This window comes from Sabethes cyaneus, chromosome 3 (assembly GCF_943734655.1).
Source record: "Sabethes cyaneus chromosome 3, idSabCyanKW18_F2, whole genome shotgun sequence".
NCBI lineage: Eukaryota > Metazoa > Arthropoda > Insecta > Diptera > Culicidae > Sabethes > Sabethes cyaneus.
Window position 1 is genome coordinate 178,759,907 of NC_071355.1, and position 288,358 is coordinate 179,048,264.

A 288,358-nucleotide genomic window follows, 5' to 3' on the forward strand; every position below is an offset into this window, starting at 1 on the left:
AAGGATGTGCTACTGATAACAAGGGATTGAATTAGTAAAACGTCTTCAACGTGGGGAAAGGATTGGCATTAAAAACAATTTTTGATTTCTGTAAGGTATATTAGCTGCATGATAGTAGTAGTCTTATTCTTGGTTTTGATAAATTGTTTTTTAATGCACATTTTCGCGAAGGCAACTATGATGTTTTCTCGTAGTTTAGTTTGAAAATTTTTATACGCATCAAGGCTCAAAACGGTGCGATTTACATCTACAGATCCAACGCATGTTACGATCTTGTTGAGCAATGATTCGAAAAATATCAACTGAAGGCTGTTTTACCGCTACTATTAGGCTGTAAACAGTGAGTTTGGTAAAGGTAAATTGTCGAAAAAACTGTTTGATTTCAAAAATCGCTGTAAAACCCGTGTTAAATAAGCGTGCGACGTTTTACAAAAAAAAATCCTTCCATATTTTCCTACCATTTTCTGACTTGCTAGCAAAACAAAATTTAAAGGATTAATTCTTCCCATTCCAAGCGACGCTGAAGTTTGAAAACTTAATCTGAGTTATAGTCTTTTGAAAAATACTTTCGTGCACAGCAGTAGTCAGTTCTTTGCAGTGAAGTTTGAAATCTCCACCACAAGAATAAACCTATAAAATCCATTTCAATTACATTACTGCCCTTAAACTCCACCCCTCACCCCCACCCTCCGCCCGTCCAACAACCAGTAACTGTTCCGGTATTTCAACAGGGAATCGCTCTGCATTTGTTCAAGACAGTCATAAAATTTCCGCAAACAGATTTTCATTGCCACCACAGAACTTTTCCAACTTCCCTTCGTAGCACAGTTGCGGAAGCCAGCTCCGACGGACACAATAAAAATGGTATTTTTCGATTAGAATTTTATGAGCTTTAATATATACGGCTAAGAACAATTCACATACACATACATGTATACACACATACCTACGTGCAGGCTACCACACCAGGCTAAAAATGCGCCTTTGCAGTCACACTAGCCGGCGCGACGGCGGCGGCATGGCAGCAAACGGTGCAACGATGATGATGATGATCCAAGAAAGATATGCGTTGTTGCTGCGCGAGTTTCCCTTCGGTAGAATGTGGCCATCGAGAAGAAAATTGCACCGGTGGTTTTTTCCAGACATCACCACTGACTGGCTGGTTGCTGTTGTTGTTGTTGTTGTTGTTGTTGTTGTTGTTGTTGTTGTTGTTGTTGTCGTCGCCGTCGTCCTGAACAGGAAACAGGTTCGATGAATATTTATGAAGACCGTTAAGGTATCTTCAGCGAATGAAATTGGTTGTTCGTCACGCGGAGCAGAAACAATGGTACTTCCATGCTGCTCGCAGTTGTTTATAGTTTAAGCGGAAATTTAAAATTATAATTATTTTGCTTCGAGTTAAGCTTCCTCTGGCAGACATTGTTACGTCTGCCGGCATGTGTGTAGTTTTTGTTAAGCTTTTAGTAACAAGAAACTCTTTCAAAATTAAATCTTTTTGGAACTCGTTATTTCGTGTTCATTCTGACAATAATGCCATTTTCATGCAATGCTTTAAATTAAATCAAAATCAACATCTAAACAACTAAATTTCGGTTATTTTCAAGAAACAAGAACAACTTTAGGTTTTTTAACAAAATGGCAACCTACAAAATTATGTGGGCCCATGGCAAACAACGTTAAAACAATTTTTGTGAACTTTATGCAGGCTTAGAACTTTTGCAGTGAAAAGATGCTTAACCAGTTTTAAACTAACGGTTTCTTATATTGTCCTTCACCTTACAACACACATGCATCTGGGTTCAAACATAAGGGAACCTATATTAAGCGGAATTAATTTGTGACAAATTCTAAAAAACTATTCTAATTCTAGGTTGAAAACTATTTTAAAATCATCTCTTCATGTTTCAAATAAAAGGTTGGTCACCGTGTGATGCAATTCCCGTATAGTGTCACCTTTATTTGTACAATCGCAATGAAGTTGCAATGGACAAGTCTTTTTTTCTTCTTCTCTATAATCATTTGTTATACAACATTGAACCTTCACCTAGTCGGATATGAAAGTGTAGGGGCGGATCGGAAGCGAGCTAGCTAGCTAGCTTTGTTGCATTCACATTCCGTTGTTGGTATCGAACGCACTTTGAACGAAATGTCAGGAACCTTGCAAGCCACGTTTCGTCCTTGGTTATGAGTTCCGAAGAATCTCCCTTGAAGGAGATTGGAGACATCCTTTGTCGACATCTTTTATATCAACCAGCATGGTTTCGACAAACACTTAATGATTTCGATCAATTATTTTACTATATCCTCAAAAAAAAATTGTATTGATTAGCAAAATGGAATTTTTGATGCACGAGTTTCCTCCAGTGCTACCAACAGTAACGACATCGTTGGTACATTTTCAATGACAAGTTTAACGAGGCATCCCTTTCATAAAATTGCAACCATTCTTGTCAATTTACACAGTATACCGAACAGTCCACCAGGTCGGTAGTGATGATGGTGGTAGCATCATAGTCGTACTGCGTCCAGGACAGTATTGTTGACATCGGATATTGGTTAACGTACTGTAGTATGGTATGGTGTGAATCAGATATGAGATGAGGGTACTCTCACATGGCAGAACCGAACGAAGACGATGTTTTATAAATTGTTAGGATAAATGGTGCTAATTCGGTTCACGAATTCAGAATAGCAGCAGGGAAAGATATGAAAGGAAATTGGCAGACTTTGAAAGTGATCAGAACTTTTAATGCATATTTTCGATTGGTAACGGTTTTCGTGTGGAGCTTTGACGGAACGAATTGAAAACTGCTGTTCATACGTATGTGCTAGTTTTAAAAATACGATGATTGAAAATGATTATGTGTCGTCTGAACCGACCGGTCCAGTTTTGTTTGCGTACGTGAATGGAATAGCAGTGTTCGGTTGGTTGGTTGAAATCCGCAGACTGGAGCTACAGGCAGATAAAGCCTAGCATCAGTGAGTATGATGAAAGCCTCCCTGGTGACCGTATGACCTGGGGGATTGCCGCATTAGAAGCTGCCTGTAGAACTTATTTCGTGTGAATTAGTTGATTAATAATCCTCATATTGTTTCAGACTCTACGTGAGAAGAGAAATGTTGACTAGAGGGAAGCAGCTTTTTCGAAATGAAAATGAAGGTTTTTGTGTTCTATTGAATCTAGGGCAATTTCCACAGTAACAGTATTATTCATAAATGGTCGATATTAAGTCAGATCGAACCAAGAGACAAAATTCTGATTTCGAGCAAACCCCGTTCAAAGTATGTATGCTGCTCTCTGTGGTTTATAACTATCGATCGTTCGAAATCATCTTATAGCTTTGGCTGTTTGCAACATTTATGTAGTCTGATTAGAGTAAATTGTAGCTTAGAAAATTCTTGATCTTTTTGCTGTCATTAACTCAAACTGAGCAAAATAGAAAAAGAACCGAGGGCTGGAGGGACAAGTGTCATGTTCCAATCAAAAGTGTTCAATGAATTGAGCATTTGAAAAGAAAAGCATAGACGGGGGTCTATGCTCAACCTAGATAGAAAAAGCGCACTCTTGGATGCACTCAGTTTCATTGCGCGGACCCTTGGAGAAACTGGGCCGTGCTTTCGAAAGATGTTTTATTATTGTAGGTCAATGTTGGTCGGTCTGCTTCCTGCTTCGGCAATTTTTAACTGGCCGTGGATCGATCGGGATTTATCTTCGGGTCTAGGCTGGGTTCTATAAAGTGTGCAAGATGGGGTAAGGTTGTTACACATTATCTGTGTGTGTTTGTGACACTTGACTTTAGTTGTCTGTTTCTCGAAGATGGCTTAGCCGACTCATACTGTTAGCGGAAGACTGTCCAGAACGCACCGGGGAGTACAATGGCCCATGCTATTAATTGTTTAAAAACGCGGAAACTATTTGGTAAAATTATGAATGCGCATTTTATTTTGGTGTAAAAGAAGCTAATTCATAATTGTGTAGAATGTAAAAGCATCAAACATAGCCAGATCCAATAAAATCAAGCGATTATCCGCGATCTCATTCCACATGTAAGAAATCACGGTTTTCTCTTAAGCTTTTACCACTAGTCGGTATGCAACTTTCATTATAAATACATATTTTTTTTTTTGAAACGATGATTCTACAATTGATGAAGGGACGGTAAGAGAAAGTAATGAAGAAGGATTTTTTCCGGGAATGAAGGGGAAGAGAGGAAAGGAAGGGGGGGGGGGTAATAGGTAGCTATGCTTAACAAGTTGTCGTTGTGACTCCTATCTTTTGTCCAATGCTGGAAGGTGCATGGGTCGAACCAAGCTGTAATCAGAGATTATAACCGGATTTGAACCCACAACACCTGCCAGGGCGTGTCGCTCACTGGTACCCGTGTACCTTTGAACCACAGAGGCGCTGGACAAAAGAAGTCTGCACAACCCCCCTTATTAACCATAGCGACTTGGGTTGGTCTATTTTTAGACACAAATTGTGCCTCTTCCTCCACCTACTGTAGAAACCACCGACCGAGAAGTTTTAATCTAACGTGTTTTTACTTTCAGGACGACGACACTATGCAGGCCCTTACGACTTGCAAGGTACTGCGTGTGACGCTGTTCGTCCGAAAGCGTGTTAGTCCGCGTTTCTCAGCGCGGTTCTTCGGAGAAAGGCTCCGTTCCTATGACAATTGACCAAACTCGTGACTTTTGTCATGACCTTGAAATGCGGTCAGGCATATATTAATATTTTTTTTTGGAACGATGATTCTACAATTGATGAAGGGACGGTAAGAGAAAGTAATGAAGAAGGATTTTTTCCGGGAATGAAGGGGAAGGGTGGAAAGGAAAGGGGGGGGGGGGGGTAATAGAATCATCGTTTCAAAAAAAAAATATTAATATATGCCTGACCGCATTTCATGGTCATGACAAAAGTCACGAGTTTGGTCAATTGTCATAGGAACGGAGCCTTTCTCCGAAGAACCGCGCTGAGAAACGCGGACTAACACGCTTTCGGACGAACAGCGTCACACGCAGTACCTTGCAAGTCGTAAGGGCCTGCATAGTGTCGTCGTCCTGAAAGTAAAAACTCGTTAGATTAAAACTTCTCGGTCGGTGGTTTCTACAGTAGGTGGAGGAAGAGGCACAATTTGTGTCTAAAAATAGACCAACCCATGTCGCTATGGTTAATAAGGGGGGTTGTGCAGACTTCTTTTGTCCAGCGCCTCTGTGGTTCAAAGGTACACGGGGACCAGTGAGCGACACGCCCTGGCAGGTGTTGTGGGTTCAAATCCGGTTACCGTGAAAGCACTTAATTCCGATTACCTAAGGCATGATTCATCTTTGAGTCCCTACTGAAAAATATAGCGTTGATATTAATTAACACAGTATGTGTCTTTAGCAAGTATTTTTAATTATGTTTCATGGAAAAATACTAAAATGCCTAAATTATTTACCGAAAGTTAAAAAAATGCATCATAGTATGATGCATCAGTGCATCTAATTCCGATCATCAATTATCAGGGGTGATTCTAATTCCGATCACAGGTGTATCTAATTCCGATCACGTCATGATGAGCTGTTAAAGCAAAAAAACTTTTGTCAACTCGTACCATATGGATCTCAAATGTGTTGCTTTTATGTAGTTTGACGATAATCCCCCTACCAGTCATCTTCTGCTTGCGTTAATGATCATTATTATCATTAGCTTAATATTCATAAAATTTGTGTACTCAAAAGATCGACAAGCGGATTATAAAACTTTCCTCTTCTTTGATCTTTGTTCAACTGTTACAATTACAATAAAATTGGGTCACTTCGACATTTTCATAAAGCTTTGATCATAAATAATAGTAAAAATCATATCAGAAAGGTTGTGTTCCAGACATGACCGCGTAGTTGGCGTAGAACTACGTGAGGCTGGTTTTCACAAAGAAACCTCGAATATTAAAGAAAACTTTTTTCACCATATTGGTATATGTGTAGCGTAAAATAGCGTAAAGTGAGAAAAAAACAAACAATATAATAATAATATTATCTTGCTGTACCGTATTTATGGTAGGTGAGCTATTTTGTGATATCAAAAACTAATATTTTTACCAGTGCCAATGTCGGAGTACTTCAGTATAGAAATTTGCTATACGCATCCAGCTATTAACAAAGTTCTAGGAGAAAACTTAAGTCCTCAAAATAATATGTTATTGTTATATTAAAAGAACACGCATTAATAAGATAGTTCATAACTGCGCTGTCGCTGTCGCTTGTTTGCAGCATTAGAAAAGCAAAACGTCTGAGCCTTTCAGTTGGCTTGGAGGTACAGCACTGGTTTAATAACCCGATCAAATGAATATATCCAATTTATAACAGGATGAGTTCTAGATAATAAGTATTTTATAACAAAGTATCCTTTGCGTTTTGTTATAAACTTGGTCTCGTTAGCAGTTGAAATTGTAACAAAATTTGCTCATGGCATATCACAAATATATCAAATTATGATATAATTTTATCTAGTTTATATCCACATGAGTAACAAAAATCAGTATTCTGTCTTGCTGTATATTCAAATTGTGACAAAGCGATTTATAAGTAACAGAACGAGATAGAATCTTGGTAGAAACATCTATAACAAAGTTTGATAGAAATAACTTGAGCTGCTAACTTGAGAACTTGAGCAACAATTTTGTAAGATTTTTGCTAGAATCATCTGATCAGGAAGCTAGACGTCACATGTTCGAATCTCGACTGAAAGAGTTAAAGGATTTGTGGCACAATTGTCCCGTATTCTTACAGGCTACGAAGTCTGTCGTTTAAAAACAGAAGGTCAAAATTCCATCAAATCGGAATGTAGCACCTAGGCAATACTGTGCTCTGTAGTAAACAAAAAACACGCAACTTTATTTTGCTTCTTTGTCTTGAATCAGCAGCAGCCACAAGCTTGATGCTTGTGAAAATGCAGAGGATTCCCTGGTCTTTATTAGCACCAAGCATTGGACTAACATGCCTTCCTATCCCACCAGGACCCGCATTCGGACGTGGCCGGTGTCTGTATTGATCAGCACGCAGGGACCTGATAAGGTTGCACAACAAGGAACAGTGCGCTGTCCTAAGCATGCTTTTTCCAGCCATCATTTTGCAATTTTCATCGGTCCTGGTCAACTTCTTTCATTCTTCAACAATCTTTCATTCTTTCGGTGGCTTAACGCCAAATTTTGGTTGACACCCTGCCGTAAGACGTAGTCCTACGTCAAAAAATTTCGATAATCCTCCCATGTTATCATGTTGCAATCAATCCTAAAATACAAATAGTGACTTCGTTAGCTTGCATTTTGCCAGTTTATAACTTTGATATAGTGATCGGAATTAGAAGCAGAAAAAAAATTATGTTCATAATTCCGATCAATTACTTTAATGGAATAAATTCCGCAAATACAGCATTTTTTCAGCCAAATTTGATACAGAACGGTTATATATGCTTGTATCTATTAGTTATCATAGAATACCGAAGAAGGTAATATGTTTTCACGCTGTTATGATCTTAGCAAATTTGATCGTGCGCTTAGCACTTCGGCTAAGAAAATACATTTTGATGGCGTTTTTTGCTTCTGCCTGTCGAATTTAATTTATTTTGAAGTGCATGATGCGCCAAAGGCAGTCATTTTTCAACAACTGACACATAAACACATAGCACAATAACTAAGCGTGCTCATTTACTACAGATTTTGGCTCAATTTTCTAAAAATTGACCATTTAGGTTGAGTGATCGGAATTAGGAGCTGATCGCAATTATGTGCGGTCACGGTATAATCTCTGATTACAGCTTGGTTCGACCCATGCACCTTCCAGCATTGGACAAAAGATAGGAGTCACAACGACAACTTGTTAAGCATAGCTACCTATTACCCCCCCCCCCTTCCTTTCCACCCTTCCCCTTCATTCCCGGAAAAAATCCTTCTTCATTACTTTCTCTTACCGTCCCTTCATCAATTGTAGAATCATCGTTTCAAAAAAAAAAATATTAATATATGCCTGACCGCATTTCAAGGTCATGACAAAAGTCACGAGTTTGGTCAATTATAAATACAGTCTATCTAATTGATATACTGTCATACTCGATGATTCATCACAAAAACGGCATTAACCAGGCATTTTTTCACATATATTGCAAAAAACTTCAAAATACAAAACAGGGGTAGAATGCATCACAGCGAGATCGAACAGTAATAAAATATTTTTAATTGGCGGTACATCTTTTGTTTCGGATTAATTATTAAAAATGTAGCAATATTATGCATTGTATAGGACTTAGAATTTGCCTTAAACCTAATCTTACATTGTTTAACTTACAATATTTCATCACACATCAGTTGGAGAATAATAGATGATTAAATTTTATTGCCAATTATATTGAGATATCAACCCATTATATCCCAGCAAACAAGCGTATGTAACAAACGCTATAACGAACGCTTCCGCCATTCCGGCAGCCTAGTTTTAGGAGTTTATACAACACGTGATTATATGTATTATATGCTAGTTGCGTTTAACGCCTAGCTGCACAAACTTGGTGCGTTTTGTCCACGAGCTTTGGCGTTTTTCCTCACATAATGATTTTGACTCTTGCCAAAAATCGTTAAAAATAACAAAAAATACTGGTTTTTGTTAGGAAATTTCACCAGGAGTAGGTGTAAAAAAGATCCCAAAGTCTTCTAGAAGTTGAAAAACGTGGAACAAACACGCCGTTGCTCTGCAAAATGATGTTTTGTTTAAGCGGTGCATTCTGGACCACTCTACCCTACTTTTGTTTGAAGCATATTATTGCTTAGTAGATCACTATTGAATTGTCTTGCGGTTCGATGTTCTGTTTAAAAGTTAGAAGCAAAATAGTGAATTCGTTTTTCTTTGGAACCGCTCAACCAATTCCAACAATTATTATTACAGTGTGACACATATATATTCGAACAAAAATCATTTTATGCTTGCAATGGTATATACAATTAATACAATCAAACTAATATCATGTGCGTGTGTCGTCATAACTTAAGTCTTACCTGACGTAGTTGCATTTTCCTATTGTGTCTCGTTCGGTGTACACGTACCAATGTTCAAGTTACGGTCGTTGATAATAAGTAAATTCCGAAACGGTGCTGCATGCAGCACTATTTTTCGTGACCTCAATCATCTCGGCATAAAAAGAGGATTTGCATACTATATAGTAAAAAGATTTGTCGAGACGCGATCTGATGAAAACCATTAAAAACCCGGAAGAAAACGAAGTGTTAGACCTGCAGAGGTCCTAAAGGTTGCTCGAGAGCGAATTTGTCGCGACCGGTCCGCACGGAAAATGGCAGTTGAGCTGAATATCAACAGGAAATCTCTTCGTCGAATTTTGAAAACGGATCTGGGAGTGAAAGCGTTCAAAAAACGTGAAATCCATGGATTAACGGAAGCAATAAAACAAAAACGGCTGCAAAGATGCAAACTGCTGCTCCGTCGGCACGGTGATTTCGACGTGATCTTTTCTGATGAGAAATTGTTTGTTCTTCAACCCCCGCATCATGCTTAAAATGACCGGTTGTAGTCGGTTTCGATCCTCGACGTTCTAAAGCACAAACGGAATGTATCACGATACCAAAATTCATCAGCAGTCATGATATGAGGAGGCTTTTCAAAGAAAGGGAAACTTCCTCTTGTATTTATTGACAAGGATGTGAAAGTTAATGTAAAATATTATCTAGAAATGGTCTTAGAACAAAATTTGATGCCTTACGTTCGGGGAGTGTATGGTTAAGAATATTATTGCTTTCAACAGGATGGAGCTCCAGCCCACACTGCAAATTTTGTGCATACGTGGTGCAAAGCCAATCTGATGGATTTCATACCGAAAAACTAATGGCCTCCAAGTTCTCCCGATTTGAACCCACTGGATTTTTGTATATGGTGATACACGAAAAGAAATTTGATTCCGATGCCATGAATGAAATCATGAAATGTGAATTCCTGTCAAATCATGACTGAACTACCGTATCAGACAGCAAAAAATCATGAGTAATAGTTCATGATTTTGCGTTGTGTTGTACAGCAAGAAGTTCGTGATATCATGATTATTAGTCATTGTGTAGCTAGAAACCTGGAATCATCAGTCATTTTGCTCGTTTTTCAGGTATTATAAATATTTTTATTTATTTATTTCTTCAACATATAGTTGCACAGATTATTCACTAACTTAATGCCTTAATTCTATGTTTATAGGTACATTTACTGATATTGAAGTCGAACACGCTTGACGTTTCATTAAAAGCACGGCAGCACATAGTCCACGGTTCATTGTGGCCATAGTTAGTACGATGGGAACGATGCCATAGCATTGTATGGTTACGTTTTCGTTTTGGAGATCTAATTTCTATCCATGTACATGCAGCAGAAGCTCAAGGATAAAAAATAGCATAATTTGGACGAATTTAAGTTAGTTATCTACAAGATATGGGATGATATTCCGATGGAAGTAGTGCGTGTCGCATGTAACGACTTTAAAAAGCGTTTGAAGTGTGTTATCCGAGCAAAAGGCGATTCAATAGAATAATAGCGAAGCAAACATTCGCTGCGTTCTGTATCTATGGGTAAACAACTTCTAAAACTAAAATCCGAAATAAAGCTTTTATGTATAAAAATATATGACTTTGTTTTTGTTCGAATACATATGTGTCACACTGTAACTAGCTGATTGCCCGATCTCATTCGGGGCCGCTTTGTCATTCAGTCACTTGTACATCTATTTTTGTAATGAAAACTCTCATAATGCAAAGAAACAAAACTCTTTTTTCATTTGAATATGTCTACTCCCTTTGTCAGCTCCTCTCACGTTGTTCCCCAACCACTTGCAAATCTTCTTCTCGGTAATCCCTATAAATTGACACAAAGCCTTTTTTACGTTTTTGAACCTCCCCCTTTTTAATGGCTACCCTATTCCCCCTTTCAAAAATAAAACAACTTGTACAACTGTTATCGTTCCAAATGCAAGAGAAACGCACCCCTTTACCCATTTGCAACTTTCTCTTCCCTTGTAGGAGCCCGTTCTCTCTTTTGTCAACCCCCGTTATTGACTCTTTTATGCCAAAAAACGTGTGTTTGACAAACGACGTTTGATGAAGAACAGTCCAGAAGTTCCGGAGCTGTGACGGAACATACATTCATACTCACGTCTCTCGTCCCACTACATGTCAGTTCCTTCCTAGTCAGCTTCCGCTTCTGTCACGTAGCATCGTAATTATGCATCGATTTGCTCAATGAAAATCGCTATAATGGAAACGAAACAAAGGTTTATTTACCATATATTCCTCCCCGGGGAAACTCCCCTCTTTTCTCAAAATCCGTTGCACAACTGCAGTCGGTTAAAATGCAAGAGAAACGCAACTCCTTTTACTTATTTAGATCTCTCCCCCCTCCCCTTGTTAGGGATTCTCCCCTTTTGTCCCAGTGCTGATGTGCCCCAATGTCAAGAAACATTTGTGCCAAGTCTGATGAAGAATTATCTAGGCATTCCGAAGTTATGGCCTCCCCCTATTATGAATACTCCTTTACTTACTTACTTATTCAGCCGAGAACCGGGTTGGCTCTTGCTGTATCAAGAATTCCTCTCTATTGTACTCGGTCCTGGGCTACTCGTCGCCAATTCGTTGCGTGTGTCGACACACACAAGACGGCTGCAACCTGGTCGAGCCATATGGCACGTTGGGCCCCTCTATTTTTGGTGCCGGTGGGGTTCTTGAAGAGCGGATTTCACTACACAGTCTTCCGGCATCCTTGCGACGTGGCCGGCCCACCGTGGTCTCCCAACTTTCGCCAGGTGTGCGATGGAAATCTCTCCAAGCAATGCCTGTAGCTCGTGATTCATACGTCTCCACCACTCTCCGCTTTCCGTTTGTACTCCGCCAAAAATAGTCTGCCACACCCTTCGTTCAAAAACGGTAAGTGCACGTATGTCCTCCGTAAGCAAAGTTACTGTCTCAAGTCCGTAGAGGACTACCGGTCTGATTAGCGTTTTGTACATCGTCAGCTTTGTGCGGCGGCGTATGCTTCTTGATCGAAACGTCTTGCGGAGGGAAGAGTAGCCTCGATTTCCAGCTTGAATGCGTCGTTGGATCTCCTTACTCGTATTACTGTCGGCGGTGACCAGAGATCCCAAATATACGAACTCATCAACCAATTCCTGTTCATCGCCTGCATCGTCTGCAAAGGGTTGAAGTCGGCTACTTTTGCTGAAAATCGTTCCTCACGTTTCGATGCCCGTTCGCCGGATCACACGTTCAATAGCGATATTGAACATACAGGACAGTCCATCCCCTTGCCGTAACCTTCTGCGCGATTCGAAAGAACTTGAGAGTGTCCCCGAAACGCGCACGTAGCACATCACTCGTTCCAGAGTAGCTTTTATCAGCCGCGTCAGTTTGTCCGGAAAACCGTACTCGTGCATTATCTGCCATAGCTGTTCGCGTTCAACGGTATCGTATGCTGCTCTAAAATCCACGAAAATATGATGCGTGGGCACGTTGTACTCTCGACATTTCTGGAGGATTTGTCGGAGATTAAAAATGTGATCCGTAGTAGCACGTACTGCCCTACGAATTCTGTTGCTATTAGGGATAGACGACGCAACAAAATCTGAGAGAGCACCTTGTAGGCGGCGTTGACCAGCGTAATGCCGCGCTAGTTGCAGCAGTCTAGCCGGTCGCCCTTTTTGTAGATGAGACAGACTACGCCTTCCATCCACTCCTCCGGTAGTTTCTCTTCTTCCCAAATAATTGAAATCAGCCAGTGCAGTCCCGTTGCTAGCGGTTCTTGGCCATTTTTGTAGAGTTCTGCCGGGAGTCGGTCCTTTCAGGCGGCTCTATTATTCTTCAGCAGACCGATTTCTCGCCGGATCTCTTCGAGAACGGGAGCCGGTATGCTGTTGTCGTTTGTAGGTACTCCGAGGTTAACTTGCATTGCGTCTCCTGCTGCTATATCGCCGTTGAGGTGCTCATCGAAGAACTGCTTCCACCTGTCGACCACCTCGCGCTCGTTTGTGATTAGATCCCCTTCCTCGTCCCTCCACATGTCCGGTTTTTGGGGTGTGGGCCTTGCGAGTTTGGTTCACCATTTCATAAAACTTGCACGTGTCATTAGCCCGAAATAGTTGTTCTAGCTCCTTACGATCTCTGTCCTCCTTCTGGCGCTTTTTCCTTTTCAGGATCGTGGTCAACTCATTCCTCGCTCGTCGATACTTGGCCAAATTCTCTCTTATGGATATGCTCAGATAGTTTTCCCAAGCTTTTTTTTCCTCTCTATCGCTTTTTGGCATTCCCCGCCAAACCAATTATTTCGTGCAGTCGCGGTTTCCACACCTTGCACCGCGGTTGCGGCCTCGTTGACGGCCGAGCGTATCCTACTCCATCCGTTTTCGAGGGTCGAAGCTTCTAGCTCCACTGAGGAAGGCAGACCTTCATCCAGTATGCACGCGTAGTTTTCGGCAGTCCGCGGGTTGTCTAGTTGCCGAATGTTTAGCCGAGGAGGGCGACTTTGTCGCGAGGTATGAACCGTCGATAGTTTTGAGCGCAAATGTACTGCTACTAGGTAGTGGTCCGAGTCAATACCCGCACTCCGTAGGGAGCGTACGTTGGTGATGTTCGAGAAAAACCGGCCCTCGATGAGAAATTGGTCGATTTGGTTCGAGCTTCGTTGGTCAGGTGATCTTTAGGTGGCTTTGTGGATATCTTTGTAGGGAAAGAAAGTGCTTCTGACCATCAAGCCTCGGGAAGCCGCAAAGTTGATGCATCGCTGGCCGTTATCGTTCGTGTCGGTGTGCAGGCTATGAGACCCGATCACCGGTCTATACATTGCTTTCTTGCCGATTTGGGCATTCATATCCCCGATGACGATCTTGATGTCCCGTGGTGAGCAGCTGTCGTACGTTGCCTCCAGCTACGCATAGAACCCTTCCTTCTCGTCGTCGGGTCTACCTTCGTGTGGACAATGCACGTTTATGATGGTATATTTGAAGAAACGGCCTTTTATCCTCAACACGCCCATCCTCTCGTTGATCGCTTTCCAGTCCATTACGTGATCCTGCATTTTGTCCAACACTAGGAAGCCCGTTCCCAGCTCGTTGGTCGCTCCACCGCTCTGGAAAAATCGGGCTTTGCCACCACGGATCCTCCACACCTTCTCGCCTTTGAGACAGATCTCCTACAGTGCCACGATGCCAAACTTTCGGGGTTCTAACTGATCGAGCAGTACCCTTTCGCCACCAACAAAATTTAGCGATCTGCAGTTCCAGGTACCAAGTCTTCATTCCATGTTCTTATTTCGTCGCCTTTGTCCATGCCGAATGTTCTGGGAAGATATTTCTTGACTCTTGTTAGTTTTTTTGGGTTTAGATAGGTAGCCGTACTAGGGCTTACGCTACCGAGTCTCGGGATGGGGCTGCCATCTTACAGTGTCGAGACAACAATGTGCCTCATCCCCTGTGGGTATACGATCTTAGTTTCCACTGGGGTTGGTTACCCGATCTCCGCTAAGGTTGCTCGTATTCCGGCTGGTACCACGTAGAGGCAGGAGTTGCTAGATAAGAGGCTAGGTATCACAATGGGGTCTGTTTTACGCATTATCCAACCATTTACCAACCAATCATCCATTTACCAATTATATCATCCTACGATTAGTAAATTTTCAGGCAAAAACATTCTTTTGATAAGCTAGCTGTCCTACCTTTTATTGATGCTGCGCACGCTAGTGGTACTCCTTACATAAATAAGCTGATAAATGACCTTGATCAAGAACTATTTCTGCAGAATGTGGCCCTCTAAATCATTGACAAAATATTGTTTTGATAAATTACGGTAAGCTGCACTTGTAATCATTCAACCTATCCACCTTCTGCAAAGAAACATTATTAATTTCATTCACGTAACACGATAGCAGTGCGAGTGAGTGCATCTGCCGGTCAACATCCGAAATTGACACTATATGAAATCACTCCCGACAGGTGCATGGAATGTCCACTCTCCACTGCTGTGATTGTAGTTTATAACTTTCTCGTGAGCTGGAAATTAATACCAAAAACGTGTCCTATTCTGCAAAGAGCAAAGAAGGTGTACTGTGAAGTGTGTCAAGTAGCCAACTAATACCCAAAGCTCCCAGTTTCCAGTGTGAAACGAGGGGTGTCTTGCGGTGTTACACCTACTATCTGCCGATCTCCATGTCTAACCTCTTTGGTACACCCAACCAACTTATTCTATCGGAGCACCAGTCGTTGCTCACAGGTGCTGCAAGATTGACTTCAATTATATTTTTTCATTTGCACACGTCTAGCATTATAATTAGATTCTTGAAGTTACTTACTTGATTTTGGCTTGCACGATTGTACTGGTCAGTTCAGAATTCTTACCTTTAGATGTCGTTTTCATAACGAGTACTATATTTCATAATTTATTTTTAGGGACTGATATATCTAAATTACGTCATGTAATCTGGTATAGCTTATGTCAAAATTTTCATTGAAGTTTGTAATTTACAATTTGATAATCACAAAAATCGAGAAAACAAGCAAGGCAATATACCTGTAATATACTTCATCAATCACAGAAGACTAGCATTGAAACTGAATGATGCAGCTCTTCCGACATTTACCAAAATTGGCCCTCGAGGCTGCATGATAGACCAAAAATAGCTCGTTAACTTCATAATGACATCTGCAGAGTAGCTGAAACGAATCAATCATGCACCAACTGCTGTTCACCTACGTCGGGAATTTGTAACCGAAAATTACTAACAGGCTCAACATCTCGTCATGTCAGAAGCAGTAAACGGAAGCAGCCGGCTCTGGTTCTGAACCAGCTCTTCCGTTTCGTTTCCACACAGCTGATGATTGCCCCAAATTGGCACACAATCAGCGCGACCATTCCGTTCGACAATGCAGCATTCGGAACTGCCACCGTACTGCAGAGCAGAGGAATAAATGGGAAGACAAGGTCGAGCTGACAAGGTTTGCTAATGTAATATCAACCCTGTGGATTGATGCCTGAATCGATAGCACTGTATGTCTGCTAGCAAAAGCTGGCTCTTATGAGTTTGAACTTGCAGCAAAAAATTTAAAATTGGAAATGTTCTTTGTTAGTCTAGATTGGGATGTCATGTCTAACAAATCACCGTGCAATTCTTTTCCAAATGAGAAAAGTAGATCAGTTGCAAACATCTACGATTTGCATGAAACTATCGCCATGTTTTTGGCCATGGGAAATCATGCATGTTCCACAAACCGAGAACATATTTCTAGACTAATTTGTAAAGGGCATCCGGGACTTGAAATGTGTGTTTTAGAACAAGTGACATCTTTGAAAAACATTCTAATGATGAAATAATGTTTGATAAATGTTGTAGAATTGTGAGAAACAACTGAAGTGCAAAATTATAAAAAGGCATTGTTGAAAACCTTTTGAAACATACGCTGCGAAAAAATACCTTACCAGTTCAAAACAAACTGTGTGAAGAAAAAACTCATCCGCGTTCAGGCATCGCTAAAATAAGACAACTAATTCTTTTCGCACAATTCTTCATTTAACCAGTGACGTTGGAAATCTTCCGAGGACACTAATACACACCGATTGTAATTTCAACATCAAATGACACTGGGCTGGCGATCTGCGTAACCGTAACCGAACCGTACCGTGCGCTGAACAGACAGAGCAGCAGTGTGCGCTGTAGCGGATAGATGAGACACGGAAAAGGATATCATTTGTTTCGTTAAGGAAATCCAGATTTATGGTTCCTTCCCTGTTACTTTTTCGTCTGCCGGTGCCGGTGATGCAAAAGCTCAAAAATAAAGCTTGCGTTGCGTAATGAATTTCGGTATGCAATAAGAATCCTTCCTGCTCTGCTGGGCTGCACGAGGCAAGCAACAGATTTCCCCCAGAAGATAACTACTAATTCCATCGTGCAGGTAATCCTCACTCTGAAAAGAATAAACTATCATCACCATGAAACTATAACAAGTCACAGAAGACGGAGCGCTTTAACTGGTTCCGAGAGTCTTACCTGAACCATGAAACTATTTCGAGCAGCACAGCAAACAATCCTTTAGTGGTAGGTAAACAGCATTGCTGGGAATTAATCTTTCTGTTTATTAACTCCGTTGAAAGCTATTCTGTGGCTATTTTCGATCGACAACAATTGATTACACTTCATTTATCTGTTGCAGTTTTCCGACTATGAATCATTGCAAGCTATTTTAATTTAGTAGGTATATCAGAAATATTAAATGCAGCCAAAACCAATTAATAGAGCTACTCAGCTGTCGGGGAGACTGGCTAGAAAATATTTGCCTTTTCAAGGTACTTTAGCACTATAACAGACCGCATCAAGTATTCGTAAGATAGCTTCAGCTCAGTCAAATGCAGTTGGGAGAAGTCAATTTCAGATTTTAAGCAGTGAGAATTTTCTTTTTTCGTGCAGGAGCTAACAAAGGACGGCATCAACGCCGAACTTATGAAAATCAGGAGCGAATGGCTGTCTTATGTGAATCTACCAGGTTATGCTAAACTGTGTGGACTGAGGAGAAACTACCCATAAATCGATTTAATTCTACTCATCATCCCCGGTGTGCCACTTAAAAAAGCGTTCGACAGCATCCTCCAGCAAGGTGCTTGAATTTAATAAACATATCGATAATACTCGTTGAAGGTCGCTTTCCACGCTACAAGCCTGTAAGCCTAATAGTCATATGAAAGCACATCTTTTTAAATGAGCCACATATATTCGTTTTTACCCTTCATTAAGCATGTTCAACAAGTACCTACTCCAAGTGAAAACAAAAACGCATACACACCGCACACTTCACCGCACACTAACTGAAAACTCCGTGCAACCGAATAAAGCTTCGCATAATAAGACCACTTGGAAGTGTACTGCAAACGCCCTCCAGTCAACCAGTTGGCTAGTATTTATCCCTCTCAATGCCGAGCACTTTACACTTGCAGCTTTTTGCGCGAAACCTCGAAACGAAACTCATGAACTGTGTGAAACCCTTGAAATTCCTCGCACAGCCCAACAAAAGGCCTCGCAGCGCCGCTTTCCTGGTGAATGAATTGAGATCACCGTCTTTGCCTTCCAATGTCCGCTTCTTGTCGTTACGTCTTTGCCTGTCCCCCAACACCAGGACCTGAAACGGTGCTGCATAACAATAATCGTAATGCAAAAGTTGCAAATCCTTTGTTTAACTTTGCGCTATTATCCGCTTTTAATGGTTGTCTGTCTCCGGCTGGCAGGGCAGTGTCTATTTTTTTTTCTCGCAGGCAAACAATCCCTGTTCGCAGTACCTAGTCCTGAAGGACGACGACGGTAACTGGGTGGCAGGCAGAACCCACGTTTAACTTTCGCATACTGTGCGAAACTTTTCCCTCTGTAGGATCCGACTGAACAATCGGACCCAGGATAGGACATATCTTTGCGTTAAATCTTAGTGGAGGGTACACACGTCGTATATATAACAAACGTTGAGCAGTTCCCAGCATGGTGTGTCAAAAATAAGTTCGCTTTGTGTTGAGATTTTGAGAATAAAACCTGTGCATCAGAAAGAACCATCATGCAAGTAATTGTGTTTGCAAGTCAGGAGGGTTGGCTGAAATAATGTAGCTTCGGATTATAGTAACTACACAGCGCAGTAAGCTCTTTTGTCAAAATTCGCGACAGTAAACAACTTTAGCCCTTTTTTCGTGTCTGACTTACGGTTAGCATAGTTTTGATTCTACAAATTTTGAGCTGAAATTGGTCAAAAAGCGGTCGGGTTTAAGTTTGACAGCCCTATCACGAGACGCGGTAGTGTGGCCCTAGTAAAGCAACCTACCTAGACCTACCTTACTATGAAACAATCAAGGCAATTCGACTCGGAAGAGTCGGTTCGGGAATTACAGATTTCTTAAGTGCAGACAATGCAGGGTGCTGCTGGAACAACTAGAATCCCGAAAGTTCAGTATCGTGTCATTATAGGAGATCTGTCGTGAAGGCAAGGAGGTATGAAGGGTAAGAACCAATTTTACGGGAGCGGTGGAGCACAGCGCTCTCGTAACACTTTGCTAAAGAAAAATCCGTTGTGTTATCATATGCGGTTTTATCAACGCCGAAAAGCTTAACCGCCCAGTTAGCTTCGAGGTACGATACTGTTGTTAGACGAGCCAGTTGTCGTATGTTCGAACTTACGGGACTTCAGCTGGCTACGTAATCCATAGAAAGCCGGATCGCAGCTGAAACTCATCATCTTACCACGTGGCACACATCGTTGTCACATTCCTGAGTGCACCAAGGTATATGAATTCCTCCACAACTTTATATCATTCCCTATCTAGCTCCACCTCTGCACCAAACCGCACTATTTGGACTCCTACGTCCGCTGCTAGCAACCACGTACTTCGTTTTGGTGGTGTTAATAGTAAATCCCAATTCCCTGCTTCACATTTAAAAGCCCTAAAGGCCTCTTCAACTACTTTACGGTTGACTCCCATAATTCCGCAACACCAAAAAGTGATGATAGTCCCGTTCCTTTCCACGTTTGGTCGTTGTATAGCACTTTTCAAGGCAATGTTGAATAGCATGTTAGAGTGTGCATCCCCTTGTTTCAGTCCATCGTACGTCACGAAAAAAAAACGGCTGAGATCTCATTCGCTGTTCTGACGTAAGATTTTGACCCATCCAGCGTTGCACGAATCAGCGTAACTAGTTTCGTCGAAAAACTATGGTCTAGCATTATCTGCCACAGATCATTTCGTTTGACAGAATCGTACACCGCTTTAAAGTCCGTAAACCAATGATAAGACTGCAAGTTTACTCCCGGAAGTTGTTTAATAACTGACGCAGGGTAAACATCTGATCCGTCGGGGAGCGACTCTTAGGAAAACCAGCGTGGGACTCACCGACGAAGGGCTCCGCTAATGGTCTCGATCTATAGACTGAACAAGATACGGGAGAGCACCTTATAGACAGAATTGAACAATACAGGGTAAAGAACCGGTTTTAAGCAGTCTAAGCGGGTCACTGATTGTTTTACCTTATTACAAGCGATGGGTTGACTAAGTGGGGGATATCAGCATACCAATCTTCTTGCTATCTTTAGTTCTTCAAGCTGTTACCATTGGAAGACAATATTGTTGAGCTAAACTTTTGATTTTTCGTTTTAAAAGTTGGAACGGTGGAACTAATTTTGAACAGACCGAACATATTTTCACCGGCAAGGTGCTTTTTTAAGCAGTCCTGAAATCTGAATTTTTTTTACGTCCCCATAAAAAATCCCTTGAATTTTTCCACCTATTCAGTAAGTTCGCGTTCCTATCCGCGACCTACTAATCGGCATAGCGTATCGGCATAGATGCGTAAAATGCCATCTGTCTAAATTGTTTATCGGGGCATACACTCACCGCACCGTTTGGCAAACGGTATTCGTCCTCTCTTATTCTTTAGTGTTCTTATGGGAAACTGCGAGTTTGACGTCTCACTCGCTGTTCATAAGGATGGTGGGAGAACAAAAGAGGTAAACATAGCAGTACAAACGGTCCGACTCAGAACAGTGTTGTCAAAGCAAATAACATTGAAACACATCGTTGCTTCATTAAATCACTGAGAAAATCTCCGAAAATTATTGAAAAAGCTATCTTTTCTGTTGTTTTTAATATAGAAAAATTAATTATGAACATACATTTCTCTTGAAAGTATTGAACCACGTTTTCACCATTGGAGGTTTCAGTTAATTTCAAACCTAAAATTCTTATTTCCAGAACCGAAACAGTGTCTTGGCAACACGATAGTTCATCAGTTATGCTGCAGCTGCTGCTACTGGTGAACAGGTTCCGTCAATTCGGAATTTGTTTTCAGTTTTATTAGAAAATAATAAAACTTTCGGCTAGTGACATAGCCTTAGATAATAGAAAAAAAGATAGTGAATAATATGGTATGTGACAATTGAGTGCTTGACTTTTAGAGTGGTTGTAATCAGTGCTGAAAAATGTGATGGATTCATTAGTAGCGAGGTGGCGATTGCCTTCAGCAGCTGAAAAATGTACATTTTTGGACAATAATTTTTAATTCATCATATTTCTTGTCGGAAACCCAGTAAATTGTGTTTGTGTGAATCAAATGTATGGTTAAGTGATTTGTGAAGATGATCCTATCAAAAGATTTTGAAAATATGAATAAAAAAGTGCATTTTTGGCTCATTTATGTTCAACTGATTAAAATAGCTGACACTGCTTAACTCGTTCCTTACCCTAATACCTCGACGGTTGTTACACTCGAATTGATGTCCTCTTTTAAAAATAGTTCAATTGAGGTGATCCAACTCCTGCGACATGTGTTCTTCCTCTCAGATCTTGACAATGATCCGGTGGCCAACACAGCTTGGCGTTAGCACACAATTCTTATCCTGTTTTTACTGATCTCCATGTTTGCCTCTCTATTCAACAGCGTCTGGCAGTGCTTCTTCGACCTGGCTGCTAATGTCGTTTTGTCAAGCTGCCAGCACTATTATTATACATTACAGGCATGGCGAAATTCCTGCGTCTCACCGTTTTGTAGAAACTTTGTGTGTCGTTGCTGACGGATCTCTCCTCTGCGCCGGCGAGCACGTGCTCCTCAGAGTCGCGTTTTTTCCGTAGCTCTAGTCTCTCTATACTTTTTTTCTGACGTGTAGCCTCAGTGAGCATACGACACGTGGTCTGGTTTTTCTCGTCTGACATTCTCTGGCATTCGGCATCGAACCAGCTGTTACTCTATTCTTCCTTCTTCGTACATACCTCCTCTCCCGCAGCTGTTTCAATGGCACCAAGAAAACGCCGCGGCCTCTCAGTGCGCGCCTTTGCCTCGTTCGACAATCTTGCGCGAGTTTTACACACAACCGACTCCAAATTCTACTTTCTACCACCACTGTTACCCAAGTAGCACACTTTAGATCCATTTAGTTGAAGTAACCGGTTTACGACTGAAATTAGTCATAATTCGGTTACCACAACTACTTCGCAACAACCGTGCTAGTAGGGTGTAGATGTGGTACTTGAACTCTCTTTCGTACGGAACTCTCTTTCGCTGGAATTTGGTTACAGACCTTTCGACGGCGGATCGCCGACAACACTCGCGACCTGCTGCCGTACCCTGAATCATCTAGTGTTACTATTGATAGTTTTTGGTGGCCTTGTTATTGACTAATGTTTTATGGAAGGGTCTAAAATTTCTCGAGTTTAATTAGTTTTTGAGTTATGCAACAATTTCTGTTTAGTTTGTATGAGAGTATTTATTCCCTTGTCACAGGGGTGAGGGGTCTCAAACCATCATAAAAAAGTTCCTGCCTCCAAAATCGCCCACATGCCAAATTTGGTTCCATTTGCTTGTTTAGTTCTCAAGTTATGAGAAAATTTGTATTTCATTTGTATGGGAGCCCCTTCTCCTAAAAGGGGGAGGGGTCATAATTCCCCTCCTAAAGAGGGGAGAAGTCTCAATGCACCATTGAAAAAATTCTCATCTCCAAATTAGTTCTCGAGTTGTGCAGAAAGTTGTATTTCATTTGTATGAGAGCCCCCCTCTTTTAGTAGGGGGAAGGGTCTCTAACCATCATAAGAACCTTCTCTGGCCCCAAAAACCCCTACATGCAAATTTTTACGCCGATCGGTTCAGTAGTTTTCGATTCTATAAGGAACATACGGACAGACAGAAATCCATTTTTGTCTAGAGGATCCGGCACGCGTTGCTACGTCATTCTAAAAAGGGGTAGATGCATAATGCTGAAGACTTGCTTAATTGTAATCTTGCAACCAAGAGCTATCTTTTTGACAATTCAAGATATTCCTAAATCATGCCGCAAATTTCTAATCCCACGTAACAATTTGGGTTTTATTAACAACCCTCAAAATGGGAATGTTGGCAAAATCGCAGTTCGCCGCAGTGCAGTTCCTTTGAAATCATTTGAAAACTGGTCAGAAGCCATAGACTTAGATCTAAACATAGTTTTCTTGATATTTTCATTTTACCAATATATTTTCTCTTCAATTTTGGTTTTAAAATAAGTATTATATTTTCTTACTATTATTTCATTTGACTCATTACTAAATTATTTTGTTCCAAATTTATTCTATATATTAGTATGTCCGGCAACACTAGCGGCCTACGGTCGTCTAGCCTTGAATTATCTTGTATTACTATAGGTAGTTTTTGGTAGTATTGTTATTGACTAATGTTTTATGGAAGAATCTAAAATTTCCCGGGTTCGATTACTTTTTGAATAATGCAAAAATTTCTGTTTATGTTTGTATTTCTGTTTGTATGAGATTATCCCCCATCCTCCCAGAGGGGGAAGGGGTCACAAACTACCATAGAAAAAAACTTGCCTCCAAAAACCGCCACATGCCACATTTCTTTGCATTTGCTTGATTAGTTCTTTAGTTATGCAGAAATTTGTGTTTTATTTGTATCGGAGCCCCCCCCTGTTAAAAGACGGATGGGTCTCAGTACACCATAGAAAAAATTCTTACCTCCAAAAACCCTCCATATGCCAAATTTGGTTTTATTTGCTTGATTATTAGTCGAGTTATGGGAAGATTTGTGTTTTATTTGTATGGGAGCCCCCCCTCTTAGAGGAAGGAGGGGACTCAATCCACCGTAGAACAAAAACATTCTGCCTCCGAAAACCTTCAGATGCCAAATTTGGTTCCATTTGCTTGATTAGTTCCCGAAATATGCAGAAATATGTATTTCATTTGTATGAAAGCCCCTCCCCCTTCTAAAGACCACCACCATAGAAAAAAAATTCTGCCTCTAGAAACCCTTATATGCCGAATTTGGTTCCATTTGCTTGATTGATAGTCGAGTTATGAGGAAATTTTTGTTTTATTTGTATAGGAGCCCCCCACAAAGAGGAAAGAGGGGTCTCAATCCCCCATAGAAAAAAATTTTGCCACCAAAAACTTTCAGATGCCAAATTTGGTTCCATTTGCTTGATTAATAGTGGAGTTATGAGGAAATTTTTGTTTTATTTGTATAGGAGCCCCCCTCAAAGAGGAAAGAGGGGTCTCAATCCCCCATAGAAAAAAATTTTGCCACCAAAAACTTTCAGATGCCAAATTTGGTTCCATTTGCTTGATTAGTTCCCGAGTTATGTAGAAATTTGTGTTTCATTTGTATGGGATTCATTTTTACACGTATAAGGTACCCCAGGGCAAGTGGGACCTAAAAAAATGCATAGTTAGGGTCTATTTGACTGTGTAATCTGTACCTATGATTATTTCGAAATTATTTCAGCACAAAAACTCTTCAGTGGTATTACTTCTAAGGTTTAATCACGAAAAAGTCCTATAAATTTACATGAAATGAATCTGGAGGACAATTTTCAAAATCATGGCGCCATTTACCGGGGCAAGTGGGACCTGTACTCAAATTTGATTTAAAAGCATAAAACAACAGAAAATTGTGTATGTTAACATACAGTAACGTTAAAGCATTGCAAGAAGCAATCAAAGACAATGTTTCTACTAATGGTTCATCCAAAAATGCCGTAACAAAATCAGATCACAACGGGCGACTTTATAATTAATATTAGACACAGATCGTGAGCAATTACGCTGTAATGCAGTGTTGTAAAGAAATGTTATTGAATATGTAGCTGTATCCAATTCTTGCGAGTCGTAAATTATGATTAACAATTGTTTAATAGCTTGAAAATACGATTATGAGCTGTTTGTTCTACCAAGCCCAGTACGGTAGAGCTACACATAAGAGTTATAGTTACGCTATAACAACCACAACACTTAATTGTTTCAACTTCAGTGGCAGACTTGCTTAATTATATTAACCCTCTAACGGGTAAGACCGTCTGTAGACGGCCTTCGCTTTTGAAGCTCCAGAACCACATACGAATTTTTTTTTGAATTGACAATATGGTAAATATGTTCAGAATAGATTTCCTGACATGTTGACACTAATATCACAAAAAAATTATGGTGCGAAAATCCCCTATTTTACGTTTGAAGAAAAGGGACATCTAGAACAAAACGTTCAATCTCAAACTTTTCCTATGAGTAATTTACATACTTTTTTTCAATTTTGTGAGATATTTGAACTGAAAAAATATTTAGGTAGAGCGTTAGGCATAAAAAACTAAAAAGAGAAATTGGACTATTTCATACCTAGCGGAAAATCAACACTCGAGCTTCTTTCGAGTGTACTTTCATGATAAAGTAATCATTTGCTCGATCACCTCGTTTTTACGATGTTGCCCGATAGAGGGTTAACTTTGCCTTTCCAGTTTCAATTAACATCGTTTAGGTATAACCAAAGTATGACCAAACTGTTTGTTCCCTCATAAACTGTACTAATGGACTTCTTTTCTGGGTCAGCTTGGTTTAATCCTTTTCGTTCTTATTTCAAAGCTTTACTCATATAAATATTATGTAATGGAACTGAAGATATTCGGTAGTACATCTAAAAATGTATTAGGACAGAAAGTTTTGAAACACAAAAAGAAACACTTTATTTTTAATAGGTCCCACTTGCCCCGGGTACTCTGAAGTGCCGACCTTATTTTGACCCATTTATTGATTGCCGTTTGTCAATATGAACAATTTGTTTTCGGGTGTAACTTGTTAATACACTCATTATGTTTACGTATTGTTAGAAAAACATGTACTTTTACAAAAGCCTGTGGCCAAAATATCATTTATAAAAAGGTGCGTCAAACTTACAACGCAAATTGAAAATAAGGCTCAAATTTAAAGTCCAATTTTGGTGTTTGGAATGCCAATTATAAATAATCTATAATTTTAATGCATGCGTTTGAGTTGTATCTTTAATTTCTAGAAAGGTTCGGTTGGAGAAAATGGGGTTGAAGAGAGTTATGAGCTCTGTTCACTTACCCCGTATTCCCACTTGCCCCGGGGTACCTTATATGCATGTCGGTTCTACGGGAGCTCAAAATTCGCCAGTAAGAATTTTCTTTGGAAACCTATCAAATCGCGAGATATTAAACTCGAGTTCTTGGGTAGCTTCTGTGATTTGAACCCCCATTTTCCACACTTCCGGGAAAAAATCGAAACGGCCAATTTTGAGGTCCGGTAGAACCAACAACGAATACCCCGGAATGTCCAGATCGGGTTAGAATACATCCAAAAGTCCACCCTAGAGCTCGCGTTGAAAAATCCTTTGATTCGATACCCCATTATTTGCCATATTACTGAAGAAAATTCAAAATAGCCAATTTTGAGTTCCGGTAGAACCGATACCGGATGTTCCGGAGTGTGGGACATGAACATGCGTTCTACAGGATAGTGTAAGATTCATTTTCATTGACCACAAATAAAATGGATAACTTTTGTGCACTCTGTTAAGCAGATTTTTAGTTTTTAGTTTAACGCGGCAATAAAATGTTTATAGAGAATCAGTCATATGATGGACATCGGTTCCCGAATCACTGAGGAAAACAAGAAATGCATAGGGAAGAAATGCAATCAAGGTGACTAACCTTGGGAAGCATTTCGATCAGCCTCATTCAGAGAAACTGAAGCGGAGACCACATACAACGCAAATTGAACCTTCTATATTTTCTTTATCACCTTGTAGCTTCAAGCTTTTCGTTTTGGGAAGTTTGGAAGGCTTTTTATGAGCTTGTTTAAGACCTCGGGTTACCTCGATTGAGGTTAGATTTTTCTTATGCTAGGTAGCGATCTTACCCCTATTGGTAGCTGTCATGCCCTAATTCGAAGTATTTTTATAATTTGTTTTATTTTTAAAAACTAGCTACAAACACAGCAAGTATATCGATTAAATTAGGTCACGCTGATATAATAAGAAAATTCAGGAATGTAGCAAACATAACTTGACAAACCTTGGTTCCAACATGTATTTTTATGGTGTTTTAAAATTGTTCGAGCTGGTTTTTTTTTGTTATTTAGCTTCATGCATTATTGTTATTCATTCCATGTGACTTAACTGTGATTATAAACCAACGTCTTGCCCCACATTCCCCTATGTAATGAAATGAAACAAATACAGCGGAAGTGGGATTTCAAGTTTGGTATTCGCCGATCGCCGATCGCCGAGATTTTATAAAAAAAAATTGTGTTTGTACCACAGCCTTTCTGATTTTTAGTTTAATAGTAATCCATATTTCACCTATAGTTTTTGCGTCTTTTTTATCATCTTGTAAGCATCTTGTTTGAACACAAGTGTATAATGTCTTAATGTTTCGATATTCTATCAAAGGATAATGACGATTTAGAGTGAGTCAGTGCGCCATCACTGGCAATCGGCAATCAGTATTACTGGGTTTATGTACATCGTCTTCAATCCTCTAGAATTTCATTTGAAATAAAAACAAGTTTTAGAAGAAATCACTGGAAGTAATCTTCAGCTGCTAGCCGACCGTAACGAGTCCCAGCAGATTGATCAATTTGCTGTACGGTCGGTAATCCAATCGGAAAAATAATTGCTTTTACCTGCTTCCATCACCCACCTATTCAATCAATCATTCAAACACTGCATTGTGCGGTGGTTTTTGTCGTTTGTTTTCACCCCCCCCCCCCCTCCTAGCTAGTCACACAAGGAAAGATCATCTGCCGTTTACTTAGTTCCGCCGAACCTAAATGTGCTCTTGGGACGGATTGAGCAAAACAGTGCAGTACCCGGGAAACGCTTCCTAAGAGCAACTTTTCTGTTCGAAACCGGCTGGTTACAGTGGCATGTGGCAAGTGCGGTGAAAGAAAAATCAATCCTGATTTTATTCGTTTTGTCTTTTTCTTGTATGTGTATAAATCTGATGATATCTAGAGACATAAGCCCACACAACCTAAAAGTGGTTTCTCACAATCAACGTGAAAAAGGAACGAGCTAATCGACTACGACGGAATGTACATACGAATGGCACCGGAAATGGCGGTAGTTGGTACCGTTATGGTATGTTCATCTTTGAAGAATCCACTACTGGCACTGCACTTGTCGTCGCCACAGTTCGTTTGCATATCCCTCCAGAGGCGGCATCCCACTTAGTTCGATTTTCATTCTCACCTGCAGCGAACGCGAATTCACTGCGTAGCGCAGGAGGAAACCGGAATGCAATAAAGTAAATTGCTATCAGCCATCACATTTAGCTGTTTCAACGTTGTCGGAATATGAAACTGCCATCAAACGAACCGCAAGACCCATTGATGCTGCTAGCTTCGCGAATCAACTTTTGTGTGATCTGACTGAACCACGTTTCAGTGCGACATTGTAAATCATTTAAGCTAGTCAGTTGGTAAGATACGTGTTTCGAGGATTTGCAATGATTCTGATTTTTTGTTGGAAAAAACAGCCAAATTTTTGAGGAAAATTTCTAGACGTGATGGTCAATTTTCAAACATTGATTGAGGAGCGCATTCTCTCGGGTCTTTACGGAAGCAATAGTGCAAAGTGCGGTCTGCGCATTTTCCGCTAGGCAAATAAAATTTGTTCATTGTTCCGCAGGATGCTATTTTTGGTCAGTTCCTAACAGTTTACGGTGCGGTTTCAATATAATCTGAAACATTAAGGAGTACGCGTTTTGCGGGAGTATATCAAGATATGACTGTGCACTGTGTACGTGTGTAGGTGTGATAGAATTGTGCAGTCTAGCTACCTGGCCAGCCCGGGTGTCGAAAGAGGGGGTCAAGCCAGGCTGCAGTGTATGGTCTCGTAGCCGAGGTTAATGTGGTTGCATTGTTGCGGCAACATACGGTTTGGTTAGTGTGGTCATATTTTTTCTGTTTACAGTGTTTTTTTGTGGTTATTATGTTTTCCAGTTTATTTTTACGAGTGTTGAGGTTCAGTACGGTTGCTTACTCAATATGTTTTGTTTAAAAGTTCATTGCATCCGCTTCCATGGTTGAAGCTAGTGTTCCAGAAACGTACCTAGGAAAGTGTAATAAAAATTGTACAATTAATTACCGGCTTACGAATGGAATTTTACAAAAGCGTACCATATAATTACTTCAAGTTAGAAGCCCATATATTTTAAAACATTAACCTAGTATTAATTTGAACTAAATGCTTCTTTCATTATCGGTAATAGGAATCGGTCGACCGTCCCGGGGGATGTTCCAGGGGCTGAATGACAACTATCAATGCGTACGAGTTGTGCACTATTGCATTATAATAGCTTCTGATACGCTTATAGAATTTTAAGTTGTTTTTCCAGTTACTGCTTTCTGATATTCTGTTAGCAAGTGATGCAATGTAGAAATGAATAATGCACCACTAGCTCCGGCTCGGTACCGCTCAAGGATGCTTTTGCTGATGATGGAGGGAGTGGTTCCAACCATCATGTCACATTTTTTTACTCGTGCTGCCATCAACCCATCAACTTCGCAGTTGGTTTTCAAAAGGAGCACTCGCCTCACTGGAATACTGGTTTCATTTAGTTATATACGCTTTTACAATATATAGCCTTTGTTGAGTCAATCTATGCTGTAGTGTGCCACGGAGGACAGCGTTGGTGAAATACGACCGCTTGTTCTGTTTCCCGCCCTAGCAAAAGTGATCGCATATTTTTTCATACTAAATTTAATTCAGACCGTGTATCTTTTGCTCATCTGTGCGAAAACAGTACATCATATTCTATGCAGTGAAGTTGATATTTGCTGTTTTTAACCACCACCACTCACCGCTTTACTAACTCTAGTATAAACTCAGCAAGTGGTTTGTTTTGAAGAGATGCTGAGAGCTACAGAACTCAAATTGAGTTTAGACGATTTTTGTATATTACGGCGTACTGCAATTCTGGTTGGACGCATTTTGCCTTGAAAAGTCGGAACATAACATATATCGGATTAAGCCGGATTAAGCAATATGGAGCAATAATACTTCATCTGTTTGCATCAGTAAAATTTTAAACTCTACAATCCCTGGTTGTATCGTTATGAAACTAGTATCAAAATAAAAGTCATTCGGACCGGTGTGGCCAGAGACAATCAGAAGGTGGAGTCCAATTCAAATTTGGGATTGAAATCAAAAGTTTAATTTGAAATTGGTTTGGATTGGATTGGATTTTTTATTGGACTTTATTCTTCAAATTGGACTACAAATCGGACTTAAAATTAGACGTGAAATTCCATTTGGAACTGAGCATGAAACAGGACTTGGATGTGGACTTAAAATTGGGGTTGGAATAGTAACTTGAATCTGTGAATTTGAAATTAAAATAGTCGACAAAAATGCTACTGCTCTTATCTCCAATGTGACTTTTACAACTACCTGATATTACCTAATACCTAAAACAACCTATTATCAAAATGTTAGAGGTTGCGAGTTAAAACGAATGAGCTTTCGATTGTTGCTTAACAGCTGCGACTCTGACCAGCAACGTTCCCGGACATACACAAAAGGTGGGGCACCCAACCTTTTAGAAGAATGTTTCGGCCCACAAAATCGAGTAATCATAGGATAGCGAATATATTATCACATATCACAAAAATACCGATTAGGTTGAAAAGTGGGCTTTCGGGCCAATTGGATTTAAAATCAAAGATGAAATTCTTTAAAAAAATAGAGCTAGACTTGAAATTATTGTTAAAATTGTAGTTCAATTAGACTTGACATAGGGCATTAAATTAGACTTGAATTTGGACTAATTTGGTTTTGAAGATTTATTTCAAACTTATTGAGCCCGAATCTTACGATCCGGAAAACATAAATGTTTATTCAGACTTCGGAAAACTGCGGATGCATTCCATTGACCAGTGTTTGAGAAGATGTTTAATTTTTGTATTAGTTCTTGAGTTCTTATATTGCATAATATAACTCTAAAATGTTGCACATAAAAAAGTCAGCCGAAACTGAAACAAATAGTTTTTATGCTCGCATTGGATTTTATTTATATGAATAAAACACCTCCACTGTGCTGATTCTATAGGTAGGCAAAATGGCTCTTTTGTATGAGTGGCTCTGAATGGACATTCCCAAGTAACAATGTTCAGTTTTATTACATTTCACTAGTGGTTTTCATGATCAATTCTATAAAACTAACTGCTAATAAAACTATGCGCTCCACCAGAACTTTCCGATGACCGCTATAAAACTGCCTTCCAGCCAAGTGGCCCACTCTTCAGAATGTTTTCATAACCCCTATAAGAATCAGGTCATAAGCTGAAGTCATCTTATCACGCTCTGCTGAAAGCAGCAATATGCTTTTCGCTGCTTGACAGATACCGACATAATTTAATAAAGCTTTTCGCTACAAAGCTATAAAGCATACACCTTGTTCTGATGAAAAGCTAAATAAGTTTGCCAACTTTGTTAACTTGAAAATACATCTGTGAGCAGAAAACTCAAAGTTTTACTGTCAGATCATCCTGATCGATTTGCATTGCAGCGACCTTAATAAAATATCCCATAGAATAATTAATAAATTTTGGCTGTTAACATTGATTGGTTTACAGCACTTGCGCTTAAAATTTTATCGTGAATATTAACATGATAGGTGGATAAAATCAACGCGCCATCAAAATTATGCAATTTTCGAAAACTGGTCGTTTTAACAAAATAAATATATTCAATAAGTCAATCTTAATTTATAGCAAAATCAATTCAGCTGCTTCCAGTGACAGGAAAACCGAGTGATAATAATTTTCTTTCTGCAAAACACTTGTTTTTGATAAATTTTTCTTTGCGAGCTAAAACAGATTACTAGAATATGGCAATATGGCTTCGCATAAAAAAATGATTCCGGTGTTGAACTCTAATATTCTTCATAATAGCAGCAATAAATCTGATGGGTCATAGTGCTACCGTTTTAATAGCTCTATATAACTAACAGATATATTGCGGTTTGACAAGTAACCGTAATCATATCAATTTCAATTGGTGCGCCATATTGTATCGATACGCCAAACGTATGGTAAGTTTATTAGAGACGTAGTGTAATTGGCTGCACTATTGGCTGTTTTATCATGGTGATATACGCAACCACAATAAATTTGCTTTATTAACAGTTTTATTATGGTTTTCTAGCTAGCTATAAGTGTATTATGACTCGTATCCTCTTGGTATTGCGTAATACCATAACAAAACCAGAGGTAATGATTAATACCGTTATAAAACCCATATAAAATTCAAGCAAAACCAAGTGGCTTTAGAAATGTTACTTGGGTTGTCTGCCACGAACCGATTCATATGGTCGGTGTTAAGTCGACCAGAACCGAGTGACAACATTCTGACTTCGGTAAAAACGCATTCAAAGTTTGCTGTATTTGAAATTATCTTATAACTCTGGCTGTTTGCAACGTCTATGTAGTCTGATTAGAGTAAAATATTGCTTAGAAAATTCTTGATCGTTTGCTGTAATTAACTCATTTTTTAAAATTTTGCGAATTGTTCCGGACTGATTTAACACCGACCATACGATATCGCGACAAGCAATCGAGTTGAGGAGGCGAGTCGAGTAGTCGAATCAAGCAATCGAGTCAAGCAGTGGGTCGTGCAGTCGAATCAAACAGTTGGGTCGAGCAGTCGAGTCAAACAGTTGAGTTGAGCAGTCAAACCGAGCAGTTAAATCAAGCTGTTCAATCAAGTGGTCCAATCGAGCAGTTGAGTCGAGCAGTTCAGTCGAACAGTCGAGTCGCGCAGTTGAATCGAGCAGTTGAATCGAGCAGTTGAGTCGAGTAGTCCAGTCGAGCAGTTGAGTCGAGCAGCTAAGTCGAGCTATCGAATCTAATAGAAGTCAAGCAGTCTAATTGAGCAGTTGAATCAATAGACTAATCTCAAGTTTTTAGTCTTGACCTTGAAATGCGGTCATACATATATATTAATATTTTTTGAAACGATGGTTCTACAATTGATGAAGGGACGGTAGGGGAAAGAAATGAATACCGTCCCTTCATCAATTGTAGAACCATCGTTTCAAAAAATATTAACAGTTGAATCAAGTTAGTCAGTCAAGTAGTCCAGTCGAGCAACTGAGTCGAGCAGCTCAGTCGAGCAGTTGAATGGAGTAGTCTAGTCGAGTAGTTGAATCGAGCAGTTCAGTCGAGCACTCGAATCTAACAGTTTAGTCAAGCAGTCTAGTCGAGCCGTCGGATCAAGCGGTTTTAGCCGAGCAGTTAAGTCGAGCAGTTGAGTCGAGCAGTTCAGTCGAGCAGTTTAATTGAGCAGTAAAGCCGCAAAGTTGAGTTAAGCGTCGAATCGAACAGTTAAGTCAAACAATTGAGTCGATCTAATCGACCAGTCCAGTCGAGCAGTCCACCAGTTGAGCAATCGAGCAGTCCAGCAGTCAACCAGTGACTAAGGTGACTGATAATACAACCCATTTCTAGGAAAGCATGACGTCCTGTAAGGGCCTGTTTTAGTTACCTATAAGCCTCTTATGACGTCCTGCCAGAGTCCTGGTTTTCGGTACAGACATATGCCTCTTATAATGTATATAGATATAGATTATATAAATAGATTGCAGTGGAAATTAGACTTAAAATTTGATTTTACATTGGACTTAAATTTGGCTGGAAGTTTTACTTGCAATTAGACATGAAAACGGGAAAAAAGAGAATTTGAAGTTTTTATTTGAAACTAGCTGACCCGACAAACTTTGTATTGCCACAAATTAACCTGTGTTGTACATAAATCATGAATCTCGGATGATCTTTGTCACAATCTCGAGTTTTGCAAGCCCCCCAGTGGACGGCGCTTCCGACGGCGGGTCACCGGCAACACTCGCGACCATCTCGTCCTGAATGATCTAGTGTTACTATAGATAGTTTTTGTGGTCTTGTATTGACTAATGTTTTATGGAAGAGTCTCGAATTTCTCGAGTTCGATTAGTTTTTGAGTTTCGCAAAAATTTCTGTTTTATTTGTATGAGAGTCCATATCCCCCTACCACAGGGGTGAGAGGTTTCTAACTATCGTAAATATTGGGTTAGGTTGTGTTTTTTATCGACTGGATTCAATTGTAACTGTTAATATTCGGCAGGGCAGTCTTCGGAGAAATTTATCAAGACTGAAGTTTGATGTTTTCCCGACGTTTCGACACTTTGTTGGTGTCTCCTAAAGTGAGGAGGGGTCCCCGCTCATCATAGAAAAAAATTTTGTCTCCAAAAACACCCACGTGTCAAATTTGGTTCCATTTGCTTGATTAGTTCTCGAGTTATGAGGAAATTTGTATTTCGTTTGTATAGGAGCCCCCCTCTTAAAGTGGGGAGGGGTTCTAATTTACTCTAGAAAATATACTTGCCCTCGAAAACCTTCACATGCCAAATTTGGTTCGATTTGCTTGATTAGTTCTCGAGTTATGAGGAAATTTGTATGGAAGCCCCCCCTTTTAAAGAGGAGAGGAGTTATAATTCCCCTTATAAAGAGGGGAGGGGTCTCAATTTACCATAGAATAAATTCTTGTCACCGAAAACACCCACATGCCAAAATTTGTTCTATTTGCTTGATTAGTTGTCGAGTTATGCAGAAATTTGTGTTTCATTTGTATGGGAGCCCCCCCCGCTTAGTGGGGGGAGGGGTTTCTAACCATCACTAAAACCTTTCCTGGCCCCAAAAAACCTCTACATGCATATTTTCATGCCGATTGGTTCAGTAGTTTTCGATTCTATAAAGAACATACGGACAGACAGACAGACAGACAGACAGACAGACAGACAGACAGACAGACAGACAGACAGACAGACAGACAGACAGACAGACAGACAGAAATCCTTCTTTATAGGTATAGATTGCAATTAAATTAGACTTGGAATTGGATTTGAAATTAAAGATGAAATGGGACTTGAAATTGGATTTGAAATCATGCTCGAAGTTGAACTTAAAATTGAAATTGAAATTGGACTTGAAATTAGACTTGAAATTGGAATTCAAATTTTACTACAAAGTGGTTTTGAGCTCGGATTGGACAGAGTTTAAATGTGACTTAATATTAAAATAAATTGAACTTGAAATTGAACCTGACATTGGATATTAAATTGGACTAAAACGTGGATATGGATTTGAAATTCGACACCAAGTTTTACTTGATATTTTGTTTTCGTTTTACCTCTTTTCTGTTCCTTTTTTCCTCCTTTCTAGTACTGTGTTTCCACTTTTCGTTCCATTTTTCCACTTCTTGTTCCGTTTTTCCACTTCTTGTTCCGTTTTTCCACTTCTTGTTCCGTTTTTCCACTTCTTGTTCCGTTTTTCCACCACTTGTTTCGTTTTTTTCTTTTAAGTGCCATTTTCTTGTGCTGTGCTCTTAATTTCCTTTCTTTCTATTCCGTTTTTCCTCTTTTCTTTCGTTTTTTTTCTGTTCGGTGCTTTCTGTTTTATTGTTTCGTTTTTCTTCTTCTCCTATCCCATTTTTTCTTATTTCTAGCTCTGTTTTCCCTTTCTCGTCTCTTTTTCTCTCTTTTTCTCGTTTTTTCTTCACTTCTGTAACGTTTTTGTTCTGTCTGCTTCCTCGTTTTCTTTTATTCTCTCTTTATTTTTTCCCGTTTTTATGCTGCTGTTCTCTCTATGCTTTTCCTGTCCATTATTCGCTCTTTTTCTGGTTTAATTATTCTCCTTTCTGTGCTGTTTTTAGCATTTTTCTTTCATTTTCGGGCGCGTTTTCCCTCTTTACCAGTCTCGTTTTTTCTTTGCAGTCCCGTTAGCTTTTTTTTTATTTTTTTTTGTTTTCGTCTGTTCCGCCCAGTTAGCTTCGAGGCATGATACTGGTCTAACAAGCCAGTCGTCGTATCTTCGAGTCTTGGTTAAGATGGTTACACGTAATTGTCCTGTAGACTCAAATGTTTTTTTTTACACGATTTATCTTTACGATCTGTAAATTAATGCGGGTTTTTGCAATATTTTTCTAATGAACACCGTTTTTTGCACGATTTTCTTTTTCGCGCCATGTATCCCCTGTGCAAAAAATGACTGAGTGTACTGAGGTAATATCCAAGGCTTTGCATTGCTGTTCGGCTCCTATTATCATTGTGTCCAGCTTTTCCTCCATTTCAGTCACGTTCTGTTTATCCCGTTTGTTATCCGTTTTCATTGTTCTCTACATTTTCCTTTTTTTGTGTTTTCTTTTCTAAATTTTCATGCTTTCGTGTTTTCTCCTTTTCTAGCGTTCGTAGCGTTTTTTTTCTCTTTTTCCATCCAGTTTATCCTCATTTTTTTGTTGTTTTCCTTTCTTTTCTATCAGTTTTTATCTTTTCGGTTTCGTTCTTCCTCTTTTTACGACCAGTCGCTTCTGGTTTTGCCTCGTTTTCCCTTTTTCTTCCGTCTTTTGTTTTCCACTTTTTTATCTTCTTTTGTCTTGTTAGTTTTTCTTGTTAGTTTCTCTCTCTCTCTCTCTCTCGTTTTATTTTTTCTGTCCCGTTTGTTTAGTTTTTATCGCGTTTTTCTTCGGTGCGGTACTTGAAATTGAACTCCCTGATCACACCATGAAGAATAACTTTGTTTTCAGGGATGGAAAATTAGCGATTTTGATCAAATTTGTGAGTTATCGCCACACACACACACAGATCACGATCCGTACAGATCATGACAAACAGTGAATCTTTAGCATTGATCACAAGATTTTGTGTTGCATCTTACCTAGCTGCGAGAAAAAAGGTTACTCATTTTGTTTGTATTGTCCCAGTAAACATTTTCGTACGTATATCGGAGTGGAAAATGAGATATATGTACCCATATATGTCTTGAAAAATCACACTAGATGCACGAAACTAGCATATGCGTACTATTTTGGAGCCGATATACGCACTGCAGATTATTCGTAAACAATTCACATTCATAAGTATTAGTATACGATGAGATCCGACTCATCATGATTATTTCCATAATGCTATACAATTCTGTGATGAAAATCGTATGTAAATCAGTCGTCATCATTTTGTACGGTTGAATATAAACTAGGGTGCAATTTAATAAGCTTTGTGTACGATTTCGATTTTGTTTAGAGACATTTAAGATTATTTTCATATACTGATATACGATTTGTGGTTTACTGGGGTGATTCATACAATGCACACAACCAAACGTCTGTATCTGTTATATTTCTCAATGCAATCATACCACGAGCATGATCTGACATGAGGTTTATCGTATTCTGTACAGATCACGACAAAGTATTTGTTGTTTACAAGTAGTGATTTCAGTGAATCTGAATCTGATCGCTCCTATGATCTTGATCGCTTGAAGCGATTTTTTTGCATCCCTGTTTGTTTTACATTAAATCTAGTAGAGAAGATGACCAACGAGCCCCACCCCAGTATGTGCCAGCCTAATGACCACGCAAAGCAACTGAGGAAAAGTTTAAATGTGTAATCAGTCTTTTTCGGATCTGAACCAAAATTGAGCAAATTTTTTTTTGGAAAGGGAGGAAGTGTCTGATGTGAAGAATGATTAAATGGATGAACTCGAAAATTCCGATATAGATCAAAAATATATGGGGTTATGCAATAGCCGGTTGGGTTTGCACCCGCGCTTTTCCGGTTGGCACCCGATTGTTTTACTCACTAAACTATTGGCGCCCGGTACGTTAGGTAATATACAGTCGGTCCACAATCATGGGTCACACACAATTGTGGGTCATTTTAGCTTTAGCTGCTAATTTCCGTTTAAATGTCACCTAATGATTGATCAGATTGTTAGTGCTACTTATAAGTAACAATTTTATCAAGCAATTAGTATAATATTCACGCATTGATTGGCAGAAAAAGCTAAAATAACCCATAGTTGTGAGACCCATGACAGTGGACTGACTGTAATACCTAAAAAACCTGGGTACTAATTCCGTTACTGAAATTTGACCTTCTGTTAATAATAGGATAATAGACTACTAGAATGGTGCGAGGATAATGTAAGGGTATCCTACTTGACCGGCACTCGGGAGTCGTGTGTTCGAGTTCCACCTGCCAGAGAAATCAACAGTTTTGGTCTATATATCGAAGTTTCCCAAGCCATTCAATTAGTCTTTTTTCGCATCATACATTTACTTTCCTTCACAAAAAGCTTGCGTCATGAGCACTATTGAGTCATACACAAGAAAGAATGAAAGAACCCAAAATGCCAATAAAGGAACAGGAGGCCGCAATTTACTATTTCATAGATCTTTGTTTTAGAAAGTTAAATGTTTTATTTTTTTTCGCGTACTCAGAACTCTTAGAAAATTAAAAGTTGAAGCACTTTGAAGTATTGTGAGGTTATAAGGAAATCTGAAAAATTAGTTATTATTGATATAAAAAAATGTTAAATATGTCGCGAAACCCGCCAAAAGGCGGCTTTGGGTACCAGACAGTTAAAAAAGCTTGTCGCGAAAATCCAAAAAAATACCTTGTCGTATGTTTTGGATATTTGTGAAGATTTTCGAACTTTAGGCTTTCCAACCATAGAAAGTTCTATACAGTTATTAAAAATGGCTGTTACATAAAATTATTATAATGAGTGTAGAATGAACTTTTAGGTTTAAAACCACTTTCTTTAACTTTCTAATAAAAATCAATACCAACCAACTTGTTCTAATCTTAAGAAAATGGAGGATGTCAATTTTAAGTTAATTTTTTTTACTTATTTGCTTCCAGAAAAGTGATATAACCGAATAACATAGCATTGATCCATACCTACATTGCGTATTCAGTTGCAACAGTAATAAATCAAAACCACAACTTTTTTGAAACAAAAATTAAAATCAAAGTTTAACCCCGCTGATTCACTCACAAGATTCATACTGGCCTGCTCGCATCAAGCAGCAAGAAAGTTGCGACAGCAGTGCTCAACAATCTGGTACAATGGAGTTAAGTTTTTAATTATCTCGGCATTAGCAATGAGTTATGCACTACGGTGCATACCAAGACGGCTCCAGCACTATTACCGGCCGGGACGGACCGGACGAACGGACCGGACCAGACTAGACACGACCGTGTCGTGTCGGCACGGAGACGGGAACGGTAACAATGCTGGCAGGAATCTCTTTCATCGCCCCCGTTAGCGTTTGCTATTTTCCTATGCAGCTTCTGCATTCAGGGGCCAAACAATAATCCTTTCGGAATTTTCCTTGCTCTAGTGGTTTTTCTCGGCACTACTACTGGCTGGCCAGCCAATCTGCATGACGTTGCTCCGGAGAAAAGGCTATATGCATGACAGCAAAGATGCTGGCCGGTTGCTGTGGTGAAGTGTGACACGCAGCATTAGAGTGTAAAAAATGGCGCAAAATTCCGTTTATGCTATGTTTAGTAGGTTTGGTTTAGCAGGGGGTAAATGTACAAGCAATGAATGGAGTTTATTCGGCATAATAGGTGCCAGGAGAATATTAGTTTGTATGCTTTATCAGCTCAAATTACCTTTGTGCTTTGAGTATCTTATTAATGAATGCCATAAAGTTTACTATATTTACATGGTGACCCCTATAGCTGAATGCTAGGGAATTTGCCAAAACAAAACATGTCAACTTGAAACTTTTTTATATAGTAAAATAATATTATATCTGTATCCGTAATCTGTAAGGTAAAACCGACTTTTCTTTGGATTTTTCCAACTTCGTTGCCAATCGTTTTTCTTACGACATTCTATTTTATTTCCTATGCTTCTTTTTATAAGTTTTGGTTTCAGATTCTAGATCAGGTATCAGCATCTTTAGCTCGAGCAACACGTTCCTCACAATCATTCTGGATTCTGGAGATTCTGGATAGTATACTACTATATATATATAGTATTTTTATTTTTCATGATAAATACCAAGTAAGCATATTATTGCGTACATTTGGTAATTGACTATAAGATCCATGCGATAACAAGTCGGACAACTGAATGGTTTGTTTCATTCTGGGATTGATTTTGCACATTTGCATATATTTTGCGAAGATGACGCAGAAGTTGGTGCTTACCATCGTGAAATCAATTTGGAGTTTTTTTTCGCTCGGCGCATACTGTGTGACATTTTTCAAGATTCGATTTCGATCGTCATGTACATTATATTGAAGGTGTGATCTACTATTAGCTACTGTCTATTCTTATCCACTGTATTTGGATTAGTTCTTTGAATAAGCAAAAGGAATGCTACTTTGTGATAGAGACATGCTAAAGGACCATATTTGGAAGACAGTTTTCAGCATGTAGTTTAGCTGACATGTACGACATTGCCGGCAAGAGATTGAAAACATTAGCCAGATTGCTTTTCTCATACATATTTTTTGATGTAAATGACATGTGTCAGTATCGATCGGGCAGTTTTGTCTGACTGAAGCATTTCATATTCATTATTCAAATGTCTAGGTAATGCCTACAGATTCAGTCTCGGATACTATGGTTTCAATTTGTGCTGATGGCTGTTAAAGACCGTCAACGTCACCGTCATGCTTCATCAGTAGTGGCTGTGTGCATGTCAAGTCTCCTATGGAAATGCGCATCTTGAATACTAACGAGCATACTCAGGTTGGTACTTATGGAATCATTTTATGCTTGATTTCTTGCAAGGAATCTGCCGAGATTCATTGTGACACAAAGCTTGCCGATTTGATTTAATATTTACAGAAAATTTTGCAATTGTAATTTTGACCATAATATCCGTTGACCATTTCGTCAGATATTTGCATGGATATTTGAAGTTTCTAAGTAATTGCTAAGAGTGATAGACTTTCTGAATTCCTTTGAAAGTGTATGTTTACGGTTTTACATTATATCATTATAAAATCTGTCTATGTGGATTAAATAAATGATGATCATTTCTGGAAGGGATGAAATTAGGTGTGAAATAATATTTTAATAATATTAAGAGGTACACATTTTATGAAAGTAACTAATATTTCTTTTGTGTCCTAATTATTTGAAGGTATCAATATCACGATTGAATAGTGAAATTTAAAGAAAATGCTTTTGACATGGAACAATGCAAAATAAATATTAGAATTGAAAAGCATTCTTTCCTTTTGCAATTTATGGATAAAACGAATCACAAGATATTTCAGTTGATTTTTCTTTTCTTGCGGTTAGTAAAGTTTGTGAAATTATGGTTACAGTAGTTATACTAGAAGTACCTTAGAACGTTCTAATCAAAAAGCCAAATTCCATAAAATCATTTATCCTGGCTAAAATATTACAATGGTTTCTCTACAATCATGAGCGTTTGATGAATGTCAAACTTTGACTCCTTTCACCGTCAGCTAGTGAAACGTCATCAACATCGACATGATCAACAACATCATCATCATCATCTTCGTTATCTAGCGTCGTTGTCATATTGAAACTAAGATGCTTTGGCCTGGAAAATATGCATACATATATTTAGTAGCAAAACTGTCAATGGCACGCAGTCAGTGGCAGGCGTTGCGACGCCAACTTCCGCGCCGGCTGTTGACCTATTTATTCACGCCGAACGATGTACGTACCATATCGCAACAAAACGGTCCCGCCTTACTTTAGAAGTAATGCTGAAAAAAGCAAGGGTAGCATCGCATATAAATTGGCACAAGTGGGATTTCGAATGGTACATTGTCAGCAACAGCAAAGGGTTGGCTTCGAGCAAGGCTGATGTTTTTCTGTTCGATTTGTGCTACATTACCTACCTTAATAACATTTCTGAGAAACTTCACATGTGTCATCAGATAAGTCGCCAATATTTGATCATATGTGAATAGGTAGCGTGTAGTTGGACTACATTCTAATAGGTCAGATTCGGACAATGTTTATCAAAAATAATTGAAAAAAGTTGGAAAAAATAAAATACAATTTCCTACGGGGTGTTGCGATCGACATTTAGTCAAATTTAAATTTGACTCCTTACTTTTAATCATGGCTTAATAAACCTCAACTGAAAGCCCCGTATTTTGAGCAAAGGGCACTGAATTTTGCTTAATTACTTACTGGTTCATATTCGCCGGTACGGCAGAACAAAGGGATGAAATCATAGATCTCCACTGCCCACGGTTACCCGTCATGGCTTTCAGGACTGGTTATCGTCAACAGCCCGGATGTCGTTGGCTAAACTGTGTCGTCATGAGCCTCTGGGTCTGCCTCTTGTACGTTGTCCTTGCGGATTCCAGACGAGTGCTTCTTTGCAGATCTCTTTCGCATCTTTCCTGAGGGTCTGGTTGGCCCACTTCCGTCCACATTCAGGAACTTCTGTTGATACCGGCCGTTGATAGAGTTCCTCATTCCTCATCATCCAATTGTCAGGCTACCAGGCATGGATGATATACACTAAAGTCTTTTTTTACACGGCTACAGGATCTATTTTATACATCTCCAACACCTTAATTAAGAACGTGTGAGGTATGGAGTCGTATGCTTTCTTGTAGTTTTAGACTTTTTTTGTTTGTTTATAGTCACAGCTTGGGTCATACGTGACATTTGTGAGGTTGGGATTTGAACTCGTAACCCTTATATGATCGGAGATCTAGGACTCCTCTACGCGAAAGCGCACCCCAGATGTTTTCGTGTTGGAGTCGTTCAAACATTTTTTCAAAGTCAACGAACACCATTAGGAGTGAGTCCTGGAATTCGTTGAAATTTTCCAAGTGTCGTGTCGATGCGAAGACTAGAGAAATCTAATTTGTGGGCAGTAGATCATAGGGTCAGAGGGGGGAAGCGAGGGAGGAGATCGTGCCTGCGTTACCGCTATCGGAGTGGGGGAATCAGTATAGTTACATAACAAATTTATCTAATTAAAAAAACAATTTATTTTAATTTTTGCTAAACAAATTCACGCACCACTTGTAAGAGAGCTTCAACGATGATTACACTAGTATTTGTGAACGAACTTTGAGAAAATGAAGTGAGTGGTGTGTGTTTGTGTGCGTTTAGGCGAGCATGAAAACGGCGAACGTTTTGTTTACGTATGGCCACGTTATTGACAGTTCAGTGCTCAGATCGTAGAGTCACAAAATGGTTAAAAACGAACTTTTCCAATGTTATTGTGAAGGCTAATCCTCAAAGCAGTAAGAAAAAATCTCACGGTTAAGCAGTACAGTGAAAAAGCACGTTGCTAAAATTTTGGGGGCAGACAAGAGCTGACACACATTAGGAACCTGCCAAAGCACCGCAAAGCACGAAAAAAGTTGATTGTGATGATCAACTGGATCCATCAGCTAAATGACCATATGAAATCCATGCCGGACGACCGCCATTGGTAGAACATCAGTTCGATTTGCTATCATGGATACTCAGCTAGCACCAAATCGTACATCAATAACCGAAAATTATCGTAAATAACTCTTAACAAATTCGGAATCGTAACTAAAGCTTAAGTCCGCACAAATTGATTTTCAGTCGTATATAATGATAATAGCTGACATACATACGATATTCAGCACAGAATCGTACAGCAGTACGGAGCGGGTCGGGCTCGATCGGGTATTTTCGTATATAATTACTTGTATCGATGAAATGTGTATGTTTATTCCTCATTACGTATATCGCCTCCAAAATTTTGCGCTTCAAATCAATTCAATTCAGGCAGAAGTGCCAGGCCGAGCGATACCAAAATGTTAAAGCTTTCTCGAAACTAACTGAAGCTATGAAGCACAAAGGATTCAATATAAGCCAGTCGGGTACGTATCTACATTTGATACCTTAAGGGCCAAACAGAATGCTGCGTCAACGCGTCCGTCAGCGTTATTCTGACAGTTTTATTTATGGGTTTACTGTCAAATTGACGCTGACGGATGCGTTGATGCAGCATTCTGTTTGGGCCTTTATCGAGCAAACTCTATCGAAGGAAAACGCCATGTCCATGCTACACCGGTAAATTACTGAAGACAAGAAATGATAACCACAAGGTGTTGGTAGGTTTTGTACTGCGACCGGACCGGATTTTTTGCGTTACGTAATTTGTATTCCAGGCCTTATGAAAAATGTGGAAGAGGCGACGTTTTCCTTCCACGGGCCACTGTGAGTTGCCGGAAATAATCGCGACCTGTGACCGTCTTATCCTGAATAAATCTATAAAGCGCTTACATCATCTTGCTTGTAGGACGACAAGCCACTTCGGTTTAGGGATGGCAATTATCGCCATACATATTTCAATACCAATGGGACACTGGCCCACAGTATTCCAGGCTGAAATATATGCAATCTACGAATGTACACGTGTCTGCCTGGTTAGAAACTATAGATATGCTAACATATGTATTTTTTCTGACAGCCAAGCAGCGCTTAAAGCACTTAAAGCTTGTACTTGTAATTTGTTACCGATCATTTTCAAATCGATCGGCACAATGAAAGTTTGTTCAGTTTAGCGTCTTTAGTTCGTAAGTTTGTAAATATTGTGTTTTGTTTTGTTTATCGGCTCTTATACATTGTTGTTAGTTTGTTAAAATTTTTGTTGTTAAAATTTTGTTATTTTTTTGTTTAACATAGTTTTAAGCCATTTCACTAACATAACCGTTTGATCCTGACACAACCCTGGGAACTCTTAACCGGTCCGGGTAACTGCAAACGCACCCACTGGATCCGGTTAGTGAAGAAAGGAGGGAGATGGTCGGCGAGAGGGAGATAGAGGATGAAGGAAGGTCGAAGGTGGAAAGGCCTAAAAGGAGAAGTCAGTCGAAGTCGAAATATACGGGGAACCACATCTAAAGTCTGAAGCTGAAGAACTGAAGAGAAGCGCTGTCGCGCTGTAAGCGGAAGATAAATCCCTGAGTGTTTGGACACCGGTCCGGTGGTAATCCCGGCCTTGGAACAAAATACGCCCTACAAAAGTGCTACGTATCGTGTAGTTAAAGTGCCCGTATCAACCGTAGAAGTTCGACGACGATTGTAACGCACAGGAAGCCGAACGTAGTGCGAAAAACAGTGCAACGAAGTACCAGCGAGACCACGTGATACATTCTAAGGCAGCGCTGCACGTTCTTGACTCTGTTCTTGGAAATTGTAAAACTGGACGTCATCTCGATAGAGCGGCAAAGGCTTAAGCCCGCATTTGGTGGATTCGTTTGGATATGTCATCGTGCTGAAACCCTCGCTATTCGACCGTGAAGCGGTCGTGGTATGTACATCCTCTCTCCCGTTTCCTGCATGTCATCGATGGGCCCCAACGCGTCGTGTTCGTGATCGGTACCGCAACGTGATTAGTGAACTTTAAACCCGGATGAATAAATAGTTAAATTGTAATAATAGTTTTAAGTTCAAAGAGCCGATCCCTTTTCCTCCTGAACTTTCTTTCGTTGTTCCGCTTTGCTTGATTGTGATGGTAAGTAGTCGAATGTGCTGAGTCCCCTGAACACGCTACGACCCTGAGAAGATAGAGCGAGCCAGCAGGGCAGTGTGAGCTTTCTCATACTTACAATTGGCGATCCACGTAAAATAAAAATATTCAAATCCTAGATTTGTATATTTTTACCGTGTTTCGGGGAGACTCGAGTACAGGTCGATACTTGTCTCGATTGTTCTTTGCATGAATACTTCCTTTGATGGTCTTGCACGTGGCCGATTGTTAGAATCAAGTGAAAACGCGATAACCGTATCTGTTGCAAACGACGCATGATCAAATTGAATCCGTGAATTGTAATGCTAGCTCGAAAAACGCGATAATTTTAGGTTTATGCAGCACAGAATTTGCAGCAATTATTACCATTCTTTTCTGAATTAGTTGAACACGTGGAAGTTGGAGAACAAAAGAATTCTTAACAATGGCTACGGCTATAGAAAATAATTATACAATGGAGAATATTAGGAATGAATATGCGTGTAAGGAAATGCGTGTAGATTTTCTTGATGCAGATGATTTAGATCTTGAATTATAGTTACAGTGACCGATTACCACTCCCACAGTTCAGCCAAATAAAAGCACACCGAAAGCCAACTGTGCTAGCTACAATCTACTAGAGAATAAATCCACCATAGTTAATCGTTGGATAGGCTTGCCACTACTGACTACTCAGGTGGGAGCGAACTTCTTTTTCCAACTTCTGAAAACCATGGATCTCAGACCGACTCAAATTACCCTCAGTAATGATCAGCAAAATAACTATTGCTACCGACCGAATACGGTTACTGGACAGATAAATTTCGTCCAACAAATCCTTGTTTCCTTGTCACTTCCTTGGCAATCAAGGACGTAGTGAGTTAACACAACCTGATTTCAGACCAGTATTTCTTACCATCACGCTGGGAAATCAAGGGAGAGAAGTTCAAATCGCGTCCGATGGCAACGACGGGTCATCGAACGTTATCAGTATCGCAGGGGAAAATCGATTTCATTTCACTGGTTTGAATCCATCTATGACCGACGACGGTGTTAATAGTCGCTCACCTAACCACCAGGTGGAACAATACCGAACACTTAAGGGCCCGATTTGCATCGAGTGTGGTTTAAAAGAATTTGATTCCCACAACTTTCCTTACTTTCGAAAAAACCAGAAAATTATGTACGAAAATCGCCGGTCATCAGAGAAATCTGACTAAAATATCCACAAATTCATTCCGAGGCACTAGAGTGGAGTCTATTGGATTCGATAATGGATTCCACTCAATCGCCTCAAAGATTAGAAATTATTTTTCCGGACCGCAACGATAATCGACCATATGTATGGGTCCAAATAAACAATTTTAAAATAAAACGGTTGCTAGATTCTGATAGCAATCGTACTCTTATGAGCAAGAGCCTATTTCAACACTTCACTAGATCACTATATTCAGATTCACACAGATCACTATAACATTAAACCACTTCAGGATAGATTAGAGCTAAGATCTGCCGATGGCAACATTCGGAAAAAATTGGTGAAATATCAACCATTCGATGGCGCCCTATACAAATTTACATTTTTGTTTCAAATCACCCAGGTGATTATAAATTCGAATGGAAGTTGATAGTTCTCTCTGAAAAAGGAGAATTAAACTCGTACTAATTCCGCTACAAATCAATCCGCTAGAATTTCGAAAAACGCTAGCTAGACGACTAGGTGACGAAACTATTGGTAGAATTCACTGCCAAAACGTACAGGTGAAGAACCTGGAAGGGCGGCCCATAGCCCACCCCAGCTGATATGTTACCCTTTGTAGTATTATGTTGAAAACATTGTCACGCTAAATTTTGAACTTACTTCACTTCAGGTCGTCGAATATAAAATATCAACTCCGATGATAGAGCGACTTGGAAGAAATGATAAGAATGGGGTTATAAATTATCGGATCTATCTCCTGCATCTGCCAGCGGGGAAGAAATAGAATGCCGAAATTATGCCTGTCCCGCCCGTTAGACCGTTGCCACCACCGGAATTCTCCGTGAAATAGTCTGCCCATTTTTCGACTATGTTTGCTAACTAAATTTGAGTAATTAAAAGCAGAACAATTAATGATATTATTAAGGAAAATAATGTGCACGAGTCACTTAGCTTGAAGAGCAAGAATCTGATTGACAGAAATAATTGACAGCTGTCGAATCAATGCCCGAAATAACCGGTTCGCATTTCGACTTTATGTTCGAAATTCGAGGGGCACGAAAAAAATTATACTCACCGTTGGAATCCAGGGTTCAAATCGGTTGAAGTAAAATAATTTCTATTAAATTTAATGTCTTGAATTGATGGGTGGCCTAGATCACTCAAGAAGAATACTTTCGCTGGAGACCAGAGTCTTGCGACGATGAAGGTCAGTACAGGGACTTCCAGTATCAGAAAGTAACCCTCAAAATAGCGCGGAGTTGTTGAATCGACGTTGATGCCCTATGACCCCGAAAGCAGTTCCTGGAGTGACTAGATCAACTTTATCAATCAAGCAAATAAACAAGGCGGAAAATAAAAGCCTTGCCAGAAATGGAAATACTTTTAGTGACAGAAACCATGTATTGTCACTAAAGTTAGGATAAAAGGAATATTAGGAATAACGAAAGTATGAACAGGAATGAATGAAAGATAGGGGGAATGAATGAATTGGGAGGACATGTCCATTGAATGAAATGTATGAAAGAATTAGAATAAATGAAGAAATAGATGAATATAGGTTTCCTTAGCGTAATGCAAAGGAGTAAAATTAAACGAATATGGGAGTAAAATAGAATATTTTCCCATTAGAGATAAAGAAGGAAGAATGGTAAGGAGAAAGATTTGGCGACAATACGTAGAGATTAAATATTAATCCACGCGAAGGCAGGACAATTCACGGATTCGAGAGGAGTTATGAAGTGAGCAACAGGTGGTATTAAAAATAAATGGTCCAGTCGTGCTACGTCAGCGAGTCAAACCGAAGTATTTATGTAAAAATAGTTTAGAAATAGACGAAAAATTATTTACATAATTTTTCTACACCGGCCTGGGGAAGATTGTTACCGATCATTTTCAAATCGATCGGCACAATGAAAGTTTGTTCAGTTTAGCGTCTTTAGTTCGTAAGTTTGTAAATATTGTGTTTTGTTTTGTTTATCGGCTCTTATACATTGTTGTTAGTTTGTTAAAATTTTTGTTGTTAAAATTTTGTTATTTTTTTGTTTAACATAGTTTTAAGCCATTTCACTAACATAACCGTTTGATCCTGACACAACCCTGGGAACTCTTAACCGGTCCGGGTAACTGCAAACGCACCCACTGGATCCGGTTAGTGAAGAAAGGAGGGAGATGGTCGGCGAGAGGGAGATAGAGGATGAAGGAAGGTCGAAGGTGGAAAGGCCTAAAAGGAGAAGTCAGTCGAAGTCGAAATATACGGGGAACCACATCTAAAGTCTGAAGCTGAAGAACTGAAGAGAAGCGCTGTCGCGCTGTAAGCGGAAGATAAATCCCTGAGTGTTTGGACACCGGTCCGGTGGTAATCCCGGCCTTGGAACAAAATACGCCCTACAAAAGTGCTACGTATCGTGTAGTTAAAGTGCCCGTATCAACCGTAGAAGTTCGACGACGATTGTAACGCACAGGAAGCCGAACGTAGTGCGAAAAACAGTGCAACGAAGTACCAGCGAGACCACGTGATACATTCTAAGGCAGCGCTGCACGTTCTTGACTCTGTTCTTGGAAATTGTAAAACTGGACGTCATCTCGATAGAGCGGCAAAGGCTTAAGCCCGCATTTGGTGGATTCGTTTGGATATGTCATCGTGCTGAAACCCTCGCTATTCGACCGTGAAGCGGTCGTGGTATGTACATCCTCTCTCCCGTTTCCTGCATGTCATCGATGGGCCCCAACGCGTCGTGTTCGTGATCGGTACCGCAACGTGATTAGTGAACTTTAAACCCGGATGAATAAATAGTTAAATTGTAATAATAGTTTTAAGTTCAAAGAGCCGATCCCTTTTCCTCCTGAATTTTCTTTCGTTGTTCCGCTTTGCTTGATTGTGATGGTAAGTAGTCGAATGTGCTGAGTCCCCTGAACACGCTACGACCCTGAGAAGATAGAGCGAGCCAGCAGGGCAGTGTGAGCTTTCTCATACTTACAAATTCAAAGCTAGTATGGGAGTGTATCCTCTCACTGATGCAACTGACGGAAAAGAATCAAGTAAACCTTTACTGGGTTCCTGGCCATTGCGGAGTGGAAGGAAATGAAAAAGCCGATACTTTAGCGAGGCAGGGTTCATCTACGGACTTTATCGGTCCAGAACCGTTCTGTGGTGTGTCTCCAAGCACGCTTAAATCCGAACTTCGGGCATGGGAACACAAAACAATAGAGGAAAATTGGAAATCCTCTATAGGACTAAGACAGTCTAAGCGCTTTATACAGCCAGACCGCAAAAAAAGCCTATCATTGCTTAATTTGAAGAAAACCGAACTAAGCATAATAATAGGACTATTTACCGGTCACTGTCCAAGCAAACGCCATCTCAAAACGATTGGTAGGCTGGACAATGGTACTTGCCAACTCTGCGAATTCGAAAGCGAAACCGCAGAACATCTGCTCTGCCAGTGCAGTGCACTAACTCTTCGCAGACTAAGAATCTTCGGTAAAGGAACAATGGAGCCTTTCGAAGTCTGGTCTGCAAATCCCAATCAGGTAATAAACTTCATAAGAAGTTCAATGCCGGACTGGGAGAAGAGGTATGAATTGACAATGACAAACACTTCCATCAATAGTGTTATGTCGGCAACTAATACCTAGACAAAAGAAGAAGTATACCACAATAGATCAAAATAATGGTCGCAGTGGTCAAATCTTCCAACAAAAAAAAAAATCGCCAAAAATGGTTATCGATAACAATCGATATTTCCCGTCATTTTATCGATATTATCGATAGTTTTCAATACAAACCATATATTGACAGGTGAGGCCAACCAAGGCACTGGCAGGGTTCCGTATACTCTATGTGTGTGACAGTAACCAATATGAATATGTTGAGCTTGATGGTTAGGTTATTTGAGTTGAGCGCTGAACCCTGCTTATGCAAAATCCACCCAAATGTCTACCAGCGAAAACTTTTTTCTTACAGACTTTCTGTCAAATATCTTCCCGCTGTTAGGGGCCGTGCAATAATTACGTAAGGGCTTTTTCCTCAGTTTTGAACCCCCCCTCTCCCCTATATAAGATTTTGTAAGATTCTGGCCAATCCCCCCTCCCCCCCGTAAAAAGTCTTGGTAAGATATTTTGAAACATCAAAATGCAAGTTTTATTTAAAAAGTCAGACATTGAAAGAATATTGAAACAGTCAACAAAGTTCAAACAAGTTCATAAAAACCAAATTTCAAACAAATTCATAAAAAAAAAACAAAATCAATTATCTGTTGTAAATCCCTTGAGGTTGTCTATAGATGTTGGTATATGCTCAGAAACTCACTAGCGTTCACATAATTCGCATTGATCCACTCTACATCTTCTGAACACGTGTCCTTGCCAAGTAGCATACAAAGAACTTCATTGCCTCTTCTAGATGACACGCGACATGGTCTTATCTTGGTATTGGCACTGCGTTGCGTCTAATGTACAGATCTGTAATGACCATCCACGGTTTCTTTTGAAGCAAAATACTGACCCCACTCTGGTCACACGTGGCAGGCAAGATTTTTGGGAACAGAAGAACAATACATTCCAAGAAACATTTTTATTGTATAGTAGCTTATCAAGCGCTCGTTCCATTGAAACGGCTATACATTAGTTGAATAAGCTACTTTTAAACAAAACTGTTTCTAGTGATATCATAAGGGATTTTGCGGCATGGGGATAGGCAATTGCAACCAAATATGTTGGAATAATAGCATAAACGGATAGCACAGACAAACAGACGAGACACTCGCGTTAATTCCATCGTCCATTCAAAAACCGCTTATTTTTCAAAAAAGCATGTTTCGCAACATGGCCACACCGCGGCGCTCGAGTGTTGCTTCGAGTTTCCAGTATAAAACCATACAAATGTAAAAAACCTACAGTATAAAACCCTGCAAATGTAAAAAACCTACAGTACAAAACCCTGCAAATGCAAGCTGCTTCGCAACATGCATAACAGAGAGCGCTAGTGTGCAAGCAAAATGTGTAGGACGATGGTTTTTGAAGAATTTTCTTCTATGTGTCATGTCAGTTCGTCAGTGCGGATAGCATCAGATGGCTCTGGACCACGTAGGCCGACTGCTGTATCCCTGAGTGACCACAGCCAAAATACTCAGCAGGTTGCTACGCATTTCTTTTTAGCATGAAGGATTTTGAAACTTCACAACTTAACTCATCAATTTAAAAAAAATTGTAACAAGTAACATGAGTTGCTATTAAAAAATTTTAATTTATCATAACTTTTTCGCGCATGAAAATCTTACGTAAGAAATGATTAAACCCCCCTCCCCTCCAAATAAGATTTTGTAAGATTTTGCGGAACCCCTCCTCCCCCCATTGTATCTTACGTAATTAGTGCACGGCCCCTAACATGAGTTGCTATTAAAAAATTTTAATTTATCATAATTTTTTGGCGCATGAAAATCCGACGTAAGAAATGATTAAACCCCCCTCCCCTCCAAATAAGATTTTGTAAGATTTTGCGGAACCCCTCCTCCCCCCATTGTACCTTACGTAATTAGTGCACGGCCCCTTACCCGTGAAATCAAGCAGCAAGGCAACAACCGTTTCTAGCAGAAAGTTTGCCTTACGCGGTTTTGCTCAAATTTTTTTGACAAATTTTTGTTCGATTTCTGTCAGCCATGTCGAACCTGTTGAACATGTTGGCAAAGCTTAAACTCATCGACATTCTAGACAAAATTAAGGGTGAATCGCATGGTGAAGAAGTGAATGCGGATGTGTTTTAGGGGGGGGGGGGCGGTATGTCACATAAAAATATCGATAATTATCGTTAATCCGAAAATTTTATCGATGATTGACGAGGAAACATCGATATTATCGATTGGTATCGATATGTTTGCCATCTCTATTCTTCACTATTGTTCATGCGAAACATGAAAAGTGAGTGTGGTGAGAAGTGAGTGTGGTGAGAAGTGAGTGTCGAGAAGTGAGTAGTGAGAGGTGACAAATCGAAAGTGAGCAGTGAGTAGCAAATAGCAAGAAGCAAGCAGTGAGTATCAAGTGAGAGAGCAAGTGAATGGTGAGAAATGAGTAATGAGAAGTGAAAAAGGAGAAATGAGATGTGAATAGTGAGAAGTGAGTGTTAAAAAATAAGGAGTGAGTCGTGAGCATGTGAGATGTGAGTAATGGGTAGTGAGTGATGAGAATTCACCTGCTTCGCCGAAAATGCATCTATCGGTTTTGAAATTTATCATGAACATAACCTCATTGTGAATCGAAATCCGTTCAAAAACAGAATGTTTGAAGTTGGCACACGAACTTTAGGTAGTGAACGTTCGGTATAATAGACGTTAGGTATAATATCATTGCCGAGTTAACTTCGAGGTACGGTTCAGATTTAACACGCCAGTCGTCGCATGTTCGAATCTCGGCTGAGCGGTGCTAGAGTCTGTAGGATCGTTACACTAGCTCCGTAATTATCATGTACTCTAATGAACCAGCTGCGAAGTCTTTCGATTCAGAATGGTCAAGTCTCGAAGACGTTTACGTCGAAGACGTACCCATGGCTTTGCTTTGCATAGTGGACGATAGGTATAATGGATAATAGGTATATTTCCATTTACTAAGAATGTGCTGTTAAACTAAGCATTGCTCCATCACAACGCAATGAGAACATGGACCGCCCATTTAGCATAAAGCCTGTTTGACATAAAAAAAACATTGGCATTATCATGTGGGAATACATGACATAAAGACATTTGGCATACGACCATTTGCATAATGCCTTAAAAATTATTTCATGACATTTCATAGACGATTCAGGCGAGACGTCTGCGGGTCCAGTGTTGCCGGCGACCCGCCGTCGAAAGTACCGGTTACTGCGGGGGCGTAGCCCTCCGTCCATTATGCCTAACATCCACTATGCCTAACGTCTGTATGCCTAATGAGGTCCGTATGCAACTTATATAAGTGTATGCTTCCTAGTGCTTCGACTTTTAGTGAGATTCGATTCCAGCCTATAACGCACAGGTGCCACCGAATTTTTTTTTTACTTCGAACAAATGTCCAGCATTTCATTGGATCCAAGCTCACTGATTTTTTTTCTTATGGAGTATAGCTCCAACACCAATGACGGGTTCGAAAAACATTTCGTTCGAATTCGGGATTAACTCCCTCAGGACATGCTTCGGGTTAATTGTGTTATCTTCGACAAGCGCTTGCAAAACGTCATACGTGTCTGAATTCATTTCTACAGCGATTATCACAACTCACTTGACCTTTCTCCATAATCATTCAGATTAATCTAAAACATTAATCCAGCAGATGATGAATCTGTTTGATTGTATATTAATAACAAATTTAACACGATGTCATAACTATTATCCAGTACCGCACCGACATGACACAGTTTTACTAACTCGAAATAAACAACATTCAATCTTTAAGATGTGTCAAATCCTCTACCAGCCAAACAAGGACAATTCGATAGTAGTGACATGGTTCAGCTAGATTGCAAACAGCTATTTCTCAGTTTGACCATTCGTCTGGAATGATTGAGTTCAGTTTCATCAAAGCCGCCCCAATCAATCATCAGCGAGTCCCCGGCGACGACCGGAATTCGGATCGGAAAAGCAAAAAAAAAAAAGACACTTCACCATGAAGCGTGGAGTATGTTCGCTGTCGCTGTCGCCGGCGCTATGTGCACTTGAAAATGATGAATGGGAAAATAAAGTAATAAAAAGTGAAGAAATTCGAATTATTATAGCTATGAATAAGCATTTCAGAGCAAGCATTCTCATAAGCCAAACCAGGCAGATATAGTTCGGAAGTATGTATAGCGAGTGCCACCCACGTTGCGACTCGACTGGCGAAGAATCCGGATCAATATGCGGGTCGAAATTGGCGACACTCCAGGAAATGGCAGAAAACGATTCGAGAAACCATGCCATTACTTAAATTGAATGACAGGCGATAATTCACTGTCACAACCCAATCATATATTACTGGTACACCGGTGCTTAGAAGTTACGTCAGGCGGAAAGAGATGAAACATGAAATGTCAATCAATTGAGGACTGACGGCGGGCTCCAGACATGGTATAGTTTTGGAAAAGTTAGTAAATTCACACCGATGGGATTATTCGATCCATCCTCCTGGGGGTCTGTCAACTAATAACAAAATTCAATGACTCTATAATCACCCTGCCGATAAGCAAGCTATTCACCAAGGTTGCATACCGCCCGCCCCATGATTACGAAAGCACTACTCTCTATTCAGTGCCATGACATTACCCCACAAATGGCACAATAAATCGAAACTTTAAGCTCATCACGTGTGCGAACACTCAGCGCTTTGCTGACCACGATCCGCACGGACGATGCTATGCTGTCGATAAGATTTTCACTGGTTTAAATTGTGTGCCACATTTAATTCCGACATTCCTACGAGAAGCGCCCGCTAGTAGGTAACGGTAGCAGCTACATCCGCTGCCAACGTCCACAAAACCGTTATCAAATAACGACTTTGCTTAGCACATTCTTCCACACTCGGCGGCTTCCATTTGGTTGTTGTACCGTCCAAATAGCCGCTGGCGCACTAGACGTACATACATGTGCGCCCACCATACTGGTAGGTAGTCCTATATCCTGAACCTGACTTCGGAAACGAACGTGAAGCATTTGGTGCCAGTAGCTGCTTGTTGGATGGTTATTTTGTAATAAAATTTTATGGTATTACTCCTGCACCGGGGAGCGTGATTTTTTTGTTTCGCTCTATGTTGTGTACTACTGTATGTATACCTTCCGCAAAAGAAACATACAGATGCTCCCAAAAACAATAAACACAAGCAGAGGCTACGGATCATTTTAACTGCAGGATAAATGTGTATTGATCCACGTGGCAAGCGGTAATGGCTTCGCGGGTGAAGGGGGTTTCTCAAGTTTGTTGGGTTATTTTTTTGTTGGTGATGTCGTAACTAAGAAAACATTGTAAACACATATTTTTCTATCTATTTTTGGCACAATTGCTGTTAGCCACAATAAGAAAAACCTTCGATGTTTATAATTGATTACGTAAATAGCAATCGGTCTGAACTGTTTATTGCTAAACTGTACGTCATGCAACTTTTACTGATTGTGTGGTCCTTATTAATCGCTTTTTTGACAGATGCCATCTCGCAAGGGGCAATGTTTTACAGGTCATTTGGATGATAAAAGTAAGAGTGTACATCCACAAAAGGGCTTTCCGTGTTTCATCATTACGTGACTTAAATGACGCGTAAAAAGTGATGTTTGAAATTGTAAATTTCATGATGACATTTTGACGACGGGCTCCCGGGGAGTAATGATAACATAAAATGGTGAGTTTTATGAACGCTCCACTTTCTTTTATTGTACCCCAAACATTTTAGGATGATATTTTAGAAAAGTGGTACGTGCCATCACCACGAGTTAGAAGGGAGCCAAGCGATCTCGTAGCTTATTACTGTTAACGTTCAAATTTTCCTTTGCACTAGGTTGTGCTTTTCCCAATATAATTTACTTTATTGTACCGAATGCTACACATGTTTTACGCTAACCAGCTCGTATAAAATCCCTTGGTTTCATTGACTTATGACCGTACACAGTCTGCTGCAGTAACTCTGGTTAAATCATGAATCCCTACGTACACGGAAGCCTGGCCAAACAATGCTCTGATGAGTCCGCCTCACCTCCTTGCTCTCGAGTCCGGATGCCCCATTTCGGGCAGACCGGCAGTGCAGCAGACTATTATGTTTACCTTTGAACTACCGGGGAAACCTCAACATGTGACCAAACCGAGTAACGACGCTGCTACGCTGCACAAAAGTTAAAAGCTTTTCAGCCACACTATTTCGTCAGGTCGGTTGCTCTCTGCCGCAGCACCGAAAGGGAAGTGTGCGCTTGCAACCCGGAAGAAAGTCCAACCATACTTACTGGTAAATACTAATACGTAGGTACATCGCTGGAGAAAAGTCTCGGTCGGTACTTGCAAACCATGCCTCCAGTCAGTTCGAAAAAGATCAAATAGCATGTTTTGTCTAGCGCATACAAATATGATAATATATGCACAGACAAGCCAATGTAAAATAATTTTTAAATGAATAAATTTTTAGCAAGCGAAGCAGTAAATAGGAACGGAGACCCCGGTAGCAGTGCGTTTCATACCAAGTGTACTGTAAAGGGCACATAAAAGTTCGCAATTTCCTTTTTGTTTTCCAACCGCCGACTGCAGCAGATATGCGGTTTCTGAAGATGTTCAGGGACACATTGCGATTATTGTTGTGCTTTGTGCTGAAAGTTTCATCAATGTAATTATGAACCATTTTCTGAGGATATTTTGCAGTTAACATACGGCTCTGAACCTAGTAGCCGCCCCGCAGCTGCACTGGGTTGATTTGGATAATTTATATAACAACTTTAAGGTGCATTAACGCTCCTTTCCTTTTAAATTTTGATTCGAGAGTTTGTTTCTTTATGACAAAGTCTGGAATCAAGCTCCTAAAATAAACATCATCGGCAATATGTTGGCAAGTTTCAATGATGTGATTCAAGTGCTGCCTTTGTATTTTTATAAAGCTTTCGACACCACTCCTCATCGAAAACTTTGTTCGAAACTGGAAACTTATCCCAAATAACACTTGCAACATGTTTTTTAGAATAATATTCAGAAAACAGTTGTATTTAAATCTATCTATATATGTAAAAGTGAGCTTGAGTAAGTTTGTTGTGCGTAAGTATGTATATTCCACCATAACTCCAGTACGGCTTGACCGTTCTCTCCAAAACTTGGCACACATGTTCCTTGACATAAGCGAATCGGCACTAGGGGATTGACAAAAGGGGGGGAAATATAGAGGGGGCTAATAAAGGAAAACTTCGAAACGCCTGAACGAATCTTCGTCAAATTTGGCACACATGTTCCATGACATAAGGAGAGGATAAGACACAGAGGAGTTGACAAAAGGTAAGGCTAATAAAGGAGGATATCTTAACTCCGAAACGTCTGAACGGTTCTTCATCAAACTTGGCACACATGGAAGGAGCTGACAAAGGAGGGGGTTGACACGGAACGTGACTATGTTCCGCCATAGTTTCGGAACTTCTGGACTGTTCTTCATCACACATCGTTTGTCAAACATATTTTTTTTGACATAAAAGAATCAGCGCAGGGGTTGACAAAAGATGGAGATCGATCATGCTCTCTATAAACGTCAATAATTTACGAAGAATTCTAACCTCACTGTATTTCAATTTTAGCGCACTCTTCTTATTTTTTGCAGACTAATGATCGACTTGTGTACATGCAACTGTATTTCCGTTTGCTCGGTTTGTTTTCGCTCGAAAGGATCGGAACCGTTGTTTACTTCCTTTTCACCGTGACGAGGGGCTCGTCTATTTACAATTACGGTAGCTTTCGAGTGTATTGTAATATATTTTATTTGTAGAAATAGTGATGCAATGCTTTACTTTATCAATGACATTATTTCTCAACGCATCCAGTCAGTAGAATTGCTTTCTCAATTAAATTTTTATGCGCCCTGTCGTAACCTTAGAACTAGAAAAAATTTTATGGAAAAATCATATAAGTCCAATTATGCGAATAGTGATGTCCGAAATTTTCAATTATTCGATTACCGATTAATCGGTTAGCGTTGTAAGCACTAATCGATTAGTTCAGTATTCGTGCTAGTAATATTCGAATTCAAATATTCGAATATTTCGTATAAAAATTCAATTAATCTTATGAATCTGAACGATTAATGAGGATTATTCTATTTTATCCCCTTTGAACTATTCGATTAGGGGATTACTCGTGCCCGCAGTATTCGATTACAAATTATTCGATTATTCCATGTTCTAATCGATTACTCGATTAATCGAGCGATTACCAGACATCACTATATGCGAAAAATGGACCAGTCAATAACATGATGCGCCTTTATAATCAAAATTGCGGAAGAATTGACATCACTATGTCCAGAATCCTGGTATGAAATGGAGAGAGTTACCTGGAAGGAACGTCAAACATAGCTCTGGCTCTCTCAAGCTCCCACCTAGCGCCTCCACGCAGAACTAAGTCAAATGATGATGGTCGATGGCCTCACCCGGAAATGCTTCATGTACTTACTGAAGCAGCTAAGCTAGGAGGTGCGAACTAGAGCACCTGTTCTCCAGGTGAGGGGCGGCTCACACAGCGTCTGTCTCGAAACGGGCGGCTGAAAATGAAATACTGTATCCCGCAAGCTATACCTAAGATGGCAGACCCGCAGCGGGATGTAGGTATCGCAACCCCGGTGAGGTAGTATACCGAAAACTCAATTACCACGAACAACGAAGAAAGAAATTCTGGACGGAACAATCGACATAGGACACGGCAAGGGACAAGGAAACGATTAAGGGGTAACGATTGGAAACTTGGTACTTGGAATGTCCGAAATCTCTATGAACCGGCACGGGCTGGCTTGCTGGCTCGAGAGCTGCATCAACTCGGAGTGGAGATCGCTATTATTCAGGAAGTTCGGTTGCCAAATTCCGGAGAAAGGGAGTTCCGTGCAGTAGACCCTATTGCAGGCACTTCTTTCAATTACCACATCTACTACAGTGGTGGTAAGAAAGCAGAACATGGAGTCGGTTTCGTAGTGTTGGGAAAACAAAAGCAACGAGTTATCCGGTGGAGGCCCGTAGATGACCGTACATGCGTGTTGAGGATTAAGGGCAAATTGGATAAATCCGATGATGCTAAGGACGAGTTTTACGACAGGCTTGAGAGGACCTATGGAGAGTGCCCAAAACACGACGTGAAAATCATCAACGGAGATGCAAACGCGCAGGTCAGGAGGGAGGAATTCTTCCGACCAGTTATTGGAAGACATAGCCTTCATCTGTCGACCAATGATAACGGTCTGAGGCTCATAAATTTTGCCGCGGCCAGAGGAATGGCCATCTGAAGCACCTACTTTCCACGTTTAACATTCGGAAAGACACCTGGAGGCATCCAAATGGAGACTCTAGCTCTCAGATCGATCATGTCTTGATAGACGGTCGACACTTTTCGGATGTTATCGATGTACGGTCTTTTCGGAAACCAAATATCGACTCTGACCACTATCTCGTAGTAAGTAAGATTCGCGCAAGGCTGTCGAACACGGCGTAAGCTCGCACTGAGAGGACGATGCGTTTCAACATCCAGCGGTTAACGGCAGACGGTGGAGCAGTGGAGTACGCCAGGAAGCTTGACCAACGAATCGCAGAACAGCAGGTAGAAGGAGAAGATATAAATGGGCTGTGGAGGAACATCCATGGTGCCATCGGAACCGCTTCGCGAGAGGTGGTAGGTACGACGCGTGGAAGACAGCGTAACAGCTGGTTTGATGTCGAATGCCAGAGAGTGACGGACGAAAAGAATCAGACCAGGAGTCGCATGCTCACTGCGGCAACGCGTCAAAACAGAAAGAGGTACAGAGAGACTAGAGCTGCGGAAAAAAGAAACCATCGTCTGAAGAAACGCGAGTACGAGGAGCACGTGCTCGCCGGCGCAGAGGAGCGATACGCCAGCAACGACACACGGAGTTTCTATAAAACGGTGAGATGTAGGAATTTTGCAATGCCTGTGATGTGCAATGATAGTGGTGGCAAAACGGCGGTAGCAGCCAGGTGAAAGGAGCACTTTCAGGCACTGTTGAATGCTTGAATGTTGAATGTTGAATGCGGAGATCAGCAGGGACAGGATAGAATTTGTAAGCGATGGTCAAGCTGTGGAGCTACCAACACAGGAGGAGGTTAAGAAGGCAATCAGTGAGCTGAAAAACGGTAAGGCTGCTGGGAAGGACGGTATCCCGGCTGAACTTCTAAAAGCGGGGAGCGAGCGGCTGTACGAAGCAATTCACCGGATCATTGTCAGGATCTGGGAGGAAGAACAAATGCCGGAGGAGTGGTTGGATGGTCTCATTTACCCAATTTTCAAAAAGGGACATCAACTGGAGTGTAAAAACTGTCGAGGAATTACATTGCTCAATTCTGCCTACAAGGTGCTTTCCCGTATCCTGTTCTGCAGACTGCAGCTGGTTTTCGTGAGGGTCGCTCCACGACGGTACATATGTTTACCCTGCGTCAGTTGCTAGACAAGTTCCGGGAGTACAACTTGCAGACACACCATCTGTTTGTGGACTTTAAAGCGGCGTACGATTCAGTTAAACGAAATGAGCTGCGGCAGATAATGCTAGAACATGGTTTTCCGACGAAATTAGTTACGCTGATTCGTGCGACGCTGGACGGATCCAAATCATGCGTTAGAATAGTGGCTGAGACCTCAGCTGCTTTCGTGACGTTGGATGGACTGAAGCAAGGGGATGCACTCTCTAACCTGCTATTCAACATTGCCTTGGAAGGTGCATTACGAAGGGCAAACGTGGAAACGAATGGAACGATCATCACGAAATCTCACATGCTTCTTGGATTTGCGGATCACGTCGATATCATCGGAATCAACCCTAGAGCAATGGAAGAGGCCTTCAGGCCCTTTAAAAGGGAAGCGGCGAGATTGGGACTTACCATTAACACCGCCAAAACGAAGTACATGGTTGCTGGTAGGGAACGTGGGTGCCCAAGTGGTATTGGTGCCGAGGTGGAGTTAGATGGAGAACGTTATGAAGTAGTGGAGGAATTTATATACCTTGATACACTCGTGACATGTGATAACGATGTAAGCCGCGAAGTGAAATGACGAGTTGCAGCTGCGAACCGGGCTTTCTACGGATTACGTAACCAGCTGAAGTCCCGTAGTTTGCAAATTCGCACAAAACTGGCGCTCTACAGAACACTAATCCTCCCGGTGGCCCTTTACGGACACGAATCATGAACGCTAAAGGAAGCTGATCGGCGATGCTTTGGGTTTTTAAGTGTAAAATTCTGCGATCTATACTTGGTGGCAAAATGGAAAATGGAGTGTGGCGCAGACGCATGAATCATGAGCTGTACCAAGTATACAAATATACTGATATAGTGAGAGTAGTGCAATGTGGCAGGATGCGGTGGGCTGGACACGTGGCCAGAATGCCCGACGAAAGAGTAGCCAAAACTATTTTTAGCAGAGAATCAGGAAGAGGCCGTAGACTCCGAGGTAGACCCCGCACCCGGTGGGTGTGTGCTGTCGAAAACGATGCACGTTCAGCTGGTGTCCATGGGGATTGGAGAACGGCAGCCCAGGACAGACGGTACTGGAGGACCATAATTCGTTCGGCGCAGGATCGGTAACGGACCGTTGCCACTAAAGTAAAGCAAGTATGTCCAGAATCCAAATTAAACTACGACTTTGTCATAGGAATAATGTTTAGTATATAAGTAAACATTGTAATAATATTATTGTGTGTAGTCTACAAATGCTTGACAACTAAATAAACATACATATGCCCGAAATAGTAAGTAAAAGTGGTATAAAAAGTAAGCTTGGTTCGACCCATGCACCTTCCAGTATTGGATAAAAGATAGGAGTCACAACGACAACTTGTTAAGCGTAGCTACCTATTACCCCCCCCCCCCCTCTTCCTTTCTACTCTTTCCCCTCCTTTCCCAATAAAAAAATTCATTACTTTCCCCTACCGTCCCTCCATCAATTGTAAAACCATCATTTCAAAAAAATATTAATATTAATGCCTGACCGCATTTCAAGGTCAAAGACTAAAACACGAGTTTGGTCAATTGTCTTCAAATGTAAATGGTGTCATGTTGGTTATGACATTTGAACCATTTTTAATTTGCACGTGGTGCAAACTAGCGGGATTCAAATCAAAAAGTGTACACATAAAAAACGATCAAACGAACGGTATTATCTTCTAACTGAATGAAGGAATAAGCGAAATAATAACTTTTGATACAATGGCGGCTTCCCAAACACAAAACATCGATTTTCAGCATAAATTTTGCTATTAAATTATGTTTAAAATGAATAAAAATATTCGGTGTAGAAAGACCTTTGATTAATTACTAGAAAATATTCTTACAAAGCTTGTACTAAATTTCGAAGTGGATCACGAACTTTAAAAATACAGTTTCAAGAAGCACGCGTTCAGAGTTTTGCATTCCTTCTTCAATTGCTCTGACACGACATCAGGAATAAAAGTGTGTGTTTAATTTCGTAAATATTTGACCAATTGGCATGAAATATTCTGTGTGTATACTTACGTAGAATGTTTTATTTATGTTATATACCTTTTATGATTTAATACTACAGGTCTAGTTCTACACGATACTGATCTAACAAGCTAGTGCTCGCATGTTGGATTCTTGACTAGGAGAGGCTGTTAGAGTCAATAGGATCGTAGTACTAGTCCCGTAAGTGTCCTGTACTCTTACAGCTGACTGCGAAGTCTATCGTATAAAAACAGAAGGTCAAGTTTCGATATCGAAATGTAGCACCTTGGCTTTGCTTTTTTGTTGCTTTTGGTAGTTTAGTTTAGTACTTTAGTAGCCAGAATCACCATAAAATGCAATTTTATGTTCTATTATCTGTTGCAAGCTACTGTTTGAAAGTATTGTTTAGAGTTTTACTTCGTTGATTAGCACATTTGACATGCATATTTTCTTATTTAACTTTATTGTGATGTTTAACACCATAGCAGGCGTTCTGACATTTCTTGAATTGAATCAAGACTGGTCTTCTTGATTTCTTAACTACTGATTACAAATATGATCTATCATATCTTCTGCAGCAATGACTGCAAAATTTGAATATGAAAAATCAGAACGTAGCACTAGCACTACACAACATAGAGATATTCTACAGTAATCCCCCGAATGATGCTGCTAGTGGTATTATCAAACCACAGCTATTTCGTAATTGCCATGAATTCAACCATGAACCAATAATTAGTTCTTCACATAGCGAAAATCGTATTTTCATTGATAGAAACAATCTCGAGCTACCTTCTTCGGGGTGTGCTATATTGGATTCTAGTTTTTTTTTTATTTTCTACTTTATGACAAACAAATTACATCAAAGTATAACATTGGAAGTAAGGAAGCAGCATGTAGTAACATTGACATTCATGTAAAACAATGTATCTAACCAGTTTACGATGCATATTGTCAGAATCTTGTTGAGATTGATTGCCCGTGCCTCTTTGACCTTACAGCCCGCACTGGAGTATCATCAACCAGAAAATTAAATGAAATCCAACCACATTCCGAAAATTGCTGACTGAAGTCAAGTTCAACCGACCCATCCACCCAAATTACTGCTTCTTTCAAACCCATCGAGTCGAGTTCGCAAAAGTTGTACGTTTTCTACACTGAAAAGTCCGGAAGACAGCCAAACACACTGACAATGCCGACCCATCCCGAAATGATGCTCTCCACCAACACAACCAGCGCCAGCGTCCCGTTTCCCAATCTCCTCCGTCTGCAATAATTCCAGTACACATGGAACACAAAACGAATTTTGCCAAGTGAAGCATTCAATTTCCACAGCACCCCACTGACTCGACGAGCCACTACCACTACAGCTTGCTCATCCCATGCCAATCGAGATTGTCAGCGAGAAATGAACAAAATCAGGAAAATATATGTCAACATTTCAAATGGTCCTGTGAGTGCGAACGTCACCTACAATGGTGCTTCAGTTTTGGACTGGATGTTGTGAGTGAAATGCTGGAAGTTAAACGCACAGTTGCTTGAAAAAGTGTAGTTTTATTTTAGTTATAATTAAATGTTACAAGAACTATGCGAATTACATGATGTACATAAAATTTACATTATAAAAAGCAAATAATCCCAGCAAATTTGATATATTTAACGTTTTTAAATTATATAAAATCATAATTTGGGATTGGTTAGAATTTCAAACAACAACAATTGAGCCATACGCCCAGTAAAATGATGCTCTAGAAATAAAGAGCGGTTGCACGATGCATAGTCGGATGGAAAATACAGTAGGTACCTACAGGCGAATCGTCTTGTGGGAAGTCTCCGAAGTGCTTCCTTAGCATGGACCTACACATCGGTGCACTCGGTATGAGCCATGAAGAGACACATTCTGGAGACAATTCAACATCCTTTCAATTTGAAAAGTTTCCTTTAAGTTGACGGCAGTAGCGATGCAAAATTGTTGTTCACTACGGCAGTATTGCGACCTCCTTGGTTAGCATGCAAAATGGGTTTCATACTGTATCATTCCGCACGAATTTCAAATGTATCGGTCAACCTCTATTTTGAAAACTGTCAAATTTTAAAAATCTATTATATTTAAAGATTATGTTGAGTTTAGCAATTAAACTAAAAGTTCACTACTTATAAGTTAGATGCGAGTTTCGTTCACAAAACACTTCAGAAGCGGAAAGACGAGCTTCGCCATTAACAATAATGAGCAATTGCATGGCAACGATTTCTGGTGCACACAGTTTCTTGACAAATACCCGTAGCCGTGCCTTCAAGTGCCTTCCTCATTACGGTTCTTTAGACACTATCGCTCATCGATGAACGGGGATGGCTTCTGTAAAGTCCTTAGAATGGTTTCCGGAACGACCGAAGGAAATAGGAAATACTTCTCCGGTACATCAATGGATAACAAATCGGCCTGCAAAGTACGGGAAAGTATAACGACAAGCACCTTTCCAACTAGCAGTGCAATAGCGCTTGAGTGAGAATCAATCAATGATGATGATTGCGAAAGCTAACAGGAAAGTGGCTATTCAAAACCCAACACGGGAGGATAACGAGACATCGGCTCTCGAGCAGCAAGACCTAATGATCGGTTTTCAGTGGGTGTTGAAAACTGAACTATTCAATAGCTCTCCTCCAACTATAACTGGATGCTGGATTTTCTATGGAATCGTTTGCTTTCGAAGGAAATCGAGAGCCATTGGCATAATTAGAATGTTTTCTCATATTACGACGTAGTGATTGGAATGGAGTGTCTACTATATGACGTTTACTCTCATAAATGCTTGAACATCAAATTGCTATTCTGATAGAGACCAAGGTAATAACTAACACTTTGCATTAATGTATCATTTCAAGTTAGTTAGTTGCCATTACAGTAAAAAATACCTGTTACTTTTAGCAGCGAAAATCATCAACTTTGAGGAACTTTTTACTCAAAATAGGTACATTGTGAATCAAATATAAAAGCGATATTTGAAGCTTTATAATTGCATCAAGCACTTTGAGTCATTTGTACTGCAATCGCAAACTATTCTACCGATCTTCGGTAGAACAAATGTGTCTAGGATCGCTTGGACCATTGCCGGCTCATAGCTTACACAAAATTCATTATTTCACTGGGTCACCAGGAAAGCGTCAGAGCGAGAGATAGTAAAGCCATAGCAAATAATAGCTAAAGCAAAAAAAAAATAGGTATGGAACTATCCTTCCGGCGTCATCACGTCAGCCATACTTTATGGTCCCGGTCAATTTGTCGTGATTCAAAATAGCTCGCGAACGGTCAAAGAATCGACCGGGATTCGCGGCGTTCGACCGCACTGGGAATATTCCACTGGGACTGGTCGACAGAGCCAATCTGAGCCCTGCTCTACCCGACCGACAGGGAGAACCCAACGCGCTTTGAGCTATGAGGATGCAAGCTTTACAAGTTTGGCACACACAAACGGATAGGCCTCCCCGGGGCCGTTTTGCGGAATGTGAATTAAAAACTCCTGTCCACGGTCGCCGTGCCGATCGGCTGGGCGGCCAGGATTTGATTGAATCCGGCAAAGCACGGCAGCAGTGAAATATTGCCGAAAAATATTTCCAGCTCACGCGGGATCCATCACGTTGAGTTATGTGTTTCGGCCAATAAAATTAAATTAAAACCTGAATAAATTATCGAGAGTGCGTGCGGAGAGTAGAGTAGGGAAAAAATAGTAAACTAGCTGCGAACGTTGTTTGGGAATTCATTATCTTTTACAGCGTGGAAAATCTTTTTTTTGCGTTATCTCTCCGTAAAAGGATTCGAACATTATTGACAGCAAAAGCAATTTTATGTTGTAAATTTATTGCAAATTTGTGATCTATTGCGTTTATTTGTTATAGATTCGTTTTTGCAATATATTAATCTACTCTATAACCATCATGTAATTAGTGGTTTAAGCAGAATTGGAATAATGAAATAAAGTAAGTGGAAACGGGGAAAAAGTAAGCGGGAATTCCACTTTAAGTCATCGAAAATTATCAATCTAAAGTTTTCTTCTAGTGGAATTGTAAGATTGCGCTAAAAATTTTATCCGTCTTAATCTAACTTGATTAAGTGCTAGAGTAATTTATTTATTTATATTGTTTTGTATAGTTTTACCTGTGTTGAGTATAGATAGAGAGTATTGATCTCATATTGAACAGTTTTCAAATTATTTACAATTGAAAAAAGCTTCTGATTTAGAAAAATGCTTGTAACTTCGAAACAAAAGGAGCTAGCGACTTGATTTTTCCAAAGAAAATGTGCATTTTTGACGGATCTTAAAGTGCTTTGAAGGTATAATTTATGAGAAATAAACATGAAAGGAGATTTAAATAACCCGCGGATTTTTATAGTCTACCCAGACCAAAAAACTTTACGTTGCTCCAGCAAATTAACTATAAGAGTTATATTAACTAACTCGAAACTAAAAATTCTAATTTTTCTCAGCTATTTGATTCAACTAGCAGAATAAACAATAAAAGATTTATATTTTGGATTCGCTTACTTTGAAGGTCACCCAAATGTAAGATTCACTTAAAAATGCGAAAGTGTAAATAACAAATTTTCTCCGAAAGTACCATATATACCTAGGACTGACGGTTTTATCGTAATTATTTTTGTCCACCTAGATTTGGGTTTCATCCCACAGTGTGCCGGTGGGGTTCTTGAAGAGAACAGGTTTCACTGCACAGTCGTCCGGCATCCTTTCGACGTGCCTGGCCCACCGTTGTTCCCCGACTCTCGATGCCAGATATACAATGGGACTACGCTGCTCTCCGTTTTCCTTTTGTACTCCGTCAAAAATAGTCCACACACAATACCTTTTGTTCAAAAACAGCAAGTGGTTGCTACAACTATATCGTCAGTTTTGTGTGGCAGGTATGCCAAGTTTGTTTGTAATGATGTCAAAGTCGTCTGCGAAGACTAGGAGTTGGCTGTTTCTAACGATGATCGTACCTCTCGTTTCGATGCATGCTCGCCTAATCACATCATTAGCTACCACAACTTTTTGCGTTCGGTTGTATCGTATCGTCGTCTTCGTCAGCATAAAGCTGTTTCAAGCTCCTTCAAGTCGTCTCGTTTCAACTCGATCTAGGACCACTCATCGCCAATATCCTAAGCGTCTCAGAAGTCGTAAATCGCTTTCGATCTGGTCAAGCCATCTTGCCATCTTGTTTTGTACATTGTCAGCGTCGTACGGTAGGCTCGATTTCTCGAGAAAATTGTGGTTTTCGTTTTGTTTCCCCCTGGTTGGATCACTTCCTCAAGAGCAGTGTTGAATAGCATGTAGGATAAGCCGACATCTTGTTTTAACCCTCGCCGCGTCTCGAAGGGTCTCGAGAGTGTCCCCGAGAAACGTACGAAACATTCGATCATATGTAGCTATAATCAGTTACGTCAGTTTGTCCGAAAAACCGTGTTCAGACATTATCTGCCATTAGCTAATCTCGATCGACTGTATCCTATGCTGCTTTGAAGTCAATAGAGATATGAGCCCAAGTAACAATTTGGGTTATATTACAGCCTTATGATGGTATTTAAGACCAAAAATGGTCTTGAAGACCACCATAAGAGTACAATAAAACTCACATTGTTGCTTGGAAGGTGTGCTCACGTTGTACTCCTAACCTTTTCTACAAGATCTGTGGGGTGGTAAAATGTGGTCCGTAGTGGTGCGAGCCCTCTTGGAGCCCTCGTGATAATTCCCAACGAAACCTTGTGCTATAGAAAACAGCTGGCGCAACAGGTCCTCGGAGAGTACTTTGTAGGCGGCGTTCACCAGCGTTATAACGCGATAGCTGCAGCACTTGAGCTGATCATAGATTTATAGATTTGTAGATTTTTTTGAAGATGGGTCAAACAACTGCTTCCATCAAATCCTCCGCTAGCTTTCTCTCCTCTTAAATAACCTGTGCAGAGCCGTTCCCAGCGTTCTTTGACAAAGTCCATAAAGCTCTGCCTTATCGCCTTATGGTCCTTATCCGCGGCTTTGTTGGTCTTTAGTAACACATTTTCTCGTTTGACTTCTTGGGGATCAGGTGCTGGGACATTATTATCTTCCATGGGCACTACTAGGTTAACTTCCGTTCCGTCTCCTTCTGCAAATACGCCCTTGAGGTGTTTATCAAAAAACTGCTACCACCTGTCAACCACTTTGCGCCCGTTTGTGTTTAAATGCTTTCCTTCGTCTCAACATTTGTCAGGTTTCGCTGTGTAACTCTAACGGGCTGTTTATTTGGTGCCGTGGTAACGGCCTCCTCGATGACCGAGCGTATTCTGTTGTACAACATCTTTTTTCTGCAGTTTCTTCTTTTTTTTTGTGATGGTCCCAGACCCTATTTGGTCCTTGCCTCCACCCCATACGCATCTTTGGAGTGGGAGGGACGTTTATCTCTTGGATATTTAATATAGTTACTTCACATATTGTTGCTTATCTATTTATCAGCCATAATACATGTTGCATCACTCTCCCGCGTATGTCCATCACAATACTATTAAATTCTGATAATCGTAATTTCTATGCTTTCATATAGATTGGGCTGCCATTACTTTTCACCTGCCACACCTTCGCGAGCAACAGGACTATTACTATTTCACCTGTCTCGCCTTCGCAAGCAACAGGATATTCCTTAGTAAAAAAACGGTTCTGCCTTAGCAGACTATAGCATGAATGAATCGACAAGTTCACATGTAGTCGTTGATTTAAAATTGGCTTTTCACTGTTTCAATAGCCATGCCTTTGAAATAGGTCAAATTCGTTGAACATTTGGCTTCCTGTGGTAAACTATTGTATATTTGAAGTCCTTCATAGAAAAGCGATCTCTGAGTCGTCTGTTTCAAAAAACGAGGCAGTCTAAAGTCAGAAGCACCTCTTGTGTTGTGTCTGTGTATATCTCTACCAAACTGTATTTCTTGTGTAAGATATTCAGGCAATATGCCAATTTTCATTTTATGTATAAACATCAAGCTGTGATATATTATTCTTTGTTTCACTGACATCCATTGGAGCATATCTAACATAAGATTCGTTGGTGTTAACCGTCCACATCTGAGCAATAGTCTCATTATCTTATTTTGCAACCTTTGAAGCCTTTGCACTTGCGTATCTGACGCCAGCAACAGCACCGTTGCGCAATAATCAAAATGCGGCAATATAATTGATCTTACATATGTTAGCTTGGACCAAAACGTTAGATATCTGTTTATCCGATACAGTACTCCATACTTTATAGCAATCTTTTTTATAACGTAATCCACATGTTCAGAGAAATTAAGCTTTTCGTCCACTTGTACTCCTAGATATTTAGAAACAGTCACTCTTTCTATTACCTCTCCGTCTATTTTGAGTTCAACATTCTGAGCAAATTTTTTATTTCCTATAATTATCCACTTTGTTTTCGATACATTCAAACTTAGTTTTTTCCGTTTCAAATACTCTGCGATCTGCTTGAGGTCAATTTCAGCTTCTTGAATTGCCGTATCTAAGTTGTCACTGGCCCAATAAATTGTGGCATCATCTACAAAGAGTTTCAGTTTTCCATGTCTCAAGCAAGTTTTCAGGTCATCGATGAATAAAATAAAAAGTAAGGGTCCTAATACGCTTCCCTGTGGTAATCCCAAATCATTTCTACTTTCTATTAGAAAGATAACTGTTAAACCACTTCCAAACAGTTCCCCGTATCCCTACGTTATGTAAAAGATCTAACAACTGCGATCTATCAGTTGTTTCAAATGCTCTTTTGAAATCCAAAAAAAACAGCTACAGTGTATTTTCCTTTTTCAATATTAGTTTTCCAATTATGCAAAATCAGATTTATAGCCGTTTCTGAGAAATGACTTTTTCTGAATCCTGACTGCTCAGGTATTATAATATCCTGAGAATTGACAAAACTCATTAATTGTCCTTTGACAACGATTTCCAGCGTTTTCTCTTGGAGCTCCAACATATTAATTGGTCTATACTGCGTTGCATTCTTTGTATTTCTCACTTCTGTACGGAACCCCATTTTTTCTTCAAGTCTTCATCAGCTTTGACCTCCTTGGGATGCTTCCGTAGTGCCTGCTTCATAATAGCTCAGCATTTTTCGATGGGCCTTAGTTCCGATGCGTTGGGCGGGTTCATGTCCTTAGGTACGAAAGTGACCCCGTTGGGTTCGTACCACTCCAGGACATTCTTTGAATAGTGGCACGAACCAAGATCCGGTTAGAAGATCGTAAGGCCCTCGTGTTACTTCAACAGAGCAACCAGTCGCTTCTGCAGACGCTCCTTGAGGGAGATCTACCCGTTTACACTCCCGGTAGTCACGAACGGCGCACTGCGTTTGCCACATGCGCAGATCGTGTATTTCTTGGCAAACTTTGAAAGTTTCTGCTTCCATACTTCCTCCGGAACATCAAACTTGTGCTGGTTGGTAAAGAACAGTAGCCCCGGAAGCTACCAGAAGTCCACCTAGACATATGAGAGACAATGAGGCTTCGTCAGCATCTGGGTGTACAGTTTCCAGGCCCGTCACTTTTCCATTGTACCATTCGTCACGATTTGGAGCCTTTTGCACTTTGTACGTATGCAGTCCCTCCCAATCCTTGGCTCTCTGAAGGAAAGATTTGGACAGATTCAACTTTTTGGTCACATCCATGACCGAAGAATTGGGATTCTGCTTAAAGCTTAAACGCTTTCATGACACGCTTGTGATCTTTATCACTAATAAAACATCCATCCTGACCGCATTTCTCCTTCCGTTCGATGCTCAAAGTTTCGTACTAACGTTTAATCACACGACTCACCGTTGCCTGCAAGATTTCGAGTTGACCTTTGCCAGAGCCTCAAGCAGAATCCAACCCCCTATGGTTCGTGCGACGACTTCCCCACTCTACCTCCCAAGTGTTAAAGTCAACAGCTACAGTAGAACAGCTGCAGTAGAGCACTCCACCCACTTTGGCAACCGCGAATCGCTCATCTGCGATTGACACAACCTGTTGAACCGGGAACCTCTTTGTCGTCCATATAGCTGCCGTCCCGGACCTATCCAAGACCCAGTTGCCGTATTCGGCAGGAACGCGATATGGGTCCGAGATGATGGCAATGTCCGTTTCACAGCTGGCTGCGTAGTCTGTCGTATAAAAAAAAAGGTGGTCAAGTTTCGATAACGGAATTTAGCTGTTAGGCTTTGCTTTAGCATAGTGATTATTGTCCAGCAAGACAAACAAGCTTGCAATTCCAGGGGTTGAATGAAGTCCATTGGCTAAACACTAGTTACGTCCCGATGAGGGAGCTTAGGATTTTCCAGGTACTTGCGGAAAATCAATTCGTGCTGTTGCTTTTCGGGGGACGCCATTTTTTCCAATTTGCGAAAAATTGACAGCGATAAAAATACAGTGTAAACAATACACTCTAAATTATTTCTACCCAAATTTTCAAGAGAAATTACCCACTTTTCCGTGATGCTAGTAAGTAGTAAGTAGTTTATGGCCTGTATCATCTAGATATTGCGCAACACCATGACAAAATGAGGCGTGATGATTCATACCACAATAAAACCTTTATAAAATTCAAATAAAACGAAGCGGCTTTATACCTGTTAGTTGGGGAGTTTGCGGGATTCATTCTGTTTGAGTACGCTCGGTCGTCAGCTGCAAAATTCAACGATTTGAGTTAAAAGTACCGAGATCCCATTCGTTGTCCTTGTTTCGTCGCCCAGATCGATGCCGTATATTCCAATCCATATTTGTATGAAAGTTCTTAGTAGTTTGCTGAACCGATCCACTTGTAATTTTAACTCAAGCTTTCTAAAGGCATATTCAACATTCAAGTAATTAGTCGAAGGTTTTTCCTCGCCGACTAACGTTTCTCATTTAATAGACAACTAGCTGAGTGCCCGATCTGACTCGGGGCGATTTTCTCTCACAGTCACTTGTACATCAGTTATTGTAACCGAAATGCTTATAATGCAAAATGTTCCTCTTTTGGACGTGCCTTCCCATTTGTCAGCTCTCCTTCTTTTGTCTACCCGGCCACTTACACATCTGCTTTCTTTACGGAAATCCCTATAAAACCCTATACAGAAAGAACAACAAAGACATTTATCCTATTTGCACCTTCTAGCAATGGCCACCCCACCCATAATTTTGCTAGTGTACTTTTCAAAAAAAGTAGAAGGTGCAACAGTGTTTCTTCCATCGATACATAAAACCTGTCATTCCTTTCATCTCACTTCAAGACAAACTTATTTGTAAACAATGTTTTTAGTTTCACCACCAGGAGCAAGTATGCACAAATTATTGGCCGAGCCTACTCTGGAGCATGCCACATAAAGTTGACCATGGGAAAAACATGGTGTTCTCAGATTAACTCCACACTGTTTGAATGATTGCCCCTGTGACTCAAATAGAGTCGGCCAGCAACACTTAGCACTAATGGTCGAATACTTTTTATACGGGTCACTTTGATCTACAGCTGCGAGCATTGCCGTTTAACCCATTATGACCCGGGTATACCTAAATTTGGACCAAATGGAGTGAAACTCTGTAATCTATTATATTATGACTCGAATGTGTCGGGAAACGCAAAATCGTCATTTGAAATTCTTTCAAGGCCAAAATATCGCAGGTTTAATATTTCATAGGCTTAGTTTCACACAAACAAATTACAAAGTTGTTAACAGATGTCTTATCGAGTTTTGTGATAGACTTTACATATAAATACCAATTTACATGTCAGGTAATGTTTCGTCACTAAACGTAGACTTTTTCATGCGTTTTGGAGACAAAGTTTTTTACGCCATTTTTCAAATTTTTTTCCGCCATTTATCCCAACTTTGCACCGTTGAAAACACAGATGAAATGACAAAAACTGACAAATTATATCACACACATCAGATTGATGTCTTATCTCTCTTGTAGTGATATATTAACAATACTAACTATTGAAATTCAGCAGTAAACAGGTTTTGAAGACGAGGTATGATATATCATACACTAGGACATAATGGGTTAATGTTTCGTATTTTGATTTTTTCTGTTGTATGGATAAATTGTTACAGTCATGTGGGCGTTACTCCCCCTTCCTGTCAGCAACCTCCTGTCATCAGCTCCCTCTTTTGTCCCACCGTCACAGGAAGAACCGTCCAAACATTTCGGAGTCTTCCCCCTGTTACTCCCCCTGTTTTGTCAACCCCTTCAATTCTGATTCCCTTATATCAAGAAACATGTATGAAAGTTTGATAAAGAATGGTCAAGGTGTTCCGGAGTTATCGTCTCCCCCCTATTAGTCCCACCGCCCTTTGTCAACCCCCGGTGCTGATTCCCTGATGTCAAGGAACATGTGGTCAAGTTTGATGAAGAACAGTCAAGGTGTTTCGGAGTTATGACCTCCCCCTATTAAGGACCCTCTCTCCTGTCAGGGAACCTCCCCCCTCGTTTCTGTTAACCTTCCAGTGCTGATTCTCTTGTGTCATGGAACAATTGTGCCAAGTTTGATGAATAACCGTCCAGGCATTTCGGAGTAATGGCCTAGTAAAGTTACGGAGCAAGTAAAGTTACAACCATCCCCCCCCCCCTTTTGACGTAGGACTACGTCTTACGGCAAGTTTTGAGATAGGGTGTCATTCCAAAAAATCGAAAAATGCGAGCGTCACGAAAAATGAAAGGTTTTAAGCGCTAATAGCTCAGCGGTTTTCCGATCTATTTTCAATATTCTTACACCGATCGATCGGAAAATCTTCTAAGAAATGACCCAAATGAAGAAAAGTATGGAAGCTTGATGTTCAACTATTGAAAAATTGAAAATAATAAACCTATGTTTTACCAGAATTCTTGCTTCGTGATTGGTTGGAAGATTCTTTACGATGATCTAAACCTATACCAATTTGATATCTGTGCTTGGGAAGTAAGCCAAAACAAGTGACAAAGTTTCCTAACTTCAACAAGATTTCTTAACACCGCGGTTCAACCTAGACCATTTTGACGTCCTTGCTTGGAAAGTACGCCAGAGATAGTGACAAAGCCCCCTCGAGTCAACAGATTTCTTACGAATACGATTAAACCTAGTCCAATCTGATGTCTGTGTTAGGGAAGTGTGCCAGAAAAAATGACATAAGTTCGTTGTCCCAACAGATCGCAAATTCTTTACTGCGAGACGATTAAACCTCGGCGAATTTGATATCTGTGTTGGAAAAATGTGCTACAGCTGTAGTGTTCGGTTATAATACGTCTCTGTATGAATACGCATGCTTGCCGTTTCATTAGAAGTGTAGTGAAAAGATGTGCTGTTGATAAAATAGGATTGAATTGGTAAAATCCCTTCAACGTGGGAAACCATGGATAATAAAAACAATCTTTAATTTCAGTAAGGTAGCAGGGAAGCAATAGTTTGTGTTCTTGATTTTGTTAAATTGTTTTCAAATACACAATCTTTTGAGAATTGAACGTATGCAATGTTACTACTTTGATAAACGTTACATATAACGCATGTAGCATGTATATATGTTGCATATAGCATGTATACATGAAGAATCGAATGATTACAAGCATGGATACATGCTACTATCACTACAAAGAGACTTACGTAGTCCTGCGTCACCTATATATGCGGTCGTGTCTTGTACACAACCTCTCTGATTTTTGACGAAGGACTACGTCTTTGTTTACTATACTGGGTAGGGTAGCACTTTGTGAAAATGAAAATAGAAGTGTAACGTTTGAATGAAAGATTTCAAATGCTTATAACTTCTATACTACTGAACGAAACATAACTGTTAATATGTCGTTGGAAAGATAAAATATCCAGCAATTTTATAGTAATATATTTATAATAATGTTTCATACGCTTAATAGTGAAAAAGTATGTAAAAACAAGGTCAAATTTCGTTAACATGGAAGGCTAGCGGTAAGTATGAATGACAAACGGGAGCAGACTGCAGTGATAGTTGCTAGTAAAGGCTTTTCAGTGCAGGATACAATGAATCGATGCCAATAACCTTCGTGCCTGTTGCCATCAGGGGTGTGAAATTGTCAAAATTTGGCGGACTAAATATCCATGGATGGCGAAAACTCTGAAGTAGCCTTCATATCGAAAATAGCAGCTAGTAACAGTTAAATTATAGCTAATAGGCTGTGTTTGAATGCTTTCCGATTAGTTTCAGTTGTTTTATGATGAATCAATCAGGTACCAGAACCAAAAGTACCAAAACCAATGCACAATGGGCAAAAACGAACTCGTAATCCCAAGAATTAGAAGCCGCTGGTTTGGAATCTTACAAGATACCTATTTCTATTTAAAAAAATGCAGGAAATCGATTGGTGGTGGTTTCATCCTGCGCAGACTTCGGGAAGTGGTCCATTTTGCCCTATTTTCCGCAAAAATTGTGGTAAAAGTTAATTAAACAGTATGAAAACTAATTTTCCGCTCGTGAAACGAACTCAAATAGCTTCCAATAGCTTCCAGCTTTTGTCAAAATATCAGAAGAATCAAATTCCATCCATTCCATACTGTGCGAAATGCTCAACCCCGTAATCAACCCTTTTAAGAGCCACCAACAAATTAAATGAAGGTTAAATAAAATTTTTCGTAATCTGCAATTTGTATTTATAATTGCAAATCAACTTTCTTGTAAAAATGTTTAGTTTATTGTACCTAAAACGCTAAATATATGCTACTTTTGTGGCGTTCCCTTCAAACTACTAAGCTATAACACTGAAAAATTCCCTAAAACAATCTTTGCTGTTGCTGATTCATCGAAGAGATATTTGCATATGGAAAAAAATTCAATTTTATCTGATCAATATTATTTGATGCTGAAGGCCACCAAGGCTGATTGATGGTTGATATTCACATTTATCTTGAAACATTTACTAGGGGCTCGAATGTCATGATAATTATGTGCCTTCTGGGACGGAATTTTGACTAATTCTTTCACCAACAAGAAACGAACGAAGATCTGAACCTCACGAGCGGTTTCCGTAGCGCATCTGGTTACTGTTTTAATGAGCCAAGCTGGAGACGATAGATACTTATGAACATACACATGCCAGAAATGCAATCTGTATTAGCACGTTGCTCTAATAATCTGACATAAAGGAATACTTCATCGAGTAAAACATGTTATCAAAATATTACAATATAATGTTAACATAGGCCTACGTCACCCTTTCGTACAACCCTTAGGGCTGTATATCTTGTAGTTTTTATTTCGGAGGTATGGTCCCCTTCTATTAGTTCCCCTCCCCCCTTTGTCAACCCCCGTGATAATTCCCTGACGTCAAGGAACATGTGTGCCAAGTTTGATAAAGAACGGTCAAGGCGTTTCGGAGTTATGCACCCCCCCCCCCCCCCCCTATTAAGGACCCTCTCCCCCTAACAGGGAATCTCCCTCCTTCGTTTTTGTTAACCTTCCAGTGCTGATTCTCTTATGCCAAGGAACAATTGTGCCAAGTTTGATGAATATCAGTATATAAAATATATAAAGTTCGGTCAATGCGTTCTGGAGTTATGGTGGAACATACAAACATACAAACAAACATACAAACATACAAACATGCAAACATACTCACGCTCACTTTTATATAGAGTAAAGAGGGGTAAAAGTGCGATGAGGGTAAAAGTGCGATTCAATAATTTATCAGTGCGGATTCCGAGTAAATTGACTACATTGGCATGGATGGGTGAGTACTTTGACAGCTTAAATCTATCATAAATATTTGTTGTTTACGAAGCATAGTTGCCGAGTTATGGGTAGGGGAAGGGCGGTAAAGACGGACACTGCGGGAAAGACGGACACTTGTCATATTTCATAAACAATAATTTTTTGAAGCAAATCAATGATGGGAAATGTTTCTATAGATTGAATTAACACTTTTGAAATAAACTGCCGATTTTTAGCAGCGTAGCTGACAAATTTATAAGCAAAACAAAGAAAAAATGCGTATATACGCTAACTGATGTAATTTTGTGCGTGAAGAAAATAGCTGGTAAATCGTTAAAAAACAACATGTTCATGCTAAACCGACGACATTGCGTTAGTTTGATCTTTCACTGAATATCCATTGGAAACCTAGTGAATTTTTGAATATTCAGTAAAAAGTTATTGAAGTTTGAAAAAATGGTATCCAAGTCGGGAAAGACGGACACCCAACGGTAGGGAAAGACGGACACACAGATTTTGAACAAAATGGGTTCACAACAACGCCCAACAACGATTTAACATTGCAAATACTTCCATATTATATATGTAAAAGTAACCACAAGTCATATAACAGTTGGAATGAGCCAACTTTTAGAAACGATTAATTCGTCACCAATTAAAATTTTGAAGGGAACCATTCTATTTTCTGGCTCAAAGGGGGGATCGGGAAGGGGGTTTCCCAAACCAATTCTTTCCTAAATACATTATGAAATATGTTAATTTTTCTTAACACTGATAATTCAACGACGCGTGACACCTTTTTGCGAGTGTCCGTCTTTCCCATATCAAGTGTCCGTCTTTCCCGCCCATGCGCAGAAACTCTGATTTATACATGATGTTTATAATATTAAAAAATGCATAAATTTTGGAAGAAATTTTCCAGCACACGTTGTAACTTTATTAGACAGAGACTTAAAGGTTCAGTTTATACGAAAATTGGGATCAATACAGTTATATTTGAGTAGATATTGAGTCTTTACCTTAAGGTGTCCGTCTTTACCGCCCTTCCCCTAAATGTTATTTTAGAACGGTTTTGATTTAATATTTCGTTATACGGCAAATACGATATCAACAGGAGGATATTACTTGTTGACAAATTGTAGCAGTGTTTTACATCACTAAGATATCTCTCTTGAAATTGCGGTGAGAAGAATTTACAAAATATATTTCGCTTTTCCATAATTTAATCAAACCCCGTCAAGTGCCTAGCGGGGCAAAAGTTCGATTTAGTGACGGGGTAAAAGTTCGATTCTTGGATCAAGAATCTAACTCATTTTACTGACGGGACGACGACACTATGCAAGCTCTTGCGACTTGTAAAGTACTGCGCGCTTTGCTGTTCGTTTGTCTGCGTTATAGCCGCGATTCTCAAAGGGGTTGTTCGGGGAAAGGTTTCGTTTCTGTCACGGAGCTCGAATTGGTTTCAAACGAAATTTTTATAACAACCTAAAAATATTTTTGTTTCAAAACGAAATTCTATTTGAATCAAGAAAATACCAGTTTTGAATTAAAAGTAAAGTATTGTCAAATTGAGTTTTCGATATAACAATAAATATTTTCATTTCAATGATACATATCAGTTTGAAACAAAACGAAATTTTTGTTTGTGCATAAAACAACAATAATTGCGGTTGAAACTACATTTTTACCTTTGTTATAGAGTAAGGAGGGGTAAAAGTGCAATAATGATTTATCGATGCGGATTTCGAGTAAATTGACTACATTGGCATTAATGGGTGACTACTTTGACAACTTGAATCGAACGTAAACTTTGGTTGCTTACGAAGCATAGTTGCTGAGTTATGTGCAAATGTTATTTTAGGGCGGTTTTGATGTAATTTTTTGTTATACGACTAATACTATATCAACAGGAGGATATTACTTGTTGAAAATTTGTGGCAGTGTTTTACATCATTCGTATATCTGTTTTGAAAATACGGTGAAAAGAGTTTACAAAATATATTTCGCTTTTCCATAATTTAATCAAACCCCGTCAAGCGCGTAGCGGGGTAAAAGTGCGATTCACGGACGGGGCAAAATTGCGATTCATGGACGAGGCAAAAATGTATAGCTAATTATATACACTATATTACAGATACTAGAAATGGAAGATCTGCAGAAAACTATGTGCTTTACAGATGTTGGTCAAAGGAAAACAATGTTTTTCCGCTGATGAAACAAAAAACAAACGTTTGGGAAAGTTTCGATCTGTCGGAGGCTGCAATACACCAGCCCAAAATAGGAAAGGTGTAAACGTAAATTGAGAATATTCCTTACCGAAACATACCGCAGATTGAAGATAATATGGTTTTGTTAGCTACTGCTGTGCTAATTTCATGAATTAGAGCTTCGCATTTTTGCCCCGCGGTATTCGCATTTTTGCCCCGCTAGTGGGGTAAAAGTGCGAATCGGTACTTGATCAGAAGAATGAAGAATTTATCTTCAATAACACTATTGTTACAGATGATTTATAGTTGAATGTAAAGACATTGAGTAGCTGCATCACTATAAAATGTATTTTATTGTTGTCCTTCTTTATATCTCGCGAAAATTGATGACAACTTCAAACATCGCACTTATGTTCCTCCCTACTCTATACAAATTTCAGAGCAAAATTTATACAATTATTTCTTTCTGGTTTTTTGATTTCTGATGATTGAGTCTGTAGATATCATGCTCTTCACAAATGCCTAATTTTGGAAGTGTTCCTGGAGATTGACTATAGGAGCTATTTCAAAAACTATTTTTGCAAATAAAATACCTTAAAATTCATCTGAAAGTTAAAGTAACGTGTGCAAATTTCCACTTTATTCGGTTTAAAAGTTTTCTATAAAATTCTAGGACAATGGTGTTGCTTAGGGTTTTAACTGTATTAACCTTAAATGAAACTAACTCATCTTACTTTTGTTATCGAAAGAAAGAGATTTTAATTTATTTTAATTTGGCCCATGGCACGTGTCGTGGTTTTTATCAGTTTTGGCCAAATATATGGCCTTCTACACTGGTTTTCTCATGGTACAGAGATATTATAGACCCAGCCTGTTCTGAATAGTAATCTCAAGTACAAATAATAAATAATTAAAATGTAACTTTTGATAAAGGATTATCAAAATGCAAAAATGAAAAGTAGAGATAAACCTTGAAAATGAGTGCACTGTAGGAAGATAACATGGATATAAGATCGAAATAATTCATTTGGTCGTCAAATGATCTGTTACCCTGAAGCACAGATAACTGATTAGCGTGTCAAAACACTCCTCTCGTCAGCCAAAGATAAAACGGCGGCGAAAACAACGTTGTTTACAAAATGGCCTGGTGCGAGTTTGATGTTTACTGTCAAATTCTAATTAGTTGTCTAGTGCCAGCAACCATACAGGAATATTCGTTGTGAAAGTAGAAATTTAGATGAGCAGAAAATGAAACATGCTTACCACTTAGTTACACAGGGAATTATTTAGTAGATGCGAAGTGAATCTACTTGAAATATCTTAATTATCAATTACCGAATTGCTATGGTTCAGAATGATTTCCATACATTTTATACAATAGGTATAAAAATTGTGTGATAATTGGCTTTTGTTCTATTTTTAAAATTTTATCTTTTGAACGTCAGCCTTACGCAAAAAACCAATCATGTGTTTAATTGTGCGTAAAAAAGACCACACCGTCTATTCCGTTCCAGGATCGTTCCAGAAAACCATTCATCATTGGTAATTTTGCCATTCATGGCTACAATGGAGCGGTCTATTTTTATTTTATTTTTTCAAAGATTGGACCATCTGTGCCCCATTCAATCAACTCAGCATCACTCTGAGCGGTAATCGCTAGCCTAATCTCTTGTCGTCATTTAGTACCGCCTGAGGAACAATCGAGGCTGATCATTCGGAATACCTATTTTTTCCCCCCGGGAATAATCATTCACACCCCACGACACCTCCGGATGCGACATTAGGCATCTATCCAATACATTTCGTTCAATTTTCCAAACCGGTAATTGTAGAGACATTTTTCCCGCGTTTACAGCGCACAGTCGTCGCCTTTTTTCCGCGCTCAGTCTCATAGAAAAACCGGTTTCTATTTTGCTCGCATTCACAAACACAGAAGTTCCAATTAATTATGCTAAATTATTCAAACCGCCCTTTTCTTCGGTGCTCGGAGAATTGGTACCCTGGCAGCCGTGCCCGACGAATCAGGCGGTTGGGCTGCCCTGCAGCAGTGTGAGGTTACGATCGAAGCCGGTGACAGTAAACTTTTTACGAAGCTATTCGTCATCGTCAATTTTCTCGCCGCCAGCGCCAAACAGCACCCCCTAGAATCTCCATAAAAAGGTCAAACGCTGGGAGGGCAGAAGTGAAGGACAGTCAACATTCCCAGAATCTGTTTTTCATGCGATGCTGACGACTTCAATAAAAACAAAGTCACACGTCGCGTACTGCCAGAAAAAGACCGAGCGAGATAGAGAAGACAATGTCAGAGCAGAGCGCATCCAGCGAGGCGGAAAAATAGAATTTTTCGGCCGATGACTTTTGCTTTCTGAACACAAAGGCGGGAAGGAAATCGGTGCAATCTTGCAGTGTTATTTTTCCACCGATCATAGACGACCGGGTGGGTGGCACATGAAAACCAAATTAATAGGATTTTCAGTACGGAATATTTCGTAATAGAAACCTAAGCGAATGGAATAAAAAAACAATCGCACTCATTGCCAGTCAGGATGTAAGTACCGCAAGTCATGCTGCGGCATTGTTTGTTTGCTCTATCGGTCGTAAGTCTTACTACCTTAATCCGTCAAATTACGCATAAATCCGAAGAGATTCAAAAAAATGCTACTTAAAGTTGAGTGAACTTTGTTAATAGTATCAGTTGTTTACTGTGAAGGCATTCCTCACGCATTCGGAAAAGAAAATTGATATGAGTTGAGCTTCGTGTTATTCTCACTAAGGCTACGTTATAGGATTACATTTCGATAATTAATTTTAGATCAGATAATGGACGACTTCTATACTAATCCATTCGATAGGTCTATAAGATTATATTGCAAATTTTTTAGATAAGATATATAGATTCGGGACCTGGGAAGGAGTGAAATTTAGCACCATGTAAACCACTGCAGAGAAATCAAATGCATAATATAAGAAGAAATTTTGCGTTCTGATTACGGATGTCTTATTTCTATTAATTGATAGTTGTCTTCTAATTTCTGATTACTCAGATTTTTTTGCTAATCATCTTTGTTTCTTGAATAATAATACTCTGTATTCAAATCTCATTGTTAGTGAACTGCATTATCCTTTTACTGTCAAACATCACAATCCCGTGGAAGATAATTCCCGCCGCGTTACTTTTTATGGTCATTCAAATCTACTCCACCGAACCGTAATGATGCGTGCCCTGCTAAAGATTGAGCAAGCAACTGTAAAAATAGCATTAGTTTCAGCAAATTTCATGTGTCAAACTGGTCCAACCGGAACATGGAGCTTTGCTGTTCCGGCAATTCTTTTGAGATTTCATTGTCGGCGTTAGGAGTACAAAGAAGCGGAAAATATGGCAAAAAAGAGAACCAGCGCGCTGTCAGGGTGGCATAATGGAAAAGTGAATTATGTTTGCTCAAACAACACCAACCGGGGAGCACAATTCGCCCTGTAGTAAATTATGATGTATACTGTGGGGCACCGAAAGGCAGTAGCGTCCTTTCGGATGCAGCGACCCCAGCCGTACCATGTAGGCTACCGCGAGCGAATTGTCTTCGTACTTTCCGGCTACACTGGCGATGATGGTGGCTGGCCACTGCAGGAGACAGACACCGGCCGGCCGGTAGAAGAGGCCATCGGTTCGACCCCAGAGCTTGGGAATACAGTGGAAAGGTTTTCGCTGGCAAACCAAAACCGGACGACAACCGGAAACGAATGGGGGAAAACAAACAGACATCGGGAGCAGCAAGTGTTTGCTCTTTCACTTTACAAGCACCACTTGGGGCATTTACAGCTTAGCCTTTTCCCAGCGGGTTGCTAGGTCTGGATTTTTGAAATGGCAGCAGTGTAAATTTCATCCCTGGAATATTAATTTATTACCGGTGTGGAAACATCCTGCAGTTGCGCAATTCCAAACGATCCACATACACCGCCGGCTCGAGTTTTTGGTGCAGAATAAAAGCTAAGCCCAAACTGAAGCTCTCTAGGCTTTTTTTTGTTTTCATACGTACCAACTAATCTTGATATTCCGGAAAAACTTAAACACACGTACCTACACTTGACAACTGTGACTGTTTCTAAATTGTACTTACAGCTCGTTTAAATAAAAAGTTTCTGCAGCAGGAAGGAACACAGATGACTGTTAATATCAGTTTAGCCAAGTTTAGTCTTCTAATTTGTCTACTTGACTTTAATTGCAAGCATGGTTCAGAAATCAGATGGTCTAGGCAGTGAAACTTCAATCTTCAAGAATACTTTGAATGTTAGTTACGATTATCAGAAACAATTATTGACCGATGGCATGCTATCTTTTCGAGGTAACCAAAAACTATTTCATAACGCATTTATATAACACATTTTCCAACCAGGAGACAAGTCAACTTCGGACTCGGGATTCAAAATTAGCGTGAGTTTATGTACTTCTACAAAATTTGAACCTCTTCTATTTATAATAAACTTTACCTACACTAAGAATAAAGCATGATTTATAGTACGATCGTTTATTTTACGAATTCTTTCGTTGTTTTCCACCACGAAGTAGATTCGTAATATCAATCCTGAATACTTCGTAAATTATATGAATGTTGTTGAAGCTCATAATAAAAATAGTATAATACTGACACCTATCGATAAATGACGAAATCTCGATTTTGTCTGAAAAAACTGACATGATCGGGAATCGAGGTTGTCACATCACTGTAACAGCCGACGCGCCGCAAACCACAAACTACAAATCATAATTGTACAGGTATATTTTCTCATAGACACAACCCTGGCAGTCCAATCTCGTCTATAATGATGCCAGACAATAAACGTGCATCAGATGCGTTCTGGTGCAAAATGTGCTACGAATGTGTTCTCGCACTAAATACAACACTTGCTGTAGCCTGCGATTTTTTTAAATGGTATGGATTTTTGTTTATTTACTATGAGTATAGTTTTAAGAGAATTTAAAAAAAATGGCATAATGTTATCAGTGATAAAGCTGAAACTAAGGCGACATCCATTTAGTACGTCACACGAATTTTGACCAAAATCAAACCCCCCTCCACCCCTTGTCACATTTTGCCACACATTCATGACCCCCCTGAGAAAGTTTGTCACGTCACGGCAACCCCCTCCCCTTTCACAACAAAAAATTGAATATACATATCAACCTTTTTATTTCAAGCTATCAATATAATTCATTTCAATCAATTCATCAAATAAAAAAATGAACTTCAGCAAATAAAAAAGGAAAATTTTCGAGTAAGTCATAAGTCATCGACTTACGGATGCGATCGGATACGCTTCAGAATCGCTGATGTGTCGTCGATTAATGTATGCGCAAAACATTCACATTCACGTCACGTGTGTTTTGAATTTTCATTCGCTTAAGAGTTGTAGTAAGCACGGACTCAAAAGCGAACCAGTGGTAAGCCTGTTTTTGGAAAATATTCGACCGTGTGGTATTTTAAAGAAGCTGAAATCACTCGAAATGAACGAGAGATTCATCTTTCGTACCATCAAGTAATGCAAGGAAATCGGTTGTTGGAAACACTCCTTAAGCGCACTGTGAAGGACACTGGAAGCCTTTCAATGAGTTAGAGACCGAATTCGACGGAAACCAGATCGGTCTGTACGTAAGATGGCCAAGGAACTGTGAATTTCGTAGTCAACGGTGTACGGTTTGACTGAAAAGTAGAAAGTTGCAAGAGTTGAAAGATGTCAACAGCTGCTCGAGCGGCATGGTGTTTGTGAAATTGGGTTTTAGGACGAAAAAATATTCCTGCTACAGGATTACCACAACCAACGAAATGATCGGATATGTGGAGCACATCTTATTGATTTTTATCGAAACAAACTGGCTGTTTCCAGGGTGATGATATGCGGATGTTTCTCCAAAAATTTAAAGGTTCCATTGCTGTTCTTTGAACCTGTGTGTGTGTGTGTGTGATACAATCCATCGCCCGCTGACCGGCAGCGCTTTTATGTAAAAAAATTACTTGCATCTTTTAGTTAGAAAGTTTGTCTTCCTAAATGCAAATAATTTTAGTCCTGGCGATAGAAGGTGATAAATAGAGCTATCATCCAACGACCCATTTCTAGAATGCCTGGATATACACGCACATTCCGAAGTCGCCTTCATAAACAATAAGCCCCGCATGGATACTTTTACATATCCACACTTCCAGAATAATTTTCATTATTCTGGCGCGTATTTAATTTGACAAAACCATAGTTATAATTTGAAACATGCAGCATGCGAAGCTGATTTGAAATAGTTCTCTTCCATACATATACCGTTTAAGTTCTATTTTGGAGATATTGCATTAAACACGAAATTTCATTCATTCAAATTATCCGCTTTTATAATTTTAATCAAAATACAGCCGAAGAGAACATTTCAGTTGTTCAGCTACACATTTCAAAACTCTGCGTAACTATTTTAATTTTGATGCATAACAGCATCATCTGTACCGTAGCGCCACCTGTCAAACAAAACCCATATTCGTCAATAAACATCGAAAACAATTGGTATCTCGAATTATTTTTTATGGGGTTTCTATGACATGTCATCGGAAACTACTTTAAGTTTGAAAATGTACTTATCCGTGCTTATCCTTTGTAAATCAGCGGGATTAGGAAGCCAACAGCACTAAACAACACACTCGCGTAAACTGCAGAAATAAACACTGAGTTTTAACACTGAAAATTTCGAAAGCAACGGAGCGATAAAATAAAAACAACAATTCTGAACCGGGCTGCCAGAACCCCATTGCTGTTCTTTGAACCTGTTGTTAAAATCAGCACAAAATATTACATCGATAATGCTGTAAAACCCATTTGCTTGCCATCGTCAAAAACACTTCAAGAATACACCACACTGCTTCGAACAAGATTCTGCATCGTCTCACCAAGCGAAAGCTACACAGACTCGGTGTGGGGACAATTTTCCGGATTTTATTTCTTTCAGAGAGTGGCCTGCCTCTTTGCCTAGTTTGAATCTTCTCGACTTATATGCATGGCGTTATATGCTAGGCAAACTAGGGTGCACCAAAGAATTGACTACGGTTACTTTCAAGCAACGTTTGGAGAAGATTTGGGATGAAATGCCTCTGGACATCGTGCGTGTAAGCTGTAACGTTTTTAAATATCAATTACGACTGGTAATGAAGTATTTTGCGGTTTCATCACTAAACGAGAATGATATTATTCCTACTGCAAACAGCTTCAGCGAGGGCTACAGCTAATGTCAAAATTTTTTTATATGGGTGCGTGGTGGTATGCTTCATTAAAGCAAAGGAACAAACAATTGAATTGGAGAACCAATACTATATTTATACGTTCAATAAAGTCAAAATTTATGCAAGCGTCTTAGTTTTGTGACCATTTATTTCACTGACAGTTACTACTATTCACCCTGTAAGCATACGATTATAGCAGTGACAGGGAACGTGCGCTCTGTTGTTAGAGATTGCTTTATTGTGGTTGTGTTAGTGGTTTGTTTGCCCACAATTTGACAAACTCTGCAATAGCACAGTGGGAAAAGCACCAACAGCAGCAATACATTGTGTGTGTGCAAGGGATTTCCAGTAAGGCCTATAAGTGCTTAGTAAACAGTTATTAAATTTGTAATCATTTAAGCCTGAAATACATAACCAACGGTAATTAGTAAAATAATCAATAGTAATCTTAACCAATCATTGGTAATTCATTGTAATCATAGCTGTTGTAAACCCCTTGCGTGTACATATACGCAGCAAAGTATATATAGTATATATAGGCTTTAATGTGTTATAATTATTTTCATAAAAATGTAAGTAATTTGCTAAATTTTATTCAATAAACATCAAAACCACTGTTTTTCAACTAGCACGTAACCACGCTACGATCACGTATACTTATTCAAGAAACTAAATAGCAGTGAATATGCTATCACAGAATAATTCTACTTCTTTTTACCACGGAAGAACACAAAAATTCCCCTCTGATATGAAAATATAAATCAATTTTCATTCACTAGCCATTAGCAGCATTTTGTTTTTAATTCCAGCATATGGTGCGTTTTTTACACTACTACCAATACATGACGCCTGAAACGCCTGAAATGCTTCTATCGTGTTGACATAGCTAGTATTTGAGTGACAACCACTTGCTCCTGGCGCTAATGTATATGAACGATTCAATGATACACTAGCGCCAGCAGCAAGCTGTTGTCACTGCAAAACTAATTATCTTCAATGAGCCCGGAATGTAAGCAATAGCGATAAGTTATCCATCGGTCTCTCTTTTGATCTGTTTTTGAAAAGCATTTAATCTCTGTGCTGGCTATTTCGGCCGGTCGGATTTAAAAAACACAGACACCACTATAGAAAATGGGCTCAATTTAGCCGCAGCGACTTCATCATTTCTCGCGACTATAACTGAAATTCGGTTTTATTAAGACCAAAATACAAGCCGATATTCAGTAAATATTATTCTATCAACTGGTATAAAAATCTTGTCTCGAATAAATATAGTTTCAACGTAATTCCTGAATATTGTTCAGGCTACCGCTTAATGGGCTGGAAATACCCTCCGGTACCATAATTGAAACCGTCAAGCAACTCAAGAACAACAAGGCAGTTGGCAAAAAATGCATCGCAGCTGAGTTAATCCCGGATAGGTTGGCTACCTGTCTGCACCAGCTGATAGTCAAAATCTGGAACGCAGAACGGCTACCGGAGCAGTAGAAGGAGGGGGTAATATGCCCAATATACAAGAATGACGACAAGTCAGAATGTGAGAAATATCGAACGATCATCATTCTCAACGCAGCCTATTCATGGCAAGTTATCAAGCCGATTTTGTGGACGATCGATCGACAATGGACCAAATCTTTGTGCTGCAACAGCTCCTTCAAAAGTGTCGCGAATACCAAGTCTCAACGCACCATCATAGATTTCAAGGCCGCCTACGATACTATCGACCGCGAAGAACTATGGAAAGGTCTATGGTCGAAAATTATGGAAAATTAAGGTCCCCAGAAAGCTGACAAGACTTATTAAGTTCACAATGATATATAGTGCTGTGTAAAGATATCGAGCGCCTTATCAAATCGTTTGAAACAGGTAGGAGACTTCCACAAGACGATGCTATTTACTGTCTGTTGTTCAACATCGTACTAGAAACTAGAAGATGTTATACGCGCGGGTTTTAACATGCGGGAAACAATCTTCAATAAATCTAGCCAATTAATCTGTTTCGATGACGACGTGGACATTGTCGAAACGACGCTGTAGCTGTTTGCTGGGCAGTATGCCAAACAGATGTAAGTAATGAAAATTGAAAGATTGATATTTATCCAAAACAGCTGGTGCAAATAGAAAACTGATGTTATATTCGAAATTCGAAAACTATTTTACGTTACAATCAGCACAAATTATGTCATGGTACGACAATTTTCTTTTGTACTATTGATTTGGCTGTAATCGTCTTCAAGAAGATATTAGAAAATGCTGCATAGTGGAAAATGGCCAAACTTGGAATAACTGAAATTACTCGAGTTAGAGAAAAAACCAGTTTTTTATTTTCATATATGCTTGAAATAAAATTTCAGCTTTCAGAAACGGTTGAAAAAGACTAAAAAACACAGAAAAAACCTGATTTAATCCACCTAGTGGTGAAAGGAACCTTTGTTATACCGTCTTACTTGCAATTTGAGATAGAAATCGACACGTTTGGTTTACATGAAATTTTTGGAAATTGAATAAGTTTACAAAATTTGAAACAAATAGAAGCACTTATAAATTTTGATAGTTTCTTTTCTCATGAAATTGCTGAGTAAGTTGTTACTAATGAGGGTAAGTGCAAGTAAAAGTAAGTTGTAAGATGAAATATTATTGTTTAACATATACATTGCGTAGTAAAGGTCTAGTTAAAAGGTTTTTGAACTATGCATAATTTCCTGTAACGCCATTCTATTTGATTCACAACAATAAAGTTCTCTTGAATAAATTTCATCAATTTTTATGAACCTTCGGTTACTCACGTTGTTGTTTTGTACACCATATGTAGGTTTTTGAATGCCATATTGTTATATAGTTACAAATCGTATATTACGTATATACTAACGTATATTCTTCAATAAACTTGTTATGAGCAAAATGTCAGAATTATTCAATGCATTATTACTTTAAATTGTTAGGAAAATAGATTAGCATAAACCGACATCACAGAAACGAAGCAAGTAGCATGTGAGGTGTACCGCAATTGGCCCCAACTGGAATTTTCTTTCGTTTCTTCATATGGAAAAATGGTGTCTGTGTAAAGCAAATGTAAAATGTTTAAAATGTATCCGTCTGTTGGTAGTCGAGTTATTCGGGGTCAAAATCAGGGTATTTTTTATAATCAAAGTTCTACAGTTCGTAAACAAGGAAACATAGAGGTATACTATGTTCAGCAAAGTTGTGTATTTTTATTATTTGTACAACTTTGTAATACATGAAAAAGTCATACAACAATTACAAAAAGAGTTAAAATAGAAAAACTGATTTTTCAAATTCATATACAATAAATAAGATCTCTTCGTTGAAGAGATAGAAGGTTACTGTCTTCAGCAAAATTTCTTGTACTAATATGCTCTAAAACTTTGCAGAACATATCAATGTGTTATATGGAAACTGAAGGAAAATAATTTTTACCTTTGTTATACTATATAACAAAGGTTTAGAAATTGGTCGAAAAACACGAAATTGATCCAAGGCCCGGAGGGCCGAGTCACATATACCAATCGATAGGGTTCGACGAACTGAGCAATGTCTGTGTGTGTGTGTGTGTGTGTATGTATGTGTGTATGTGTGTATGTGTGTTCGCTCCGAATTTTCTATTGCCTGTTACTCGGCGATGGCTGAACCGATTCGACCGCTATTACTTTTGTTTGAAAGGTATTATTGCCTAGTATATCACTATTAAATGGTTTCGTAGTCTGACTTTTCGTTTGAAAGTTATAAGCAAACATGTGAAAACTACGTGACACGGTTTTCTCCGGAACCACGCAACCATTTTTAACGATATTAGTACCAAACGAAAGCTCTTACTATTACTAAACATTTTGCTAAGTTTTATTGAAAACGGACAAGCAATTTAAAAGTTAGCCTTGAAAAACTTGTTTTGACTAGGTACAAATGAACGCCTGTTTCTCAGGGATGGCCAAACCGATTTACACGCTGTTAGTTTCGTTTGGCAGGTAATATAGCCGGATAGATCACTATTGAATGGTTTTCTGATTGGACGTTTAATTTGAAAGTTATGAGCAATCGAATGCACCACACCAAAATTGACAATAATTTATAATGATTTTAACCAAGATAATTTATCTAATTTCAATTATTTCAATATCAAACGAGAGGTTTTCACAATACGAATACATATGCAAAATTACATAAGAATTGGTTTAACCGGTCAAAAGATATTAACCCTCGAACACTCGCGCCAACTTTTATAACACGGTTACTTGCGCGCACAATAGCCCAAAACCAAAGAAAACGTGCGCACTGGAGTTTTGAGTAGGAAAACGTGGTTTTAAGTTTATCGAACCTTTGGAAGAGTTTCTTAAAATTGAAAGCTCTATCGTCTGGTGGAATTTGAATTTTGATTAATCCCCCTAAAAGTGAAATAAAAAAATTATTTTCCTTCAGTTTCAATACAACACATTGATGTGTTCTGCAAACTTTTAGAGCATATTATTACAAGAAATTTTGCTGAAAACAGTAACCTTCTATCTCTTCAGTGAAGGTAGAAAAATCTTATTTATTGTATATGAATTTGTAAAATCAGTTTTTCTATTCTAACTCTTCTTGTAATTGTTGTATGACTTTTCCATGTATTACAAAGTTGTACAAATAATAAAAATACGCAACTTTGTTGAATTTAGTATACCTCTATGTTTGCTTGTTTAGGAACTGTAGAACTTTAATTGTAAAAAATAACCTGATTTCGAGCCCGAATTACTCGATTGCCAACAGACGGATACATCTTAAACATTTTACGTTTGCTGGTAGTTTTGCTGCATACAAACACCATTTTTCCATATAAAGAAACGAGAGAAAATTCCAGTTGGGGTCAATTGCGGTACACTTCACATGCTACTTGCTTCGTTTCTGTGATGTTGGTTTATGCTAATCTTGTTTCCTAACAATTTAAAGTATTAATGCATTGAATAATTCTGACATTTTGCTCATAACAAGTTTACTGAAGAATATACGTTAGTATGTACGTAATATACGATTTGTAACTTTATAACAATATGGCATTCAAAAATCTACACATGTTGTACAAAATACAACAGCGTGAGTAACCGAAAGTTAATAAAAATTGATGAAATTTATTCAAGAAAACTTTATTGTTGTGAACCAAATAGAATGGCATTACAGGAAATTATGCATAGTTCAAAAACTTATAAACTAGACCTTTACTACGCAATGCATATGATAAATAATAATATTTCATCTTACAACTTACTTTTACTTGGACTTGCCCTCATTAGTAGCAACTTACTCAGCAATTTCATGAGAAAAGGAACTATCAAAATTTATAAGTGTTTCTATTTGGTTCAAATTTTGTAAACTTATTCAATTTCCAAAAATTTCATGTCAACCACACGTGTCGATTTCTATCTCAAATAGCAAGTAAGATCGTATAACAAAGGTTCCTTTCACCACTAGGTGGATTAAATCAGGTTTTTTATTTCATAATATATTTTTATAAAATAATTTTATTTTTTGATTAATCAAAATTCAAATTCTACCAGACGATAGAGCTTTCAATTTCAAGTAACTCTTCCAAAGGTTCGATAAACTTAAAACCAAGTTTTCCTAGTAAAAACTCTAGTGCGCACGTTTTCTTTGGTTTTGGGCTATTGTGCGCGCGAGTAACTGTGTTATAAAAGTTGGCGCGATTGTTCGAGGGTTAATATCTTTTGACCGGTAAAACCAATTCTTATGAAATTTTGCATATATATTCGTAGTGTGAAAACCTCTCGTTTGATATTAAAATAATTGAAATTAGGTTATTTTTCTTGGTTAAAATCATTATAAATTATTGTTAATTTTGGTGTAGTGTAATGAATTACTCATAACTTCCAAATTAAACATCCAATCAAAAAACCATTCAATAGTGATCTATCCGGCTATATTACCTGCCAAATGAAACTAATAGCACGTAAATCAGTTTGGCCATCTCTGAGAAACAGGCGATCATTTGAACCTTGTCAAAACTGGTTTTTTAAGCATAACTTTTAAACCACTTGTTTGTTTTCAATAAAAATCGGCGTGAAGTTTAGCAATAGTAAGAGCTTTCATTTGGTACTAAGATCGATGAAATCGGTTATGTGGTTCCGGAGAAAATCGTGTCACGTAATTTTCACATTTTTGCTTATAACTTTTAAACTAAAAGTCAGACCTCGAAACCATTTAATAGTGATATACTAGGTAAAAATACCTTTCAAATACAAGTTATAGCAGACGAATCGGTTTAGCCATCTCCGAGAAATAGGCGATTGAAAATTGAAGCGCACACACATACACACATACACACACACACACACACACACACACACACACACACACACAGACATTGCTCATTCGTCGAACTTGATCGATTGGTATATGTGACACGGCCCTCCGGGCCTCAGATCCACTTCGTGTTTTTCGACCAATTCCTAAACCTTTGTTATATTGTATAACAAAGGTAAAACGTTAGAATTCGTTATACGTATGAGTTTTCAACATACAATGTTCTGCAAAAATATGTCTTTTGATAAGAGAAACAACTTTGTAAAACATTATGATGCAATAAAACCATTAAATTTGAAGTAATTAGCGAAAAAGTAATTTTTGGGAGGTCTTTATATAAAAAGGCCTGTGAGATAGAAACTATAAAAATTACACCTACTATATCTTTGGCAAAGTTATTTATATAATCTTTAGCTACAACTTTATCGAGGGAAGTATCCTTCTAGCTCTTTTCAATAAAAAGTTATTATGTGTTATGTGTTTACAAGCCAAACTGGAACTTAGTCCTTGATTTCACATTAGTTACCTTTTAGAGTTGAACAACTTTGCTGAACATTGTAGGGAGTTATTTTGAACCACAAAAACTTTTCCGCTTAATTTTTGCTCACTGTGCAATGAGTGGGACAAGTTATGAGAATGCCAGAAAAGAATCACGGAGTTCACCTCGAATGCGCTTGGTATCAGGTGCATAGGTGCGCAACGTGCTACATGGTTAGACCATGTGGAGGAAGACCTGGAAAATGTGGCAGAGAAATCGAGAAATTAGACATGGACCGTGTTTTTTGGGGAATCATTGCTATGCACGTCAAATCCTAAGGGACATCGCACCAGGTTAAGTGAGTAAGTAAAACAACATGATAAACAACAACAACAGCCAAGAAACAACATGATATCTAAGCCTTTTTTCTAAATCCTTCAGTCAGCTTACTTAGTTGAAAATAGGTAACCGAGAGAAGAAAAGTTTCAGTTTTACTGTCGGATCATCCTGATCCATTTTGTTTTCTGGCGGCCACAGTAAAATCACCGAACAAATAAATAGATTTTTTTAGCAGATCCCTAGCCATACAATATTTATGCGCATCAATCTTTGATGAGCATATACGGATTATAGGCTTTTAAAATGAACGCACCATCGAAATACCGCAGATTAAGAATACCTGTTGTGCAAACAAAAAGAATTAGTTCGATTATTCAACACCATCGTTCAGCAAAAACAATTCACTGTTTGGTAACCAAGTGAGCTCGCGTGCCTAATATTTGTCCGATAAAATCTTTACTGGAGTGAACACCAGCAGTACTAACGTTTATCCATTATATACTACACAAAAGGTGCTCATTAATCCGCTAAAAGCCGTACCGCTTAATTATTGACCTCATTTTGCGTCGCTGATGGTCCGAGCGATACTGGAACCGGGAGTGGATCTCGATTTTATAATGCCTCCTTGAGCCACTGTCACTCAGCAGCAGCGTCTCGCACGTCATCCAGCGAATCATTCGATGGTCCGCGCCAAAAAGTAATCATTGTGCAATGAAAATCTCCGTCATCGTTATAGCACATAATTGATCCTCATTAAACTCAATCTACCGAATAAAAGCTCAGCACGTCACAGCCAGCATGGGCCAGCCTCGGCTGCTGGCTTGGGCCGGCAAAGTCCCTCCACTCTCTTTGGTAAACGGTGTTGACGCTGTTGTCGCCATCGGTAATTTGTTCGTCAACCCATTGGAATTCGTTTTATTCGTCGTGTTTCGTCCGTTTCCCGTTCCGCTCAGTTAAAAGCTTATATCGTGTTATAAGTTTATGGGAATAAGGATTTATCAACGTGGGTGGGCGCAGACCATATAATTCTGCAAAAAACGACAATATTTAATTTGTGATCTACATTCTGAATTCTGATAATATTGTATGCTTTAACCCATTCTGATTTTCATTCAGCATATGAATTTTTACTACAAGAACGGTTATATCACTTACAAAATAAACGGAATTCACTCGGAAGCGTCATGTTTAAGCTCGATGTTCAGTATCATTTCAACTGCGTAAAGAATAATACTCTATATAAAAATACTAAACTATTGAAATTTACGTAAAAAGTATTGTAAATGGGGTGTTGCGCAAAAAAATACTAAAGGTTCGAAAGCATTTATGGCATATCAATTGCCGCGGGCTTGTCGAACTCTCCGCAAAGAATTGTTCATATATAGGGTAAGAACCCCACAATTCGCCCCCACCCCAGAATTCGCCCTCCCATTGGTATTCCCGTGATTAAACTCAATATATAGTTGAAATATAAGTTGTTAGTTTAATTTATATTCAATTTAACTCAGTTTTCAGTTATTTGAATAGAATTCGTTGTGTTGTTTTATGTATTTTAATGATTTAATGTGGTTTGAAAAATAGGTATTGTATTTAAGACGCGATTTTTCCATTTTCAAGAACGAGCACGAAAAATAAAATTGAGGAAAAGTAATGGAAAATCGTATCTCTTTGCACTTTTTTCGCATCAATTTGGTTATATCTGTTTCAAATTTCATAATTGTGCTTTTATTTTAATATTTTATCGCAATTCTGCTGAAAATAGAACATAAATGCACTGGGCGAAAACTGGGTATTGTAAATCATATGAGTTCCAAAATTCGCCCGGGTCGAATCTGTATATACTTAGCCGAACTTACTGCGTGAACCAGTTTTCGCCCTCATCTATCAAATATATGCAAATATGCCACACATAAGCAAAAGCAAGTCACAATCGATTAGTTTGTTCGCTGATTTATGTTTATCAAAATGGTGTGTAAAAGTATCGAATAAATAATATTTTGATGCAGAAAGCACATCATATTCATTTAAATTCATCTAACAAACGAATTACCTGCTAAACATGGGCTAATGGGGTTTAGCGAAATGTTGAATTAGCAATAATCGGCATCGAAATTGATGATAAGATTAAAACCGCACGAATTAATAAGACGCGCATAATATTCTTAAAAATCACAATTTTTCTTGTCATGAGAATAAATCTGACTATTGAAAAATCCCACGAAAAATCCGTCTACTATTTTAAAGCATATAAGCGCAATAAAATTGTTGTCATGAAAAGTATTTAATGTGGAATGCAGACAACAAAGAAATAATCGTGGTGATAAAATAGAATATTTCGATAATATCATGAAAACTCTAATATCTTAGCATTACAAACCCGGTCTAACCAAAAATGCTAGTTAAGAATTCCAAGTTATGTCCAAAAATATCCTAGTTGAGTAGGTAAGATGGGTATGCTTTCCAGTTACCAGGAATATTTAATACAGTAAACCGGCATACCCATTTACAGACAGTAATTTACTAAACAATTTTTTTTCTTCAACTTTTTATTGACTATATAGCAGTTAAGCTTAGTTATTTCTTGGGGAAGAAGTTAGGTTGTGGATTCGAGTCTCACCTTCGATTAGTCAATATATATAGCCCAATATCAAGATTTTCCAGTTCATCTAATTTTTTATTGTTCACAGTAAACATTTACTCTTTCCCAAAAAAATACTAAACAATGATATAAGTAATCATTAAGGTTATTTAAACTATTAAAATAAACATTGTACCATTCTGTAGGCACTGATATCCCACATATCAATAGTGAAAATGAATTCAGCAAAGGACCAGAAAAAGCACCAACAGGACCATTCATTTTAAATATCTTTGACGAGTGGCAAAAGCCTTATTTTACTGCAATGAAAATAAACATTTAGTAAAAACCCACCTTCTCTGTGTTTTTTAGTTTTACTGAATCAGGTATCAGGAGGTGATGATGATCAGTTTATTTCAATTTAGCTTTACATTTAACGAATTCCTGATACAATTTGATTGCCATATTAAGCACTGGATAGACATAATCTTAAAGTTAAATAATAGTAACAACAATTCTAACAAAATAATTGAGGTTATTTGGGAAATTTGCAACAAATAACAAGTGGGCGAAATCTGGGTCACATGGGGGACGAATTTTGGATCGCTATGGGCGAAATGTGGTACTAGAGGTTCCTGCACAAAATTGGGTTTTTTGCTATCAAATTTCAATTTTCGCGATTCCGAATAGCCAAAATAGATAGAATATTAATATATAGTCCTACTTGTCTGAGTTCAGGGCTGATTTTATAATAATATGGCGATTTATTCATTTTACAGCATAAAAACCTGATAAAAGGGGCGAATTCTGGGGTCGTTACCCTATAGTTATTGTATCTATTTAACTGTTCGATATTCAACCCATCGATCATTGGTTTGAACATTATCGAGTTGAAATTGCTTTAATGCCTCCACACGGAAACATTTTTCCACCGTAATTTCCGCAACCAGCACGCAGCGTTAGGGCCGAGCTGTGCAGTAAATTTATTGGAAATAGATTTATCTCCCGAAGCGAACCTCCACCCGGTTTCTAATCATAGAAAAACGCGAAACACAGACAATTTGCCATATTCGGTTCTCCCAGCGGAAGCGTCTAAATGCGCCGGTGTCGCATTATACAGATTTATTGACACATAAAATGAATCATTAAACGGGAATTAACTTGTAAAATAAAAATCACTGCTCGCACGCAGTTTAATGGCCCTGCTTCCATGTTATATTAGCCGGGAACGATAGCTGCTTGGCTTTGATGAGATGTCACCTAGAGTGTCATTACTTTTCGAGTCATTTAATAATTTTACCATTAACTCTTATCGAACCTCCTTCAGCCCTACTCAGATATACTATTACTATTAAACGATAAATATGCTAGGGTTCAACGGCATAGAATTGGGTCAGGGAAGTGCCATTGCATGAGAAGCGGAAGATTAATAAATAAATTTTTAAGGCTACATGTTTGATTCCTCATATTTAATGCGCACGCTATGTCTGAAGGCACTGATTATTTAACTATCTTGCACCGTAGATTTCTCTTCAAAGGGTGTTAGTGTTGGTCAAAACAATAAATTTAAAGAAGGGCTTTATAGAAGGACTTCGTAGTGTTGGGCAAAATGCAGGATCGCGTAATGGATTGGAAAGCGATCAACGAGCGGATGTGCGTGTTGAGGATAAAAGGCCGTTTCTTCAAACTACACCATCATAAACGTGCATTGTCCATACGAAAGTAGACCCGTCGACGAGAAGGAAGCATTCTATGCGCAGCTGAAGGCAACGTACGAAAGCTGCTCACTTCGGGACATCAAGATCGTCATCGGGGATATAAACGCCCAGGTTGGCCGGGAAGCAATGTATAGACCTGTGATCGGGCCCCATAGCCTGTACACCGACACGAACGATAACGGCCAGTGATGCATCAACTTTGCGGCTTCCCGAGGCTTGGTGATCATATCTTTCCCCACAAAAATATCCACAAAGCCACCTAGAGATCACCTGACCAACGAACCTCGAACCAAATCGACCATATTCTCATCGAGGGCCGGTTTTTCTCGAAGATCGCCAACGTACGCTCCCTACGGAGTGTGGATATTGACTCGGACCACTACCTAGTAGCAGTATATGTGCGCTCAAAACTATCGACGGTTTATACCTCGCGATAAAGTCGTCCTCCTCGGCTAAACATTCGGCTACTAGACAACCCGCGAACTGCCGAAAACTACGCGCGCGTTCTGGATGAAGCTCTGCCTTCCTCTGTAGAGCTAGATGCTTCGAGCCTCGAAAACGGATAGAGTAGGATACGCTCGGTCGTCAACGAGGCCGCAACCGCGGTGCTAGGTGTGGAAACCTCGAGTGCACGAAATGATTGGTTTGACGGGGAATGCCAAGAAGCGATAGAGAGGACAAAAAGAGCTTGGGAAAACTATCTGAGCATATCCACGAGAGAGAATTTGGCCAAGTATCGACGAGCGAGGAATGAGTTGACCACGATCCTGAGGAGGAAAATGCGCCAGAAGGAGGACAGAGATCGTGAGGAGCTAGAACAACTCCGGGCTAACGACACGCGCAAGTTTTACGAGAAGGTGAACCAAACTCGTAAGGCCCACACACCAAAACCTGACATGTCTAGGGACGAGGGAGGGGATCTAATCACAAACGAGTGCGAGGTGGTCGATAGGTGGAAGCAGTTCTTCGATGAGCACCTCAACGGCGATATAGCAGCAGGAGACGCAATGGAAGTTAACTTCGGAGTACCTACAGTCGACAACAGCGTACCGGCTCCCGATCTCGAAGAGATCCGGCGAGAATTCGGTCTGCTGAAGAATAATAGAGCCGCCGGAAAGGACCGACTCCCGGCAGAACTCTACAAAAATGGCCAAGAACCTCTAGTAATGGCACTTTACTGACTGATTCCAACGATTTGGGAAGAAGAGAAACTACCGGAGGAGTGGATGGAAGGCGTAGTCTGTCCCATCTACAAATAGGGCCACCGGCAATACTGCTGTAACTACCGCGGCATTACGCTGATCAACGCCCACCTACAAGGAGCTCTCCCAGATTTTGTTGCGTCGTCTATCCCCAATAGCAAGAGATTTCGTAGGGCAGTATCAGGCGGGCTTTATGGGAGCCCGTGCTACTAAGGATCAAATTTTTACTCTCCGACAAATCCTTCAGAAATGTCGAGAGTACAACGTGCCCGCGCATCATATTTTCGTGGATTTCAGAGCAGCATACGATACCGTTGAACGCGAACAGCTGTGGCAGATAAAGCACGAGTACGGTTTTCCGGACAAACTGACGCGGCTGATCAAAGCTACTCTAGAAGGAGTGATGTGTTACGTGCGCGTTTCGGGGACACTCTCAAGTCCTTTCGAATCGCGCAGAGGGTTACGGCAAGGGGATGGCCTGTCCTGTATGTTATTCAATATCGCTATTGAAGGTGAGATCCGGCGAGCGGGCATCGAAACGAGAGGAACGATCTTCAGCAAGAGTAGCCAACTCCTAGACTTTGCAGACGACCTCGACATTATTACTAGAAACCGTGGGACGGCAGAGGAAATCTACGCCAGACTAAAAACGGAGGCTAGGAGGATTGGGTTACAAATAAATGCGTCGAAAACCAAATATATGGCAGGAAGAGGCTCCCGAGAAAGTAACGTTTGCCTCCCACGGACAGTGACTATTAACGGCGATGAACTGGAAGTGGTTGATGAGTTCGTATATTTGGGATCTCTGGTCACCGCCGACAATAATACGACCCAGCTAGCATTTTCATATGTATAAAAAAGGTAAAAATTAGCATTACGTACAGATATACATGCTAATAAATCGTATTTGATGCGCAAAATTGGCATATCCGTACTATTTTGGAGGCGATATACGTGATTACGAATGATTTCAAGCGTTACGACTGTATAAGTATTTATATACGATAATATCCGGATTAAGCGATTAGAGCTTCGTACCAATATACGATTTTGTGCTGAAAATCGTATGTATGTCAGTTATTATCATTATATACGATAGAAAATCAACTTGGTTCCACTTTATCCAGCTTTAGTTACGATTTAGAGTTTGTTAGGAGATATTTACGATAATTTCCGTACATTGATATACGAGTTGGTGCTAGCTGGGGAGTAAGGAGATCCAACGGCGCATTCAAGCTGGAAATCGAGCCTACTTTTCCCTCCGCAAGACGTTTCGGTCTAGGAGCATACGCCGCCACACAAAACTGACGATGTACAAAACGCTAATCAGACCGGTAGTCCTCTACGGACTTGAAACAGTAACTTTGTTTACGGAAAGCATACGTGCACTTGCCGTTTTTGAACGAAAGGTGTTGCGGAGTGCAAACGGAAAGCGGAGAGTGGCGGAGACGTATGAATCACGAGCTACAGGCACTGCTTGGAGAGATTCCCATCGCACACTTGGCGAAAGTTGGGAGACTATGGTGGGCCGGCCACGTCGCAAGGATGCCGGACGACTGTATCGTGAAATCCGTTCTCTTCAAGAACCCCACCGGCACCTGGTTCGACCAGGTTGAAGCCGACTTGCGTGTGTCGAGACACGCAACGAATTGGCGACGCCCAGGACCCCCAGCCCAGGACCGAGTACAATGGAGAGGAATTCTTGATACGGCAAGACCCACCCCGGCTCTCGACTGAATAAATAAGTAAGTAAAGTAGGGGTCACCCCCTCTCATGTGATCATATTCGTCGTAATCGGCCACCTCAAATTATAGTCATTTTAACAGCTTGGGTCACTCGTGACTTCTGCGGAGTTGGGAATTGAACCCGGATCCTCGGCGTGAGAGGCGTGAATGTTAACCACTAATGATGATGATGATGGGCCCACCTCTCACCCCTACGGAGGTTTGAGGTAGACGATTTATCTATATGATAATTATTATAAAAATAAACCAGGAAAACAAAAAAAAACGGACTGGTTTTTTTCACACAGATACAAATTCCTTTAGCAAATTTCTAATGGCTAACACTAGCATGACTACGAACAATTAAACTCTCAAGTCATTCAAGCTAGAATACCCAGTACAATCATTACACAACTTTCAGCGAAAAAGGGATATTCAACATTTACATTAAGCTAACATCCAGTGTAATCCGTTGCTGAGCTAAGCAGTCCAGACGAAGCCATTCCCGCCGTTAACAGCAAGCAAAGCATAAGTCAAACTGCTTACCAAGCATGAAATTTATAAGGATATTCCCACCCAGGGCAGTCAAAGCAATTTCCCACCCGAAAAGAACCTTGACCAGCTAGGAAATTTTACCCCTAATAGCTTTCAGAAATGTTCTAATCTTCCTGAATAATCTGACGAGTACAACTTGACAGCTGAAAAGTCTTTTAAATAATTGTAAATTGCCAACACAGTCAACAATCAACAATCAACCAAAGCATTCAGTCCTTTATATCTGTGCACCGCGCGCGAAGCTCAAACCTTCGTAGACTACTCTTTTTTTTAACTACTAACAACAATTACAAAATCCATCATCATCATCTAGACGAACATAATAGTTTTTACTCTCTTCAATAATTACTAAAAAGCTATATTGGTGTCCATGCAAAATTATCCGTTTTATAAACTTCGTCAGGCTAAACATGAAATACCAAAAAAAAAAAAAATTTAAAACTGTTCAAAACACAGCTTTGACGTGTGAAATACATTGCCTTTTGAACTCGGTCAGCGTTGTCGCACGTTTAATGTGAGTAGGCATCGAATTGAATAAATTAATACCTTTAAAAAACAATGAATTCTGTGAAGCACATGATATAAAATTTGGTGTTCTAATTTCTAAGGCGCTTCTAGTGTTATATCTATGAATATCACTCCCTCTTACAATTCGATTACACAAATATCGAGGCAGCAATCCATTCACTATTTTAAAAATGAACACCAACGTCAAGAATACAATGCGCTGCTTTACCGATAACCACTGCAAAGCATCCAGCATTAGCGCCGAGGGAGTGAATCTATTGCATCTTAAAATCAACCGCATTACTTTATTTTGCAAGCGCTGTAATCTCGATATTTGTGTTTCAGTTGCCAAGAACAAAATGGAAGCGCAAAAGTCCAAGTGTGGAGAGATGATTGATTTATAGAGATGAATCTTACTAAAAGTGTTCAAATCTTTCTTCAAACGACAGAGAATTCCGTATTTCTTGGCAATTTTCTTGATGACATTGTCAATGTGTACATCGAACTTTAGTTTATCATCAATAATAACGCCAAGATACTTGATTTCTCGTACGCGTTCAATTGTCTCACCATCAATTTCCACAGAGACATCTTCATTTACGCGGTTTCACGAGACTACCATAAATTTAGTCTTACTGATGTTTAGCTTTAGTTGTTTGAATTTCAACCATCTGCTCAGCGAACGTAAATCCTCATTCAAGTGTGCTGTAACATAATCGAGTTTCTTAGCTGCAATAAATAGTACAGTATCATCGGCAAAAAGGTTAATATCACAAAAACGTAACACTCGTCTCATGTCATTGATATACATAATAAATAAAATAGGCCCTAAGACACTCCCTTGGGGCACTCCAAGAGTATTACCCACGGGGTCAGAAATAAAATTATTAAAAATAGTCCTCTGAGTCCTGTCACACAAATAGCTCTCAAACCATTTGTAAACAGTCCCCACCATTCCAAAGCGCTTAATACTTTGCAATAACAAGGGCCTAGATATTGTTTCAAACGCGCGTTTTAGATCCAGAAACACAGCAACGATAGCATCTTTACGCTCAATGTTTTCTTTCCATTTCGCCAACACCAGATTTAATGCAGTTTCACAAGAATGACTTTCCCGATATCCTGATTGTTCTGGTATTAGCAAATCATTAGAATTAAGATAACTCAACAGTTGGCCTTTCACAGCAAGTTCCAAAACTTTTTCTAGTGTGTGTAACATATTGATGGGACGAAACTCTTCGGCTTTAATCGTACCAGCAACTTTTTGTATAGGAACTACTAAGGATTCCTTCCAAACTTGAGGCACGTGCCCAGTCTGCAACGATTCATTGATTAGGCCAAGAAGGTCGTGTCCAATGACATCAAAGCAATCTTGAATAACTCTAGCGTTAACATTATCTATTCCAGCCGTTTTTTCCATTGAAAAACAAATATCTCTCAACTCTTCTATCGTGATTGGACGAAATCTGCTAAACGTACAGTCAGTATTGAAAGGTTGCTTGAGTTCTTCAGGCTCATCAACCAATTCAATAGACTGATTAATCGCTGAAATACTGTCGATAAAATAATCATTGAACCTAGATGCGATTTCTCTTTCCGAAAATTCTAATGTGCCGTTAAAGGTTATGGATCGCGCTTTGCAATCGCTGGGTTTCAACAATGATTTGAGTATTTTCCATAGCTCTTTGCTGTTGTTTTTATGATGGTCAATTTTCCTCTGCAAATATTCGCTCCGTGTCTTGATCAGAGATTGTGAATATGTATTTCGCATTTCCGTATACTTGTACCAATGATAGCTACTGTTAGTTCTACGGAACTTCTTGTACCATTTGTCCCTCTTACGTTTAAGACGCAGGAGATCCAGATTGTACCAGCTGTTAGAATTCTCAATCACAACATTCTTTTGTTGGACCAACTCATTGGTACAAGCTTTCAGTAGGTCAGTAAGACCAGCCGTTTTTTCATCAAGGTTCTCGTATAATGAAAAATCTAGATTTCTCGCAAGAAGATCAGTAATCTTACGTTTCGAGTAATTTTTCCAGCACCTAAGTTTGACTAAGTTACTCTCGCTGTTCATATTATGGCAAATACTAACAACGATAGTCTCGTGATCTGTGATTTTCAAGTCAGAATTCACATCTGCACGAACCGAATCAAAATTAGTATACACATGGTCAATAAGAGTTTTGCTGTGTCTGGAAATACGCGTATAATCGTTTATAATTTGTTTCAAATTAAAAAATTCAACTAATCGCTTCAAATGCCTCGAACTGTAGTTATCACGCCAGTTTATGTTAAAGTCACCAGCAATCATATTGAATTTGCTGCTATCAAGAAATATCTCGAACCAGCTTTCCAATATTTGCATGAATCGCTGGTCACTAAAACTGGGTGAGTGATAAACAACACCATAGTTACCCATCTTCATGCCACTTTCCACTGTTATGCCTAAGAACCAGTTTCCCTCCATTGCTTCATTATTACAAACATTGAATTGAATTGATTCTTTGACATATATAGCAATACCGCCAGTGTGTCTAGAATGTGATAAACAGGCAACGACTTTGTATCCAGGTATTAACGCCTACATTAACTACACTACGCCTATTAACTACACCGGTATTAACGCCTTATTTGTACGGATTGATCAATACTTCTTGCAGTGCCATTCAGTGAAAAATAAATTTTGGCGAATCTTATTTGATAAACTGATCGTTTTGCGTTAAGATCGGAGCTTATCATTCTGAAGTGCTTACGAATGTTTCGGGCGTCGCCCAGGGAAGTAATCTAGGAGCTCTTTCTTTAGTGCTCGCTATTTATCAACGACCTTTCTGTTGAACTGCCATCTGGTTGCCGCCTGTTTTACGCCGACCACGTCAAAATTTATTACATTATTGACAGTACTAATGATGCTACTAGCAACAAAGTGAGATCGTAAGCTTAGTGCAATAAACCAAATTTAACTGTAGTTTATATGAAAATTAATATCAGATCAACAGGTCAGATATATACAGGTGCGGTAATATTGGTAATAAATTTGTCTACAATTGAAATATAAAGTAATAAAGAAGCATACCAATAAAGACATCTAACTTTCGCATCAGTGCGTCGTCCAAATTCTCCATGACGTCTGTTATGGGTACGAACAGTAGAAAGTGATTGAAATTACGCCCAATTTAAATTTCTACGCATCCTTTACTACCCAGCCGCAGCTTTGTTTGAAGGACGGACTGTAGTAACTTCGTTAAGAACCGCTCGTGTTACAATTCCGAAGTGAAAACGAGCCTAGATCCCCAGTAACGAATGCTATGACGTGAACCACTACCAGTCGCCATGCACAGAGCCATTGAACTGTATCGAATTTCCTTCGTAAATCAACCGGGATTGGCTGGACAAGCAGTAGCATTGCTGGCTGCTGGTCTCATTGTGGTTAGAGGGTTCGATAGAGAGAAAAAAACCCAATCCGACTCCCGTACTAGGTTGGATAATTTATCAGTCCCAAAAATGAAATAAATTAGCATCAACGATCTGTCGGGAGGTTTTCGATTATGGTTCACATTTCGAATGCTTTCGGAATGAGGTGCGGCTTGACTCCGTTGTTAACAAGTGTAGCATATTTATTCAGGGATGTCTATTTGTGGGATTGTTCACCAGCATGTTGGAGGAAGCCGTGCACTGATCATGCATTTTTTTCGGAAATAATCGGAAACATTAAACCTGGATAAAGAGAAAACAGTATTTTTCCACTTTGATTTTTATGCAATTTCATACCAACCATGACAGATCGATTACACTGTTTTTGAGTTCAATGCTACTAGCTCTATGATGCTCGATATCGAAATAAAGTCGCGTATCAATAGGAGGATATTCAAAACCATCGGTTATTTCCGGACGCAGCTGTCGAGTGCGGGACCGCATTAGATCGAATTCCCAGAACGATTGAGTTTTCGATTTCTGCTTCGTTACCCGGAATCTAACATAAATTTCAGCGAAAAAATAAAGAAGCTAGTCCGAGTCCGAGTCCGAGAGCACTGTGTGGGTTAATAATGTCCTTCTCGAAACGATTTTCGCGCAGTTATTTTCCCGGTTTTTTTTCCTCCTCTGGAACTGTTTTTTATTTCACTCACACTGGATACTTACGCTTTGACCCTCGGGTCGGGAAATAAATGCGTCTTTAATGTGTTTAATGCTCGTTAAATCCGCTGGAAATTCAATATTGCCTTTTTATGTCCGGCGGATCATTGAGTGGTGAATAACTCGGCGGCGGTTTTAAAGCGCAGAGAGAGAACGTCACTTATTGCGTCGAAATAAACCGCTTCCGGCTGTCAACGCGACGAGGTATTAATGCGTTTTTAATAACCCGCAACACAGCAAATTATAGCTTATTTTGTAGCAATATTGTGAGTGTTTTTTAGTATACAATCTAAAAAATGTTATATTGAACTGGAAACGTAAAGTTAAAAGTGAAAGGGAAAGAATTTCTTTTTCACACATAGACGGTTCGTGAAAAGTTCGAAAGTTCTATAAAATATAACTATTGTAATTCCTAAATAACGTCCCTCTATAGTAACTATCGACAAAAAATTAGACGTTCATTGAAACCGAATAGTTCCGGGGAAATTGATGGTCTGTTCTGTGTACAAAATTGAAGTACACCGCTGCTGATAGATTTCTAGTTGATTAAACACAGAAAAGTTTCCCTTCAAGATTATCACAAGCTCAACGGTAAAAACTACCCACAAAAGTTGACAGCTGCTCGTGCGAACTTTTTCCTGGCAAAAACAATCCGATTGGGACAGGTTAATAAATTTTCCTCTTACGATTTCCATTTCCGTGAACGGTGGAATAGAACGGGAAACGAAAACGAAAAACTCCTGTCGGTATCGTAAATCTGTATAGAGTTCGTTTTAGTCCCAACTCGATTTATTGTGGGGAGGAAATTTTAGAAGCAATGATATTTCTTCCACAAAATCAATAATCGACGCAAAGGAAGGTAAATCAATCTATCTGCATTACATTTCGTCAGATATTTGACACTGTGTTCTATAGCTGTTGAAATGTTTTGATCTGTTCATCTGTGTCAGTCAATAACATTAGCAACGTTTTATCTTGTCACGAATTTGAGCTACAATTGGTGTCGTTTGTCGGGCATCCACGGTGAGCAATTATTCTTTTACTTGTTTTGCCCGACTACTCTAAATATTTTCAAAATCGATGGAGGTGGTTCGCCATATCTCTGCAACTGAAGCTTCAAGACATTTCTGTCGATTAGCAAGAAAGAGAGGACGCATGGTTATTTTTTGATTTGCGAAATTGGAGAGAGAACTTCGAGACTCATATACTACTAATATGCATCCAGACTGTTTAATTGTTATATGCTCTGATTTTCTAAAATAGATTCACTTTACTCAATTTAAAAAAAAAAATATCAAAACAAATGCCACATGCAACATAGAACTGTGGATTTTGTAATTTATCAACCATGCGGGCAAACTGCCTTGTCAAACACATAATATGGATGAGCGTTTCCTGCGATATTTCTTGTAAATGTTTTTTTCTCTATTCTACGTTACACTTTTCCAAAGTGTGCTAACTTTATTCCTGATCGCAATTATAGCACACTACAACCCGGGGTCGACAACCATTCCGTTCGAATTTGTTTGTGCATTTGAACGATCACCGGAATGGTCCTCGAATCGGCATCGGCTATATCCGGCCATCCATTTTGGGTCATAAATCCCGGCCCCGGTCAGCCCGAATTGGACGCCACTGTTCGTAAATTCTCCCTTTGGAAGAATAAATCATCCGTTATCGCTTCGGCATCGTGCTTGCGCAGAATCTCGAAGCTGCCGGGCCCCGGAAGTGTGAAAACATTTGTACTATTTGCCTAGGATAGAAACATCCGGGACGAATGGTTGCTATCCGCGGAATTTTCGTTTGCCGGAATTCTGCTGGCAGAATGTTAATCGATTGCACTGCAAACTGACCAACACAGAACAAGCTCTCCGCTGAAAGGGGGCTTGATTAGTGTGCGAAGCACTATACTCTTTGGAAGAAACTTTAGCACACAGTATCCTCAGCTGGTTGGTGTGCAGGAGGTGCCTCTTTGTTTGCGAAAAACTGTCGGGTCAGCTTTCGAACGTTGCTTCATGACCGTTTTGTTGAAAAAGCTTTTGATGACATGCCACAGGTAGCAGAAAAGGAGACTTGTTTGGTTGAAAATATCGCAGGCTCATACTTTACTTACTTTGAAAGTCGGATAGGAAACAGACAATTAATACTTGATGATATAAGCATATAATCTAAAATATATTACTGAAAGAGCAAGTTAATCACGGAAGAGCAAGATAATCAATTTTAAACTCTAATAAATTTTATATTCCCGAATCAGTGAATCGATAAGCCGGTGTGGTTCGTTACGATTAGTCCATATTGTGTTTGTATTTGCTATAATTTACACGCTTGTTTGTTCATTCGAAAGCTGGTTTTAAATGCGGTTAAAATCGGTTCGCAATATAGGCCATTCACAAAGTCGTTGGCCTTTCAACCAAGTTTGAATGGCTAACAAGCATGTATTTACTCTAATAAAATATTGCTTTCAAACTGATAGCAGTGAGCTCTAGGTAATTATATTCTAATCGCAATTTACCTCCAACGGCTATTAAATTATAGTGCCTATAATTATGAATTGGGCAAAAGCGTCACTCTGTGCCATTGAAAAAACTACGAATCCGTTTAATTTAGTACGGCGAAAACAGGTTTTTATCCCTATCAGCTGCGGGGTAAATTTATGATCTGGATTTTAGAATGCTCTCTAACCATGTTGACTGTGTTCTATAACATTGTGGACTTTTATTTTATGGTAGGTGTTTAGCACTTTAGCTGATTCTTTTTCGTGAGAAACTGTCGTAAAGCTAGAATGAAACTGGGTTAACCCTAGTTTTTTGAACAATCTATCTGTAAGTCTATTTTAGTCATAAATTTTGTCCTCAAATTGTCCATAAAATGGAAAATATTCATCGGGAAAAATCCCTTAGATTCATGTACCTGAAAATCTTGGATTAAAATTGGTATGTTGAATCATCATATCATTAATGGTCAAATATATCAAATTAATAACAACTGTTGTTAGAAAATTTGATAACAAAATAACAAGATGTGTTATAATTTTTTTAGGTTCTCCTGATCGGGAAGCTGCAACTAATGCATGTGCATATAAACTATCAGCTGGTGCGAGTACGTCACGAATACTTTGTTATCCATGCACGGTGGTTTAAAAGCAAAAAATGGAAGGTTGCATCAGAGACACTACCGCCTATTGACGTAGGACCACGCAGTTATGATACGGTTGCAGTTTATGATACGAAAAATAAATGATTACATAACGGAAAGTGGATACGTTTTATACGCTCATAACTCAGTCATTTTTTAAAAGACCTTAAGATCAATTCAACCATTGGTTATATGAGAGTCTTAATAATATGTTTTCCCTTTAGAAATACTTACATCAACCGATCAAAAAAAACTTTGTATTGAAAAAAATACAGAAAATAATAGATATTTTAGATTATTCACTTCGGCTTTCTAAAAAGTGATTTAGAATAAAACGGTCGATTTAACTAATTCTCACTTGATGAGATATTTCTTTATTATAAAAGGGTTTGTTGAATTTGTTTTAGGTACAAAACATTACAATTGAATTGAAAATTTTACGGAACGGATCGAATATATATGATATGAATATATGGTACTACAGTAGACTCTCGGAAAAGTTAACTCTCTGAAAAGTTAATTGTTCAGAAAAGTTAAGCGAACATTAGCTCTCATGCAACGTTCTAAAAAGTTAATTTTTGGCTTAACTTTTCTGAGAGTTTAAATTTATTGGTTGTCCAAAGCGTTTATTCACACACGTGTGTTTTCCTTCTATCTTTATTTCTCATTTTTCGGTTTATTATCGCCTTTCCACAACTTCATACAGAGTATCATCATAGCTGGGATTAAATCAAACTCTTGTACGGGACAGTTGTAGTAATAGTTCAATACGGGCACATAGTTGCTTCAGGATTTTTGATAACAAACGAAAAGCGCGAACTCAGATTGAATTTTAAATGCGAAAGACGAAACAGTAGGGAACAAAAAATAAACGCGAACATTGTCAAAACGTTGTCGTAGACTACGAAAAATCAAAAGTAAACTAGACTAACCGACTATTTTAAATTTACTGAAAGGAACTAAGTATCATTTCATAAAGATCTTGCTACATATTTCTTTACATTACAACTTCCAGATTCCTAAAAATGTGTACCCTGTATCCGAGAATATATTTTTCGCTTTTGTATTTATCATTTTCGACGATTGTCAGGACTACTCAGAAAAGTTAATATTTCGGAAAAGTTAATCGAACTTTTCCGAGAGTATACTGTACCACCTGCCTTAGCGGAACATCCGATCATAGCAATGAGCCAATCATGTCAAAAAGAGTTGAACATATTCAACGATTGGTCATGCTTCCCAATTCTTGTATGAAGGGCCAAAAGGGAATTGGTCGATAAGCAACATCACTTACACGTACCAGGGATTTAGAGAATCTCCTTCCAAGGGCTAAGTCACCTGAGTCAATCGTTGAATAAACCGTCTTAATGCAGAATGACTCCAGCAGGTGGGGAGAAGAGCCCGCTCATTATCCACGATGTGTTGTTAATCGGGCCAAGATTAATCCTAGAAGTTGACTGTTTCACTCTCCCTAGGCCCACCGCTTCAAACAAGTGCTCGGATGGTCCTTTCCTCTCCCCGATTCTAGTTTATTTATGAAATGTGGTATATATGGGTAAAAATAGAACAATCTCACCAGCAGTCCTTCGAATGGAATAGAGTTGCGTCCTTTTAGTTTCCATAAGTGCTTCTAATAATTAATTTAATTTTTCTTCTGGTATCCAATATCCAAGTGCAGTATTAACACTCGTATTGGCCAAAGTTTTCACTATTAACCAGATCGTGTGGCTCCACCGTCTGCCCAAAACCTCGATTATGAGATCAGGCAGCCGGGAATCACACAGTATCGCACCTCCTAGCTTGGCTACTCAATAGAGCATTACCGGGTATGGCCACGTGGAGGCGCTAGCTAGGGGCTTGGGATAGCTAGAGCTATATTGGACGCTCCTCATTTGCCTTCCCCATTTCATACCCTGAAAATTTTACGAACGGATCGAACTCAAAAAATATCTAGCAAATTTAAAACAAAACTGAAAACTGACTTTTAAGGCTGTGAACCATTTTGCGAAATTTTTAACTTTTTAGTTAAAATTTGACAGTTCGATGGTTATTTCTCCTCGAGTGGTTTAAAGCAGTTCAGAATGCGAACCATTTCATATTTGACAGATTGACAGTTGTTTTACTCAATGAGAGCATATATAAGGTGAGGATGAAGATATATTTCTATAACAGCGAATGGATGAATTTTTGGTGTTCATTTGCTCCTATTTGATGGATAAAGTTTATCTCATTTCATTTCGGGTTGAATAAACAAATTTGTTATATGTTAAACATCCATACATTGCACAGTGGTTCAATCAGCGAAATACGTGATCGTGTGATATTGCGCCAAAACGTGAAGTTTTTCGCATATTGTGTTTTTAGGAACATTTCTTGGTATAATAAGCCCTTTCTTGTGAGAGAAATCTTTGGGTGATTAATTTCCTTAAAAGTGAGATACGAAATTTATTTTCTCGTACATTCGAGATACAGGTTTGGTACTTTCGGCGAAGTTATAGTAAATAACAATGCAAACAACTTTGTCAACGACACCATACTTGTATCTCTTCATGGGAATTATCTATGAAGCGTTATTCGTGAACAAACCCTTAAAACCAGTTTTTAAACCCTGACGGATTCTGGTCAACTTTTACGTGTTCATAGTGTTCTAGAAAGTTGTTTATCTTACTAAAATCAATGTTTTTGTAGAAAACTATTATACGTGATTCTCTGAAGTCTCGGAGATTTTGAGCTTTTTTGATGAAAAATAGTACTTCTTTGAGCTTAAATATTTCCCAAGGTGGCAAATGGTGGCAGATCAAACAACTCGTACTTAAAAGTACAACGTTGCTTATTTTATTTTTTGTTTGAGTAATGTTAATTGTTAACTGCTTGTCAATTCGTGTTTTCCAATTAAATAGTTATTTAGTCATTCCGAGAAAATTCGGCCTACTGTGACTGTTGTTGAAATTCGGCCATTTTGCTTTCGGCCATTCGTGATTCGACCATTTGTGTTTCGGCCATTCGGTACCAGCACATTATGAGTGCGATGTTTTGAAAAGACACTAATCGAAGGTATTGAACAAAATAGACTTAAGTTAGTTATTTGGAAGCTTTTCTCTTATTAATTGCGTCAAATAATTTTAAGTCTACATTTATTTTCGACTCAAAATCGAAACTTCGACTCGACTCGAAATAGGCGAAAAAATTGCTGGTAACTCAATTTGTTCGAAAAAGATTGTCAACGTAAACAAAATGGCGTTTATTGCATCCGAAGTACATTTAAATTGTTCTATAAACATGACTGAGATGGATTTTTAAAACAACTATAACTTTTGAGGATACAAACAGATACAGACAATTGACACTCGCTTTTAAAGTTCTACTTTTAAGTAGGAGTTGTTTGATCTGCCACCATTTGCCACCTTGGAAAATATTTAAGCTCAAAGTAGTACTACTTTTCATCAAAAATGCTCAAAAGCTCCGAAACTGCAGAAAATCGCTTATAATAATGTTCTACAAAAACGTTGATTTTAGCAAGATAAACAACTTTCTAGAACACTATGAACACGTAAAAGTTGACTAGAATAAGTGAGGGTTTAAAAACTGTTTTGAAGGGTTTGTCCACGAATAACGCTTCATAGACAGTTTCCATGAAGAGATACAAGTATGGTGTCTTTGACAAAGTTGTTTGCATTGATATTTACTACAACTTTACCGAAAGTACCAGACCTGTACTGTCAAACTTAAACAAAAATGACAAAATTTCGCAACATGGTTCACAGCCTAAATTAAGCTTGGAATCGACCATTTTGCGTGCGTAATGGCGGCTAGTGGGTACAACTTTCGGAGAACGTTAGCATGCCTTTGACAACTTTATTCACGTCCACTTGATATTTCCAGCCTTAATTGTTGTTGTAGAACTTTCAAGCATACGTGAGCAGAGTTCCCAAAAGCAAATAAACATTTCGAAAACTGTACCCATTAGCCGCCATTAAGCGCGCGAAAAGGTGGATAGTATTGGGAAAAATTCCCAAAAGTATCGATAATTGAATATCGATATCAAATCCGCCGCTTTATCGATGCCCTCGATATATCGTTCCTGAAGTACCGATATTAGCTTTATCGATACTATTTAAGGCGGCGTTCTGGGATTTGGAAATGATACACAAAAAAGGGATTTATAAAAATTAATCATAAGTTCATGTTGAGCAAAATGAGTGCCTCCAAAACACATCGTTCGCTCCAATGTAGCTTTATTTCAGCCACGTTACTTTGTTCGGGTAACCGTACTCGTGCATTATCTGCCATAGCTGTTTGCGCTCGACTGAGTCGTATGCTGCACTGGAATCCACAAAAATGTGTCTGATGGGTGGCATGAGTTAAAAATTCTCTTAAGGAGAAATTTAAAAAAATATATTTTCAGGAGCTTGCTCTGCTTTTGTTGAATGATCGATTAAGACTAAAGTACAATTCGTTCTTAAGCTAAGAGGTTAGTTCTTGATAAGCAATTCTGATCGTGGGAACAATGCGGGGTTTTAAGTTGGCTTTCTGCTGATACTGCTTCTGGGTGGTCCAACGGATGTTTATGTTTATGTCTGGAAATACTATTGCTGGTGACTGGGTGACTGGGTGACATGATGTCATCGAAATCATTTCATATCGGGTGTCAGCGATTTTATATCCGACTTATCCGGTAGTTTCTCCTTCTCCCAAATCCTTGAAATTATCCAGTGAAGTGTCGTTGCTGGCAGTTCTTGGCCATTTTTGTAGAGTTCTTTTCACGAGCGTTGTACTCCTTCTGCCACTTATTCTTCTTCAGGATTTCTTGGCCTATTTTCAAACCCATATTCTTTCAGCTGCATATCTCGCTTTATCAAATATCGGCGTTGTAAGTATCGATGAAATATATCGAAATATCGGCCCTTGCGTATCGATACGGTTCGCCCAATCCTAGCTTGGAACACAAACATAAATGAACATTTTTGATTGATTTCGGTGATGGGGTGATTGATGAGGAAATTTTAGTGAAACAAAAATGCTAAGACTTCTTCATCCATTGTTTGGTGAGTGGACCTGCTTAGAGCCTTATATATGTACATTGTGTCTTCTTTATCACCCTTGGTAATGTTTTTCCAGCCTTGCGCGACCTATGCTATTAATTTTTGGCGCCAATCGTCAAAGTTCACGTGCTATGTACATTTGAACGTTTCGCAGAAACTAATTATGTGATCAAGTAGTCTCTATTTCATTAGAACGGGAATTCAAAGTCCGTCCTTTTTTTCAAATTCTATCTTTCCATCATCTACGTACCTGAAAGGCGTGGCTTGCGATGCACTACTAGTAGGCCGCGTAGCTGTTACTGTTTTACGCAATACGTAGCAACGAAAACTGCTAGTGTTTTCTGTTGCATTTCAGGTTGTTTGGAGGGACTCAGCATAAAAGAAAAAACTGAGGAATTGAGATCTTAAATATCCAATGTTAAATAAAATGGCAATAATTAGACTAAAAGGTTATAAAAACGATGGATTTCGCTCTCACATCTACCTAAAAAATGGAATGCAAGTACCGATTTCATACCCGAAAATGCTCAAACGTGATTGGCAGGAAGCTAATGTAAATTCACTAAAATTGTTCAAGTTTATGTAAAACTTCCAGCAGTTAGCAGTAAAAATCCATCTTTTTGTAAAAACCGCAGAATAGGCACATGTTTTGTGAATCGATTGGTATGCAAATCAGAAAATTGGTACATAACTGATCGAGTTATTGTCGTTCAAAATCTGTCACTTTTTCGTGTCACGATCATTTTTGTTTTCGTAGCATGCCACCAACCCGGTAACAATGTGATAGCTCCCATATTAATCAAACGTACCTAAAACTGCTGGTTCATGGTTCACGACAGATGTTTGAAAGCGGCGTAAATATCGAAGAAAGAGTTTATTATCATTTGTTTTGGCAAAAAATCCCTTGTGCATATAAGATCTGAATTGGTTTATTATTTCAATAGAGAATTTTACGAACTTACAACATTATGTCAAGTATCAAAACGTTTCCGTGGTAATGACAATAGCAGCATAACTGGTTCTTCTGTCATAATAACATGCTCTATTTGGTTCTGTCATGTAACAGAGTGTTTTTTGTACAACTGCAACGATCTCTATTGCTTAGATTTACTCTTGAATTTTGCTGAACTTGTTCTGTTAACGACAAAATCGATCCAGCAATCATGAAAGAGCCTTTCATTTTGAATTGTGCAGCGGATAACTTTCAATGAAACACGCAATATTTAAATACTTTAGAGCGGCAACTCGTACACAAGAGTGACAATCTTGTAATAAATACCGCCTTTTATCTTGTAAACAAATCAATCAAACAACCCACCAAGAATTCAAACAGTTTGAAATAATCAATACGCACTTTTTAAATCGTTGCCCAGACAGCTTTTTGCGTTCACATTTAACGTAACAAAAATTAACATTTGCTTTGGAAATCGAAGGTGCGTAAATTTTGACCGGCACGTAAAAACGATCGTCGCGACATTTTTGACACTGGCGGGTGTTATGGGAAACTGTTAATAACTGTCACTATGTTACGGGGTAGCATGCCACCCTATTAAAGTAGGACGTAGTCCTACGTCAAAAAAAGTGCGCATTAGAGTTTTGAGTGGGAAAACTTGGTTTTAGGTTTATGGAACCTTTACGAGAGTTTCTTTAAATGAAAAGCTTTATCGTTTGGTGTAGTTCAATTTTTGATTAATCCCCCTAAAAGTGAAATAAAATTTACATTTTTCTTTTCAATTTAGCATATTAATATGTTCCGTGAAGTTTTAGAGCATATTATTATAAGAAATTTTGCTGAAGACAGTAACCTTCTATCACTTCAGCGAAGATAGAAAAGTCCTGTTTCTTTTAAATCAACCATTAAAATTAGTTTTACTGTTTTAGCTGTTTGTTTTTTCGTAGTTGTTGTCTGATTTTTTCATGTTCTACAAAGTTGTACAAATAGTAAAAATACACAACTTTTCTGAATATAGTACACCTCTGTCTTTGCTATGAACTGTAGAAGTTTTAAAATCAAAAATACCCCAACTTTGACCACGAATTATTCGATTATGCGTAGACGACAAAGTTGTTTAGAAACTAGATGATAAAAGCTACCAAATCCGGAAGGTTTCATTAGTATCCCCCTATAAATGACCAACTTGTAGTAGAAATTAAAATAATGGTTTTTAACTAATTAGTCAAACGTTTTTTCCGTTTTTCTATTTTTTTGTAGGTGTTGTACGACTTTTTCATGTTCCACAAAGTTGTTCAAATACTAAAAATATACAACTTTGCTGAATATAGTATACCTATAATTGAATATCATAAAGCTGACGAATGAACAAACTATTTTAGACGTCTGACGATAGGTGAAACGTACTAGCAGGTTTGTCGTTCATTATGGGTACCGTCCAATATGCCTACCATCTATTATGCCTATCGTCCTTTATGCCTATCGTCCATTATGCCTGATGTCCTTATGCTTAAGGTTCATATATCTAAAGTACGTTAGATCGCGCATCCTATTCGTTTCAATAGGAACATTGATATTTTACCGGGTATAGTACGAGAAAAGCGATATATTTTTGTTTTTATTTCCTTGCAAATTTTGACAGTTCCCAATAAGACTTTTGTAGTACGATAGTTGCTGAATTCTACTGCTGCTAAGCGAAAAACCCTCTTTTAGCGCGATAATTAAAACTATTGAATAATTAAGTTTTCAGAAAACACAACAAAAAGTCTCGAAGAGACGAAGACAGAAAGAAGACGGTGTAGAGACGACGGAAATGTAACAAACTTACAAAACAAGAAGACATACGATGGCCAAACGACAAAAAACACCACAAAAAGCTTAAAAACTGATAAAACATTAAGAGAGAGAAGACTTCTATCCGACAGACAAACTACAAAAAGGCAGCGTAGAGACGACATTTTTGTTGTTTTGATAATATAGGCCAGGGCGACGAAAAAATAGCAAAACAGTGACGAAAAAACAATTGAATAAACAGCGAATCCACGACAAAAGACGTAAAAATTATCAGCTTTTTACAACGAAAAGATGCCTAAATATTTGCGAAAAGACGACAAAACAGCATCGAAAACGACAACAAAAATAAAAAAAAGTTACCAAAAAGTTTTAACATCAAAAATAATAAAAAGCAAAAAATAATGCCGAATGTCAAGACACGCCAAAGGATGGTGAAAAGATGTCGAAAAACCCACAGTAAAATGTCCAAAAGACAACAAAAGAACGACAAGAAGACAGCAAAAAAGGAAAAAGAGACGATGAAAAGACACCAAAATAAGACGGAAAGATGTGATGACAAGTAGGCGAAAAGACGATAGAAAAAAAACGACTCAACCTAAGAACGCAATAAAAAACGACGATAAATATTGTACCTTGCAGCAATTTTACAAGTCCTACGCAAATACGTTTTTTAATAATAATTATCCTGTACCTACTAAATACACTGAAACTATGCTTGTCAAGCAAAGAGGGGTGCAGTGGGAGGGCAATAACGACCAACTGATGGTTTAAATTGCTAAATTGCAAATATCCGTGGTAAACGCAGAAAATAACCACGCTAATAATTTTCGCGTGGGTCTCTAAATAGGTGGAAACTCCGCAATAAAGGTTGTCCCACATCAAACTGCATTACGGTAAAAAACAGTGTAGAAAGTTACCCATCGTGTATTTTCTCTTGAAAATTCGAGCAGAAGTAGTTTAGAGTGTATTGTTTACATTGTTTTTTTATCCCTGTCAGTTTTTCGGAAATTGAAAAAAATGACGTCACCCAAAAAGCAACGTTGCGAGTTGATTTTGCGCAAGCACCTGGAAAATCCTCAACTCTCTCATCGGGACAACTCGGAATCGTGCAGACAACGGTTAGTCGTGTGATTAAATGTCACTACGAAACTCTGAGCATCGAACGGAAGAAGAAATGCGGTTAGAATGGATGTTCTATTAGTGATCAGGATCATAAGCGTGTCGTGAAAGCGTTTATGCGGAGTTCCAATGCTTCGGCCAGGGTTGTGGGCAAAAAATTGAATCTATCCAAGTCTTTCGTTCAAAGAGCAAATTACCGGTAGGGACTGCATACGTACAAAGGGCAGAAGGCACCAAATCGTGACGAACGGCAAAATACGGTGGGAAAGTCACGGGCCAGAGAACTGTATACCCAAGATGTTGACGAAGCCTCATTGTCTCATCATGGATGATGAGACTTACCTCAAGGTGGACTTCCGGCAGCTGCCAAAGCTACTGTTCTTCACCGCCCAGTACAAATTTGATGTTCCGGAGGAAGTAAATATATTATTTGGCAAGCGATCTACTCATGTGGCAAATGGAGTGCGCCGTTCGTGGCTATCGGGACTGTAAATGGGCAAATCTACCTCAAGGAGTGTATACAGAACCGTCTAGAAATGCCAAAAAATACTTCTAATATATAAATAGCCACTGTCAAGTCGCCATTTGTCAATAATGTTTAATTTTGAGGATGTAAATGTCTCCTCTAGTTGTAAGCGCCTGTCAGGGCTGTACGCAATGATTTGATTGTTTCCAATGACTTTATGGAATTTTCTTGAGAAAAATCTCATGGTTGTCTAAATACTTGAATGTGTTTGATGCAATTGAATGTGATTAGAAATTTCAAATGGATTGATCCACATTTTGCCTTTCGCAGACTCCCGGTATTGAACAAAGTACAGATACACAACGAACATGCGACTTGATTGCAGGTGATTTGTCATGACCGGTGAAGTATCGTGACAGTTAATTACAAACGAATTAATTTTCCGGTTCATCGATGACGATTTGCATTTCTCATCAAGAAGGCACTTTCAAGGACATCCTTCACTGTTCGTTCTTATGTGGTGCGTTTTCGTTGGGTGGTGGGAAGCTACAGTGTCGAAAGTTGGTGTTTGACTCTAATTGGTATCTGGCCGGTATTGAACCAATACAACATTATATTTTATTTTATTTTTCTCAGCGAACATGAATATGATCGAAAAAAGATTATCCTAATATCGGCCATTGATGGCCAATTAATAAATTTGGGCTACATGAAAAGCTAAAATGACCCATAATTGTGTGTGACCCACGATTGTGGACTGACTGTATATCGAAATCAAGTGCCACGCAGCTTGCAACACCTTTTGTTAAATAAAGTTGAGATGAATTCTTACAAGAAAAAATAGATGGCAAGATGTTTTCATATAACATTTCCACAATATGTGAAAAAATCACACTTTCCACAGCACTGAGGCCTCTACAACAAGCCTGAGATGCTCTCCCCTTTTATATAACCACACGATTCACTGTCAATGTTTCCCGGCACGTAACTAGGTACCGCTTTTGATGGGACACTTCGTTCCGTGGAGACAATCTCCACTCATCATGAGCACTCAGCACAAACAAAAAAAAAAAAACTTCAAACATAGCGCCGTCTTTTCCCCCTCTTGGGGTCGCAAATTATTGTCAAGGAAAAACTTTCTTTTCTTCCATTTACATCAAATGAAAAAGAATGGCAGTCAGATATCGACAGTGACACACTTTTATTTACAGTTTGTCACATGATTCACGCGATTTTGCCTCTATTTTTCTTTTATGTCGTATCCTTTCCGGTTCCTCTTAGCTACCCAATCCGAACAGGATACACCACTTATAATGGAATGTTGTGGAAAATAGAAGAACTGGTTGTGATCAACATCGAACCCGACACCAACGGATCAGTTGGTATCGCCAGTTAACATTTCTTGTTGTTAGTACTAAAGCTTAACCTTGCAACTGGAAACGTCTCAGCAAAAAGGATGCAAAAAGAATGACTGCTGAAGGCTGCCGCAAGTCTTTGATACAGTTGCAATCGCCGTCATCACCGTCGTCCGTCGGGGTATAGTAGAGAAAGTATTGTCATATCAAACCTAGCAGAAGTAGGTCTAGGGAAATAGACAGTAAGAATGATCGCAAAGAGTGGAAACGCCACAATCTGCTTCAAGGTGTCACTGATGGGCTGTTGGCCTGGTTGTTATGCCACAATGAGGACTTGTTTGGTCTGCTCCGCCTGGTGGCCTTTATAGCTTGAAGCAGGCGGGAATGACAGGCGAGCTGGGTGGCATCGGGTATAGATTACAGCCGCTAGTTAGCCCGGAGGAACGGTGCTTTGAGGAGTATAAACACCGTGATTTGATAGCACTGCTGCTCTGGTTGCTCTGGTGAAACGAGTTTATTTCGCCGGGCGGTAACTTTACTGACAGTAAGCCGTTTGTCAGTGTTGAGAGGTGTTCTGCTTTGATGACGACTGATAAAGTATCTATTAACATTGTTTAGCAATCAAACTGTGGCGGTTCGAGATGAATGCAAATTATTTTAGCAAATCAACCATTAGCGGGAAGTCGGTAATTAAGTGAAGAATGACAAATTTGGATTAATTAATTGAATCGAGCTTTCGATTTATGAATGTAAAATCAAGATGAGTCCTCTTTATCCTTTTATTTTGCTGCGTGGTTTGATAATTCATTATAAACGCTAGAATGTTCTACGGACAGTAATCTCTAATCATATTTAAGTGTATCTTTAATCCGAGCTGAATAAATCAGCTGCGTGACTGAGCTAATTAGTGTTTTATTGTCACGTGCCGCCCTAAGTGGGCTTGGTTGGTAATCAGTAAAGTAAGGGAAACTAATCATGGTAATCGATTTTACGTGTAGCAATTGTAACCGCGCCTTGTCACGAAGTTCGATTGATTGATGACCGATTTAATCTTCAATTTGCTTGAAGCAATTTGTGATAAGCCTACCGGCAGCACTGGTACGGTGGGTATAAACATGCTCGATTGCAGGCGAATTGCAGAATTTTTAGCATTTCTGATTAAAGCCGGCAATTGAACAGATGTTGGTTACAGTTCAATTCAGTCGGCAAATGGGAATCATGTTGTTGTCGCCAGTGTTCTGAATAATTCATCAGCTTTTGATAGATTGCACTTTAATATATAGCAGGGGACATTGGAAAGCTTTTGGGTCGTGTTCATTAGGGCGACCTCGAAAATATTCAAAACTTTAGTTTATTCAGAGCATGTTTATCAAATTTTAATTTATTTTCTACAACAATTTCAAAATTTTCGAAATTTCTCAGAGCTACCAAATTTCTCAGAGATACTCAATTTAGAGAAAACTGACTGACTGAAACGTGACAACTTTAAGAAACAAAAGTTGGTTCTGTCAAATATCAAGTAAAATGAAGACTTGGGGCAAGGGTGGGTAATAAATACAATCCTTGGTTTCTGTAAGATAACAGGACAGCAGTAGTTTTATTTTTGATTTTGTTAGATAGTTTCCAGATGCACATTTTCACCAGAGCAGCTATGCTTTTTTCGCGTAGTTTGATTTAAATATTTTTATACATTAAGGCTCAAAAGCGCGTGATTTAAACAACAAATCCAATACTTGGTATGATATTTATGAGCAATGATTCGAAACACATCTACTGAAATCGGTTTGCCTGATGCTAATGGGCTGTAAACAGCGAGTTTAGAAGACATAAGTAGGGTAATGTAGTTCGTGGCGGGCCACTGTTATGATCGAGCCATCACGATTTTTCCAGTTTTAGTAACTGGTGATATCTATGTACGAGTATTATAAACTTTTTACTGTGACAGCTAACTTTTCATAATATTGTGAGTTTCAATTGTGTATTCCAAACATGCGTACAGAATTCAGTGGTTGGTGATTGCAACTTTCAAAAAAAGTATTCCTACTGCAGTGAACTTTTCTTCAAGAAATGATCCATGCAGTGCAAAAGGCGATTGCAGTAATATTGATTTTACAAGATCGCCAAAAATTTTGCAGAAAGGTAATTCAGAAAGGGTATTTATACTAATATGGGCCGTCGTTCAAAGAATTCATTCTTTTCATGTCTTGATATAGAACTAGCTGACCTGACAATAGAGGTGTGCGCCGGTCAGATTATCGGCGGCGGCAACACAGGAATCATTTTTATTCGGCGTCGGTGGCGGCGGCGTCGCCGGCGTGACGCCGTTCGTTACTATCGGCGGCGGCGGCGGCGTGCATCGGCGTGCGAGTACTTTACACCGTTAAATTACCGCATTTCGTATAAGTTTAAGCAAAATCTTTTTAATAATCGAACTAAAGTTGACAAGTAAAACAAATCTTAATAGTACTTATTTTGTGAATGATTTTTAATGACACTTAAATCTTTGAACAATTTTTTATTTGTATGTTTGCGAATACGCGATATGGTAGACACTAGTACGTAAAAGGCAGGGAAGATTGGGATACGCGCCCCATCTTTCGATTTTATGCCGTACATATGAACGTGCGATTGCTATAGATCGAATTTAAATTTCAGTTTTCTGCCAATGTGTTTTTTTTTAAATTAAGGGATATTACATGCATTGCGTATAATAGACGGCGCCTAAAACCAGGCGGGTGAAATCGGCAATGTTGCAAATCGAGCAAGAAGTAAAGTATGCCATGCGAGCGAGTATAAGCAGCATCCAGCGCTTACGCAACTGACGCAAGCGTACGATAAGCACCCACCGATGCTGCGTGCATACATCCTGCTACCTACTTACTAGCGAGCGCACAGCCTCGAAATGTCTTTCTGCACAGCCCGCTCACAAACCCTACAACTTGTGAGAAGCTAACAGCCCGTGCGGGCTAACAGCATACTAGGATATATGGATACTTATTTTCAGTGCTGGGCATCGCTAATTCGCTAACCGACCAATCGAGGAATGCTAGTTAATAATTTATACTCAGACTAGCCGAATTGTTGCTGGTCCATAATTCCAAATGAATTGCCGCTGTTTATTTTAAAATTAATAAACTGTAAAGCATTTTATCCATTATAATAGGTTTTGATCTTAGTTAAACTAAGAAAAGTCGTGTAATATATACAAATTAGTAATAAGTTGTATAGTGATAGATTACAATGCAAGTTGTTGCGATATGTTCAAATATAGACAATGACTGTTAATTTGCAGTTTGCGATTAGTGATTAGCGAAATTTCCACGATTATCGAGCAAATTGTATCGGTTAGCGAATTAGCGGTGCTCAACACTGCTTATTTTGCATTTTTGTCTTCTTTGTTCACCTTACGTCCTCACTTACACACGCGGATAAGACTGCGAGCCCTCGCGAGTGATCGGTGTCAGCTGCTTGGATTGCAATGACGAGCGAGAGCGGCGACTGTGGCCGATAGCTAAACGCACACTCGCAAAAACTTGTTACAGTGCATGAAAAACTAAGAGCGAGAGTCTATAGGAGATACTCTTGCCGGCGTGTTCGTTAGAACTAAAACGCGCGTGTGAAAAAATTAGACCACACGAGTGCGGTCTTGCAACACTGGAAATCAGTATGACGGTAAGACCGGCACCTAATTTTGGCACCAGTCAGTTTACAACCGCGAAATGAAAAGTAATACTAGCTCTCACCATTCCGCTCTTTCTCCTCACTCTAAAAATTTTATTATTTTCTTCTGCCGTCCCTTTGTCAATTGTAAAAAAACTACAGTTTTAAAAAATATTCTTTTTCCTTTTTCTCAAGCTGTGATTAGTTTGCAAAGCTCAAAAGTTATAAAAGTCTTTGCCAAGCTTCTACCAATAAAACCAAAACAAAATTTTCAATACGGTGTGTAGTTTCTGAGAGAAAGGTACATAAAGCTTGAAAATCGTGTTTTTACAGGAGCGGCGTTTTATTCCAGCGGGAGGTTGTTCCACGCCGCAGTGGAATGCTTATGTGTTCGATCGTTTTTCGGTCACTTCCTGTGGTCGGATCATTACAAAATTAGTATCAAAATAAACGAAAAAGACTGCAAAATCAAAATTTGAAATAAAAAATTTGACTTTTTCAAAAATTTTGGTCGCTTATGTCTCTTTAAAAAGAAATGAGCACCGGGAAGCAAGACAGAAGTTTGACAGAAAACGTCATGCTGACAAACTTCGTATTGCCAAAAATGAAACTGTACTGTACATAAATTCTGGGTGCTACCCCCCGCAGTGGCCAGCGCTGCTGACGGCAGGTCGCTGACAACACTCGTGGCCTGCGGCCGTCTCGCCCTGAATCATCTAGTGTTACTATATAGTAGTTTCTATATAGGTTTCTATATATGTAGTTTCTAGTAGTCTTGTTATTGACTAATGTTTTATGGAAGAGTCTAAAATTTCTCGAATCCGATTAGTTTTTAAGTTGCGCAAATGGGTGATGGGTCTCGAAACATCATAAAATAAATTCATGCCTTTAAAATCCCGCACATGCCAAATTTGGTTTCATTTGCTCGATTAGCTCTGGAATTATGAGGAAATTGTATTTCATTTATATGGGAGCCTCCCCTCCTAAAAAAGGAGGGGTCCGAATTCATCATAGAAAAAATTCTTGCCTCCCAAAAACGCCAACATGCCAAATTCGGTTACATTTGATTGATTAGTTCTCGAGTTATGAGGAAATTTGTATTTCATTTGTATGGGAGACCGCCCTCCCCAAAGGGAGAAAGGTCATAGTTCCCTTCCTAAAGAGGTTAAGCGTTTCAATTCACTATAGAAAAAAAATCCTGCCTCCGAAAACACCCACATGCCAAATTTGATTCCATTTGCTCGATTAGTTCTCTAGTTGTGTATAGATTTGTATGGCAGACCCCCCCCCCCCCTTAGTATTGGAGGGGTCTCTAACCATCACAAGAACCTTCTCCGGCCCCAAAAACCCCAACTTGCAAATTTTCACACCGATCGGTTCAGTAGTTTTCGATTCTATAAGGAACATTCGGACAGACAGACAGAAATCCATTTTTATAGGTATAGATTTGTATGGGAGCCCCGCTTTTTAGTAGAGGGAGGGGTCTCTAACCATCTCAGCAATCTTCCTTGGCCCCAAAAACCCCTACATGCAAATTTTCACGCCGATCGGTTCAGTAGTTTTCGATTCTATAAAGAACATTCGGGTTGACAGACAGAAATTCATTGTTTTAGGAAGAGATTTTTATGGGAGCCCACCGCCCCCCCCCCATCTTAGTGGGAGGAGGGGTCTCTTACAATCATAAGAACCTTCCTATAAGGACCATACGGGCAGACAGACAGACAGAAATCCATTTTTATAGGTATAGATTTAGCTACCACTTCAAGGCCCCTTATACTATAACCGCTTATTTGGTTTTGAGGTACGATACTGGTATAACAAGCCAGTCATCGTATGCTAGAATCTCGGCTAGGCGGTGCTGCTGAATAGAGTCAGTAGGATTGTTGCACTAGCACCGTAACTGTCCTGTACTCTAATAGCCGTTTGTGAAGTTGGTCGATAAAGAAGGGTCAAGTCTTAGAAAGGACGTTTAAGCCCAAGGCTTTGCTTATTTTGTGCTTCTATCAAGCCACTCAAAAATAACTCTTTTGATTAGTTATTGCGGAGATGCCACCTTTTTAGACTCCCTTGCAAAAATTATTAGCGTGGCTATTTTCTACGTGTCCCACACATGTTTGCAATTTAGCAATTTGAACCATCAGTTTTTCGTTATTGCCTTTCCACTGCACCTCTCCTTGCTTGACAAGCATATTTTCAATGTCAGTACAGGATGATTATTATTAAAATATGAATTTGCTTAGGACTTGAAATTGCTGCAAAGCATAATAAAATATGTTTTAATCAACAGAACACTAACGTCAAGAATGACGGGTTATTTATGGATTATAAACTATGATCAAACCAAACCGAAATCATGATAAGAGCATTTTATATTCCTTGGTAGTAAGCTAGTGTCAAAACTGTGACAGATGACGTATGAACTATTTACAACCAAACCAATTTAGAAAATGTATTTAGTATTCCACACTGCGATAAAACTTAATTTGGAAAAATTCGATTGTCCAATCCGACGGCTAGAGCGACGTCGATTCCAGGAAATAGAAAAACACCTTCCGACAGTACAGGCGTCATCCGGATGTTCACTACATATTAGGGCGGTTCACATTGTAGCATCAAATAATGTCCATTCAAACACGAATTTATGTTTCGGTGTGGTTTTACAGAATGACTGCCGGACTCAGAAACAAATTGTCCGTGTCGTTCAACCATCGAGCATACATACAAGATGTATCGTTTTGTATCTTCATAGAACGAAAAAATGAGACTCAGAGACCAGTGAATACTAAACTGCTTACGATATGATCGCCCAATAACTGATAAATTCCGGGAGTACAATCAACAGATCATCCGTTCACGGGTTTTAAGGTGGTGTACGATATTGTCAAACGAAATGGTTTGTGGCAAATAAAGTTTGAACATGGTTTCCCGATGAAATGATACAGCTAATTCGAATAACGCTGGAGGGATCAAAATCATGCGTAGGGGGAAGTCCTCCGAGTATAGACTGTTAAGGGTTTTCAGATAAAACTTAATAAATTCCGGCTTTATTACATATATTTTCCCCTTGATGTGGAGAAAAACAATGAATAAAAGCAAAAAAATACAAAGCAACAAAATTTGTACAGCAAGATTAAATTTGAAATTAGAAAGTATTTTGTGTACAAATTAGTTCAAATCGAAAGCTGTCCTCTACTCTCGGGCATAATAATTAGAACTATTAAAACCTGCATCAATGGAAGAAAATGATTCTAGAATAATTAAATGATTCTAGAAATCTAGAATAAATAAACTTCAGCACTCATCTTGTGAGTCCAGTCTTTGCAGGTTTGCCGTATAAAAGTTGAATGAAGTGCCATTCACATAAAATGTTGTTTGTTGAGAGTGCTGGTATTGCGGAATGCATACAAAAATGTACGCGGCAGTTCCATTTACAAGGTGTATTGATTGGTTGCCATCAAACTGATATTTTGCAGCAATTTTTTTCTGGATTTTTCTACCTTTTGCATTGATTCTTTAATTTTATTTCACATAGGCATCAAAGATACAGCAATTTCAGACTAAGTAAGTATATTTCACTGATTACTTCACTATCTTGTCATAGAGGACACAACAGAATTTCAAAAGAATAAGTTTTTCTTCAAAATCTTGTATTTTATCACTTTATCAAGCCAACATTCAGAAATATTGCTCCTTTATTTAATAAAACATTTGCAACTACACTTCCATAAAATTTGCTCGATTCTATCTGTTTTAAGTGGTTTAACTTTTGCCAGCAATGTTGCGAATCGAGTGAAACAAGCGAAACAGTTTGAGAAACATAGCATTCAACGCTTACGCCGCACACTCAGGCGTAAAAGAAACAGCCACCGATGCTGTGTGCAAACATTTTGCTACCCACACACTCGCGCACACACATCCTCACATCGTCTTCCTGCATAGCTTATTGCCGAGTCAAAAAATTCGTGGGGAATCAGCTGCCCGTGGCTGATGACGCACTGGGTAATAAATTTTGCCTGAACCATGAAAGTAACCAGAATAAGACAGGTAAAAACAGTGTTCAGAGTAAACAAATCAATGTCAACTCATTTTTTAAGCTTTAATTTAGCTCCCAGTCGCTAAACATCCGAAGTGAATCAGCCTATTCATTACCCCGCACCTCGCCAGCACATCACGCCTTCCCGAGAAAGGTTGTCCTTGAAGTTTAGTCCAATAAAATTGTCGATCGACAGAACTTCCAATCCCTATTTGAATATGCCAATCAAGTGTCAAATCATGTTTTATACCAGCACCCGTTGTGTTGCCTTTTGGCTGGCGGTTAAACTGCTGAGCTGAACATGGCAAGTGTCAAAAAGGATCGAGCAAACAAACAAACAAACAAAAAAAATATGGAACAAGGGAACCGTCACTCCGCCACCGGCTACCGTTATTCAAATTTAAACTGCTTTTCGATCCGATTTCGAATGCAGAGTGGATTTTCCGCCGTACAAGAGAGCTAGCAACCCGAAAATCCGAACAACTATTTTACATTTATTTATTCCGATTACGGTTTTACGGCCTCCGCCTTCTTCTTTGATTCGAAAGCGGGTGCGGTGTGACGCTTTACCTTCTGCAACACTGGCTCATAGGCCTCCGCCGGATAGGAAAAAGTTGATGGCTAAATAGATTATGGGAATAACACCGACAACAAGAGAGTAGAAAATAAACTGGAGATATATGCGTCATTTTCACCTCTCGTGAGCTAAATAGATTGAGTAGGTAGCTTTCTTGCACCGTTAAGTTCTACCGGCAGCTACCGTTCGTTGGCAGAAAAAGGTATCCTGAGGCCCAGAAGGAAGCTAATAAACAAAATTATTTTATTTCAACTTACTTCATAGACATTCTCTTTGGCACCATAAAAGGATATTGTACTACAGAGAAGCTAAAATGATGAAAACAATTGAAGTGGTTCAGACTGGAAGAATGTTTATAAAAAGCTAAAACTATGTAGGAAAATGAGATAAATTTATTAGTGCACGTGTATTTTGATTTTTGATTCCTTATGAGCATTGTGACATTTTTCTGAATCAAAATTAATGACTTAACAAACCGTTATACATTCTAATGGTCGATGAAGTTAACAATCTTTCGTCAACAACCTGAAAAGGATTTTTTCGTCATCAAGGTCTACTTCATTGCATGATTCGCCGGTATCAAATATCGAAATTTGTTAAGCAAATGCCTACAGATGTGCTAAAAAGGGAGCTCAGAAGAGAATTTCCGAAGCAGACACAGTTTTTTCTGATATAGTATCATGCCGATATGCTCGGAATGTTGCAAACCAATAATGAACAAGAAAGCGTGAAACTGAAGATCACACTTTGAACTTTTACAAAGAGATATATGAAAAAATCTGAAATTAAACAATTCAATAAAAGTAACTAAACCTCATAAAAGCTGTGCAACATTCGATACGTGCTATCAAGCGAGAAATGCAGCGAAATAAACCATGCAAGTCGCAACTAATTAGGAAATCCAAAAAAAGGCGAAATTTTCATAGGACAACTTCTCTGTGTGTCACTTTCCTCCTTTAACTCAATTCCGGACGCCAAAATGTTAATGTCTACACTACCGTTGCGTTGTTGGACGGCAAATTTTCAACAAGCTAAACAAACAGACATCATCATTCGTGAGATGGAAGTACCATGCCGAGCACTCTTCATGCAACATTGACTTTTATAGTCGGCGTTGACGTCGTTTAAAAATCACGCTCGTTTAGTCCGAACGAGCAGCGCGTTGTTGTTCACAGCCGAGTAATGGCTAACCAGTCGGACTTGCCGTGTGCCGAGCCGACCGATGGTCTCGATGCCGATGGGGTTCAACTGTCGAAAGGCTTGGAGTGCCAGGCGGTCTGCTCTCTTGGACGATGATGATGATGACGGTGAACAAAGTTTCTGTTTGGTATAGGATAACGGGGCGCTTCGGTATCCAACAACATTTTTGCTCGTTTCGATGCAGATGATTGCGATTGTCACTGTTATGAAAGGCTGTTTCCCAGCTGTGCCAAAATGTAGATGATGTGCCGATATTTATACTTTTTGTCCCTAGACAGACCCAATAGGCAGACAGACAGCCGATTATCTATCGCTTTTTACTGTACTGGTTTATTTGATGTATTTCAATCAGAAATTATGAGCATAATCCACGACGTATGCAGCAGCTACAAAACGGTAAAATAGAAGGATTATCCTTTAACTTATTTTTGTTATAATAATCTATATTTCAAATAATGCTTATGTGACCTGCGAACGCCGCCCAGTGCTTGGGAGTAAGGGGTTTCTGTAGATTCTGCAAGTAAAAATCCTTGTTAAACATTGACCAAACTCGTGTTGTAGTTTTTAACCTTGAAATGCGGTCAGGCATTAATATTCTTATTTTTTTTGAAACGATGGTTTTTACAATTGATGGAGAGACGGTAGGGGAAAGTAATGAAAATTTTTTGAGAAAGGAGGGGAAAGAGTGGAACGGAAGGGGGGGGGGGGGGTAATAGGTAGCTACGCTTAACAAGTTGTCGTTGTGACTCCTATATTTTGTCCAATGCTGGAAGGTGCATGGGTCGATAAGGGTTAATAAGGGGGGCTGTGCAGACTTCTTTTGTCCAGCGCCTCTATAGTTCAAAGGTACACGGGTACCAGCGAGCCACACGCCCTGGCAGGTGTTGTGGGTTCAAATCCGTTTAATCTCTGATTAAAGCTTGGTTCGACCCATGCACCTTCCAGCATTGGACATAAGATAGGAGTCATAACGACAACTTGTTAAGCGTAGCTACCTATTACCCCCCCTTCCTTTCCACTCTTTTCCCTCCTTTCCCAAAAAAATTTCATTACTTTCCTCTACCGTCCCTCCATCAATTGTAGAAATCATCGTTTCAAAAAATAATATTAATTGTTAAACATTAATAAAGAAATTAGTGAACTTGAAGTTCCGTCTGTTTTTCAGTCAGCCCATTTCATAACTTGCGCGATCAGTAGTCGCGCCGTAGCTGCAAGGTTATCGAACCTACTTTGATCGTGGGTTCGAATCTTAGAAGTATCACGCCATTATTCGATGTCAACTGACTATAGCATGGGTTTATTCTCAGGCACTTCACTACCCCTCCTTCATGCTGAATTCTAAATGCTACTTAAAAACTAATTTGTCCAAATTTATACCTATAAAAATGGATTTCTGTTTGTCTGTGGGAATGTTCCTTATAGAATCAAAAACTATTGATCCAATCGGCGTGAAAATTTGCATGTAGAGGTTTTTGGGGCCAGGAAAGGGTTTAGTGATGATTAGAGACCCCTCCCCTCACTAAGAGGGGGGGCTCCCATACAAATGGAACACAAATTTCTGCATAACAAAATTTGGCATGTGGCTGTTTTTGGTGACAAGAATTTATTCTATGGTAAATTGAGACTCCTCCCCTCTTTAGAAGGGGAATTATGACTCCTCTCTCCTTTAAGAGGGGGGGGGGGGGCTTCCATACAAATGAAATACAAATTTTCTCATAACTCGAGAACTAATCAAGCAAATGGAATCAAATTTGGCGTGTGAAAGTTTTCGAGGGCAAGAATATTTTCTAATGTGAATTAGGACCCCTCCCCACTTTAAGAGGGGGAGGGGCTCCTGTACAAATGAAAAACAAATTACCTCATAACTCGAGAACTAATCACGCAAATGGAACCAAATTTGGCATGTAGGAGTTTTGGATGGCAGAATTTTTTTCTATGGTGAATTACGACTCCTCCCCCTATGGTAAATTGAGACCCCTCCCATCTTTAGAAGAGGAATTATGACTCCTCTCGACTTCAAGAGGATGGGCTCCCATACAAATGAAATACAAATTTACTTATAGCTTGAGAACTAATCAAGCACATGGAACCAAATTTGGCATGTGGGGCCTTTAGGGGGCAGAAATTTTTTCTATGATGAGTTAAGACCCCTCCCCTGCTTAGGAGGGGAGGCTCCCGTACAAATGAAATTCAAATTTCCTTATAACTTGAGAACTAATCAAGCAAATGGAACCAAATTTGGCATGCGGAAATTTTGGAGTCTTGAATTTATTTTATGATAGTTAGAGACCTCTCACCGCTGTGGTAGGGGGATATGGACTCTCATACAAATAAAACAGAATTTTTTGCGAAACTCAAAAACTAATCGAACTCGAGAAATTCAAGACTCTTCTATAAAACATTAGTCAATAACAAGACCACAAAAACTATCTATAGTAACACTACACTGTAAAAAAACAGCACGTTCGATCCAAATGCCACCTACACTTGAAAGTCAATAATGGTGAACACTTCAATTTCATTTGTGAATCCCTACACATTGCAAGTGGAATTCACATCACTTTCGAGTGCTTTGCCACTCACACACTTCAAGTGACAGGCATATGACTTCGATATGCAAGGTACCAAACAATCAAATGTGTTTACACTTGAATTCATGCTCACTGTAAAAAACAGCACTTTCGATCCAAATGCCACCTACACTTGAAAGTCAATAATGGTGAACATTTCAATTTCATTTATAAATCCCTACAAATTCCAAATGGAATCCACTATCCACTTTCGAGTGCTTAGGCACTCACACACTTCAAGTGACAGGCATATGATTTCGATATGCAAGGTACCAAACAATCAAATGTGTTTACACTTGAATTCGTGCTATATGCTAAAGCACATAACATTCAAGTGTGAACCACTTTATACACACACGAGTAATAAGTTCAGTGTCAGTTTATCGTAAACAATATGGCAGTAGTGAAAAGTTATGCTGCTGCTTGCAGATAAATTTGGTTCTGCTGCATATTTCGGTCTTCAGCGGTAAGATAATTATTGATCAATTTGTAAATAATGCAATTTATAATCGGTTTCATTTTGTTTCCAGAGCGTCGCGTAGTCACTATCAAGATTTCAGGCAAAAGTTCTAGTGGCTGCGGGATCTCTTCCGGTTAGGTTAGCGGAATGCAATCGCCGCCCTGTCCGCTACCGTGTCGAATCTCAAAAGTTAGCCCACTATGGAGGAGCGAGAGACATTACTGTAGGGGGCGGTATTTCTGGCCTACGGTTTCAAGGTATTTTTACTACTGTACACATATTACTGATTTTTAATTTAAAACAGTATTTAATACCGTTTCAGCTTGGATCAATTACAGGGCGGCGGCGGCGGCCAAGAATTCGTTCAGATAAATGGACAGTCGACAATCATCCAGTGTATAGAACAGCAGCATACTCATCTTTAGTTGAACTTTTCGTGGTGCAAGCAGTGGTAGCGCCTACAGGCAAACAGTTGATCCCGAGAAAAAACGAGCAGCCATTTATCGTTGCTTTTTTTTTGCTTATTTAAAAACACCCACTTTTACGGGGATCAACCGTGGAACCGTTTCAGGATAATGGACAAAACCGAGGTAATTTTTCTGTTTTCTTCTGTCGTTCATTATTTTTAATCATATTATTATATTCTTTCTTTAACCTGATATAAAATTGATAACTAACAGGTTATCGTTACAAATAATCAAACAAATTACAAATTTTTTTAAAATTTTTACTATATTTACAAACAATTTAGCTAATTTGTATTTAAGCATGTGCATTTATGAGCTTAGTGAATGGTCTGCAAACAAACGAATTAATCGTAATCTAAGCATATGTTCGATTGTGTCAATCAGATAGCAAATGACAATAACAGGTACAGGTGCAAAAATTGTTATATTTCCTGTTAAATAATACAAAATAAGTATATCTAGAAACAATAAGGTCAGATGATTGAATACAATGCATTTATGAGGAATTATTTTAATTTCATAAGGGGCAGAAATCGTTGTGACTGTTATGCGAATATTTTTGAAATGGGTTTTGTTTTTCTATTCTTCGCGAACAAAGCATACTATTTTATAAGTTTTTCTTAAACTACAGACAAAATCAAACTAATTTTTGCAATAAACTCAAAATCACCAAAAATCGCCATGGGACTGTTATGCGAAGAGAGGCAGTTTGGTAATAATTATTAATTAATAATTTTAATTAATAATTAATAATTATTGTTAAATTTGTTGGGCTCATTAGTAGGTACCGGCAGATGACACAGATTCCGAGAAATACGAAAATAAACTGTTAATAAAAGATTGTTTAGTCTCTAAGCCAGTGATGGCCAAACTGCGGCCCGCGGGCCGCATGTGGCCCTTCAAGATGATTCGTGCGGCCCGCGGACTGATTTCAAAGATGGTGGACTTATGAGAAATTTTTTGATGACATAGTAGTCACTCAGTTTAATTGTAATGCCTCATTCATGTTGTGAATCTGATGCTTCCCGGTTTAAATCTTGCGGTGATTCCTAGAGAGTGGTTTTTGTTGTCGCTTATTTTACATTTTGTTAAGCAGGAATGGCCAGAGACAATTGCGGCCCGCGGCATTCATGGGCGATCTGATTTGGCCCGCACCATGCCTATGCCTGGGCACCACTGCTCTAAGCCGATCGATGGTGCCCAGGCATAGGCATGGTGTGGGCCAAATCAGATCGCCCTTTGAACGCCGCGGGCCGCAATGACTTCTATAGTCATTCTTGTGCACAATAAAAGGCAAAATATGCGGCAGCAGAAACCAGGAATCACTACCAGTTTTATGCCGGAAAGTATTAAGATCCACAACATGCACGAAGCATTACGACTAAACTGAGTGACCCTCATGTTTTCAAAAGCTTTACTCATAAGTCCACCACCCTCAAACGGGCGTCAAATTTTTAATTGAAAACCGACAAACTATTTTATATTTATAGTATTAGCTCCTTTGATCATAACAACAATTAAATCTCAATTAATTATGTTTAACCCCCTCCGCTGATCTTCTAGTCCTAAGATTCTTTGTTAAGTTTCAAACACGCGTAATAGATTTTTTAAGATTTCGAAAACAGTTTTCATGCTCAAAATAAAGACATGTTCACGACAATTTGTGATTGTGCTCCGACAGACCCAATAAATGGCTCGAGGACAGTTCCATGAACATAATTATTATTTTGAGCATAACAACTGCTTTTGAAATACCACAAATTAATAGCACGTGTTTGAACCTTAAGCAAGACTCGTTCGCGTTTGTGGGGGAACTCAGCCACCTTCCGATTGGCAGGGTGTTCTTCACCGAGCATCCGAATCAAACCTCCGTGTAAGCCCGTTTTATGTATACTATTTTCATATTGAACTAAGCCGTTTTGTTTTACTTATGGCCGTCAATCTGGCTACTGTTTTACCTGACTCACTGTGAATATGCGTATTATTGAAATAAAACGTAACCATACGCTTTATTCGTTTATAACGCATATGCAGTTAATGTCGATAACAAACGATTTTTTGTAAGTTGTGCTTTTGTTATTGCATTTAATTTGTAAAAAGTTGCATAAATAACAATTCAGTTTCACAATACAATAGAGGTTTTCCGTCAGATCATACCCCTCCTTTTCTTATTTTTTCTCGAAAGTACTCCCAATACGAGTGACAATGGTGCAAAAATATATTTTTTTTGTTGACTCTAGAATTTACTACGATTTTTTAAACAATATAAATTGCAAGAATGTTGAATTTCTTTTCACCAAATCACGAATGTTGAGTTTTAAAAAATTCGTTTCGGCAGCACTGTTTATCAAAATTTTTTAGTTTTTCTGGCAGCATTGCACAACAGATTTTGACATATGTGTATCAGCGGTTGAGTGAAAAGGACAAAACGAATGAAAAGCTAATGATTACCTTCTTTTTCGTTTCGTGTGTTGCTTGCCACAAGAGTAAAGAGTGGCACAAATGGTTTCGAAGTGGTGAAAATAGAGTACACTGGTACAAAAAGCCATGTAATACATCTGAGAAGTGACGGGTTGAAATATACGTATTTTATTTTTTCATTTTTACAGTAGTTAGAGGCTTTATTAAAGAAAGTTTTATATGGGTATCATTTCTAAGAGTCAAAACCGAACATTTAGTGAAAAAAAATTTTTTGACGGAAAACCTCTATTATTGCGTACTACTGGCACATGAAATATAACGTTTAAGTACGTTATTTTTAGTGATCAAAATTAACGATATTTTCGATACAAGGGCGATATTTTTCGAAACCTTTCGAACCAACACGATCCCGCGAATACAACGCATTTCGCAGTGAGTCAGGTAACACAGTAATCTTCTATCTATCTATACCTATAAAAATATGAATTTCTATCTGTCTGTCCGTATGTTCCTTATAGAATTGAAAACTACTGAACCGATCGGCGTGAAAATTTGCCTGTAGGGGGTTTTGGGGCCAGGGAAGGTTGTTATGATGGTTAGAGACCCTTCCCCTCACTAAGAGGGGACTCCCATACAAATCTATACCTATAAAAATGGATTTCTATCTGTATGCCCGTATGTTCCTTATAGAATCGAAAACTGCTGAACCGATCAGAGTGAAAATTTGCATGTAGGGGTTTTTAGGGCCGAGGAAGGTTCTTATGATGGTTAGAGATCCCTCCCCCACTAAGAGGGAGATAAAACACAAATTTCTGCATAACTAATCGAACAAATGGAATCAAATTTTGCATGTGGATGTTTTTGGAGGCAGGATTTTTTTAATTGTGAATTGAGACCCTTAACCTCTTTAGGAAGGGAATTATGATCCCTCCCCCTTTTAAGAGGGGGGCTTCCATACAAATGAAATAAAAATTTCCTAATAACTCGAGAACTAATCAATCAAATGGAACCAAATATGGCATGTGAGGGTTTTATGAGGCAGAAAAAACTTTTACGATAAAACTACAAGGTATACAGCCTTAAGGGTTGTACAAAAGAGTGACGTAGGACTATATCAGATCATTAGATCAAAGACTAATGTAAACTACATTTCTGGCATTTGCATATTTATAAGAATCGTTGTTTAAGTAAATGTTTAAAAGAGAAGAGCGAAATATTCAGATTCAGTTCTTCAGTGAATGCAATGGTGGCTTTGAAAATACGTAGACGGGGGCTCATAAGTACAACGCCTGCAACCATTGAGACAGAGATTTCTTTTAAAAATCACTTGTGTGCATCATAAAGGTTGAAATAGTAATGAATGATTAGCCCACAGATTAGCTTGACATGTTTCGATAATCTTACTTTAAATCGCTTGAGGCCTTTAAAAGGGCCATTGGTTACAAATAACATTAAAGCCAAAGCACGTTCATCGCAAATATGACGTGCCATTCGAATGTCCTTGTCTTTCGACATGAATGGCAAACGGCACGTTACTTAGCGGCATCGATTCACTGTCTCTTGCTCCGATAAGGTTCTACAAGATTACTTTCACATCTTATTGCTGGTTACATAGCACAAAATATGTCATATACGCAAAAATTTCTGTTTTATTTGTATTGCGGAGTTTCCACCTATTTAGAGTCCCACGCGAAAATTATTAGCGTGGTTATTTTCTGCGTTTACCACGCATGTTTGCAATTTAGCAATTTGAACTATCAGCTTTTCGTTATTGCCTCCCCACTACACCCCTCCTTGCTTGACAAGCATATTTTCAATGTATTTAGTAAGATCAGGATAATTATTATTAAAAAAAATTTGCGTAGGACTCGTTAAATTGATGCCAGGTACAATATGAGAGTCCTTATCCTTCTACCACAGGGGTGAGGGGTCTCGAATCATCATAAAATAAATTCATGCCTCCAAAACCCCCACACATGCCAAATTTGGTACTTTTTGCTTGATTAGTTCTAAGGTTATGAGGAAATTTGTAATAATCTACAAATGGGAGCCCCCTTTCTAAAGAGAGGAGGGGTCTCAGTTCACCATAGAAAAAAATTCTTACCTCCAAAAACCCCCACATGCCAAATTTGGTTCCATTTGCTTGATTAGTTCTCAAGTTATAGGGAAATTTGTATATTATTTGTATGGAAACCCCCCTTTCTTAAAAGGAGAAGGGGTCTCATTGCACCATACAAAAAATTCCTGCCTTCTAAAACCCCTACATGCCAAATTTGGTTCAATTTGCTTGATTGTATAGGAGCCCACCCTTTTTCGCCCTCCTTAATATTGGTCTCTTACCCCCTCCATAAAATTGCTGGTCATTTTATCTATCCAACGACATATAAATTGTTCAGTTGCATTTAGTAATTGAGTAGTTATTAGCATTTGAAATCTTTCATTCAAACGTTACACTTCTATTTTCGTTTCCACAAAGTGCTACCCAGTCCCAGTATAGTAAACAAAGACGTAGTCCTACGTCAAAATTCCACTATTAATTTTATTCACGACAGAAATACACGATGCAAATCACAAAACTGCTTAAAGATCGCCCAACGAGTCCAAGAAGAAAAATTATAGCGATGGTTTTTAAGTCTATTACAACATTTATAAGTATAAGCGTTAACAAGTAACCAAGAGAAAACTCACGACAAAATATTAATCAACCACAAGAAGAGTATACCATAAAGCCTAATGCTGAGCGATTAATTGCTGAGTTTTAAGATAAAAAAACGAACGAAAATTTCCATACTTTCTGCTGGAAAAATTAAAAGTCCAAAATCGGGTTAATTTTAAAATAAATATAACCTCATTAACTTCAAGAAAGTTTGAATTCGAATTGGGCTTACTTTTTCAGGACAATATAGGAATTCTCAAAATAACACCCAGTGGATATGATTGCCGAGATAATTCCAAGTAACTCAGACGGGATTGGCCCCAGCAACCGTAGTCCGCACTCAGAAGCCGTTCCATCGCGAACAAGTCAACTGAAATCGAAAAGGAATCTTCAACAAAGCAGTTCAGTTTCGGTTCCACTGCCAACAGTAAACGTTCGAAAATTTGTACCAACTCTAAAATCAAAGGAAAGTAAAATGCAAAATCTTCCAAACAGAAGAGCAAAAAAATACACGATCCGCGAAAAGCGCAGGGCATCGAGAAGCAAAAGGCAAAAATAAATAAAGAAAGAAATGAAGTCTAGCGCTCCACAGACAGTCGAGAAGGGTATCATCCGAAAACGACTCGAAGAGATTCGGAAAAACAGCGGAATGCTGGTCAGTAAAAATGTTCATAAAGGACAAAAACGTTCCCTCTCGGAAGCACCACCTTCGTCTGGAGGTGTTGGAAGTCATTAACCGATAGCTTTAGCTCCAAGATGACTAGTAAAGATCTCGCCAACAAAACATTTACATCTATCTCTTCGTTACCAATTACGTACTTGTTTTAGTGGTTTGCTAATCAATGCGAAAGTAACACAGTAGGCAAAAGATGATCGTTGCTTTAGAAACCAAATTCGTCGGAATTAATAGGGATCATGCGGAAGCCGGATGGAGTGGTTTTGGTGGATGCGGTAATCAGCCCACTAGGAAGTCGGTGTATTGCCTGTGAATCTAGAAGGAAATCTCCTGAAAAGGAAAATGAAATAGCTATTGATAAATCAAGTCACGAAATCGCTTCACACTGTTAAATAACAATTAAAGTTAGAAGTGCCGGCTATAACGTTACTGTCGGATTAGTCGTTGCAACCACCGACAAAGTTTACGAATGAAAAGAAGGACAACAAAGTAACTCCAGCATGGTTAAAACATACGCTGCTTCAGCCAGGTCCGTAACCATTCATAATAGCCGTTCGCAAAAAGCTGGAAATGGCTTTCAGCTCGAATCTTGAATCGCGAATCGCACATCCACGCAAAGCAACTATTCCACGCAAACAAAGCATCACGAACAACAGTCAAAAGTCTCTGAAATGCCTGCCTTATATTCGCAAACCCGTGGAAGATAGCACAAGCGATCAGCATAACTCTTCAGTTTGTCGACAATCAAAATCGTATACTACGCCAAAAATTAGTTCAATAAACTTGGATTTGGTTTAGCATTATAAATGTAGACCTTCCTGAACCATCGACTAGAACGCGACAAGTTACCACTGGAATTACAGTATTGCAAAAAACTGTTGGAAGCTTCTAACCGAAGTTCAGCTCAACCCATTCAGGGTAATCAAAAGTTCTATTCTGCGCTTCAAAACACTCCAGGACCTATCGCTGCTGGTGAGCGGATTAAAATTCAAGATGAAATGACTCAAACAACCCCAATTCCGTCAGTGCCCAATGCATCCACTATTAATTCACTACACTGAAGATTCCGAGTGATCAGAAGTTCCGAAAACCATTACCACCGTATCTACATTGGCGAAAGGCAATTCAGAATAGATTAGTCACAGTTCATCGTATAGAAGTACTACAACTAGCACAACTTCAACAACGATTAACGCCACGGAAAGTAGCCCCAGCTAAACGTGTGAAATCAGTGATTCGCATGCTTCCTTAGAAACCAGACCTCTAGAAACCTCAACTTTACCGATAGTCATCATACCAGTGCTCCCCCGCCGGAGGAATATTCGCTGTGTTTTAAAGAAAGCTTGCAATGTCACTCGAAAAACCATCCTGCCAAGCATCTAACGAAATTTCTGCAATTCCTGTACGTCTCGAGAGGGAATGGGGTGGACTGAACAAACAAGTAATGTCATAATTTGAATGCACCTTTGTGTAAATAACTATATAGTAATATTCTATTTACAGTTTTCATAAACTTTCTCTGTACACATCTAGGACAAGGAATAGCGCACGCTTGCCAATTATCACCGAAATCAGTGAGGAATTTAAATTTGTTTTCATCGAACAGCTTACAAGAATCCGGCGGAGGTGCATCCGCTCTGTCCAAAATCAATTTAGCGTCCTGCCCAAGCCGCATCCTGGCCTCGTGAAAGTTAAAGATGACCACGACAGTGACGACTTCGATATCAAACACGCTGCATCTTCATTTGTCGACGGTACCGTGCATGGTGTGGAACTGGAACCGAACGATAGGGTTAGTAGCCAATTGTGTGTGTCCTAACAAGTCTAATTAACTTTTATTTTGATATCAGCCGATACTGCTGGATGTGCTTAGAAAGCGAACATGTCCAGCCGAACCCGAAGTCCATTCTCTTCAACGAACGCTACTAAGCTACAAAGAAACGAAAGACTGCTACCAAATTTACTCCAACGACGACTGCTACTCGTCATTAAGTAGCAATTGGTAAGAACAATAGTTTATGGTACCAAAATCAATTACTATTATTTCCTTTTTCACATTTTCAGTGATCTGATCAAGGATGCCGTTTCGCTTGGCCATTGCCTCTGGATAAATCATCGACAGCATCGACAACATTAGGAAGGTTCTTATTACATTTTTATATTATGTACCGTGCAAGCACCATATTCAAAACAGTACCTAATTCTGAACAGTTTCGTTATTCATAAATATTGACAAAATTCTAGTTATTTAAACAAATTAATCACTACATCTGATGATTTCATATTACTAAAATGGTTTAAATAGCTAGAGTTTTGTCAATATTTAAGATAAATTTGCAGCTGTTCAGAATTAGGCACTGTTTTGAATATGGTGCTTGCACGGTATATCCATTAATTGATTTCAATAAAAATTGCATTGTTAGAAGTAAAAGCTATACTATTTTATTAATTATATCACATTGCCTAATCATATGCCAACACCACAAAACCCAAATTGTCGCATTTGGCTGTCATATAAAATGTCATACGAAATCCAAAGTGAAAACCATTTAATTTTCATAAACAATGCATTGCGTATTCAACAAAAAGCATTTAAGATCCAATAATAGAACCTTTAATATTCATAAGCATGACACGTGAAATCTTAGTGTTTTGCTTTTTGATTATCAAATGGACGTCACGTGAAATCTTAATGTTTTGCTTTTTGATAATCAAATGGACGACACGTGAAATCTTAGTGTTTTGCTTTTTGATTATCAAATGGACGTCACGTGAAATCTTAATGTTTTGCTTTTTGATTATCAAATGGACGACACGTGAAATCTTGGCGTTTTTCTTTTGAAATGCTGGTGTAGCATATTGATTGAATCTCAAGTGTATTCCACTTTAATACGATGTGGTTCATCCTATAGCACAGATCTAAGTGGAATCCACTTCATGAGAACGTGTTGATTTTTTACAGTGTAGATCATTCAGGACGAGACGGCCGCGAGTGTTGCCGGTGACCCGCCGTCGGAAGCGCCGCCCACTAGGGGGAGGCAACTCCCCGCAGAAATCTCTACTGTCTAGGTTTATTTGTTTTCCTAGGTCTACCTGGGTTTCCTGGAACGAGCGACAGCGAGTAAGGAGAGGATCGCGAAACGGTACTTTCCACGAAAAAGTTTTCCGTGAAATGGTACATTCCGCTTAAGGTTTTTCACAAAATGGTATGCGGCAAAATGTTGTACAATCATGGCGAATATTACTATCCGCTTTGTGGCTATGCAACGAGGGGACAGGGGAGTTGTTTTCTACTTTACTGCGAGGAAAAATTGCAAATTTGTATATTAAACTACCCATTCTTGGTAACTAATAAGCATTTACATAAGCAGGAAATCAGCGTATCTGGCATTTTATACTGCACGTTGTTTTATATTAGCTTTTTGACTGCATAGTTGTTGTAAATTTGCATCCAAAATTGTATTCAAATTCTTCGTGTCGGTAATTAGCTGTAAATTAGCATTGTCAGCACTATAAGAAGGTTATCAGTAAAGTAGCTGTATATCTTGCCAAAATAGCATTTAAGTAGCATTTAAGGCGACTTAAATGCTTATTGGCCTACATTTGAATAGCATTGGTGATGCTTATTGGTTACCTGGGATGCTTTCATAGTTACGTAACTGCCAAAATGAATCGTCTAAGGTTGAACTCCTCAGAAACTTGCAAAACTTGAGATTGTGACGAAGATCATCCGAGATTCATGATTTATGTACAACACAGGTTAACTTGTGGCAATACGAAGTTTGTCGGGTCAGCTAGTTATAGATAATAAAAACTTGTTATTAATGTTTATTTGCATCGAAGTTATAAGTTCTCATGCATTAATGTGCATTTCATTTTACTATATTGATGAAATGCCGGGAGTTAGAATTCCCCCAGGAAATGAGCGCTAATTCCACCAGTGTTTAATTCCACTATTACCTTAGCAAATCCTTCGTACACAAATTATTCACTATACAAACATTGTATAACCACGCGTATTTCCGTTATCACTTATATTCTTCAGTACTATAACGAAAAATTATTCTGATAGTCATTAATTATACATAAAATCTTATTTACCAAAATCAACGCACTGGAAGAAAAAGTTTTGTATTTTCAGGTTAACATGGATCGTTTATCATCTCTTAATCATCGAAACATTTTAAACAACGTCAGAATAAGAGCCGTTCCCGACTACAAAACCGGCTATTACGAATGGATCCAGTCAAGCAAAATCAATCAATATTATAAAATGCTGTTCTAATTCGCTTCAAATTGAATAAATAGGTGAGCAAAAAAAACGAAACAGTACTGCAAACATTAGCACAACAACTGTTGAATGACGTTGTGGTTGCAAATGTTTGAATATTTTGTCACTTTCTCCCTAATAAATTATGTAACAAACAATGGATTGAATTATGACAGGGAAACTACTTTCAGTTAGCTCGTGTGAAACAATAAACCTGTTTAAATATGCATTTTGAAGCACACCTGACATGATTAATTAATGATTTACTGGCATATTTTCAATTTATACGAATAGATTCTAAATTTTGCGTCATGTTTTTGTAAACGAGAGAGCCGGTGACTGTTTTTTTACTGAAATGGGATTAAATAGTTGTTTACAACATCAATGATTTTCACTGTAAATCATATTTGCGGTGCAGGCAAAATATTTTTATAATGGATATAAATTTACAATTTTGCAGTCAGAATGGATGACTAGTTAAAAAATGGTTAGCGATTATTCACATGATGTAACAAAAATGTCGGAGATTGGAAAGGGTGCATACATTTGAAAGCATTCCATAAACATCAAAAGGCACCCAACTGCTCTAAAAATCCGAACTCTAGTTTCCAATATGTGCGTAACAAAAAACCCATTCCAATTAATTACCATTCAGCAAGGACACCGAGATACTGCAGAAATAATTTAAATTTCTGCTAACCAAGTTTGGTTGATGCATATTCCGACAGGCACTCAAGGCCAGGTGAAAATGATTAAAATTTAACATGAGTTGTCCGATGTCTGGAATCTCTGCAAACGCTTGGCCCTCGACTGAAGCAATGCTAGAAAGCAGAACTGCCGGACAGAACACAGGACAGGCCAGGACAGTGACCTGGAGTCCCCGGGTGTGCCAGATGGTAGCAAGATGCTGATGCGTACAGCTCGGAAACTTCCTGCCAGGAGTGACACTCACTGCTAACTAGGAAAAGAGAGTGAAAATTTCATAATTATAATTAAACCCTCGTAATCCATTTACCAAGTAGCTGGAACGAGATTAAGGGTAATTTTGTGTGAACTAGAAGAAGCTATGGGTAGAAAATTCACCGGGGCCGGTGTGTCTTGAGCGGGTACAGTGTGGTTGGTACAAAGTAGTCAAAATTTGCTCAGTGTTACTTAATTTAGTGGAAATAATACCCTGTAATTATTGACATAAGCAGAATACCGAATATTTAGTGAAAAGTCTTCGTGACAGCTTGAGCGCATTAGGTGCACTGTTGAAACAAGATAGCTTTTTAAATACACTTGACGTTGAAAGAATCGAATGACTTCAACAGTTTTGTACCCGTTGGCGTCATTATCAGTTCAGCTGTTACCAAAAGATTTCCAGTTTCGGTATGATGCTGTATATTAATATTATTTTCGGATTTGATATCAACTATTAGAATGCAATATTTGGCAATATTATTGCCAAATAAAATATCAAAATGAATACAGTTTTCTACATTTATCAACGCTCATTGATGACCACTTCCTCAGCAACTCTCATGTGAGCTACTAAATTTAGCTCGTAACAACATTTTAAATCATAGTCTGTTCGGTTTTTATTACTCCCACAGCAGGGGGTTTTGTCGACATAAAAGCGTGTGCAGCTGTTATCGGTACTGAAATAGGGGACATGGGTATAATATGCTCCAATGGGAAACTACCACCAAACTAAAGCGAAACTAAAGAAACACTAGTATGCAATTAAAACCAAATCAAAAACAAAAAACTGTGGTGTGATATACCCCATCACAGATGCGGTTATAAACATAGTTAACAGATATAAGTGAAAGTCATCAGCTATGCATCAACGTGGTGGCTCAATATGTCCCATATAGAAAAGAGAATAATTTCCTAGAAGAGGAGCATCCACAATTTAGATGCCGTTCTTTAATAATTTTTAGCATATTTTTTCTGTCAATACTAATCGAAGTAAATAGTTGCAATTGATTTCAGTTCAAAAAGTAACATACATTCGGAGTTGCATCTTTAATCTCTGAATGCACGATTGAGATATATCCATTTATTCTTAAGAAGGGCATATTATATTACATTACCCTACTGAAATATTAGCGTTAGTCAACCTCTGAAAGAGTTGAGACAGAAAACTATGCTGTGTTCTATATAATTCTCTTGTATCGTTTTATTATTCGCATACAGATGCATTGCTGGTAGCAACCTCGTAAATGGCTTCCTTCAATTTCGCACATCATAAATCGGCACCTCTACAGCTTTACTCTGCTAGGTTTCTTGCATTGTGTTTGAGAAGATGTTAGCAAAGCAGAAGTGTTCTAGTTCCGACTAATTCCTCCCTTGTTTACTATAGTTTGCGAATCGATCATCTGACTAAATTTATAACTCATTATTAAATAACTGCTAAAATCTGGATTTATCTGGTGATGGCAAGTGTTTCTTTATTTTGACGAAGTTTATGGTTTAGATACCGATCGACTCATAATAGATGTAGCAATTATGTAGTTCCTATTATATATTTGTTTTTCAATCACCAGTTTAACCAGTTTAACCAAATTAACGAAAAGTTTAAAGGTCACATATCTCCGTTCATTTTCTTCATGATTGCCTTGCTTCACAGGCAGGGATGACAGTTAAATACACCTTCTGTTTACAGTGGTCTTGAATATTTTATTTTTAGAAAAAAAATCGACAAAGCCCCCTCGTCCCAACAGGTCGAAGATTCTTTACGACATTCAGACTTATACTAATTTGATATCTGTGCTTGGGAAAGGTCGGTTTTTCTCGAACTTCGTCAACGTACGCTTCCTACGGGGTGCGGATATCGACTCGTACCATTACCTAGTAGCAGTACATGTGCGCTCAAAACTATCGATGGTTTATACCTCTATACAAAACCGCCCTCCTCGGTTAAACATTTGGCAATTTGACAACCCGCGAGTTGCCGAAAACCACGCGCGCGTACTGGATGAAGATGCTTCGACCATCGAAAACGAGCGGAGTATCGACGAGCACGGAATGAGCTGACCACAATCCTGAGGAAGAAAAAGCGCCAGAAGGAGAACAGAGACCGTGAGGAGCTGGAACAACTATTCCGGGCTAATAAGACGCGCAAGTTTTACGAGAAGATGAAGACGAACCAAACTCGTAATGGCTACACACCTATACCTGATTTGTATAGGGACGAGGGAGGAGATCTAATCACAAACGAGCGCAAGGTGGTCGACAGGTGGAGGCAGTTCTGTGATGAGCATCTCAATGGCATTATAACAGAAGAAAAAGCAACGGAAGTCAACTTAGGAGTGCCGACAAATGACAACAGCGTGCCGGCTCTCGATCGCGAAGAGATCCGGTGAGAAATCGTTCAGCTGGAGAATAATAGAGCCGCCGGAAAGGACAGACTCCTGGAAGAACTCTACAAAAATGACCAAGAATTGCTAACAACGGCACTTCACTGGATAATTTCAAGAATTTGGAAGGAGGAGAAACTACCGCAGGAGTGGATGGAAGGTGTAGTCTGTCTCATCTACAAAAAGGGCGGTCGGCTAGATTGATGTAACTACCACGGCATTGTGCTGGTCAACGTCGCCTGCAAGGTGCTTGTTGCATCGTCTACCCCCAAAAGCAATAGAATTCATAGGGCAGTATCAGACGGGTTTTAATGGGGCCCGTGCTGCTACGGATAAAATTCTGGATTATTCTCCAACAAATCCTCCAGAAATGTCCAGACTACAACGTGCACACGCATCATAATTTCGTGGATTTCAGAGCAGCATACGATACAGTTGAATGCGAACAGCTATAACAGCGAATGCAGGAATTTCCGGACAAACTCACGCGGTTGATAAAAGCTGCCCTGAAGTTTTTGGAGCGTCATCGGACTCAAAAGCTGTCCTGTTTCGGAGACACTCTCGAGTCCTTTCAAATCGCGCAAAGGGTTGCGTCAAGGGCATGGACGTTACTATATGTTATTCAATATCGCTATTAAAGGTGTGATCCGGCGAGCGGGCATCGATACGAAAGAAACTATCTTCAGCAAGTGTAGCCAACCCCCGGCGTTCGCAGACGACCACGATATCATTACTAGAAACCTAGGGACGTGGAGGAAATCTACGCCAAATCAATGCGTCGAAAACCAAATATATGTTGATGAATTCGTATATTTGGGATCTCTGGTCACCGCCGACAATAATACGAGTATGAAGATTTGACGACTTATTTAAGCTCAAGCGAATCTCCTTTTCCCTACGCAAGACACTTCGATCAAGGAGCGTTCGCTACCGCACAAAGCTTATGATGTACAAAACGCTAATCACGCAAGTAGTTCTCTATGGACTTGAGACAGTAACTTTGCTTTCGGAAGACATACGCGCACTTGCCGTACTTGAACGAATGGTGTTGCGGACTATTTTTTGCGGAGTACAAACGGATAACGGAGAGTGGCGTAGGCGTATGAACCACGAGTTGCAGCCACTAGTTACTTGGAGAGATTTCCATCGCACACCTGGTGAAACTGAACTAAACTAAACTAAACTACAGCGGAGAGGAACTCTTGATACGGCAAGAACCACTCCGGGTCTCGGCTGCCCAAGTAACAATTCTAAAGCCACTTGGTTTTACTTGAAATTTATAAAGATTTTATTGCGGTATTAATCATTATCTCTGGTTTTATTGTGGTATTGCGCAATACCAAGAGGATACAAATCCGATGACACTTAGAGCTAGCTAGAAAACCATAATAATACTGTTAATAAAGCAAATTTATTGTGGTTGCTTATATTACTACGTTAAAACTTGTTGGCTGCACCCTGTCTGTTATAAGCTTACCATAAGTGTGGCGCAGCAATACAAAATGGCGCACCAACTAAAATTGATCTTAGCGCGGTTGCAATCCAGCGCCTCAGCGGTTCGAAAGTACATGGGAACCAGCGAGTCACACGCCCTGGAGGGTGTTGTGGGTTCAAATACAGTTATAATATCAGATTATAGCTTGGTTTGACCCATGCACCTTCCAGCATTGGACAAAAGGTAGGAGTCAAAACGACTACTTGTTAAGCGTAACTACAAATACCCCGCCCTCCCTTCCTCACCTTTCCGCTCTTTCCCCTCCTTCTCCAAAAAATTTTCATTTCTTTCTCCTACCGTCCCTTCATCAATTGTAGAACCACCGATTCCAAAAATATTATTTATTACGAATTGTTTCCATATCCATATTGATTGCAGGCATGCTCGTATCGGATACTACAAACTCAGGGACATTGCTCGTGGTTGCACGGTTGTAGGCACTTTTAAAGAATTCAGCAAACATGTCGACGGTATCCTGTACTTGCAAACTCAAATATAATTGTAAACTTGAATGAAAAGGGTTGTCTTCAGCTCATCTAGAAAGGCTCTTAGGGATTTGCCTTGTCCTATGGACCAGCGCCGTAAAATTCAACAGGCAACGCTAGTTGCGAAAATCTTAAACAACGATATCGATTCTCCGATATTACTTACAAAAGAAAATTTTCGTGCTTCGCAAAGATCTTCATGAACCACTACGTTTGTTGCAAAACAAAGTTTCATCGCACCATTTTTTGTTTTTATGGGCGCCTGAACCACTGCGACCATTAGTTAGATCTACTGTGGTATACTCCGAGTTGCTGTTTGCATAATCAGTTCGTTCCATCACTATGAGTCAGAGTGTTGGTCGCCCTATGAATTTGCATTTCTCCCCAAGAAGGTATGACGTCCTTAATGAATTTCAATACCTTTTTTGTTTCAGCAGACCATATCTCGCTAGGCGTTAGAACGCCCTCTCCGAGAATACGCAGTCTTCGTTGAATTAGAGCGCTGCATTGACACAGTATATGTTCTGAGGTCTCGATCTCAAAATTACAGAATCGACATATATCATCTGTCAGCTTACCTTTATTTTTAAGGTGATATCTGCTCGGACAGCGTCCGGTTAAAAGACCGGTCAGCGTACTCAGATCCACTTTATTCAAACTGATAAAGCTGCGTGTGGTGCTTTTGCATGGCGTAATGAAACGCTTTGATTGTCGTAATGTTGGAACAGCTCTTCAGTTGGCATCAATCGTTAATGATTTGAGTTTGAGCTCAGCTTTTACGCAGGCTGTAGACACCCCGCAGAATGGCTCAGGCCCAACGAATGCAGTTGAGGAACCAATTCTCGCTAAGAGATCGGCCTTTTCATTTTTTTCTTTGCCGGCATGACCGGGTACCCAGTATAAATTAACATTGTTAGCTAAAGCCAATTGTCTTAGGGAGAGGATGCATTCCCAAACCAGCTTTGACTGGCATGTGCATGCCTTTAAGGCATTTAGACCTGCTTGACTATCGGAGAAAATACAGATATTGGCATGTCTGTATTTCCTAGTCAAGCAAATGTTTGTACAAGTTGATATGGCATGTATTTCTGCTTGGAAGACTGTGGGCCACTGTCCCATTGGAATTGATAGGTCCAGTAACCCCAGCTCCTGTAGATTTCCCAATTTTAGAACCATCGGTGTAAAACAGGAGTGATCCCGGACGAGTCTTAGGACCACCTTCTTCCCTTAATCTGCGATCGGTTTCGATTACTTTGAAGGGTATATCGAAGTTTGTCCTAGTTTCCATCCAGTCTTCGTTTATGGTTACCAGGGCGTTCAGTTGAAAATCTCGGAGGATTCGTAGGTGTCTATTGAGATCTCCATCTTGAAAATGTTTAACACGCCTAAGCCTGAGAGCACCTTCTGCTGCTTCAAATTGTACGAATTGGTGCAGCGGTAGAAGATATAAAAGAGCATATAGAGGTGTGCTGGTCATTGCTCCAGTTATTGAAGAGCACGTCATACGTTGTAGCTTTCCAAGCATTTTTTGAGCTGTTATTTGTGTAGTTTTCGGCCACCACAATAGCGAAGCATATGTTAGTCTGGGTCTCACAATTGCCGAATAGATCCAGTGAATCATCTTCGGTTTAAATTCTCACTTTTTGCCAAATGTATTGCTGCAAGCCCAAAGAGCATTGTTTGCTTTTGAGATTGCATACTCTAGATGATCGTTCCAATTTAGCTTATGGTCAAGTATAACACCCAAGTATTTTGTACGTTTGGATAGCTGCAATTGGGCTCCCCTCAGCTGCAGAGCTGAAAACTGTATTTCCTTCTTCTTGTAAATGGTATTATGACTGTTTTAGAAGGGTTAATACTTAGTCTTTCCAAGTCACACCATTTAAGTGTGTAGTTCAGGGCAGATTGCATTCTATTGGAAATAGTATGTTCATACTTTCCCCTTACTAAAATTGTTATATCGTCAGCGAATCCTATAACTCCATAGCCTTTTTCAGCCAATTTATTTAGAAGATCATCGACTACTAGGGACCACAGTATAGGAGATAGGACTCCCCCTTGAGGGCAACCTCTAGTTGTTTTTGTCGTTAAAGTAGATCCTCCCAGTTTTGTAGTTATTGTACGGTTGGTGAGCATAGCATGTATCCAACTGGAAATGCACCTGTCAAAACCCCGTTTCTCCATGGCTTTATTTATTGAATTGTGGGAGGCATAATCAAATGCTCCCTCAATATCAAGAAAAGCTGCAAGTGAGATTTCTTTATTGTCAAAAGACTTTTATATTTTTGAAATCAACGTATGAAGCGCTGTTTCAGTTGATTTTCCTGCTTGGTAGGCAAACTGGAATTTGTTCAAAGGTCTTCTTTTCAAATATGATAATTTGATATGAAGATCCATGATTTTTTCAAACGTTTTTAAAATCACAGATGTGAGACTGATTGGTCTCTATGCTTCGGGATTTGTCCTGTCACGTTTTCCCGCCTTAGGAATCAAGATAATCCGGACCACTTCGCCATTTCTTAGGAATGTATCCTAGTATCAAACTTGCCCTAAACATCTTTGTCAGAGAGGAACCGTGATATACTTGCTATTTTATAATAGCACTGGATAAATTTCATCTAATCTAATCTAATCTTGGAGACTTGACGGAACTTATAGAATCCACTGCCCACTCAACTCTCGACTCCGTGAAAATAGCACTGGCTAATTCTTGAACTCCTTCTTCGTCCCTAATTGAACTAGACTGAGCTGCGTTGAAGCCCTGTGCGTCATCGGAAGACGTTTGAATTGAGCCTGGAAAGTGTGTGTCTATCATGCTACTAAGCAATTCCTGAGAATCGGTTGTAAACTGGCCAGGTTTATTTTTTAGGCTTCCAAGTCCATTATTGTGATCTTTTGAAAGGGCTTTGTGCAGTCTTGCTACAAGAGGCAAGCTATCAACTTCATCGCACCATGTTTGGATATCACGAACTGCATCAATGACTGCATGTGTCCGGACATTCGCTCGGGGCGAAAAATTGTTCGAGTTTGGAGAGTCTACGGGAAAATTTATGAAGCGATTGTGGAGAACTGATATAACATAATTTCTAAGATATAAGATATAATTTTTTATTTATGTGAGGAACTTAAGTGTGCTTTAAATTCATTAAGACATTCTCAGATGGTAGTATTAAGAAATAAATAAGTATGACGCAACTCATGAGCGTGCTGTGCAAAAAGGCGCTACGAGGCCACGCGTTCGTGGGTGTGTAGGTAGCAGAATGTATGCATACATTATCAGTGGTTTTTTGTAGTACGCTTGCATCAGTGGAGTAGAGTTGCGTTGAATGCTATGCTGTTCACGCTTGGTCGCATGACAGTAGGCATTGTTTGCTTCTAGCCCAATTTGCAACATTGACGGAAATTTCAGCTGTTATGCTTTTGGTCACTGGTACGAACACTTCTGATAACGGAAAATGGGTCGGACCGAATAGCTGTTGCGAAGGAATTTGCTCGTTAAGTCAGGGTTTCGTTAATACTCGATATCGACTCTGTTTCAGCAATAAAAAAGTCATCAACTTTGTATTCAAACAGCATGTATGTTCTGGGAGTAAATCAACAGCGGATTGGAGGTACTCTGCTGAGGGCCAAGCACCGACCTGGAAAAAAAGACTGCGTCAAAGAAAGAACTGTTATAGTAGTTATAGCTGGGCTCTAGGTCTAGGTCTAGCTAGGTCTGACATTTCGGAAGTCCCGTTCAGTCACCCATACGCAGGACCGGGGCGCCTGTAGTTCGCTTGCAGGACTGGCTCCAAGACTCTACGATTCCCCAGTAGTTGAGGATTATCACCTCAGGTTGAGAACTATCGCCTGAGATCAGCGATCATTATCTAAGGGGAGGCCAAACAGTGTGTATCAGCAGTAGTAAGGAAATAATCACAAGATGGTTGAGAGATCGATAGTTAAACACCCTGAGTTTCCAATCTGCTTTTAACAGGGAGTTCAGATGATTTTTGGTATTTTGTTTGAAATATGTGAATTTTTTTGCAAACAAATCATCAACTGTGATCATATCAGTAAGTATACTGAAGTTACGAGTCATGGTAGGCGCCTTTCTGATTCGTGTGCGACACTTATAATTACGCTTGAATTTAAAAACTGGATCAATCGAAGTCAGTTCAACTACCTAGCACCGCGTTCATTATATCTGGACAATTTCCGAGCACTTTCGCGGACACACTGACAAGTGGCCAGTTTCGTCCATGAACAAAACCTAAACGTGCGACACCTTAAATCACACTAGACCTCAATAACTAGATCAATCGAAGCCAAATATTCTATGTAGGGTGAGGTTTGGTCATAGTGCATATGTTGCATGAAAATTCAATACCGGTAGTGACTTACGTTCTATTTGGAAGTGTGGTTCGAGATTTTTATTTACTTTATATGAGCAATCTGCACTTTAAAACTTCAAAAGAGCGTAACTCAAAAATTCGTCGAATGATTTTTTTTTAAATTGACTCAGAGGTGTAGGATGGCAATGCAAACCAACAGGCATTTGCCTTTTAAATGGCCTATCTCTTTTAATAACGATATTTTGAGCACCGTGGTGAGGTTTCGCATAACAAAATATATTTTTGATTTTTAGTCTAAGGTGGAATATTCAGAATGCAACAACACCAAATTAATTCATCATTCTTGTTATCCATTCAGTCGATTGAAAAAAGGGACGTTTTTTTTTCATTTGAGCTGCCACAATTTGCTAAACGGACGGCAACACATTAAACCGCGACTTTTTTCTGAGTTTTGCATGAATGGTTGGTTTACATGAACCAAAACGAACCAATGAATTTCAGTGAAAATACTCAACCAGAACCACCAGAAAATATGCAACAGCTTAGCGTTTCCGAAAAATCATTTTATTTCGAATTAAACATTTATGATCGGCTCGATTTTTTCAATACCCTATAACATAATCTAATATTTCACTACAATTATGCCATAAATTGGTTGATTGAGAGCATTTTATCATCATTCTCTATAATCCTATTTAGGCACATCGAACTTGCCAAATCCGCATATGAATACTAATCTAGAATCATGATACCTGCAATCCTGTATCCACTAAATCCGTTCCACAATATGATCCGGGAGATACGCCAGCCAACCGAATAAACAGCTGCTTCGCAGTTTAAGAGGTGCCCCTCGGTGAAGGTTATAAATAAACGAAATGGCAAATTCAAAACCTGTTAAATGCTTCCTAGAAGTACCTTCTCGTAGCTCGGTTTGCGCCTGGACTTTATTTTTATGGCCTCAAATTAAGCACTCCATTGCCTCTGAAGTCCATTTCAAATGTACCTACTTCCAGACTCCCCCGTGTAGTGGAGCCGTTAAAGGACAATATTTAGACCTTCCGTACGATTTGGAACAGTGGCTTCAGTAGCGGGGTTTTCGTATATGGAAGAAAAATTTCCAGTTCTAACTCGTCGTCGTTGGCCACAGCGCCATCTAGCGTAGCATAATTTTAGCCTTTCCACACGGTTGGCAACGCTGCTGGCAGCAAAATTCGCTATTTCCGCAATTCAGCGCTCATACACAGCAGCTTCATTGTAGCTATACGGCCGGTCACAATGCTCACGCTCACCGGTCGTTGCCCAGGCCACCACCGAATTGTCGATATGAAGCATAACAATAAATTCTGACCGATAAGCCAACTTTGTTGGCCCTTCTTGGCATGCGTTACCCGGTGGCCACTGAAATGGAGCTTACGAACCGTAGCCGAGTCAACGCAGCAGAAAAAAGAGTCAACTATCCTTGCTGTGTACATTTATAGAGTATCTATTGCAACGTGAATGGAGAAGGGAAATACTTTTCCGAGTAATAAAATCCTTTTTTTGCAATTAATAACTCACCTTCTTATAGCACAGCCATAGGGTGGTGGTTATTCTGTTGTTAATGGTTATTTAGTTGGCACTAAGTTTTCACGGCCGTTCCTAGAAGTTTTTACGTTTAACAAAAATTCTGTAACTTTTCTTACTTTCAGCAGGTATTTCATTTTTCCGAACGGCTTTACTTCATTTTCATAGAACCACCCTCAAATTGGCCCATATAGTAGATTGCATCACTCAACCGGCCGCCGGTGGCGGTGCCGTATGTTTCCCATTCAGGACACGGTTCCATTATTCCCTAATTAGAGAAGAAATAAAAATTAAAATAGTAGCATCCTTTCTGGGCTCGAAATTGTCCGCGTTCTGTTCGCACCTGACCGTGCGCGGGCAACAATAGAAGCCTTATCATTACGGTCATTATCGTCACGTTTGCCACATAAACTCACCGAGGAAATGACAGTTATGCCCGTTTCCATCTCGAATGGTGAAGCCTGGAGGGCGGGGTTTGCGAGGGGAAATGAAAAAAGTTCGTCATGGAAAGCGCAGAAAGACGAAGCTCTCGAGAAGAGCTCTCGAGGTGAACGGAAGTCACGAGAAGTTTCGGTTCAAATCCTCTCGATTCGCAAAAGGCGCTTGCACCTATCGCATTAGGTGAAGATTTTAAATTCCTCTGAAAAGAGCCTGCTTCTGGTGGAATGCTTGGATTGGCGGGTTCAAGGGTGGCTCATATGCGTGGGTTGTTCTAAGTTGCAGTTCGTATTTCATTTTCGGTTTGAACTTACCCTCAAACTTCACGTTATAGAAGCAACTTCCGTCTTTTTTATATTTTTAGACACCCTCGCAAACAGTGTGCGGATGAAACTTGCATGTCACGTAAGGGCATGTGTGAATATCGGAATTGGAGCGAAATTCGAGACACTCTTGAAGACAGCGCCTTACGGATGCAAGAGGAAAGATAGGAAGAAATGAATTTTTAATGTGTTCCAATAAAAAAAGGTGCAGCGTGACAAAAAAAGGCAACCAGCACGAACGGTCGCTGCTGATGCGATGATGGCGAGGAAACCGCAGGATTCTGTTCTTAGCAAAGTCCTTTCGAAAGCAGCTATACGTGATCAAATGGTGTCGATTGGGAGTAGGACACTTTCTCTAGTGTGACAGCAGCACGTATGTCCAACCGAAGATAGAAGTGTACCGTTGGAAATTATCATTCTATATACGGAGGTTATCAGTCCGGAATAGCTCGTATAGACCGTATAGACTTGCTTCGGAGTGAGCTCACGAGGATAACGGAGCAATGAGACCTGCAGTTCTGTCCGTAGATACCCACTTTACAGATACGCTTTCCCTGGTGCCCTCTGTTGTTTGCAGCTGGTAATGGAACGTGCACTGGAATCGCATACGTAGAGCTAGCAGAGGACGGGCACCGAGCAAGATAACCGACTGCTCATCAGCAACCCGTGTTGGAAGCGATTAACTAGAAGAAAATGCTCGAAGACAGCCGCCGGAATGCAGGAGAAAATTTATTCCGCAAGCGTGTAGGTAATTCATCAACGCAAAATGGAAGCGCAAAATAAAACTGAAGCTTGAGTTCAGTGTGCTGGAAAATTGAAACATTATTTACTCTAAAGTGGAGGACGCGCGCCATTTTGGTCGGGTGCAGCGTTTGGTTCAATTGTCTGGTTTTCCAAGAACAAATTGTTATGATTTATTTACCATTCATGTTTGTCCTGATAGAGCTTACCAGTTTTTTACTCATTTAATTGATCTTAACGTAACTTCAACCTGTTCGAAGTTCTTTAAATATTGAAACTTTGATTTGGAAGATTTTGAAGAGTAGAACTTTCTTTAGCATCCTCACAATTTGTCTTATGGGAAGATAGGGGATGTACAATTAAAACCAAAATAAAAATGTGGTTGGGTTTTGAACCTTTTTAACTCATTGAATCATAAATTGATTAATCATACAACCTTCCTAAATGACTTACTACATTCGGTTCCAACTCGATTTCCCTAATTTGGTAAACTTTTTATCGTTCTGCGTAAAGGATATGAGAACCAAAGCTCAAGTAGCTACAGTTTGGACTTACTGCCAGTCTGTCGCGTTTGCAAATAGTACTGGGTTACTACAGGGTAGCAATCTGGGGCCACTGTTATTCACTATCAACATAAACGTTGCAGTGTTACTTCTAAATGGAAGTGCAAGCCTTTTCTCACCGACGACTTTAAAATATATCTTCCATTTAGACGAATCGAAAACCGCAGAATACTACAGGAGATTCTGGATTTGTTTAGTATCTAGTAATCTTGAGCTCATATTTAAGATCGCTGACGGTCTCAATGACACAAGAGTTTGCGAGCATTGTTTGGAACTCGCACGAGTCTAGCCGGTAAACTAGAGAATATAGATTATGTTCTTCGTTAACTTCCTTGGAGGCCGTCCGTCGTCTATTGGGATTAGACATGTTGAGTCGACGTAAGCAGGTTTCGTAATCTTTATTTGGCTGCAAGCTTTTGGATCGGTAGCATTCTACGCAGCATCGATATTTTTTTGACCCAGAATTGTGCTACAAGGAGACTCCTACTCAACGCAATACGCTGCCAACTCTCCCGTCACTTTTATGATACTGATGGGGGTCGAATACCCCTGGTACAGATTATCGCTTATCCCAGCGTCTCGGCAATGATACGTTTTGCTTCCGTCGCGACAAACGGTATGAACAGTTCGATGCGTCATCGTGTCGGCAATCATCGGTATCGTCTAGCTTTTGACCGGGTTTAAAGGCCGGTCTGCTGAGCACAGCCAGTCATTCGCAGAAGGTTAAACAAGTAAGACTTGGGCGATTTTTTTGCCTGTAATTTAGGATTTTCACATATAATACGATAGTTTAACTGTTTTGCTAACTATTTTAAGTTTGACGAACCATCACGTATCTACCGCCAATCACTTCCACAATCACACACCAAGTCCAAGTCTAAGTCTAAGTCTAAGTCCAAGTCCAAGTCCAAGTCCAAGTCCAAGTCCAAGTCCAAGTCCAAGTCCAAGTCCAAGTCCAAGTCCAAGTCCAAGTCCAAGTCCAAGTCCAAGTCCAAGTCCAAGTCCAAGTCCAAGTCCAAGTCCAAGTCCAAGTCCAAGTCCAAGTCCAAGTCCAAGTCCAAGTCCAAGTCCAAGTCCAAGTCCAAGTCCAAGTCCAAGTCCAAGTCCAAGTCCAAGTCCAAGTCCAAGTCCAAGTCCAAGTCCAAGTCCAAGTCCAAGTCCAAGTCCAAGTCCAAGTCCAAGTCCAAGTCCAAGTCCAAGTCCAAGTCCAAGTCCAAGTCCAAGTCCAAGTCCAAGTCCAAGTCCAAGTCCAAGTCCAAGTCCAAGTCCAAGTCCAAGTCCAAGTCCAAGTCCAAGTCCAAGTCCAAGTCCAAGTCCAAGTCCAAGTCCAAGTCCAAGTCCAAGTCCAAGTCCAAGTCCAAGTCCAAGTCCAAGTCCAAGTCCAAGTCCAAGTCCAAGTCCAAGTCCAAGTCCAAGTCCAAGTCCAAGTCCAAGTCCAAGTCCAAGTCCAAGTCCAAGTCCAAGTCCAAGTCCAAGTCCAAGTCCAAGTCCAAGTCCAAGTCCAAGTCCAAGTCCAAGTCCAAGTCCAAGTCCAAGTTCAATTCCAATTCCAAGTCCAAGTCCAAGTCCAAGTCCAAGTTCAAGTCCAAGTCCAAGTCCAAGTCCAAGTCCAAGTCCAAGTCCAAGTCCAAGTCCAAGTCCAAGTCCAAGTCCAAGTCCAAGTCCAAGTCCAAATCCACGTCCAAGTCCAAGTCCAAGTCCATGTCCAAGTCCTAGTCCAAGTCCAAGTTCAAGTTCAAGTCCAAATCCAAATCCAAATCCAAATCCAAGTCCTAGTACTAGTCCAAATTCAAGTCCAAGTCCAAGTCAAATCCAAGTCCAAGCCCAAGCCCAGCATCACCTTGAAAGCAGTATTGATGAGAAGACTACAGGGAAATAAAATTAAAATAAATTTGCTAAAATATTAGTTGAAATTCAAAATCCATCATTGTATCTTTTAGCACAGACTAACAGACGTAACACTTCGAACAAATGTTCTAACAAAACATCGTTTCAATGACACCCCTAAAACTTGGAAAAAACACTAGCATCCCCTGGTATAGTCTTCGCGCTACGCCGATCGGGTCGCTATAAATTTAGCAGTGCTATAAATTTACTTGTATATTATCTGACATCAGCGCTAGTGTAGGCGAGTGGCGTTCTCGCGCAGCGACTGTTGTTTGAGTCTTAGCTTAAGTGAAAATTTGAAATGATCGTTTTTATTGGCGATGGAATGCAGCTTCAGTGTTACGTCTGTTAGTCTGTGCTTTTAGTTTTTCTCCTTCTTCCATTACTTTTTCTTGAATTTTAGTAGCAGGATAGAGTTATTCGGCACGTGCTCTATCACGTTTATCTAGTCTATCTGGTTTACTCGGTCCTGGGCTATTAATAGAGCGTTTTGTATACTCATAGATCTAGTTCGAATTAGTCGAACCATCTTGCACGTTATTCTTATTGCCGACGGGATATTTAAAGAGTGAGTAATTCTCGCTGAAACGGGGCCACTACTGACACGAGGTTTTGAAATATTGGAATTTTTAAGCTTAATTGGTTGAAAATGGCTAAAAAATGAGAATTCCACTTTTGATACCTCGAAATAGTGGACCTCTCGTTCGCAGTTTCAAAAATAGTTGAATTTTGAGCAAACCTTGAGATCTATATCATGTGAAATTTCATAAATTTTCCATGAAACAACTAACAAATGACCCGGTTCTGTAAAGAAGAAGAACAGGGCTTTCAAATGGAGTAAAAAAATTTTTGGCGGCCATCTTGAATTTTATCAAAAAATCGCCTTTTTCACCATAAGCCCCCAAACCGATTTTCATTTTAAGACCACCATCGGAAATCTGAGAAAAAATCCTATAAGAAACATTAATCAAATAACATATATAGTGGCATTAAATAAACAAAATAATTAATTTTCTGTATCAAGGTTTACAACTCACATATAATGGAATATCTTGCTACAGAAAATTAATTGTTTTATTTAGTTAATGCCATTGTACACCTAATTTGATAAATGTTTCTTAACCTTAACCTTAACCTATTGCACACCAAAATTTATGGATGTTTCTAGTAGACTTTTTGGTGGAGACAATGGTAGACAATGGTGGTCTTAAAATGAAAATCGGTTGGGGGGCGAAAACGGCGATTTTTTGATAAAATCCAATATAGCGACCAAATCCAAGATGGCGGCTATGATGGCCGCCAAACAAATTTTTACTCCATTTGAAAGCCCTGTTCTTCTTCTTCATAGAAACGTGTCATTTGTTAGTTGTTTCATGGCACATTTATGAAATTTCATAATTTATATAGAAATATAAAAATATAGATCTCAAGGTTTGCTCAAAATTCAACTGTTTTTGAAACTATTAGGCCCCTTGGCGAGCGAGATATCAAAAGTGAAATTCTCATTTTTTAACCATTTTCAACCAATTAAACGCAAAAGTTTCAATATTTGAAGACCTCATGTCAGTAGTGGCCCCGTTTCAGCGAGAATTACTCAGTACAGATCTTATCGCACTGGTATCCTCGTGACCTGGTCGGCTCCCGACTTTCGCTACTAATATTTCACGATCTAGTCTGCATTTTAGCATCGTCAGAGTAAGGTAAACCAGGTAAGGTATTGTTCACTTCAAATTTCCTTTCTCCCTTCGCTCTGTTCCCTACACTGGAATAGATTTTCGGATTCTATTCACTATTTCTATGAGCTTTCCTCGTCCGTCAACCCAGGATCGGTGAGCGGTGTCGCGTGCTAGTGTACGCCGCTAGAGCTTCCTAACAGTCGGAAGGTACTTTGTTGTGAAAGCTTTTATTTCAGTAGCGTCCAGGTGAGTGGTCGCTTGTTGACGATTGTCTCCACCGCGATGATCATAGTTGCCCGTCCTGTGTAGTTCAGCTTCCAGTTATTACAGTACCTACACGGTTTCTTTTTCTGGTTTTATCGACCTTACCATCCTCTCCAAAGGACTCATTCAAGCTTATCGTCACTGACGATTCGTCTGAATATTCGCTGATCACTGGGCGCCTCCATTAAATATATTTGAAAGGGGACGCATGGTTGCTTTCCTATCACGCAATAACGGGTGCCAAAAACTTCCAGGAGAAAATCAGAGCTCTAACGGCAACAATGTTTACTAATAGTAACACTTTATTTCTCCAAATTTCGTTGACCAGTAAAAAAATAATCAACCGTTTTTATTTTATTTACATTGTCCGGTGCACCGCATGCAATTTTAAGCTATGAGGCATGCATGAACGGGGCTGCACAGACCGTCGGCAGTAGAAAATTAATTGCAACTTTGTTGGCCGACATCTCTGACACAGATGCAGATGCTACGGTTATTACAAATTGATTAGTCGTTACTTTTACTTCTTCTCTTTTTTTTCTTAATGAAGCCTCTGCCAAACAGTTGGATGGTCGCTTGCAAGCCATCCCTTTCGGAGCATCTAAGAACATCTGACGAAGGCAGAATTCGATGCAACTGTTGTCCGATTAATTCCAAGAAGGTTTTTTTGATAAGAGAACTCGCAGAATGGCATTTTAAAAAACGAGCTAATTGCTCAACTGTGGTTTTATTGCATGGCAGCAAAATTTTCTGATTATTGCGGGCAGTTTGATTTTCGCTACTCTCTCCGGACAATCCATGATTTCAGATTCATGCTACCTCAATGAGTGGGCAAACCAAATTACTGGCAATTGCCAAGTCACCACATAGTCATTCAGTGGAAGTCTCGTTGCACGGTGCTCTTTCGTTGCTAAGCCAATTTTGAAGGGTTGCTTTTCGCTTCATCAGCTGACCAAAAGTGTAACCGAGAAGACCATTCAAGTGCTGTTCAGTCAGGGTAAAATTAATTATTACCACATCTTTCGCCATTCTGTGAGCTCTTCTAGTGACTTCCCGGGCGGGTTTGCAGCAACGAACCGAGGCTTTCGGAATGATGAGTCAAGCGATAAAATACTCCATTCGGGGTGGCGTTTGTTGAGCAGAAATATGCTGTAATGAAAGAAAATGTTCTCCTATCTACCGTGAAAGCTCGGTAGCATCGCAGCAGCGCAACAACGGCTGCAAGTTTTATCTTCCGGTGGTGCATGATTTCCTGCAGGGTATAGTCGGTTCCAGCGACAAAGAAGAATGCTTTACAGGATTTTGATCGATGCATTGTTGCACAAGTGGTTTTAGCTAAACGCTAAACACTAGGGAAGTTGAAAAGCAAAATGCTTTTACCTTCGTATAGCTACTGCTGAATGGTAAAGTGGGCCACGGGAGAGTTGCTTGCAAATATGCGTTTAACACGACACCACCTGCTTGCTGCTGGCATACTGTAGAGTGGCACTGATCTAATGTCGAATGTAATTATGCTTCGCTATGAAACTGCAAACTATCCTTTGAGAAACTGTGTGCTTTGGTCGATATTTTGCCTTAAAACTACTGTGCTACTGGCACCGAATGAACAAATAGTTTGAATTGTCTATTTTCTAGGATGGCTTTAACAGCTGCAGTTGCATTTTTGCAAGTACTTATTACAGTTTGGCATTCTTCAGCATGCTCAAATTCCTCTCACACTTCATTGATCTGCATCGTCTACAATTTACCGAAAATGCTAACTTACATACTATTATGTTCCTAAGTACCTAATGACAAAGTAGAATAACTTATTTTCAGGGTGAGTAGTAATAATTGTCAGTTTTTTGGGATAAGTTTAATTTAAAATAGGTTAATCACAGATGTGTCTGCCTATTTTCTTTTAGAGTATATTCAAATGTCAACACAGCTTACAAGTTTGTTTTGAATTTTCATACGTTTAAGAGTCATGGTAATCATGGATGTAAAAAGGGAACTTGTGATAGGTCTGTTTTCAAAAAATCAAGCGATACAAGGAAACAGGTTCATGAACAATGCTCCCCAAATCTGGCCGTAAATACACTACAAGCACATCCGAAGCCTTCAAACGATTAAGACTGCAGTCTGGGCGTAAGATGGCTAGGAAATGGGCATTTCGCAGTCAACCATGAAGACTATTTTGAAAGATGATCTTCGATTGATTCCATACAAAAAAAAACGGGTCCACGGTAGTCGGCAGTGAGCACCAAAGAATTGACTGTGAATACTTTCCAGCAAGGTTTGAAGAGGATTTGAGATGAAATGACTCAGGATATCGTGCGTGGCAGCTGTAACGCTTTTCAACAACGATTATAACCATTCACTTTGTAATGAGTTAAGCGCGATTCCTAGGCCTAGGCATGGTGCGGGCCAAATCAGATCCCCCCATGAATGCCGCGGGCCGCAAAGATCTCTGGTGGTTTTGAGCATAACAAAATGTAAAATATGCGGCAGCAAACACCATTCTCTAGAAAGCACGCACCACAAGGTTTAAACCGGAAAGCATTCAGAACCACAACATGCACCAGGCATTATGACTAAACTGAGAGTGTGCTCAAAAAATTCCCTCATAAGTGCACCATCCCTTGAATCAATTCACGGGCCGCATGAATCATCTCGAAGGGCCACAATTTGGCCATCAATGGTGAAGTGCATTGATAAAATAAAAAAAAATCAGTATTTGAAGTTCCTGAGTTATGATCGAAAAACTGACGATTAACGACTTCACAAGAGTGGGTTTTAGGTCGCTGCTCAGGAACGCTGTCAGCAAATTTTAACGTCAAGGTTTGGAATAGGGTGTCATTCCAAAAAATCAAAAACGGCGAGCGATGAATGCGAAAAACCAAAAAATGCAAAAAAATGAAAGATTATGAAGGCTTGCTCTGCCAATTATGAATGGATTTTGATGGTTTGAATACCAATCGATTCAGAATAAATGTACCAGTAATGAGGTTTTTATTACAATTTTCATTTTCAATCGGAAAATAGTGAAATTTAGTAAAAGTTTCAAGGTCAAATTTCCCAATCCATTTTCTTCGTAATTACCTTGCTTCACAGGCAGGGACGACAGTTCAACACACCATCAGTATGGTTTCTTTTTACAAAAAAAACAACCCTCCATCCAAATAGGTCGAAAACTCTTTACGGCGTTTAAACGTATACCAATTTGATATCTGGGCTTGAGAAACACTCCAGAGTGCAAAGCTGTTATCGTTTGAACATTTAACCTAGTCCAATTTGATGTCCTGAAAGTAAACAATTTTGTTAAAGTTTAAAATCACCCCTTCTTCAAGTGATTATAGTCCGTATGAATAAAACAGTTTGCGTTGCTTTTCCCGTGTAAATCTTATGGGAGAGTTTGCTCTAACTCTTTTATGCATACGGCCTTATATCTTTAAACATTGAATCTAGTAAAAGTGACGTCCTGAAAGTGAAACGCCAAAGAAAAGTGAGTGGTCATCCTTTCATTATGTCAGATTGCATCCATATACTGCAAGTATTTGTTCGGAACTGTTGCTTTACGCGGAAACAAAACTGAAGAGTTATTTTTGCATGTGACGTGACGCAGCAATTCCCAAAACGAGGAAAATCAGTGACTGTCTTATGCGAGAATAGTTTGAGCGTTTCATTTGCTGGTTTGCATCATTCTTTACATAGTTTTAATTGTATTTCTGTTAAGTATGCAAATAGCTGTAAAGTAGAATGCCGAAAGGAACTAGTAAGATGCAGAGGACGTTTCCTAATTGATATTTTAACTGGCTAGTTGTAAGGCAATCATACTTTACATCAATCTTTCACAATGAATGGTGCTATCAACAATTTCGTGGAAATTGAGGAATGCGAGTCAGTGTTGCAAATAATAACCAAGAAGAGTTATTTATTTTTTCGGTTTAAAGTTAAATACCAGTTTCAAGCCAGTTATTTAGAATGCGAAATCATCGCCAATCATTAGAAGATGTGTAATTGTGGCCTGATGGTTTAACTCTTTGTAGAACTACAAACTCTAAGAAACTGATAAAAAAGATATACAGTGGACAGTCATTTCGGATATTTAAACGTAACATCATTTAACAAATGTATATAAATATACTACGGAATTTATTACTATACAGTAAATTATAAAATTGCGTAACAAACTGCTCAGCATTTTTAAATCGTCAAGCATTGTCGAATTGTACTCGTCTTCGTAGTCCTACGTGAACCCCACGTTTGTTCCCCTAGGCACAGACTTCCAAATTTTTTAACACTTGAAGACTATGCATTGGCAAACAGTAAAAAAATACATGAAAAAATGTAGGTACAGCTTTTCCGTCTTTCGTTTAGTACAGTATAAAATTTAATGAAAAACTTTTTCCAGCGAATAACATTTCAAGATTTCTAAAAATTTTTTATGCATTTCCATAAAAAATGTTTAGTCTAAAACGTGAGATGTGTCTACGGAAGTCAGAAGTATCAAGTGAGAAGTGTGAAATATGTTGTGAGAATTGTGAAGTATGCGGTTAGAAGTTAGAAGTATGAAGTGAGAAGTGTCTAGGAAAGTAAGATGTGTCTAGGAAAGTGAAAAGTGTCTAGGGAAGAGAGAAATGTCTGGGGAAGTAAGAAGTGTTTAGGGGAATGAGAAGTGTCTAGGGAAGAGAGAAATATCGAGGTATGAAGTGGGTAGTGTGAAGTATGTAGTGAGAATTGTGAAGTATGCAGTTACAAGTGTGTAGTATGAAGCGAAAAATATCTAGGGAAGTGTCCCAGCGAACACCAACTCATATATCAATGTACGAAAATTATCGTGATTGACTTTCAATAAATTCAGGATCATAAATATAGCCTAATGAAATGCATACAAGTTTATATTCTGTTGTATTTAACGATAGCAAGTGATTGACCTACGACTTGCAGTACCAAATTGTATAGCATTATAACTCTAATCGCTTTGAGTCGGATCTTATCGCGTACAGCGATAATAATAGTGAATAGTGTGAAATATGTAGCGAGAATTGTGAAATCTCGGGTACTTTTTCATTTCGACGAATCTGCAAATGAGAGATTCTCTTCGTGTCTCCTCTCTTCCGCTGTTTACGGCGATGCATTTTGACACATCAGCTATGCATGAATCGGTTGCCGGAGTCACTAGCTCGCCAAATGTGTTGAAAATTTTCTTTTCAATGCATTAGTATCGCCGTAAAAAGCGGAAGAGAGGAGACGCGAAGAGCATCTCTCATTTGCAGATACGTCGAAATGAAAAAGTACCCGAGAAGTATGCAGTTAGAAGTGTGTAGTATGAAGTGAGAAGTGTCTAAGGAAATAAAAACTGTCAAGGAAAGTGAAAAGTGTCTATAGAAGTGAGAAATGGTGAGGTGAGAAGTACGAAGTAAGAAGTGTATAGGGAAGTGAGAAGCGTCTAGAAAAGTGAGACGTGTCTAGGGAAATGAGCAGTGTCTAAAGGACTGAGAAGTGTCTAGGAAATGAGAAGCATCTAGGAAAGTGAGAAGTGTCTAGAGAAGTGAGAAGTGTCTAACAAAGTAAGAAGTGTCTTAGGAAGTGAGAAGTGTCTAGGAAAGTGGGAGGTATGAAATGAGTAGAGTGAAGTATGAAGTGACGAGTGTGAGGTATGAAGTGAGAAGGGTGAAGCATGTAGTGAGAACTATGAAATATGCAGTTAAAAGTGTTTAGGGAAGTGAGAAGTGTCTAGGAAAGTGAGAACTCATTTCGCTAGACACGGAAATTAGAATTGTGTAGGGAAATGAGAACCCAAGTAACAATTCTAAAGCCACTTAGTTTTACTCGAATTTCATGAAGGTTTTATTGCGATATTAATCATTACCTCTGGTTTTATTGTGGTATTGCGCAATCCCGAAAGGATACGAGTCCAAACACACTTATAGTTAGCTAGAAAACCATAATAAAACTGTTAATAAAGCAAATTTATTGTGGTTAAAACTTGTTGGCTGCACCACGTCTTACACTTACCATAAGTGTGGCGTAGCAGAACAAAATGGCGCACAAATCAAAATTAATCTTATCGCGGTTGCTAGTCAAACCGCAATAAATCTATTGGTTTTATAGAGCTATGAATTCGGTAGCACCCTGACCAAACAGTTTTTCTGCTGCTATTATGAAGAATACCGCAGTTCAACACCAAAATCATTTTTTTATGCGAGGCCATATTGCCATATTCTAGTATTTTGTTTTAGCTCGCAAACAAAAATTCATCAAAGTAAGTGTTTTGCAGAACGAAAGTTATTATCAATCGGTCATCAAGCTACTAAAATGATTTTGCTAGAAATTGAGATTGACAAACTGGATATACAGTGGTAATCCGATTTGGTCACTCCGCGATTTTGTCACCCCCGATTTTGTCACGTTTTTTACCCGATTTTGTCATGCTTTTGATTTATCATAAGCTTAGTTTGAAAATCATTTTCAAACATGTCAAATGTGTTAAAACACTGCGAAAAGAACTGTGTTCAACAAGTTGATTATCGTGGAGTTTCCACAAAAGTTGTTTCATATCTCCACAACTATAATAGCTAGAAGGTTACTTTCTTTGGCAAAGTTCTTTATAATAATTTTCTTAAAAATGTTGCAGAACATTGTTTTGCTCTATCTCTTACTGCTTGAATAATAAATTTTCTATTTTACTTTTAGGGGGGTTAATCAAAGAATCGTTTATACCATGAGAAAGAGCTTTTTACGCTGTGAAATTTCTTTGAACATAGTTAACCAGTATAATCAACCATTTCAGCGCAATTAAAAAACGCGTGTTCTCATACCTTTGGGACCTGTGCTGTGAAAAGGTGATAAATGTCCACAGAGAGGTAGAAGGAAGAGCGAAATGTCCTAAAAGTGATCAGAATGAAATATATGTAGTTCGTTCTAAGTTATCTGCAAAAAAATAAAAATTTAAAAAATACCCGATTTTGTCACTGTCCCGTTTTTGTCACCCCTAAATTCATCATGGGGGTGACAAAATCGGGTCATTACTGTATTTATTTTGTTAAAACAACCAGTCTTCAAAAATTGCAAAATGTTAATGGCGCGTTGATTTTACCCACCTATCATATCAATACGCACGATGAAATTAGATGCGCACATGCTGCAAACCAACGTAATTGCTTAAAATTTATGAAATATTCTATGGGATCAAATCCATAAGAATAATAACCTAACAGCAAAACTATAACTTTGCTGCTCAGGCATATATTTTCAAGTAGGTAATGTTGGCGAACTTATTTAGCTTTTACCAGAGGCGAAAAGCGAAAAGCTTTTTTAAATTATGCCGATGGCTGTCAAGCAGCGAAAGCTTAACCCGTTTTATTGCTGCTTTCAGCAGAGCGTGATACGGCTACTTGAGCTTATGACCAGATTCTTATAGCGGTTATGAAAACCTTCTGAAGAGTGGGCCACTAAGTAACAAGTAAGAAGTAAGAAGTAAGAAGTAAGAAGTAAGAAGTAAGAAGTAAGAAGTAAGAAGTAAGAAGTAAGAAGTAAGAAGTAAGAAGTAAGAAGTAAGAAGTAAGAAGTAAGAAGTAAGAAGTAAGAAGTAAGAAGTAAGAAGTAAGAAGTAAGAAGTAAGAAGTAAGAAGTAAGAAGTAAGAAGTAAGAAGTAAGAAGTAAGAAGTAAGAAGTAAGAAGTAAGAAGTAAGAAGTAAGAAGTAAGAAGTAAGAAGTAAGAAGTAAGAAGTAAGAAGTAAGAAGTAAGAAGTAAGAAGTAAGAAGTAAGAAGTAAGAAGTAAGAAGTAAGAAGTAAGAAGTAAGAAGTAAGAAGTAAGAAGTAAGAAGTAAGAAGTAAGAAGTAAGAAGTAAGAAGTAAGAAGTAAGAAGTAAGAAGTAAGAAGTAAGAAGTAAGAAGTAAGAAGTAAGAAGTAAGAAGTAAGAAGTAAGAAGTAAGAAGTAAGAAGTAAGAAGTAAGAAGTAAGAAGTAAGAAGTAAGAAGTAAGAAGTAAGAAGTAAGAAGTAAGAAGTAAGAAGTAAGAAGTAAGAAGTAAGAAGTAAGAAGTAAGAAGTAAGAAGTAAGAAGTAAGAAGTAAGAAGTAAGAAGTAAGAAGTAAGAAGTAAGAAGTAAGAAGTAAGAAGTAAGAAGTAAGAAGTAAGAAGTAAGAAGTAAGAAGTAAGAAGTAAGAAGTAAGAAGTAAGAAGTAAGAAGTAAGAAGTAAGAAGTAAGAAGTAAGAAGTAAGAAGTAAGAAGTAAGAAGTAAGAAGTAAGAAGTAAGAAGTAAGAAGTAAGAAGTAAGAAGTAAGAAGTAAGAAGTAAGAAGTAAGAAGTAAGAAGTAAGAAGTAAGAAGTAAGAAGTAAGAAGTAAGAAGTAAGAAGTAAGAAGTAAGAAGTAAGAAGTAAGAAGTAAGAAGTAAGAAGTAAGAAGTAAGAAGTAAGAAGTAAGAAGTAAGAAGTAAGAAGTAAGAAGTAAGAAGTAAGAAGTAAGAAGTAAGAAGTGAGAAGTGAGAAATGAAAATTGTTATCTCATGTGAGAGGTGAGATGTGAGATGTGAGAATTGTGATGTGAAATGTGAGATGTGAAAAGTGAGAACTGATAAAGGAGCAGTGAGAAGTGACGAAACAAGAACTGAAAATTTAGAAGTAAGCAGTGAGAAGTGAGCAGTAAGAAGTGATAAATGAGAAGTTAGAAGTAAAAATCTAGAAGTGAAAAGTGAGAGGTGAGAAATAAGCAACGAGAAATTAGTAATGAAAAGTGAGAAGCGGCAAAAGAACAGTGAGAGGTTAAAAGTTAAAATTGCGAAATGAGCAGTAAAAATCATTTAAATTATTTTCAAAATAACGAAAAAATCACAGTCAAGAAGGATTGACTTAAAAGTACTCATCAAATCACTGTTTTGGTTTGCTTAGGTTTGAATGTAAAAAGGAATGGTGAATAATCTCTATTCAATTTTTCCTATTCAATAAAATAAATACTCACTATCAGATAAACCATTAATCGCTTTATTTGGCACATATCTACAATTTATTTCATATAGGTAAATACCAATAAATTAATTCAAATCGTTCAACTTGTATTATCAAATTTCACCATTTCGCTTCCTGCCTGAGGGTTGCTATTTCCCCCCATAACATTAAGAACCAACAGACCAGAACATTAATATTTCCACACCTTCCGGGCGATTCAGTTGTTTGCATGCAGCTCACATAGCAGTCAGTCGAATGGGTCCCCTCCATTAGACTAGGAAAGTAAATATTTTTTCACTTTACCGAATGTTTTATAGCCCCGCGCTCTAGTCGCTGGAGGAAAACGAATTTCATCAACTTCCCGTTCGAAGTCACCTCCAGCGGCAACAACCAAGAATTACAGAGGGTAAACAGCAACGGGGAAAAATTATTAGGTTAAATTAATAGGGAAAGTTTTCGCTAACAATACCGTGTGCAAAATTTTGTTACTTTTTCTTTGCCATCTCCAGGCTTCCCCGATCCTGAACTGACTTTCATCACATTCATACACAGTTTCCACAACAGTCTGATTTGAAGCTGTGCGGTCTGCTGGGGACGGGACCTACGAAATGGTGAAAGTTAGTTGGAACCGCAGGGGGGTCGGGGTTCACTGATGACAACGGTTGAGACACGGCCGGCAAAATGAAAGCAAAACAACTGCTCGATGTTGAGGTTAATTAGATCATATTTAACGCACTGTCGACAGTGGTGGCGAAAAACACAAGTCAATTTTTGCTGAAAAAAATGACAACAGTTGCTATAGAAGAAGACTTCAAAATGTGAAAAAGGGAACAACACTTTTTGTTCGTGGTTACGGGCTGATTAAATTCTGGCGAAACAAATTTTAAATAAATGCTTCAACCATTTTTAAAATTTTCAAATGATTTGCAATTTTCAAAAGAACTTGGTCAGGCAATAAACGCTGGCAGATGCGAAGTGCCAAACAGCACAAATAGTTTGTTTCCAAAAGTAATTAACATTCTCTGTACGAGAGCTAACCTATGGCAAAACAGCAAAGTATCAAACTTTAAGCGCATCAATCAAAAGCACATCTTTAACCGGGTGATATATCTAAAACAAACTGAAAACTTCTTGAAACTCAGTTGCACCGTGTGTTTCTTTTTTGCGCAGCTCCGAGAATTTTCCCACACAACCCACTCGGCTTGCTTGTTTATTCGAGCTGCTACGTTCCTATAGTTTCTCCAGGTTTCTCCCAGGATGCCGGAGCTACCGATCTGAACACGGTGCATGAGCCGACAAAAAGGTAAGTAAAAAAGTAAACGTAGGCGCAAAAGTTTTCCTCCGCTTTGCAGCGCACTGTGTTACTTATCACTGCCAAGGGTAATATGCCTTGCGATTCCCGTGGTCTGGTCGAGTGGTCTGTTGGTCTATTAGAAGCAAGGGGTATTTCCGTTTCATTTTCATTCTCGTTTGATGTTGCGATGCCCAGTTCCGACTGAGCGGAACGAAAAAAGAATCCGCAAAGCTGATGTAGTAATGGAGGAGGAAGAGTACACTAAACTTTCTAATCAAAAGTAATTTAATTATATCTTTGGCTCGTTTGGGATATTTTTTGGTGAAAATAGATGGACTTTTTTATTGTTTTTGTTTTTCAAGGTTCGTTTCGATTATTAGATTTTTGAAGAAAATGTAGTTTTAATACTGACCGCAATTCCAAAATTCTAAATAAGAGGAGCAATCTTATTACTTAACGAAACACATTCTTTATTCATATTTCTTACACGTTGCAAATGCGATCTTAAAGTAAAGATACCCAACTGATAGGAATCAGAAATCAATACACTTGCAATACTGAGATACTTTCTCATGCGCCTTTTCCCGTCGGTCCTACACAGAGCATCACAAAGGGATGGAAGAATTTCCATTGTGAACGATTGCGTATTTTGCATTTTTCTGTCGCCATAACAGTCTGCCACAAGGGTTGTCCTTGTGACTTTCAGTCGAGTGCGCTTTCGACGCTGATTTCATTTGCGCCCTTTCACAATCCGTGTATCTGATTTTTTATTGCTCTAGATCGCTGATGACATTGTTGATGAAGTTTCGCTTTGAAAACCCAACTACCCGACCACTAGGAATGAATCACTGACGGGCTAACGAAAACGTGCATTTTTGTGTTATCGCAGTACAGATCTGCTGCATTGAATACAAAATTTGTTGAAATTCAGGGCCCCGCACAGACTGACATGAACTAGTTTATTTATTAATTCGCTTCGGAATTCTTTAATTTGCTGCTCTTTTCAACATGATAGTGAACTTGTTGATGTTATGTATACCTACTAGATATTCACGTCTTCGAGATGTTTACTACGATGTCCGGCATCTGCGGAAATCCAAAATGTAAAGTTCAATCACTGACAAATAGACATAATAATTACTGTTCAATTTAGTTAAATAGATAGAATTTAGTTAAATTGGGAATATATCCGTGATTATCTCTGTATACTAAAATTGTTCATCTGAATTTCTCTATTTTTCTTCGTTACTTTTGTTGGAGAACGATAAAATATGTCATGGTGGTCAGGCGTAGCATTAAATGTTGTTACATTTTTAAACAATTAATTGGGGCTAGGGACTACTCTCACTAAGAAAAGAGACACCATACGCCAAAAATAACATTCAAGTTTAAACCATTTTGAAAAGCAATAACTAAAGAAAATTTGAAAGAAATGAGCGTCCTTTAGTTCTGATATGTCTTTTTAAATGGATTTGTCGAACAAAAAAAAAATGATACAAAAAGCCATCTAAAATTGCGCAAAAATGGATACGAAAATGACACAAAGTTTTCTATGTTTTAAAAAGGGGACAAACACGATATGGTTAATTATCGAGAATTTTTTCTTTTTCAACTGGATCAAAATTCTTCGAAATATTGGTTGAGAATATACTACTACGTGAGTTCAAGTCACATACCTCGATGGATCAGTATGTCTTCTACCCCGGGAAGATTAACAACGACCAATGTACTGCAAAATGGCGTGCAAGTGGACACTATTTACACTGATTTGAAAGTGGTGTTTGATCGTGTCGACCACTCTATCCTATTAGCTAAAATTGAACGTTTCGGAGTCTCAATACAATTTACTGACTGGCTGGAATCTGATCTCTCTCTAAAATTAGACTTCATTGAGTCAGACAGGTTGCCCAGTTAGCTTCGAGGTATGACGCTGGTCTAACAAACCAGTCGTCGTATGTTCGAATCTCGGCTGGGTGGTGCTGTTAGAGTCAGTTGGATCGTCGCGCTAGCCCCGTACTTTTTTTTGTTAGATTATAGCCATTTTGACAGCTTGGGTTATTCGTGACTTCTGCGGGGTTGGGATTTGAGCCCGGGTCCTCGGCGTGAGAGACGTGAATGCTAACCACTATGCCGGGACTGACCCCAGCCCCGTACTTGTACTGTACTCTAATAACCGGCTGCGTAGTCTGTCGATAAAGATGTGCCAAGTTTTTAAGACGCATACACTCAAGGATTTTTTTTAGAGTCAGTCATTTTCGTTACCATATCTGGAGTTCCGCAGGGGAGTAACATGGGACCGCTGCTGTTCTCTTTATTTTTCAATGAAGTGCGCTTTATTATCTCTGTTGGCTGTGAACTCATTTACGCTGATGATTTAAAATTATTCCTTGTCCTATTTGCTAAAAATTTGGTGAAACAAGAGCCAAATTACACAGTAAAACAGACCAAACTCGTGATTTTAGTCATGACCTTGAAATGCGGTCAGGCATATATCAATGTTTTTTGAAACGATGATTTTACAATTGATGAAGGGACGGTAAGGGAAAGTAACTGAAGAAGGATTTTTTGATAATGGAGGGGAAGAGTGGAAAGGAAGGGGGGTTAATAGGTAGCTACGCTTAACAAGTTGTCGTTGTGACTCCTATCTTTTGACCAATGCTGGAAGGTGCATGGGTCGAACTATGGAATATACGACAACTGTTCTGTTCGCCACTGGACATCAAAATCGGTATCGGAGCTAGCCCGAAACACTTCCTGGCAATCTTGTTAATATTTCACATGAATTTGTTTATTTTTATTCGTTTTTCGTTTTTCGTTCGTGAACTGTTCTGTCGTGTTGAAGAAATATAGCATTTTTTCTTGGTAATGTCTGTGAACGGTTATTGAAGATTACATGAGGATAGAAGATAGTCGATGATACTCTTACTACAAAAAATCGGTGTTGAAGTTGTAATAAGTGATTTCACTTTAAAAGCTATGTAAGGCGTAAAGAATAGTACCGTTGAGACTCTCAACTTGAGAGAATACGGCAGCAGAAAATAAAGTTTGCCGGTACAAAAAACAATTCGTTCTTCCAAGCGGGAGTAAAATTGACAGCCATAGCATACACAACGACTGCTGTGAAAAATTCAAGAAACAATGAAAACGGATTCCGTTTTCCGCGTATTGGGCTGTTGCGGTCTTTTATCTGAGCTTCCTATAGGAAATTGATCCAAAAAGCATTCCACGTTTATTGTGCACCAACGCCAACCAACGAAAACTGCCGCAACCGTCGTTGATCTCGACCCACGTTGGTTGTTCCACAGTGAATGAAAAAAAAAGTAAATTAACGCAGTTATTGCAATGAAAAAATCACTGCACCGAAAGAGAGATTGCGAAAAACGTGGTAAGTGTAAATAATTTTACTAGGAACAGTCAAGTAATTATAAATCAGATAATTTGTGCAAACAACCTAGGCAGCGGAATGTGAACGGCGTTTGGAAACTAGCGGCACTCGAAAATGCAGTTCGGTAAATTTCGTGAATGGTGATTGGATACGGTTCGAATGACTGAAACTCCGAATATGCGGTATTGTAAACTAGCAGGAGCTCTGTTTTGAGGGTTAAAATGTGTGGAAGATCTACGTTTATAATGACAAACTCTACTAGTGCGGCGGTGTACTATCAAAACGCTCGAGGTAGGATTTATTCTGTTGGGAAAAATCCAAAATTGTACAGTAAACTGAAAGGTTATCGATGAAAAAGTCATGTCTAAATCATGAAGATAAATCAGAGGACGATGTGCTCTACGAAAGTGTTCTATTCGAAGCTGTGAACAGTATACGATGTTTGTCACAGGTCATGAAAATATCCATCGCAAGTATGAACGGATAGCGAGCGTTTAAAATGGGTTTCAAATACTGTTAACAGTTAAACAAAACAAAAACCTCCGTATACCCTGTTGGTTTTGTCACACTGCAATTTTGATTTTCATGTATAGCAGTAGATTGCGTCCTAATGTAATAGCTTTGTTTACTTTCATACAAACACGAAAACGGTGCTTGTTGTTGCTGTTGAGCGAGAATAGTAACTTTCACGGTCTCCACTGGCTGCTTTGTTTCCTTTCTAAGATATGTACACATTCTCACCATGATGGAATCTAAACAAGTAAACATTCTTCCGCGTAGGCTGAAGCTCTGTTATCAGCCGACGATAATCAATTTATCGTATACATTGTTGTTTTTCCTTGTGAATGAAGAAAGAACGCTGGCTTTCGTGTGTTTTATCAGGGTTCTTCAGCGGTACTTTTTTGCGGCAGAAGAAAAAAAAGGCCAACGAAACCTTTTTCAGACTGAATCCTTTCGAAAGTTGAAGCTCGCTGTTAAAAGGGTAAAACGAGACGCTCATGATACTGGGAGGGCTGTGTTAATGTGTACGGTTTTGATACGCGTAATCTAGTCAATTTGAGCATTGAGTCCCTTATCACAATCTCTTTTCAGCAGCGAGCGGCGGGAAATTGCCGTTCAACTTTGATGAAACTTTATCAAATGGAAATTATTCTTAATTTGTATATATCCCATTGAACGAACCAATGGAAATAAAAAATAATAATCGGTATTTTTTTATTGTCTCAGAGAAAGTTTGGTTTGCGGTCCAGGCATAAAAGCGAATAGTAGTAACCTTTGCTAGATTCGATGAACAATATCAAGTCTACTATTTGTTTAATTAAATTATGCAATTCTTTATTACTTTGTTGCGTGTATACTTTCCACGCTTCAATTTGATTTTATAGTTGCTGGGTTTCAGTTCCACTACTACTAATACTAATACTCAGCGGCAGGTATAACTCGCCATATCTGTTGAGTCAGATAACCGTGTACGATGGACGTTCTTCGTTGAGGCGGGTTAGGCCTTTCCAATTGACAAATAGAGTCCAAAACTATGCTAGAAACGAACCAGTATATAGAATGATGTCCATATTGAATAATTATCGCGATATTGTTAATGTTCAAATGACAAAGCAGCAAATTAAGTGTAGTTTTAGATTGTTTTATGTAAATTTTATGTGATAAATAATTAGTTCTAATGATGATAACGGGCGAAGCCTATCAATCAGTTAATCAATAAATAAATAAATAAGTTTACCTAAGTTGTATCCTACATTCATTACATTTTTTTAAATTTTGTATTAGCGGATTCAGTTATGTTTTTTAATTAATTTTTAATGATGTGATGCATGCATAATGAATAATTTTTACATCCACTTTTGGCGGCTATCCCATATTTGATTCCAGTGTAATTAAATTTTTTCTTACTATTCTGATTTTTCTCGGAATCTTGAAAGTCATATTTGGGGATAATTCATCATGAAGAGCTACCCGAAGCGTATTACTAGATAAGAAAAGACATAATGGTACATTGGCGATCCTGCCAAATTGAGTCCTTGGTGAGTTTGTGATGAGAAAATTTTTGTCTATGCAACGACGAAGAAGAGGTAAGAAGTCGTTGAGGTAATAGACATAAAATTTAGTATTGTAGCACGAGTTGAGGGTGTAGGCAGACAGTCTGTTAGTCGTATCGTATTGTCGCGAATGCATTCCAATGTGAAGGTTGTTTTCAACTTCCGTTGTATGTTTGAAACTTACTAAAATTTCGTTTTACCTAGAGGTGTGCTCTGCAGGAAGGAAGTAAAAACAGTAATTGTTCAATTTAGATTGTAGTACAGTGGGATTTCGAACTTGGCATGGTTCGATTTTGGCATGCCTCGATTTTGGCAACACATAATATTTTACTTCCAAAAATATGCTTAAATAACAGTCAGTTTCCGCATACATGCTTTAAATGACGAAAAAATATTGCCCTAAGTGTGTTCATGAAAAAAGGTTTGTGGTTATAGAAGGTTTCGAACAATTATATTGTTATTGCCGTAGGTATACGTCTTACCGCAGGTCGCCAGAAACTGACTTGCACCACACGGATAGCTCTTGGCTTTTTTCATATCAAAAAAGGGTCTCGATTTTGGCAACATATGCGACAAGCAGTTGTTGCCAAATTCGAAATCCTACTGTAGTACTAAATGAGAAACATCTTGCTTACTCGTAAGAGTTTGTACTCTTCTTTACATCCACGGTGGTCCGGATTCGATAAAATGCGGACACTAGCAATTGTATGTATGTATGTATGTATGTATGTATGTATGTATGTATGTATGTATGTATGTATGTACGTATGTATGTATGTATGTATGTATGTATGTATGTATGTATGTATGTATGGGGGTAGCCACCATCACCTCAAAGGTTTCCCATTGTATGCAAGTAGAATTACTGCAGAATCGAATTTATCTACCTAGCAACTTTCGTGTCAATGCTGTTCGTGAAGGACCAAAAGGGGTTGGGTGGATCTATAAGCTCTGTCGCTTATATGATTCCACGGGATATAAGACACTCCTTCCAGCATAGACTTCCGGTTTCTAGATACATAACTTCGCCGTGCAAACTTATCTTGCATGCTGATTTGTGTGCTAGAAGGGCGCGTCAAAATCCTCTCCGACCTTATATGACTTGGGCTGGTTACCACATCCCTCATCCAGTCTTCGATTCATTCGATACCCTGATGCTCCTTCCCCTTTACGATAATGATGGTATATGACAATGTAATAAAATATGTGTTATATGAATATACGTTATATGAAGATATGTAGACAAAAACAGAACAATCTCACCAGCAGTCCTTCGAATGGAATAGAGTTGCATCATTTGAGTTTACATGAGTGCTTCCATTACCTATTAATTTAATTTTTTCTTCTGGTATCCATGAGTATTATTTAAACCTTCTTCGGCCCGAGTTTTCACTGTACAGTAGGAGGTGCTTGCTTCATGAGCTAAAACGAAACAAATCATTAAAATAACTTATGTTAAGCTTACCTACTAACAAAGTCGTGTGGCTCAGCCGCCATCCAAACCCGCAGTTTTGCGATCAGGCTGCCGGGAACCACCCATCATCGCACCTCCTAGCTTGGCTACTCAATAGAGCATTACCGGGTAAGGCCACGTGGAGGTGCTAGGTAGTGGCTTGAGATGGCTGGAGCTATGTTGGACGCTTCCTCATTTGCCTTCCCCATTTCATACCCAAAAAAAAAAAATGCGGACACTAATAATTGGGTAAAAAATGCGTAATTTTTTAAGGGTGGTGTCTGTGGCGAAGTTTAATAATAAAATATAGTGCAGCTTTTTGCACTATTAGGGTAACCGTAAATTTACCTATTAGGGTATTACGAACTTTGGTTTTTCAAATAAGGTAGATGTACAAGTAATAGTGGGTGTACCAGTAACAGTGGAAACTCGAATCATTTCATAATTTTGGCGGATTTTAAAATAAATAAAATTTCACTATTATAGGCAAATTTTCCACTATTAGAGGAACATCACCACTACTATAGGAGCACAGACTAATGTCAGGAAAAGCAATATTTTAGATATATTAACCAATAGAGTCGTTTAATTTTGGTATGTATTTAAAGCCAACATTATGGTGCATCATATTATCATATAGTTCAATTGGAAACTGGTAAATTGAGCATTCTAATTATCTTTAAGTACTATCCTCTGACATAACTCATCATAAGCATAAGCATCTACACTAATTTAAAAAAAATTCTCCAAAAAGTTGCAGTACATACTACACTAAGCAACTTTGCTGAATATAGTAACTATCTATGTCATTATGTCAAAAATCATGTGTTTGACAAACGATGTTTGATGAAGAACCGTCCAGACGTTTTGGAGTTATGGCGGAACATACATTCATACTACCCTTCCTTCTAACCACCCCCTCTCCCTCTTGTCGGTTCCTTCCCACTCAGCTACCCCTCTGTCATGTAGCTAATTATGCATCGGTTTATTCTATGAAAATCCATATAACGGAAACGAAACAAAGATTTTCAGTGGAACCCCCGCTTTTCTCACAGTCACTTGCACAATTGCAATCGGTCTACATGCAAGAGAAACGCAATTCCTTTTACTTACATATTCGGGCCTACCCTTCTTGTTAAGGACCCCATCTTTTGTCAACCCTCTTGTGCTGATTCCCTCATGTCAAGAAACATGTGTGCCAAGTCAGGTGGAGAACGGTCAAGGCGTTCTGGAGTTATAGTATAACGTACAAACATACTCAAGCTTGCCCAAGTAACAATTTGGGTTTTATTGCACTCTTATGACGGCATTTAACCCAAAATTGGTCTTGAAAACCACCATAAGAGTACAATAAAACTCACATTGTTGCTTGGGTGCTTTTATATGTACATAGGGCACGGGAGGGTATATTTTCAGCCTACAGACTAGTTCTAGTGTTAGAACAGGTGGTTTTGAGGTTCTTTGATTAAAAAAACATAGATTATTTACAGTCTTGAGAAAGTAGTTATAAAATATTAAATTTAGAAACAGGCCGAATATACCCTCCCGTACCCTATATATAGATGTAGATTTCAAGTATAATCCATGTCCATTGCTTGGTCCAATTTCAAGTGTTGGATTTTAAATCCAACGCCAAGTGAGTACAAGTTCAAGTCCGATTTTATGTCCTATTTTAAATGCTTTCAAGTTCAACCTTAAGTACGATTTTGATCCAGTTTCAAGTTCAAATTAAAACCAATGAGAGGAAAACCGGGATGTAAAAAGAGCAAAAAGTGGAAAGAAGAAAACGGGAGAAAAACAGGAAAAACGAGGCAAAATAGGAAGAAAAGAAAAGAACGAGGAAAAAAATGGAAGCAAAATACATACGGGATAAAACGGAAAGCACTCACCCAGCATTTCCATATGTAGATAAGCGTTCCATAAGCGCCTAGCGGGGTAAAAGTGCGATTCACGGACGGGGTAAAAGTGCGATTCTTGGACGAGGAAAAAATGTACAGCTAATTATATACAGCTTTAGGCATTATATTACAGATACTAGAAATGAAAGATCTGCAGAAAACTCTGTACTCTACAGATGTTAGCTGAAGGAAAACAATGTTTTCCGCTGATGAAACAAAAAACAACCGTTTGGAAAAGTTTCGATCTAACGGAGGCTGCCATACAGTAGCGCAAAATGGGAAAGGGGCAAATTTAGAGTATTCCTCACCGAAACATAACGCAGTTTGGAGATAATATGGTTTTGTTAGCGCCTGTTGTGCTAATTTCATGGATTCGAGCTTCGCACTTTTGCCCCGCTAGTGGAAAACCGACGAAACTGAAAACTGAAAACGGAAAACTGAAAATAAGGAGCTAAAACAGAATACACGTGATAGGAAAAAACGATAGAGAGAGTATCTAAAAGAGAAAAAACGAACAGGTGAAGCCGAAAATTGAATTTATTTGATTTATCTATTTATATTAGAGAAGAAGAGTTAGAAAAAGGCAATAAGAGCATCTTCAACGGTGATCCAAATCCTTAGTTTGGTTCAAATTTTTAGACCAAACAGAAAAACGTTTCCGCACTGGTGTTGCAAATCTAATTTTATACCGGAGCGAAGTTGTAAATTTTTTACAACTTGTATAACTTTTGGTCTACTTCTGATTCGATTTAGAACAACGCGAAGGTTGCGTGAGAGTGACATTTGACAGAAAAAAACAACGAATACGGTGAAGTTTATAAAGCCATCGCCAATTTTTCAGCAGACTGATTGTGAAATACATTGATCAATTCATCTAAACTAAAATTGCTTCGATATTATCGCTTGGAGTTGTATTTCTCATATCTGGCATAAACAAATGAAAAGACGAAATCGAACCATCCTTTGGTTTATTTACATCATGTACTCTTTTGTCGATTCGCAACAGGAAATATTTACATCACCGCTGCGGATTGAACTGAAATGAACCATTTCGCCAGTTCTATTTTGAATTTCGCTGGTCCAAATTTGGTATAACTCTAAAATTTAAATATAGACCACCGTAGAAGATGCCCTAAGGCCATTGCAAATTATTTTTACAATTTTTATCACCCTCCCATTTTAAAAAATCGATGGGCAATAAAAATAATTTATGGGATATAAGTCAAATTCATATAACACTTCGACCATGACAGATCTCGGTGTAAGCATTATATTATAACACTAGTAAATTGGTTTTCGGCTGTTTGAACGGTCAAAACGTCGGATTTTTGTCTGAGATTGCAGTATATAGTCGAATATCCAAACCATGTCGTGTTAATTTTAGCAAGCACAACGCATGAAACAGGTCCCAGCTAAGAAATTTTCATGGTAATAAGACCAAGTTTCTAAGGCAAAGCGATTCAACTTCCAAATCAATATCTAAATTTTGATACAAACTATTGACAAGGCATTGATTCAAAAAACACTAGTTTTATGCATGCCAGGAACTTGTGAAACACATTCGGTATCTCCCGGTAGTAATTTAATAATAAAGTATTTTAAAGAGTCCCAAATTATTTTTGACAAAAAAGAAAACGATTATAGAGCATTTTCCAATGAGGTTTACAAATAAGTATTATAAATGAAAGAACACCAAAAAACTGAGGTTTATACCTGTCGTTGAAAATTTACATTAAAATATTCAAACGTAATAAGTCTGATGATTGTTACTTGAGCTCACCAGCTTCAGTCCTATTCACAGTTAACTGTACCTAAGTTCTCTAAGCATCTTCGAAATTCCATAATCCAATTTACCTCGCACCGTCCGCCCGCATGCCGGACTGGTTGACAGCCAAGAGGCACCTTGCAGGCTATATTGAAATTTATCCAACTCCAGGGACTATTCAGTTCAAACAATGAGATGGTTCAGCATTCAGCAACAACACAAAAAAAAATGAATAAACCTGTCCAAAGCTAGAGCAGCACAGCAGACTGTAAAGGCAAAACAGCACAAGCCTTGCCTCACAGCATCCATCATCTGAAAGACCAAAACACCCGATCTCGGTCAACAATTACCCTTGTCAGTCCCAAGTCATACTCCTCGCCAGACACAGGCAAGCGGGGATATGAGTTACCGTAACATAAAAACGAGCCATTTGAATAGACCTTTTTGTAGCAATTTGCCACGCGGCCTCCCGCATCGTACGGCGCAGTAGATGGCCAATCCGAACGGGGCTGGGATTCTTATCCTGTCGACCTTTTCTGTCCAGTGATTTTACGCATACCAACAACCAACCTCCTGCCGAGTGGGAGAAGACCCTCTTTGTGCTGTTTGCTCTGCTTTCAGCGACGTTTAAAAATTCAGTTTAAGGGCTATTCGCAGAACCATACGGTAATCGATTTGCTGTAATGCTGCGGGCCGGATAGGTTAGCAGGGTGGCAAGTCATTTCGCAGGTAATAGGCGAATCGGGCGGTGACTGATATTACGGTCGTACAACGGCACTCTTGACCTAGCTTCAAATTGGTTTGTTGTTCGGTTTTAGTTATTTTTAAATAACAAATTTGGTTGATATTAAATTTAAAATTTTGAACAGAACAGAACTACTTATTACTTACTTCAACTTCATTTTTAAGAGGACTGCACTTTCGTAATAGCATAGGCTCGAAATTTATTGCCTTCATTTATTTATTTATTATCAGCATTTATGAACCATAAAGTATTTTTTATAACTCAACCTTCCATTTATTTCTCCAACTGGTTTTAATTTCGTTTTGGATTTTTTTACCACATCGAAATATTCTACTTAATAAGCTCCTCTGTGCCATTCTCCTTTTTGACAATTATTAAAATAACGCCGAACTGTGTACAGCTTCGAATCTCCGAGAGAGAAAAAAAACAGCCAATAAAATTAATTCGGTAATATTTTCCACTTTCCACAATGCCGCAGATTTTCCATGTGAAATTAATTTATTCTCCTCCTTTCATCAATCAGCAATTGAATCGATTTCGTTCGCAGCAACGTGTCAGTGTGTGGCTGTGTGTGTATGTATGGCTTCAAATCCTGACAGGTAATTTGTTTTTTTTTTCTCGTCACACTTGGGGCACAAAAGTTCGACTGCATCCGTTATCGGATTGGGACTGAAAAAACACGATGGCCTCTCGGGGGTTGCGTGGCGCGATTGAAGTGGTGTTTCCTCGATTATCCACAAACAAGTGCGCCGTAACAACCCGTTCAGTATGTAGCACTATACTATATGTGTGTAATGCAACAGCCGGAAATTATCGCGGCGGTCGTGTGGATTTGGTACATGAAGCCTAGAGTGGATTGGCATTATAGGGTAATTTATCAAATTTGTTTGCTCTGCCTGTTTGCATAGCACGGATGAGTATATACAACACGCACTCTGATATGGGCAAAGTTTGAAAGCGATATGTGAACTGCTCGATTGAATAAAATACCTTTCTGGGAGGAATGGGACAGAATTGCGTAGGAAAACCTCTAACGAGTGCGTATCCATTGTTCAAGTTATGATCCCTGGCAAGTGCCGGTGAAGCACCATTGTATGTGTCGTTAGGCGAAACGTGCTTCGAGTTGTAGTCACTTTCCGGGTTGGGAAACCGTCATCACTTCTCAACCTCAGATGATCAATGATTCGAAAGTTTTTTCTTTGAAAGTGGCGTTGTTCTCATCTCGAGTGGAAAAGGTCTATATTTAGGATTATCAATAAGATTCGTAAAAAAAAGTTTTGGGTGTACACTGCTATTTTCACGGATTTTAATATGCGAAAATTCGTAGTGAAAATGCTAATAACAAAGGGTGTAAATTTAGCTATGAGAGTTTCTCGCATATCTTCCAATTGACAAGGCAAAGTGACACTCGGTTGTCGAACACACTAAAGCAAGTAACTGAACTACTTTTTTTGCTCTACCGGAACGGAGAACCAATTGCTTTAATGTCTTAAATCTGACTGTTTTACTCAATTCAAATCACCTAACACTGTGGCCCTATACTTTTTCACCCTACTCTGTGCATACGGTGGTTTGCTTTTGTAGGGTACGGGAGGGTATTTCCAACCCATTAAGCGGTAGCCTGAACAATATTCAGGAATTACGTTGAAACTATATTTATTCGAGACAAGATTTTAATACCAGTTGAGAGAATAATATATACTGAATATCGGTGTGTATTTTGATCTTAATAAAACGCTACTGAATTTGAGTTATAGTCACAAGAAATAATGAAGCCGCTGCGGCTAAATTGAGCCCATTTTCTATAGTGTCTGTGTTTTTTAAATCCGACAGGCCGAAATAGCTAGCACCGCAACTAAATGCTTTTCAAAAACAGATCAAAAGAGACAAGAAAAGAGAGACCGATAGATAACTTCTCGCTATTAGACTAATCTCAAGTTTTTAGTCTTGACCTTGAAATGCGGTCATACATTCTGGCTATTGCCTACATTCCGAGCTCATTGAAGATAATTAGTTTTGCAGTGACAACAGCTTGCTGCTGGCGCTAGTGTATCATTGAATCGTTCATATACATTAGCGCCAGTTGTCACTCAAATACCAGCTATGTCAATACGATAGAAGTATTTCAGGCCTCATATATTGGTAGTAGTGTACATAACGCACCATATGCTGGAATTAAAAACAAAATGCTGCTAATGGCTAGTGAATGAAAATTGATTTATATTTTTATATCAGAGGGGAATTTTTGTGTTCTACCGTGATACAAAGAAGTAGAATTGTTTTGTGATAGCATATTCACAGCTGTTTCGTTTCTAGAATAAGTAAACGTGATCATAATTGTGTGTTTTCCAAACCATTATCAAGAGCGGATACGCGTAAGCGATTGCTGCTGTTTTTTTCAGTCTGGTTACGTGCTAGTGGAAAAACAACGGGTTGGATGTTTATTGAATAAAATTTAGCAAATTACTTACATTTTTATGAAAATAGTTATAACACATTAAAGCCTATGAGTGCTACATTCGTTTCAGTATTGTTATATAGCGGCAAAGTTTTTATTTGGGAAAGTGTAGCCAAAAAAATAATGCATGCCGAAATTAATAGCGTGATGGGAATACCCTCCCGTACCCTAAATTAAATTATTTGTTGCCGTCGCGAAAAATAATATATATCGTCACACGGCCATGAACGTTTTGCTAACAGATAAGGATCTAAAACGGAAAATGCAAAACTGTGTCAATGCAAATCTGCAGACCGAAAAATCCATGGTTAGACTATATCAAATGATGACGCGCGGGGTCGGAACGCTACATCCCCCCTCCACCCCTTACAGAGTTGCGAATCATCTAAAAAGGGAAGAAGTTGATAGTTTTAAATTTATATTTTAATGTGGTTTTATCCAGTTTGTCATTCACCACGCAAGTTGATAGTTGTTAGGCTCCTTTTTTCTTTATTTTAATAGCAATCCATCTGACCTTTAACGATCTCGTTGAAAAACTTACTCTGTTGTATACAACAGAGTATCAGCACCGTGCTGCTCTCTGATGCTGATGCTGATACTCTGTTGTATACTAGATCCTATCACCATTTGCTTAAACTTATTCAACCCGATCAGACAAACATAGCAAAATTATAACAAATCATGATATTTTGTTATGACGGTATTTCTAACACGATTTGCTATAATTTTGGTCTCGTTAGTAGTTAAAATATCAAAAATTCTATCAGAACTTCTTAGCAGCAGTAGCAAAAATGTAACAAAATTTGTTATGTTTTGAACGAAATTATATCAAAATTTGTTATGATATTTGTAACAGGTTTTGTTATAATTTTGTTAAAATATAACAAAAACTTCTTTGTCTTAATCTGCTATATCGACATTTTATTTCGGCTAAATTGCCAAAAATAGTACAACTATTTATCAGGAACATTCAGAAATAGCGCAGAAAAAAACTTCATACATTTTCAAAAATCCTTCCGGCCTCGACCGGGATTGAACTCACGACACATCGCACAGAATGCAACAGTCTTAACCTCTGTGCCAGAACTACTCTTGAATGAAGGAAGATTAAATACTTATATGATTTAGCCGATAGCTCATTCGGGGTTGTCAGTTTTTGCTTCGAGCTGTCTATAAATAGAAAATAAGCGTTCAATCCAAAGCCGATATTAAGAAGACGAAGAAATCGAATCGTTGCGTCACTTTAAGAATGTTGCACGAATTGCCATCAAATATGATCGGTGTTAAATCAGACTGGACCAAGTCGCAAATTCAAAAAAATGAGTTAATGACAGCTAGCGATCAACAATTTTCTAAGCTGCATTTTAGTTTAATCAGACTATCATAAATGTTGCAAACAGCCATAGTTATCAGATGATTTCGAACGATTGATATAGGTATTAATCATACAGAGCAACAAACTTTGAACGCGTTTTTCTTGAAGAATTTTGTCACTAGGTTCGGTTGAACTTAAAAAGGACCATATATGATATATGTCTAACTTAACAGACCGAACCAACTGACAATACTCGAAAAACGCGTTCAAATTTTACTGCTGCTATGTAGTTTAAAGCTATCAATCATTCAAAATCATTTCATATCTTTGGCTGTTTGCCACATTTATGTAATCTGATTAGAGTAAAATGGAGTTTAGGAAATTCTCAATCGTTTGCTGTCATTTACGTATTTTTTTTAAATTTTGCGACTTGGTCCGGCCTGATTTAACACCTACCATATAAGAAAATAATGCCATTAAGATTTTTTGCAATGACTCCTATGTTACTGTTTTTGAGTCTGTAGACTTTTCTGCTCATTTCAGCAGGATACAACCACAGAAAAGATTAAAAACAACCATGAACTTAATTATTTAAATGATGTGTACGGTTGAAAGCCCCAATAAAAAGTAAATAAATAAATAAATAAATAAATAATTAAATAAATAAATAAATGATGCGTAGAAGAAACTATTTCTCAGTAATTATGCGATCTATTTAGACAATTTTTTTGTTTTGTTGGTAAAGGTTTGAAAAATTTTTGAACTTTGTAAACCTTTTATATAAACCGAGAATATAAAAGATAAGATTTTATTTTATCGTACATCTATATTTTATATGTTGTTTTGCTCAGTTATGTTCAGTTCCAAGCAGCAGGCAATAAAATATTAGTGTGAGTAAACGAGACATTCTCCAACTACATGCCATTGAATAAAAAAACTGGTTCTCTCATATATGAAATTCTACATTGAAATTCAAAACTAACTCTTTAGATTTTTTAAACAAAGACTTCTGTCAATACGTTCTTTAATTTTTAGTAATAAACCGCATGAGGTTCCCCAAGCGTGACTTGACAGGAGCGGCTTGTTACTGCATCGAGTATGTTTCTTAAGGTGCATTTGAATTAGACAATTTTTTAGCAACCTGTAGAATGCAACATGTAGAATGCGACATGTTGCTAGTTGTTGCTCGCATTTATCGTGGGGAGGACCAACCAGCACCAAATTTAGGATTTTTACATTCTGACCTAAAACAAACAATCTGACAAAATTTGGTTCAAATCCGTGAAGGTCGATTAGAGCTCAGACACTTGGCGTAGAATTACCCTAATACGTGATATTTAGATTTTAAATGTGCAATAATTTGAGAATGACCTAAGAAAAACGTTTACATGACATAATTTGTTCAATATTATGCGTAGAATTTGATTTTATTTTAGCTTTACAAAAACTTTTCAAAAATTATAAAAATTCCGCCTAAAATCTTTACCAGATTTTAGAGCATTATTTGCGCTTAAAAAAATCTTTAAAAAAAGACATGTTTTGAGATAATTCTCAATTTATGAGTTTTATTACATATTTGCAAAGTTTTTTCTTTAAGCGTAATTGTTTACTGGAAATACACTTAATTTACTACAATTTTTGCTTTGACGTCATTTTCATAAAATAAATACCTAGTTTTCGAGATAGAATTTTTTGAAAAACAAAATCTCGTTTCTAAATACGCTCTTTTTAAAAGTTACTCTTGACGAAAAAATATATTTCATGGAAAATGATTCGGTGAGTGATTGTAATGTATTAGCAATACTTCATTGCAATCAAAAACAGTCGAGACAAACCGTTTGCAAGCTGGAACAAGCTGAAATTGCTCTGTAACAAAGTTATAACAAATTTTGATATAAGAACAAAACTTGTAATAATTCTGTTAGCCTCATTATTTTGTCTGATCAAAAATATAACAAATTCTGTTATTTTTATCTAATTGAGATACTTTTTTGTTATATGTTTGTTATAATCATTTACTCGGGAAAGGTCTATCAAAAGCCAAACCAAATTTACAATGTTGCTCAACGCGGCTAAATGTCCTAACACACGATGCAATTGGTTTAAACTCAGTACAATCAAAGTGGTTGGTTAGCAGCAAAGATGAACGCAGAGTTTTCTGTGACAAACGGAAATTCGATAGCGACAGAAATTTGGACGTTAACCGCGCTGTTTATTAGTTTAGAGTTTAGAAACAGAGGCTGTTGTCATTTTTTATTAGAGGTGGTATTTAACGTAGGACCGCGACAGAGTCGAAGACAAGTAAAACAGAAAAACACACCCAGTGTGGTAAAAGACACTAGCGTGCTGATCGACGGTCGCAAGCAAGCAAGGCAGTCGATAATAATCTATCTTCTCAGTGGTAGAAGCAGAAAGAGCAATCATATAAAAATAATTACCGTCGGTGGGAGGAGCGTATGGTGTGTGCGTACGGATGGCTAGACTGAAATCATCGAAAATAGATGTGAGATTATCTAATATAGGGTGTCGTTTGCTGATAGACTAATCTCATCTTGCTGATAGTTTAATTGTCAAAACACTTGGGCGCAAACCGAGAGAGTGTGAGTAATTGAACTACACAATATATTTTTGACCGCGCATCAAAATTTCGCAATTTCATCCAGTCTAACATTCTTCACCTCCATGCGACAGAGTCAAAGACAAGTAAAATAGAAAAAAAAGCAAACAATGCTTAACTAAGCATAGCACAACATAGTTTGAGCGCCGATATCCTGCCTGTGATTAATCTAGTTTAGCAGAAAATGCACAAAGAACCATCAAAATGATGCTTGGAAGTAACAGGTCATTCACAGTGTGCATTTTTTGGTGATCTTTATGATTCTTTATGATGATCAATAAAGCTAGCTACGTCTAATACAAGTCAGTTGGGGATGGAAAGGAATGCTAGTCACACACTTGCTGCTACTTGAGAGCGAGGATTCCCCAGCATCACCTACAAGTGTTAAAGTAAGGAGTTATTATTGTAAGGTGTAGAATCTGGACCAACCGAGATGGATGGTAAAATCATTGTAATTTGACCTCGCGTACGTTTTAAAAACGTATTTGCACAGACAAACAGACGAGACACTCGCGTGAATTCCATCGTCCAATCAAAAAGCACTCATTTTTCAAAAAAGCATGTTTCGCAACATGACCACACCGCGGCGCGCGGGTGTTGTTTCGAGTTTTCAGTATAAAACCATACAAATGTAAAAACCGCACAGCATAAAACCCTGTAAATGCAAGCTACTCCGCAACATGCATAACAGAGGGTGCTAGTGTGCAAGCAAAATGTGTAGGACGATGGTTTTTAAAGGATTTTCTTCTATGTGTCCTGTCAGTTCGTCAGCGGTATTTGGTTATGTGGCCATCATGAAATAGAAAGTGAAAATCCGAAGTGTCGATATAAACTACCTCGAGAATTCAGTTTCCGATTAGGTCGATCCATTCAAAAGCTCTGTTTTTGTCTTTCCTTTATAACGTCAAAAATAACCAACCGATCACGATGAATGATAATGGCGAACGATGCACCAACTTTACAGCTTCCCGAGGTCTGGATAACCCTCTCAAGCACCTAGCCGGCAGTATCGAGCAGACAGATCAGCCTATATGACGAGGAGACACCCGGAGATTTTTCCGGCTTCGGCAACAGGAAAAGGTTCTGTCGCTTCCATCTGTCCGGGAAGTGGCCAGCTTACAGGCATCTACTCATTACTACCCCAAATAATTCGGGAGCCTTTAACATAGCCGCTTTAATGGTCATATTCGGGATTCCGGCTGGCCCCGGTGCCTTGCTCACCTTTAGCTATTTAGCGATCTCAATGAGTAACCGTAACCGTCACTTCCTTCCCGACCTCTAAGCCGCCGTCGCCCACGTTACTTTGGATGTTCGGCATGGAGGCCGACCATCCTACGCTATGGTCTGAGATACTGGAACGTCGGCCGTGGGACGACTCAGCGGCCTGAGGCCAGGGCCTTGTCTCGTGGCGCGGAAAGAGGCCCTCGATGATCCGCTCTGCGGGCGCCTTCACGTCCATGGTCTTTGCCATTACAACCCTGTAGGCAGCACCCCACGGGTTCGCATTGGCACTAGCACATTACCTTTCAAAGCAGGCTCACTTGCTAGCTTTTATCCCACTCTTATGCGCTGCGCGTGCAGCAACAAGTGCTACTCTGCCCTGTCCTCGTCCGAACGAGTTGTTTGCATAATTGCACGAAAGCAGGCTCCGCGGAGTTCCGCAATTTCTTCTGTCCACCAGTAAGCCGGTGACCTACCATACCTAAATCGGCTTTTCCTAGGCATGGTGGCGTCACACGCTCGCGACTGTACCTCAACCAAATGCTCAGCGTTCGGGTCGGGCATACCGCGATCACCGCACTCTCTTTGGATCGCATCCACAAATACTTTGGAATCGAAGTATAATGTCTTCCATCAACGGGTGGTTGGAGTGCTGGCTCTACCCGCCGCCTGCCTCCTCGTATCTGAACGACCCTATAGCCGACTGCCTGATGGTCATTGTGGCTGTAGCCATTGTCTACCCTCCAGTCTCCTATCAGACCAGGACTGCCGAATGTCACGTCGATGATAGACTCTGCACCATTCCTACTGAAGGTACTTGTGGTGCCGACGTTGGCCAAGTCTACGTTGAGCTGTGCCCACTCAACCGCCCACCCAGTAAACCATTTGGTTTGTATATCTCGATTGCAACTGAGGTATACGAAATCATATCTGAACGAAAAAGTTATATTTCACGCCATATAAGACCATATATGTACCAAAGTGGAGGCGATATACGTGCGAAAATTTTGACAACTATTTGTAATTCTATTATGCGCAGTTTTTATAACACGCAGCTAAATACTCCTGAATATATGATATAGATATAATGAAATATTGCAATTGTCTATCCTGCATTATAATTCACAGTCATGAATTGTATATGAAGACACGCACGACTGCAAAACAACTTATTGTTCACTTCGATTTGACATACTCTAATCATTATATAATTCCAATGTGAAATTGACATGAAAACGATTTAATGTGGACTTTCTATTACGATTTTGTGTTATCTGGGCAAGCGTTCAAGTCACCCGCCCCAACCACCGGCCTTAGAGCAGTCAGCACAACTGATACTCGGTCTACCATCCGCGTAAGCTGCTTGATATACCAACTCGGCGGAGCATAACCGCTGCAGTAGAACACTCCACCCACTTTGGCAACCGCAAATCCCTCGTCTGCAGTTGACACAACCTCTTGAACCGGGAACCTGCTTGTCGTCCATATAGCCGCCGTCCCGGACTTATCCGACACCCAGTTACCATTTCAGGCAGGGGTGCGGTATGAGTCCGAGATGATTGCAATGTCCGTCAACGACTCAGTAACTGCTTGGTACAACAGCTGCTGGGCCGCGTAGCAGTGATACAAGTGTAGTTGCGTTACCTGCACTACGCCCGTGTTTTAGTCGCCGGCGCGCCTGCTAGGCCCTTTGGGCTTGCTGTTGTGTGCTTAGCGTCCCGTTGGCCAGTACATATCTGGCATATGGGCGGCGCAGTACAGTCCCTCGTTATATGGCCCGCATCGCCATATCTCCTACACAGGTGGCTTCTGTCAGGCCAGGACTTGTGCCCTCGTTCAAAGCCTCCGGCTGATGGAACACGCCCAATGGGCATACGGACCATCCCACCTTCAGCTTAGCCACTTTCAGGGCTGCATTTCCGTCTACCAGTGGAGGTTTTATTGTAGCTACCTGGGTTCCCGCCGATCCCTTGCGCAGACGAACTGCTTCGGTAGTCACCACCACGTTACATTGCTTCTTGAGAGCTCGTGCCAGCCGCTTCAGTGATTTCGTCCAGGTTTTTAAGCTGGAGAGTCATCTCAGGCGTTAGTGCGCGGATCTGTACGCTATCGCCGAGGACCTTTTCTGCCAGCACCTTGTAGTCAAAACCCATCTCATTGGGATCTTTTTCGAGCTCAAGGATCATATCGCCCGTGCGGGAGCGTCGGATACTCCGCACATCCGCGTCAAGACCCTTCAGCTGATCGTTCCCTCTCATGGCCTTCAAAACTTCCGAATATCTCAGCCCCTCAGTTTTGAGGATAAGGGCATCGCCTTTGCTCCTCTTTCTTCTGACCACTTTCGGTGGAGTTCGATCCTTTTATTTCTTCCTGGCCTTCTTCTTTTTTACTAATTCTAACTGGTTGTCGGACACTAACTGCGTCGTGTTACCCTCGGTGGGTTCTTTAGTTGGCTTGCGACCCTCAGCGATCAAGCGCTTCTTCGGGCTCGTGGGGGTTTCTTCCCTTGGGGACTACCTTACACGTTTAGTGGATACCTTGTTGTCATTGGACTGCTCTGTAGTCGCAAGGGCCACGGTGTGGTCAGTCGTTGACAGGCAGGCATCCGTTTGTACAGACCTCGATTCAAACGCCTTCCCGGTCTCTTTCTCTGGCACTTTTACTCGCGCTTCGAGTGCACTGTGTTCCTTCGTCGCAGCACGCATGGTGCTCTGAAGCATGAGCAGACTTTGATTCAGATCCTTCGCCAGGGTGCTGCGACCTGCCACGAACTCGATAATGGCATCGAGCTGATGAGACGCCGCTACCACTCTTGGTAGCATGTCTCTTTTTCCTACCACTGCTTTTATTAGCGACGGGTCGTTCATCGCTCATCGTCCGGTGTAGATCCAGTTGGAGCAACAGGTGTGCCGTTTCCATTTCCGCTTACGCTGAAACTTCTTCTCGTATCCATCGGCGGAGATCTCTGGATACCACCTCTTGCGAACGGATTATCTAATTCGTCCGTGTTCACTGAAGTAACGTTATTTTGGTTTTGATTGTTCATATAGAATCCCACGAGTTGAGGGGAAAGAATAGTCCGCCGCTTCAGAGCTCCTCATGATGCGGTAAGTGCTTATTACTGCGGAGGGCGCTCTGGTACTCCACAGGCTCCGTTTGAGGCTGAGTATTTATAGAAACCCCCCACCATTCATCCCTCGGCACGGGTTGCATGACACCTTGGATTAGGGGTTTATCCATTCACGTTTTTACTTTTAGCCATGGATAACACCTATTGAAACCATCCTCCTTTAGGGGCTTTGGACCCTCTGCTCTGGTTCTCAGTATTTTCAGGTTCATCGAACATGCTTCTACCGAGATCCATCATTTGCAGGCGGAGAGTTTACACTCAGCCTTCGCATGAGTGCCCCCTTCTCTGTCCGCATACGACCCTAGTTTCCACCGGTTGTCCGATTTCCACTAAGGAACGTATCCCGGATGGTACCACGAGGAGGTAGATATAGGAGTTGCTGATTAAGAAGCTGTGGAACTTCGTGGTAGATCTGGAGCGCATTATTGAACCATTTTCTATCCAGAAAAGTAGGTATGAAAGTATCCATTTGTTGTTATTATTCAGCTCTTGTCTTGGTGAAATTCAAAATCTCTTGGAATTTAAGCGATACAACGCGCCTCCATATACTTGTTTGTAAAAATGGAGACGCATGTTTATTTTCACAAAAAAAATCCAAAAAGCTTATTATCATATACACTAAATTTGCCTTTACGCCAGGAGCTGCAAAATTCCGATAGAAATCGGGCAAATTTCAAAATTTGCGCAAGCAAACCTCATAAATTTCAAAGCTACGTATTCAAAAGAGTTACGTAGAGCACAACCGTGTGCACGGATAGAAATCCAGTCTCAAAAATGAGCAAAGTGACTCATGATTTCCGTATTTTGGCTAATGTTTTATGAAAATACGCCATGCGGTACAATACAACACCAGATCATAATTTATAATTCATGATTCGGAGCTGCCTTGTATGGCAGTCCAGTCATGATTGCACAGCAGTTCAAACTTTATGATTTCGAATTTTATTCATGGTATCGGAATCGGATTTCTTTCCGTGTGAATTCCGAATGTGTACCGCGTAAAAGAGCCGCGTAAATCCTAAAACTCGCCTAAAATGCGACTTCAGTATTAATTAACAGACTATATTCTTTGCATTCACTTTCTCAGTTTTCTCAGTTTCTCTGCTTTCAGTTATTAAAAAGTGTCAGTGCTATATTCCATCCACGGCTTCTGCTACAGAACAACTGCGGGATTTGTGCTACAATTCTACTCTTACCAAAAGTCGCTTTCAGTTGAGCTTCGTGCTGAAAACAGCAAGAAAAAATTCATTACCGTTCAGTTCACAAGCGACAAAATGAAAAAAAATTATCAATTCATAAATGTTTTTCTTTTGATGAGACATCCGCCTTTAATTTTTAGTTTCAGCATTAGAATTTTTCAATAGGTTAGTTTGCTGGGAAAAGTTCAATTTTAATCTTTAGACTGTTATTTCGTTATTGCGGTGCACAAAAGTTCTGTTCAGTAGGAGACTTATGTTAATTTGACAACTTTTTACTGTAAGACAAACCAATTATCGTAAATAATGGTTCGAATCATTAAATGAAATTACTGCACAGCGTGTTACGTTAGTTTAGAAAATTTACCATTTCGACTTGATTTATGTCGGTGATTGATCGCACGGGACTTAGATATCTCTAGCATAAAATAGAATTTATTTCTTCGCGAAAACCATCAAACCCAAGCTGCTTCCGTGATTCACGACGAGCCGCCACGGATTTATGCTAATACGCTTTCCTGAAATCCCGACAAACAATTCCCGTAATGATGGTCCGCAGCTCGGGAAATCTAATTATTCTGTCTTGGCTTTGCCAGTTTATTTTTTGTTACGCGATAAGACCTAGTTGATGACGTTTCACTGATTTCGATTTCCGATAGTAATCGATGGGCTGTAGCGAATACGGGCTGAGCTGGAAGTTGATAGCCTTCGTCGACTTGGAGGCTTTCTGCTTACGAAGACGATTCATCCAGACAGCGATAAGAAAACTGTCAATAGAGAAACAAAAAAACAGTAAGCAAGTAAAAGCCATTGGGCGAGAATCATCAATATCAAAAGCACTCGAGAGATATCCTTGTCATCTTTGCAGTTGTTTTTACCGGGTTTTCTTTAGGCAGTAGTTTTTCCGTACTTCATGTCTCTTCTCGCCAATGAAGCTCGGCAAATCACATCATGCGAAACAGGGCGTGATTTTTGCAGGCTCATTCCGTCCTACACTGTCAATAAAGGCAACTCCAGAAATCGTAGCCGTCATCCTCAACATCATCATCATCATCGTCATCATCATCATCATCACCGTTACCGTCATCAACCACAACGCCAACAACCATATGGACTATCTCCAGAGAAAAATGAGTGGGTCTGTAGCAAAATAAACAACCGATCCGGTACCCTTCGCATTCAATCGACCAAATGACCCACCCGACGCCAATTTGCGTAAATTATTAATCACGACATGGCTCATAAGGTACCTCGTTCATTTACAGGACAAACTGTGGAAACAAATTCCATGATGCGTCTATTCATTACCATGCTTCTTCGGCGCCAGTTGTTCACTGCCAGCTTCGATGCAGAGAACCAATAATGCGTGCGGAGGATTTTCCCTTATCAACCGTGGAAAACAGACTCTCTCGTGGTTCCGACCAAAACGTCTCTCCATTTGAGCCACATCAGTAGAACATCCTCCAGCAGCTGTAGTGTAGTACTAGAGTGAAACCTCACCCAAACTGACGACGGCTGCTGTCGCCGGGAGATGCTGCAATACCGGTCACTCAGCCCACACCACTCTACTAGACCACTCACTCGTGTGGTACTCATCCAGTTTCCAGTGGCCCCATGCTCTGTTTATTATGCTACTTTTATGCTCCCTGCAACTGATACATATATTTTCAAGACTAGGTCAGTGTTGACTTGACTTTCCACCTCCTTTTAACGCCAACACGCGCGCGGCTGTGGTAACAGCTTTGCCGCCGGATAGTTTTGTGGGAGCACGAATTTCAAGCGGCGAACACCATTCAGTCATTTTCCATTGATGAATTCAATCAATCGTGTTTTGAAATGAATTTATGTCTGAGTTGTGTATAAAAGCGGATGCCTTAGGTTGGTACGTGTTGGGGCTTTTTTGGGTGTATATGCGTGCCTTAAGTGGTGTTGGGACTTGGAAAGTAAACGTTGTTAACTTTAGGGGTAGGTGGGAAACGGTTCATCACACTTGCCGCCTTTTGGGAAAAGAAAACTTTGGGAGAATGATGAGAATAAGTGGTAATTTCTATGGAAGGTTTCTATTCTTGGATAAGATTCTAATCGTCATTCAGTTTAAGCAGCGTGTTAATAAATCAAAACTCTAGTCCTGGTAAGGTATTTTCGAACAATTCGTTGGTTGGTGATTTTGGTGATGATTCCATTTATATCTATCGCCGATGCAATCAGATTAAAAGCACCTTTTACCAACTTTGTACTCTTCCTGGATTTCAAATTTTAAGTAGGTAGTTAGCAAAAAATTTCATTGGAAGCTCACTTCCTGGAAAATGCCAACAAACTTCAGAGACTAAAACTAAAGTCGCATCACTTCACTTTTAATCGACATATTGATTCACTCAAATTTTTGCCGAGTATCTTAAACATAACTGCATTAGCAAATAAATTAATAGTTTCAAAGTTATAAGGACACTTTTTAAAAATATACCTACTACAAGTTATAAGGACACTTTTTAAAAATATACCTACTACATAGTTTTAAATGTTAATTAGTTGCAGCAATCTAACAGCACCGATATCACAGAAATGAGCACGGCAATCATAAATCGAACAGTTCGCTACTATTTAACTGAATAACATTTTATTCATTTTATGGCCATTGTATTTTAGTGAATAGAAAAATGATGCTAATTTCAAGGAAAAACGTTAAGTCAATGATCGCGAAATGCGAAAATTGGCGCATTGAAATCGAACATTTCAAACACTTAGTTAGAACGATGACACATAATTCGAATCGGGTCATGAGCTCCAAATAAATGACTTCGCAGTGGCATCAAGTTCAAAAAGTTTCTTCATTATATCTACAAGAGCTACACATTTATTATCTTGATACAAAGCTGCAGCTGAGACATGTTTCTATAAGTGATCATTATTCATGATGATAGTTAAGAATTATATGAACCGAAAGCACAATAAATCATCATCAACAATTGCAAACGGTTTGTGCAAAATTAAATTCCAACAAGATGAGCTTGGACTCGGCCACAGAATGAGAAATTTAAATCCATAGAGCTATAAATTAAAAATTAACCTCATTCTACTTGATAACATTAGACGGAGAGGGGCTCTGTCTGCGCTGGATTACCGAGTCTACTTGACAAGCAAAGGATTATGAAGCCAAATCTTAGTAAAATCGGGCAATTCAATGTCAACTGTCTTTAGCATAGATTTATTGTCAGGCCCGTTTATGTTCTTTATTATTTGCTTGAGCTGAATTCTGCATAACCAATGATAAGGCTTCTTATCAGGGTAGGTTTTTACGGCAGGTTTTATTTTTTGACGGATTAACACAATGTTCGCATATATCGATCAGATCTCTACGATTCTGAGCTTCCCAAACACAGACGACACATGCATGTACGAACTGACTATTATGGAACAATTTTCGTCCATGAAATGATCTACAATAGACCAAATAAGTAAAACGTTCCATTTTTTTTCCACGTGATGCCTTGGCGCCTACAGCTCAGGGATTAGGAAGCGGACAGGACCGAGCATGCTATAACTAGACACGGTGCCTTCTTGCGGTTCTTCTGACACGGTGGCTTGATGGTCACGGCTGCAGGTTGAAGATAAGCAGGTAAATACAGGGTTCGGCCCTCGAAGTGTAGCCAACTTCAGACCGTTGTCGCAGCTGTCTTCTTGTCGCCGTTCACAAACAACCCTGGTGTACCTCAAGGCAGTAACTAGGGTTCACTTTTGTTTATCTTATTCTTCAACGACGCTGCCTCTGCTCTAGGAATTCTAGTTGCAGACTGGTGTATGCTGGTGATCTTAAAACTTACTTGAAGATTCATTCCATCATCAAGGATTGTCATCGTTTTCAAATACTTTTGGACGTATTTCGGAACTGGTGCAAATCGAAGTACATGACCATCAGCATTTCTAAAATCGCCAATCGTATATGACTACAGTATTGATGGTCAGGTATTAAAAAGGGTCGGTAGCGCTAACGATTTTGGTGCCACAATTGACTCAGAAATGGCGTTTGATCGTTATCGTGCAAAATTGGCCGAGATTTCAATGACCCGCATTATTTCTACCCATGTAACAATTCCAAGTTTTATTACGTTCGTATAGAGGTTTTCATGACCAATTGCATAAATCCGCTAATAAAACTATAAGCTCCACCAGAACTTGCTGATGATCGCTTTAAAACTGCTTTCTGTCCAAGTGGCCCACTCTTCAGAATGTTTTCATAACCTCTACAAGAATTAGGTTATAAACTCAAGTAGTCGTATCACGCTCTGCTGAAAGCAGGGATAAAACCGATTAGGCTTTCGCTGCTTGACAGCCACCGCCATAATTTAATAAAGCTTTTCGCTTTTCACTCTGGCAAAACCTAAATATCAGATCGCCAGCTTTGTCAACTTGAAAATATATCCGTGAGCAGAAAAGTTTTACTGACGGATCATTCTGAACGATTTGGTTTACCCGAGCAGGAGCGAAGAGCAAAATAATATAAAAACAATATCAAACTATGTTATAATGCTATATTTTGTTATTGAATCGATATGGAGATACATTGATAACACATTTTGTTGTTGAGTAGATATTTAAAACAGTGGTTGTAAAATGGCTAATACACTACAAAATTATTTTCATTACAATATTTGCGATTACAATAACCAAAATCATGTTGAATCATCTAAAAGCTTGCGTATTTTGCAATGGAACATTAGGGGAATGAACGAAATGGGAAAGTTTGATTATATATCACAGTGCTTAGATCAAATTGCCACACCAATTGATGTTGTCATTGTAAGTGAGACATGGGTTAAGGAGCAGAATTGTCTTCTCTACAACATCCCCGGATATACTGTAGCTTTTTCCTGTAGAGAATCTTCCAATGGTGGCTTGGCCGTCTATGTGAATAAAAATCTGAAACACAGAGTTGTAGTCAATGAGACGGTAAACGGATTACATCACATTCAGATTGAATTAAATATCAATAGTCACTTATTTGATATTCATGGAGTTTATCGGCCTCCTTCATTCGACTCTCATAACTTTTTCGATATAATAGAGAATTGGTTTCAGTCAGTCTGTAATAATCGTTCGTTTTTCCTTGCGGGAGACGTCAATATACCAGTGAATTCTCTTGGCAATAACGTTGTGGTCACATATAAGAGGCTACTTGAGTCGTATGGACTGATATGTGCTAATACATTCACTACCCGCCCGAGCAGTGACAATATTCTGGATCATTTAGTATGTAAAATTGAAGATGCTTCGCGTGTACGTAATGATACTATTTTTACCGATGTAAGTGATCATTTCCAAATTGTGTCCACAGTAAATCTTGTCTCAAACAAAGAACCTTTATTAGTAGTTAAAACGCTTGTCAATCGTGTCAACCTGTCCAATGAATTCAATAGGTATATCAATGGTATAGGCCCAATAATTGATGTAGACCAATCTTTGCGAGAAATTATTGAAAAGTATAATACTCTTCTTGAACGTAATACAAAAAGATTCACAAAGCATATTCCTATGAAAGATGATCGTTGTCCGTGGATGTCTTATGATTTATGGTTCCTAATTAGAATCAAACAAAATTACCTAAAAAAAGTGAAAAGAAACCCTAATGACTTACGCCTGAAAGAAATGTTAAAACATGTCAGCAAGAAAGTAGAATTAGGTAAAAAAAGTTGCAAAAAACAGTATTATGACAATCTTCTCAGTGCTACCAGTCACTCGAAAATGTGGAAAAATATAAATTTACTGTTTGGAAGATCAAAGCAAAAAAAAGATATAATGTTAATATCCGAAGGTTTGAGAGCAAAAAATGATCTTGAAACCTGTGAAATTTTTAATAGGTACTTCACATCAATTGGACAGAAGTTAGCTGATGATATTCCCAAGCCATCTAATCTAAATCCGTACAGCAACGTTCGACATGTAAATAATTCAATATTCTTACGACCTGCGACTGTTAATGAGGTAATTTTACTTATTAATGGTCTTAATGTTAAAAAAAGCTGTGGGCCGGATAACATTCCAGTTCACGCAATTAAAAACAACCCTTTACAGTTCGCAAAAATTCTCTGTGGAATGTTTAATATTATAATTTCTTCAGGAACTTATCCCAGCATATTGAAAATAGCTAAAGTTATTCCAATCCCTAAATCTGGTGACCTGTGTACTCCAAGTAATTATCGACCAATTTCTACACTGTCAGTTTTCAATAAAATTTTCGAAAAACTTTTAGTCACGCGGTTAGTAAGCTTTTTTGAAAACAATAATATTTTCTATTGCATGCAATACGGATTCAGAAGTGGATGTAGTACTACTACAGCAATTGTTGAATTGGTAGATAACTTAACTCAAGAAATTGAAGCTAAAAATCTGGTAGCAGCTCTTTTCTTAGATTTGAAAAAGGCCTTCGATACTCTGAATCATGACATATTAATAAAAAAATTGGAATGCTATGGAATCAGAGGAGTAGCAAATGATTTAATTAAAAGTTACCTAACTGACAGAAAACAATTTGTTACTGTTAACGGTGTCAATAGTTCATCTCGTTTAGTTGGAAATGGTGTCCCTCAGGGTAGTAATATAGGCCCATTCCTATTTCTGGTATATGTTAACGATATCGCAAATCTTCGATTAAAGGGTGTACCGAGGCTTTTTGCTGATGACACAGCGTTATTTTACCCGAGTGAAAATCCTGTAACTGCAGTATCCGAAATGGAGTACGATCTGAAAATTCTTAATGATTACTTTTCAATCAATTTGCTTTCCCTAAATCTTTCAAAAACTAAATTTATGATTTTTCGTTCACCTAGGAAAAAAATAAGTAACTTTAACAATCCAAAACTAGGGTCCTTTAGCATAGAAGAAGCTGCGGAATTTAAATATTTAGGCGTGGTGCTTGATGCTACTTTATCGTGGAGTAATCATATAAAGTTTTTGGAAAAGAAAGTCGCCGTTCTTTGTGGATACATGCGTCGGCTTAGTCCATTTGTAAATCGGAAAACACTATTAACTTACTATAACGCTTGCATTCACTCTAGCTTCCAATATTTAAACATAGTGTGGGGAAATGCCTGCAAGTCCAAAATAAAACCATTACAAGTGCTGCAAAACAGATGCATGAAAATTATCCTTGGTCTACCACACTTGCACCCAACTCAGACTATTTACTCAGACACGTCCCACAGCATTCTTCCAATTCGAGCATTATGCGATTTACAAACATACACGTTTATTCACAACATTCTGCATGATAACAACAGGCATCACAATCTTATAATCTCAATGACAAATCATTCACTAAACACCCGGCAAGCAAATCATTTGCTACGTACTAGAGCTCTGACTACTCTAGGTCAAAAGCGGATAACGTTTAAAGGACCGCAATTGTACAATTCTCTTCCCAGCGAGCTTAAATCAATTCAAAATAACAACACTTTCAAGTTCAGATTAAAAACATTTCTCAAAGAAAGAATAAATATGTTTTTATAACCGTTTTCAACTTCGATAAACTGTTTATATAATCTTGCTATCACTTATTTAAATACCAGTAATTTATAGTTTAGTTTGAAAAATCTAATTTTTACTGCCAACTTCTCTTTGTTGAGGCCCTTCAAAGGATTACTAAATCCACTGGGTACTCATTGTATTACTCATTGATTGTTTCACTGCTTTATGTATATTTGAAATTTGTTTTGGTAATAGTGTAATTTTGATAAGTCTTTACTCTTTTGCTTTTGTTTACTATTACCTTGGTGCCCGTCACCAGGGGGCTCTAATAAGAGCTTTTTGGTGGTGGGGGAGAGCGGTGGGTTAATTTAAAAAAAAAAAAAAAAAAAAAAAAAAAAAAAAAAAAAGATGAGTTTAATAACTGATTTTGTTATCATATCTTATTTTGACCTTAAAATGACATTCGATATATTTCATAATTTTTTTGATTGATTAAAGAGATTTTAGATTATAAATATTTTATAAAATGATTTTTTTATATCTCATACTAGCTGACCCGACAAACTTCGTATTGCCACAAATTAACCTGTGTTGTACATAAATCATGAATCTCGGATGATCTTTGTCACAATCTCGAGTTTTGCAAGCCCCCCAGTGGGCGGCGCTTCCGACGGCGGGTCACCGGCAACACTCGCGACCGTCTCGTCCTGAATGATCTAGTGTTACTATAGATAGTTTTTGTGGTCTTGTATTGACTAATGTTTTATGGAAGAGTCTCGAATTTCTCGAGTTCGATTAGTTTTTGAGTTTCGCAAAAATTTCTGTTTTATTTGTATGAGAGTCCATATCCCCCTACCACAGGGGTGAGAGGTCTCTAACTATCGTAAAATAAATTCAAGACTCCAAAATCTCCCACATGCCAAATTTGGTTCCATTTGCTTGATTAGTTCTCAAGTTATAAGGAAATTTGAATTTCATTTGTATGGAAGCCCACCCTCTTACAGGGGAGATAGGCCATAACTCGCTTTCTAAAGAAGAGAGGGGTCTCAATTCACCATAGAAAAAAATCTTGCGTCCAAAACCACTTACATGTCAAATTTGGTTCCATTTGCTTGATTAGTTCTCGAATTATGAGGAAATTTGTATTTCATTTGTGTAGAAGCACCCCCTCTTAAAGTTGGGAGGGGTCCTAATTCACCATAGAAAATATTTTTGCCTCCAGAAACCTCCACATGCCAAATTTGGTTCTATTTGCTTAATTAGTTCTCGAGTTATGAGGAAATTTGAATTTCATTTGTATAGGAACCCCCCCTCCTAAAGTGGATAGGGGTCCCAATTCATCATAGAAAAAATTTTTGTCTCCAAAAACACCCACTTGCCAAATTTTGTTCCATTTGCTTGATTAGTTCTCGAGTTATGAGGAAATTTGTATTTCGTTTGTATAGGAGCCCCCCCTCTTAAAGTGGGGAGGGGTCCCAATTCATCATAGAAAAAAATGTTGTCTCCAAAAACACCCACGTGCCAAATTTTATTCCATTTGCTTGATTAGTTCTCGAGTTATGAGGAAATTTGTATTTCGTTTGTATAGGAGCCCCCCTCTTAAAGTGGAGAGGGGTCCTTATTCACCGTAGAAAATATTCTTGCCCTTGAAAACTTTCACATGCCAAATTTTGTTCCATTTGCTTGATTAGTTCTTCAGTTATGAGGAAATTTGAGTTTCATGTGTATAGGATCCCCCCCCTCCTAAAACGGTGAGGGGTCCCAATTCATCATAGAAAAAAATTTTGTCTCCAAAAACACCCACATGCCAAATTTGGTTCCATTTGCTTAATTACTTCTCGAGTTATGAGGAAAATTGTGTTTCTTTGGTACAGGAGCCCCCCCTCTTAAAGTGGGGAGGGGTCCTAATTTACTATAGAAAATATTCTTGCCCTCGAAAACCTTCACATGCCAAATTTGGTTCCATTTGCTTGATTAGTTCTCGAGTTATGAGGAAATTTGTATGGAAGCCCCCCTTTTAAAAAGGAGAGGAGTTACAATTCCCCTTATTAAGAGGGGAGGGGTTTCAATTTACCATAGAATAAATTCTTGTCACCGAAAACACCCACATGCCAAATTTTGTTCTATTTGCTTGTTTAGTTGTCGAGTTATGCAGAAATTTGTGTTTCATTTGTATGGGAGCCCCCCCTCTTAGTGGTGGGAGGGGTTTCTAACCATCGCTAAAACCTTTCCTGGCCCCAAAAAACCTCTACTTGCATATTTTCATGCCGATTGGTTCAGTAGTTTTCGATTCTATAAGGAACATACGGACAGACAGACAGACAGACAGACAGACAGAAATCTTTCTTTATAGATATAGATACTACGGTATTTGTTATTCAATACCTTAATAATACTAAAATATGTTATTCTAAACTCTGAATACGGTCATGTTATTGCTTTGTTATTCCAATAACACAGGTAGTTTTTCGTTTGGCTTTAAAAGAGCAAAATTTTGATATTATATTTTGTTATTTTACCAACTATGTCAGCAACAAGACCAAATTTTGATACGAGTTATTCGATTTCAATACATTTTGATATCATTCTGCTCTTCGCTCCTACTCGGGTATAACGACCATAATAAAATCACAGACAAACAGACATAACACTCTTTTTCCATTCTTCGTACCGATTAAACCGTCATTTCAAATTAGAGCTTAGATGGGAATGTCTCCGTTTTGGTCAAAGTGGCGATTTTTGGCGAAAGAAGGGGAATTCCCCATAAAAAATATTTGCTACTTCGAAGGATACTCCTGTTGCTAAATGATATTTGGGAATGTCTATCATAGATGGTGCTGGTGTTCAGGCTAAATGTGAGGTACGATAATTTTTGTAGATTTTTCTTCCAAGATTTATGTCTGTTTGTCTGTGATAAAATATTTCATAGAATAAAAAATGAATTTTTAGCAGCCTTATTTCACTTGCAGCATGTGCGCATTATATTTTATCGTGCATATTGATATGATGGGTTGATAAAATCTACGCGCCACACAAATTTTGCAATTTTCGATACCAGTTTTCGTAATATAAGTTAATAAAAATATTCAGTTAGTCAGTCTCAATTTCTAGCAAAATCATTTTAGTTACTTCCTGTGACAGGAAAACCGATTGATAATAACTTTCTTTCTGCAAAACACTTTGCTTTGATGAATTTTTGTTTGCGAGCTAAAACAAAATACTAGAATATGACAGTATGGCCTCGCATAAAAAATGATTTTGGTGTTGAACTTCGGTATTCTTCATAATAGCAGCAAAAACTGTTTGGATACCTGTCCTCTTGTGCCGGATTGCCACCTCGACTGTATTAGTAACAGACAAGATGGCATCCACAGTAAATTTTCCCTTTCGGAAGGCGAATTGGTTCCTTAATAGACCGTTTGTATCCTCAGTGTACTGTACGAGTCTGTTAAGAATAACCCTCTCCAGCACCTTGCCGGCAGTATCGAGCAGACAGATCGGTCTATATGACGAGGGGACACCCGGAGGTTTTCCCGGCTTCGGCAAAAGGACCAGATTCTGTCGCTTTCATCTGTCCGGGAAGTGACCATCTTTCAGGTATCTACTCACTACTGTCCCGAATAATTCGGGAGTCTCTAGAATAGCCGCTTTAATGGCCATATTCGGGATTCCGTCTGGCCCCGGTGCTCTGAGATACTGGAACGTCGGCCGTGGGACGACTGAGCGGCCTGAGGCCAGGGCCTTGGCTCGTGGCGCTGAAAGAGGCCCCCGATGATCCGCGCCAGCATCTCTGGCGATCGTTCTGCGGGCGCCATCACTCCCTTGGTCTTTGCCATTACGACCCTGTAGGCAGCACCCCCCGGATTCACATTGGCACTAGCACATAACCTTTCAAAGCAGCCTCGTTCGCTAACTTTTATCCTAATCTTAAGCGCTACGCGTCCAGCAACAAGTGCTACTCGATATTCTGCCCTGCCCTCGTCCGAACGAGCTATTTGCATAATTTTCCTCGCACGAAAGCACGCTCCGCGACGTTCCGCAATTTCCTCTGTCGGAATCGAAGTATGATGTCTTCCATCCACGGGTGGCTGAAGTGTTCTACCCGCCGCCTGCCGCCTCGTTATCTGATCGACCCCATATCGGACCGCTTGATGGTCACTGTGAGTGTAGCCATTGTCTACCCTCCAGTCTCCTATCAAACCTGGACTGCCGAATGTCACGTCGATGATAGACTCTGCACCATTCCTGCTGAAGGTACTTCTTGTGCCGACGTTGGCCAGGTCTTCGTTGAGTTTTGCCAGAGCCTCGAGCAGAATCCGACCCCTATGGTTCGTGCGACGACTTCCCCACTCAACCGCCTAAGCGTTAAAGTCGCCCGTCACAACCTTAGACCAGTCCGGCCTTAGACCTTAGACCGGCCTTAGACCAGTCAGCACAACTGATACTCGGTCTACCATCCGCGTAACCTGCTCGATAGACTAACTCGGCAGAGCATAACACCTGTAGTAGAACACTCCACCTACTTTGGCAACCGCAAATTCCTCGTCTGAGGTTAACACAACCTCTCCAACCTGCTTGTCGTCCATATAGCCGCCATCCCGGACCTATCCGAGACTCAGTTACCGGCAGGGATGCGGTATAGGTCCGAGATGATGGCAATATCCGTCAACGACTCAGTAACTGCTTGGTACAGCAGCTACTGGGCTGCGTAGCAGTGATTCAAGTTTAGTTGCGTTACCTGCACTACGCCCGTGTTTTAGTCGCCAGCGCCTGCTAGGCCCTTTGGGTCTCCTGTTGTATGCTTAGCGTCCCGTTGGCCGGTACATATCTGGCATTTGGGTGGCGCAGTACAGTCCCTCGCTATATGGCCCGTATTGCCACATCTACACAGGTGGCTTCTGTCTGGCCCCTTACAGCTCCAGGACTTGTACCCTCGCTCGAAGGAGCGAAAGCAGGCCTCCGGCTGCTGGAACACGCTCAGTGGGCGTACGGAGAATCCTACCTTCAGCTTAGCCACTTTCAGGGCTGCATTTCCGTCTACCAGTGGAAGACGAACTGTCTTGGAAGTCTCCACCAAGTTACAGTGCTCCTTGAGAGCTCGTGCTAGTTCTCCCGCTTCAGTGATCTCGTCCAGGTTTTTAAGCTGGAGAGTTATCTCGGGCGTTAGTGCGCGGATCTGTACGCTATCGCCGAGGACCTTTTCTGCCAGTATTTTTTAAGCAGAACCCTTCTCAGTGGCATTCTTTTTAAGCTCAACGATCATGTCGCCCGTGCAAGAGCGGCAGATACTCCGCACATCCGCGCCAAGACCCTTCAACTGATCGTTCCCTCTCATGGCCTTCAAAACTTCCAAATATTTCGGTCCCTCAGTTTTGAGGATAAGGGCATCGCCTTTGCTCCACCACTTACGGTGGAGCTCGATCCTCCTCTTTCTGCCTAGCTTTCTTCTTTTTGACTAATTCGCACTGATTGTCGGACGCTAACCGCGTCTCGTTACCCTCAGTGGGTTATTCGGTTGGCTTGCGACCCTTTGCGATCAGGCGCTTCTTCGGTCCCGTGGGGGTTCCTTCCCCTTGGGACTGCCTTGCACAGTTGGTGGATACCTTGTTGTCGTTGGGCTCCGTAGTCGCGAGGGCCACGGTGTGGTCAGTCATTGACGCGCAGGCATCCGTTTGTGCAGACCTCGATTCAAGCGCCTTCTCGGTATCTTTTCTGCCACTTTTACTCGCGCTTCGAGTTCGCTGTGCTCCTTCGTCGCAACATGCATGGTGCCCCGAATCATGAGCAGACTTTGATTCAGGTCCTTCGCTAGGGTGCTGCGACCTGCCACGAATACGCTAATGGCATCGAGCTGATGAGACGCCGCTACCACTCTTGGTAGCATGTCTCTTACCTTCCACTGCTTTTATTAACGACGGGCCGTTCATCGCTGCGTCCGGCTAGATGCAGTTGGAGCGATAGGTGTGCCGCTTCTCTTTCCGCTTACGCTTGTGTTTCTACTCGTATCCATAGGCGGAGATTTCTGGATACCGCCTCTTGCGAAGAATTATCTAATCCGTCCACGCTCACCGAAGTTTAATTTGTTTTGTTTTAATTATTCATGTAGAATCACGAACCCCACAAGTTCAGGGAAAAGAAGAGTTCGCCGCATCAAAGCCCCTCAGGATGCGATAAGGGCTAATTACTCTGGAGGACGCTCTAGTACTCCACAGGCTCCGTTTCTGGCTGAGGATTTATAGAACCCCCCCCCCCCCCCACCATTCATCCCACAATGGGACAGTCTAAAAAGAATTTGTATGGGACAGTTTAGTTTTGATATCGAGTAAAGTCTGTCTAAAATACACCCGGATAGAAATGCTTAACGAATATTAATGTAAAAACATTACGATTACTATGAATTTTACTGTTTACAACACTTATGCTGAACCTTCACTGTAAAAGTTTTTGAATTTTCTATCTTACAGTGAATGTACCATAAAGTTGACTGTTTTTGGGTTTTGTATGTATGGGAAAAAGTCCAAAAATTTCTATAACAGCACCTAATCACCCCTTATTCGTTGTAAAATCGACGCTTTACATTAAAGTTTATTGTGAAATCATCAATATTCATGGTAACTTCAGAGTAACTTACAAAGCTTTTCACTGTTTCTATGAGGTTTTTCGATGTTTTGTAACAGTGAAATTCAATGTTTTTTGCTGTACATTTTTATTCGGGCTTCTTCGGGCTTTAGCTTCTAGATTAATTGGGATGCAAATTAGCTACTTTTATGCTTCTTTTATAAATCAATAAAAATCATTTGGGATAATTACACCATGAATGGCAAAATCTTGGCACTACATTCCGATGGAATTTGGTTTCCTACTTTTCTGATCGACGGACTTCATTTCTAACCTATAAAGAGTGCTAGACATTGCAGTAAAGGAGCGGTAACCGCTTCAATTAGCAGCTTATAATTGATTCAAAATAAACTTACTTTATCCCTCACAGACAAGCCGGCACCAGACGACCGCAGGTCGAGCGTCTACGGTTTTCCAGCTCTTTTCGGAATTATTTCTGAATAAGCATCGTTTGATTGGTGCGGTGCGGTGCGGTGACTACTCCAAGAGACAAACCTTTCGCCGCCCACGATGCTTTGCGTATTTTATTGATTTCTTGGTACCGCTAGTCAGAATCGAGCAAACTTGCTTGAAAATGTCTCACAATCAAAGTTCGCAGTTTGCTTTTTCCTGAACCGATTTTTGTTGAATATTATACATTTTTTACGATATTAAATCAAATTAAATTGCATACTTGAATTACACTTAAGTTATTCTTATTGGAGGTTAGCCGTCAATCTACAGATTTCATTTTTCAATTTTATCTCATCAAGTTACTCTTGAAATTGTAAATAGTCATAAGCTTGATTAACCAGGGAAAGGTAACAACAATAAAAAAGTTTCTTAGTAGAGCTCTGTTTTAAGGAATCAATGAAGTGTTAAGTCTAGAGATTTATAGTCCCACTAACTTCGATCCTTTGCTTGTAGATATTATTCACACAAAGCAAACTAATATGTATGGAGCTACATGAGTAAATTTCTATGATGAGTACTGGTCACATAAAGACCCGTATGCTTTTTATGCTTGTGCATGACTGGTTACGGTTATATTGTTTATGCCAACAAAGAAAACTTTGACAAAAGCCGTACAGAAAATTAAAACAATGGTTATGCAGCTACCTAGTAAGTGCTAATAATTTTCCTTTCATATTGTATGAAAATTATTACCATAATGCAAAACTACCGTGAAGAGTGGGTTCGGTTACACGATATGCTGTCTACAATGCACCAACATTAAATAATCAAACTGATTGCTTGCTACAGGAAGTGACACAATATAGAATCAATATAACATTTGTTAAATACATACTACACAGTGATACTCGTTTCATTTGTATTGTAAATTTTGAATTGTGAAAGTCAGGAAACTATCGCGTTTTGAAAGGAACGAATTCTCCCTACAGCACTAGGTGAATTAGTTCTAATTTTGCTAATAGAAGCTGTGGATAATTGTTGGTTCAATCCATGTAGAATCGGGCCATTCGATATCAATTGACACCAAAAATACGAATATAGCCTCCATTACTATCAGCTGCATTTCCTATTAATTGCACTCCGGGTTAGTTAGATTATTTGCAACTTGCACACATATTGTACCTACATGCGTCATTTGTTCACAAAATGGAAATCAATAAAGACCTAATAATTATTAGTGCTTGTGAACTTGTGTTATCGGCCATATGTGTGAAAGTACATACTGAAGTTATTGCCAAAAAAAAACAACGAAAGTCATATAAACACAAAGCAAGTGCGTCACTGACTGGTTAAAAATCATATTTTCCACAGATATCTATCAACTAAAAAGTGCAACAATATTGCGTTGCTCCCCTTTACGGCAAACTAGGCTACCAAATAGCTCCAAAAATATCATCAGCAAACGAATATTTTTCTGAATTCAACAATCACACATTTTGTTAGCGCAAAAATCACATCACACTACAGAGCATCGTTGCGTTTACTTTTACCGCTGGCTTTCTCGCTAGATGCTACCTACCACACTCCGTCGGTCTGTCTGATGCAATCTAATGTACTTTGGTAAAAACACAAACACACACACAGAGATACAAAGTTTTTAACGGAACCATTGCCGACGGCATGTGGGCTGCAGCGCAGCGGTGTTGCGAGAGGAGAGGAGCATGAAGGCCACCGCCTGTAGCGGAAATGCATGCATCAAACGACAACGGCGGGAATGAGAAAAGTTTTATCTCCACTATTGCATTCCTTGTCACGTGCGTTGCCGCGACCTGACAATTCTCCAATGTGTTGCGCCTCGTCGCCGGCTTCCATTTCCTTGATTGCGCTTTTGCGTTCTCCGGTGGTGCTCCCATGTTTCGTGGAAATCTCTTCGCCCATAAGTTGGTGGATATTTTTCCCAACCTAACTACCTACCTATAGCGAACTGCAACGAACAGAAAATGGAAACTATTTCTACTCAAACCGACAGCTACATGAGAGACTGGGGCCGGCCGGGTCTGAAGAGTGTCGGTCGTTTTGTTTCTGATTTCGTGAAATCGTTACACAGGTCACAGTGCTTCGCTGAAGTTTCGAGTCAAACGAGTTTCAGTATCTCTTACTTATATAAGAATATCACTAATAAAAGTGGGTTGAATTTTAGGTTTTTGAATAGAAAACTTCTCACCAATTATTTAGTTCACCATTTCTTGCCAATAGTTGCTTGCACACACGGTTCATATAACACAAAAGCCGGATGTTTAGACAAACCAATGAAAATCGGTCTTCAAAATTGCACAAAAACTAATATTTTTACGATCATTATTACGAGTTGGAAATAGTTTTTGACATTGACCTTTCTTCAGCATAGAATATGAAATACTCTCTCTACTCTCACTACTCTCTCTACTCTCTCTACTCTCTCTAGTCTCTCTACTGTCTCTACTCTCTCTACTCTCTCTACTCTCTCTAGTCTCTCTACTGTCTCTACTCTCTCTACTCTCTCTACTCTCTCTACTCTCTCTACTCTCTCTACTCTCTCTACTCTCTCTACTCTCTCTACTCTCTCTACTCTCTCTACTCTCTCTACTCTCTCTACTCTCTACTCTATCTACTCTCTCTATTCTCTCTATTCTCTTTATTCTCTCTACTCTTTCTACTCTTTCTACTCTTTCTACTCTTTCTACTCTTTCTACTCTTTCTACTCTTTCTACTCTTTCTACTCTTTCTACTCTTTCTACTCTTTCTACTCTTTCTACTCTTTCTACTCTTTCTACTCTTTCTACTCTTTCTACTCTTTCTACTCTTTCTACTCTTTCTACTCTTTCTACTCTTTCTACTCTTTCTACTCTTTCTACTCTTTCTACTCTTTCTACTCTTTCTACTCTTTCTACTCTTTCTACTCTTTCTACTCTTTCTACTCTTTCTACTCTTTCTACTCTTTCTACTCTTTCTACTCTCTCTATTCTATCTACTCCCTCTACTTTCTCTACCCTCCATTTTACTCTCTACTCTACACCTTTCGCTCTGCTCTCCACCTTTCTCTCTATTCTTTCACTAATTTCTATTTTTCCATCTACTACCATTTTCACTCTCTACTTTTCTCACCACTTAATCGGCTATTGCAGTCTGCCATCTGTTCTTGCCTTCTAACATCCACATCAGCTCGAATATGACTAACAGGTCGAATATGAGATCAGCTGATATTGAGCAATTAACTTTTTACTTCACTATTCATTTCTCATACTCACTTCTGGCTGCTCATTTTTCGTTTCTCATTTTTCACCGTGGTAGTGTAATAACAGTTCGCACTTTTCACTTTCCAATACTTGCTTCATCATTCGCATCATTTACATAGACATTAGATAATATGGTACAGGCAATAGACAATGGAAAATAAACGAAGTGACTCATCATCTTAGAAACAGCACAGCATCTGTAAACGTTTAATGGAGAATTTATGACGAGACAACCACAAGTCACGGATGTTGGCGATGACTCGCCGGCAGGGCCAGCTACCTCGCAGAAATCATATCTGTCTAGTTTGAACGTTAAATCACCGCAATATTATGGTGTGAAATCTTGCGATTCCCTTTGGTGGAATAAAAACACTATGTTCGTTTTCTACGTGACGCGTTTCAGCCTACTGAATTCTTTCAGCAATCTTCGGACTTCGAATACTGTCTATTAAACAGTGAACGCTGAAAAGCCTAAACTAAACGTGCCTATTTTTGCGTCCGAAGATGGCCGAAAGAATTCAGTAGGCTTAAACGCGTCACGTAGAAAACAAACATAGTGTTTTTATTTCACCGGAAAGAATCAAAAGTTCGCAAATCGAAAAAATAATTACAAAGATAGGTTTATTTGTTGTCCTAGGTCTACTGATCTTCAGGACATTGTCACTAGTCCTTACTCCGACTTACATCCTATTCAATACAGAGCCTACTCAGTTTCGATAAAAAATTGTTCAATCATAGTCCGTCATCACTAATTTCGCTTTACTGAATCGTACGTTGTCTTGAAGTCTATCACCCTTATTCTTGTTTTCGTTCGAATGATATTCGTTCGAAAGTTAAGCCGATCCGTATTCTTGTTTTCGTTCGAATCAATTCGAACGTTTGAGCTCCCCTTCCTTTTGTTCATTCGAATATAAGAATAGTGCTTCCCGATTCGTTCGACGCAAACTATTCGTACGAATGCAGGATACGGCCGTAAACAAGAATAAAGGTGTATGTGTACACTTTCCCAGCTAGCATTTTCATACTTATATCTATACCTATACAAATGGATTTTTGTCTGTCCGTATGTTCCTTTTAGAATCGAAAACTACTGAACCGATCGGCGTGAAAATTTTCATGTAGGGGATATTGGGGCTATGGAAGGTTCTCTCGATGGCAAAAGACCCCTCCCCCCACTAAGAGGGGGGGCTCCCATACAAATCTATGCCCATAAAAATGGATTTCTGTCTGCTCTATGTTCCTTATAGAACTGAAAACTATTGAACCGATCAAAGTGAAAATTTGCATGTAGGGGTTTTCGGTGCCAAGGAAGGTTCTTATGATGGTTAGAGAACCCTCCCCCCACTAAGAGGGGGGGCTCCCATAAAAATGAAACATAAATTTCCTAATTACTCAAAAACTAATTAATCAAATGGAATCATATTTGGGATGTGGGTATTTTCGGAGCCTTGAATTTTTTCTATGATGAATTGAGACCCCTAACCTTTTTAGGAGGAGGGGCCCCTAGACAAATGCAATACAAATTTCCTCATAACTCGAGAACTAATCAAGCAAATGGAACCAAATTTGACATGTGGGTGTTTTTGGAAACAAGAATTTTTTTATGGTGAATTGAAACCTCTCCCTACTTTGGGAGGGGGGCTCCTTTACAAATGAAATACAAATTTCTTCATAACTCGAGAATTAATTAATCAAATGGAACCATATTTGGCACGTGGGTGTTTTTGGAGGCATGAATTTTTTCTATGATGAATTAGGACCCCCTTACCTTTTTAGGAGGGGGGCTCCCAAACATATGAAATATAAATTTCCTCATAACTCGAGAACTAATTAATCAAATGGTACCATATTTGGCATGTGGGTGTTTTTGGAGGCAGGAATTTTTTCAATGATGGTTTGAGACCCCTCACCCCTGTGGTAGGGGGCTAAGGACTCTTATACAAATAAAACAGAAATTTTTGCGTAACTCAAAAACTAATCGAACTCGAGAAATTTTAGACTCTGTCATAAAACATTAATCAATAACAAGACCACCAAAAACTATCAATAGTAACATTAGATAATTCAGCGCGAGACGGCCACAGGTCGCGAGTGTTGCCGGCGACCTACCGTCGGAAGCGCCGGCCACTGCGGGGGGCAGCCCCTCGTAGAGATCACCTCTATCTAGGTTTATTTATTTTCCTAGATCTACTGACCTCTACTACTTTCCTTCAGTTTGGTCACCCCTGCGAAATAATACTTTCTACGAAGACATTTTCCGTGAAATGGTATGTACCCGCGTAAGGTTTTTTTATTTTGTATACATTTATTTAACGTTTCAATTTATATTTACAGTTATAAATTCATTTCTAATGACGGAAAATAATCTCTACCTTAACATTGTAAAATATTCTATCATATTGTAAAATATTTGTAATACATTTTTTCTTCCGATTTTACATTAAAGTTTATTCCTAATGTGAGGCAGCTTTGTTTTAATATTGTTCTTTTCATTTTATAAAGTAATTGTTCTGGGTCCTTTATTGCTAGTTTAAATTTTTGCTATAAGGTACCCCGTGGCAAGTGGGAATACGGGGTAAGTGGGAACGGAGCTCACAACTCTCTTCAACCTCATTTTCTCCAACCGAACCTTTCTAGAAATGAAAGATACAACTCAAACGCAAGTATTAAAATTATGGATTATTTATAACAGGCATACCAAACATCAAAATTGGACTTTCAATTTGAGCGTTATTTTCAATTTGCGTTGTAAGTTTGACGCACCTTTCTATAAATGATATTTTGGCCACAAGCTTTACGTAAAAGTACATGTTTTTCTGACAGTAGGTAAACATAATGAGTGTATTAACAAATTACACCCGAAAACTAGTTGTCTAATTTGACAAACGGCATTAAAAAAAATGGGTCGAAATAAGGTCGGCACTTGAAAGCACCCGGGGCAAGTGGGACCTATTAAAAATAAAGTGTTTCAGCACCAAACTTCCTGTCTTAATACATTTTTTATATGAACTATCGAACATTTTCAGTTCAATTACATAATATTTATACCAGTAAAGCTTTAAAATAAAACCAAAAAGCACTAAACCAAGGGGCCCCAAAAAAGAAGCCCATATGCACAGTTTGTGAGGGAACAAACAGTTTGGTCACATTTTGGTTACACCTAAACGATTGAATTTGGAAATTGAATTTGGTTAATTGAATTTGGAAAGTCAAATTTGATATAATTAAGCGAATCTGCAACTTGAATTGAAACAATAAAGGTTATTATAACGTAACTATCACTTATGAGTAGCTCTACCGAATTGGGCATGGTAGAACAAACAGATCATAATCGTATTTTCGAGCTTTTAAACAATGGTTAATCTTAGATTACGTCTCGCAAGAATTGGATACAACGACATATTCAACTACACTTCATTACAATAATGCTTTACAGCGTAATTGCTCACGATCTGTGGTTTACATAGATTATAAAGTCGCCCGTTGTGATCTGATTTTGTTACGCTATTTTTGAATGGTTCATACAAATATTGTTTTTGATTGCTTCTTGCAATGCTTTTACATTGCTGTATATTAACTTCCACAATTTACTATTATTTTATGCTTTTTAATCAAATTTGAAAATAGCTCCCACTTGCCCCGGTAAATGGGGTAAGTGGGACCTATCGCCATAATTTTGAAAATTCTCCTCCAGATTCATTTCATGTAAATTCATAGGTCTTTTTCGTAATTAATCCTTCGAAGTGATACCACTGAAGAGTTTTTGTGCTGAAAGAATTTTGAAATAATCATAGGTATAGAAAACACAGTGGAATAAACCCAAACTATGCATTTTTTAGGTCCCACTTGCCCCGATGTACCATATGCTGTTAGTTATCCATGTCCACACTATTTAAAAAAAATTACAAAATTTGATTCTATGTTCTATGGTAAAAAAGATTTCTTGACTTTCAATTTAGTTTTAGCATATCGGCTAAAATTATCGATTATTGTTGAATGAACGATGAAGACAAAAATATCGTCTGCATAGGCGATAAGTTCATAAAAGTTATCGTCTATGAGGCAGCCTCTAATAGGGTAGATGCTCCAGTAGTTGTGGTAGTACCAGTAGTGGTGGAAACGCGAAATATATCATAATTATGGCGGATTTCGAGATAATTTCAATTTTCTATTGTTAAATATATATTTGTTAACAGTTTTATCTAAGATGCACAGTTAAAATTAAAGATGTTGGTGCAAAAATTACAAATTCCTTTTGTGCAGACCAATAAAGTGCAATTGCTTAAGAAATTCGTAACAATCCATAACATTTTAACAAGCCTACGCTGTTATCCACCTGCTGTCATGCTCACTGCAAGCGTTACTAAGGGCGGTAAACAAAATTTCACTATTATAGGCAAATTTTCCACTATTATAGGAACATTACCACTACTTTGGGAGCACAGACTAATGTCAGGAAAAGCAATATTTTAGATATATAAACCAGCAGAATGGTATAAGTTTGGTATGTATTTAAAGCCAACATTATGGTGTACCATATTATAATGTAGTTCAATTGGAAACTGATAAATTGAGCGTTCAAATTGTCTTTAAACACTATCCCCCGACATAATCCCTCCATTACTGGAGCATCTACCCTATTGTTATTGACTGATGTTCTTACTTTTTGTTTCTTTTTGACTTGGTCGCTTTTGTGTCATTTGCAGTTATAAATGGATTGTTAGCTTTCTTCGCCAATTTACTGCCTTGTTCTTTTACCTTGCTTAACTGGTTCTCATCGTTGTCTGAGCCATCCGATGAAGTCGTCAAAGCTCGTTTGCTGAGTGCCCTATCCCGTTCACTGATTTCTTCGTCCATGTAGTTACGCTGTATATTGTCGGCTGCAGTATTGGCTTTCGATAGTGCTTTTTCATTGTTCAGAACTATCACGTGGTCGCCGGCGCGGCCTTGCTGGGTATTCTGAGTAACTTTCGATGACCGTTGGGTACTATCGAGAAGAGCAGCATGCTTATTACCGATTGTTACTGGATTATTCTGAGCTGGTAATGCTCGTTCGTCGTTTTGTGCAACTTGACTTCTCGTACTGCGGGATTTCGATGTCAGTATTGTCATGTTTGGTGGATCTGGCTCGGCTATGTCGATTATCGGTTTTGCGGGTCTTCCTAGTGTAGTTCCACTAGCATGTTGTAGTGATTTAGTTTCTGACGCAGCGGCAACAAGTTTCGGCCAACTAGATTTTTCGTGGCCTTCGATTTTGCAGTAAAAGCATTTATTCTTCAGACCTTCATAAAAAATGCGAGCACAAATGTCCAATGTAGAGATGTGCTGGTATTTCCTTAGATAACTCCATCCCAGTAAACCATTTGGTTTGTATATCTCGATTGTAACTGAGATATACGAAATCATATCTGAACGAAAAAGTTATATTTCACGCAATATAAGAACATATATGTACCAAAGTGGAGGCGATATACGTGCGAAAATTTTGACAAATATTTGTAATTCTATTTTGCGTAGTTTTTATAACACGCAACTAAATACTCCTGAATATATGATTAAGATATAATCAAATATTGCAATCGTCTATACTGCTTTATAATTCACAGTCATGAATTGTATATGAAGACACGCACGACTGCAAAACAACTTATTGTTCACTTCGATTTGACATACTCTTATCATTATACAATTCCAATGTGAAATTACCATGAAAACGATTTAATGTGAACTTTCTATTACGATTTTGTGTTATCTGGGATGTGCGCGCCTCGCACACCAGTGAATATATTGACATTCAGTTCGTTTGGGAATCGTTCTCTAACGTGCTGCCTTATAGCGCCATATTGTCCAAGAACGTATTGGATTTCTCGTTCATCTATTTCAGGTGGTAGATTGAATATACGTACGTACAGGAAGATACGACAAGCTTGATCAACTTGCACGTTGATCTGCGATCCATCATCATATTGGAAGGTGTATTGTTCCGTAGCCTCCGCGATAAATGCGGAGAATGTTAGTTCGTCTATGAGCTTCACAAAGAATTGCCCACCATTTTCTTCTTTGTAAATAGTATGAATGCCCGCTGCTGTTAATTTAAGATTTCCAGTTGTGAACTTAAGTACTTCCAAGTGCGACGGTACTTTGCTAGAAGGATTGAAGACCAGTTTCACTGTATTTTTCCTTACACTGTTAGCCATTGTGCCTAATAAATCTTTCTCGAAAGAAAGATTCCGCTATTATAACGCTAGATTATCAAAAAGAACAATAGTCACTGAGGACTATTGTTCACAATGTTCTTCAGGAGCAAAACGAGATGTACGTCTGTATCGACCGCGCACTTGTCCGAGAATGAAATGGTATTCTGCGAAACTCTATATTCCACGTTATGGTCAACCGAGAATTGGTGTTCCACAAAATGGTATTCGGCGAAATAGTTTGTAATGATGGCGAATATTTAAATGCCATCCGCTTTATTTGATCAGGCTAAGCAATGGGAGGAGTTGCTTTCTACTTTACTGTGAGGAAAATTTGTATATTAAAACACCCATGAAATCCCCAGAAACTTGCAAAACTCAAGATTGTGACAAAAGTCATCCGAGATTCACGATTTATGTACAACACAGTTTAATTTGTGGCAATACGAAGTTTGTCGGGTCAGCTAGTAAATAAATAAGCTCTACTCTATACAAGATCTAATTTAAAAGTGGTAACAAAGGATAACTATAACAGCGATTATGATAATTCCTAATAGTATTGAGATGAAGCGTCAATAACTGCACCTATAGCCTCTTAGATGAAAAGATGAAGCGAATAAAACGGAAATAAAATGTAAGCTGCCATAAAATTGAACTTATGTGGAATAATGAAGGCACCCATAATACCACACATTGATTATTCCCATCCATATATCTTTATCGTTTTCAGATTTAAGACCAGATGAAGTCAGAAAGCAATATAAAATAAAATAAAATAGTTTGAATCTAAACGAAAACCCGTCCCGGTTCGTAATCCCTTACAAGCAGTCCTTCATCGAACGGATCCATCCCGACCGTTCTCCATATTTCCCGGAACATATACACACACAATGTACGGGCAGTAAAAAAACGACGAAATAGCTTGTACTTTCAGTCAGAGCACGCACATGCAGCCGTCTGTTATTGTTGTTGTTATTGCTGCTGCAGATGTTCCCCAATTGGGTGTACCAGTGAAAACATGCAAGGCCAGCAAAAAAAAGAATGCATTTCCAAAATTGCACTTGCAGAATCACGAAAAGATTAAATGAACGACGAGCAAGCTTCTTAGCTTCCCGGGGTTGGGTGGCATTCTGGGAACTGCCGAAATGTGACCCCCTCAGGCTGGTAAAAATTTCCACGGTTGCCGTCCGTAATTTATGCAATTCGTAATAAATGTTTAGCTTAACGTAGTTTTTCTCGGAAAATTCGTTGAAAATAGCAAGGTTTAAAGCTAAGAACTACAATTTTTATTGAATGAGAGATTATAGTCGCCTAGTGTATCTTTGTCCTATCAGACAATTTGAAGATTCTTTATGTTTGCTAATGGATTATTTAACCACCGTTTTAACGACATGCTTGTAGGGATAAACAACTGCACCAAGCACTGGAGCATTGCCGAACAAAGCCCGAAACGTGAGATGTGAGCAAAATGTTCCTTTAAAAGCAAGGATATAAATAGGGTACAATGCACAAATTTAAAATGAAATTACGCGGAAAATCGAGACAGGATTCCTGCACACATGCTGGTTTTTGTCATACTTGGATCGCTCGTCTACTTGAGTAGCGTAGCAGCATAAGAAGAAGTGAATTTGTTATCAGCCAACTGGCGGCATCTCCATTGCTTAGCTGCTCTCAGCTCAGACTGCATTATGGAACCAATCCAGGAAAATCACATCAATTTTTAGCTACGTTTCCTTCGAAGAAAACACGGCAGATTTTTTTAGGATAACTTTTTGGCAACCAATTTGAGGTTTTATCAGCATTAAACAAGCTAACTTAGGTACAGACTAGTTCAAGATAGTCCAAAACTAATGTTTTGCCTGAACGATTCATGTTCTCGTCACTGTAGCTGCACACTGCACCCTTCCCTTAACGTTGCTGATATCTTGTTATGGCGATATGATATCAAATAGCAGGGGAATGGATAGCATAAAAATATGTGCAACTTCCGGTTTCGGATCGTTCCGAACTATAGAAGGTTAGTCTTCGTAGCGGAACTGCCATTGAATGGATGTTTTAAAGCGCACCAAAGCAGAACTAACGACAGTATTTATGGCAAGCTCATATTTTTACCAGTTTCTGGTTGTTTCGGGTGATCGCTTGTCACCTCAACATCGTTAAATCAAAACATAAAGAAACGTGTTAAAGCGTTTCAAATTCCACCGCATATTTGTCGAGAAGGAAGTTTTATTATCCTGCTTGAGAGTGGCAGGGAATCCTGCTGCACTGAAAGTATAACTTTATTAGCCGTACAAGAACACACCAATCACCGATTTTTACAGATTATGTTCGTTGTTGAGAAGCAAATTAATTTCAGTACTAGAAAGTTGCAAACTGGAAGGTACTGGATTTTAAATTAAAATATGCGAAGTTTATTTACACTCTAGAATAAATCATCTTATTTATCTGCATAAGAACAAAATTATCAAAAATACCTTTATTAGCGTTTTTGATAGTCTCATATGTTTTCTCAGAATTTAAAAAAGGCTGATTATCATCGATTCAGGTTATTTCCGGCAAATATCTAAACACCAGGACCACAACTAGCAGCAGTATTTCCCAATCGCACCTCCTTCGAAGAAGGAGCTGCCTAACGGTCAACGGGGGATTAATGCTGCACTGGTAAACACGTTAAAAACTCATTTTTCATCGATCGTTATCCTTCCGCCCTGCGTCAGTCGTGATCTCTACTGTTTTCACCATACCATCCACCACCACCACCGCAGTAGGTACCGTCATTTCAGCCGTTCGAGGTTATCGCATCCACTTTCTTCCGGTGGCGTCCGGAAGGGGGAACGCTTTAGCAGTTGATTGAAAGTCAGGGCACATCTCACGTACATTTACGCCACCGTTTTTCCCTTCCTTCTTCGTTCAACAACAGCGAAAGGGAGCGGCACTTCGCAGGAGCTTGCAGCATAAATCGCGACTCTCCGTCATAAATCAAATTCCCATCATTCAGCAGCTGTTCAAACGAATCGCTTTCTTCTTTCTTCTATTCTTACGCTGCTGCTCCTGCTGGTTTCTTTCCTAGTTGCTTTTCTCTCAACCAAATATCCGACCTACCCGTAGGTATATGCTGTCTAGGCAAGCCTGCTCGGCTCGCGAATGAGCGATTCCCTGATTGGTTAGAGGATGAGTTTGTATTCCACTGCTGCACTGGAAAAAGTTACGCGCTGACATTGCCCAAAGTATGTCAATAAGTACATCAATAACCTGTCAATTTCGGTACGAATAGAAAACGACTAAAATTATTGATGATCAAGAGTTGACGTGACGTCTGTGTAGTTGCGTATCGAAAATAGACTGTTTCTAACTGGCACATGAGCAGCCAGAATGTACTGCGACAGGACTCATTGCTGTTAAAAGTATTATTTGATTCACAACTGAATACAGGACAAAATTATATAACTCATCTCAACTTGATTATTAAATCGCATGTTTCACAGTATCAGCAAATATTGGTTCGGAAGACGAAACGTATCCCTTAATTCTTGACATTCAATATTTCCGAGTATTTTGAAGAAAGCTGTTAAATGTCATTAAATTGAGAGCGAATCGATAATTTCGATCGAAAACAGTTTTCTGCTGTGATAATCTAGAATCACAATAACGGATATAACCGGAATGTATGATCAAAATACCTAAATGTACCCCTAACGCTATGTAAATTTATGAAATGCAACTACGTTACTCTAATGCTATTCTTAACTGTAATCTAAAAACTAAATGAAAAAAAGACTTCATGTTAATGAACTGCATAGAACTTTTCACACCTATTTTTCCTACTATAAAAGTGAAATGACTTTCCGGTCGCATAAAAACAAGCAAAACAATGATATAAAAGTTCAGTTTTGACTCCGGAAAGGAATCCTACATAAAACTTTCTTTTATAAAGTTTCTACTGTAAAAAAACTATTGTGAAAAAAAAAATTAAATCCTTATATTTCGGGTCAGTCCCCGCGTAGTGGTTAGCATTCACGCCTCTCACGCCGAGGACCTGGGTTCAAATCCCAACCCCGCAGAAGACACAAATGACCCAGGCTGGTTAAAGTGACTATAATCAAAACAAAAAAACCTTATATTTTAACGGACGTATTGCACGTCTTTTTGTAACTGTGTTTTCTATTTTCACCTCTTCAATACCATTTGTGCTATTTATTTTTTGCTTGTGACAAACAACACCCGAAACGAAAAAATACGGTTATCATTAACCTTTCAATTGTTTTGCCTATTTCACTCAGCCGCAATGGGCAAAGGAGAATGATCTGCACATATTCACTCTTTTGCCGGCCGAAGCACCGTCGAATCCTAAAAAGTCACTGTAGCAATTAATGACGACAGCCACAGGTAGTGATGTCCGTTAATCGTTCGATTAATTCAACTAATCGAATACTGCCAGCACAAGTAGTTAAATTAATCGAATAGTTCAATGAGTACGAATAATGCTGGATAATCATTCATAATCGTTCGATTAATCGAATTATTCAAAGAAATATTAGAATATTTTTAATCGAATACCACTTGCACGAATAGTTGAATTAATCGATTAGTGCAGACAACACTCACCGATTAATCGGTAATCGAATAATTGAAAATTTCGGACATCACTAGCCACAGGCTCATAATCACAGTTTTTTTTGTACCATAATGTGGAGAAGCTGTCGTTTCATCAAGCCGGCGCAACATGCTACTCCGCGTATGCTGTAATTATCTAATGAATCTATCTAATGAATAGTCTCTTTAACGTAACTAATGTTTATTTGAGCGTCTTAGTAGAATACCTGGCTGGTAAACGACTGAATAATGCGTCCGTCGGTGCCTTGTGCACGTGTAGGCATAAAATAGACCCTACAGTGGTTCATAGCTTCTTATTCGGCAACTCCTATTCCTACCTCCGACGCGGTACCGGGATACGAGCAACTTTGGTGGAGATGCTGACAGGAAAGCAGGGCTCTTTCGAGCTTCGTTGGCCCTCCGGCGAAACAGGAGTGGTGTAGCAGGCTTTGCAAGCCGTCACCATGAAAAATACTAAAGCACGGAACGAAGAACAAATAAATTCTTACTGAAACAATCGGAATAGACCCACGCGACGAAAAAAGGACTTCCAAGGGAGCACTCGAGTGCTCTCCGACGTATTGAAGAGTCGCAAGTTCGATGTCGTAGCGCTGCAGGAGGTGTACTGGAAGAGCTCAACGGTACGTACGTTCAGAGATGGACATACCATCTACCAGAGCTGCGGCAACACACACGAGCTGGGTACAGCTTTCATAGTGATGGGCGAGATGCGGAAACGGGTGATTGGGTGGTGGCCAATCAATCCTCGAATGTGCAGGTTGAGAATCAAGGGCCGATTCTTCAACATAAGCATCATCAACGTGCACAGCCCTCACCTCAGAAGTACCGATGACGACAAGGATGAATTCTACGCGCAGTTGGAGAGTAAATACGACCGCTGCCCAAAACATGATATCGGCCAGGAGAAGGTATACAAACCGGTGATTGGAAGGTTCAGTGCACACCAGCGGACCAATGAAATGGGCCTAAGACTTATCGACTTTGCCGCCTCCAAGAATTTGGTCGTACGCAGTACCTATTTCTAGCACAGAATCCATCACAAGTACACCTGGAGGTCACCAAATCAGGCAGAATCACAGATCGACCACGTTTTGATCGACAGTCGGCACTTCTCAAACATTATCGACGTCAGATCCTATCGAAGCGCTAACGTTGACTCGGACCACTACCTAGTGATGGTTAAGATGCGCTCAAGACTCTTCGTTGCGAACAACATTCGGTACCGACGCCAGCCTCGGTTAGATCTCGCGCGGCTGAAGCAGCCAGACGTCGCCGCAAACTACGTGCATTCACTCGAAGCTGCGCTGCCGGAAGAGGACGAGCTGGACGAAGCCCCTCTCGAGGACTGTTGGAACACTATCAAAATAGCCATCAGCAGTGTAGCGGAGAGCTCCATCAGGCATGTGGCCCGGAATCAGCGGAACGATTGGTTTGACGACGAATGTAGGAGGGTGATGGATAAGGAGAACGCTGGCGGCGCAGTGCCACACGTCAGAACGTGGAAAGACACAAACAGAAGAAGATGCAGAGATATCAAATATGCAGAGTTGGAGCGGCTGCACCGTTCTCAGGAAACGAGAAAGTTCTACCAGAAACTGAACGGATCGCAAAGGTTTTGTGCCGCAAGCCGAAATGTGTCGGGATAAGACTGGCAGTATTTTGACGGACGATCGTGAGGTGACCGATAGGTGGAAGCAGCACTTCGACGAACACCTGAATGGCGCCTAGGCGGAGAACCATGGCGGCTGGTAAAGCACCATGTTTCGACGGTGCAACAAACGGGGAAGAGATGCCAGCCCCAACGATAGGCGAAGTTAAGGAGGCCATCCTGCAGCTAAAGAACAACAAATCGGCTGGAAAAGATGGCATTGGAGCGGAGCTTATTAAAATGGGACCAGAAAAGCTGGCCGTTTGTCCACACCGACTAATTGTTAGAATTTGGGATACAGAACAGCTACCGGAGGAGTGGAAAGATGGGGTCATCTGCCCGATCTATAAAAAGGGCGACAAGTTGGACTGTGAGAACTATCGAGCAATCACCGTTCTCAATGCCGCCTATAAAGTGCTGTCCCAAATCGTTTTCCGCCGTCTATCACCAATTGCGAATAGCTTTGTGGGAACTTATCAAGCCGGCTTCGGCGAAGGTCGGTCTACAACCAGGCTTGGCATACACTTTTCGCTTCGATTTTGCTCTTTTGATTACTGCATCTCAGCCAAGCAAAATTTGAAAAAGTGATGTGTGAGGCGTTTGTAGAATTTGTTATTATCTATAATATTGCTGAAGTAAGCATTACTGTACATTTTTTATTTATGGTGCTATAAGGCTGGTACCTTCTTGGTAGCAAAAAGAGCGCTCTTTTTGCTACCAACGGCATTACTACCATACAGCGCCGTAAATACTAAAGATAAAACTTCACTTTCTTCAGTAATATTATAGATAATTGCTAGCTCTACAAATGCCCCATACACCACTTTTTTAAATTCTGCTTGGCTGAGGAGCAGTAATTAAAAGAGCAAAATCAAAGTGAAAAGTGTATGCCAAGCCTGTCTACAACGCATCAAATATTTACACTGCGGCAAATCCTCCAAAAAGGCCGTGAATACAAACTTTCCACGCATCATTTATTCGTTGACTTCAAAGCCGCATTTGATACCATCGACCGGAAAGAGCTATGGAAAATCATGGACGAGAACAGCTTCCCCAGGAAGCTCATCAAACTGATCAAACGATGGATGGTACACAGTGCTGTGTTCGAATTGCGGGTGGATTGTCAAGTTCATTCGAATCACACAGAGAGCTTCGTCAAGGTGATGGTCTTTTATACCTTCATACCTCAACATAGCGCTACAAGGTGTTATTAACCGAGCGGATATCAACACGCGGGGCACGATATTCAACAAATCTAGTCAATTCGTCTGCTTTGCCGATGACATGGATTTTATCGGCAGAACATCTGTGGCGGTGGCTGAACAGTACACCAGACTAAAGCGCGAAGCAGAAAAGATTGGGTTAAAGGTAAATACGTCTAAAACAAAGTACATGCTGGCCAGCGGAACCGAGGCCGAACGACACCGCTTGGGCAGTAGTATATTGATCGACGGCGATGAGTTTGAGGTAGTCGATGAATTTGTCTAGCTTGGCTCACTGATAACGGTGGACAATGATGCCAGCCGTGAGATTTGGAGGCGTATTATCAGCGAAAGTCGTGCTTACTATGGGCTTCACAAGCAATTGCGGTCGAGTAAACTAAGTCCCCGTACAAAGTGCACCCTGTACAAGACGCTTATCAGACCGGTTGTTCTCTACGAGCATGAAACATGGATAATGCTCGAGGAGGACCTGCGAGTGCTCGGAGTTTTCGAACGACGAGTGCTAAGAACGATCCTCGGCGGCGTACAGGAGAACGGAGTATGGAGGCGGAGGATGAACCATGAACTCGCACAGCTCTATGGGGAACCCAGTATCCAGAAGGTGGATAAAGCTGGACAAATACGATGGGCAGGGCATGTTGCAAGAATGCCGGACAACTACCCTGCAAAGATGGTGTTCGCCTCAAATCCGGTAGGAACAAGACGACCAGGAGCGCAGCGAGCAAGATGGTTAGACCAGGTGGAGCGAGATCTGGCGGAGAGTACTCGGTGTCCGAGGAATTGGAGAGCGGTAACCCTCAACCAAGTTACTTATTCTTATTCTTATTCTTCTTATTAATACCATCACAGCCACAATAAAGGATTCCTGGAAATAATTATAATTATTTCTAATCGAAGAAATAATTCAAATTATTTTCTTGTCTGTATTAACATTTGCCGAATATCGTTGATATATTGCAAATGTTTAATCGGCCAGGCCAACTGTGAAGTATTGCCGCAAAGACGATTATACGAAATAACTCTTGTTTGAATATTTTATTCATACAAAGATGCATTTCAAAATCAGCAGGGGAAGAAAAAACGGGGACGTCTCGTACCAACCGTTTCTGATTAACTGTAACTTTGTTTTCGTTGGGAGTATCTTTGCTAACAAAGGTTAAATGATACTCCGGACCCTCGGGGATGAACTTTTGGCCTTTAGACCAAAAGCCTGGCTGCAATTAGCCAAGGTTATAGCGCCTTATTTCGCTCTCTGAAAATAGATTAATCTCACCAACTACCAAAAATATTAGTTCCAATTGATTCTTTCAAAAATATTGAGAGAAAATCATCAAAAATAAAAAGCTTTCACTCATCTGCGTTGCAATCCAGATCCCTCTAGTACTGGTGAAAAGATATTCTCTGAATCACTTTATACAATACACGTAGGTCATTCGGCGTGGTACTAAACGGTTTCCGTACAGCAATACGCAGTTTTGCGACTGAATTCCGCTAATAGCTCCATCGTTAGTCACTGTAGATGATCTTGTTGCACCCGGCGAATCCATTTCTGTTCGTCTTATTCAAGGACAGTTTTACACAAATTTTTTAACCGATAGTTCACACAATCACGATAAATAATTTGCTCTCGAGAGATTTGTGATTGCAGATTAATACTTGAATTGTGACTGATCACTGTCTCAGATTGATAGCTTCTCGGAACTGGAAACGTAAAGCTGATTTCGTTGACAACTTTAGACGTTGAAAATTTGTTTTACAAAATAAAACGAACATTGTTGACGCATAACTTTTACTATTCTATATACTCTTCTCGATAAACTGTTTAATTTAAGTCAATTAAAATGAAAAATTCGCGACGTCAAAATTTTTCGCGTCCGTCCACGCTCGCGGTTTACTTCGATCTTCTCGGTAGCCCTCAACCAAGTTACATGGAGAAACATTGTTCAACAGGCTTTGTCTTAAATAATAATAAGTAGAGTTCCTGAAACGATGAAAAAGAAGAAAAACAAAGAGTTATTTATATCCTTTAACAACAATAGTTACAATAGTAATTAAAATTTTGCAAAAGTTTCTACAGCATAACGTGTGCAGCTTGACTCCTGTTTCGCTTCTCAGTTTACCAACTACTCGGGTGTTCCTCAAGGCAGCAACATGGGACCTCTCCTGTTTGTGTTATTTCTCAACGACATTGGTTCGCTGCATAAAGTTGGATGCAAACAGATGTATGCTGATGATCTGAAATTATATACGGTGAATCGTTTTATTGACGACTTTGTCCGGCTGCAGAGGCTTTTGGATTTATTTATCGATTAGTGCAGGAAAAACTGACTTGTTATCAGCATCCCGAAACGTCAAGTATTGACTTTCCACCTAATTCCACCGCATCGCCAGTCCAGTCGTTTACAACTATCAAATAAATAAGCTGGTGCTCCCATTTATCGAGTTTAATCATTAACAAACTTATATTTATTTTATTTATTTATTTTGGCATTTATTTTTGACCTAAATAAAGTAAACAATATGCCTAAATTTGGTTCAAATTTGAGAAGGTCAATTACACAGGATGAGGACACTTCTCGTGGAATGACCCATATAGCTGTGTACAGGGCTTTTCCCGCTTAAAACAGTATCTATACTTTCCGCTGTCGAACTAAGGGACAGAACGTATTTCCCGTGTTCCTTCAGCACTGGAAGAGCAGTCAATGTTTTGCCCGCCGAGAGCCGACGACGACGACGAAGACAACGTTGCCGGCGGCATAAATAAAACATTAATAAATATTCAACGGCAGCTTCGGGTGATTTTACTTAAATTATGCTTTCTTGTTCTGTGTGTTTATCGGTACGGCTTTTCTGTCTATCAGTGCCAAGGGAGAGAATATCAACAAAATTACCCGATAAACCGCAGACCGGTTTTGTCGGTGTCACGAGACGAGATGGCACAGGCCGCGATTGGCTGGAGAGAAAATAATATCTTGCGAATTTGGAACGTAATTCTAATTTGCGAAATGTAGGCAGGGCATTGATTTTGCTGTGTCCTGCGTTGAGCTTTTTTTATCGACAATATATTTGCTCCTAAACAGTTGTCGTAGACGACATAAATTTGGTGGCCTTTTTCAACCTTTTTCATGTGCAAACAAAAAAAAGGATTTGTAATTGAGATAAAACACAGTATTTTCACCATATTTTAGTACGAGTTATTTATATTAGATGGTAAATTCGATATAAGTGTAGGAAAAAAACCTTAAATTTCTGGACTTCAACCTAGAATTATAGACAATATAAGCCACACGAACTTATATTTATGAAGTTTGATCTCCTCACTCGACTAATAACGAATGTGTAAATTTTCGAAAAAAATGGGTGGCAATGATTCATACAACAAAGTTCCACCAACCAATACTACTTCTCGCTCTTAGCCGTGGACCTGCTGTCCAAATGCTGAAACAAGAACCAATTAACGAAAAGCTTTACTTTCATCAACTTCGGTTTATAACCTGTCTTTCCATTTATTGAGCATTTCTCTATTAGTGCTTCAATTTTGCTAGCACATAAGCCCGCTGGATGCGGTAAGTTATGTACTTTTCAATTTATTTCGCAATAGAAAATTAATGAGAAGCACCAATCAGTGCCGGCAGTGTATGAAGGCAGGTAAGAGACGCTTTTCGTAGGTATCGAAAATAATTAATATAAAGCATCGAAGGTGTGTAGTACAGGATGTAGCCTGTCAGCCGGAAACTTTAGCTAAAATATAATACACGCTTTGCAATCACGTTCAACATTAGAGAGTATTACTTTTCAGCTTTTCATCTGCTACAATTTCGGGAAGCGTTAACGATTTGAACGTGATGAACCATACGAGAGCTATTTTTCAGACTTGGCGATGCAAAGAAAGTAAATTGAAGCAGTTTCACATACGGTATAGACAGTGTGTATACACACAGGAATTTACATCTCAATATTTGTTTATTATTGTTTGAATTTTGAGATTTTAATGTCATGAAAGGGTAAGTATCGCTGCTGGGAAATTAAATATAGCCCTGTCAGCATTGCTGATATTTTGAGAAAAATTTCGAAATGATTCATTTTATGAAATGTGAACAAATTGTATTTGTCCGTCTGACACTTATGGAAGTAGGACCAGTCCACAACGAGCGACAGTCTTTTCAGTCGTAGTTACATAACCATTTAAAGCTTTTACCTCACAGTTTAATCCGTGCTCTATTGCTGGTGTGCTCAACTCAACAGGTGCAATAAGCTTAGTCACTTTCCACTTCCAGTCGCTTTACTTTGCACTATTCAATTTTGTAGTACGTGTACAAATGATGTGCTTTGGAAGCCTGTTGTTGCTGAAATTTAGTTCGTCCTTCCAATCTTCTGAGTTCAGATGAACAGTACGCAGGCATATCGTATTTCGAGAAGAATGGCGTAGGTTGCATACAGACTATCATGTACAGACCCAGTAAAATCCTTAACAAAGCTCGATATTCATATTCAAAAGTCTTTCAAGATGAGTTTTAACTTCCATTGAATAGAGATCTTCTTCATGTAACACGAAAGAACATTCAACAGTTCAAGGAATGCTTCCCGTTATATGTCCACAATTTCCGTTTTTAATGGTGTCGCCCGCCCCAACAGGTCAAAGATTCGTTGCGACGATTATACCTTTGATGTTATACCTGCCTGATAAGTACGCCAGAAAAGTGACAAAACTCCCTCGTCGCAAAAAGATTTGTTAGGACCGCGATGACCCAAGACCAATTGGATGTTTGTGTTAGGGCAGGCTTGGGATACACTTTTCGCTTCGATTTTGCTCTTTTGATTACTGCATCTCAGCCAAGCAAAATTTGAAAAAGTGATGTATGGGGCATTTGTAGAATTTGTTATTATCTACAATATTGCTGAAATAAGCATTACTGTGCATTTTGTATTTATGGCGTTATAAGGCTGCTACCCTCTTGGTAGCAAAAAGAGCGCTCGTTTTGCTACCAATGGCATTGCTGCCCTACAGCGCCGTAAATACTAAACATAAAACTTCACTTTCTTCAGCAATATTATAGATAATTACTAGCTCTACAAATGATCCATACACCACTTTTTCAAATTCTGCTTGGCTGAGGAGCAGTAATCAAAAGAGCAAAATCAAAGCGAAAAGTGTATGCCAAGCCTGTGTTAGGGAAATGCGCCAGAAAAAGTGACAAAAATCCGCTGTCCCAAAAGATCGCAAATTCATTGCGGCGAGACTATTAAACCTAGACGAATTTGATACTTACTTAATTGGCCTAACGTCTTACGACAAGGCCTGTGCAGTATAATTTCTCCATCTGTTTCGGTCCATGGCAACTGGTCTCCAGTTCCGCGTTCACCTAGTGCTCGCCAGATCTCGCTCCACCTGGTCTTGCCACCTCGCTCGTTGTGCTCCTCTTCGTCTTATTCCTACCGGATTCGATGTGAAAACCATTTTTGCAGGATAGTTGTCCGGCATTCTAGCAACATATCCTGCCCAACGTATCCGTCCAGCTTTCTGAATACTGAGTTCGCCGTAGATACGCGCTAGCTCGTGGTCCATTCTTGGCCTCCATACACCGTTCTCCTGCACTCCGCCAAAGATGGTTCTTAGCACCCGCCGTTCGAAAACTCCGAGTGCTCGTAGGCCCTCTTCCAGCAGTGTCCACGTTTCGTGCCCGTAGAAGACAACCGGTCTAATTAGCGTTTTGTACAGTGTGCACTTTGTACGGGGGCTCAGATTGTTCGACCGCAAGTGTTTGTGGAGTCCGTAGTAGGCCCGACTTCCGCTGATAATACGCCTTTTAATCTCACGGCTGGTATTGTTGTCCTCTGTTGCCAGTGCGCCAAGGCTTACGAACTCGTCGACTACCTCGAACTCATCCCCGTCGATTACCATAGTGCTGCCCAAATGAGCCCTGTCGCGCTCGGTCCCGCCCGCCAGCACGTACTTCGTTTTTGACGTTTTTATCTTCAATCCAATCTTCTCTGCTTCGCGTTTTAGTCTGGTGTACTGATCTTCCACCACCTTAAATGTTCTGCCGACAGCATCCACGTCGTCAGCAAAGCAGATAAATTGACTGGATTTGTTAAAAATCGTGCCCCGCATTTCGATCGCCGCTCGTATTATAACACCTTCAAGCGCAATGTTGAATAGCAGGCAGGAAAGACCATCTCGTTGTCGAAGTTCCCTGCGAAATTCGAATGGGTCCATTAATCCACCCGAGAGTCTCACACAGCACTGGATACCGTCCCTCGAAGCCATGATAAGCTTACCCGGAAAGCCGTTTTCTTCAATAATTTTCCATAGCTCTGGTCGGTTTACGCTATCATATGCGACTTTGAAATCGATGAACAGGTGATGCGTGGGGACTCGGAATTCGCGGCACTTCTGGAGGATCTGCCGCAGGGTGTAGATTTGGTCCATTGTAGATCGACTCTCCATGAACCCGGCCTGGTAACTTCCCACAAATCTATTGGCTATTGGCGATAGTCGATGACGTGGGACAACACTTTATAGGCGGCATTCATCGCTCGGTAGTTCTCGCAATCCAGCTTATCGCCTTTCTTGGAGATAGGGCAGATAACCCCGTCTTTCCATTCCTCCGGTAGTCGTTCCGTATCCCAAATCTTGATAATCAGTTGATGCAAACAGCCGACCAACTTGTCTGGGCCCATTTTAATAAGTTGCGCTCCAATGCCATACTCTCCCGCTGCTTTGTTGTTCTCCAGCCGCTGGATAGCTTCTTCAACTTCCCTTATCGATGGGGGAGGGACATCTTCGTTGCTTGCTACACCAATGTGATCACTTCCTCCGCTGTCATGGTCTTCCGCCTGCACGCCATTCAGGTGTTCATCGTAGTGCTGCTTCCACCTTTGGATCACCACACGGTCGTCAGTCTTTATCTCTGCACATTTTCGGCCCGCGACACAATGCCTTTGCGAGATTCGTTGAGTCTATGATAGAACTTCCGTGTGTCGTGAAAGCGGTACAGATGCTTGAGTTTTTCGCACTCTTTCTCCTCTTGGTGGCGTTTCTTCTCCTTGAAAAGTCGGGTTTGCTGTCTCCGCTTCTGTTTGTATCGCTCCACATTTTGACGGGAGGCTCTACGCAGCATTTTTACCCGCGCTGCGCTCTTCTCAGCTAATATATGCTGGCATTCCTAGTCAAACCATTCCTTACGTCGATTCGATAAGTAAATTTATAGCATCGCTTAATTTATAGCGACCTACTCTGTGTGGCGCGAAAACTACACCAGGTGATGCTAGTGTGTTTTTCAAGTTTTAGGGGTTTTATTGAAACAAAGTTTTGTTAGAAAAGTTGTAGCGCTATGTTGAACAACAAGCATAAGAGGCATCACCTTGACGAAACCCTCTATGTGATTCAATTGAACTCGACAATCCACCCGAAATCCGAACACAGCACTGTGTATCATCACTCGTAGATTGAATCGGTTTGATGGGCTTCTTGGAAAGCCGTTCTCATTCCTGGCCCGTTTCAGTTGATGGTATCATATGCAGCGTTGAAGTTAACGAACAAATGGTGCGTGGAAATTCTGTATTCACAGCCTTTTTGGAGGATTTGCTGCAGTGTAAATATTTGATGCGTTGATGACCGTCCGTCAAAGAAACCGGTTTGATAAATTTCCACAAATTTGTTCGCAATTGGTGATAGTCGGCGGAAAATGATTTGGAACAGGACTTTGTTCTGTATCCCAAATTCTAATAATTAGCCGGAACAGACAGGTGGTCAGCTTTTCAGGTCCTAATGTCATCTTCCCCAGCCTTTTCATTATTCTTTAGCTGCCTGATGGCGTCCCTAACTTCGCCAATCCTTGGGACTGGCACCTTTCCTTCGTTTGTCGTTTCGTCCAAATTGCTTTCCCCGCCGCCACGGATCTTCGCCCGGACGCCATTCCCAAGTAACAATTTGGGTTTTATTACACTCTTATGATGGCATTTAAGACCAAAATTGGTCTTGAAGACCACCATAAGAGTACAATAAAGTTTACATTGTTGCTTGGGTTCAGGTGTTCGTCGAAGTGCTGCATTACCCTTTCAGTCACCTCATGATCACCCGACAATGCAGTTGTCCAACTCCGCATACTGCGGGTCTTCCAGGCAACACTTTTCTCCTGGAAGACTTGGATTCGCTGCATCTTCTTCTGTTTGTGTCTTTTCACGTTCTGACGCATTTTTGCGGCTCGCGCAGAATTCTTCTCACCATCCTACATCCATCATCCTCGTACAATCATCGTCATGCCAGTCGTTCCGTTGATTCCGTGACACGTGCCCGATGATGTGACCTATAGGGACCAGGTGTAAGGAGTCTATGCTGCAAAAAACTGTTACGTATGGTCACGGTTTTCCAAATGGATAAGTCCATTTTGTTGGTCAGTGGGTGTAGGCTGAACCCTTCAATCACCGGTTTGGATTCCTACTTCTGGCCGACCTGGGCAATGAGATCCCCGACGAGAAGATGGTCAGTGAGGGTTGTACATGATGATGATGATGCTTGTGTTGAAGAACTATCCCTTGATTCTCAACCTGCAAATGCGAGGATTGATTGGACGTATATGTTTCCGTATCTCACTCATGACTTTTAATGCAAACTATATCCAACTCCTGAGTGTCCGGAGCTCTGGTAGATGATATATCTATCTTTGAACGTATGTTTCATTGAGCTCTTTCAGCATACTTCCTGCAGCACTACGACGTCGAACTTGCGGCTTTTCAATACGTCGGAAAGCACTCGAGTGCTCCCTTGGAAGTTGAAAGATCGGCACATCCACGTCCCGTTTGAATCCACAGTCCTTTTCCATTTCCACATTCTCTGCTTATTAGTTTTGTACGGCGGCTTGCAAGGCCTACGGCATCAACCCCCTGTGTTACCGGAAGACCAACGAAGCTCGAAAGACCGCTTCTTCCTTGTCAGCATACGACCTCGGATTCCACCGGGGTTAGTTACCTATTCTTTACCAAGGTTGGTTGGATCCCGGGTGCGAGCCCCGAGGAAGTAGGGATAAAAGTTACTGAATTAGAGGCTATGCATCACTGTAGGGTCTATTTTATACCTACAAGTACGCAAGGCATTGACGGTACACTTTAATCAGCTGTTTACCAGCCTCTACAATTACTTGGACATTGTGTAATCGCCGCCAGATCTCGCTGCACCTGGTAAAACTTTCTTGCTCGCTGTGCTTCTGGTCGTCTTGTTCGAATCGGATTTCCAGTAAACACCTATTAGCCGTTGTTCGGCATTCTTGCAACAAACCTTGCCCATCGTATCTGTCCTGTTTTGGCCACCTTTTAAATACAGGGTTTGCCGGAGGGCTGTCCAAGTTGATGGTTCATCCTCTGGCGCTATACTCCGTTCTCCTGAACGGCTCCGATCGTCCTTAGCACTTGTTTCTCGCAAACTCCGAGCACTGGCCGTTCTTCTGGTGCAATGATTTGTAATCCATTCCTCTCAGCCTCCGTACAAAAGTGCAAAAGCTTCAGTATTTAAAGACCTCGTGGCAGTAGTAGTCCCTTTTCAAGGAGAATTACTCAGACGGGACAAACCACACCTTTCATCCACTCCTCCGGTAGTTTCTCCTCCTTAAAAACCCTTAAATTATCAGTGTCAGTGAGTTGTCTTTAAATTTCGTTCCGCCTCCTTCTGTTATGTCGCTATTGAGATGTCCATCGAAGAACTGCGCGACCTTACAACAGAGACTATAGATTACAGAGGCGCCGAGACACTCAAAATCCACTAAATTTTGAAACAAAACGGAGAGTACCATCATAAATAAAGGTAACTCTCCGTTTTCGTTCAAAATTTAGCGATTTTTGAGTGTCTCGGCGCCTCTGTAGTCTATAGTCTCTGTAGAACTTACCCATCAAACCAATCATTTCATGCATTCAAGGTTTCTTCACCTAGCATCGCGGTTGCGGCCCCATTGACGACCGTGCGTATTTTTCTCCATCTGTCTTCGAGTGTCGAAGCACCTAGCTCCACAGAGGAAGGTAGAGTACGCGTGTAGTGATCAGGTGATCTCCAGCTGGCTTTGTGGATATCTTTGCGGAGAAAGAAAGCGCTTCAGATCACTAGGCCTCAGGAAGCTGCAAAGTTAATGCATCGCGGGCAGGGCTGTCATTCGCTCACACTATGCGCCCAATGTTCCAATTTTATGGCTTGCCGCACAGAGCGATTCGGCAACACACTTCAGCAGCTAATATGCACACAGCGTAAGGGCAAGAACAAATGCGAGCGAACGACAGCACTCAGTGAAAATCGCACCAGAGAGTGATCATGTAAACAACACTTGGCGCTGCCATTTGCAACACTGAGTGCGGTTGAAAAACAAGTTGTTTTGTTTTTACATATTTTCTGAAGTTTAAAGGAGGAAATAGGGTAAGGAACGAGTTAAGCAGTGTCACCTATTTTAATCAGTTGAAAATAAATGAGCCGAAAATTTTTTATGGCAATTTAACTTTTTTATTCATATTTTCAAAATCTTTTGATAGGATTCACTCTCACATATTATTCACTCTCTTTTTTTCTATTATCTAAGGCTTTGTCACTAGCCGAAAGTTTTATTATTTTATAACAAAACTGAAAACAAATTCTGAATTAACGGAACCTGTTCACCAGTAGCAGCAGCTGCAGCATAACTGATGAACTATCGTGTTGCCAAGACACTGTTTCGGTTCTGGAAATAAGAATTATAGGTTTGAAATTAACTGAAACCTCCAATGGTGAAAACGTGGTTCAATACTTTCAAGAGAAATGTATGTTCATAATTAATTTTTCTTTATTAAAAATAACAGAAAAGACAGCTTTTTCAATAATTTTCGAAGATTTTCTCAGTGATTTAATTAAGCAACGTTGTGTTTCAATGTTATTTGCTTTGATAACACTGTTCTGAGTCGGACCGTGCGTACTGCTATGTTTACCTCTTTTGTTCTCCCACCATCCTTATGAACAGCGAGTGAGACGTCAAGCTTGCAGTTTCCCATAAGAACACTAGAGAATAAAAGAGACGACGAATACCGTTTGCCGAACGGTGCGGTGAGTGTATGCCCCGATAAACAATTTAGACAGATGGCATTTCACGCATCTATGCCGATACGCTATGCCGATTACGCATCAGATGCCGATTAGTAGGTTGCGGATAGAAACGCGAACTTACTGAACAGGGGGAAAAGTTCGAGGGATTTTTTACGGGGACGTAAAAAAATTCAGATTTCAGGATTGCTTAAAAAAGCACCTTGAGAGTGAAAATATGTTCGGTCTGATCAAAATTAGTTCCACCGCTCCAACTTTTAAAGCGGAAAATCAAAAGTTTAACACAACAATAGTGTCTTCCAATGGTAACAGCTTGAAGAACTAAAGATAGCAAGAAGATTGGTATGCTGATACCCCCCACTTAGTCAACCCATCGCTTGTAATAAGGTAAAACAATCAGTGACCCGCTTAGACTGCTTAAAACCGGTTCTTTACCCTATACGCTGCACTGAACAATTGGTATGATCTGAATTTTCCGGACGAAAAATTTTTTTTTTGAGCAATATGTCGCGACAAATTAACAACTGTCAAAAATGCGATAGTGTTTTTGGCACAGCCATAGAGCCTCGCACAGAGCGTCTAACGTCATTTCCATAATAAACGATACGGTACGGTCCTTTGAGAGGTTGATAGAAAATTAAAATAAAAGAAACTACCGTGACCGCTCCTAATTCTGCGCAGTTCCTAATTCTGCGCATTTTTCTTTATATAAGTATTTTTTAACATTGTGCATAACTATGATCATTGCGTTATTTTTTTATAAATGTCTGTTGAATATTACGTCATTATTCACAAACGGGCCATAATATTTGAGAGCGAAATAATTTAACGTCAAACTGATAGTATTTTATATGGCAGAAAACATCGTCGTTAGCACCAACGCTAAGATTGTCCTTCTAGAAAATTAACAAATTTATGATCGAAAATCTTTGCAATCATCAAATTACCCAGCATAATTAGAAAGAATAATTAATTTTAGTCACGTTTTAGACAAAAAGAGTGATTGCATGCATTGCTTTCCTTAGAAAAATGCCATGCGATAATGCGCAGACTTAGGCACAGATTTTTTATTCATGTTCCAAATTCTGCGCAGTAATGTATCCTACGAAGAAATCGCGAAAGAATACGCAACCTCACCCAAATGGCTGAGGTATAGAGGCATGAAAATTCAAGTAGAATCTTTAACTTGCATTTATTGGAATCCTGTGTTGTGTCTCGGGGTCCGAACCTACGAGCGCCAATTCATGAAACCATGTCTTCTATTTTTTAATGTCCAACCTCATGGGGCTGTCAGAGCGTGGGGAAGTGGTTTCTATATGAAAACACAATTATTAGTAAAACGTGTCTAAAGTGTAATGTTCAGTATGCAGAAAACCCAAATCAATTCATCTTTCACGTTATCGAGAATAAAATATTTAAAATGAGGCAATCAAAATGATAACAATATTCCTTTGCCACCCGAACAGCACAAGAAGGCTGGATGATGGATCTAATTATGGTAATGGCTAATGCCGGATTTTTTGGTGTACTTTCAGCGTATAAAGACATAAACAGCATGTCAGGAGTATTCATTTTCACTTTTTGGGTGCGCAGAATTAGGAGCAAACATGCGCAGAATTAGGAACATGGACAAGAGAGTGCGCAGAATTAGGCACCGTGGATAAGTTTACAAAACAAAAAATATACTCAATTGTTGGTCGACTTATAATTCCCATATTTTTTACCAGATATTATAGACCGTAGCACTACACGTTGCTGCTATCCACGTTGTTAATTTAAATCTAGAATACTTAGAATAGCGGAAGAATCATAAAAATGTCTTAACTGCGTAGAATATGGTACGTTCACGGTAACTAAAAACAATCCAATGTTGGAAATTTCAATAGATTCAATAGATGTCTGCCATTTTCTCTTTCGGAAGCAAAATTGGGCTATTCGGTGAAGAAAACAGCAATGAAAGGCATTCATATGTGTCGCTATCACTATTGTTTATGTGTGCCACATAAAGAAAAGCAAAACGCAATAAACAACCAACAACCCAACAAGCATAAGGATGAACATTCACCCTTCCCGGCAGCTGTGTTCATTCCCAGCTGAGCGTGCGTGTGAACCTTCGTGTTTTTATTCTAGTACCGCACCAAATGTCGGGCTGTGCTCGGCATGCTGGTACTGAGTGCCGCTGATGTCTTCCAACAACCGGAATGACAGAACACCACCGTTCGGGCCAAAGCAAAGGCGCACACACAAACATCGACCATAATTGCTGAGAACGAGAGAGAGGAATCGCGTTATCGAAAACCGAGCTAGGCTGCTTCCGGGTGGATGCGGGCATTCGACTGGCTAGGGATGAACTGCAGGACCGGAGGAACGCGGGATGCCATCACGGCCAGGACTGATTCGATCTCCTCTGGATAGCCGTGTCAGTATCGAACGAGATTCATAGCGCGCTGGTGCGGTTTTGGTCCCCGGGTTACCCCAAAGCAGTTCAGTTCGCTCTTCACTCCTCGCTATCGCTTCCTCGACCCTTGAGGTGATTAACTGCCATTCCGATAAGCGATAAAGTAACGGCCCGGTGCCTGGAACTGGTCGAGTTGTTAAGTGGATTGGATTTTCCAAACAGTTAAAACCATGGAATACCGTCGTCTTGACCAAATCGCTTGATTCAATCGACAAAGGTCGCAGGCATTCGCCAGTGTGTACGATGCATGATACGATTGTTGGTTGAGAAAAGGATAATTCAATTATTCAGAGGGGCGCGTGTGTGATTCGATTATAAAGTGCTCGGCAGGGTGTTCGCCCGTAAACAAGTGGTGATGATGTGAGGAAATTGAGAAAAAAAAGGTGTTGGAAATTGCTCACCCAGCGACACTGGGAAAACATATTGTCATAATGTGCGATGCTCCATAAATCGCTGGCAAGGATCCCATAATCGATTGTCACATTGGAGGCAATTGCAGACACGTGTTATGTAAACAATGGATCTATTAATAAATGTCGCTTTTGAGATGGGCCACCAAAATCACTTTTGATAATGTTCTACTGTGAAAGAAACTTTTTTTAATCATAGGCAATCCGTCTAAATTAAAAACGAATTTCGTCGTAACCCTGATAATCGTTGATACATCGATCGAAAAGAAGGGCGGAAACTGGTAGTGACATTTCGCAAAGCCGTTCCCAACCAGCTTCGGGTTGAGAAAGTGTGAACGTTTCCGGGTGGATTTAGTGAGAAGCAAACATCGACGAGAAGATTGTGAGTGAACAACTTTCCCTTGCCGTTCTAATGAAGGTGATGTGATGATGTTAATCCTTTCTTGATCCGCTAAAGTATCGTAAATTATTAAGTTCGAGCACATTAACGTGCTTACTGTTCGTACGTTGCATGCACGAGAAAGCACAGCGCAAAAGTTCCGTTTGGAGTGACAACCTGCTGCTCGGCGAGAACGGAAAAACAAATTGACACGTGTTGTACCGACATAAATCAACTACCCACGCTGTGAACGAAAATAAAAACTTTAGCTTTAGGGTAATTGATATAGTGCTGGTTGAATCGATGCATATCGTCGGATCCTAACGTGTGAATACAGCGAATAAAACGGTGTACAACATAAAGAAAGTTTATGCATATGGTATGAGCACGATTGGCTGAAGTGAAAGTGAAGTTGAGAATCGTTCCTGTAGGAAATGGTCCGTTGCCACGGTCGGGAATTCGTTGAGCATCAATGTGAAACTTATACAAAGCTCTAGTGGATTGCTTTTGCTCTGGAACCGGGGAAAAAAGGTTGCCGATAGTGGATAACACATTTTGGACTTATAAATATATACGTCTAGCTTTACATAGTTCCAGCTCCGATTGAATTCAAGGTACGTTTCTGCTATGTGTTACTCGAAAGATGTGCTATCAATTGTGGAGGATCGAGAATTGAATCAAACTTTTGATTAAATTGTTTCCATTGGGTTGCGGAGGTTGTTTACGGGCGCACAAAGAGGATTGCGCTCGTTTTAATCTGATTATCCCTTTCGGTTTTTATCCTGGAACATCAAAGTAAGGGTCGTTGACGAACTTTTTTTTATTGGGTACCTATTGTATGCTACATTGTTGACATTGATAGTAGAATAAGATGGATTGAATCTGATACCTTCAGTTTGGAGAAATCATGAACCCGCACAATGGAAATGATTAAATCGCTTATCGAAACCTTTGCTGTACCAGGTTTCCATTCAGCCACCATGAAATTGTTTTCAAGGGATTGGAGTCATTTCGATTATCTTTAATCTTTTTACGACGAAGATTTTTGTCTTCGTTTTGTTTTTTTAGATGAGATAAAATGAGTAGAACGGTAATAATTTCATTTATCTGGTCATATATTTTTCGTTTACCCAAAGATATTCATTTTCAGTGATGTGAGTCAAACCTGTCATTTGAATCAAATTTTGAGAAGACTTTTTACAAGCTCTGTTAAAATAAGGATTTTGCTAGATCACTATCGATTTATTCGTATTTCATTACAGTATAAGCGCCTAGTACATTCAATTGAAGACCTTTATAAAAATTTGAGTTTTATTGCACTCTTATTGATAGTTTAGTGGACCGAATTTGGTTTCCAAAACTGTTTAAAGTACGTAATAAAACACAAACCTTTTCTGACCGAAACTTGCAGTTTAACATGAACGTTCACTTTGGTAAATATTCAACGGCGACAAATTTGAAATGAGACTTCTGGCCTGGATATTCTTATCTGTCACTCTCTGGCAGTCAGCATTCAACCAGCTATCACACTATCACCTCTCGCGCAGGTCTCCATTAGGATGCCTCAAGGTGTGTTTCCGAATATTCAGACGTGGAAAGTAAATAGGTCGTACTGATTGCCATCTCTCGGAGATATTTATGAAATTCAGATCGTTATCATTGGACAACAGATGAAGGTTAAGTCTTCAAATGACAGGACGAAAGAATTCTTCCACCCCGATCTGCGTGTTTGCATCTTCGATGTCTATTTTCATGTTATGTTTCGTGTACTCTTCGTAGGCACGCTCGAGCTTGTTGTAGAATTCCTCCTTAACATCATCAAATTTGTCGTTTGTTGGCGCGTAAATATCAAAATCATGGTAGTTTAGATCTACATTAAAAGTAAGTTAGGTTTCACAAAAAGAAAATGTTACGCATTTAGCTTTCATATCAACCTAACAAACATACGAATCCTCTTTTATGTAGTTTTCTGCGTATGATCAGTTTACATGCTATTTTTATGCAATACCAAGAAAGTTGTTATATCTTTGTTCAATCCATGTTTCAATTTCTCTTTGACGTTTCAAAGAGCACTCTTTTTACGGTCAAACAAGTAACATTGCATCACAAAAGGTTCTATTTTATTGTCATGGAGGCATTACTGGACCCTACTAGCACAGTTGTAATAAACTAGTTGTGGTAACCGACTAACGACTAATTTCGGTCATAAATAGGTTGCAGCAACCAGAAATGACAAAAGAGTGCTACTTGGGGAGCACGGTTGGTCAGTAGGATCGCAACCTCGTGCAGGATCAACATTTCGCAACAAATAGTTGTTCATAGCTTTTAGAAGGTTGGAAACTACCAGAGTAAAATAATGAAGAAGCCGTCCTTCAGCTACCGAACTTACGGGCCACAAGTCACTGACTGATTCTGTGGTTCTGTGGTTTCTACAAAAACCAGATAACGAACGATCAGGAGACGGTACCCAGCGACAACTGTAAAAGAGAAACGACCAAGCGTTCTCTCTGTAAATGGAAGCACTTGCTAAGAGCACTCGCAAACGTTCTTCGCTTTGTCACGAGGCTTCTAAATCGACGTAAGTGGATACCTATTCAGTTAGAACCGCTCGAAAGAAGAAGCTTAGTCGGGTAGAACAGTTTTTTTATGAAGTTTAGCTGCAAAATAACTGGCATTTTGCAAAACTCAATGTTCCAAAAAATCAGCAATGCAATTTTAGTCAACGGTATTCTGCGAAAACGGAGATGGGCGGGTTGATGAAAACTATTAAGCTCTCAATTCTGGTCCCAATGTAATATTATTTCATAATCGCCAGCTACCACGGAAAGTACCGTCACTAAAATCATCAAATAGTAATAAAATAATTAAGGTTGAAGTACTGTACCTGTCAAGTTCGTTCAAAGATTTGATGGTAGAAGTATGAAGAAAGCAGAAGTAAGTAGTCAGCATTAGTCGGCAAACGAGTTGACGAAGGTTGATGTGTTTTTCCCATTACCTGCCTGCCTTGTCTTCCGTAATTTTATCGCAAGAAAAGGAGCATTACTCGAATATCATTAGCTATGGAGCCACGAATTTTGTTCAGGTTTCATAGAAGTTTTGAGTTATAAAAAACGTCGACAAGGTCACGCTCACTAGATCAAGCACCAAGTGGAGGTTTAACTGCTCCCCATTTCGGAGGGCGTTGGGAGAGATTAATTCAGTCGTTTAAGAAGGCCATGAACGAGTTCGAGCCGGTGTCATTGGCGTCGTCGGCCTAGAGCCGGAGTGGCCTGTACTGTTTCAAGCAAGTTAAGAATCTATCCAAACAGTGCCTGTAGCTCACGATTCATACATCTCCGCCACTCCCCGCTTTTATTTTGTGGGCCATCAAATATCGTGTGCAGCACCTTCCACTCAAACACGGCAAGGGCGCGTATGTACTCCGTGTGCAGTGTTTTTATTGCTTAAAATTCGTAAAGAACTATCGGTCTGATGAGAGTTTTGTGCATTGTCTGCTCCGTATAACGGGTATGCTTCTTGATCGTAACGTTTTGTGATGGGCAGAATAAACCGGAATCCCTTTTACCGACCGCTTCTATTATTTAGAACCAACGTATGACTGACCCTCAATTGGGTCATCAACCCAACCCAACCCAATCAACCGGGTACTGCCGTACCCATATCGAGATTTTCTAGTTCCTGTTTCGGGTTATTTCTTTTGAACTATCGTCAGAAGGCTCCAGATATTTGTTATTTACATAATTTTACGTAAATGTAAACATTCAAATAAAAACATTTATATTTATAAACGACTGACCCGGCTGCTCGAAGGTTCTTATGATGGTTAGAAACCCCTCACCCCACTAAAAGGGGGGGCTCCCATGCAAATCTATACCTATAAAAATGGATTTCTGTCTGTCTGCCCGTATGTTCCTTATAGAATCGAAAACTACTGAACCGATCGGCGTGAACATTTGCATGTAGGGGTTTTTGGGGCCGAGGAAGGTTCTTAGGATGATTAGAGACCCCTCCCTCTACTAAGAGGGGGGCTCCCATACAAATGATATACAAATTTCCTCATAACTCGAGAACTAATCAATCAAATTGAATCAAATTTGGCATGCGGGTGTTTTGGGAGGCAAGTTTTTTTTCTATGGTGCATTGAGAACCCCTCCCCTCTTTAGGAGAGGAATTATGACCCCTCGCCCCTATTAGTGGGGACGCTCTCATACAATTGAAATTCAAATTTCCTCTTAACTAGAGAACTAAGCAACCAAATGGAAACAAAATTGGCATGTGGGGGGTTTTGGAGGCAGGAATTTTTTTTGTGATGGTTTAGACCCCTCCCTCCTGTGGTAGGAGGATAAGGACTCTCATACAAATAAAACAAAAAGTTTTGCGGAACTTAAAAACTAATCGAACTCCAGAAATTTTAGACTCTTCCATAAAACATAATTAATAACAATACCATCAAAAACTATCAATAATAACACTATATGATCCAGGACGAAACGGCCGCAGGTCGCGAGTGTTGCCAGCAACCCGCCGTCGGTAGCGTCGGCCACTGCGGGGGCAGCTCCCCCGCAGAGATCACTTTTATTTAGGTTTATTTATTTTCCCAAATCTACTGACCTCTATACTTTACTTCAATTGGGTCCGAACGAGCGACAGCGAGTAAGGAGAGGATAACCCCTGTGAAATGGTACTTTCCACGAAAGCATTTTCCGTGAAATGGACGAAAACACTCTTGAACAACCTTTTTGACCTCTGCAGTTGTAACGCATTGTTTTCTTTCGTTTTTGACGTAGGACTACGTCTTACGGCAAGTTTTGAAATAGGGTGTCATTCCAAAAAAATCGAAAAATGCGAGCGTCACGCAAAATGAAAGGATTTGAGCGCTAATAGTTCAACGGTTTTCCTATCGATTTTCAATATTCTTACACTAATCGATCGGAAAATCTTCTAAGAATTGACCCAAATGAAGAAAAGTATGAATTCTTGATGTTGAACTATTGAAAAACGGAAAATAATGAACCTATGTTTTACCAGAATTCTCGCTTCGTGATTGGTTGGAAGCTTCTTTGCGATGATCTAAACCTATACCAATTTGATATCTGTGCTTGGGAAGTAAGCCAAAACAAAACAAGTAACTAAGTTTCCTCATTTCTACAAGATTTCTTAACACCGCGGTTAAACCTAGACCATTTTGATGTCCTTGCTTGGGAAGTACGCCAGAAAGAGTGATAAAGCCCCCTCGAGCCAACAGATTTCTTACAAACGCGATTAAACCTAGTCTAATTTGATGTCTGTGTTAGGGAAGTGCGCCAGAAAAAATGACACAAGTTCGTTGTCCCAACAGATCGCAAATTCTCTACTGCCAGACGATTAAACCTCGGCGAATTTGATATCTGTGTTGGAAATATGTGCTACAGCTGTAGTGTTCGGTTATAATACGACTCTGTATGAAGGTGAAATTAGTCATCATCGATTCTGCCAATTTCAAAAGCAGTTTTTTTGTTTGAAACAATGGTTTATGAAAATATATTCGCTGTGTTCAGATTGGCAAGAAGAATGCAGTATATACATTTTTATAAACACAATCCCGCTTTTGGGCCGAAAAGCTGCTTCCGAAATTGGGCTTTCCGACGAAAAGTCAATGACTGCTAGTTTCCCGTGAATACGCATGCTTACCGTTTCATTAGAAGTGTATTGAAAAGATGTGCTGTTGATAAAATAGGATTGAATTGGTAAAATCCCTTCAACGTGGGGAACCATGGTAATAAAAGCAATCTTTAATTTCAGTAAGGTAGCAGGAAAGCAATAGTTTGTGTTCTTGATTTTGTTAAATTGTTTTCAAATGCACAATCTTTTGAGAATTGAACGTATGCAATGTTACTACTTTGATAAATGTTACATACAACGCATGTAGCATGTATATATGTTGCATATAGCATGTATACATGAAGAATCGAATGATTACAAACATGAATACATGCTACTATCACTACAAAGAGACTTACGTTGTCCTGCGTCACCTATATATGCGGTCGTGTCTTGTACGCAACCCCTCTGATTTTTTACGATTTTCAACAGATCCCGTCGCGACAAATCTTTTTAGTGTATAGTACACAGAGGAGGATTTTTTATGCTGTGATGTTTGAGGTCGACGAAAAATGGTGCCGCCTGTAGCACCGTTTCACAATTTATTTATTATCAACGACCGTAACTCAAACTCTGGTACGTGCACACCGAACGAGACACAATACGCAAATGAAACTACGTCAAGTAAGAATTAAGTCATGATGCAACACACACATGGTCTTAGTTTGATTGTATTAATTGTATATGCCGCTGCAAGCATAAAATGATTTTTGTTCGAATATTTTAAATGTTTCGAAAGTCAGCTGTCAGCTCTATGAGCATTTCTGCGAAGGTTTGGGGTTTGGAGTGCTCCATTAAAAACCACCTGATTCTATCACCGCACAATGTGTATATGAAGTTTGTCGAGTGCTTATGCGAGGTCCCCCACAATAGGGCTTTTGCTACACACACATGCAAGACATCTGTTGGGCACACATTGCATATTTTCCTATTCAATGCAGCAAAAACGTGCCGGATAAAATTATCATTTTTTCTAAAGTTATTCATCATTTTAAAGCAATTAATAGTTAAAGTAACCGACAAATGTTCCCTGAAATATATGCTGACATTTGGTAACTAGAGTTTCGGTGAATTCGCGTTAAATCGGTGTCCCAAATATACTGTTTTTTGAAGCAGTTACGGCATAAGCCAAGTTGAAAATAACGGAATATAAAATTGGTTTTAGCATAATAAATTGCTTTCTTAGCCGAAAGCAACTGCTGGCTATTGATATTTGTTCAGTGTTATCCCACTAACATAGGTCATAGTTACATTTTTGATCATTACTCCCGCGTCTTAGCTTATTTGTTGAAAATAATTGTTTTATTTAGTAAACAGATATATTACCTTGCCATATATATAAAGCAATTTGTAATTTCTGTTTTAAATGAAGAAAATAAATCATTTAAAAAATATTGCTCTTCCCTGCCCGTGTGTTTTATATGGAGCTGTCACTTTTGCCTGCCCAACAGATCTCCAATACATATGCACTCTGCAAACACCCTATAGCATCTTTCTTGTAGTTATTTGCACTTACAGCATTGTACCTTATTGCTTATTGCGTACCACACTGCAAAAAGAGATAAAGCCAAACGAAGCTTAGAGAGAAAAGATCTGTGATTGGCATATTCCATAGTCCAAAAGATCTTTGACAGCCAGACTAGGTTTTTTTCCATGTGTGGACTCATCACTGCGACCAGTATCGTTGATCTATAGTGATATCGCCCGGGTGTTTGCTGTATGACCTGCACTGCATTTCTTTTACCTATAATCGCTATTAAATGAGCGATATGCTTATTAAATTTTATGAGTGCTTGTGTGTATCGGGGTTTACCCTTCCTTCAAAGCTTGATCTACTTTACCCACATATTTCTCACTGCCAGTACTATCCCCATATTATAGCCGTCCCTGGCGAGGACTCATTCGTACCTCTGACCAGTACACTAAACTGTAGGAGGGACATTTGAACTGTCAAAGAGGCGTCAGAGGGTAAATATAGAATTCAGCATGAAGGAAGGGTAATTGGAGGGGCCTGAGAATAAACCCATGCTAAAGTCACTTGACATCGAATGACTTGATTTTACTAAGATTCGAACCCACGACCACTCGCTTGTCAAAGCAGACTCGATAACCTTGCGGCTACGGAGCCCCCCAGACTAGGTTTGTTGACTATATCGTCAATTTTCACAATATGGGCAGGAATGTGCGAGCAATATTCCGGCGTTATCTTCTTTGCTTACTTGAGGCCCGAGATAGAAGCACCCGATTCGTTTGGTCGAACTTTTAAAATTTCGGTCACGGCTGATTTACGAATATGCCTAGTCAGATTGCGAGAAATCTGCCAAATAATCATAGATTTCATTTTCGACCGGTAAAAATAAACCCATGGTATAACCGATCCCTCTGGATATAGCCTGATACAAGGTTCTGGTTTTTCTGATACAGGTTTTTACCCGGCACTTTTACGAGTCCGAAAACTATAACACTAAGAGTGATTCGAAGGATTGAAAATATTCATTTGATCCATTTTGAATGCGCGACCTAAGTGCAAAGGTTTAAAATATGCACTCCAGCACAAATAGGAAAAAAGAAACAAAAGTAAAAAAAAACTACTTGACTAAAGCACTCGCCGGAAAGTGCTTTATTACTCCTATTACGTGAGCGACACCAGATTGGACGCCTGAGCTGCAGCAAATTGAACACCAGATACGAATTTGTAGCAATCCAAAGTACAGGATAGCTCAGCAGTGCTAGGCATATAATAAAGCAACGTCCTCGGAAAGAATTCGGACTGAAGCTAGCAATAATAGTTCGGCCATGTTAAATGGCCATGTCCGAAAAATTTTCATTTGACTATTCTGGAATTGTTTTTTGAATATCGGTTTTAGTCATAGGTACTGAACATTAAACGTGTGCTTAGTTGCATGATATGTTATGGAACTGTTCGGCACAAACCTGTACATTTATTTTGAAATATGCATTAATACATCCTGCATTAATTTTCTCATTGTATAAATATATAATTCGTAACGATTTAATTGACACGTTTCGTTTAATGAACGATTCAGTTATAGAAAAAAAACTCTAAAGAGTTTTAAAGTCTGCGTATTACGAAAGCGTGCTCATATTTCTCAGTAGCTTGTGTCCTTGTACTACAGAACTAGCGGCACACAGCAAAAAGTATAGCACTTCGATTGGCGCAACCATTAATCTTCAGTCGTGTGAAAAGTGCCGGATGATTAAACACTAGAGAACGTGAACGTAATACTTTTAACCGAGCTTGTTTTGCTTTTTGATTACGACGTCGCAATTTAAAACCAAGATTATTATTCTTCCAATAACTTTTCAAAACGAAAAACCCTCGCTTAATAACTGTGGGAGCGACGCGGTGATTTACAAATTTCTTTTGCTCCTGCACATCGCACCAATTATTATTCAATCAGCTCTAACGATTATGGGTAATACTTATTAATATTCATTGACCGGATAAATCTGAGCAAACTGCAGTTTATCCAACGTAAACTGGAATTATTAATTCGCGGTACCATTATTGGCGGCACCACGGAAACAGTTCAGTATGACAAAAGTAAAGCAGCTCTCGAATGATTCAATTAATCCATTGATCAAATAATACGTATGTACCTACAGTATTTGAAATGCAAACTCGTTAAAGTTTTTATCTTTGTCCGTGCGTCTGTTTGATCAGACATATATAATAACTATAAAATGTTAAATGTATTTCATTTTTACGAATATTTCGCGATGTTCGATTATTCAAACTGTTTTATTTATAATAAATCATTTTGAAAAACTTTGAAGGCTACATGAGGCTATAACTTTTCAATTGGTAAACGAACGTTCATTTCTTAATAACACCTTTAGTTTACACCTTTATTCAAAAAATAATGCTTTAGTCTATTCAAAAACATCATTGATTACACGCAGCTACTTACTCAGTTTCTTACATGACTTTTACAGTTTTAGCTTGTATATCGCCTCATGAGCATGATCATAAATAACTACATATAACTGAGTGCAGCAACCCTTCTTCCAAAAAATCATTTGAATATCAATTTATATAAACTACTGTTTTCAGGATTTCCCCTATTCTCAACTGCAACCTTAAAGTTTCTAGTCTCCACTCCCCGTAGAAAGAAACAACCCACATTTCCCACAAATATATCAGCTGCTATACATCTAACCGATCCATTAGACCTTGTTCGACCCGGCAGCAGCGCGCGTCATGACCCGCAGCCAGTTTACCTGTTCGAACTGTTTCCCTTTCTTCGTTGAAACAGTCACAGATTAATCCTTCACCTACCGCCCGTCGCTGCCGAGGCCTGAAGGGTCATCCAGCTTCCTGAGCTGCTACTCTAGCTGCTCTAGGTGGCCTCTGCACTACCACTTCCGGGTGCCATTGAATGGATCACATAATGAATTACGGCACCATTCATCTCTCTATCTTCTTCAAAACTGCTGGTGCGTCCGGTTTCACACATACGAGATAGGTACCCACGAACGACAAACATCGCAACGTTATCGGTTGCCTTCATGGAGGGGGCGGGTGCTAAAATTCTTGAACTTCATATCCTGTTCCGAATGCTACGGTTGAGCTGCTCTCACTCTCACTTTGTCAAGCTAAGACGATAGCTTTATGCACGTGGTGTGATACCTACGAGTAGCTTTCAAGCATATCCCGGGGAAATCCTATCAGGTGAACGAAGCTGCCTAGATCCTTTTGTTTATTCATAATAATGTGGTGCCTGTGTCGACCCTGCCCTGTTACTTTATAGTTTGATGTATATTCACCCGATGGAAAATGGGAGCAGGCTTTTGTTCACGAGATCACTAGGTATTTGAAAGAATTGTTTTTCTTTTCTTCTGCAAACTTTGTTTTGTTTTTCGATAAAAGATAGTGAATTGTTGCAACCATTTGAAGTATGCATAGAATTTGCTGAAACGTGGAAGGGGAATTTTCGTTTGGCATTCTGCGTTGGGTGGGTTATGAATTGAAATAACTGCGGCATCCATACTGGTATGTAACCAATTTCAGATATTCATATTTCAGTTGTTTACAACCCGGAAGCATTGATCGACACATGCACACAATTCTGAAACTGAAAAATTAATTGCTGTTGGTTACCGACCGACAGAGTGCGGTCAAGCGGAATCCAGCGGAATTCAATGATGAAATCGATGTTGTCTCGATGCAGTAATGCTATGGATTTTAATGATTCGATAGGCGGTCTGATTCTCATTTGACGCGAGAATTGGCTGGCTTTCTACGTGGTTGTCTGAGAATTCAATGAAATTTTAATTTTTATATATTTGTTGCGAAAAGTTCGGATTATGTAGGATAAAGCAATTTTTCGTATTACCCCTTTTTGCAAGTTTTTCCTTTCGTATGCAATGTGCTACTGATTTGATGGGAATTGATCAGGTTCATAAGTTAGTTTTGCACCAATTTATTACAATAAATAGATGAATTCATTTAGATAGAAAGTAATTGTAGTACTGGTGCTTTGCTACGTATGAATGCTGCTTCAATTTCAGCTAACGACGGGACCTCATAGTTTATGCGGTACTAGCCTAATGTAGGCTTCACGCACTGTTGATATTTTTTTGGCCTGAGAAACTTGAGACCCGAAATAGATATTCAAAGTGTTGAGCTCAACAGATAAGATGGTCCGTACGATCGGTCTGTAACTAGCCAGTTCTGTCCTTGCAATAAGTAGATGTCGTTAGTGGCTCTCTAGTCCCGTCCACAGGAGTTTTATTAGCCCTCTCCAACTTGGTATATCACTAGCGAGCTGCTATCTTAGCCACTTTGGTTATCATCCTCCTAATGCTAACTTTCGCCTCCGTCGGCTAATCGGTCTTCCTCCAAGGTTCATTTGAAATCCATTAATTCCAGCCTCTGCATATGTAGTAGTTTTATATAGATGTAGTAGATTTATATGATCGCTCGGTTGCCAGCGTTTCGCGATGACAGTAAGCCAGATATAGTTGTTAAGTCGGTCTACGGGAATAAGGAAAACCATTATGTTCTTGACGGACCGTACTATGCGCTCCCATAGCCCACCCATATGAGAGGGATTGTGGTAATGCTGTAGCAGATGGAAGCGCTAGGCAAAGCATCGATAATAATGCTCAATCATGTGAACAGTAATTAGATGGTTTTCCGGTTGTATGATAGACTATTATGCGATAAAGGTCGCTTCTCTTCTCTATTTTTGTTGATGTTTCCTTCAATTGCGCCAGCCCGCGAGACCAGCTTTCATTTTGCACTTGTCTCCATGGCGCAAACTGAACCTTTTTGTATACACTTGGTTCACAGAACTTTTTGGAACGTCTTAGTAGAATACGAAACCAGAAATTAAAGAAAAGAAGAAAACTTTTCATTCAACAGAACGACCTTCGAAGCAAGGGTTCAGTCCCGGTGTAGTGGTTAGCATTCACGTTTCTCACGCCCAGGACCCGGGTTCAAATCCCAACCCTGTATAAGTTATAAGAATTCTTTAGTAATGTTTTTTGGATCCCGTGTAGCGTTCCCAACGCCATTCATCTACTGTTGTCTCCAGAAGCATTTCTTTGATTCGCTAGGCAAACGGTTTGTGATTTCAGTAGCAATCGTATACAGGACAGAATTTTTTTCAAGTCGGTCCACAATACTCCATACATTAAGTATACATCCATTAAGTATACGGACGTTAGGCATATGGACGCGAGGCATGTAGAGGCATAGTACGCTAGGTATAGTAAATATTAAGCATACGGATACCACCCATATAGACGCGATGCTAAATGGATACGAGGTCGATTGACCACGCGGTCGAGTAGACTCTAGGGCCAACCAAAGCGGTAGAGGAGCAAAGGACGTGCTAGGTGGATGCACGACGTTAGCAGAGTGGCAACAGGGTAACCTAGAAAAACCTGGAAAACCTGAGAATTCCCAGGGATTTTTATTCATTCTGAGAAGGCACATTTATGAGCATACAGCATGGGCATGTTGACTGCCCAGTTAGCTACGAAGTCGATACTGGTCTAACTAACCAGTTGCATGTTCGAATCCCGGCTGGACGGTGCTGCTAGACCCAGTAGGATCGTTGCACTACCTTCGCAATTAATCTATGAACTGTAATCACTTAACCTTAATTCACGATGTCTGACTTACGATGTTTCCTTCCAACTAAACCGTTTCGTAGGCGGTTTCTATTCGTTTACAGCAATTTTATTCCTTTTTCGTCTAGATTAATTAGAGACAAAGAGGTATACGTTAAATTCACTTTGCTAATCTTTCTTATTTGGTTGGACCTTCAACAAACTACATGTCCAAAAATGTAATGAATTGGGAGGAATTGAACTATGGACGGTAAAAGATATGAGTCTGTGGATCCCCAATAAACGTGAATGCCTTTCGTTTGTCGATTGCCAAAGAATTAGATAATACTCATATGATGATAGTTGATGTGACCTGCACGAGTTTTTTATCGCCATAGATCATAATTTACTTAAATTTGCATTATGGACATATTGCCAAAATATTTTTATAGTGGTTGCTATAACTGTTTCTTGAATAGCACTATGAATAACATAGTTTAAACGTGATTTCAGTAACCTGTAATTCTTTCCAAACCGAGAAAAAACCTGGAAAACTCAGTGATTTTTTTTCCGAAACTGTGTAGACACCCTGGTTAGGCAAACGGACGTTAGGTATACGGACGATAGGCATACCGAAGATAGACATATGGACAATATGCATGCTGGACGTTAAGCATAACGAACGATAGGTAAAATGGATGTTAGGCATAATTTACAAAATTTGGCTTTCCTACGAACACGCACTTGAGTCAATCATCGCTACGTCGCAATGCAATGAGAACTGGGGCCGCCATTTAACACAAATTTATTTGGCATAATGTTGCGCGGCATTACGTCGTTTACCGTAAAAACATAAGGGACAATTTGACAGAAAAACATTTAACGACCTTGTGGTATTACAGTAGGATTTCGAATTTGGCAACAAATGCGTGTCGCCTATGTTGCCAAAATCAAAACCGTTGCAAAATAGAGACCCTTTTTTGATATGAAAAAATTGAATGTCAATGAGTCAGAAATTGACTAAATATTATTAATCAACGATTGCAACCATTTTATGTTTAAAAGGTCCGCCAAGAGCTATCCGTTCGATGCAAATAAGTTTTTGGCAGCCTGCGGTAAGACGTAGTCCTACGGTAATAAAAATATTATTGTTCGAAACATTCTATAACCGCAAACTTTTTTTCATGAACACACTGAGTGCATTATTTTTTCGTTATTTAAAGCATATTTGCGGGAACTGACAGATATTTAATCATATTTTTGGAAGTGAAATATTTTGTGTTGCCAAAAACCGATACTTTTGTTGCCAAAATCGAGGCATGCCAAAATCGAACCATGCCAAATTCGAAATCCAACTGTATTCCAAAAAAATATTTTGCTTGCAGAAGTACCGGCCATCACATCTGTCATCACATCACATCTGATATCACATCTGTCTAGCTTTATTCACTTTTCTAGGTCTAATGATTTTCATTAGTTTTCCTTGGTCCTCGCATCGACTCACCGAGTTGGTACCGAATGATCGAATAACAAATGGCCGAAATACAAATGGCCAAATATCAACAACTGTCACAAGAGGCCAAAATGCTACTTGGTCGTATCATGAAAGGTCGAACCCCTATTTAGCCGAATCACAAAAGACCGAGCCCCTACTTGGCTGAATCGCGCTGAAAACTATTTTCTCGAATTGCATTGTTAAGTATAATTAATGTTTTTAAAATTAATGGTTCAACTAGGCTGGTTGAGTTTTTTTAAATACAATTTAATTTAAATACAAGGAAAAAAGTACTTCGTAAAATACAGGCACCTTAGTCCCAGAACAACAACCCACACCCACACTTTGCATCTTATTTTTTATTTTGGTAATTATTTGTAGTACAAACAGTGGAATATAGATGATTAATATTTCTCTCTTTCTATGAAGCGCAAATGAATTACGCTCATTATAACGTGCGAGAGCTACTTACCGTGTCATTATCAAACCTTTGTTCCTTCGATGGTTCAGGATGAAATCACCTCTATTTATGTGGGGTTTATTTTTAATTCCCGTCATAGTAAGTAAAAGCATTCTAATTTTCATCATTTGTTGGATGCATTTAATGAATACTCCAAAAGTTTTTATGCTAATTTGACTAAAACACACTTACCTTCCGATCCGTGAACTTTGAAATCACTGAAAAGCGATTATCAAAGCATATTATTGAAATTACGCAGCTGACTTTATATCTGAAATTCGTCGTACCGTTTTAAAATTCGTCCATCAGAATTTTTCATCGTCCGAACTAAAAATCGCAACAATGTTTACGAAGCTAACGCGCATGTATTTGTGTAGGACGACGTGACAAATATTGTTCTGCAAAACTTCTGCAGGTTAGGCAAGTTTTTTTGGCAGTAGAATAACGACAATGCCTTGCGTGAGTTATTTTCATTTATGAATGACGGAAATCAAAACGATTAGTCGATATTTTCTTCTTCGTCGCACGAAAAACGTAGGAAATTTGGCAGGTAGGACTTTTTTAATGATAAACAGCATTTAAATAGATCTCAGCTCACTTTGATTGATCGCGTATGATAGACAACAAACTAAAATATTAGAGAATAACTAGTTTTGCATTGTGTGTCATAAAAATGCCGATATTTTTAATGATTTGTGTTGGATAGGACGGGAATAGGCAATTACGACGAAGCAGCAACATACCCTACATGCATTTTCCTAGGTTTACTGACTAGTAGGGGTTATCCCTTACTAGGTAGCGGGTGAGGACAATATATTTCCAACAATTGAGCAGGTCGAAGGGCGTGAATATTTGCAATGGCATTCGGTCATTCGGGATTCGTCCATTTGGATTCGACCCTTAGATCCACTACACCATTTGTTATTTCGTCTAGTTGAGAGTCGGTCATTCGTATGCTTTCCATCCATTATGCTTCACGTTGATTGTGCCTTGCATCCGCATGCCTATCGTCTGTATATCTCGTCTTCTGTCTGGGTTGAATCATTGGGATATCGGGTTAAATTAGCCTTGACCTTTCGCTCCGTCTTGCTGCGAACTGCTCCCGGTTTCCTTCCAACCGATGATGAACCTTTTTAACACTCTTGAGATGGTTGAATTATAGATCTTTAGCTTCTTCCATAAGGCACGTTGGGTAGCTCTAAATTTTCCACATGATCGAACAAAATGGTTTTACGCGTTTTCGCGTGATTCGCTTTCATCTAATCCGAAATAAAATGCACAACTACGAAATTCAGAGGGTGAAAACAATACACTTTAAAGAGAAACTGTACCAAATTTGGTTGATATAGAAAAAAGCTCTGGCGAGTTTAAGTGTTGCAATAATTTCGTGTTCGTCATAACTGACTAAGGTCATTTTTTTTTGTATGCCAGAAGGGCATTGGGTTAAAAGGTCACTGCGACAGTCTTAATGATCGTCTATTGCGGCAGGCCCCGCTTGCTGTACACAGTTTACGGACCGCTCATACTCATTGATGGAGTTGAGCGGGATAGTTGTAATCCTGTGCCCCAATTCGGTACTACATGGTTTATAAAGCCAATGACCGTTTTGGGATTTAGGGTCCATACCTGATATGGAGTAAGAAGGAAACTTCCTAAGAAGTTGTGCCTTGATAATGCAAGAGCTCCGCAATAGCAGAGCAGATGCGCTGAACTTTCAGGTTCAGAGTTACAAAAGCGGCAGGTGTCGGATGATACCTTACCGATATTCTTTAAATGATACAGAGCGGGGCTGTGTCCTGTTAGGAGTCCCGTGATTGTGCGTAGTTCACTACGAGTTAAATGGAGTAGTTTTTTAGCTACTGCAGGGTTTGGGTAGATAAACTGTTTGGCTTGTCTACAACCCTGTGTTTGATTCCAACGGGATGCTATTTCTAGCTTTTACCATGTCATCAGTTCGCCTTTCACGGCGGATGTGGAGGTGCCCAGAAACGGTTCAGGACCAATAAATTGCTGAGCTGATCCTTGTCTTACTAGGTTGTCAGCAAATTCATTGCCCTTGATTCCGCAGTGACCGGGCACCCAAAGTAATAAAACTTTGTTTTGGCGGGAAAGCTCCCTCAATACTGTGCTGCACTTCCAAACTAATTTGGACACGCATTTGGCGGACTTGAGTGCCAGTAGTGCTGCTTGGCTGTCCGTGAAGATACCGATTTTCGCATACCTGTACTTTCGTTCCAAGCATATTGTTGCACAGATGTATATTCCATATACTTCTGCTTGAAAAACGGTGGGCCACTTTCCTAATGAGATAGTTTCCCTGATGCCAGGTCCGTAGACTCCCCATTTTTGAACCATCTGTGAAAAAGCAGATAGTTCCAGATGGAAGATCGGGCCCTCTATTAGTCCACATTGAGCGATCTGTTTCAATCACCTCATATGGAACGTCCATATTGGCCCTGGCTTCCATGCAGTCAGAGACTGAAGTTACTAAGGGTGTCAGATTGAATTCCCGAAGTATGCGAAGATGACCGATATGGTCACATTCGAGTATGGTTTTACTCCTTTGCAACTGTAGTGCGCCGAGCTCTGCTTCCTTCTTCACATGAAGATGCAAAGGCAGTAAGCATAGCATTGCCTCCATGGCTGCAGTAGGAGTTGTACGCATGGCACTGGTAACTGTAAGAAAGGCCAGGCGCTGAACTTTGTTTAGTTTGGCTTGGGCTGTCACCTCATTCACCTTTAGCCACCATACGACTGCAGCATAGGTTATCCTAGGCCGTGCAATAGTAGTATATGACCAAAAGGCTAGTTGAGGTTTCAATCCCCAAGTTTTACCAAACAGTGAGCTGCATGCCCAGATAGCCGAAGTTGCTTTCTTAACAGCATAACCTCGGTGGGCAGCCCAGTTCAGTTTTTTATCGAGAATTATTCCGAGGTATTTGACTTCACTACTGAAGCCCAGTCTGACACCATTCAGTATAGGGGGAGTAATGGTACTAAGGTCATAATTGTAATATCTGGATATGTTCGGAGGATTCTGGGAACCCCCAAGAAAGTACAATAACACAGTATGGTTTACTTTTGATAATAAAATCATGTTCAAAATTTGCCATTGTGGCCTAATCTAGGTACTTAATTTGGATAACATGGACCTAGGTTTAGAGTTTTAGGATGGTTTGAGATGTTCTGGTCTGATCACTTTCCCGGAGTTCGCCAAACATGTCCAGATATGAAGAATGTGCTCTTAGGTAAAATTTTTATTTGTTGTTAATCTAGTTTATGAGCTCCGTTTTGATTTAAAGTATAGCACGATGATTGGTTGATAATGGTTAAAAACTGAAAAGTTCTCTTTCAATACCTCGATATAATGCAATGAACCTCCAGTTCATCAAGGGGCCGGACAGTCTTCAAGAACTTTAATTTTTAACAAACCTTGATGTCTCTATTCTGTGGTATTTCTAGAATTGGCTATGAAACAAATAGCTAACGACATGATTCTGCAAAGTGCAAGTGCAAAGTGCTAATCCAACCTACTATTCAAAACTGCTAGTGCGAATTTATAACTGCGCGATTATGTCGACTTCACAAAAGACTTTTCCCTAAGATTTTTGCAACGAACGAAGCATGAAAGTAAGCGATGCTGAATTCCAGTACAAATATTCATGATATAAACATAAACACATAATATTCAGTATCTAAATATGAAGTTGTTATGAATCAATCATCGATATTTGAAAACTTCCTCGCAAAGCCAGCACCAATAACGAAAACTAAGATTAACGATTTGCCCTGGTAAATGATTAGAACAAATTAATTATACGAAAGTCGGCCACCGTGAGATAGCACCGTAGCTCGCAGTCATAGAAAAAGAGATCACATGGTTATTTAGTAGAAAATTTAATATGAAAGTATTGAACAAGACAAGATAGAAAATATTCGAATATTCGATAATATTTCATACTCACAAATTTGATTTATCTTGAAGAACCTTTAGGCACATTTAGAATATCTTATTGCATCATTGCATTGCTCAAAATGCGAACGAAACTGAATACGTAGCGAACGATGGATGAAACGAAAAGAATCCACATTGAGCCATGCATTACAACTTTTTTGCTGAAACCCGAACAGAGAGAAAATCGAAAGATTAGCTTGAAGGAAATGAAGCCCAGCGCGAACGCGAACCAGCTGCTGCTGTTGAAACCATTCGAAAAAAGAAATCCTCGACCCAAATCACTGGGAACACTAATACCAAATGAAAATTTAATAACACAATATTTGTTTGTCTTTATGGACTTGAACAAACTTGAATAACGGTGGTTTGCAATTTGCCTAATGGAACCCTTTTTTACTCTGGTGAATTAACTATATTATTTTTGAACTGAAGCTGAAGCAGTCCAATCGATCCAATATCAAATCATCTAGAAGTTTAAAGAAGTGTGCTTTTCTCATATGATTGTTGTAATAGTAACAATTGACAATCAGGGTAGAGAATGGTACGTCTTTGAACATAAGACAGCAATTATTAGATCTACGTTATTGACTCACAGCAACACATTCCTAATGTTGTTCTATCCCGAATGAAGCTCGCTCATTTGGAATTCCAATGGCATTATCATCACATTGGCATTCCCCGGGTTACACAGGTAATTTTTCGCCTCGTGGCCACCCTTGTGTCTTGTGTCTTGTGTCGGTATTATTATAATACCATTCGAAGCGTCCCGATACAGCACGTCTTATTACAAAAGTCTAGACGGGTAGATAGACAGCATAATAAACATATTAAATGAAGCGGTTGTCTGCTGAATTCGCACAACTTTCGGAATTAGTGTACTTTTAGTTCATAATAAAACAATTGCAGCATACATTTTATAGACATTTCAAAAAAGCAGCATTCTATATTATAAAACTATCATTTTCAAATAGATTGAAATGAAATCCATGAGTTACGCCTCAGTTATTACTGACAGATTCCCGGAATACTTCAAATAATCTCTTGCTCGATGCTCACATGTATAATCGCAAATGATTGAAATTAAATTGATCCGCTGTCCAGTCAACCGCAGTCACAGCTATTTCATACATGAAAAATAAAATGTTATTAATTTTCTGTGTTATCTGTTTGAGGTCGAAAAAATCTCCAATGCGTAATGATGCTTGAAAATGGCCCTCCATTTTCCACCGCTCCCTGCCGATTTGTCACACTCGAACGACGTCAATAATGAACGTTCAGTCTTTTTTTGTTGTTGTTGCAAATGATACGTAACTATTTACGGAGTTTCGAAAGTCGCTTTCTACGCATAATCAGGAACCGGGAACCGTTCTAGCGCGCCAGCCAACAGTTCACTGCGGCATCAACTCTATAGACGGACGAAATTTCCATACAAATTAATTTATTGGATCGTCAAGCTCTCGAGCCTTCATCGGTTCGCCACCCGTGCCCCGGTCGGGAGCATCTGATTACGACAGAAACTTTCGAACACGCCAGCCAAATCCGGTCTGTGTTATCTAATTTTGTACCTCCTTTATTTTGTCCAATGGACATTTTGTATCCATTTATTGGCAGCAGCATCTGATCCCTAACTTCGCTCCAATCAGTGCCAAAAAACCGAAAAAATGGTCTAACTTTATTTGTTTGCAGCTACCGGTTTTTTTTTGCTCATAGCAGGGGGACCGGTTGGTTTGATTTCGGCGAAATGTTGGTATCGTCCAAAAACAAAACCGTCTAAATTGAACTCTGCTCGCAGCATAAAAAGGCAAATCAAATTGGCACGTAAAAAAATCGACTGTCCAGTAACATACATGCAAGGGTTCAAAAAAAACTTATTTCACGCTAATACGTGTGTGCAGTTTAACGTCAATCTGGTGATATGCTGTCACTCGAGCAGAATTGATTTCATCACAGCTAGACTCGTTATCGAATGCCTCTCGAATCGAGCATGTCTGTGCAGAAAAAAAAATATCTACACTAGAGCTACCGAAGTGGATCCGTTCGATTGAACAGCAGCAATGCGGAAGCATACCGGATCGACTGACAGTTTAGACACATCCGTAGAAACCTTCCACTCGTATCGCTCGCTCCTGCTGCCATCCGCCGTTGCGACTTCTTTTGTCATCGGTTCCGGGCTTGTTCCGTTCAGTGTTTCGACACCTGCCAGTAAGCGAGCAGGAGTTTCCTGCTGTTTTCAAACAACACAAACACACACACTCACACAGAAACAGAAGCGGCTGTCAGCAAAGGGAAACTTTCTCACGGGTACTTATTGGAAAAAACATTTAAAGTTTCGCTTTGAGTGTATCTTTACGGTAGGTGGTTGCAGGGGAGGCTGTAAGAAGTCAAAATTTGCTAGATAAATCGAATGGGCAAACCAATTCGAGGAAGGTTGCTCGAAAAATCCGTCATTAATAATGAAATAGGTACAAGATAGGAGATCGAATAATTTTAACCATAATGTTTCGATTTGAGCCATTTGTTGCCTTCAAAAACTCGTGAGAAATGATAAAGTGAAGTCAAGATTTAAACTTGATGCGGGATTCTAAGAAGAAAATAACTTTTACATTCGACAGCTTCCAGTATTCTGAGTTACAGCTTAAGCAGCAAATGGTAGGCTTTTTAAAATTGGAGCTACATGGATTCCGAAAAATGGAAGCATTAATCACAAATTTGCTATTAAACTATCCCAAGTAACAATAGTAAAGCCACTTGGTTTTACTTGAATTCCATAAAGGTTCAATTGCGGTATTAATCATTTTCTCTGGTTTTATTGTGGTATTGAGCAATACCAAGAGGATACGAGTCCAAACACACTTATAGCTAGCCAGAAAACCATAATAAAACAAATTTATTGTGGTTGCTTATATTACCACGTTAAAACTTATTGGCTGCACCACGTCTCTTATAAACTTACCATAAGTGTGGTGCAACAATACAAAATGGCGCACCAATCAAGATTGATCTTGTCGCGGTTGCTTGTCAAGCTGCAAGAAACCAGTTAGTTTTAAAAGTTATTATCAGTCGGTTTTCCTGTCACAGGAAGCAACTGAAATGGTTTTGCTAGAAATTGAGATTGACTAATTGAATATATTTATTTGGTTGAAACAACCCGTTTTCGAAAATTACGTAATTTTAGTGCCGCGTTGATTTTATCCACCTATTATATCAATATGCACGATAAAATTTAATGCGCACATGCTGCAAACGAACGAAGACTGCTAGAAATTCATTATTTATTCTATGAGGTATTCAATTATGGTCGTTATAAACTAAATCGTTCATAATGATCCGACAATAAAACTTTAACTTTTCTGCTTACGGATGTATTTTTAAGTTAACAAAGCTGACGAACTGAAGTAGGTTTTACTAAAAAAAAAGCTATTTTAAATAATGGTGGTGGCTGTCAAGTAGTGAAAGTTTAATCGGTTTTATTGCTGCTTTTCGCAAAACGTAATAGGACTACTTGAGCTTATAACCTGATTCTTATAGAGGTTACATTCTAAGGACTGGGCTACTTGGTCAGAAAGCAGTTTTATAACGGTCATCAGAAAGTTCTGGTGAAGTTTATTGTTTTATTAGCGGTTTCATGAAATTTGTCATGAAAACCACTACACGAAAACCCACAGCACTTTACGGCCTAACTGTAGAACAACGCCGTCACCAAGCACGTTCACCCAGATTTTGGACCTCCACCGTTGGGAGGAGTCTGGGAGCGGTTGGTTTAGGAAGTAAAACAAATTTAACCATAACTTATGATCCGTGATCCAATCTATGGAAAGTGTAGTACAGAATTCTTTGCTTGTGGAGTTGTACCATAGAAAAGATGCTATAAACTTTTCAGTTAATTGATCCGCACTAAATTAAACTTCATGTTTTTGTGACAACTTACAATCAAGTCAAACATTCGCACAATTTTTCTAACGGACGAAAAGGGTACTAAAATAAAGTAACGAATCTATTTCATAGGAACAGAGCCTAACTCCTAACACCAGTGTTGAGGGCAGCAGTTAATACCCGTGATCTAGTGCTCGTATTTACGGACTTATAAACTTTATAGAAACGGTTGTAAAATTCTTTCTGTTAAAAAATCATAAGTACGTTGCATGCAATGAACAATATCTCGAAAAGCAAAACTTTATTATTTAGGAACCGATATGAAAGCTTCTTATAGAGTTCTGCTTAGAGAAAGAAACTTAGAGAATAATAAGGAGGGTTTAGTCTAATGAATAGTGAATTAAAAAGGAAAGATTTATGTTAATGCTACTATGCCGTCAATACAGACTTGCATTTTTTTTCACTTTGACAGAAAATAGAACTTTTCACCATTATTTGTGTTGATGGGATGATTTCCTACACTTTTAGGTTTTCGCTTTCTGGCCATAGTATATTTATATCAAAAGTAATGCTAGTATTTTCTTGGGCGGTAGTGCGGGAAAAAGGCGAAATATTTTCATTTCTATTTCTTCACACATTTTAACAGTTCGTTATGTACTGTTGTAGAACTTCAAAATCCTCTACTTAGGTGATTTATCTATTTTGGACGTTTATCATTTCATCGCCCTTCTTCCTGTGTTTTCTGTTCAGTTTCTAATTATCGTGTAAAAAATAAAGATATGAATACCAATAGGATTCCAGCTACTTGCTTACAAAGAAAAATTTTGTTCGCTTGTCAAAAGGGTTATTTATGTATTTTAAATACGCGTTACGCGTGCTCTATTTTGGATATTTATGGCAACGCGTAACGTTTTTCTAAAATACATAATTCACCCTACACTCGAGTACGTTTTTTACACGGTTTGGTTTTTTTGATTATTAGGAAGACGGTAACTTAGGGACCATTCATTTATTTCTCAACACATTTGTGACCGGCCCGACATTCGTCACGTAGCCCCTAAGTTGCACTGTTGTTGAGTAATCGAAAAAAACAAACCGTGTAAAAAAGACTTTAGTGTACTGTTGAGCGAATAAGGTGTATCTTTGTAAGCAAAAAACTGAAATCCTTATCCTATCATTTTTCATATCTTTTCCAAGTAACAATTTGGGTTTTATTACACTCTTATGATGGCATATAAGACCAAAATTGGTCATTAAAACCGCCATAAAAGTACAATAAAACTCACATTGTTGCTTGGGTTATTTTTTACCCGATAAATCGAAACTGAACAGAAAATACAGGAAAAAGGCGACGAAATAATAACTTAAATACTAAGGAAAGGCACAAGAAAATGGCGAAAAGACGACCAAAATACGAGAAAAAAGTGATGAAGAGATGGCGAAAGTATGATAAAAACTTGACAAAAGACGAGTAAAATGTGATAGAACTAACATGAAAGTACGATGAAAAGACGACAAAAAGACAATGACAAATATAGGACAGAAACACGACAAAATGATGACGAAAAGAGGTCATAAATAGTACCAAAAAAAAGCAACAGAAATTACAGAAAACTGCCGCAAAATGCGATGCCCAAAACAGAAAAGAGACAGCACCCAACACACTTAAAAGTTTTTACCGGGCACCGCAATTTTTTGACGAAATTAGAACTGCTGAACGTTCGGTAAAAAATCCATCACCAGTTATGACAAACACAAAAAAATCACAAATACACTAGCGCCGTCGGTTGAGTCAATTCTGCATTATTTCCCATACCATCTTGTAGGTGACAGTCATTTGAGTGACCTTACCGAAGACAACAACAGTCTAGATAGTCAGCAGCGCAAGATACAGCCTGTCTAAGCATATCACATGTACACTAGCGCTGCGTGGTGAGTCAGTTCTGCGCTATTTTTCATGCCATCATGAATGTGGCAGTCATTTGAGCAACCTTTCCGAAAACCGCAACTTTCTAGATAGTCAGCATCGCAAGATACAGCTTGTATAAGAGTGTTACATATACGCTAGCGCCACGTAGTGAGGCAACTCCGCAATACCATAATCCAATGAAAACCCGTTGATGTACTGAACAACTCTGTCGAAGACACCAACCTTCTATACGGTCAGGATTAGAAGTTATTGCATGTTGGAACCAATTCAGGTGAAATTAGTCGCCATCGATTTTGCCAATTTCAAAAGCAGTTTTTTTTTGTATGGAATAAAAATTCTGTTCATGGAAATATATTCGCTGTGTTCATATTGGCAAGAAGAATGCAGTATTTACATTTTTATAAACAGAATCCCGCTTTTGGGCCCAAAAACTGCTTCCGAAATTGGGCTCTCCGACGAAAAGGTAATGACTGCTAATTTCCCGTTAAGTCAATTCCCATATGCTACGTAGACTCCAATAAGGACGTTCGACCGCGTTAATGGAATCACTCGAGACCGTCCTTACTGAAAACGTTCTTATTCAAAACCGCGTTATTCGGGGGACTGCTGTATCTATTATTGTTTGAGCTATTAGTTTTTTTCAATTTTTAGGGTTATTTAGAAATAATGAACATCTTCATGGCACCAATTTAGGAATGGAAAATTAGCTCTGGTATCGTTACCAGCTATGTCAAAGGGATTTGTTCTACATCGAGGTAAAAATTGTCTTATATCTTATCTTATTAACCATTACCATTATTATGACATTACGCAGTACCAAGGTGACACAAGTCAAAACATTCTTATAGCTAGCTGTAAAACCACGATAAAACTGTTAATAAAGCAAGTTTATTTCGATTGCTTATATTATCATCATAAAATTAGTTGGCTGCGCCACATCTGTTATAAACTTACTATAAGTGAGGCGTAGCAATACAATGGCGTACCATCACAAAATTGGTCTTAAAGCGATTACCTGTCAAACCATCATATCGACGAAGCGTTCATTACCACCTATCATTCCAATATGACGATAAAATTTAATGCGCATATGCTGCACAACTACGGTAACTGCTGAAAATGTAATATTTATTATTTGCTAGCTGACCCGACAAACTTCGTATTGCCACAAATTAAACTGTGCTGTACATAAATCCTGAATCTCGGATGACCTTTGTCACAACCTTGAGTTTTGCAAGTTTCTGGGGAGTTAATGGGTGTTTTAATGTACAAATTTTCTTCACAGTAAAGTAGAAAACAACTCCCCCATTGCTTAGCCTGATAAAATAAAGCGGATAGCATTTAAATATTCGCCATTATTACAAACCATTTCGCCGAATACCATTTTAGGAAACACCAATTCTCGGTTGACCATAACGCGGAATATAGTTTCGCAGAATACCATTTCGCGAAAAACCTTACGCGGGATGTACCATTTCAGGGAAAATCTTTTAGTAGAAAGTACCATTTCGCAGGGGTGACCCAACTGAAGGAAAGTAGTAGAGGTCAGTAGATCTAGGAAAATAAATAAACCTAGATAGAGGTGATCTCTATGGGGGGCTGCCCGCCACAGTGGCCGGCGCTTCCGACGGCAGGTCGCCGGCAACACTCGCGGCCTGGGGTCGTCTCGCGCTGAATTATGTAATGTTACTATTGATAGTTTCTGGTGGTCTTGTTATTGACTAATATTTTATGAAAGAGTCTAAGATTTCTCGAGTTCGATTAGTTTTTGAGTTACGCAAAAATTTCTATTTTATTTGTATGAGAGTCCTTATCCCCCTATCACAGGATGAGGGGTCTCAAACCATCATTAAAAAAATTCCTGCCTCCAAAACCCCCCACATGCTAAATTTTGTTTCATTTGCTTGATTACTTCTCGAGTTATGAAGAAATTTGTATTTCATTTGTATGGGAGCCCCCCCCCCTCCTAAAAAGGGAGAGGGGTCCTAATTCACCATAGAAAAAATTCATGTCTCCAAAAATACCCACATGCCAAATATGGTTCCTTTTGATTAATTAGTTCTCTAGTTATGAGGAAATTTGTATTTCGTTTGTATAGGAGCCTCCCTCTTAAAGTGGGGAGGGGTCTCAATTCACCATAGAAAAAATTCATGCCTCCAAAAACACCCACATGCCAAATATGGTTCCATTTGATTAATTAGTTTTCGAGTTATGAGGAAATTTGTATTTCATTTGTATAAAAGCCCCCCCCCCCCCCTCTTAAAGTGGGGAGGTGTCTCAATTCATCATAGAAAAAAATCTTGTCTCCAAAAACACCCACATGTATAATTTTGTTCCATTTGCTTGATTAATTCTCGAGTTATGCAGAAATTTGTGTTTCATTTGTATGGGAGACCCCCCCCCCTCTCTTTTTCAGGCCGATCAGTTCAGTAGTTTTCGATTCTATAAGGAACATTCGGACAGACAGACAGAAATCCATTTTTATAGGTATAGATTCTATCGAATATTTTAGTACAATCTCTATAAACTAAACCGATCAGGAACACTTTAACTTTTCTGCTCATGAACATACCGTGGACCGCCGTTCGTTTGACTGTTTTTAATCCGAATACTTATTAATTTGAATCCCGCTGGTTTGCAAATTAAAAATGGTTTAAATGTCATAATCAACATGGTATCATTTGCTTATGCAGACAATGTCAATACGCGCTATTTGTGTGTCCTAAATTAGTTTGTTCAGTCTATTCCACAGTTCGTTTTCCTATCGATTCTGATAAAAATTCGATCGGATATTCGCTGCTTGCAACTGAGAAAAAGTCAAGCCCTCGAAAAAATAACAAAGAGCAGAACGGCCAGTTCTTATAAGTTTCAGCATATTTATGGTTGCCAATTGTTCAAATTGAAAATGAATCCCATTAGTTTGCATGAGGAATCGTTCATATTAGCGGGGATCCACGGTATATATTTTCAAGTTGACAAAGCTGATTAGCTTTTTACCAACGCGAGCTATAAGTTTTGCTTTAAAAAAAAAAGTGAAATGGTTCATTAAGTTATGGCGATGGCTGTCAAACAGCGAAAAGCATAATCGGTTTTATTGTTGCTTCCAGCAGAACGTGATAAAACTATTAGAGCTTATAACGTGATTTTTAATTACGGTTTAAAAACCTTTTGAAGAGTGTGCCACTTGGTCGGAAGTTACTTTTATAGCGGCCATCAGAAGGTTCTAGTGGCGCTCATGCTTCAACTTGTGGTTTTATGAAATTGGTCATGAAAACCACTAGAGGAACGTAATAAAACTTAAATTGCTACTTGAGCAAAGAAATGATAGAAAGATGCTGAAAATCACCAAACAAGCGACAAAAATGAGATAATAAAAGACGACAAATATTTTATAGATTCAGAAAAACCGGCGAAAAGACGATAAAAAATAGCAAAATAGCGATTAACAATATCAAAAAAGACTATAAATGATGACAACGCTGAAAAGAGACTAATAGATGATGTAAAGATGCTAGAAAACTAGGTGTTGTAAAGAACAAAATATGACTAAAAGGCTTTAAAAAGAGAACAATGAAATACAAGAAGACAACAGCAAAAAGTGACAGAGTATACATACCAAAAAAGATGAAAAATTGAAAACAAAAGACAAAAAAACTAACGTCGAGAAATGAAAAATAAAAGATGGAAAAACAAAGACAAATGGCGAATGATGAAAGCTCAGGCACGAAAGTCGAGAGTTAACTTTTTACGCGATAATTGAGTTTGTGATGAACAGTTAAACCATGAGAAAACACAACAAAAATTTGATTAAATGATAACAAAAATACGAAGAAAAGATAACAAAGAGACGACCGAAAATATGACAAAGCGTAATGAAAAGATGTCAAAAATAGGATGAAAATTTGATGAAAAAATTCAACGGAAATAACTTGAAAATACGATGAAAAGACGCCGAAAAGGCGAAAATAAACACGATAAAGTAAATAAAAATGCGTATAAAAGCGACAAAATCTGCAAATAAGGTCACAAATATACGCCAGGAAGGCGACGACAAGGCGGTAAAAACGACATTTTTCTTGTTTTGGCAACAAACAGGATGAACAAGATTTCCTAGTTTCATCCAGTGTACCATTCTTCTCACCAAGTGCTCCTCCACTTTAATAAAAAATAGTTTACGTTGGTTCGTGACAACGTCAGAGACAAGTAAAACAAAAAAAAAAAGAATGACGAAAAAATGACAAAGAAGTGATGAAAAGACAACAACAAAAAGGGCAAAACAACAACCCATGAACGACAAAAAGACAGCAAATAGACGACGAAAAGACAACGGAACGATGACCAAAAATGATGACAAGTAGGCGAAAAGACGACGAAAAAAACCGAAAACACACCAAAGATGCGACAAAATTTTAAGAGAAAGGTGACGGAAAGGCTGTTAATAGATGAGACGATAAAAAGACAGTGAAACAACGATATGAAATGTCAAAAAAAAATATAAATAACGACAAAAAGACGCGGTCACGAGAAACCCAAAAAGACGTTCCAAAAGACGCTGCAAATATGCCAGAAAGGCGGATGATAAAAATCAATATTAGAAACAACGAACAGACATTAAAAAGACAACAAAATGCTACAAGACTCCTCCAAACGCTGGCAGAGTACACCCAAACAACTAAACCATGAAAGATGTGAAAATAACGATGAAAGGCGAATATTGCAAGATCAAGAACGAATTCTGAGAGTAAGGGTCCTTGAGTAATAATTGAACGGATTTGGACGGATTATTGGCCACTGTAGCGCTGAGGTTTTAAACAACATTTGCAACACTAACATTTGTATATTGTTACCTTATGTTTAGTTGTGATATAAAATTTAGGACCTTTCTCTCTCGGCCCTAAAACAAATCCTGCTGCAGATGAGAGAGTGTTTCAGCTTTGTGTAAATCGTGAGGGGATCTGCGATTCTAGTTACAAAAACATGGCGGCCTGCCAGAGGCTTGGTTTTGGTTGCAGACCGATCAAGGTTCTCATATAGTAAATGAAATGAAAAGATACGCACATTTTGCCTAACTAAGCAATGCAAAACTGAATTGTTTTTGACAGCACTATTTGTTATTCAAAACTAATAACTTGCGTGGCAACGAACGGTCAATTAATATGTTTAACATACGCCAAATAATAATATTCATATAAATTCAATGAAAAAGGGATGTTTTGGGTGCAGCGAAGAGAGTCAGGGCAGATTCAATTTGTTTTTGGTCGATTGTTGGTGGAAGTGCCTCAGCATTTCACGTGGAAACCCAAATTATTGTCCGCCAACAGTAAAACATTATTTACAGTTTAACAAACGTAAAAAATTGGTTTGTTGAAGTGGGTGTAGCTTTTGGAACTTCAAAAAACCATAGTGACACTGAACCGATTACCAGCTGACACAACCCATTGCAAGAGCAAATATATAGCCGAATATTATAAAATAAACGTCCACCCGCACTGAACAGGTATCTTCCCTTTATTCGTTTAATCAGTGTAAACCGTTGATTGATCAAACACATCGAAACCGATTTTTCCCGCACGAATTGATGAGGAAAGCACACGAACATCACGCAACTACATTACGGCTTAACAGATTGCTCTTAGCACCCATTTTTCATCGCTAGCAAAGCGAGCACACACACAGCCCAGCCAGCTATCAAAGGCAGATAAAGCCCACGTCCGTACGCAACGCATTCAATAATTGATTACCACCGAAGGAGCCACCGCGAACAGAAAACACATTTGCCAGCTTGATGATGATTTCCGAAACGAGGTTATAAAAGCTCTCCTGACTCCTGAAATCCTCCCCACCACCACCGATCGGGAAGTGTGGAAAAACAGTAAACGAAGGAAAAGTGTAATAAAATACATCACCACGTGTTTGGCAGTTCGAAGACATCGGCGGAAGGTCTGTAAAGCAATTCTTGCCATCGCATTTGTTTACGGTCTGTACTTTCAGTCAAAAGGCCCGCTGACTGCCGCCCGAGGAGCAATATTGTCTCATTAACGAATCCACAAAGTAATTAAAAACTCCGAATTGCTGGCAATCCGTTTTTCTGAAAGTGCTTGCCGTGCTGGCTGGCTGAAGTGGTGCTTTGACTTTTCCGAGGGAATTGTTGCTTACAGCAGGAAGCTGCCATCTGTTAGAAGACAGAGAAGTTTTATTATTTTCAAAGCGGAACTCTGTTTCTGCGGAATATATTGTCATCCTAAAATTTGTACGAAGTGCACGAGCGTGACGGTGATCCTTACTGTGAAACCATATGTTTCCACTGCACGCAGAATGGTTCTATTCTGAATTGGAAATTTAGGAGAGATTTTGTTTTTTTACTAAAACTAATTGAGTTAGCTTATATTATCCACGAACGGAATTTATCAGTAGTTCTGGTTTGTTATTGTTGAGCTATTTCTGCTAAAATTTCATCTGCATTTTATGTGCATGATATTTCACCTGAAATTACTATTTTGTTGAATATTCATCTCTCGGCTGACTTTGCAAACACAGTTTATTGTCCATTTTCACACAGTCAATATAATTTTTTTCGCTTCACATATTAGGTATTGATTATATCAGAATAAGGTCAACAAACGATCAGTTTTCATTATTTTGAAACGGTATAACCGCCTATTATTTTAGAGATAATTAGTGCTAATTAACAAGCGATGTTTAATTATACTCTAATTGAAAACAATACAGTGAGTTCAACGCGAAGTTGTTTCACTATATCGGCAGTACCAACATGTTATCACAAGTTGGAAGCAGAAAAAAAACCGTACAGAAAAAAATGTGACTAGTGAGATACCCCGTTTCATTGTTGTCTGCACATAATTTATTCAATCGATTATTGATAATTAATTGAATGCTAATATACTCACTTTTAAATGGTTTATTTTACTGTTTATTGTGCTTTCAAATAAATAACACAAAGCACTTTGTGTTTGTTTTATTACTCCACAAATTAAGCATTATTTTGCTCTACAAAAACAACGATTGAATACAATCGAGTTTGACCAAACTTTTATATTTGTGAAATTTTGTACAATACACCGACTATTACCAATTTTTTTGTGTTTTTTTTTTAAAGTACTTCAAATTTTTATTTGTTTTTCAAAATTATTGTTTCAGTTTTGCTTATTTTTTACAGCAAAAATAATATTAATTTAGTATGTAGTTTTGATTGGTTTTTCAATAAATCTGTGATATATTTTTATGACAGAAAACTTTCTCAAAATGCATCCAAATATGAATATGCTTCAGTTGAATTTTCCGTTTGGTACGCTTCGTTCGGTACAGCTACTGGTTGATTGAGTTACGAATCAAGCAACCTCAATAGTACTAACGGGTGGCAACTAAAATATTGGAATTGTTTCGAGGCCCCTAAGCACAACAACAAACGAGTTCAGAGAGAAATGAGAGTATGTATGTATTAGAGCTCTCTCTCCTCTTTCTGACAGTAATTTTTGTTTTGTTTATACAGTCAGTCAACAATCATCGGTACAATTGTGGGTCATTTTAGCTTTAGTTGCTAATTTCTGTTTAAATATGACCTAATGATTGATCAAATTATTAGTGCTACCTATGAGTAACGTTTTTACCAATCAATTAGTATAATATTCAGGCATTAATCGGTAGCTAAAGCTAAAATGACCCATAATTGTGTGTGACCCATGATTGTTAACTGCCTGTACTTGCCAAGTTTTGTTCGAAATGGCGTCAAAACAAGAAGCATTTCGCGAGCGCATTGTGCACTTCTACGAATTGCACAAAGATCTCGGCAAAAAGTATACGGTACAACATTTTAAAAGCAAACTTCGACTATTTACTGTATCCTAAGATCCCCAACAACAACTTGCAAGCAAGATAGTAGTAGACCAGCCGAAATTATAGACGCAAATGATTTCGTTCTCTTTCTCGTCACTTTAACAACAAGGATTCCGTGAGCCAACGGGATGCCGCGAAAAAGTTCAACTGTTCCCACCACCACCAGTACATCTGAAAAACATTGAAAAGAGTTGAAATAAAGTACTGAAAAAAACAAGATTCCCAGAATATATTGAGGGACAGATTTCGACAATGAAATCCCATTGACACTGGATGATAAAAAAATATTCCGGATAATGCTTTGTTTTGGACGACGAAAGTTACTTCCCTCTTTCGAAGACGCAAATTTCCGTAAATGATCGATACTATTCCATGGATAGTTCTACTGCATCTCCGAACATTAAATACTAGTTTAAACATAAGTTTGAACAGAAAGTGATGCTGTACATTGGCATTTCCGAGACAGGTATTTCTAAGCCTCGGTCCAAGCCCTTTGGTTTGGCTATCAATCAAGATGTGTTCGGTGCGTTCCCATTCGATCCCAATTGTATCCAAAAACCACAACCCGACAAATCTGCCTCAGTGTCGCCCAATCGAAGATTTCTTCGGAATTTTGGCCTCCTTGGTATACAGAAATGACTGGAGAGCCACGAATTGCAAACAGTTGATTGGTAGAATCAATCAATGCATTCGCAAAGTTGACATGGCCGCCGTACAACGCTCCTGTTCCGACATCAAACGGAAGCTTCGCCGAACAGCTGATTACGGACCGTTTTCAGATGTTCGCTAATTTTTTTTCAATAATGGACAATGTATCTTAATTTCAGCAAATCAGATATCCTTCAAGTATCTTTGTCTTTTTTTTTGACAGCTTGAGAAAGAAATTCCAAAATTTTAGCTGCCACCCGTTACCAACAAATTTACGAGTCGGTAGGGGGATTAGGGGCATAATGAGCACCCTAACTTGTTGACTGATTTAAGCACCCAAAATGACAGAATTTTTAAAGTGTCGTCATTGCAAAACATACATTCACTATCGATAATTAAAGGCATACTGTTAACAGATTGAAAAATAATTGATATGATGACGAAAATTGCAATTTAAACTTATGTTTCAAAAACTAAAAATCGGTCAGTGTGTGGGGCACAATGAGCACCCCCTGGGGCATAATGAGCACCCTTATAAACACATGCTTGAAGGGTATATATAAGAACAACAATCACACACACATACACACACACTCACATACATGCATATACACATACATAAACACATACATACACATATACACATACACATACACACCCATACATACACAAACATAAAACGTGTCAAAACGCCGATAAAACTATTGACCGCAAGCCGCTTAAAGGCAATTAATCCGCGGAGGTTGCCTCTGGAGCACACAAGAAAAGTTTCGGATGACGCTTAAGCTAGCTGTGTTTTAGTGTTGAAGACATATGCTTTTCCGTTTCCCTCTACCAGCTGGTATACGAGGGTTCTGATTTCACGGGTAGTAATACCGTAGCATTGAACCCCCATATACAAAATATGGACCACCAGCTCTTGTCCAGTAGCGGGAGCGGAAACAGTTTTGAAGTAATCAATTTGGTCCACCTCCTGTCCAGAGATTGCCCTTTCGTTTGGCCTCACATATCGAGCTAACGTCTGCCGCAGAATGCTGTGGTACTTGACGACTTGTTTTGTGAGTATTCCGTCTCGCCTTAGAGTGGTAAAGGCCGCTTGCAAGGCCTTTTTTGACCAAATATGTCTTCCGCATTCTCTTGGCATATTCATACCATCACTGTAAACAAGCATTGACGCGATAAACAAAGAAACTGACAGATTAGTTAATGTGACATAGTGCTCGTTTCACCTCACCTAAGGGTGCCCATTTCGCCTCCAGTCAAGTAGTTAAAGTAAAAATAGGTTTTTACACTATTTATAGTATAAAATCAAAACTTCAATGATGGTGAAATTTGAGATACAATGTATACATCATGTTGCAGTGTGCACTTTATAGTTTAAGATATTTAAATAATCGTAAAACCTTATTTGGTAGTGCACCAAAATTATAATTTTTTCAGCGTCTGAGAACCAAGTTGAGTTTTTTAATATAACTCCGTGTTTTAAAAGTAGAGATCACTCATTTTTTGATAAATAGATACTGTAGTACCTACAGCAGTGTTCCGTATGCCATATGATGTTACAAAATGCGTACTTTCGTAGAAAAGAGGGGTGCCCATTTTGCCCCGTGTGCTCATTATGCCCCTAATCCCCCTATAGGTTGTCTTTCACTCTCTCTCTCTAACGAAATGATTGACGTGTTGGATAGCACTTCAAAATCTGCTGCTTCTTCCGGATCGGGGTGAAAATTGAGCTCCCTGAAGATGTCATGTCAGAGATTGAAATCTACCACTGAAGACTTCTATAACATCCGACAAATCCCACACGTCATCTGATAAATCATCGTCACACTTATCAGTTCATTCTTCTTTCGATTTTCGATGCTGATAGCGATGAGATCCGTTTGCATTTTTGTGTGTTCAGGGTTGGGTAAAAAGAGCAATGTTCTTGAAAAAAGCAATGTTCTTATTTACAGTCTTAAAGAAGAAATGTTCTTATTTACAGTCTTGAAAAAAACAAGAAATGTATTTCTTGAAGAACGAAAACTGGAAATGATGAGTAGTTGGTCTACGAATAAGCTGTGTCTGAGTAGATGGTACTTGAACCCACAACCCTCCAATTCAATGTTTTTCGTTTGTCTAGGAGCCCCCCCCCCTCTTACGTCCTCTATAAAATTGCTGGTTATTTTATCTATCCAACGACATATAAGTTGGATTTGAAATCTTTCATTCAAACGCTACACTTCTATTTTCGTTTTCACAAAGTGCTACCCAGTTCCAAATAGTAAACAAAGACGTAGTCCTACATCAAAAATTTAAAATTTAAAAGTGCGCCGATTTTGTTAAAACTATGAGTACTTATTTTTTTCGGTGTGTAACCCTTCCGAGTTTGGTTTATAAAACTTGCGCATGTCTTTAGCTCGTAATAGTTGTCTCTCTGTCCTCCTTTTGGCGTTTTTTCCTCCTCAGGATCGTGGTCAACTGGTTCCTAGCTCGTCGGTATTTGGCCAGGTTCTCTCTAGTGGTTATACTTAGACAATTTTTCCAAGCAGTTTTTTCCCCTCCACCGCTTATTGGAATTCTCCATCAAACCAATCATTTCGTGTACTCCGAGGCTCAATACCTAGTGCCGCGGTAGCGGCCTCTCCGATGGCCGAGCGTATTCTGCCCCAACCGTCTTCGAGGTTTGAAGCACCTAACTCCTCGGAAGAAGGCAGTGCCTCATTCAGTACTCGCGTGTAGTTCTCGGCAGCTCGCGGGTTATCTAGCTGCCTGATGTTCAGCGGAGGAGGGCGGCTTTGACGTGTCCGGTATACGGTGGACAGCGTTGAGCGCACATGTACTGCTACTAGGTAATGGTCAGAATGAATATCCGCACCCCGTCGGGAGTGTACGTTCGTGATGTTAGAGAAGAACCGGCCCTCTATGAGAACGTGGTCAATTTGGTTCATTGTACGTTGGTCAGGTGATCTCCAGGTGGCTTTGTGGATATCCTTGAGCGGAAAAAGATGCTTCGGATCACCAGGCCTCGAGAAGCTGCGAAGTTTATACATCGTTGGCCGTTATCGTTTGTGTCAACGTGCAGGCTATGGAGTTCTATAACTGGTCAAAACACTTCTTTCCTGCCGACCTGGGCGTTCATATCCCAGATGACGATGTTGATGTCCCGTGGCGAGCAGCTGTCGTACGTTGCCTCCAGCCTCGCGTAGAACGCTTCTTTCTCATCGTTGGGTCTACCTCTGCTATAATTGAAGAAACGGCCCTTTATCCTCAATACACACATTCTCTCGTTGATCGCCTTCCAATCTATCACGCCATCCTGCATTCCGCCCAACACTACAAAGCCCGTTCCCAGTTCGTTGGCAGTGCCATCGCTCTGGTAGAACTGGGCCTTTCCGCCACGGATCTTTCATACCTTCTCTCCTTTGCGACAGATTTCCTGCAGAGCTACAATGCCGAGTTATTCAATCAGCGCCCGCTCGCAACCTGCGCAATTTAGCGATCTGCAGTTCCAAGTACCGAGTCTCCATTGATCGTCTTAGGTCGATGAGAACATCTAGCGAAAGTTAGCAGCCTACGGTGGGCCGGACACGTCGTAAGGATGCTGGACGACAGTGCGACGAAAATAGTCCCCTTCAACAAACCCACCGGCACCAGGAACAGGGGGGCCAACGTGCACGATAGCTCGACCAGGTCGAAAGCGATTTGCGATGTTTTCTATTAGGGGCCTTTCTTTCACGAAAAATTCATAAATTTCAAATCACAGAACCAAATTGAATGATTTTGATACAAAACAATAGTAACAATAGTAGTAGATAAAACGCCGTGCATTTTGTTTGTTTTCTCGCAGCTTTTCAATAACGATGATTTTTGGAACCATCCCAACTCGGCATTCTAGGCACCATATAGGAAATTAGAGTCTGAAATTTTCTAAAAAGAAATAAGCATACAAAATTTGAGCACTTTTCTATTTCGCTATGTCTTTTTTGTCATAGAACTGCTAAAATGATACATAACTATATCTAATCTATACTAGCTGTGCGGTAGAAACTATATTATGACTCGAATATACTCTTCGCTGAGTAAATAAGTGAAAATCGAAGCAATAGGAAGAGTAAAAAAACTTGATATCACAATGGCGGATAAATAATCTGCGCGGTGGTGTAATTGAAAACGCACTCGAACGGCAGCCTTCAATTCATGCCCTACCTGCGTAGATAATGTTCAACATGAAACTAGTTCCTTTCACTACACGTTTGCATAACACAAATCATATGTCAGCCATCATATAGGGGAAATGTGTATAATGTGCCCCCCTAAGAATAAATGGATATATCTCCGTTATACTTCCCCAAATTAACGTTACAACTACGTGTATATGTAGGTATTTGAGCTGAAACCCAATTGCAATTATATGCGTATATGCGTATACGTTATATATCATGATATGATAAACTAAAAATATTACTTTCTTCGGGAAAATGGTTTTAGTAATAGCAGCCTTGCTGATAGTAGGGAAAATAGTACAGAAGTGTCAGAAGTGTACTGCGTGGCGACAGCCCTACTAGCACGGTCGTTACATTGTAGTTGTGGCAATCGAATTATGACTAATTTCAGTCGTAATCGAGTTTCTTCAACTAAATGGATCTAAAGTGTGCTACCTGGGAGCGTACATGTAATGTACCACTGTGGGCTGTATCTTGCGCTACTCATAGCTCATGATCTTAGTAATCTAAGAAATCGTTTTTTTCGGAAATACAAACATCGTTGGACATCGATTTTCCTAGAATTCTAATTGTATGTAATCCCTGATTTGCCTGATTAAAAAAATCTCATTGTTCGTTTCTCCCCCCCGTCCCCTTCAGTGGCCTGACATCTTAAAATCAAAATCTTCATAAAATATTTGTAATGGCCCAACTTCAGATCGACTGAACCTAAGAAATAAGTTTACATGACGTAATTTGTTCAATTATTCTCGGCCATAGTGTGTTACCGGTCATTTTTAAATGAAACGGTACCAATGCCATGGCGTCAAAGTTTTGTTTTTTGTAGTGTGTAAGTCTAGTTAATAAGTATAGATTGTAAGGAAAATTCGTAAATTAGTTTTGTATAATTAACTGGCTCTTGATAATTGTTATTAGTTTGCTTTGTTTTGCTGTTTGATGATATTTTTGTATTTTTGTTTAACATAGAATAAGTATGTACTAACCCTTCTTAAATTCCCCAACCGATAATCAGGCTACGAAAATTTTGCGGAAAAATAATCGATGTGAATGTTACCATTTAGTGAAGTGAGGAGACACTGTCTGATTGATGACTTAGGACCCTAAAAGAGACCTTCGGCGTCCACCCCGGAACATCCAGACCAGGTGTTGGGGTTTAGTACGGAGGCTCTTAAAGGCTCCGTAAGAAATAACCTAAGTCAGAGACAGCCTCACTCATTAAATGGTAACATCCTGTTAAAACCCTCTGTAACGGAAAAACCGCAACGAAAAAGACGGCAAAAAGTCCGCACTAAATGAATAACCCCTTAAACGTTCCTGATCATCAACAGCTAAAATTATACCACTCTCGTCTGCACGAAAAAAGTGGTATCCGGTGGTGATAACAGAGGGAGAGGGAGGCAGAGAGATGGGAGACAAGAGGAAAGGAGGGGAGTTTGTTCGAGTTGATCGCAGGCCGGAGAGATCGACTCGTGACAGTTGCGAATGGATCGTTATCACGCTCGGAAGGGAAAAACGTTAACTCCCTGTCGGTAGTCTCGACGTGTGCCAAGTGTCAGGAAATATGCCTGAGGATCCGGTGTAATCCGAATCACTACAACGTTTACGCGGCTAAGTGACCTATTCAAGCACCAACGAGGTTCCCGTGTTAACCAGCACGAGCGGGAATTCCCCGGGTGCTACCGAGTGGACCAGAACGAAAGCGGCCGAGAAGTTTATTTCGACGACAAATTCATCGGGCGACCACGTGAGCCGAACATTTCGCGACCAGGACCAGATTTGGCGTCACTTTACTCGCCACGGGTATCCTGGTCCCCTACTAAGACATCATCCTCCGGAATCATCCTCGAACTAGTAGCGGTACGATCATCCCGTGAGCAACGGGATCGGGGATCCAGAAAGAGCCACCGTCATCTAAGTAGGTCTCCTCTCCCTCCGTTCGTCGTTCATCAATGGGCCCCAACATGTGACATCCAGCGCTGCATCGAGGAATCGGTAATAAAAGCTTGCATGCATGTAAAATCCTTTCTTTTATATTTAAAATAGAGCCAGTATTCCATTCTTCTCCGTTCTTTGACGCCTTCTGGTGGTTCCGCTTCGTTTCGGGTAAGTTGTCGGGTTGTACGAGTCCTCCGAAGGTCGGTTGCCGACCCTGAGATAAAGTAAAATTGAGCTAGCTGGGTTGAGTGTGAAATCCAATACTTATAATTGGCGCCCAACGTGGGGCGCCAGGAGCTGCATCGATGGTATGGAGAAATAAATGTGCATGCATGAATTTTCCTTCTTTTTCTTTTATACAAAAGAGCCAGATTTCCATTTAAAACCTTCTTTGACGCTTTTGATTGGTCTGCTTCGTTCGTGGTAAGTAGTCGGGTTGAGTGAGTCCCCCGAAGGTCGGTTGCCGACCCTGAGGTATAAGAAATTGAGCTAGCTGGGTTGAGTGTTCGAACCAACACTTATAAGTGGTAGCCTGCTTAGAGCACTCTAATTTGTTCAATTTGTTATGCGAAGAATTTGTTTCTTTTTAAATTTTATAAAAATAAGTAAAATTTGGAAATTTTTGAAAAATTTGAAAAATTTGTTAGAATAAAACAAAAAATCCGAAAGAGTGCCCATTAGTAGCTCTTCGCCAGATTTTAGAACATGTTTTAACTTATCATAATAAAGATGAGACGAATCTGAGGGGACATGTTTTGAGATAATTCACGTTTAATGCTTTTTATTTTGATTTTGCAAAGTTTTTACTTTCAACGTATTTTTTTTCGAAAATACACTTAATTTCCTTCAACTTTTCCGTTGACGTAATTTTTAACAAATAAGTAGTTTTCAAGATATATTTAAAAAAATCTTATTTATAAATACGCCTTTTTGAAATGTTACTCCCGATGAAAATAACTATGTTTCACGGAAAATGAATCCTTGCATAGCGCCCAACATATCAGCAAAATTTCATCCCGATAAAAAATATTCGAGACAAACTGTTTTGTTAGTTGAGCTGGCATTGCTCATATAATGCACTTACACCCCTTTCCTTCCAAGTGAAATCCAACTTTTATTTTGCTGTTTTTTTCATGATACTAAAAAAAGTCATTAAACGGTAAAATTTTGACGTGAATTTTCTTGCATGCATAAAACCATGCTCAAAGTATCGTTTCCTACCATTATCTCGATTTTTTCAATTTTGTCACTTACACCCCTTTCCTTCTCACCCCCTCAATTATAAGTGACTAGTCCTGAGTTAACAATAACCCAAAATAAGCTTTTTAAACATAATATCGATTTCTTCAACTGAATATAACCAAAGCACTTCTGCTTAGCAAAAAATAACCAGAATTGTTTGCCTAGATACTGAGAAAACAAATTTGTTTACAACGAACCATTTGCACGGTAAAAAAATAAAACGACCGCCGCAACAAATGACTCTGTAGAGGTAATTATCTTCTAGGACAGCGGTTCCCAACCTTTTTTCGGTTCGCGTACCCCCTGATGGATTTCCCTATACCATTCTGCAGCGAACTAAAGTTTTGGCGAACCCCCATTTTGGAACCGCTGTTCTAGGATATCCATCTATCGCTTTAAGACCCGTTGATTGCTGTTTGTACACGGTTTCTAGCTTCTGTGAAAAGGTATCGACTCAGTAGATAGATGACCGAAAACTGAAAACCCTCGAAAGCCGGTACCCGAGGTAATTTGGCAGAAAACCACAGATAGAGTTTCTGGATATTTTCTTTTTTTTTTCGTTCATTCCCCAGCTACCCACAAATAATTACGCACCAATGTTTCTGTGTGGTAAATCTGTTTTGCCAATTCTCCACACGCTCCACCCACTGCCAACGGCTAGACCCGGTAACCCAATCCAACACACACACACAGAAAACAAATTTTCTTTGAATCATTGCGGTAATTTATTGCGAATAAATTTTCGCAAATATATGTAAGTAGGTATAGGTATAGAAGGTGGCCTGGCATCGATTTCCTGCCTGACACAACAATCGGTATTTCTATTGTGAAAGCTATGGGCGGACGGGCGGTGGGTATTTTGCGACCTACGTTTTCGCAAGGTTGCATGAGTCAATAAATTCCAACCTACCGGCGAAGATACTGCCGATACGGCAAATAGCGGAACGAGGAGCGTTCCGGACTGACTGCGAAAAGGACTGGGATGTGAAATGTGAGAGACAACCAAAGAAAAATGCAAGCTGTGCTGGCGAAGGCTGAAATTCAATTTTTATTTACTTTGTTTATATACATACTACATCGAAGGAATCCTAGAAGCGATATCCGCTTACGTTCGTTCTGAAATCTTCAATGATTTTTTTTGTGAGCTAGCTCATAATAAACCTGGTGAAAGAAAATCATAACTCGAACAGCTTGTGGCAAAGTGTATTTTCAAATATTGGTGCACTAGTGTTACAGCTGTTAACATAAGGCAATAAGCAAACACAGTAAATTATTCTTATAAGTTCGAAGAACCAGTTGTGATACCTGGTTCCGGTAGAATTCCCTGCCAGAACGTGCCTGTGCTTATTCCCAGTGCAATTTACTCTCAGGCACGTTTGTCCTATTTTTCTTGGCTTTCGTTCGAGCGAGCGAACCAGATTAAATGAAGTTTGACTTGCCTCTCACTAAGGAAAACACCCATTCTGCCTTGTGCCCGAAGCTGGTGCTGTGGTTTTCACTGTCAAGGCTGATTGGCGTGGGACTTGAGCAAGTAAATTTTTCCTAGCAAGTTTTATTCTATTGTAAACTGTGGAACGAACTTACAAAATTTTAATTAGGGAATATGATGCAGATGTGTTTACAAATTTCAATTAGACCATGCATCGCAGTTGATGTGGGAATTGTCATGCAGGTATTATTTTCAATAATAATAGTATGCCATCAGATCACTTGATATCCTTTCCAATTAAAATAAAAATATACATTCACAATGGAGTGCTTATTTTTATTGTCACTTACACGACCACTTTCACTTTAAGTCAAGAATTTAAAAACTAATAAAATAAAGCAAATAAAAAACTAATATTATGCAGCAAGTAGGTACTTCACAAAAAGCTTGAAGACTTTGCAATCACCATCACACGGAAGCAAAGCTCCATTATCGTCATATGTACCTAGTAGATAGGTACGTAGGTAGGTATTATTTTGCTCTGTTATTGTACTCCGGTTTTCGGATATTACGCTCTGGAGAACCGAAAATGCAATTTACCTGCTTTGGTTGCGGAATGATTCGCTTCTTCAAACCACAGCACTGCCCTGTACTTGTACCGCCGCGTCGGTGGATGGTCCGATTCGGCTGGCTGTTCTGATTCTGATTTCCGTTTGGCGCTGTTCTACCGAATAAAATCTTGATATGGTCACTGCGTAAACAAGTTGAATTTACAACGAAATTATCGAATACTTACTGTTGTAGGGTGGTAATTTCAGTCGTTGCGGTTAACCGAAACGCTGCACACTTTGATGATTCTTTTTGCCGCTTCCGCTTTTGGTTTGTGGTTGGTTGAAAAATGGCTGGCTTATTTTAATTTGTAAGAGTAGTATTGCGGGTATTAACCGAGCGATTGCACCGCAATCGTGCAGCGGTACTTTTTGGTCATCCAACTGGAAGGTTGGTTCGGGTACTGGACACCGAAAAAAAATCTCACTGCTATCGCTTAAACTGGGACATTGACGAGTTGACTTGTATGGAGCAAATCTGAACGTTAAAAACTTAGAATAAAATTTTGTTAGTGCTTGTTGACGATCTTTGACGTACCTTCATGGGAAATACAAGCGGTACCGCAGTTTTATGTTTTAACAAATCCATAATCTGAAAGTTTCATTACGAACAGTAGAGGAAAGATCAAAGAAAAGAACGGTTTTTGGTAACTGATGAATCATTGTTACGAATTTGGGTACCATGCTGCATCAAAATCCGGACGGTACCAATATCCGGACACCTTCACTAATTTATCCTTATTAAGTAATAATATATCCAATTTACGAGGTGTAGCTATGTGGTTTATTTTGCAAATATATCTAAGATCATTTAAACATAACCGGTGGTTAAGTAGGCTGAGCGAAATAACTTAAATAAATCCAAACGTAACGTTGGTGTCAAACAGTGTTTTTTTTCTGCTAGTTTTTCAGATTACTACAAAGTAGTGCTTTCGCGATTTAAGGTTTTGGGAACTTATTATTCAAAGAAACCAATTTTTTTTAACTTATAGCGAATTCATAAATTAACCTGGGTTCGTGCTAACTCGAACCCGAAATTTATAAACGATACGGGCAGTTTGACAGATCGACCCGTAAACCGTAATGCTAGACAGTTTTAACCTGCGCTTCAAACTGTATGCTGTCAGTTTAACCGAAATGCAATCTCGGTTAATTTATGAACGCTTTGACAGCACTTCGATTAAAACTGAGTGTTAATCGACCTGAGCCAGGTTAATTTATGAATTCGCTATTAGCATCGACAAAGAAGGTAAATTTTAATCAAATGAGACGGTGTCATTCATTAATGTGTTGAAATAAGGTGTATTTTTGTAAATAATTACGCTGTCCGGATTCAAAATGTTTTTAAATCCGAACATGTTTGACTATTGATGGGGCTGCCTAATGTTTTTCTTGGAAAATGCGAAAGAACACGTTGAACCAGGCAGAAGTTTGGTACAAGAAGGAGCCTCGATCCATGGAACCGGCAAAATATTTGGAAATCCAAAATACCTTAAGGCACTTAATGTAGAATTACTTGATCACTTTCATTCTCTGGTTAGGTAAGTGAGTCAGTGTCGCACTTGACTAGAATCGTATCGTTAATAACACAAAAGTGCAATTAAAAGTAAAAAAATGTGCAGAGAGATGATTATTTAATACTACATGTAACAAGTGATAAGTTGTTTACTTATAGGCATACATTTCTTAGACAAAATATGAGAAAGTTTTACCTGTCCGGAAAACGATTCAAAAGTGTCCGGATATTGATTCACTGAGCTGTGAGATGTCCGGATTTATGAACACGACAAGCCTGTTTATTTTTCTTATTTTAATATATTTTATTGAGTTTTTATTGTAAAATTGATGTGTTATTGCAGATTTAAGCTTTATATTTTATTATAGTACAAAGCAATTACTAGAATGTTACGTGATTATTGTTCGCGGAGTATATTAAAAATATAACCTGCTTAAGTGTCCGGATATTGATGCAGCATGGTATACTTCTTGATTTTCTTTAGCAGTAAAACGGTTTAAATTCTCGGCAATACGCCAACTTCGGCAATGCAATGCACTATGGGCAAAACGAGCTCGTAATCCCAAGAATTAGAAGCCACTGGTTTGGAATCTTACAAGATACCTATTCTTATGTAAAAAAAGCAGGAAATCGATTGGTGATGGTTTCATCCTGCGCAGACTTCGGGAAGTGGTCCATTTTGCCCATTTTTCCCTAAAAATCATGATAAGCTAATTAAACAGTATAAAAACTTATTTGCCGCCCATAAAACGAACTCAAAAAGCTTCCAAATTTTGTCAAAACATCACAAGAGTCAATTTCCATCCATTCCATACTGTGTGAAATGCAAGAATAGTCCATTTTGCCCAATTCACCTCCATATACATAAATAACCTAATTAAAGCGATTAAAATTACCGTGACCGCACCTAATTCTGCGCAGCTCTTAATTTTGCGCATTTTTCTATATATAAGTATTTTTTAGCATTGTGCATAACTATGATCATTGCGTTATTTTTTTTATAAATGTGTGTTGAATATTACGCCATTATTCACAAACGGGCCATAATATTTGAGAGCGAAATAATTTAACGTGAAACATAAAGTATTTTTTATGGCAGAGAACATCGTCGTTAGCAGCAACGCTAAGATTATCCTTCTAGAAAATTAACAAATTTATGATCGAAATTCTTTGCAATGATCAAATTAGTCGGCATAATTAGAAAGAATAATTAGTTTTAGTCATGTTTTAGACAAAAAGAGTGATTGCATGCATTGCTTTCCTTAGAAAAATACGATGCAATAATGCGCAGATTTAGGCACAGATTTTTTATTCGTGTGCCAAATTCTGCGCAGTAATGTATCCTACAAAGAAATTACGAAAGAATACGCAACCGCACCCAAATGGCTGAGGTATAGAGGCATGAAAATTCAAGTAGAATCTTTAACTTGCATTGATTGGAATCCTGTGCTGTGTCTCGGGGTCCGAACCTACGAGCGCCAGTTCATGAAACCATGTCTACTATTTTTTTTAATGTCCAACCTCATGGGGCTGTCAGAGAGTGGGGAAGTGGTTTCTATATGAAAACACAATTTTTAGTATTAATCTAAAGTGTAATGTTAAGTATGCAGGAAACCCGAATAAATTCGCCCTTAACATTATCGAGAATAAAATATTTAAAATGAGGCAATCAAAATGATAACAATATTCCTTTGCTACCCGTACAGCACAAGAAGGCCGGATCATGGATTTATTTATGGTAATAGCTAATGCCGGATTTTTTTGTGTGATTTCAGCGTATAAAGACATAAACAGTATGGCAGGAGTATTTATTTTCACTTTTTGGGTGCGCAGAATTAAGAGCAAACATGCGCAGAATTAGGAACATGGACTAGAAAGTGCGCAGAATTAGGCGCCGTGGATAAGTTTACAAAACGAAAAATATACTCAATTGTTAGTCGACTTATAATTCCTATATTTTTTACCATAGATCGTAGCACTACACGTTGCTGTTATCTACGTTGATAATTTAATACTCACTAGAATACTTAGAATAGCGGAAGAATCATCAAAATGTCTTAACTGCGCAGAATATGGTACGTTCACGGTAACTCAAATGCAAAAAGTCTTCAAAAAATGTGTATTTTATCATACTGAATAACTTTGGAGAACAGTTTAAAGCAATAAATTAATTGGATCTGGAGTTATTGTGCAGAATTGATTTTTAAGTGTACTTTTTAAATAAATCATTATATCTCGCAACTAGCATAAGATATATAGTTACTATTTTCAGCAAAGTTGCTCATTTTAGTGTGTTCTATAATTTTTCTGAAGAAAAAGTTTTTTTTGGACGTATTAAAAAGAACAAAAGTTTGTATCACCCTGATGGATGAATATAAGATCACCTTGATGGTTTGAAAAGATGCGCTGTAATTTATTGAGAAACTTCTCCAAAGACTCCATTGTTTAAAAATTACGATTTTTTTACGCAATGACAAATGAACGTGTTTTTGTAGATATAACGGGTGGCAACTAAAATTTTGGAATTTTTTCTCAAGCTGTCAAAAAAAGACAAAGATACATGAAGAAGATCTGATTTACCGAAATTAAATATACATTATCCATTGTTGAAAAAAATTACTGTACATTTGAAACCGGTTCGTAATCGGCTGTTCGGCGAAGCTTTCGTTTGACGTCGAAACAGGAGCGTTGTACGGCCGTCATGTCAACTTTGTGAACGCATCTCTTGATTCTACCAATCAACTGTTTGCCATTCGTGGCTCTCCAGTAATTTTTGTACACCAAGAAACTCAAAGTCCCGAAGAAATATTCGATTGGGCGCACTGAGACAGATTTTTCGGGTCGTGGTTTTTGGGTAAAAATCGGATCGAATGAGTATCCAGGAACGATTGTGTTTTTTTGGCGTAATGTGATGATACTCTATCCGGCCAAAACACGTATTGTCCATCTGCATGATGTTTTTGTAGAAACAGGATCAAAATTTTCTTCAAACATTCGTCTGGTGCATCTTAATTGATAGCCAAACCAGAGGGCTTGTTGTTGAAGAAACGAGAAAGCGAACGATGTTCTTCTGCGTCTATAATTTTGGCCGAACTTCCACTACCTTGCTTGCGAATAGTTGTTGGGCATCTTAGGATATGATAAACAGTCGCAGCCGCAACATATTTGCTTTTCAAATGTTGTACCGTATACTTTTTGCCGAGATTTCTGTTGCATTTCGTAGAAACGTACAACGAAATGCTTCTTGTTTCGACGCCATATTTAGCAAAACTGGGCAAGCATAAACAAAACAAAAAATATTGACAAGAGAGAGAGCTAACAGATACATATTCTCATTTCTCTCTGAGCTCGTTTGTTGTTGAGCATAAGAGCTGTGAAAAAATTCCAAAGTTTTAGTTGCCACCCGTTAGGAGAGAATCAGGCAAAACAAACCGATTATGAATTCATCACGGTACTAAATCGATGACAATCAACTCTTCTGGTGTCTTTTGAGTAAATTGGTATTATTCAAGCTTATTCCCCTGTCTTTGAATTAGTTTTAATCGCTCTAATGAGGTTTTACTATGTATTTACGGGTGAATTAGGCAAAATGAATTATACCTGCATTTCGCACAGTATAGTAATAGATGGGATTTGATTCTTCTATTGTTTTGACAACATTTGGAGGCTAGGGTTTATTTCTAATTCCCGTCGTAGTAAGGAAAGCCATTCTAATTTTCATCATTTCTTAGGTAGATTTAATAAATATCCAAAAGTTCTTGTGCTGGTTTGACTCAAACACACTTACCATCAGATCCGTGCACTTTGAATTCACTAAAAAGCGATTATTAAAGCATATTATTGAAATTACGCAACTGACTTTATTTCTTAAATTCGTCGTACCGTTTTAAAATCCGTCCATCAAAATTTTCCATCGTCCGAACTAAAAATCACAACAATGTTTACAATGCTAACACGCATGTATTTGTGTGGGACGGCATGACAAATATTTTTCTGCAAGATTTCTGCTGATCATGCAAGTTTTCCCGGCTGCAGAATAACGACAATGCGTTGCGTAAGTTGTTTTCATTTTACGAATGACGGAAATTGAAACGATTAGTCGACATTTTCTTCTTCGTCGCCCGAAAAAACGTAGGAAATTTGGCTGCTAGGAATTCTTCAATGAAAAATGAAGCATTTAAATAAATTTCAGCTCACTTTGATCGATCGCGTATGATAGTCAACAAACTAAAATATTAGGAAATATTTTTAATAATTTGTAATGGATAGGGCGGGAATGAGCAATTACGACGAAGCAGGAACATACCCTATTTAAGTTCAATTCACGGGCGGCAAATAAGTTTCTGTACTGTTTAATTAGCTTTTAACACGATTTTTGGGGAAAATTGGGCAAAATGGACCACATCCTTTAGGACTTTAGTCTGCGCAGGATGAAACCATCACCAATTGATTTCCTGCATTTTTTACATAAGAATAGGTATCTTGTAAGATTCCAAACCAGCAACTTCTAATTCTTGGGATTACGAGATCGTTTTTGCCCATTGTGCAACGGTAGCCCTATTAAAAATTTGTTCAATTGTTTGTCGTTACGGATGGCCAGCTGCAAATGATGTAGAATGATCCTAGTCTTCTTATTGTCACGAGCGGTTTAACCTGGCAGATGGATACACCCGATGTGTTCAACTTAATTTCCCTTTCGCAGCTACCTGCCGAAAACTGGAGAACAGCATGACTTATCGTACAACAAACGGATATCACCATTATCGGCGGCGATTTCTCCTTGTTCAGCTAGGGAGTTTAGCACGTTTAACAGCCCGATCAATAAGTCCCTAAGAAAGGAGACCTAACTGAATGCGGTAACTGGCGTGGCATCACGTTGCTCTGCATTACTCTCAAAGTACCCTGTAAGGTAATCCTCAACCGGATCTAGGAGAAGATCGACGCTACTCTCCGGCGGCAGCAAGCTGGATTCCGTGCTGGCCGATCATGTGTAGACCATATCACAACGCTCCGCATTATACTGGAGCAGATCAACGAATTCCAGGACTTTCTTCTGCTGGTGTTCGTTGACTTCGAAAAGGCGTTCGACCGACTCAACCACGAAAACATCTGGGGCGCTCTTAGGCGTAGAGGAGTTCCAGATAAGCTAGTCCATCTCATCGAGGCTCAGTACGAGGCGTTCTCGTGCAAGGTTTTGCACGA